The sequence below is a fragment of the Acanthopagrus latus genome, chromosome 2 (genome assembly GCF_904848185.1).
Source record: "Acanthopagrus latus isolate v.2019 chromosome 2, fAcaLat1.1, whole genome shotgun sequence".
Classification (NCBI taxonomy): Eukaryota; Metazoa; Chordata; class Actinopteri; order Spariformes; family Sparidae; genus Acanthopagrus; species Acanthopagrus latus.
This window is the reverse complement of record NC_051040.1, coordinates 2,412,104-2,692,725: the sequence shown is the minus strand read 5'-3', so window position 1 is coordinate 2,692,725 and position 280,622 is coordinate 2,412,104. Positions and strand designations below refer to the sequence as shown.

General features: G+C 40.9%; 21 protein-coding genes, 1 long non-coding RNA gene and 11 other non-coding genes across 63 annotated transcripts in view; 20 read left to right on the top strand and 13 right to left on the bottom strand.

Annotated features, from left to right (window-relative positions):
• LOC119006945 (transient receptor potential cation channel subfamily V member 1-like) overlaps window positions 1–33,140 on the top strand; it is a 76,655-nt gene extending 43,515 nt beyond the window's left edge. Inside the window, exons 1-18 of one of the 9 annotated variants that reach the window (XM_037076121.1) lie at window positions 4,659–4,677; window positions 11,742–11,764; window positions 12,135–12,240; window positions 13,044–21,106; window positions 21,506–21,660; window positions 22,165–22,317; window positions 22,641–22,778; window positions 22,873–23,174; window positions 23,415–23,591; window positions 30,082–30,237; window positions 30,326–30,421; window positions 30,503–30,573; window positions 30,650–30,815; window positions 31,270–31,336; window positions 31,415–31,749; window positions 32,095–32,222; window positions 32,635–32,747; window positions 32,861–33,140. In XM_037076121.1, coding sequence (XP_036932016.1) covers window positions 20,970–21,106; window positions 21,506–21,660; window positions 22,165–22,317; window positions 22,641–22,778; window positions 22,873–23,174; window positions 23,415–23,591; window positions 30,082–30,237; window positions 30,326–30,421; window positions 30,503–30,573; window positions 30,650–30,815; window positions 31,270–31,336; window positions 31,415–31,749; window positions 32,095–32,222; window positions 32,635–32,747; window positions 32,861–32,940 — 2,274 coding nt within the window. In that variant the 5' untranslated portion in view covers window positions 4,659–4,677; window positions 11,742–11,764; window positions 12,135–12,240; window positions 13,044–20,969 and the 3' untranslated portion in view covers window positions 32,941–33,140. Of the gene's footprint in view, window positions 1–4,526; window positions 4,678–11,741; window positions 11,765–11,787; window positions 11,936–12,134; window positions 12,241–13,043; window positions 21,107–21,505; window positions 21,661–22,164; window positions 22,318–22,640; window positions 22,779–22,872; window positions 23,175–23,414; window positions 23,592–30,081; window positions 30,238–30,325; window positions 30,422–30,502; window positions 30,574–30,649; window positions 30,816–31,269; window positions 31,337–31,414; window positions 31,750–32,094; window positions 32,223–32,634; window positions 32,748–32,860 lie in introns of those variants that run through there. The other 8 variants (XM_037076132.1, XM_037076100.1, XM_037076155.1 and 5 more) reach the window with 8 other exon arrangements.
• Window positions 2,737–3,797, bottom strand: LOC119006985. The gene is made up of 2 exons (XR_005070971.1): window positions 3,732–3,797; window positions 2,737–3,250 (listed from the first exon to the last, which is right to left on the bottom strand). It is a non-coding gene; the product is annotated as an uncharacterized LOC119006985 (long non-coding RNA).
• LOC119013782 lies at window positions 5,864–6,054 on the top strand. The gene has a single exon (XR_005072817.1). It is a non-coding gene; the product is annotated as a U2 spliceosomal RNA (small nuclear RNA).
• LOC119013821 lies at window positions 7,464–7,627 on the top strand. Its single transcript, XR_005072832.1, has one exon. It is a non-coding gene; the product is annotated as a U1 spliceosomal RNA (small nuclear RNA).
• LOC119013774 lies at window positions 9,631–9,821 on the top strand. Its single transcript, XR_005072816.1, has one exon. It is a non-coding gene; the product is annotated as a U2 spliceosomal RNA (small nuclear RNA).
• Window positions 10,936–11,099, top strand: LOC119013760. Its single transcript, XR_005072814.1, has one exon. It is a non-coding gene; the product is annotated as a U1 spliceosomal RNA (small nuclear RNA).
• A 2,079-nt stretch (window positions 33,141–35,219) lies between the features above and the next one.
• Window positions 35,220–45,476, bottom strand: LOC119031509 (protein FAM222B-like). 2 transcript variants are annotated; one of them, XM_037120052.1, is made up of 4 exons: window positions 45,315–45,476; window positions 44,557–44,728; window positions 42,802–42,926; window positions 35,220–41,830 (listed from the first exon to the last, which is right to left on the bottom strand). In XM_037120052.1, the coding sequence occupies exons 3-4, from the start codon at window positions 42,881–42,883 to the stop codon at window positions 39,816–39,818; spliced, it is 2,097 nt and encodes a 698-aa protein (XP_036975947.1). In that variant the 5' UTR covers window positions 42,884–42,926; window positions 44,557–44,728; window positions 45,315–45,476; the 3' UTR covers window positions 35,220–39,815. The 2 variants fall into 2 exon arrangements, with proteins under 2 accessions (XP_036975947.1, XP_036975941.1); XM_037120046.1 differs by lacking the exon at window positions 44,557–44,728.
• Window positions 45,477–46,092: 616 nt separating this feature from the next.
• LOC119031523 (flotillin-2) lies at window positions 46,093–58,548 on the bottom strand. Its single transcript, XM_037120066.1, has 11 exons — window positions 58,500–58,548; window positions 56,599–56,680; window positions 54,702–54,792; window positions 54,270–54,393; window positions 54,008–54,126; window positions 50,899–51,012; window positions 50,694–50,813; window positions 50,397–50,611; window positions 49,775–49,958; window positions 49,345–49,494; window positions 46,093–48,710 (listed from the first exon to the last, which is right to left on the bottom strand). Exons 1-11 carry the CDS (start codon window positions 58,546–58,548, stop codon window positions 48,672–48,674), a joined length of 1,287 nt encoding a protein of 428 aa, XP_036975961.1. The 3' UTR covers window positions 46,093–48,671.
• An 8,368-nt stretch (window positions 58,549–66,916) lies between these two features.
• Window positions 66,917–72,525, bottom strand: LOC119013405 (solute carrier family 35 member F2-like). Its single transcript, XM_037087900.1, has 8 exons — window positions 72,320–72,525; window positions 70,723–70,898; window positions 70,461–70,588; window positions 70,112–70,271; window positions 69,416–69,572; window positions 69,278–69,330; window positions 68,898–69,052; window positions 66,917–67,289 (listed from the first exon to the last, which is right to left on the bottom strand). Exons 1-8 carry the CDS (start codon window positions 72,418–72,420, stop codon window positions 67,008–67,010), a joined length of 1,212 nt encoding a protein of 403 aa, XP_036943795.1. The 5' UTR covers window positions 72,421–72,525; the 3' UTR covers window positions 66,917–67,007.
• Window positions 72,526–76,436: 3,911 nt separating this feature from the next.
• LOC119012748 (cullin-5-like) lies at window positions 76,437–93,264 on the top strand. 5 transcript variants are annotated; one of them, XM_037086886.1, is made up of 22 exons: window positions 76,437–76,508; window positions 78,175–78,264; window positions 78,354–78,447; window positions 79,139–79,237; window positions 81,804–81,913; window positions 83,313–83,412; window positions 83,878–84,054; window positions 84,553–84,694; window positions 85,303–85,448; window positions 85,592–85,672; window positions 85,802–85,895; window positions 86,013–86,143; window positions 86,432–86,539; window positions 86,994–87,058; window positions 87,188–87,320; window positions 87,401–87,532; window positions 87,653–87,776; window positions 87,871–88,046; window positions 88,246–88,407; window positions 88,591–88,709; window positions 88,987–89,110; window positions 89,483–93,264. In XM_037086886.1, the coding sequence occupies exons 4-22, from the start codon at window positions 79,214–79,216 to the stop codon at window positions 89,675–89,677; spliced, it is 2,343 nt and encodes a 780-aa protein (XP_036942781.1). In that variant the 5' UTR covers window positions 76,437–76,508; window positions 78,175–78,264; window positions 78,354–78,447; window positions 79,139–79,213; the 3' UTR covers window positions 89,678–93,264. The 5 variants fall into 5 exon arrangements, with proteins under 5 accessions (XP_036942781.1, XP_036942755.1, XP_036942763.1 ...); XM_037086860.1 differs by having other exon boundaries at window positions 79,129–79,237; window positions 89,483–89,677; XM_037086868.1 differs by lacking the exon at window positions 78,354–78,447 and having other exon boundaries at window positions 76,440–76,508; window positions 89,483–89,677.
• Window positions 93,265–93,331: 67 nt separating this feature from the next.
• Window positions 93,332–115,482, bottom strand: capn5a (calpain 5a). The gene is made up of 13 exons (XM_037086908.1): window positions 115,251–115,482; window positions 110,757–110,916; window positions 105,730–105,861; window positions 98,239–98,447; window positions 97,796–97,988; window positions 97,493–97,686; window positions 96,691–96,768; window positions 96,208–96,403; window positions 95,979–96,101; window positions 95,599–95,795; window positions 95,381–95,502; window positions 95,030–95,166; window positions 93,332–94,938 (listed from the first exon to the last, which is right to left on the bottom strand). The coding sequence occupies exons 2-13, from the start codon at window positions 110,910–110,912 to the stop codon at window positions 94,762–94,764; spliced, it is 1,914 nt and encodes a 637-aa protein (XP_036942803.1). The 5' UTR covers window positions 110,913–110,916; window positions 115,251–115,482; the 3' UTR covers window positions 93,332–94,761.
• On the top strand, window positions 98,500–104,389 carry ompa (olfactory marker protein a). The gene is made up of 2 exons (XM_037086953.1): window positions 98,500–100,348; window positions 101,701–104,389. The coding sequence occupies exons 1-2, from the start codon at window positions 100,280–100,282 to the stop codon at window positions 102,130–102,132; spliced, it is 501 nt and encodes a 166-aa protein (XP_036942848.1). The 5' UTR covers window positions 98,500–100,279; the 3' UTR covers window positions 102,133–104,389.
• Window positions 115,483–115,748: 266 nt separating the features above from the next.
• Window positions 115,749–120,693, top strand: LOC119012776 (GRB10-interacting GYF protein 2). Of its 2 annotated transcripts, XM_037086931.1 has the most exons (4): window positions 115,749–117,526; window positions 118,267–118,421; window positions 118,587–118,983; window positions 119,310–120,693. In XM_037086931.1, exons 2-4 carry the CDS (start codon window positions 118,274–118,276, stop codon window positions 120,169–120,171), a joined length of 1,407 nt encoding a protein of 468 aa, XP_036942826.1. In that variant the 5' UTR covers window positions 115,749–117,526; window positions 118,267–118,273; the 3' UTR covers window positions 120,172–120,693. The 2 variants fall into 2 exon arrangements, with proteins under 2 accessions (XP_036942826.1, XP_036942818.1); XM_037086923.1 differs by lacking the exon at window positions 115,749–117,526 and having other exon boundaries at window positions 118,094–118,421.
• On the bottom strand, window positions 120,309–126,919 carry dcun1d5 (DCN1, defective in cullin neddylation 1, domain containing 5 (S. cerevisiae)). Its single transcript, XM_037086945.1, has 10 exons — window positions 126,808–126,919; window positions 124,994–125,040; window positions 124,787–124,829; window positions 124,569–124,671; window positions 123,094–123,256; window positions 122,819–122,910; window positions 122,479–122,587; window positions 122,120–122,224; window positions 121,821–121,923; window positions 120,309–120,786 (listed from the first exon to the last, which is right to left on the bottom strand). Exons 4-10 carry the CDS (start codon window positions 124,637–124,639, stop codon window positions 120,731–120,733), a joined length of 699 nt encoding a protein of 232 aa, XP_036942840.1. The 5' UTR covers window positions 124,640–124,671; window positions 124,787–124,829; window positions 124,994–125,040; window positions 126,808–126,919; the 3' UTR covers window positions 120,309–120,730.
• Window positions 126,920–128,416: 1,497 nt separating this feature from the next.
• Window positions 128,417–133,850, top strand: rps3 (ribosomal protein S3). The gene is made up of 7 exons (XM_037084596.1): window positions 128,417–128,557; window positions 129,980–130,110; window positions 130,365–130,458; window positions 130,991–131,085; window positions 132,079–132,266; window positions 132,385–132,588; window positions 133,776–133,850. The coding sequence occupies exons 1-6, from the start codon at window positions 128,528–128,530 to the stop codon at window positions 132,582–132,584; spliced, it is 738 nt and encodes a 245-aa protein (XP_036940491.1). The 5' UTR covers window positions 128,417–128,527; the 3' UTR covers window positions 132,585–132,588; window positions 133,776–133,850.
• Window positions 129,643–129,790, top strand: LOC119013823. The gene has a single exon (XR_005072834.1). It is a non-coding gene; the product is annotated as a small nucleolar RNA SNORD15 (small nucleolar RNA).
• Window positions 130,691–130,840, top strand: LOC119013830. The gene has a single exon (XR_005072835.1). It is a non-coding gene; the product is annotated as a small nucleolar RNA SNORD15 (small nucleolar RNA).
• Window positions 131,662–131,809, top strand: LOC119013822. Its single transcript, XR_005072833.1, has one exon. It is a non-coding gene; the product is annotated as a small nucleolar RNA SNORD15 (small nucleolar RNA).
• On the top strand, window positions 133,233–133,380 carry LOC119013815. Its single transcript, XR_005072831.1, has one exon. It is a non-coding gene; the product is annotated as a small nucleolar RNA SNORD15 (small nucleolar RNA).
• A 1,063-nt stretch (window positions 133,851–134,913) lies between the features above and the next one.
• On the top strand, window positions 134,914–139,370 carry kctd14 (potassium channel tetramerization domain containing 14). The gene is made up of 4 exons (XM_037117678.1): window positions 134,914–135,072; window positions 137,592–137,816; window positions 137,943–138,077; window positions 138,716–139,370. Exons 1-4 carry the CDS (start codon window positions 135,019–135,021, stop codon window positions 139,025–139,027), a joined length of 726 nt encoding a protein of 241 aa, XP_036973573.1. The 5' UTR covers window positions 134,914–135,018; the 3' UTR covers window positions 139,028–139,370.
• Window positions 139,371–142,279: 2,909 nt separating this feature from the next.
• Window positions 142,280–146,389, top strand: LOC119006770. Its single transcript, XM_037075832.1, has 4 exons — window positions 142,280–142,517; window positions 142,630–142,772; window positions 143,255–143,735; window positions 144,620–146,389. The coding sequence occupies exons 2-4, from the start codon at window positions 142,715–142,717 to the stop codon at window positions 144,957–144,959; spliced, it is 879 nt and encodes a 292-aa protein (XP_036931727.1). The 5' UTR covers window positions 142,280–142,517; window positions 142,630–142,714; the 3' UTR covers window positions 144,960–146,389.
• Window positions 146,390–146,523: 134 nt separating this feature from the next.
• Window positions 146,524–155,601, top strand: ints4 (integrator complex subunit 4). The gene is made up of 24 exons (XM_037075819.1): window positions 146,524–146,650; window positions 147,530–147,724; window positions 147,950–148,067; window positions 148,274–148,380; window positions 148,501–148,615; window positions 148,888–148,973; window positions 149,060–149,110; window positions 149,411–149,499; window positions 149,848–149,968; window positions 150,084–150,155; window positions 150,253–150,427; window positions 150,558–150,763; window positions 151,001–151,143; window positions 151,282–151,397; window positions 151,669–151,802; window positions 151,910–152,064; window positions 152,216–152,309; window positions 152,800–152,880; window positions 153,001–153,131; window positions 153,209–153,268; window positions 153,560–153,719; window positions 153,839–153,982; window positions 154,333–154,453; window positions 155,144–155,601. The coding sequence occupies exons 1-24, from the start codon at window positions 146,597–146,599 to the stop codon at window positions 155,338–155,340; spliced, it is 2,925 nt and encodes a 974-aa protein (XP_036931714.1). The 5' UTR covers window positions 146,524–146,596; the 3' UTR covers window positions 155,341–155,601.
• A 4-nt stretch (window positions 155,602–155,605) lies between these two features.
• On the bottom strand, window positions 155,606–161,976 carry aamdc (adipogenesis associated, Mth938 domain containing). Of its 8 annotated transcripts, none has more exons than XM_037075873.1 (5): window positions 161,858–161,976; window positions 157,691–157,740; window positions 156,653–156,799; window positions 156,462–156,557; window positions 155,606–156,139 (listed from the first exon to the last, which is right to left on the bottom strand). In XM_037075873.1, exons 3-5 carry the CDS (start codon window positions 156,782–156,784, stop codon window positions 156,074–156,076), a joined length of 294 nt encoding a protein of 97 aa, XP_036931768.1. In that variant the 5' UTR covers window positions 156,785–156,799; window positions 157,691–157,740; window positions 161,858–161,976; the 3' UTR covers window positions 155,606–156,073. The 8 variants fall into 8 exon arrangements, with proteins under 8 accessions (XP_036931768.1, XP_036931740.1, XP_036931748.1 ...); XM_037075845.1 differs by having other exon boundaries at window positions 156,653–156,802; window positions 161,858–161,975; XM_037075853.1 differs by lacking the exon at window positions 161,858–161,976 and adding an exon at window positions 159,984–160,085 and having other exon boundaries at window positions 156,653–156,802.
• Window positions 158,492–158,682, bottom strand: LOC119013805. The gene has a single exon (XR_005072824.1). It is a non-coding gene; the product is annotated as a U2 spliceosomal RNA (small nuclear RNA).
• LOC119013767 lies at window positions 159,398–159,562 on the bottom strand. The gene has a single exon (XR_005072815.1). It is a non-coding gene; the product is annotated as a U1 spliceosomal RNA (small nuclear RNA).
• On the bottom strand, window positions 160,879–161,069 carry LOC119013802. The gene has a single exon (XR_005072823.1). It is a non-coding gene; the product is annotated as a U2 spliceosomal RNA (small nuclear RNA).
• A 1,109-nt stretch (window positions 161,977–163,085) lies between the features above and the next one.
• On the bottom strand, window positions 163,086–171,532 carry LOC119011415 (pannexin-1-like). Of its 2 annotated transcripts, none has more exons than XM_037084511.1 (8): window positions 171,297–171,532; window positions 168,870–169,089; window positions 168,656–168,771; window positions 167,543–167,730; window positions 167,097–167,375; window positions 166,584–166,806; window positions 166,028–166,256; window positions 163,086–165,128 (listed from the first exon to the last, which is right to left on the bottom strand). In XM_037084511.1, the coding sequence occupies exons 2-8, from the start codon at window positions 169,048–169,050 to the stop codon at window positions 165,043–165,045; spliced, it is 1,302 nt and encodes a 433-aa protein (XP_036940406.1). In that variant the 5' UTR covers window positions 169,051–169,089; window positions 171,297–171,532; the 3' UTR covers window positions 163,086–165,042. The 2 variants fall into 2 exon arrangements, with proteins under 2 accessions (XP_036940406.1, XP_036940397.1); XM_037084502.1 differs by having other exon boundaries at window positions 171,293–171,531.
• A 3,061-nt stretch (window positions 171,533–174,593) lies between these two features.
• Window positions 174,594–192,336, top strand: rsf1a (remodeling and spacing factor 1a). 4 transcript variants are annotated; one of them, XM_037124859.1, is made up of 18 exons: window positions 174,594–174,852; window positions 177,085–177,176; window positions 177,480–177,572; window positions 177,705–177,910; window positions 178,146–178,249; window positions 178,895–178,999; window positions 179,638–181,006; window positions 181,102–181,327; window positions 181,416–181,625; window positions 182,159–182,263; window positions 182,714–182,793; window positions 182,893–182,974; window positions 183,246–183,352; window positions 183,596–183,660; window positions 184,058–184,226; window positions 184,314–184,543; window positions 184,978–185,175; window positions 185,486–192,336. In XM_037124859.1, the coding sequence occupies exons 1-18, from the start codon at window positions 174,699–174,701 to the stop codon at window positions 186,304–186,306; spliced, it is 4,416 nt and encodes a 1,471-aa protein (XP_036980754.1). In that variant the 5' UTR covers window positions 174,594–174,698; the 3' UTR covers window positions 186,307–192,336. The 4 variants fall into 4 exon arrangements, with proteins under 4 accessions (XP_036980754.1, XP_036980762.1, XP_036980772.1 ...); XM_037124867.1 differs by having other exon boundaries at window positions 178,892–178,999; window positions 181,126–181,327; XM_037124877.1 differs by having other exon boundaries at window positions 178,892–178,999; window positions 182,893–182,941.
• Window positions 192,337–195,177: 2,841 nt separating this feature from the next.
• On the top strand, window positions 195,178–200,489 carry clns1a (chloride channel, nucleotide-sensitive, 1A). Of its 2 annotated transcripts, XM_037118619.1 has the most exons (8): window positions 195,614–195,732; window positions 196,614–196,750; window positions 197,144–197,284; window positions 197,678–197,788; window positions 198,310–198,315; window positions 198,962–199,135; window positions 199,948–200,014; window positions 200,154–200,489. In XM_037118619.1, coding segments are annotated over exons 1-8 (756 nt in total). In that variant the 3' UTR covers window positions 200,155–200,489. The 2 variants fall into 2 exon arrangements, with proteins under 2 accessions (XP_036974504.1, XP_036974514.1); XM_037118609.1 differs by lacking the exon at window positions 200,154–200,489 and having other exon boundaries at window positions 195,178–195,732; window positions 199,948–200,018.
• A 956-nt stretch (window positions 200,490–201,445) lies between these two features.
• Window positions 201,446–207,617, bottom strand: aqp11 (aquaporin 11). Its single transcript, XM_037118597.1, has 3 exons — window positions 205,606–207,617; window positions 203,266–203,382; window positions 201,446–202,453 (listed from the first exon to the last, which is right to left on the bottom strand). Exons 1-3 carry the CDS (start codon window positions 206,201–206,203, stop codon window positions 202,353–202,355), a joined length of 816 nt encoding a protein of 271 aa, XP_036974492.1. The 5' UTR covers window positions 206,204–207,617; the 3' UTR covers window positions 201,446–202,352.
• Window positions 207,618–212,742: 5,125 nt separating this feature from the next.
• On the top strand, window positions 212,743–214,663 carry LOC119030742 (interactor of constitutive active ROPs 2, chloroplastic-like). The gene is made up of 2 exons (XM_037118567.1): window positions 212,743–213,283; window positions 213,385–214,663. Exons 1-2 carry the CDS (start codon window positions 212,895–212,897, stop codon window positions 214,214–214,216), a joined length of 1,221 nt encoding a protein of 406 aa, XP_036974462.1. The 5' UTR covers window positions 212,743–212,894; the 3' UTR covers window positions 214,217–214,663.
• Window positions 214,664–217,517: 2,854 nt separating this feature from the next.
• LOC119030754 (rhomboid-related protein 4-like) lies at window positions 217,518–222,135 on the bottom strand. 2 transcript variants are annotated; one of them, XM_037118577.1, is made up of 8 exons: window positions 222,023–222,135; window positions 221,205–221,360; window positions 220,487–220,790; window positions 219,941–220,073; window positions 219,396–219,484; window positions 218,627–218,683; window positions 218,263–218,409; window positions 217,518–218,142 (listed from the first exon to the last, which is right to left on the bottom strand). In XM_037118577.1, exons 2-8 carry the CDS (start codon window positions 221,346–221,348, stop codon window positions 217,997–217,999), a joined length of 1,020 nt encoding a protein of 339 aa, XP_036974472.1. In that variant the 5' UTR covers window positions 221,349–221,360; window positions 222,023–222,135; the 3' UTR covers window positions 217,518–217,996. The 2 variants fall into 2 exon arrangements, with proteins under 2 accessions (XP_036974472.1, XP_036974482.1); XM_037118587.1 differs by lacking the exons at window positions 221,205–221,360; window positions 222,023–222,135 and adding an exon at window positions 221,013–221,196.
• Window positions 222,136–225,169: 3,034 nt separating this feature from the next.
• Window positions 225,170–279,370, top strand: pak1 (p21 protein (Cdc42/Rac)-activated kinase 1). 4 transcript variants are annotated; one of them, XR_005078397.1, is made up of 17 exons: window positions 225,170–225,362; window positions 236,876–236,940; window positions 252,781–253,000; window positions 256,076–256,170; window positions 257,221–257,368; window positions 257,504–257,541; window positions 259,905–260,018; window positions 262,379–262,613; window positions 266,315–266,378; window positions 266,625–266,673; window positions 267,898–268,010; window positions 269,741–269,858; window positions 270,517–270,616; window positions 271,294–271,490; window positions 271,800–271,937; window positions 276,474–276,625; window positions 278,451–279,370. XR_005078397.1 is itself a non-coding variant. In XM_037118535.1 (16 exons), exons 3-16 carry the CDS (start codon window positions 252,808–252,810, stop codon window positions 272,969–272,971), a joined length of 1,689 nt encoding a protein of 562 aa, XP_036974430.1. In that variant the 5' UTR covers window positions 225,171–225,362; window positions 236,876–236,940; window positions 252,781–252,807; the 3' UTR covers window positions 272,972–275,603. The 4 variants fall into 4 exon arrangements, 3 of the variants coding, with proteins under 3 accessions (XP_036974430.1, XP_036974440.1, XP_036974449.1); XM_037118535.1 differs by lacking the exons at window positions 276,474–276,625; window positions 278,451–279,370 and adding an exon at window positions 272,885–275,603 and having other exon boundaries at window positions 225,171–225,362; XM_037118545.1 differs by lacking the exons at window positions 225,170–225,362; window positions 276,474–276,625; window positions 278,451–279,370 and adding exons at window positions 236,762–236,780; window positions 272,885–275,603.
• The last annotated feature ends 1,252 nt before the right edge of the window (window positions 279,371–280,622 follow it).

Genomic DNA, 280,622 nt, shown 5'->3' with positions numbered 1-280,622 from the left:
TCACATAATCATCAGAACAAGAATTTGTTTTGAGTAAAAAGGTTTGAAAATATACCTTCAGTGGAATGTTCAAAGATTAATTATATACATGTTAAGCAATGCTTATTATTATTATTATTATTATTATTATTATTATTATTATTATTATTATTCAATATACACAAACTAATACAGAAACTGAGGGACATCCTTAAAACTATTATTAGTATTTCTGTATTTATCATTATTAATATTATATCTGTCAGCTATTTATTCCCATGCTATCAATATCAACATTATTACATTTAATTTTCTTTATTGCAACAATTTAATTAGATCTAATATTTTTTTAACAATGTTATTATGAAGTGTTACCCCTCTTTTTATCTATTTTAACTTACGTACTTAACAACAAAGACAACAGGACAACAAGAAAATGTCTACTAATCTGATAATAATACTACAACTACTATTATTAGTAATTATAATAACAATAATCTGTCTCCATCTTTCTCTCAAGTTTAACATCAACATATATAATATCATATCATATCATATCATGTCATATATCATGTAATATCATATAATATCATAATATATAATATAGAACCTCCTGTATCAAAGATGAAATGAGTACCTACATGTACAACAGGTGATAAACCATGATGATGAGTAAGTATGAACATACAGTTTGTTTATTAAGTGTCTGTCTGAGCTGGACGCTGCTCTCCTCTCCTGGTCCTCTGGTTCACAGCCACCACAACAACACAGAGGATCACCAGCAGACCAGGGAGCAGTGAGGACCTCACCGTGTAGAGGGTGAAGTCCATCCCAGAGGGCTCTCTGGACTTCAGAACAGTTCTGGACGATGACACACACTGATCACCTGGTCCCATCACAACACACCAGTACTCTCCTGTGTCTTCCAGTGAGACATTAGAGAGAGTCAACAAGCCGTCATCTCTAAATCTGCTCAGTCTGCTCTGCAGATCAGAATCAGGTGCTAAATCATAGTCAGTCAAGAGTCTGTCTTCTGTTTGGTTTGACTTGATGAACCAGTGGTGCCAGCTACCCTCTTCCCAACCTCTGCATCTGAAAGTGACGTTGTCTCCTTCTGAGAAGAGCTCGACAGTAGGTGGGCCAGGTTTGGGGCACACCACCAGGTGATACATTTGAAAATGGTTGTAGATTTTACAATGGTAATAACCTGAGTGATTTAACTGAAGTGATGAAAGCACCAGTGAGTAGTTTTTTCCAACCTCTGGGGTGTAGTGGTTCTTATCATACTTTGTCCAAAGTGGAGGCTGGTTGTCAGTGAACTCAGCAGCAGGACACTGTAACACAGCTGTCTCTCCCACTGTGTGGAGGATCGACTCATCTAGTAGGTTTAACTGTACAGAGTGACTGCTGACACACTGCTGTTGGTTCATCACCAGACAGGTGTAATATTTGAACTTTGTTAACGTGAGGTTGTAAATACGAAGTCCTGATGAGGTTTTCACCTCTTGGGATCTTCCTTCAACATTGTCCATCACCGATGTTACACTGTCCCCAAAAACTCTTGTCCAGATGCTGTTCTTATTTCCAGAATCACTCTTGAGCCACTGGATGTCCAGATTGTCAGCTGCTCCCTCACATGGCAGGTCCACTGTTTCTCCAGCTCTGACTTTAATAGAATTGTATCTATTTGTCGTACTACAAACAATAACAGTGATGTTTTTCTCAAATGTCACGTTGCCCCAACACTTCTTTTGGTACTGACCGGAGTCTGAGTGGGTCAGGTTCTGGATCTTGTAAGAAGAAATATTGTTGCTGGTGACAACTGACAGTCGTTGTTTCAAGTCTTCAGGTACTGCGGAGTTCTGGGACCAGAGGGCAGAGGTATTCCACAGGACGAGCTTCTCCTCACCAACAAATCTGGAGATCAGGCAGGAGTCGGAGTCCTTGCGAAGCCTGTAGCCGAAAGAGTCCGATTCCTTTCTGATGATGATACGTTCTTCTGCATGAATGTTGTTGATGAGAGCAAACAGCAGGAAGGAGAGCTCTGCGACTGCAGCCATTCTGCTCTGAGGACGAGCAAACACTGACACCTCTCACCTGATTATCTCTATATTAACCCTCATCAGCAGCTTGTCATTAGTGGCTGGAGGGAGGTGACTTCTTTATCTCACCATCACAGGAAACTTTGACGCATTCGGCTCTGTACCAAGGAATCTAATCAAAAGATCAGACACATGTTGTGAAATGACTTTTAGACACATTAAAGGTTTTAACTTGAGTTTACTGCAAGATTCATCTGAACAGAAGTCCACAAACTAGTGACCTGCTGTTACACCATGGCTCCTGACAATCTTCATTATTTGCATTATTTCTTGTAACATGTAATCAGACATGTGTGACACGTGTTAGTTTGCGTTGCTTGATTATCCGTCCGTCCGTTTCCGTTCCGCTTAAACCGTGAGGGTCGCGGGATGTTGCCGCTTTTTTCCTCCAGCTCATCGCAGGACCTTTACTGATAGCAGTGGCTTCCACACAAGGTGCAACTGCACATCAGGAGCAACTTTGGGGTTCAGTATCTTGTGCAAGGATACTTCGACACATAGAGCAGTCCCGCCCCAGGGGAGCCGGGATTCGAACCAGCCGTCTGATCCAGTCCACCAGCTCTACCCACTGAGCTACAGCCGCCCCCCCTTTTTTTTAATTAATTAATGCATCAATAAAACACAAGAAACATTGAGCTTCATCAGCTGACAGAAGTATTGTGTAATAATGTTTATTTTGAATTACAATTGATGAAATAATAAAAATATTTAAAATGATAACAGCTCTTTTTAAGCTGATAAATAACTGAATTATATTTGTCATTTCTAATCAGTTTGTTGTTGCTGTGGTTTTTGGCAGGAACCAGAAGCGGACAACGAGGCAAACAGGTTTATTTAACTTCACAAGGTTAATGCAGGTGAAGGTGGAGAAAGTCAGGCTGGAGACTCCGTCAGAGAGGAGGGAGGAGGAGCAGGAGAGGGAGCTCATGGTGGTGCTGGTGGATAGCGTGGCGTGTGGCGCTCAGGTGAGCACAGGGCGAGACTGTTGGCTGCAGAGGTGCAGAGAGCCGGGTCACTGGAAGCCGGCAACGAAAAGTCAGATCTGAGAGAAAGCACAAATAACACTGAGAAGTAGCTCTTTAAAGTGACGAGCCAGAGCCACTGACGAGATCACCTGGCAGCAGGTAGCGTGAAGACCAGGGCTGCTGCAGGTGCTGACTGCCAACCTGCTGCAGGTGTGTGTGTGACAAAGGGAAGAAAATACAATTAGTGGGACATTTATACAAATAAACAAAACTATTGCGACACTAAATGTTGGTTGGTACTTGTAACAGAAAACCAACTAAAGATGTTGCTGTAACACTTGCTGGATCTGTTTCATAAATTCTCAGTGCTGATCCATCAACATTCAGAACAGCTCATTTATTTTATCATCCTGTCCAAAAGAGACTAACGACAGACTTGTGCCACCAGTTAACAGAGCTGTGATTGGTCAGATTGTACCACAGCTTCAAATGTTACAGGTGGATGTTTATGTTTGAATGCAGGTCAGAAGAAATATATCGTCTGTCCAGTCAAAACCACATAATCTCCAAATGTGGTGTTTTTGATTTGTGCGATCAAACTGAAGGAGGGAGCGCTCCGTTATGAGCTGAGACGGTTCTCGTATTTCTGAAGCCAAACAAACCTTTAATAAACTCAATGAATCACCTGAAAAATGCATCTCCACAAAGCTGAAAACATGGCTGCTGTATACGGAGGAGTATTAGGGCCAGGGGTGAGGAAAGAAATGAGAGCAGGGTGGTTTCTGATTAGTTGCTGATAAACTTTCTTAGCTTATGAAACGTTCACATTTTGGAGATCAGTGGGTTTGATTGGACAGCAACACTATGTTTCCAGGAAACCTTCTGTTACCAATTACAAGTCTTCAGATAGTGAGTTCTGAGAAGGAGGATGTTGCAACACTGATGCACATCACAAACACTGTTTCTACCCAGTTTGTTTGAGTGTCAGATGGGATGCTAACTTCTGGATTGGCCTACAAACACATGTCATGCTGCACCGCTCTGTTCTGCTGCATGTGATCAGAGACCCAATGACGGGCCAAACAGCAACACACTCAATCAGGCTGACCTCTGACCTCCCAGCAAGACTCAGACTGTGTCAATATAAGACTAGTATGAAAACAAGGTCACACTTCATAAAAACCATCATTAATGAATGGAGAATTTACATTAAATTAAACTTTAGTTCATAGTTAATTATCTCTTTAAACATCAATTTTCTCATGGCCATAAAGATAATATTTATATGTTTATATTTTCTGTAAATCAAACTTAATAATCAAACTCGTTGTTTTCATGACTGAATAAACAAACACAACTGATACTGTTTTATCTTGTTTACATGTGGCGGGCCCTGCCACCGTGGAGTGAGTCTTTTAAATTTAAATATTTAATTAATTTCACATGTTTAATGATTAAACACGTGACTGTTTTTGAACACGCCCCCTTTCTTCTTGCACGCGCCCTGTACGTGCACGCGGCTCCCTTCTCAACGGGTCAAGCGCAAGTTCGGGAGCCATTTTAGATCATCGTGAAGTTGCAGCCGTCAACTGTCACCGGATTATTTGGACGTATGATGGACGAAAACTCCGGTGAGAGGATTTTTACCGTCTAACATTTTATTTATTGAAGAGACAATATCGTGTAAACTCTTCGAAATAGCTGTCGGCTACTTTTGAGCGTCTGACCGCTGGACGTGCTGTCATTAGCCGAGTGACCGTTAACTGCTATGCTAGCAAGCGGGCTAAAGGTAATTATCCTTCTGTTGCTATGTTTGTCACTTTTATTCAGTAGAGAATGACTTGTACAAATTGTGAGGAGTTATTGTCAGGGGGAGTTGTCATGCAAGCTTTAATGGAAGTTTAATTCAAACTGACTTCAATTCGCCCTCGTTAACCGCGGGTTACATCACCTGCGTGGCCGCCATGTCAGTGAAGTTATAGCGAATTTCTCCAAAGTTCAAGTCGGTTTGTCACAGCAGACATGCTCTGTATATTTGATTAACAAAACCGTACACTGACAGATAACTGTTGTGTGACTATTGTTGACCACAAATGTCAGTTTATTGCATCTGCTTGTACATTTGTGTAGACTCCGCAAACGTTATCCGCCATTTTGAAAGTGATAGTGGTCTGTAAGTGGCAGGGCCGTTGATTGTCACATCTGTCAAGGTAGCTGAATGTCATCCTATTAATTATACCGTCGATTTGACTGAGCGGTTATAGTCTCTGTTCTGAATGAGCAGCAGAGCATGGTGTCTCCGGTAAACTTTAAAGAAGGATTGCATTGCTAGGTGTTGGCTGTGAAGCGTATGGAGCAGTTAGCTCTCGTCTGCTGGAGGAGGAGGAGCTCAACCTGTTGTTGTGAGCTGAGTAACGTTATTAAAGCGAAAAAACATTATTCTCCTCAAGCGATGAAGTTTCATGCGCGTCATTGAGTTATACCGAATGAGTGTAAATACACAGTTGCATGTATTGATATGTTAAATCTGTCTGTAAAGGGAAATAGGATGCTTTTAATCTACAACTTCCTATTGGCCCACAGCGTACCACGTGCACAGAACGCAACGAGGGGGTGTGATTGTGGACGCCAGTTTTTTTTAATTTTATTTATGATTTAATGTTAATATCGCTACTAATCGTCACCGGTGGTACATGATCTCATAGGCATGTTTTCCTGTGTTGTGTTGTGATGCAAAAAGTCTTATCTGTAGTTTCAAACCATGAGGTGGACTGACGTTGAGGGGAATCACTTCCTCCCCTCTGCTAGTTGTGGAGTATCGCTTCTCGGCCTTTTGGCTAAGATCAAGTGTAGTATCTGTTCTTATCAGTTTAATATCTGATACGTCCCCTACCCGGGGACCATATATTAAATTGATTTTTGGAACAGGGAGATGGAATAGGGGCTTGCTCCGTCCACTCCACGCATCGACCTGGTATTGCAGTATCTCCAGGAACGGTGCACCCCCCTCTCACTGTCTAAGAGTAATTGTGGTGGTTCATTTTTAGAGACTCCACTCTGTTATCATTGCAATATAGTTATTTGCTGTAGTAATTTAAGTCATTGGACATGCTTTTGTGTTAATAACCCTCAGGTAGTGATGTGAAGCCACCGTGGGGCTTTTCCCCTCAAGCTCAGAGCACCATCTAGTGGGCAAAATGTATTAACTCGTCGTAGTGATTGATTGGATTCTATCAGTGTTGTATAGGCTTCATTTCTCTCTAATTCACAGTGGAAATTGTCACTGCATGATTTTCTAGTGCAGTTACACCACATGAGAGATGGTGTATCTGTGCACTTTCTTTTATTGATCTAAATGATTTGTTTTCCATGTACAAAAGAACCTACTTTATTTATAATAATTCAACTAATTTAATTGTTTAGGCAGTCTAATGCAACAGGCCTGCAGTAAAACCTCCTTCATAAAGGTTATAATGTTCGATTTTTGTAGAAACAGTTTTAGAGAGGTTTTAATTCAGCCATGTGATCATTATCAGAGGCTGCAGTTTGTGCTGCTGTTGAACTGTATTGTGTTAGACTCAAATTCAGGTCAAATATGAACGTGGCTGGTAGCTTTTAGACATGAAATCATTATTATTAATCGGCTGGAAAATTGAAGATTTTATGTCAGAGGCTGTTTGATGCTCACATATTAAAAAGATTATTTCTCACTGAGCTTATAATACAACAGGCATGTCCAAACTATTTCATAAAAGGCCATTTGGCTGCAGATATTCATTCCAACCCAGCAGTAGTACACTAGTCTAAACTTACTTAATCAACTGAACTTGTGCTTGAAATGGTTTATTATATCAGATTTACCCTCGATGTGTTTGAATGAAGACCTGCAGCCACACACCCCTGCTGTTGTTCACCCTCCAGACCTATAGGTGGCAGTAGCATGGAGGTCAGTGGACCACCAGCAGTGAACAAGAAACAGGAACAAAGAACCAGGAAGTGGTTCTGATGTGACGGGGGTGGGGAAAAATGAAAAGTGTCTTTTAGCCTTTTCTCTGAAATTAAGTTAAAAATCAAACATCTGAATGCAGGATGGTTTAAACTTAGGCTCATTTGTGAAACTCAGATGTGCTGAGCTGTTGCTCATTTGTTAGAGGTGAAATAGATGCAATATGAGGTTAGAATGTGGCGTGGGAATGCAGCATTGCATGATGGGAACTATAGCCATTATTTATCAAGTAAAATGCAAATAATTATTGTCAGCCTCAGTACAAAACTGTATTGTCTGCATGAAGGTCCTGCAGATTCACACACCCTTTTTAAACCTCTGGTTCTGGTAATTTATAGATGTTCTACATTGCACCATCTATCAACATTGCATGTGTGTGAATGAGATCCCTGCCTCTGAGCTGTACAACTCATACTTACCTGGCAGGGGAGATACCATGATCAAGAAGGTGGTTCACCCAGGGCGAGGCTCAGCCATTGCACTCCGGTTGTGCTGACCCCTGCGAATTCCCCAAATGTGGGAATCTCGACTGCATAATTTCTGGTAGTGGGGGACTGCGTTCGCGCTCTCCCCTGATATCATGTCAAAAGAAAACAAGGAGAAGTAGTTAGATGACAGCTGCAAAGCTGCACTACAAAGTAAGTGGCCATAAAAAAACTGATGTGGACCAGAGGATTTATGTATCCTCACATTGAGTTTCATTTGTGTTTGGTGAATCACCTTTTGAAAAATATGGCTGCACTGGACTGAGAGTGCTTGAGCTTCTTCCTACACCAGGATCCTCACGTTCCTCCAGCATGTCAGCAGAGACTTTTCCTAAAGTTGCTCCTTCATTCTACGGTTGTGTTGTTCCTTTACAAGGGGCTTTTCTCCATGTCTCTGGAGTAGGACCGCACGATATAGACAAAGTATTGTATCTCTATTTTTAAACCAAATATCTTACTATATTACTGATATGATATGACTACGACAATGCTTTTTTCATTTAATTGAAAAATAGAACATAACAGTGAAAATTAAGCATTATAAAAAGCAAAACTGAGAAAATGCTGTAAATATAGCAGATGTACATAGAAAATGCAGTCACCTAACAACATGTTATCACGACAGACAGAACCTTGTCTTAAGCTGCATTGAAAGGAATCATTTAAGTTTAACATTTTCTGCAACCTCTACCACAACAATTCTTCAGAAATATTTTAAATGTGACCAAAGTGAAAATTTAGTCTTTGGCTGCATCAAAAACAAATAAAAAAGAACCAGAATTGTATTTTGCTGTGCTCTGCTTTGACACAGTGCTTCACAGATATATAGCACTTATAGTAAACCTCCGCATAGTAAACCCTTTCAACTAACTGTAAACTTTACTTCACAAATATGTTGAATTCCTTAATCAGCATACAATCTACAAAAACATGCCAGTGTGCATGGCTTTCTTCCAGAAGTTTTTTTTTTTTTTGCTAGGAAGACGAGCTAATCAACCATTGCTGGCTTTAGACAGGACCTCTGACAAGTTAGGATGTTACCGCCTGTGCTTAAAAGTCTCTCTGATGGAGAGCTGGTGGCTTGCATGTAAAATATTTCTGTGCCATTTTGCTCAGATGGGAAAGTTTACTTGGTGGTCTTTCCACCATAGAGGCAGGTTGTCTCCACTGTCCTGATTGAAGACAGCAGATAGTTGTTGACTTCAGCTTCCATGGCAGCAGTGGGACCAAATGCCAGATTTCTTTGGCTTTTTTGCTGTGCGTTGAACTGCATCTTGCTCCAGTCTTATGACCTCAGTGGCTGGATTCTTAAACAAACAAAAACTGTCAATAGTTGAATGGTGAAACATTATATTCCAACACTGCAGGAGAAATTTGATATCGTCCATATCATTGCCATTTGCAGTATGAATTCTGCACATGTTCATATCTAGATATAGATACATTAATAATGTTGTCCAGCCCCTCTGATGCTCCAGTGTAGGTGGTCCTTCATTCTGACCCTCACTCACTTCATCATCCTCTTGATTTTCAAACAGTTGATTATAAGGTGCGCAGTTCAGTTGTTTGAACAAAAACCTGCAGTCACACAACCCTCTGTTGAGCCCTGCTGTTGTTCACAGTCCAGACCAATAGATGGCAGTAGCAGGAATGTTAGTTGCTCACCAGCAGTGAGCAAGGAGCAAAGAAACAGGAAGTGGTTGTGACGGGGGGTAAAACATGTAACTTTGGTGTTTTCATTCTCTCCTCTGATGTTTAAATGTAGAGCAAACATCTCAGTGCGCTGTGATTTAGCTTTGGCTCATATGAGCATGCTGTTAGGCTGTTTTTCATTTGTTGGAGGTAAAATGGTTAAAACTGGTATAGGTCAGTATGTGGTGTGGGAATACAGCATTGCATGATGGGAAATAAATCCTGTCAATTAAAGTGTAAATAATCTCTGTCATCTTAAGTGTAAAAATGAAATTTCTGAATTAAGTTGCTGTAGATTCACACAGTATTTTACAGGCTCTTGTTGTGTTTTTCAAGTCCAAATCCATGAGGTAAAGTGACGGTGTAAAGAACCAGTAGCTCTGCTCTGTCAGTTGTTGAGCATCGCTTCTCGGCCTTTTGGCTAAGATCAAGTGTAGTATCTGTTCTTATCAGTTTAATATCTGATACGTCCCCTACCCGGGGACCATATATTAAATTGATTTTTGGAACAGGGAGATGGAATAGGGGCTTGCTCCGTCCACTCCACGCATCGACCTGGTATTGCAGTATCTCCAGGAACGGTGCACCCCCCTCTCACTGTCTAAGAGTAATGTTAATGGCTGGATAAAAGGATTTCAGTATACTTGCATTTCATTGCACTTATTTGCTGATGTTAATACCTAATTTCTGAAAGTTGCTGTGTAAATGTTCCTCCACCAGTATATTGTTTTGCAGCTGCCGTAAGTCCTTTCCTTCAAGCTTAGTGCACCATCGATTGTGCAAAAATTAAGATTACAATCAGACCCGTCCTCTGTAGAATTTTGTCATGTTGAATGAAGGCAACTACCTGTTCAGTATTTGATGACAATATGAGATATCCATGTAAGTCTTCATAATGATTAATTCAATTATCAGTTTTTTTATAGGCTTCATTCAGGCTACATTTTAGACCACAGTGGAAATCGTCACTGCATGGTCTCATAGTGCAGTTTCTCTGTATGTATGCACTTGAATTTTATTGATCTAAATTAATTGTTTGCCATATACAAAGGGACTTACTTCAAACTATTTCATAAAAGGCCATTTGGCTACACTTGTCTTAATCAACTGAACTTAGTCTTGAAATGGTTTATTATATCAGATTTACCCTCGATGTGTTTGAATGAAGACCTGCAGCCACACACCCCTGCTGTTGTTCACCCTCCAGACCTATAGGTGGCAGTAGCTTATAGGTCAGTGGACCACCAGCAGTGAACAAGAAACAGGAACAAAGAACCAGGAAGTGGTTCTGATGTGACGGGGGTGGGGGAAAATGAAAAGTGTCTTTTATCCTTTTCTCTGAATTTAAATTAAAAATCAAACATCTGAATGCAGTATGGTTTAAAGGTATGCTCATTTGTGAGGCTCGGATGTGCAGTTAGGCTGTTGGTTATTTGTTAGAGGTAAAATAGATGCAATATGAGGTTAGAATGTGGCGTGGGAATGCAGCATTGCATGATGGGAACTATAGCCGTTATGTATCGAGTAAAATCTAAACAATTACCGTCAGCCTCAGTACAAAACTGTATTTTCTGCATGAAGGTCCTGCAGATTCACACACCCTTTTGTAACCTCTGGTTCTGGAAATTTATAGATGTTCTACATTGCACCATCTATCAACATTGCATGTGTGTGAATGAGATCCCTGCCTCTGAGCTGTACAACTCATACTTACCTGGCAGGGGAGATACCATGATCAAGAAGGTGGTTCACCCAGGGCGAGGCTCAGCCATTGCACTCCGGTTGTGCTGACCCCTGCGAATTCCCCAAATGTGGGAATCTCGACTGCATAATTTCTGGTAGTGGGGGACTGCGTTCGCGCTCTCCCCTGATATCATGTCAAAAGAAAACAAGGAGAAGTGATGGGATGACAGCTGCATCAACAAGTTTTAAACAGGAAAGTCAATTTTATATAATTTGAACAACACTATGTGAATTACATAAGAACTTCCTGTGACAGTATTAATACAGCCTCTTCAGTAAATCATACACTGAATGTGAAATTAGTCAACAGCTCTGTTTATGAATCAAAAAACTATGGAGGTAAATGATCAAGGGAAAAAAAAGATCTGTCAATATATTAACTTTAGTTTGCAGTATATCCTGATGAAAATTTACTGTGCTGTTGGTAAAAACAAAACGTAAAAAATAAGAACATTAAAATTCACACTGATAAAAAATGTAACACTTTCTCTAGTCACACATTTTTACTCAAACTGCTCCTTTCCTAAAGAAACAGAAGCAGTCAGTTTGGCAAGTTCTTGTTTTTCACCTCTAGATGGAGCCACAACTCCCTAGAATCTACCACCGGGGAGGTTAAAGGCCCTCTGATGTTAAACTGACCCTCTAGTAAGCGAGAGTTTCACCAGTTTTCTTCCTTACATTTAGATTTTGCAGAGTGTTCTGTGTGGGTGGTACATTAAGCAGCCATAGCAAAGCTCCTTCTGCAGTCTGTTTCTCTTATCATCCACAGTTTTGGAGACTGAATAGTCTCAGGTAACTACACTACTGCTGAGGAAAGAGTTTGAGCCAGTAGCAGCCAGGACAGGAAATGGAAGGGTTTTGGATCCACCCCGCCATCCCACTGAGACACTGCACTTCTCATGACTATTTTACTCTTCAACTATACCTTTCCTACCCTTTATTACTGCTAATAACACTTATATGGTACAACCTGTATCTTCATTTAGTACTGTCAGTAATATCTATATACTGTAATATCTGCAATATTTATGGTGTATACAGTCTGCATTATACTGCTTCTCTGCACTTCTGCTTAGATGCTAACTGCATTTTGTTGTCTCTGTACTTGTAACGTGCACAACGACAAAAAAGTATAATCTTATTATCTTTTCCACAATTTCAGACCATGCAGTGACAGTGTTGACAACATTTGCAGTAAAGTGTTCAGCAGAGAGAGAGTCTTTGGAGCAGCATCTCAGTGAGACACAGATCAACCCGTATGAATGATCGTATGTAAAAAGCAATTTATGAGCCCAGAATACACAAGCAAGCAGGACACACAGTTTAATGTCTCATTTTCTATGACTAGGGGTATCAGAATATACTGGTATTGGTAAAAGATATTGACTGATCTAGAGCAGATGTGAGGCCTGATGGGTCTTTTATCACCTCATCTGGTGTTTTTTTTTTTTTTTTTTTTTTTCCACATCGATATGTTTTCTTTATAAACACTTATTTCAATTATTGTACTAAATTACATAACTAAATTAAATATGAATTTGACTGATGGCAAACAAATAACCATATAGTGAAAATCTGATCTGATGGTCCAAAAAAGCTGCTGTCTAGATGGAGAATTATTGTTTGATGTGACTGTAATTCTAAAGTAAATTTAAGAGGTGTCTCTAGTTATTTATAAAGTTGGTATGGCTCATCAGAAAGTCTCCAGATACTGATGTGAATGATTTAAGTAGAAACAAAACTAACTTCTTTTACACAACTTTCAGATCAAACAGACGAGAAAACTGCACTTGTAATTTTAAAGGACAGGGAAAATGACACTATCGAGGTTCTCCTCAATATAGCTGAAAACACTGGAGATTTAAAAAATCTGATCAATGCATCTTTCACAGAAAATGAATAAATGTCAGCAGATGTGTGAAGCCAAAGCCAACACGAATTTCTTCCAGTGTAAATCAGGACTGGGCTTTTATTTTGGTAGGATATTAAATCCTCTCAAAATAAGTCCCATAAGCTACATTTGCAAACCTCATCACTAAAAAAAAATCTCCCCTCTGTGTATTTTCAACAGGAGAGCTTCCTTTATCTCTGGCTGCCTGCACCAACTGGCCGACATCATTTCCTTCCTCATGGACGACCTGTACACAAGAGTTGACCTGGCTGACAAAGACTTGCAGGGAAACACGTCTTACATGCTTTGGTCACAGCACACAACTCAACAGAAAACCAAACATGATTGAAAGGATGTACGACAAGATCGTCATTCAGCACAACAAACTATATAAGAAAAAGTCTCACCCTGGCCAATATCAAATACGCCATATGGACTTCGAGAAAACTGCTGGCGGGAAAAATGACACCATCGAGGTTCTCCTCAGTATACCTGAGAAAACTGGAGATTTAGAAAATCTGACCAACACATCTTACACAGAATATAAATAAATGTCAGCAGATCTGCAAACCAAAGGCAACAGGAATTTCTTTCAGCATAAATCAGGACAGGGCTTTTATTTTGGTAGGTAATTAAATCCCCCCAAAAATAAGTCCCATAAACTATATTTGCAAACCTCATCACTAAAACAAAAAACTCCCTCCGTGTCCTTGTCACGTGTGGGCCTGTAATGGTTGTTTTCTCTCTCCCTCTGCCTGTTCTTTCGCTGTCTCTCTCAGGAAGACACACCTGTCCAGGTGTTATTAATTACCTGATGACACGTTTAAGGAGGATTGAGTGGAAGTCTCCCTCTCTCAGGAGCCACTGCCCAGCTCACATTGAAAGGGGGATATTTTTCCCTTTTGCCTTTTTCCCCCACGTTTTTCAGTGCTGGGGTTTTGTTTTGTTAGTGTGGAGATCACTGGTAGTCCAGTTTTCGGTTTTCTTTGGTTCATTTAGGGTTAGATTAATTTCCTTGATAGTTTAGAGGGGATAGCTGAGTGTGACGGCTGGCTCAGTGATTTCCCCTTTTGTTTATTTCAGCTGGGATCTCCAACCTTTCTCACATGGCTTTTGGACAGTATGTGGTCATTGCACGTATTTTTATGCTTCCAGTCAACTGATTGTTGGCAGAATATGCAAACTGCTTTCTGGAACTGTTTGGCTCTGTACTGAGGGGTTGATGTTGAGTTTCTCTGTTTTTTCGTTGACGAAGACGGTGCCGTGGGCAGCCGCTTCTCCATGCTTACATTGTTTTGAAGGGGGAGTGGCTCAGTCTGTGGACAGGGCTTGTTGTGCCACCCAGATTTGCTTCCCTCTGTGCAGCTTTGCCCAGACATCTGTTCTTCTTCCACATAAAAACAGCATTTCAGTGAAATTATGTCAAATTCTGCGTTAAAAAAAAAAAAAAAAAAAGATTCCATTTTAATTGGCCAATTCCATGATCTCGGAAATCATAGGGCCCTGCCTTTTTGGTAGGTAGGTCCTTCTGATTTCAAAATAAAAATTTGGTTTGACCATTCGCTTGATGTGTGAGCATCCTTTTTTAATATGTTACACCCTCTCTGTGAGTCTTTTTATTAGAGGGTCTGAATATATTTCGGGAGCTCGTCCAAAAACACACACACAGACCTATGAAACAAAGCTGTGTGTGGGTTAGTTGCTGATGGCTCTGTCTTTTTTTCATCTCAGCTGTGTAGCTTGTTGTTACAAGTTGTGCAAGTGTAACTGTTTCTCTCCACATGTTTTGATGGTTGGTGCTGTGGGTGTTGCGTTGATGCTTTGTGTAGGTAGCTCTCGATTTGATGAGTGGCTACACATATTGTGTGTACCTGGTAAGGTTGTGTTGGATACTCCGATTGTTTTGTTTCGTTGGGCAGTGATTACTTGCATGTTTTTGGCGTTTCAGTTTATTTTTTTGCGTGTGTGTCTGGTGATTGACTGCTCCAGATGGAATTCATCCTTGAGGAGTTTGTGGCACGTCCCAGCATTGATCAATTCCACCGTTGCACTAAGGAGCAATTGTGTGTGTGTTTGTGATTGCTGATCACTTTGATGTAGTATCTGTATCTGTCTGTAAACAGTTGCGGAAGCAGGAGATCAAAAATGTTTTGTGGTCTGCCTTTTTTAACCAATGAGTTTTGCCTTGTGATACTGCTGTGCAGGTTATGAGCTCACAGGTTGCCAAGCCAAACTCAGAAGAAATGCTCAGATTAAGGGAGTTAAGTATTGAGATGCACCGCTTATATTTAAAAGAGAAGGAACTCAATAATGAATTGGAGTTGAGGAAGATGGAAGAGGAAACTAAAAGGCAGCTTCATTTGACGGAGCTTGACCTGAGACAGTCTTCCTGATTTGTTTTTATCTGACTGTCCTTCTGATTACTTGGTATAAACAAGTATATTCGTCTTGTTCCTTATCTTTGTGAGAGGGACATAGATAAGTACTTTATTTTGTTTGAGTGTGTCGCGGATACATCAAAGTGGCCTAGAAATGTCTGGTCCTTGCTTCTTCAGTGTGTTTACAGGTAAGGTTCAAGATGCCTATGCGTCTGTATCATCTGACCTGAGTCAACACTTTGAGGTTGTTAAAACTACGGGGCTTGGTGCCTATGAATTGGTGCCTGAGTCATATCACCAAAAATTCTGCCGTTTTAGGAAAACTGATAGTAAGACTTGAGTGGAATTTGGCTGTGACAAAGCAGCTCTCTGACTGTTGGTGTCACTCTAAAGGGGTTAATGACTTTAAGAAATTGTGTAACGTGATACTTTTGGAGGATTTCAGAAACTGTGTGCCAGATAGAATTTCTATTTACAATGAGCAAAAAGTCTCCTTTCCTGGTCCCTGCCAAAGATGGAGTGATCCGATACTGCACTTGCTGTCGAGTTGTATGAGGTCTCTCCTCTAATGAAAACTCTGCTGTGGGGGGTTGGTTAGTGCTGACAACACTCTGATGATGACAGAGGACAGACAAACCTTGATCCGTCACATTCTTGGCTGACAAGGCTTCCTGTCTCCTTATGAACTCAGCAACACACTTCGAGTTTACTCTCAGGATAGGGGTCCTGAGTTTGCTGAGTTCAGGGTCGTCGACTGTCACTCTCTGCGGCACACGCTGATACAGTTTGGTGATCTGATGCTTTTGTGATGACCCTCGAGCCTTTGCACCACAGTCAGAATGAAGCCACAGCTGTTTAATTTAATGAGTACATCACGTGGTTTTTCCTGGAGTCCAACAGGCGGGCGGTTGAGTAATGCTTACTGACCTTAAGCTTTGTACCAGAGATGAATTAACCAGGTCACCTTTAGTGCATCTGAACAGAACATTACCCCAACATGCTGAGTAGAGGCTGTCAAAATGCTGGATGCTGCGATTGTGGAAATCAAGCTTGTTCCAGCCGCTGATGGCTCGCTGTCTCATGGCTTCACTGAGAACCAGCTGTCCCTCCTCCTGAGAGACTCACCTGAGTGTTAAAACAGCAGGGAACATGGCTCTGTGAGCTGGACTGAGCTGGCTTATTATTGCTGCATCCCAGGCCAGGAAGCTGTTGATGGCATGTTCTTTTGAGTCCTGGGCAGCTTTCCTGCATGTGCTACAGGCCAGGACCTCCATCAGCATGGAGTACCAGCCGGACATGTGGCAGATCTGCCTGACAGCTTTTGAGTAGCCACAGCAGTAAAGAAAAGTGTCCTTCTTGGCACAGACAGGGCACTCAGACCTGGGACAGTGAAGACTGTAACCTCACACACTTGCTGGTCTCCAGGGAAACACTCGGCTGTGGAAGAATGAGTCTGCTGAGGGCACTCCTCCTCCCACCACCACTTTCCTTTTCCTGATGATGCCGAACTTGTCCTCAAATGACATTTGGTGTTGGAAGAGCCCTCTATCAGCGTCCTCTTTCTCGGGGAGCCCCTTAGGACCAGACTCCCACATTCTGTGCCACCCCTCATATGTCACCTGGTTGAACAACAAAGACAAGACCTTCATTTACCAACCAGGAAATAATCAGACTGTAAGGCTGTACTTTCCCGTTCCATTAAGCTGCATGTTCAAGTGGAGCAGCTACTGCCTCCTCAGTCAGTGGTGTTTGTTTGTCTGCAGCTCTGCACCAGTCACATCAGATGTTGTCCCTTGTTGACCACCAGGAGCAGACAGAGGAGCCAGTAAAGAAATCAGTGTATTAGTATGAAACCTAAACGTTGCCATGATCAGTGTAATCTTTGAACTGTGGGCTTACAGGTGATGGTGGAGTGGTTTCTGTCTGTGACGGCTGTGCAGGCTGTAGTTGGGAGGCAGCATCTGGAGGCGTCAGGTCAGTGTCCACTGAAAGGAAATCAGGACAAAATCTGATGCAGTCATGAGGACAAAAATCTGTGTCAAAGCAGCTAAAGGACCGAACTGTAGAACCATCCTCAGTGTTATTCTGTTGCTGGTTTTATTAGATACAGATTCTGCATTAATGAGGTTCACACGGTAATATTAATCCAAGTAGATAAACTGATGTACCTTGACTTTGAAAAGTGTCGAGTGCCTCAGCCAGCAGAGCATCATCTGCCTGGTCGTCATCACCTCTGATCCCTCAGGAGCCTCTTTTTGTGGAGATTTTTGTAATGTGCCATTTGAGTACAGACTTGAGGTTTGTCATATGAACAGCACTATGCTTTTACCCAAATGAGCCTTGACCTACCTCTTTTTCTTTATTTTAAATATAGTACCTTAAGCGTTTCAGTGACTTGGATGAGATGTCATCTTCCTTCATTAGGAGCCACTGTCTAATGGAGCAGAAAGCCTCCTGAGACATCTTTCTCTTGTGGTCGCTTCCGGCTTGAGGATCCGCCTGGGGGCACTTGTGAAGGCTGTACCACCGCCACATCTCTTGGAAGGCAAAGGACCTGAAGCGCCCCTGTCCATAAATGGTCCTGTCCACGTTTTGCTCCAGGTGGAGGTAATGCTTCACCCACTCAGCCTGAATTGGACCTTTCTGGGTGGCAGGTCTCCTTGATATGGCAATCGAGGATTGTAAAATACTACTGTTCTACTTAAAAACAAAACAAAACAAAACAAAAGTACAGGCTTGAGGTTTGTCATATGAACTGCACCCTGCTTTTTACTTAAGGGGCCTTGACCTACCTCTTCACCTCTTCACCTCTTTAGCTCTTCAGTGCCTTGAAAGAGATGTCTTTCACAACGAGCTGTCTGTCTATGGAGCAGAAAGCCTCCTAAGCCAACTTTCACTCTTGGTTACTTCCAGCTTGAGGATCAGCTTGAATTTTAGAATTTTCAAGCCTTTATCTGAGCATAGTAGCTGCTTTTCATCAAGGATGCCTTAAGCACATATGTGCTATGATTTAAGTGCTAAGTATACAAACATACAAATGCATATACTTTTTTTTCCTTCTGCAGTCAAGCAGAGGTCATGTTTGAGCTGGTGACTGTTTCGTAGAGTCACGAGAAGCACTTAAAGAAAAACAAACAATACAACTTTTGGTTTCTTTCTGTCTCTCCAGTGGAGCAGCAGGGTTACCCTGCGGTGATATCTGCGGTGTCTTAAAAAGTATTAAAAGGTGATAAATCAATTTTGGGAAAATTAAGACCCTTAAAAAGTATTAAAGTCTTTTCACGACTTTACTAAGTCTTAAATTTTGCATTTTTTTCTGAATGCACTGTCCAAGAGTTTGGGTCCTAAAGACATGTAATCGTGTGAGAATTTATTCATTTCATTAAAAACACAAAGATGAACCGGTACATAAAACTACGGTATTGTTGGTGCGTTTGTAAATTGTCTCAGAGAGCGCCAGAATGCACTTGGAAATTCACCAAGTACGCTCTGGCGCACCACCACAACCTAATGCCGTCAAACTACCACCGGCAACCGCACCTGAACATAACGGCGATGACTTCGGCTCACTCTGCCTCCTCATTTTCTGCCGACATCAGGGTGGCGCTGGGCGGCACGGCAACACTGCGTGCGGAGATGTTGTATCATAGTGGTCTAGTGGTCTGTAGTCTTCATCACAGACTAAAACTGTTAAGTGTCACTGATTATATTGTATATTATTATATATGTATATATTGAAGTGGCAGTGAGGTATTAAAAAACATTGGGATGGTCTTGAAAAAGTCTTAAAAAGGTATTAAAATTAGCTTCAGGATTCCTGTGTATATATACCCTGCCATGGCAATATAGTTAAACAAAAGGTTAACACAACAAAGACGGTCCCTATTAAACAGACAGACTCCCTCCTAAAAGGTCTGAGAGTGGTCCAACATGGAGAGGAAAAAAAACTGGGCCAGCACCCTCCTTGAGGCCTGGGAGCGGTCCAAAGCTCCAAAACAAACAGCCAACCAAACAAAAAAGAAACCTTGAAGGGGGGATATGTGATAATCATCTGCTGTCCCACCCTGCCTGTCTCCACTTGGGCGCTGGTGGTTCTGTTAGGTGTTCTGGAGTGGTAGCTCTCGCTTGAGTTTCCAGCAGCCCTGTTAATCCCTACTATGAATCACTTCATCATCATCATTATAGCTGATATTATACTCGCCATACCAAGAAATACCAAGATGCTGCTTCTGTCATATCTGCAGTGATCAGCTGGTGTTTCTTCTGAGCTGAAACAAGGAGTGTCGTCAGCTGATTGAGCTCAGCTGGGTGTGATGTGTTCACTCTCTGTCCCTTCATACAGCTGGCATCCACTCCGTACCACTGTCTTTTTTTATGAGTCGTGTTGACTTTAGTTTGATAAATTACCCCATTTCTATGTAAAATCTCTTGCATGGTCTCCTTTTATGAAACGGGGAGTTGGCTCAGATCCAAACCTGTTAGGGAAATGTTAAATGTTTGTTCTGTTGTTTTTAAAGTGGTTACTTCTGCAGAGTTTGTTTTGGTGGAACAGCATTTGTGTTGAAGTTCTGGTACAGGTAATTGCTGACCACAGCCACACCTTAGTTAGTTATGAGTTCCCTTTGTAGGCTGAAGTGGTTGATGTCAGCATGAGACCAACCAGTTTTTCATTTTACTTGTGAGGTGGAGAACATGGGAAAATACTTTGTTACTGGAGTATCTGTTCCGAGACTTGGTGTGGGATTAGTCAGTTAACATAAGCAGGTAGAGCTGGAGGTGCTGTGACTGTGTTTTGGCCATCTTTAGTTTCACTGTCGTACATGTCCAGTATGTTTATGCTGCATTATGGGTTGGTAATAAACATTGAGTGAAGCGTATCTTAGAATGTGTTCTTTGTCCCTTGTCATCTAAAATATACAACAAGTTTACTGAAAAGGCCTCCAGTCATCAGATGTCAGAACAAAAGAGCAACCTTGGAATGTGGTCAGACGGGAGAATCGAATCATTTGTGTGACAATGACAAAGCTGCAAAAACCTGTGATGCTACCAGGTCAGTGTGGACCAGAACCTCAAACCAGAACAAAGTAAACTGAGTAAAGAAGCTAAAACGGACATCAAAGTGTTTTTTAACATCAGCTGGGCTACAACTTGGATTTTCTTTTGTTTTTTCTCAATTAATTGATCAGAAGTTTGCTCTACAAAATGTCAGTGTTTTTTTTTTGTTTGTTTTTTGTTTTTTTTAAACCCAAGATGACTTCCTCAAATGTAATGCTTTGTCCACAACCCCCAAAGAGTTTACTGCCGCAAAAGAAGAAGGAAACAAGAAATTTTGGTGGATTATCAAAATAGTTGGTTATGAATTTGATAGTTTACAGTGAATCTTTTAATCTTTGCAGCTCTTTTCAGCTGTACTGAGCATCAAACGGCCCCAAAAACTAAAAATGTAATAAAACAGGTGGTTTAAAAAAAATAAACATCCAGTAGGTGAACTCTGATCTGAAGCCTGCTCTCATTTTCTACCAGTGGAGCAGTGTTGTTAGGCAAACAAAAGACTTCCCCTCTGGGCAAAGGGAGGAGCGTGACCAAGGTAACATCCTCCACACCTCAGTGACGCCCATGACCTTTTTGCAATTCTACACCTGTGCTGTTTATCACAGCTCATGAGCTGCTTACGGAAGCAAGGACTGTATGTCATACTCGATTAAGACTTTACTTTTAACAAAAAAACATGAATGACGGACGGCCACCAGACGATGTGGACCCAAACAAAGACCAGGACAAGGAGGGGGATGGTCTGGATTGGCTCCTGGAAGACGGCCCAGAGATAGCTCATGTACCTATGGATACCAACGTCTTACTATCCAGGTAACTGATCCTGACGGGGAAGAACTGGAGTCTGATTTCTTTCTCACAGGTTGTGCACATGGCCTTTTATTATTACACAGACAGATGTTGAGATGAACTAGTTTGGTTCTATAGCTACACAAAAATGTGTGTTTTGTTTTAGCCTGTGGGCACTGAAAGGTATCAGGTGACAAGGTGGTGGATTCCAGGTAAACATGCTTTAGCTTGTTTGAAGCCTTCATTTGTTTAAAAGCTGGTTAGAATTGTCAAACAAATACTGTGTGAACACAAGCTGTTCTTAACACATTGTGTCAAAACAGTTGGTCATGTAAATTATGTTTACATATTGCTTGGTTGAGCTACATTATTGATCTTTTGACTTGATCTATAGACTTATAAGTGAACTTTTCTACATTTCAGACCACCCAGTGACAGCCTTGACAACATTTGCAGTAAAGCGTTCAGCAGAGAGAGAGTCTTCGAAGCAGCGTCTCAGGGAGACACAGATCAGCTCAATGGTCTGCTCGACTACCTGATGGTCAATAAAAAGCAACTTACGAGCCCAGAATACACAGGTGAGTAGGACAGAGACGGTTTAATGTCTTATTTTCTATGACCAGGGGTGTTACAATATACTGGTATTGACAAAAGATACCAAACAACTGATCCACAGTAGATGTGAGGACGGATGAGTCTGGTTGCATTTTCACTGTATGTTTTCTTTATATGCACTTGTTTTTACAGTTACAGTAAAATTTGAAACATGGTTAGATAAATTAAAATAAAATATAAAAATAATCATGCAGTGAAAATTTGCTCTGATGACAGCCCCGTCTGTGAGCATGTCAGTATGAAACAGTGCAGTATGTATTTTTTTTTTTGGATCACATAAATAAAAGGTTATAGTTAATTCAATTCTGTTTGCTCCAAAAAGCTGCTGTCTAGATTGGAGAATAATTCTTGTGTAGCTAACTTAATGTCTAGAGTAAATTTAAGAGGTTATTCTAGTTCTTATTTATTGGTATGAATCACCAGAAACTCTCCAGATACTGACATACTGACTTGTTCACAACTTGCAGATCAAACAAACGGGAAAACTGCCCTCCTGAAAGCTCTGCTGAATCTAAAGGACGGAAAAAATGACACCATCGAGGTTCTCCTCGATATAGCTGAGAAAACTGGAGATTTAGAAAATCTGATCAACGCGTCTTACACAGATCCTTGTTACAAAGGTAGGTGAAACTAAAGGACAGAGGACGTTATATATTGTATAGACTATAAGATTTGAGACAGAATTCTGATTATAGACTATATAAATATAAACTGACTTGAAAGTGAGTTCACACAGTGAGTATGTGATATAATGAATGTCACAACATGCGTGTCAGTAGAGTGCAGCAACTAATTTAAGATGTCCTCAGTGTCACTAATCCACAATATTGTTAGTTTCTTTATTTTCAAACTTTTCATTGGCTAATGTTATGACTAATACCAGTTTTATTTTATAGATTGAAATGTTGTACTCTGTCAGATTAAAGGTTTTGATACCTCACAGGTCAGACGGCCCTGCACATCGCCATCGAGAGAAGAAGCTTTGACCTTGTGAAGTTGCTCGTCCAGAAAGGAGCAGATGTGCAAGCCAAAGCCGACGGGAACTTCTTCCAGCGTAAAGCAGGACTGGGCTTTTACTTTGGTGGGTAATTAAATCCCCCTAATAAATATCCCCATAAGCTATATTTGCAAACCTCATCACTAAAAAAAAACTCCCCTTTGTGTCTTCTCAACAGGAGAGCTTCCTTTATCTCTGGCTGCCTGCACCAACCAGCCCGACATCGTGTCCTTCCTCATGGACAACCCGTACACAAGAGCTGACCTGACGGACAAAGACTCGCAGGGAAACACCACCTTGCATGCTTTAGTGGTCATTGCAGACAACACGACAGAAAACACAGATATGATTGAAAGAATGTACGACCAGATCCTCATTCAGCACAACAAACTTCAGGGGAAAAAAGTCCAGTTAGAAGCAATCGAGAACAATCAGGGTTTAACTCCTCTGAAGTTAGCTGCCAAGCTGGGCAAGATTGGGGTAAATATGTTTCCTCTTAAGGGTTTTATTGTATTTTCACACAGATTTATGTTAGTTTCCTTCTTCTATTTATCATCACATTAATATAATTTTAACAAAAACGGGATGTAATCATGGATTTCCAGCCTTGTAGAGCAACACTACCTGACTGTGGGAAACCTGTCTGATGTGAAGTGTTTGGGAAGATTCACTGTGTTGACACTCAAAATAATCATCTCCTCTGATCGGTACCTTGGCCAGCTGTTCAGGCACATACTGCACCGGGAATTCACCGATGAGGCGATGAGGCCGCTGTGCAGGAAGTTCACAGAGTGGGTGTATGGACCGGTCCACTCCTCTCTTTATGACCTGAGCTCCATTGACACCAACGAGGAAAAGTCTGTGTTGGAGATCGTCGTCTTTGGGAGTGACATTCCGGTAAGGAATTTAATTTTATCAAGTCGTCATTAGGTGCATTACAAATCTCCCCTTTTAGTAGTCGTTCTGAATGAGGTGGAGTCAGCATTAGACACAATATATTGTAGTTCTTTTGTCTAACACCAGCTCATGTTACACAAGCTACACAAGGAGGATGTTTGGGGTTTTTATGTACAATGAAATTTATAAAGAGTATTACACCGACAAAATGCAGAATTTCCAATTCAAAGACTAAAACTGAAATGTAATGTAAAAATAAGATTTGTCTTCTATGTAACACCCTTTGTTCAGCATGCTACGTAGTCACATTCAATATATAGTATATATGATAATATACAATATATAATATAGTATATGTCATCCATGAAGGTGAAGGCAGGTGGAGGTAAAATAAAAGGTTCAAAGCCCTAAAAACATGGATCCAAAGAAAACGTGACTCGTTTTAGTCAGCCTTCATTTTTCCTGGGAGGTGAGAGCGAGGTTTATAGTTCATATGCCACTTTAAGTCAGTGTGCCTCCATGACAGTTGTAAGAATAAATGTTTTTTTTTTTTTGTTTTTTTTTTTGTTTTTTTTTTAACAAATGTTTTTATTGATATTTCAAGCTTTACATACTTAAACACACTTACAAAATTATTCTTGTTAAAAGCTTTACATTTTTTTTGTTCCATATCTGTAAAAAAGTAGAAAAAAAAACAAAAATAGGAACAACATGAACTGAGAACCTATCGGCAAGGGTATTCCATATGTTTATGACAGTGTCAGAGGTCTGAAAAATAAAATAGGATAGTAAGAATATTGATAAATTATGTAAAAAAACAAATTGAGTAGAATTTCCATGGTGATTGATACTCATGAAATGAAATAATAAAAACAGAAATACACCCTTTTACTCTTGAGGGTCCAGTCCTGTAGGTGTCTATGCTAAATCATCTAGGTGTCCTGTAATGTTAGTCCAAAGTAAGTAATTAATGGGTTCCACCTCCTCTTGAATAAGGCCATGTCAAGGTTGAGCTTTGCTGTTATTTTTTCCATTGTGTATACCCTAAGAAGTCTGTCTTTCCATTGGTCAACAGTCGGGGGTAATGGCTTACACCAGGACATAGTTATCATCTTTCTTGCCACCATTATGATGATTTTGAGTAGATAAATTTTTTCTTTACATAAAAAGTCACAGGGAAGCACTCCAAGAACAAAGACCAGCGGGTCATTCCTTATACTTGTTTGTAAAATGTTAGAAATTTCCGCCTGGATCCCCTCCCAGTACATTTTCAGTTTAGGACAATCCCAAAAAATGTGTGTGTGATCTCCAATTTGTCCGCATTGTCTCCAGCAAAGGTTTGTCTTTGTTTTGTCAAATTTGGAGATAATAAATGGAGTTTTGAAAAAGCGGAGATTCACTTTCCATATGAATTCTTTCCATGTGGGGCTGCTGGTCAGTTTATGTCCATTCTCACATACTTGTTCCCAAATTTGGTCCTCAATCACCACATTCATTTCTAGTTCCCACTTTTCCCTTATTCCAAGAGAGCCCCCCGCCACAATTGTCTGTAGTAATTTGTATAGATGTGAAACTATTTTTTTACCATCCCCTTTCTTTATCATCTTGATGAAGAAAACTTCTAAATCAGAAGGCTGTGATGTAAGAGATTGCCATTCTTTATGTGAGGTCAGGTAGCTTCTCAATTGCAAAAACCTGTAGAAATCTGTGGATATCAAACCAAATTTTTCCTGTAATTGGTTAAATGACTTCAGGGTATCACCATCAAATAAGTCCTCAATAAAAATAAGCCCCTTATTTTCCCATTCTTTAAATCTTGAGTCAAACTGTCTAGGTTTGAAATCTATTATCTCGGAAATTTTCATTGCCCTAGATATAGACTGTGGTGCGTTTATTATTTTTTTTACAGAATTTAAAACCTTATGTGTGCACTTCATCCAGATATTTGAAATTTTATACTTTGTCCATATCTCATTTGAGCAGAATGGTAATGCTTGTAGTGAGACTCCAGGGCACGAATTTTGCTCTAGAGATAGCCATGTTGTTTCTTTGTTTTGTTTTGACCATTCTACTGCTCCGTGTAGTTGTGCAGCCCAGTAATATAATTTCAAATTTGGTACATTTAGACCACCACGTGCTTTACTGCTGGACAAGTGCGTAAATTTAATTCTGGGTTTCTTTTTCTGCCAAATAAAAGAAGAAATCATTTTTTGTAACTTTTTGAATTTAACTGCTGAAATCCAAATAGGAAGAGACAGAAACAAGTATAACAGTCTGGGCAGAATGTTTGTTCTAACTGTCTCAATCCTACCAAAGAAGGATAGTGGCAATAATTCCCATCTTTCCAGGTCTTTTTGTATCTGTTCTATTAATTTCGCATAATTCAAATTGTACAGTTGAAATGCATCCAGGGAAATAATTATTCCCAAGTATCGAAATCCCTGAGGTGACCAGTTAAATTTGACCTTATCAGATAATTCTGAGGGCCAGCACCCATTTAACATCAAGGCTTCAGATTTCGATTCGTTGACTTTATAGCCTGAGGCCACGCCAAAGTCTTTCAAAACTTTTAAAAGTTCAGGTATAGAAGTGCTAGGATCTCTAATGTACAAGATGACATCATCCGCGTATAGTGATAATTTGTGCTCCTTTGTTTTGTCTGATATACCAAGAATTAGTGGGTTACTTCTAATTAGTTCTGCTAAGGGTTCAATACTTATAGCGAACAAAATTGGGGACAGGCAGCAACCTTGACGTGTTCCTCTTTTTAATGGAAAACTATCTGAGATATGACCGTTGACACGGACTCTGGAAGTGGGGTTTTTATATAGGACTTCGAACCACTCAATAAATGTTTCATCAAACCCCATTTTACTTAGGACATGCTCCAGAAATAGCCAGTCCACCCGATCAAATGCCTTCTCGGCATCAAGCCCGAGAAGCATAGATGGGTGAGACTGTGATTGGGCAGTTGATAATACGTTAAGCGTGCGCCTAATGTTGTTTATTCCCAGTCTTCCAGGTATAAAGCCGGTCTGATCAGGATTAATCAACTTGTTGATGATCTTCTGGAGTCTTTTTGCTATTATAGCACTCAATATCTTAACGTCATTGCATAACAAACTTATTGGCCTATATGAGGCACACTGTGTGGGATCTTTCCCTTCTTTGTGTATGACCGAGATAACCGCCTCTCCCCATGTTCTAGGTGGGTCTCTCGCATTCAGCGCATAATTATATACTCTATGTAGAAGGGGAGTCACCTCGGCTTGAAGACATTTATAAAACTCCCCAGGAAACCCGTCCGGGCCTGGCGATTTGTTATTTTTGAGCTTTTTAATAGTGTTTTTTATTTCTTCTTCAGTGATAGTTTCCATCATAGCTTTAGATTCATTTTGGTCCAGTTTAGTAAGGTTAATTTGTTGGAGAAGTTGTGTAATTTTTTCTGTTTTATTGGGGGAGGTTGTTGAATCATAAAGTTGTTCATAATAATTAGAAAAGGCGTTGGCTATTTCTTTGGGATGGGACACCAATTTTTTTGAGTTTGGGCAAGTAACTTTTTGTATCGTTCGGCTTGCTTGTGCTTTTCTTAATTGGAAAGCGAGCAGTCTACTTGCTTTATTCCCTTGTTCGTAATACTTTTGATTAGTGAAGCGTAAGGCCCCCTCTGCTTTGTATGTTAATAAATCATTTAATTGCTGTCTACATTTACTTAGTTCTATGAAAATAGTGTCCTTATTTGTTTTTTTGTGTTCCGTCTCTAATTTCTTAATTTGTTCTTCTAATAACCTTTGATCTTTTTCGCGTTCCTTTTTCAATTTAGAGGATAATGATATAATTTTGCCCCTTAACACTGCTTTCGCTGTGTCCCACAAGGTGGAAGGGGAGACTTCATTATTATCATTTATGTCAAGAAAATTTTTAAATTCGTTTTTTATATCTTGAACCACCTCCAGGTTATTTAGAAGTGACACATTTAATCTCCATAATTTCCGAGTCTTATTTTGGTCCATACATAATGACATAACCACTGGGCCATGATCTGAAAGGGTTTGGGGTTCAATGTTGCATTCATCCACTCTATGGGCTTCTTGTTTTGAAATACAGAAATAATCAATTCTTGAGTGACTCTTGTGAACTCTCGAGAAGTGAGTGTAATCTCTAGTCTTGGGGTTTTTTACCCGCCAAATGTCAACCAGTCCGAGCTCATCCAGCATATTACACATTGCTTTGGATTTGGATATTTGATATTTTTGTTCAAATGGAAATTTATCTATGTTTTTATTTATCACGCAATTGAAATCACCCCCTAATATTATTATTCCTTTTGAGTTCCCTGCTAAAAGTTGAGCCACCTCCTTAAAGAACCCTGGATCGTCCTCATTTGGTGCATAGATATTCATAATTGTCAATACAAGTTCTCCAATGGAACCAATGACTATTACCCAACGACCTTTTTTGTCCTGTAGAACCTTCTCTGGGACCAAACATAAGGATTTATGGCAGAGAATCGTTACTCCCCTTTTTTTATGATTTTCATATGATGCACTAAATGCCTGCCCCACCCATTCCCTTTTTAACTTAGCATGTTCTTCCTCATTTAAATGGGTTTCTTGCAATAACCCTATTGAACAATCCAATCTTTTTAATTGTGCCAATATTTTTTTTCTCTTTATAGGGTGATTTAGACCGTTTACATTGTAACTAACACATTTCAGAGTGGTCATTTTTTACTATGTGGAAAGAAGAAAGAAAAAGATAACATAATTCACCATTTCTCTCTCTCTTAACTGTCTTGATACATTTACAACCGAAAATAGTGCATAGGGTCACCTTGCCGTAAAACAGAGAACGTATGAAATTCCAAAACCAACTGGTAACTTGATAGAACTTCCAATGAGACCGTGGGTTACCCTCATTAAAGAGACATATGGATAACAGTCCATGTATAACCCACCCCTGATGTAAACCTAGTCCGGGCAGAGAGATGAGACTCCCTGGGAGGGGTACACCAAATGTGTGAGCAGCAGTCCGCGCAATATCCAAACTTTGCTGCATTAAGTGCCCAAATCAGTCTGCAATAAACGTATCCTCTTGCCCGAGCTCTTAACTTTAATTTTCTCAAGCCCGTAAACATTTAGAGTTTAATATACTTTTACTACACTCGTGTTGCCATTACCATTTTATCTTTTATGAAAAAAAAAAAAAAAAAGTTAAATATCTACTTTCTCATTGTCAAACCTTTCAGTGTCGATCTGTGTAGTAGCTCTCTCTAAGATGTCCCACTCATTTCACGTCTATATCCGTTCCTAGCATTTGTGGAGACCATGTCGTCAGTCGTTTCCATGGTGATCTGCACTGTTCATGATGGTCTTGATTTCCTTGGGTGTCAGGGTCAGACCCATTTTCCCCTGTCTGCCCTGGGTCAGCCATCCGTCCTGTAGTAGCTCCCTCTCCAGGAGGTCCCGTTCATCCACGTCCACGTCCACTCCCAACCCCTGCAGAGTTGGTTGAGCTTCACAAAGAGAGGGGAAGGTTTTGACCCCGGTATCCAAAAATACTCTTAGCTGCGCCGGGTATGGTGCTTGGGCTCTGATGTTGCGTTCCCTGAGCTTTTTAATAACTTCGTGCACTTGCTTTCTCTTTCTCTGAACATCCTGGGAGTAGTCTTGGTCAAAATAAACTTTTTTTCCCCTGAAACTCCACATCTCGCTGGGCCCAGGCTTGTTGGAGCACCGTCTGTTTAACTTTAAAGTCCAAAAACCGCACTATTATTGATCTCGGCGGCGCTGTCGGCTTGGGCTTTGGCGTTATGGCCCTGTGAGCCCTCTCCAAGCATATGTTCATATCTTCCTGCAGTTTCAGATTTGACTTAAAGAGATTGGTTATGAACGGAATCATCTCTTTACCCTCTGCGCCCTCAGGTATTCCATACACTCTAATGTTGTTCCTGCGGAGCCTGTTTTCCATGTCATCCAGTCTAGCGGTTATCTTAGCATCCTTACTTAGTAGGTAGGCTAGCGCTCTTTCTTGCCGTAGGCCCCGGTCTTCAGTGTCACTCACTCTGGTTTCGGTAGTGGTCAGCCTCTCTTCCAGTGTGTCTATCTGTTGTTTAATTTCGACCATTGACGTCTCCATCCGTGTCTGAGAGTCTTTAATTTGTCGTAGTGCCTCCCCGGACTCTTGTCTGAATCTCCGGAGCTCTTTTAGCATTAGCTGTTCAGCCCCAGATTCATCGTTGGTTAAATTAGCATTGAGCGTTAGCTGCTTTTGTTTCGTCTTCGGGTCATCATTTTTCCCCATTTTAGTCTGTTTTTGGCTTGAGCTTGGAGTTTTCGCGGACATTTTAAAGTTTCACGTGGGATATGGTATGTTTTCAGGCTAATTTAAACTGAAATCGGGCAGAGCGAACTGCCTATGCGTCCGACTCGGGCATGGCCGAAACCGGAAGTCCAAGAATAAATGTTTTAACTGACCAACACTTCCTCAGAATCGTCCTGAGATGCTCAAGATCGAACCTCTACGCAGTCTTCTGGAGGATAAGTGGGACCGATTTGCTGCCAAATTATTCTTGATGAACTTCTTGGTTTACCTGGTGTACCTGATCATCTTCACTGTCGTGGCTGTCTACAGAAAGGAAGGACAGGTAGGGCGACAACACATCCTGGAACAAACTGATTTTAATAAATTCTTCTGCCTAAGAAAGAAAAGACTCCTGACCTTCTGATCTGCAGCCACCGTTTGCCATCGAAGACGTCCCGCTGGACTACTTCCGCAGCCTTGGTGAGGCCATCAGCGTCTTTGGAGCCATGTGGTTTTTCTACAAAGCGGTAAGAAAAGTGGAATGTAGACAGAAGACTTGAATTAGTTTCAAACATAACTCATGTTTCTACATGTGTTTAAATTCACAGATTACTATTTTCAAGAGGAACCCCCCAAACTTCAGGGCTCTGTACACGGATGGATTCAGTGACATTCTGTTGTAAGCATTGCTCGGAGAAACTTCCCAAACATTTTCTTAATATCATCGTTTACTTACAGCTTTGGTTTGTTTGCAGCTTCCTGCAGGCCACGTTCCTTCTGCTCTGTGCCGTTCTGTACGGCTGTGGATGGAGAGAGTACCTCAGCTTCCTCGTGTTCTCGCTGGCGTTCGCCTGGATCAATGTCCTCTACTACTCGAGAGGCTATAAGCAGCTGGGGATGTACAGCGTCATGATGCAAAGAGTACGTTTTAGGGATTTAAGTCTGAGAAATGTTTGCCCGGTCAGAAATGGTCACTATCTACTCGCCCCCGAACTGATGGTCAGTTTCATAGTCCACAAAACACGGAGATGTGTTTCAGAACGTGGAAAAAAAAAAGACTCCATGTAGATCATCTGGTGTAAGAAGACTTCAGAGTCTCCAGACGCCCTTTAAAGATCCCTACTGAATTTTAGAAGATGTGATTTACGCCCATTTTTAAGCCAGCTCTTCACTCGAGTCACTGAGTCAATTGTGCATCAAGTTTGTAAAAATGTTTTAGTTTTTTAACATTTTAAATCAAATCCCGGCTTCTTCAGTTGTTTAGGAACGTGTTTTGCTGAGAAAGTCCAGAAATGTTGGTTGAGTAGATAATGAGTGAATTAAAAACATTTTTGGGGTGGTGAACTGTTCCTTTAAGGTGTTTCCCTCTTTTTAGATGATCCTCAGCGACCTGCTTCACTTTTTGTGCGTCTACTCCGTCCTGCTTCTTGGATTTTCTGCTGGTAAGACTTTCATTCTGCAGAGTAAAGACTTCAGATGTTTTCCAAGCTGAAGACTTAACTTTTCCTCCTCCTTCGCAGCCATCGTCGCCCTCATAGACGACTCCTTTCCCGATCCTGGAAATACGACCGACGACACACCGGCACAAGGAAGGATGTTTAATGCAGAACCTTTCGAGTGCAAGAAGCCAAGTTTCAATGACATCAGTTATACAATCCTGGAGCTGTTCAAGTTCACCATTGGAATGGGAGATCTGCAGTTCACCGATCACGTTCAGTACAAGGAGGTCTTCTACATCCTGCTCATCTTGTACATCGTCCTCACTTACATCCTGCTGCTCAACATGCTGATCGCCTTGATGGGCCACACGGTCGAGAGGATCTCTGAGGAAAGTGAAAACATCTGGAACCTGCAGGTGGGAAGCTCTTCTGCTCTGTAAACTTGTTTTCACAGTCGAAGAAAATCTAATGAGGTTCTCAAATCCAGTGTGAGATTTAATGGCAGTTACACTTTTCTCTAACCTGCAGCGCTCTTTATCCACCTTATTTTTTAGATATCTATATGGAAATCAAATACATTTTAGTATATTTTGTATACAGCCCTCAGTTAACGACATCCTCTGTCCTCAGACCTTCGATTCAAGTGAGGAAAAACATGAAGAAACAGAAGAACTGTTCCTGTTGCTGCTGGAGTTTTATTGTTTAATGTTATCGAGAAGTGCAAGCTGCTCTTTTCATTTAATTTCCTTTGAAATCTTCAGAGGGCGTTCACAATTTTGGACATGGAGCGGACTCTTCCCCGCTGCCTGACGACTAAACTGTACGCTGGAATGTCAAAGATGGTTTGTGTGAAGAACAACGAGCAGGACGAGGAGCGCCGATTTTTCAGGTGAACAATTGTTGGATGTAGTTAAATTTAACTTCAGTTAGCTTTTGTTTAACACCCAACAACCCTGACCTCTGTAAAGGTTTATTCCCCCCCAAATTACAAGTGAGTTTTCCTGTTGGTGGAGAAAATCCAGGTCTCAGTGACTCATTTTATCCACGGGAGCCTTTATTAGGTAGAAACAAGATGCCGTTAACAACAAAGTGAGCAGAAAAAAATGGAGAGAAATTCCACTGCTTGCTTTTAAAAACATTTGTCCAGGATTAAAGCACAAACATTAAAATCAAAATAAACCTACCTTAATTTACCGATTATTTGTGTTTTTTAACCCTGTAATGTCAGATCAGTTTATGATGAGTCGTGTCAGATGTTTCTAGTGTTCACTGTGATGTGACTGTGACTCTTCTGACGTCAGGGTGGAGGAGATGAACTGGAAACAGTGGAGGTCCGATCTTGGATATATCGAGGAGGAAGATCCTGGAGATCGTATGATGAGGCCACAACCACAATCCAAAGACCCGACTCCTGGTACACACACACACACACACACACACACACACACACACACACTCACTTTCTCTCGTCCTGTTGTCTTTAACTGCTCTGTCACTAATGTGTTTCCATTTGATTCCATTTGTCAGGGAATCGGTGGGGCCTGAGTCCACTCCTGCAGAGAATTCGTGCCAGACGTCTCCAACCACGGTTTTCCAGCAATCTGTAGCTTCATCAGAACATCAAAGTCCAAAAGTGTTGAGTTTATTTTTTAAAGTTTGAAACAGTTTAAGGGGAGAAACCACAGGGGAAAACATTGTTGTTGAGATGGGGGATATTTTGCCTCCATTACATGTTGATCTAGTGTTTGATTGTGTCCAAGTTCCTGTTTTATATTGTCTGTATGTTGTTAAACGTATTTATTTCAGAGTTGTGTTTGTGTTGTCTCGTGTATTTTTAAAAAGGTCCATGCTGTGGGTGTGGCACTAGTTTATGCTATGAAGAAACTATATGAAGAAACCTAAAATTATAAAATTATAAATTAATGTATATTTAATTGGCCTTGAACACGAATAATAACTTGAAATACAAAAAGTAACAATCTGATTGTAAATTAATCAACTGGCGAAGTTTCTTTGTGTTTCCTCAGACATTCTCCTACAAACACAGACAGCCATGTCACGTCAAACACACATCTGTGTTTGTCTGTGGTGGATACATAAACGTGCAATACAGGAAGTAATTTACTCACTTCCACTTCCGTGTGGCCAGACGACTGTAGTTGGATCCAATAAGATGGAGGTCGCCGTGGTCTCAGGTGGGATAAGATTTACTGTAGTTTCACTTCGGGTCAGACTCATTTTCAATGGGAGTGCTGCGGGCACTTTTACGCTAGCATCAAAATCTCTATTTTTAAAACAGTAAGAAGTCTCGACACAACATAAAACTTTGCTGGTAGCATCACCAGGGTCTCTACACATGAACACCAGCACTGAGAACGTTGTGTACACAGAGTTTACTAAAAAGAAACTTTGAACAACTCTTGTTAGCAGTAACTTGTTCCACTCGCCGCCCTCGGGGCAGCCCAGACATGTTGATCCCAGGGGAGCTGAAAAAAATCATAAAATCTGGTCTTCAACTCGCGCTTCCATCCAGTTTTCACTCCATCAGAGAAGTAACCAGGTACCAGGTAGGTACACTCCTGCTGGTGTTACAGTGGATCTCTGGAGGCAATCAGACTAAAACTTGTGGCTCAGTGGGAGTTTAACTGACAGGAACATCAACCAACTGCTGCATTAAATCCCTTTAAACTGAGAGGAAAAGTATCTGGAGACAAACGCATCCACTTCTCTAAACTGCTCAACAAGACACATTTTTGACCACACAAAAAAGTTTCACAAAGTGCTCACAAGACTGTCATAGTTCTACCATAACACTAAGCATAAGGTGAGCCTCAGCTGAAATCATCAACTCTCACAGTCTGTTACCAGGACCAACCTGGTTACCATCACCGTGGAGACTGAGATTAACTGGGCCAACACAGAGCGACAGATTTATCAAAGAGTCAGTTTAACACACACACATATGCAGCCATGCTTAAGCGTGCGCACACACACACGCACAGTATATTTCCCAACATTTTAACTAAATTTAACTATTATCTTTTCATTCATTCAAGCCAGGAACTGTTTTAAATGTATTTTAATGTTCCCAATTGTCGACATATTGAGATTTATTGAATTTTTCAGTCTGATTCAGAGTATTTGACTCATTCTCACTGTAACATCTCTTCAAACTCCATCAGCATTACAGTTTGGCTCAAAACTTAAGTTCTATTTTAATGCTTCATTCTCTCCTAACTGTAACGAAGCTTCATTCTCTTCAGACAAGACTTCAAATAAATTAAAGCCACCAACTAAGTGTGGCCTTAGTTTTTCCATGTTGCATTTATTGGAAGCCAAAGTGAGTGATTGATATTTTGGATGAAGTACAGCAACTTTTCATATTTTACATACTTACATTTCTTTAAAATGAAACTGAGACAACCTGTACTGTACATGATTAGTGTCAGAACATCAAATCAAACCTTACTGTTACACTGTTTTGTTGTAAATGTACCTGCTGTTTGTTGACGTCACCTGCAGGGTGATTAACTGAATCCTAATTTAATTTAGGCTCAATTTAAACGCTGCCTGTTGAACCTGTAAGTGTTAGAATCCTTTAAATCCTCTTATAGGAAGGATCTTAAATGAGTTTTATCATTTTAACCTTGTAAAAGAAAAAGTTCTTTCATCAAATAAATAATTTAAAATCCACATGGTATTTTTTTCTCATCCCTTCCTATAAACCTCATCTGACTTTGTTCAGAAAATTTTATTGTATTATTACTATAAACTGAATATAAAGAAAACCACTCGGTCAGCAGTTTGTGTTTGCAAACTTTATTTTGGTTAGGGGGAATGTTTGTGCAAGACATTTTATTCCTGAAGGTTAGGCAAAACTGGAATATCACATTTTCACAAAGTAGAGAAAGTCGGCCCCCCTCCACCACCGTTCACACATGATCCACCTGATCATCACACATCATCATATTAATGGAGGGTCAAGAAATCCAGAGCGGGTCGTTTGGTGCTGAGCCCTGATAAATATCGCCTTCTGGTGGACTGACAGGATGAGCTACATGTGCTTTAGGAGATTCTTGCAGTGCGAGTTGACTCGAACTGTTTCTGCATGTTAGGAACATCTGAATCTTTCTGGGGGAAACAAACTGGGGCCCCTGTGCAGACAGGAACCTCTCGCTCTAGATTTCTTCACGCTCCGTTCACATCTTTACACGTTTAATTTGACGAGATATTTCTTCAACCGTCCAAACGAGGGCAGCAGCTCTCCTGTATGTCACCAGGTTGTTGCTCATTACTGTCAGAGCAGGAGCTCCAGGAACAAGCTGGCCGGGTGGATCCAGAGAGGGACGCTTGGTCACTTTGGTCAGTGAGTCAGCAGCAAACAGTTCACACATCCCGACAGCGTCTGGGAATCGTGGCACACTTCAGGACTTCAGTCCATGACACAGTATCAGTAGTTACACTAGAGTAGCTTGGTCCCCCGTCAGAGATTAACTTCGTGCACCTTTTGTCAGCGTGCACACCTGTGTGCAAGTACCCAAGCTTTAACATCCACACACGCAAGCACCCACTCACACACTTCTCCATACTAAGCCCAGTGGAGGCACTTCATATGAAACTGTAGAACCTGACTGTGTCGGGCTGTAACGAGGCAGTTCAGAATACACAGGGCGGGTCTGTCGGACTGCTTAGTGTTGGTTCAAAAGTTAAAGGAGCACTTCACATAAACATGTAAAAAAAAATCCAGTCATCTCTCAGCCCCCTGATAAGATTTCTGACGTCTTGTAGTCCACAAAACATTTCTGGAGCCTCGCAGCAAAAATTAATCGCAGAGTTCTTCTTCTACACCGAAGCAGCTGGAGACTGTTTGTTTGTTTGTTTTAAAACAAAAAGAACAGTCAAAGAAATAAACATGATGTGACTCCACACAGATCGTCTTGTGTAATAATCCACATCTCTGGAATCACCGAGACCCCAATTTGATTTGAAATGATTAAATATAAACTTGACAGAAAATTCAAATAAACACAAAATGGCTCCACACGGCTAATCAGACATAAACCTGGGCTGTCAAGACTTCAGTGATTTAATTATCCACCATCGCTGCAGGAGGGACGATGTAGTTTTTCTCTCAGTTGCCGACTGAATAAACAAATAACTTCTTAAGCACATGTAAAACAATTACATTATTAAAATGTCACTTGAATAATGTCGGCCAGAAATTATATTCTCCCTCGATCACGATACAGAAATCACCTGCATTTATATTAGTGTTCAGGCTCGTGATCTCCGTACGTATAACTGAGGGGAACATTCAGCCTCTGGAAGCCCAAAGATCCCAAATCGATTTGAGAAAGTCGTCATGCACACCCTCGATGTGCCAACACTTTCAGCTGAGAAGCTACAGAGAAGATTTAGGTTTTAAAAAGGTGTTTTCAAATAAATCTGGGATCTCCAGAGACTTCCACTACATCAGACAAACTGTATGAAGCCATTTTGATTTTCACGTTTTAAGACAAGTCTCCAGCTGCTTCAGGTTGAGTGGGAGAACTCTGTGACGCTGTTTTGATGTGGAGCTACAGAAAATGTTTCGTGGTCTATGAAACTTCACCTGACTTCTTTTTAGTTGGCGAGCGGGCTTCGTAGGTAAGTGAATTTTCATTTTAGGTGAACTGTTCCTTTAAGCTGAAGTGGGTCAGACTCTGAAGAATCACTCTGCCACTCTGAATACTGGTCATCTCCAAATATAGCAGAGAGAATATTCATCTAAACACATTTTTACCAGCATCTCAGTCGTGGCATTTTTGTTTTGGCCCTGCGCCCGTCTCATAAATAGGAACTTCTTTTCATTGATACAGCCCATACATCATTACTATTCATACACACGCACACACAAATCATACTAGTGTGTGTTAAGATTAAAGTCAATAGCAGCTTTAAGGGGCAGGCACGTCAAAAAAATGAGAGCCAGAAAACAAAAGAAAACTGCCATCAAGTATGAAGACCAAAGAAATCCAGGAAAGCTACGGCTTGCATCTCAGCTGTCTTCCTCGCCACCGTCTCTCTCTCTGTCTCTCTCTCTCCCTTTTGACCTGTACTCTAATCTGAGAAGAAGAAATGCTCAGCGCTGTGAAAGACATCAGATTAAAGCATGGATGCAAACCTCTTAATTTTCTCGCAGTTCAGTTCACCTGTGTGTGTCACCTATGGCACCTAACGTGAAAAACACCTATGGCTTCAGGATGCAGTGGTCCAAAACAAATAAATTAAACTATAATAAGGATATTTATTAAGAATACCAACTAAAACACAGTCCAAATACTTTAAAATAATAACTGCTACAGCCCTGTTTCTACATACCTATTTATTCTGCTAAATACTATTCATATTTCACTCTTAAAATCATCTTGATAGGCAACATTTAAGACAGTGGGACAGACGGGTACGAGTAGCATCATCACCTTAATGTTTCAACTTAAGGCAACATCACCTGTTCCCACTGCGTATACATATTAACACTGCCCCGTGATCTGACAGTACACTTTAAACAGATTTCAAATGAACCAAAGGGAAAAAAAAGACTTACTCTTTCTGTCAGCGCAGCCACGCCTAAAGGAACAGTTCGCCCCAAAGAAAGAGAAATGTAGTTATCTGTTCACCAACATGTTGACGACAAACGTGAGGAGACCGTTCACAGTCGACACAACGTTTCTGGAGCTTCACAGCGAAACAACGCTGCAGCATTCTCCTTAAAAAACATACAAACAAACAAAACAAAATGGCTCCACACAGCTCAAGCAGCTTCATCCACGTCTCTGGAGGCAGCGAGGGAACAAACGAGACGTTTTTTAAAACTGAAATCTTTAAATCACATCTCACGGCTTCTGGAAATATGAGTTAAGCCTGATGAGCTGTAAGGAGCCATTTTGGATTCGATTTCAGTTGGTTTTTTTAAGCATTTTAAAAGAAGTCATCAGGTGCTTCAGTTGTTTAGAAGAACGCTGTGACGCTGTTTTGTTACGAAGCTCCAGAAATGTTTTGCAGACTTCAAAACTTCCATCGACACGCGGGTGAGCGGAGAATGACTGAATTTTCATTTTGTGGGGTGAACTGTTCCTTTAAGTTTGGACCCTGGCAGAGAAAGTATGAAAGTCGAGGATTAACTACTGTGACATTTAAGGCTTTTTCCAGAAGGCTTGAGGCCAGCAGAGCAAAAATATGCCCCGACAACATCAACCCGAAAAAAGGACTAGAGGAGGAAACGCGTCCAGAGCTTCATCGTGCTAGAAACTTCTAACCTGCATTAAAATGTTCTTATTTTTCTTTATAGGTAGCAGAAATACAACACAGGGTGAGGCCGGGGATCAGCAGGTGAACAGCCACCACGAGCCACACGGATCCAGTCCACACCACATCAGTTCACTCGTGTTACAGCAGTAAAGTGGTGAGGAAATGTGTTAATGAAGCATTTTCCCAGCTTGCATTATCTGAAGTACTTGCACGCTTGCAAGTGATCAATTTGCTTTTCACATACCGACATACGCACGCCATTTCAGTATTAATGGATGGGATGCCTTTCTTTTTCACATTAGCTATGAACAAAATAAGGGGGCGGCGGCTAATGGAGTTTCTGCTCCTCCGGCCAAATGTTACAGCATAACATTTTTAAAAAAGTAATTTCTACAGTTCAAGTAGGACCATCTACAGAAATACCACAAATAAAAGAATAACTACTTCAAAAGCAACTCTTGAAATATCACACACGAGGGCACTTTCCAAACATAGGAGAACTACACGAATCAAAGAAATGGAAAACGTTACGGTTTTTGCTAGTGCTGGCTTTGTCTTATTTTATATCAAATTCTACTTAACAGTGATCGTTAGCCGTTTCCTGCGCACGCACTCACGGTGCAGTTCAGAAGCCATTTTGTTTTCCTGATAGAGGAGTTCTGGCTACTAACTACGGGGACAAAAACCTTTTCAACAGTCTTATTAATTGCATATACATATTACCTTCTTATTTAAATGGATCAGAAACCTGTTAAGAGGATAAATAAATTTCAAATAAAAACATTACACAAGACATCCTAAATCTTGCCTTTGGGCAGTTGTAAGGCCACAAATGCTGAAAAAAGTTGTTCCATGTCAACCGAGGAGAAGCACTGTGACAATCATGGCAAGCAATGAGTATTTAGAACACCGTATATACATGAACAAAGAGAAGCGCGTCCATGCCAGTGATGAAAAGAGGATTTTCTACTCAACGGTGGACAACAATCTCCAAAACCCTTCATCTGCGACGACATGGCTTAAGACCTGAGGAATACTTTGAAACATCACAACCTGGTGGGTCTACAAATCGAGCTCTGGAGCAATAAAATGTAATTGATCACTTGCAAGATCTTAAAGAATAAACCACAGAAGCTGAAAGTAGCTGTTGAGGAAACTCAAAACACATCGAGGAGGGAGGTGAACGCACACATTAACGGTAGCCTGGGTGATGAGTGTGGACTCCTCCGCCGTTGTTGGGCTCCTGAACCTGACCCATGGCTGACCTGTGCATCTTCCCCATCACATCCATGTTCTGCTCCTGAAAGCTGGGCAGCTGGAATTCCCCTCCCAAGAAATCCACATTCTGCATCAGCTTGGGTTGGCCAGGAGGACACTCCTTCCCCGGCCGGTACTTTGCCCCTGGGATGCGGTTTGTGGAGGCTGCAGCCTGCCCCCCCTGGAAAGCCACCGGGAGGTCCTGAGGGCCGGATACGTTGTTACCTGCTGTGGCTGGGATGCTGCCCCACGGTGGCTGCATGTAGTGGCCATTAATGTAAGGCATAGAACCTACCGGGCAGTTAACGGGGGATGAAGGTCGTGGTTTTTCTGTGGGGTGTTTAAGAGGAAAGGACTGTGCAGCGTTAGGTAGCTTGTGGGGGTAGCTGAGGTTTCGAGAGGGGAAAGCACACTCAGCTGGAGGCTCCATCCGGGGGTTCTTGCATGGATGGGCCCCCTCCGGCGGCTGCTGCATGTGGGCCATCTGGTGCTGAGCCCAGGAGCGCTGCTGCTGCAGCTGCTGTAGCTGTTGTAAATGTTGCTGCTGTAAATGCTGCTGCTGTTTCTGCTGATGTAAATGGTGCTGAAGCTGCTGCTGCTGCTGCTGCTGCTGCTGCAGGTGAACCTTCTCTGGGTCTGTGTGAAAGGCAGGTAGACTGTTAGTAGCAGGTATGTTGGGCTGTGAAAGCAGAGCAGCACTGGTAGTCTGAGCTGTAGCTTTGTCTGGGGGTCCCACCATGAGGCAGCTGGGCACTGAGCCCAGAGCCCCGGGGTGAGAAGACACTCTCGAGCTGGCGTTGATCAGCAGGTTGCGGCTGATGGGGCTGGGGTTAGCGATCTGGCCCTCGCAGACTGAGGTGGTGCCCATGCCGGCTCGAGCTTGGCACAGCTGGTTGATTTGGTGCACGATGCTGCTCAGGTCGCTGGGCCGGTTCTGATGCAGGCTGGCTGCCATGGACAGTGGGATGGTGGAGGTAGATACAGTTACATTTGGTGGGGCGTCTGCGTCAGGAAGCTTCCGGGGCCCGTACGCCCCCGGCGGAGGCTGCTGGAGGCTGTTAGGCATGGCAGGAGGTCCTGCACCCACAGCCTGGGGGAGGGGCTGTGAACCCACCAGCCCCTGGGTGTGCTGCAGGCTCGGAAGCTGAGCTCCGTCAGACATGTGGCGCAGATCCTGAGTCGCTCCTGGTTGTGTGAGTAAAGCTTGCGGAGGAGCCGGAGGATGCTTTAGTGTCTGCAGGTGAGAGAGATGCTGCTGTGGTACGACTGGTGGACAGGACTGGCTCTGCTGCTGCTGCAGAGCCTGCGGGTGAGGCAGGCTCTGCTGCCTCTGGACCCCCTGTGGGTGAGCCAATCTCTGCTGCTGTGAAGTCTGAACCTGGGACAAACTCTGCTGCCGCTGCAGAGCCTGTGAATGAGCCACGCTCCTCTGCTGTAAAGCCTGGGGGTGAGGCAGAGATTGAGGCTGCTGTAAAGTCATTGGATGAGCCATGCTTTGCTGTTGCTGTAGCGCCTGTGGGTGAACCATCCCCTGCTTCTGGACAGCCTGGGCCGCGGGCTGAGACGGGCCCTGTAGGTGAGGAGCCGGCTGAGGAAGATTTAAAGTGCTTTGAGTGGCGTACGGCCCACTGTGAGGGTTCATGACGGCTTTATGAAGGTGTCGGACGCGGCTACCGTCCGACTCTTTGATGACGCCTTTGGCGGGCGCTCGGAGGACAGCCAGCAGGCCCCTACTGGAGCTGACCTGAGAGGGGTAGGGACTGTGGCGCTGGCTGGACGAGGAGGTGTCGAGCCCGTTGACTGTGCGGCGAATGTGCTTCCTTTGAGGTACTTTGACACTGTTGGGGAAGATCTGGATGGTCAGAGGGTTGTTGGCAACTTTTTTAGCATAGGCATCCAACTCTGCTGGGGTTGGATAGCTGGCAGATCTCATCTTCTGTGTAGTTTCCCCTGCAAAGTAAAAACAGTCAGTCAACCAGAAGTAACAAACAAAGCACACAGACTGCGATGTGACGAAACACTTAACACTGACGTGCTGTAACACTGGAGCTGCAAAGACTCAAGTCAACTGAAAGAAAATTGCTAATTATTCTGATTTTTTTTTTTAATAGTATAAAATATTTGCTGTTTCCAGCTTCTTAAATGTGAAGATTCACTTCTTTACTTTGTCATTTCTGACAGTAAAAGTTTGGAGTTTGGAGTTTTAGACCAGTGGTTTGACAAAATAAAGCATTTGGAATAGCAATGAAAATTGATTTCAATTTCATTGTTTGAAATAAAATAAAGGCTTGTTGATTTTTTTTTTCTACCCTGGATGACAAAGCTAGCTTAGCATTAGCCTGCAGCTGCAAATGCAAACAGTTCCTGGTAGAGTCGGACCAGTACTGGATTTTTGGGGTCCAATCGGTTCTGATCTTTATGTCAGGGTGTGAAAAACTGTGAGAACTATATCGGCTGTGAAACACACAGTTTTTGCAACGATCCCTCAAATGTGGTTATCAAAAACTTGTGGGCAACTTGTAATGATGACAAAATCACCCCAAGACTTTTGGTCGGACGAAAGAAGCAAAAGAAAATGTCACTAAGTGTTCTGGTGAACTGTGATGAGCATATTTTACATTTTATCTGACTTTTATCAGACTAAACTGAGAATGTGAATATAATCAGCAGATTAATTGATTATAGTGAGTTTACAACCTCAATTCCAAATCACAAATCGATCTGAATGAGCTTTTGATTTCGCTTTTTAAAATGACAAGCAGGATCTTTTTGCTCTCTGCTCTGGATGACAAAGCTAGCTTGACTTTTTTACTCCCTAATGTAAAAACACACATAAACATATAAAGTTGCAGCATCAACACATTATCTGACGCTGAGCAATGAGGAAGTGGAACCACGACATGATGGAAGGAAGCACTCACATTTCTGAAGTCCAGTGTTCATCTGCGTACGGGAGAGAAGTCTGATGGTAGGGTCACCTGATGCCGGCAGACAGGCCAGCATGTCACTATTCCACTAATGCAGCATGGGACACCTCCTCACCATACTGGGGACAGACAGAACAGGCGTGAGTCAGCTGCCGACAGACACTTACGTTGGTGTGAAATGACTTCGCTATCGCCTATTTTCACATCCAGTACTGTTTGACCTTTTGCAAATGGCAGCTTGTAATAAAGTGACATCATGGTTCTATAAAAGCTGGCGGCGTACACCCTGCAGCAAGCAGAGAGCCGAGCTGAGAGATGGGAAAAGAAAAAGATGTTCGTTTTTTTCCCCCCAAACAAAATAAAACAGCACACAGATGCCGGCTGCAAGTTACCAGATCACCTCCTCAAACTAACTCACAAGCACAACTGACTCTCTGCTGAACATGTTTCAGTAGGTCACATCATGAAAAGATAGATTCAAATCAAAATGGAAACTTTGGTCCTGAATTGAAATGCATTGTTAATATAAAACACAGTCCTCTTGTTGAAGACAGCATGAACACGCCTGCAGACGACAATAAAGATTGTCCCACTATTAATCAATCAATAACTGTTTTTATAAGCAATTAATCAGTTTGAGTTATTTTTGACAGTAGTCAAAATTCTGATTCCAGCTTCTTAAATGTGAAGATTTCCTTGTTTCTTTCCTCCTCTGACAGTAAACTGAATATCTTTGGGTTTGATATCTGAAGTCATCATGTGATCGACTCATTTCATCATTTTCAGACACTTTATAAATCAAACAACTAATCGAGCAAACAATAAACTGATTAATTGACAGCAAAAATAATTATTGGTTGTGTGAAGAAGGAGAAAACGAGTGATGAATCACAGTGTCGGCAAATCAATGATGATAAATCTGCAAAATGATGCTGTGAGTAACATGAGAAGATCTAATTACTGCTCAGACATGGAGCAGATTAACGAGGGGAACAACACGGCCTACACTGGAATCATTCATTTATAATCCACCAGGCACTAAAAGATTTACAGCTTTACATTTTACAAATCTTTACAAAAACATTTATTCCCATGTAAGTAAACAATCTGTGCTTCCTAACACTGAGCGCCAACAGAAGAGATGGCAGACAAAGTCCACAGTAATGCTGCAGCTAATGATCATTATCATTTTCACAATTAACTCATTAGCTGTACAGTCAGTAAATGTCAGGAATTAGTGAAGAGTGCCATCTTTACCATCTCCGCTCAGCATTTCATCACAACTTAGGAGCTAAAACCAGGAAATGTTTTACAAATCTCACAGCGAAGAAACAAATAAAACAGGAAGACTGCGACACACAAACATAAAGAGGAAACAGGAGAAAGAGAGCTTTGCTTGAAAATTGATTACAATGATTCATCAGTTTGACAGTGAATTATCTGCTCTGTCTCGGAGCTTCTGTCAGATGAATTACACAAAGAATCAAGTGTTCACAACGAGGACGTGAGGGAGAGACTTAAGCAAACAGCCTTGACTGCTTCAGCCAAATACCCAGAGTCTGTCAGACGGATGGAAAAGGAAAATAATGGTTTGATTCCCAGTTTCTTCACTGGAGGAAGGGTGCTGGGAGGAGATCTCTGAGGAAACTACGTGCAGTCATCACAGTATTTCTGCAGATTCATCATAGATGTGCAGACAGTTCATGATTCATCACTTGATCACTTCCACTGTGCAAATATTTTACTGACTTCTCACAGTGGTGCAGTCCTAATGAGGGCACTCTCTCGTGGATTACTGGTGAGATGAATGTTAGTGAAAGCATCAGTGGGACTCCTGGCTTCACTGTTTTCTCTACCCTCGGACACATTAAGCCACAGCACCTCTGCCTCTCTGCTGACATGGAGTTTCCTCCTCTGTGTCCTACAGGATGACGAGGTGGAGTGTGTGAGTGGTTAAAACGATGATCCTCATTAATGCAGACTGGATAGTGTGACCTTTTACCACACACACACACACACACACACACACACACACACACACTAGCCGTTTGGAGCGGTGGCAGCGACCTCAGTTAACGCCTAAATCAACCTTTGTCATGTTGTGTGAGCGTGTCGAGTTACAGATTTAACACAATAACAGAGGGCTAGGTTAACTTCCAGCAGGCTGTCTGTAGCTAGGTAACGTTAGCCATCTGTCTAGCAATCCAGCCTTAATCTGCTGGAGTTCAGAACAGCTAGCTAACGTCAGGAACGGTCTTTAAATGGAGCCGGATTATTTCAGCAAACACACTCCGAGTGGACCGACTGTGGGATTAACATACTTCACTTACTGGACACCAGAAACTGTAAGAAAAAATCATCGTTCAGAAGGTTTCCTCGAGTCATGCACCACAATAAATAAGGAGCTTCTTTGTGCTTATTGTGACCAGGCCAGCTGGTTAGCAAACTTTAGCTCCTCACTGACGGAAAACAGCGACGCGGAGCGGATTAAAGAGGATGATACTTACTCCTCACGAAGCTACGAGTAGGGAAACTTCATTTTGTGGAGATATAACGTTGATATTGGTTTAAAAAATGAAGCGACCATCCCCAGTGTGTTGATTCTCCGTGCTGCTGCTGCTGTCCGGCTACGGCAGCAACATTTGTCGCGCATGCGCAAAGAGAAAGGACCCAGGCTCAGCATTTAGGCCTCAACGGCGAACGCCTGTCGAATAATCCCGACGGATTTAAGGTTTTATTACTTAAAACGTTACAAGATCTAAATTTCCTAAATAAATCTTCGAAGCAGTGGTGGAATAAGTATTCATATAAACAGCCAGTATTCCAGTATATTTTATTACATGAAAAAAGGCCTACATTCGTATTAAATTAGTACATTTAATGACGTAGACTATCCTGTCAGTATTACATCACAGTATTTTAGAACATTTACTAAATTACTTTTCATAACCTAGCATAGAGTTGGTTTTTGAAAGTGGAAATGACATGATTGAGTCTGATATTAACGCTATTAACTCTTTGTGCCTTAACAAAAATCATAAAGAAAGGCCTAAATAACTGGCTGGAAACTGACACTAATCAAAACCAATAAACAAAGTGCGCAAAGAAATTATATGTCAAATCTAGTTTTTCTTATATTAGAAGTTTCAACTATGTGTGTGTCATTATAAACCCCTGCCTAGCTGGTTAGCATATCTCCAGTACATATCTCTGCAACAACACAGTTATTTCTTCACATTCTGTTTGTAATTTTAGGTTACAGAATAGTAAATAGCAAAACAAATCTACATGATGGCATTTGGATTTATTAGAAGGACAAGTAGCGAAGAGTGAACTGATGTTCTGAGTACAGACGGATGACATGCAGCAAGAGCATACAGGAACTCAAGGCTGTTTGAGACACACAGTGTACGTGTTGTAAATAACAGTAGGAATATAACACAAACATGTCATATATACACTGGACATCTGAAGCTTAACAAACCAGTATGGTCACAGCATTTGTCATGTTACTCTAAAACATAAATCAACTCAGGATAAGCACAAAAAACTTCATCAACATCAATAATCATAACAGTCCTCTGTGAATTCTGTGTCAGTCTGCTCGTAGCAGTTGTTTCTTCAGCCATAAATAAAACTACCTCTGTATTTGTTGTTTTACCTGCTGGAGAAATGAGGCTCAAAGTAAACATGGCTGTTACACTAATTCAGTTTAATGTGGATGAGTGCAGCTCTTTACAGCACCGAGAGGAGACGAGCAGGTTGTGGCTGCCAGAATTCACTCAGCTTAGTTCTTCTGGAAGTGTCTACGTGGAGGAGATACATTTCATAGGACGGATCTGCCGGATAATATTCCATATCTGCAAATGTTTTCCAAAAAACCTCTGACAGGTAATGGTGCGTCAGAGTGAACTGCTGCACTGGAGTTTAAAATTTGGTGCATCAGACCCCAAAACAACAAAACATTGTGACTATTTACAAACAGCAATATCACTGATTAAAGGACAACTCCACCCCACAAAATAAATGTTATTATCGCTGAAGTTTTGTAGTCCATAAAACATTTCTGGAGCTTCACAGCAAAACAGCATTGCAGCCTTCTGAACAACTGAACTAGATGGGAACCAAAATGACTCCATACAGCTCGTATGTACGTACGTATCGAAGCCCCGAGATCCCAATTTGATTCCCAAAGATGTTTTTTTTTTTTTTTTAACACCAAATCTCCACTAAATGCTGCTTAACTAAAGGGGGTGGACAAGCTTGACTGCACGACAAGGGTGTAAATATCGTTTCACATCAATCTCTGGGTTTCTGTAGACTTGCATTGTACTGGTCAAACTGTCTGGAGTGTAGATTACATCAGTTGGGTCGAGCTGTATGGAGGCATTTTATGTTTTCAGTTGTTTTTTTTACGTTTTAAAACAAGTTGCCTGCTTTAGTTGTTAAGGAGAATGCTCCAACACTTTTTCTGTGAAGCTCGAGAAATGTTTTGTGGACTACGAAACTTCACCTGACTCTCCATCAGCATGGTGTTGAGCAGATTATGACTACGGTACATTTTCATTTTCAGTGAACAGTTCCTTTAAAACAGGTCAAACATTTGATAAGTTAAAGATCTCTGCTAAGACATCACACTTATGGAAACAAATCAACACGGACGTACACCCAACAGAAAGCGCGTTTCTCTGAAAAATGTGTAAAAGTTTGGTTTGTTGACATGCTGTCAAACATGGCTTAGCATCTACAGATATTTGTAGTATTAAATTAAACCTCAGATAAACTATGCAGTATCCTTCTGATACAATACAAAATAAAAGACAATCTATTCTATTTGGCATCACTGTTTGGCTTTTCATTGTCAGAATCTATTCACATGAAGCTTTGCCCACAATATTAACATATTTCACACAAATCCAAGCCGGTTGTTTTTTTACATTTTGCCCATCAGATCCTTCTTCTCGTCTTTCTATCATTTTTTTTGTTTGTTAAACACCACCAGATTTTTAAAAACTCAATCGAGGCCAAAACTAGTACCATTTTACATTACAACCACATTAAATATTAAATTACCATATTACAAGCTCTAACCATATTAGCACAAGCTCAGAATTTGCTTCCTGTTTTCCTGCCAGAAAATAAACAATAATCATATATTTCATGCCTGATATCAACAGTTTGTGGAGAATGAAACTTCTGTCAGATGAGCAGATCAGATTTACTCAATGAAAGGAGCTTCTTTAAGATTGTGAGCACCTGTCACATTGTAAAAATCAACCAGTGAGACAAAATAACCTGAATAACATTAGATAGTTAAAAATTACAACATGTACAATACAAAGAAAGCTCTACAATTAAAACAAGATTCAGATTATCTAGGGAATGCAGATGTGTCTAACCAAAGAAAGAGGTATTTTAAATCAACAAAAAGATCTGAAACACACGGACGGTTGAGAGAGGCCCCAGTGTAGAAACACCAGAGAACAGCTGCTAACATCAGCTGTCAGGACACATGATGACATGAATCTAACCTGGGCGAGACTCGACCGTCACACCCGTCTGATATCAGCTCTCCTCTTCTGTGACGCTTCATACAAATGGGCCAATATATATAAATCATTTAAATACAAAATAAAAACACAAAGTGACCCAAAATGTTCCTGTTTTCAAACTAAATAAAAAAAACATCTTTGAATGAGCAGCAGTGCATGCAGATATTCTGGTCCTGTATAAAGTAAGGCACCAGAGGTTTCCAAAATTCACTTGGTATACAGTATATACGTATAAAACAACAAAATTCTTCAAGTGTATTAAAGGCAGTCTATCAGAGTGCATACAACAGATACTGGAGTCATGTGGAGATTTCAGGCTTGAGCACCGGTCATCTTCTGCAGCAGCGGCATCTGTCGAGAGAGAACAACGACACTGAGGCGCCGAAACAAATCCTCTGGAATATTCCCAAACTCAGCTGGACTGACTGCACCATCTTCATGTTTTTCCTGAAGGTGCGACTGGCTGATTTCAACTCCTTTTAGGCTCAGATTGGAAACAAAAAGCTCAAATCCAAGATGTGATGCACTGAATGTGAGAAAAACTGCTACAATCCTTTGGAGATGAAGTACTCGGGACTATAAGCTACGGTACCTCAGACTGTCTGCAACCTGAGGCACGGTGGCTCCCGACTGTAGGAAAGTGCAACTAAATCATGAGATTAACAAACTGTTGATTGGCAAATTATGACCAAAAAGGGCTGTTTTTATAGGCTGTAACACATAATACTTTATGTACAGTAAATAACAAATAAATGAGAAATAAAATTAAATCGGTCCTCTCAAAAATTAAAGTATGGACACAAACAAACTCAGAAACATGAGCTAAATCATCAGGACTTTCAGGGTCGTCCTACAAGTTTCATCTTATTTAGTTTCCTATTATCAGAGCTGACTCAGATATCTGAAACCCTCCTGCATTCAACAGTTTAGTAAAACTACACATGCAGTCACACTGCTACAGATGTGCAGGATAAAGCCGGCCTACCTTCAACAGGTCCACTCCAGTGAGAGCGTTGACAGACACGGGAAGTTCAGCCAGAAGGCGGTTGACCTCGCCCGTCACACGGCTGCCCTCCCCGCTGAGGATGACTATCTCGTTGGTCCTGCCTAATGGTGCTGCTACCTTGGAAGCAATCTGCAACGATACAGTTGAGTGTTTACTGTAAGCAGGAAATAATCATGTGATTCATTAACCAGTCATAGATTCATGACTGATGAATCATTAAGATGAAGCAGCTGTGGGGATCTCAGTCAAAGACAGAGAGCTTTGGATTCAAGAGCTGATTGTTATTACTATTAATATCTCAGGGACAGAGGTGAGCAGTGGTGTCAGTCTTCTGGACTAACCCTCACAGGAAAGTGAAGAACTGTATTTTTGAAGCATTAAGCAGCCGATCAAAATGAACGTTCTCTACCTTCGGCAGGGCCTCGAGCACCAGCGCAGTCTTAGCTGCCTCTCCGTACTGCTGGTAGGCCTCCGCCTTCAGTCTCATCTTCTCAGCCTCCGCCTTCCCCACGGCTGAGATGGAGGAAGCCTGCGCCTCACCGATCTTCTTGATCTTCTCCGCCTCGGCCTGGGCGATCAGCACCGTCTTTATCCTGATGTGGTGTTAAAATAACTGTTATCTGATTCATCCATCAACACATCTCGCATCATAACTCATTTACATTCAGCAGACACTTCCAAAGACTTACAGTAATTTATACATTCATACACTGATGGTGGTGGCTGCCATGCAAGGTGCAGTTTGGGGTTCAGTGTCTTGCCCAAGGACACTTCGACACTTCGACATGAAGACCAGGGGAATCGACTTCAGATATAAATAAGCTCAGCTGCAGCTCATCTGATTTGTGTAAAGTAAAACTGAGTGTTCTGCACTGTGATATTTCCTTTTTACCAGATGTTTTAGACTGAACCAGAGGAGAACCAGAGGAGTGTGGACTAAAACACTTGTGCTGGTTCTCTCAGTTGACTCGCTCCTCGGTTGTGATTCTGATAGAAACATAAAACTCTTTAACCGACAGTTTCACACTCACTTGTGCCCCTCAGCCAGCTGCTGCATCTTGTAGGCCTCGGCCTCAGCGGGCCTCTTCACAGTCGCGATGAGCTCCTTGTCTGTCCGGGCGATCTCCTTCTCCTCGATGGTGATCTCCTTCTTCCTCTGCACCACCTGGATCTCGATCTCCTCCAGGCGGATCTTCTGCTGCTCCTTGGCCGCCTGCAGCTCATACGCCAGCTGGGCCTCCGCTTTCTGAACAGATCAGCACACAGACCGTCACGTCTCTGAAGCGCACACACACCTGAGGTGACCCACGTTGTTTTTAGACGCTCACCTTCGTGTTGACTTCCTGGTTGAAAGCAGCTTTCTGCAGCTCCAGCTCTCGTTTGGAGTCGGCCATCTTGGTGTCAGCCTGGAATTTGACGTCCATCATCTCCTTCTTGCACTCTGCTTCCTGGGAAACGATAAAGACGCTACATTTATATAAATGTTGAGCACAACAGAATCTGCCTCTCACCTGCTAGAGCCTCCTTACTCACCCGTATCCCAGCATCCCTCTCTGCCTCAGCCACACCGATGTCTGCATCCCTCTGGACAGCAGCGGTCTGCGTCTTGCCGAGGGAGCTCAGGTAATCCAGTTTATCGTACACATCCTGTGAGCACAGACATGAAGGTCAACATGTTCAGAGATCAGCCTCAGAATCAAAACAGCAACAACACTCACGTCTGTCTTTAAACATTGCCAAGATGGCGGCCATGTTTATCTCCAGTAAAAATAGATCTGACTGAAAGGGGGAAAGATAGAGGCTGTCAACCGTTTTCAGTATTTAAGCGTGATAATCTTAAAAAACATACCAAATATATCTCAGGTGAAATCAAACATGGTTTATCAATTCTAATGTTAGTGCATCTGTCTTATAGCGCCACCTCCTGGTCACAGGCCCGAGAAACAACCATACAGCCACAATATAATCTGTTTAAATGAGCTCTTATTGGAATATTATTTAAAAATGCATCTTTTGAGCCTTGAACTGTTTGTGTTTGTGACCCATGTTAGTCTACTGTACAACTTACTGCTGCCTGGTTTAGCTCCCTTATGTTTCAATACAATGTGGTCTGACAGCCGACAGAAAGACGTTCAGAGAGAAGAGACTGTTGTATCTCCCAACAAATATTACAGACTGAAGAAGGTTTAGTGAGTTTAAAAACTGTCCTACATTACTGTGATTTATCACTTTTACGATGTTAGACGTGCCTTTTGCAACTGATGAATATCATCACTGTGCATTATCTGATACATTTATCTTTCACTGTCGCTGTTTTAAGTAAAACAATAAATGAACTGACAATATTCTTTATGTAAGTCGACATGAAGAGAGGCTGTAACAGTTGAGGCTCAACTCAATTGTTCCATTTGTCACAATCTAATTTTTGGTGTGAGGTAAAAGCTCGTCGGCTGGAGGTCGAACAGTTAATGAAGTGATGACTCTATATTTTGATCATTACTCAGAATATAGAAAACTAATCTGATTTGTAGTGAAAATGTTTTTTATATATCCCATTTCTCACAGATTAGGCCAAATTAGAGTTTAAGCAGTTTTTAAACTGTAGACAGTCTCTTCTCCGCCCTAATGTCCCAGACTACTGTGTAATATGTGACGTGGGGAAAGAAAAACAGTTCCTCTGTCTATGGGAGTGACTGAGAATCAGATGTGCTTGATGCATTATCACAAATTGTATCTGAAATGTACTAAAATGTCCATCGATGTGTATCCTGCAACTGTTCCCTGAGGGACTGAATACCATGAACACAATGATAACATTCTGTGTTCACTGAGCGAAACACACAATTGCTCTCTTTTGGAAAAAACCCAGTCAAACCGAATGTTAGTCAGTGGATCAGGGATCTAACTGCTTTGCTTTGGAGAAACTGACTTGTGCTGTCAAAGGAAAACCTGAGATTGTTCAACAAATATGGGGACATTTCTTATATTTTATGGACAATTATTAATTCACTGATTAACTGAACAAATCTTCAGCTCTTGTTGGAACGTAACACTTGTGTTTTCTGTCAGCTGCTGCCACAAAGGCCTCATTTACTCAAGCTGACATCTCAGCTACATTCGACAAAAACACAAAAAACATCAACTAATAATATCTAAACTACAAGATGTGAAGAACAACACACAAAAGTCAACTCACAAATGTCTGAAGCCTTTACTAATTATCTTACTGCTGCATCAGAAACCATCTCCACTCGTCAAACTGATGAGATATAAATGCACTCTGGGCCTCCAGCAGAGCGCTGCGGTCAGCCGCTGCATCTGCACCACACGTCAATTTGCTCTAATCAACAACAATAAACTCTCCCACCAGTCACTTATCAGACCCATGAAGCTGCAGAGACGACTTCTCTAATGAGCAGATCTGACTCCTGCAGAACTGCTCAGCATACAAACACACACTGTGTTTCCCGCATGTTGGCCTCTTAATGGTCGTTCATAGAGAAATGGATACGACACAGCGCTCACAGTCACAACGATGCACAGACAAACAGAAACATGAACCACTGAAGATCTTAGTAAAGTGGTAATTTTGTGGAGTAGGAGGTTTATAGTCGCTGATCGAAAGCTTGTGATTTTTACAGTGGATGTACCAGGTTTTCATGCTTTGATCAGTGAGGTAATTAAACAACATCATCTAGATATTCAAAAAGCTTTCTGAAATACTGCTGTAAGAGCTGGAGCAGTACAATTACTTCAGTGTCTGATAAATTAAAATCAAACCCGCTGTGAACTCTTTTCTAGAGCTTTGTTGGAGTCAAACCTACAAACAGGAGCTAGTCGGAGTTGTTATTTGTTAGAATTTTAGGACGGTTAACTACAAAATATGTCAAATGTAGCTTACTGTGTCTTTAAGACGCCTTTGTTATTCTTTGTTAGGACAGCAGTCATCAGGTGTTTTTTTTTTATTAAAACGATTCTTAAATTATTTCTGCGTATCTGACAGCTTAGATTCTGGAATGAGTGAGGACGTCCTGTCTCATCCTCGCATTTCTCTTGCTTATGTTCCTGCTGGGAAGAGCTAAGATGTGAGGAAGACGGATGACTGGACCTGCTCTGTTTGTGTTGGACCAGGAAGTTTACGCCCCCTTGTGGCTGAACACAATATGCTCTCCTGCTAATGAAGGCCCGGGTGCTCTGACTGGGACGGCGCTCTCTCTCTGTGACCTGAAGATGTTCTTCCAACGCTGCTCGTGATATTTAACTAGTTCTCCAACTACACTACCTTTTCAAAATTACATATTCAACCTTGTAGACAGAGTTGGCTTAGACTCAGCGAACAGATTCCATTAGTCCTGAGGGTTTTCATTCAGATATAAACATCATAACAACGCCGCTCTTCATCAGTGTGGTCAAACAGAAACCTTCCATCTTTATTCACGCATGCTTAACAGACACACGAGCTGCTCTTGGATTGAGCTGGCAGGTCTGTTTCATTACGTACCGCTTCTCTTCACGTCTGAATCTATTACTGAACTGTCTTGTTTTGACCTTTCTTTGCTCGGTAGCTTCATTAATATCTTAAATCAGGGATTATAATCACTGCATGTACTGGCAGCTGTCAGAGCAGCAGCCAGTGTTTCACCTTGATGGTAAAGCTGAGGATCTCGATGCCCATCCTGCCCACGTCTGGAGCCGCCACCTCCCGCACCAGTTTAGCGAACTGGTCCCTGTCCTGATAGATCTGCTCCACAGTCAAAGTACCTGCAGCACAGAGACACAGTCAGTATCTGTATGTCACATGAACATATCTACCATGCAAGACAAACAACAGTATGATGGAAACTAGCAGCCACACTGTTTTCATCATGAGTGTTGAGCAGCTCAGATAAAATCGATGTCCGTACCGAGAATGGAGCGCAGGTGTCCCTCCAAAGTCTGCAGAACCACAGCTTTGATCTCCATGACGGATTTACCCAGAAACTGCTCACAAGCCACAGCCAGCAGGTCGTGTTCCGTCATGACCTTCACCTGAAGAAGACACGGCGACAGAGTGACGTCACAACATCAACCAAACTGTATTTATATCGCACAAGTTAAACATCAGATGCAAATCCAGGTGTTGAAGAACAACACGATAAAAAGAGGATGAGAATATTTGAGAATAAAAGAATAAATAAGAGAAAATATCAGGTACTTTCTGATTGAGGAACTAGTTTTTGATATTCTGTGCTTGTGACACATTTAAAGCATGAAGTATAAACATTATTGTGGTCAAACACTATTAATAACAGATAAAGTCGCCTGTAGCTGAGAAACACACCTGGATGTGGTCTTACCTGAGCCACACCTGTGACGGTGATGGCGACGCCCTCTGCTGTCTCCACATCCTCACAGCGAGGCTGCAGAGTCATGATCTCCAGAGTTATCCTGCAGCGAGGAGCACAAACACATTTATCAGTCCACAACGACAGATTCAATATAATCTACACTTCCTCCTGCTGGAAGTGTGTTACTGCTACGACTTTCACATGTTTTATTATTTCACCTGATTGAGTTAATGTGGATTATAAAACGTGTTACTGAATGTCTTCCATGACGACTGACTCTGACTCTGTCCCACAAGATACAGTGACAGACTACAAAATCAAACACGCTGTTACTTTGAATATAATTTCAGGTTTCTCTGGGTTTGATCCTTGTTGGACAGATTTGGAATAATGTAAACACCTCAACAAACATAGCAGCAATCTTACATGTTAGATATTGATTTCTTTTTAAAATACAGCAACACAAAACTGGCAATGTTTTTACTGGCAATCTGTTGTTGATTCAGTAAATTTATATCATTCCACTTTAAGACACTCACGATATTTAAAAAATTAGAGATAAATCACATTTACATTAATTGTAGTAACTTTATGTCAAAAAATATGTTGACATAAAGTTACTATAATTAATGTAAATGTGATTTATCTCTAAAATAAAGTACATATTTCTTTTTTGTCTAATGTCTCGTCTGACAACATCTTGGGCAAGACAAACGAATTTAAAATTTTTCACACAAAGAATGTTTCTTCATTCTTCAAGAATGTCCAAATAATGAAGACTTTATTGTAGGCAGCGTTTCACAAAGTTTATAACGCTTCTCCTAACTCAACTGACAAAATGGAGTGATTCTTTAAGGGAGTCTGGGGACTGTCTCTACAAGAAACATAGAAGTAGCCTACATCAGTTACTGTTTACTTCACTTGTAAAATACAGCCTTGCTGCCACAAACTGACACTTTTTATGACAAAACAAACAACTTCATGTTTCGATTTGCTGAATTTACAAGAAGGCATTAATGATTTAGAATTTGTTGTCGCAAAGTTTCACAACAAGTTTCTCCTCACACAGCAATCATTAAAATCTTTCAATTTGTTAAGGGAATCTGGTGATACTGTGGTTACTTGTCCAGTGGCTGGATCAGGTGAAACAGTGAGTTTGAAACGATCAGATCAAAAATGCATCTTAAATGCGTCTCGGGGGCGTTCACACCGGTACTCAGAGCCGTCCACCTGTGATCGGATCACTCAGGACGGAGGATAATATCAAGATTAACTCTGTTATCTATCTGCGAATATAAGAGGAAACGTCTCATCCTCGTTAAAATGAACAGAGAGTCAAATCAGATGTGGCCGCACCTTAATGCAGTGTGTTTCCACTCAGCTGTCTTTTGTTTTACTGCCACGACTCCTATATAAATCTAACAGACGTTACAGCAGAGCATTACTCAGGAGATGAGATCATGGAAAATTTAACAATCTGACATGTGGTCAGTCTGACACTGATGAAGAATAACAGATGGAGAGTAACAATAATCAGTGTAAGGGAAATATTAACCAGAGGACATTCGCTGTCTTGTGACACAAAAGTGTGAATGTGTCGGCCAAAAAGGAAAAAGACCTTTGAACACGGAGAACACACTTAGTGTAACACTAGTCAGGCAGTAACAGAGCAGCTTCCTGCCTGCAGATAATCTCTCTTACTTCCCCCCGTGGAAATTCAACACAGCAGAAGTCCATTTCAGCTGCGGTCTGTTTAGAAACCTCAGCCACTTTCACCAGAAGGCGTTTAATAGTATAATCCACTTATCTGTGGTGAGTCGTGCTTGATGGAAAAAAGGAGCTACTAAAAGGCCAGCTCCATTTCAGGAAAACATAAACAGCCCTGATGTTTACACTGCGTTGTCACCTTTGAGTGTCCGAGATGAGCCACCACGCCCAGGACCAGCCTCCCACCACGTAGGTCTTTATATCAGAGCCACAACAGCCACCTGAGGACAGAGGAACCATTAAGGCAACGTGATAAACTATCAACAAGTAGCATATTGATGTCAACCTGTAGGAACATCAGGAGGAAGCACAGCAACGTTGATGGGTTTGACACGAGGCAGTCAGCTGATTCATTTAACATTTATTTGACGTTGTTCACTTCAGAGCCTCGAGTGAAGAAAGTGAAATAAATACTGAAAAAAGGAGAAGCTCCAAACACAACATGTGAGGAAGCAGTGGACTAAAACTGGGAACGTGCCTCAGAGATAAACAACTACGTTATACAGCAGTGATGAGAAGAAGATTAAAAGATTCATTTCTTTAGACATTCCACTAGTCTTGAGCTATTTCTTATTTGGGTTTGACAAATCATTGCAAAACAATGTGTGTTTATGAAATTAATCTGTATATAGATTAGATTGATCAGTAGATTAGTAGATTTTTAAACTGGTTCCTCCAGCTTGGTTCCTCTCTAAACGTTGTGGAACATGTTTTTTAAGTTGCAGACATGTGATCTTCTTCTGAAACTGTAAAAAAACAAAACAAAAAAACAAAACTCTTCCTCTTCTTCTTCTTCTGTGATTATTTAAGGATCACAAACCAACTGTGACAGGTGCAAACAGCCACCTACTGTGTTGCCTTTTTTAAATGCTGCACTTGTTAAGTCAATGAAAACAAATTGTGATCATATGATCGGCTTAACCGATCGACTATAATTTCACCAATGTGGTAGCCGATAATCTAAATTTCCCAATATCATATCAAAACATATAGTGCATCCCTAAATCTAAAACCTTTCTGTTAGTCAAGGAGAGAAACATTTCTCCTCTGTAGCTCCTTTCTTTCTTTTTTTTTATTTTTATTTCTGAGCAAAGTTATTTTGTTGTGGTTTATCATATGCTGTCAGGTCTTAAAGGTGCATTCTGTAGTTCATTGACTGAACTATTTATGCCTTCACAAATTAAATAAACTTTTTTCTGTCCAAGACAGAATAAACAAACTGAGCTCAGAGGACAACACAATCTTACACTGTGTTCCTTCTAGCTTCAAACAGTGTTTTGGGGACTTTAACTTACTATGTGAGCAGCTGGTTTATTCTGTATTATTACCTAATTAATACTGTAAATGTTTAAATTCTCAGTCTGAATTTCTTCTCCACAGCTACACTGTGCCCCGTTAAATTAGGAGCTGTAGTAAACTGTACGACAAAATGTTGAGATTAGTGATTATGAGATGTATAAATCGAATTATCTTGGCAAGCTGCACTGAAAATGACCTCAGAGTTCTTTATAACTTGTAAAATATGTGAGTGTGATCTTGTTATTTGGCTTTATTTACATTATTTACAGCGACATTCAGTGGCGCTGACGGATGACGAGCTAACCCGCCCCCTTTCAGGTGAACATCAATGTGGGACCTAAATTAAGCGACAAGCTGTATAAAACACGCCAGATTTAGCATTTTTCTACTTTCACGTACGTTTGTAATTTTACATTTAACCAGAATTTACACGAACTGAACGCGTTCGTGCTAACAACTGCTAATACTGCTAACCTATCGTCGTTGCCTTGAATGCTAACGAGGTTATCGCTACGGTTCTCAGTAAACCGAGGTTAACGTTGTCTGAACCTGATTTATGGACTTTACATAGATATCTGAGTATTTGCATCGATTTGTTAGCTGTCTGGTTCCAGAAGAGCGAGGGAAATGTGAATTGGTTTGACATCAGCTAGCTCGCAGTTAGCTGCATCAACATGACAGTTAGCTTAGCTGTCTTCGTTCGCTCGTTAAGAAGGGAGGGAGGGGGCGGGGGGGACCTACCGGAGACCACCAGAGCTTCGTTCGGCCCCACAGTCAGACAGTTCCCCATGTTGACTCGAGATAGAGAGAGAAAGAACCAGAAAACAGTCGGATCCTTGACGGAGCTGAAGGTACAGGTCTGATCTGTTAATTAATCCAAGACTCCCGCAAGACGACAGCAACAACACAGCGGCCGCCCCACCTAACGACACCGCACTGATGACGTAACGTGTGTGAGCACGACAAACCCAGAATCCGTCTCGAGCTCCGTGTGGTAGCTTTGCTAACTGTGTTAATGTGACTAACAGCACTGTAGGAAGGTGACGGGTGCTAATGGAGAAGCTAGCTGTAGAGCTAGCACAACTATCCCCCCATTAAACATATCTCTGACAGGTTGACCTAGATTGATACTTAATTACTCTTACTTTGAAAGCACACCGGATGTAACTAGTTGTGATATGCAGTTCTCCCCTGTGGCCACCAGAGGGCGGTGACAACATAGCAACACTACAGCACAGAGCGCCACGCGCCCTCTAGTGGTCAGGTTGTAGAACTGCAACATATCTAGTTAGATTTCCGGTGAAAACTTCAAAATAAAGGGAGAAAAACTAAATCCATGAAATTACAGTTACAGATATCAACTGATCTACAGTATTAATGTACACTTTTTCAACCAATTAAAGGTGCATTATGTAGTTTTGTAGAGGAAACGTTAAACACTAATTTTGTTCAATTTTATATCTCACATTTTTTTTTTTGCAGATTGAGATTTTACTAATAAAATTCAAAATAGTTGAAATCAAAAAAATGTTTTAAAAATAAATTTCCCAATAATGTAAAATGAGTTTAATTTAAATCTGTCACAATGTTAAAATGCTGCTGACATGTTAATGCATCATTGATGAGGATCAAATTACACTTTAATATTTTCATGTCATGAACAAATCTGTAAACAAATAATGATCTGCTTTATGAACAATTTATTGACAAACTGCTTCTTGTAGAGTTGCCACTGATGTTTATAAAACTTTGTAAATGATTAATACATACTGTGTAGTTCATCTGTAAACATCATGTAGATGATATTATAAAGTTGCCTGATGAACTTGATAAATGATGCATGAGGCATCTCATTGTTTATCAGTGGTGAAATAATTAATAACTAAATTAAATTAATTATACATTAAATTATACATTAAATAGTCATTAATGGTGGTTATTATAAAGTGTTACCTACTGATCAAACAGTCATTTATATGGAAAAAACCTAGAATTAGAATTAGAAATGACAAATATAATCTGGTTAAAGAGAGCTTTTATCATTTTAAATATACTCGGAATAGTTTACTGTTTTGATTGATTTTATTATATTTTATAAATTACATTTCAAGCTGCTGCTGATGAGGGTTAATATAGAGATAATCGGGAGAGAGGTGTCAGTGTTTGCTCGTCCTCAGAGCAGAATGGCTGCAGTCGCAGAGCTCTCCTTCCTGCTGTTTGCTCTCATCAACAACATTCATGCAGAAGAACGTATCTTCATCAGAAAGGAATCAGACTCTTTCACCTTCAGCCTCCCCGAGGACGCCGACTCCTGCCTGATCTCCAGATTTGTTGGTGAGGAGAAGCTCGTCCTGTGGAATACCTCTGCCCTCTGGTCCCAGAACTCCACAGTACCTGAAGACTTGAAACAACGACTGTCAGTTGTCACCAGCAACAATATTTCTTCTTACATGATCCAGAACCTGACCCACTCAGACTCTGGTCAGTACCAACAGGAGTGTTGGGGCAACGTGACATTTGAGAAAAACATCACTGTTATTGTTTGTAGTGCGACAAATAGATACAATTCTATTAAAGTCAGAGCTGGAGAAACAGTGGACCTGCCATGTGAGGGAGCAGCTGACAATCTGGACATCCAGTGGCTCAAGAGTTCTTCTGGATATTGGAACAGAATCTGGACAAGAGTTTTTGGGGACAGTGTAACATCGGTGACGAACAATGTTGAAGAAAGATCCCAAGTGGTGAAAACCTCATCAGGACTTCGTATTTACAACCTCACGCTAACACGGATCAAAGTTTACACCTGTCTGGTAATGAACTAACAGCCGTGTGTCAGCAGTCAGCCTGCAGTCAGTCAGTTCCCTGGGGGAGCCGATGTTGCAGATCAGACGGTCAGACACACAGTTTTGTAATGTGGTGTGCTAGAATCAGCCTCTCCATGACCTTTATGATGTGAGAGGTCAGTGCAATCGGCATGTAGCCATCCAGAGATCCACTCTCTGAAGGTGGAGGCTCAGGTTAAAGAGGTGCTGGAGAACTCCACAGAGCTGGCTGGGAAAAGGCCTGATGCTGGACCAGACCACATCAGCCCTCCTGTGCAGAAGGCCTGTGCCAGTGTAAGTCTCACTGGGAGGTCAGAGGTCAGCCTGATTCATTGTGTTGCTGTTTGGCCCGTCAGTGGGTCTCTGATCACATGCAGCAGAACAGAGCGGTGCAGCATGACATGTGTTTGTAGACCAACCCAGAAGTTTGCATCCCATCTGACACTCAAGTTAAAAAAGTTTATCAGCGACTAATCAGAAACCATCCTGCTCTCATTTCTTTCCTCACCCCTGGCCCTAATACTCCTCCGTATACAGCAGCCATGTTTTCAGCTTTGTGGAGATGCATTTTTCAGGTGATTCATTGAGTTTATTAAAGGTTTGTTCGGCTTCAGAAATACGAGAACCGTCTCAGCTCATAACAGAGCGCTCCCTCCTTCAGTTTGATCACACAAATCAAAAACACCACATTTGGAGATTATGTGGTTTTGACTGGACAGACGATATATTTCTTCTGACCTGTATTCAAACATAAACATCCACCTGTAACATTTGAAGCTGTGGTACAATCTGACCAATCACAGCTCTGTTAACTGGTGTCAGAAGTCTGTCGTTAGTCACTTTTGGACAGGATGATAAAATAATTGAGCCGTTCTGAACTGTCACAGTGCCGCTGTGGCAGCCTGTTTGTGTTTTGTGTGTTCTGCCTTTCTCCTCACCTGCTCCCTCCTGGTGTGTGTGTTTGTGGGCGTGGCAGCAGCTCCTCCACACTGGCTCCACTCAGCCCTCCTCGCCTGCCTGCAGCCCCCGTCATCTTGTCCACATCACCCTCCAGCACAGTTTGTAAAATAAATCTTCTCTTCACTACTTCTTGTCACTGTTGTCTGCATTTGGGTCCTAAAATATCATCCCAGCCGTATCAGAACAATCTAGCTGTAATGGACCAAGCAGACTACAGTGCACAGTTTTTGGACATTGTGGACAAATTGTGGATGGATCTTGATGGGAAGATGGACATGAGGGAGATGCTACAGGCTGTGGCAGAGTTTGACAGGAACCGGTTTTATAAGCCTTGGTTGAGGGCAGTTCTGTGCGTGGGGTGTTCATTGCTGCAGTTGCTAACCTCAGAAGGGCTTTGCTTAGCAACCTAAACAGTAACAATTCCAGCCCTGCTTCCAGCCCGTGCCTCGGCCTCGACCCCTGACAAGCCCTCAGTGCACCCTTTTTGGGGAACCCGCCTTGCCCCCCCTCCCAAGAAAGCAACGTTCCCGGCTGCGTTTTGGCTCCCTGTTCTGCTGTTTCTCGCTGCAGCCCGGGACTTCATCTTCACTGCTGTTCAGTGCCTCAGAACCATGCCTGCCCAGAGCCCCAGCTCCAGGTCGACTACAGCCAGTGGTTCTGTCTGCAGTCCAGCCGGCGCCTGTTCCCACTCCACTGTCGGCTCCCAGGCCGACAGCTTCATCCGTCGCTGGCCCTGCCAAGATCCAGCAGGGTTTCCAAGTTGGCGGTTCGGCCTCCAGATTGCTTCCGTCCTTCACCGCAGGCCTCTTGCGCCACACGCCACGCTCCCTCTCCTGCTCCTCCTCCCTCCTCTCTGACGGAGTCTCCAGCCTGACTTTCTCCACCTTCACCTGCATTAACCTTGTGAAGTTAAATAAACCTGTTTGCCTCGTTGTCCGCTTCTGGTTCCTGCCAAAAACCACAGCAACAACAAACTGATTAGAAATGACAAATATAATTCAGTTATTGATCAGGTTAAAAAGAGCTGTTATCATTTTAATTGTTGTTTTTATTATATTTCAGCAATTGTAATTCAAAATAAACATAATTACACATTACTTTTGTCAGCTGATGAAGCTCAATGTTTCTTGTGTTTTACTGATGCAGTAATTGAGCAAAGCAAACTAACACGTGTCACACATGTCTGATTACATGTTACAAGAAATAATGCAAATGAAGATTGTCAGGAGCCATGGTGTAACAGCAGGTCACTAGTTTGTGGACTTCTGTTCAGATGAATCTTGCAGTAAACTCAAGTTAAAACCTTTAATGTGTCTAAAAGTCATTTCACAACATGTGTCTGATCTTTTGATTAGATTCCTTGGTACAGAGCCGAATGCGTCAAAGTTTCCTGTGATGGTGAGATAAAGAAGTCACCTCCCTCCAACCACTAATGACAAGCTGCTGATGAGGGTTAATATAGAGATAATCAGGTGAGAGGTGTCAGTGTTTGCTCGTCCTCAGAGCAGAATGGCTGCAGTCGCAGAGCTCTCCTTCCTGCTGTTTGCTCTCATCAACAACATTCATGCAGAAGAACGTATCTTCATCAGAAAGGAATTGGACTCTTTCACCTTCAGCCTCCCCGAGGACGCCGACTCCTGCCTGATCTCCAGATTTGTTGGTGAGGAGAAGCTCGTCCTGTGGAATACCTCTGCCCTCTGGTCCCAGAACTCCACAGTACCTGAAGACTTGAAACAACGACTGTCAGTTGTCACCAGCAACAGTATTTCTTCTTACATGATCCAGAACCTGACCCACTCAGACTCTGGTCAGTACCAACAGGAGTGTTGGGGCAATGTGACATTTGAGAAAAACATCACTGTTATTGTTTGTAGTACGACAAATAGATACAATTCTATTAAAGTCAGAGTTGGAGAAACAGTGGACCTGCCATGTGAGGGAGCAGCTGACAATCTGGACATCCAGTGGCTCAAGAGTTCTTCTGGATATTGGAAAAGAATCTGGACAAGAGTTTTTGGGGACAGTGTAACATCGGTGATGGACAATGTTGAAGGAAGATCCCAAGAGGTGAAAACCTCATCAGGACTTCGTATTTACAACCTCACGTTAACATGGTTCAATTATTACGCCTGTCTGGTGATGAACCAACAGCAGTGTGTCAGCAGTCAGATTGTATATTTAGACCTACCATGGGAGTCGATCCTCCACACAGTGGGAGAGACAGCTGTGTTACAGTGTCCTGCTGCTGAGTTCACTGACAACCAGCCTCCACTTTGGAAAAAGTATGATAAGAACCACTACAAACTTTTCTCAGAGGTTGGAAAAAACTACTCACTGGTGCTTTCATCACTTCAGTTAAATCACTCAGGTTATTACCATTGTAAAATCTACAACCATGTTCAACAGTATCACCTGGTGGTGTGCCCCAAACCTGGCCCACCTACTGTCGAGCTCTTCTCAGAAGGAGACAACGTCACTTTCAGATGCAGAGGTTGGGAAGAGGGTAGCTGGCACCACTGGTGGATCAAGACAAACCAAACAGAAGACAGACTCTTGACTGACTATGATTTAACACCTGATTCTGATCTGCAGAGCAGACTGAGCAGATTTACAGATGATGGCTTGTTGACTCTCTCTAATGTCTCACTGGAAGACACAGGAGAGTACTGGTGTGTTGTGATGGGACCAGGTGATCAGTGTGTGTCATCGTCCAGAACTGTTCTGAAGTCCAGAGAGCCCTCTGGGATGGACTTCACCCTCTACACGGTGAGGTCCTCACTGCTCCCTGGTCTGCTGGTGATCCTCTGTGTTGTTGTGGTGGCTGTGAACCAGAGGACCAGGAGAGGAGAGCAGCGTCCAGCTCAGACAGACACTTAATAAACAAACTGTATGTTCATACTTACTCATCATCATGGTTTATCACCTGTTGTACATGTAGGTACTCATTTCATCTTTGATACAGGAGGTTCTGTATTATATTATATTATATTATATTATATTATATTATATTATATTATATTATATTATATTATATTATATTATATTATATGATATGATATGATATGATATGATATGATATTATATTATATTATATTATATTATATTATATTATATTATATTATATTATATTATATTATATGTTGATGGTTAAACTTGAGAGAAAGATGGAGACAGATTATTGTTATTATAATTACTAATAATAGTAGTTGTAGTATTATTATCAGACTAGTAGACATTTTCTTGTTGTCCTGTTGTTGTTAAGTACGTAAGTTAAAATAGATAAAAAGAGGGGTAACACTTCATAATAACATTGTATAAAAAAATATTAAATCAAATTAAATTGTCGCAATAAATAAAACTAAATGTGATAATGTTATTGATATTGATAGCATGGGAATAAATAGCTGACAGTTGTAATATTAATAATGATAATAACAGAAATACTAATTATAGTTTTAAGGATGTATATTGATGTATAGTGAGTATATAGAAGTAATCTTTGAACTTTCCACTGAAGGTGTATTTTTTAATCTTTTTACTTAAAATTAAATCTTGTTCTGATGATTTTGTTTTTTAACTGTATGTGAAGGAATCTGAGTTGGCTTTTATGCATTTATATATATATAATAACTGTATCTTGTAGTGTTGTTAGTGCTGTATAACTGTTATTATACTTTGGTCTGTATCAGTCATCTGTATAAATGATCAATACATGTTGATACCCAGTTTTTACTGTGTTGATTGTTACTTCTGACTGTAATTATTATAAGTAACTCATCTCTCAGTGTGCAAAATATTTCTTAAAGTCAGATTAACTCCGTTCACATCATAGTTTTTATCAGTGCCTGTAGTGTTTTGAACGGCAGCGTGTTGCCGCTACGATACAAAAAGAAAAACAGTTCAGTATCATGTTATAATGTGAAAAGTTTATTGTTATAATAAAAATGTTGTTTTAACATGACAATGTAAAATATCTTTAATAACATTAAAATATCTTGTCATTGCTTATCCCTTTCCATGGGGTCACGGGGTGTTGCTGCTGGAGCCAATCCCAGCCTTGTCTCAGGGCGAGGGCAGGGTACTTGGACAAGTCGCCAGCTCATCACAGGGCCTTACTGATGAGCACTGTGGGGACCTTTTGATCACTAGTCGACCGGCTCTGCCCGCTGAGCTACAGCCGCCCCATTAAAATATCTTATTACATGAAATGTTTTATAACAATAAGTTATCACATTTCAACAAGAAGTGTTTGCTGTTATAATGTGATCAGTTTGTATCTCATAATATGAAAATGTCTGTTTATCATGTAAAGAGCTGTTATCATTTTAAATATTCTTGGAACATTTTACTGTTTTTATTATGTTCAATAAATTGTATTTCAAAATGAATGAAAATGTATCTTGCTGCATTTTATTTCTCACTATCAGTCATTTTGATGTCTACAATAAATATTGATTTCTGAATGCTCATATAAGAGTGACAGAAGTTGTGTGAACAGGTCTGATAGCAGCTTCAGTCGAGGAAAAAGCAGAAAATATCAGTAAACTGGATTATAGCTCCCAAACTTTTATTACAAGCGTCAACATTTAAACTTTAACATCCATCTCACCAGGACGGATTAAATCCCTCATCACTAACATCTCCTGTGATAAACACACAGGTCCTGATGAGGGAAACACTTTGAAAACCAAAATATAACAGAATATTATAGTGATTATTTTCTAAGGGAGCTGTCTGTCTGAGTGTGTTTATTTCTCCTCATTAATCTGCTGCATGTTGTTTGTGGATCTGATGGAGACACATAAGAACACAACCACATGCATCTGTTATCACTCATCTAAACATATGAATATATACAGTCAGTGTACTTAAAGGATGTGATCCCATGACAGCATCCACACACCAGTCAGTGATCCACTAACTGGTTTCAGCTTGGACCAGTCTGAACTGGTTTCACAGACTTGTTTGCTGCTCAAAGCGATTCTGTTTTCTGGACCCAGCATCCTTAAGGACAAAGCAGCAGCAGCAGCAGCAGCCCGGCACAACTTTCTGCAACACCCATCTGACTGTCAATATACAAACTGGGTAGAAACAGTGTTTGTGATGTGCATCAGTGTTGCAGCATCCTCCTTCTCATAACTCACCATCTGAAGATTGGAACTGCTGACAGAAGGTTTCCTGGAAACATAGTGTTGCTGTCCAATCAAACCCACTGATCTCCAAAATGTGAACGTTTCATAAGCTAAGAAAGTTTATCAGCGACTAATCAGAAACCATCCGGCTCTCATTTCTTTCCTCACCCCTTTATGTTTATTTGAAGATTACGTGGTTTTGACTGGACAGCGACGATATATTTCTGTGTTGACTATTTTTCTATTTTGCCTGTACGTTGTTGTATAAAAGCAAAACTCAATAAATAAATGTGTTAACAAAAAAGAGACACATCAACAGGTTTCTGTGCTGCAGCTCACAGCTTAGTGCTGCGACCAACAGCATCACTGAGGTCGCTCTTCCTCCTCTCCTCTTCCTCCTCCTCCTCAGTGGTGATCCTCACAGCCACTTCCTGCTTGGTGATGTCATCCTGAGTGGCCACAGGATCGTTGTTGTGATCTTCCTCACAGATGGAAGAGGAAGAAGAGGAAGAAGAGGAGGAGGAGGAGTCTGTGTGGTCAACAGGTGTTGGCACAACGTTGAAGGTGATGAAGCCGATGAGGATGACCACCAGTGAGACCAGGTAGAGTCCAGAGAACTGAGGAAAAGGACATATATAATTATATAAACTGAGGTGATGCAGTCAGGGGGAAACACGTTCTGTTTAACTTGCTGATTGATTTCATTGGTTGACATTTATCTGAATATAAATAATAAAGTGGCAGTTCCAGTCATTGTGTACACACCCCCAGCTGATGGAAAGTAGGGGGGAAAGCTTCATCGTCCACAAAACATTTTCAAAGCCCTGAGATCAGAAACTGATTCGAAGAGACTTTATTTAAACCTTCGATGAGCACTGAAACATGTGAACCCGCTTCAGACAGGTGAGCACCGACACTTTGAGCTCAGCAGCTCCAGTGTCAATCTCAGGATCTACAGAGGAAGAGACACTTTCAGTTGTTTTTTTCCAGTCTGCAGCTACTTCAGTGGCTTCCAACTGAAATCTTGACTAGTTGAGTTTTTATCAAGCTGTAAACACACGCTGACATATCATCACCTTCTAAGATGATGCAGCAAACCTGCAGCAAACAGCTGCTTATTTACACATTCAACAGTGAAGGAGCAACACTATCATTCATTTGGAGCCGTGTTTAGACTCACCTGGTGAGTTTAGGTTTAATATTGACTCACTTGTAGCTCAGTGTTTGGTCACTACAGACTCCTAAGGCATGTATGTGGCTCTTTGGTTGCTAAATTTCTCTGAAAACAGCTGCAGGCGGTGAGAGTGAACCAAAACAGTAAAGTCTTGGACTGGACAGACTAAATAAAACACCTTGAAGGTGATAATTCAATATAGGCTCATATTTGAGGGACAACTTTCACATAAAACCCTGTAACTAATTCATGTTATCCTAAAAATATTGATTATAACTTACAGATCTGAAAATCTACCAGTAAGTGAGAAAAACTCTTTGGTTTGACGTTGTTGGAACCATTTAGGATAAAGTACACAGCTCAGCAGAATGTATAATTAAGATCCGGTTGTTTTTAGATATTTGAATGTGGAAATGTTCTGTATTATATCTTTAAATCATAGTTTAACACCTGGACAAGCTTTATGACATCACAGCCAGTCAGGCTCACACAGCTGTGGCCTGGACACTTGAAACCTGCAGCAAACAAACACTGAGGACTGACGTTTCAGTGAAGTTGGAGACGTCTCTTGTTCAGTAGTCAAACTTTTGAAATGATCAACATCTGCATATTCATGATTTTGAAATCATTTGAAAATCATTTTTAACAAGGTAATAAGGAAGTTTGTTGTATCTTTATACTCCAAATGAAGTCAAAGAAATACTTCTAGTATTTCACTAGTAAATTAATCTAATCTCCAACTCAGAACATGATGAAATGTCCAGTTTTGCTTCTTAAAAGGTCATTTAAAGAACTTTGGACTCACATGTTTATTATAAACTGTTTATATGCAGGCAGCTGTGTTAAAACACAAGCACCTGACATTAAACTTTAACCCTCATTATTGTTCATTAACACTGCTGCGTCACTATAGCAGGTCACTGTGACCCAGAAACTGGGGCAGGATGAAGCAACATGTTGGAGAGGATGTGACCAGTGATGATCTATAGCTTAACATACTTAATTTAACTGATGTGTGTGTGTGTGTGTGTGTGTGTGTGTGTCCACTCACGTTGTACTGGAAGAGGAAGACCCCACAGAAGAGGCTGAAGAGGTCGGCGGTGAGGAGCGACAGGTTGACGGAGGTGGCGCTGCTCAGCTTCATCACGATGGGCATGCAGCTGTACAGAGCGTACATGCACAACGCGTAGGCAGCGAACAGAAGCCCTGAGAGGACAAACACACGGCTGTTAGCTTGGAGTCTAATTCAAATGTTAAAGGAATGACTATCCTCCATCTAAACCAGCTTTAGTTTGATTAACAGCACAGAGATCTGGGAGATTTAAGTCCTCTTGAGCAAAGGACAGACTTCTGAACGACAAAGTTTTTCTAGTAGAGCGAAATGAATCAGAGGAGGAAATCACAGTGTTTCTCTGCAGGATAAATACTGACCCACTTGCCAGCTCCACTGGATCTTAGCAACTTCATTACGCTCCAGGACAACCCTGAACAAATGGAACATAAATACATCAGATTAATTAAAATGCTGAATGATTGAAAACGCTGATCAAACACGCACACTTAACACACATCTGTACGGTGCTGATGATTGTGCCGAACAGGCCGACCATGCCGAGGAACTCCACCCTGCTCAGGTTCTTCACCGTGTACTCCTGACACACGTTGGAGACGGCGTACAGCGTCGCGCTGATCAGCACCAGACCGTCACCCAACAGGATGTTTGAGGCTGAGGAAGGACGAGACGAGTCATTACTGAGGAATAAAATCTGTTTAGTCAAATTTCTCTTTACGTTTGCAAGAGTTGAAGACGTTAAATCAAGAATTAATCTTAAATTTGTTTTGTTTGTAATACATTTTCTCACATATTTGTTGTTGTTGTCTCTATAATTAATCCATCCCCATGTAAAGATGTTATATTACTGTACATGTCTTGTGTTAAAGCAGGGCGAGATATTCAGAATAACCATATTAACTATTCAGTAATAGTCAACCTTGTTTATTAACTACAGGTCATATAGAGACATCAAGATTAAATTTCATGACCAGTTAAAAGTTGCTTGTAGGTTTAGTTGCTTCTGCATATAGTAATGAGTTCACAAAAAAATAAAACAACCTCAGCAGAGGAGAGTGATTTTATCAATACAGATCAAGTAAAGAAAACAGGTAGATGAAGGTTTAAGTCATCACAGAATAAACGGCTAAACAAATTAAAGCGTGGGGCATCGATGAGCTCCGAGTCAACACTCATAGGAGGGAAGTTCTCACTGGAGCCCTGATCTCGTCCAGCCAGCAGGTCGGCCCCAACCATGGCCCCGACCCCGAGGAGACAGATGCAGACGGCTACAAAGTGGACCGGCCTGTAGCGGGTCTTCAAAACCCACCAGGACAGTATCATCAGGACCGGGATCACAAAACAGTCCAGCAGCTGGTGAGACAGAGAGTCAGACAGGAACACATTTAAATATAAACGTGAAATCTCTTCTTATCGACTTAATGTAAAAATGAAAGTTTTATCGTTTCAAGATGAATTTACCTAAAATTTCCACAGTTTTTGAAAACACAAGTTGTAGTAGACTTGAAATAAGATAAACGTTAACCTTTAAACGACACCCACCTGTATACTGGTGAGGGTGGTGTACTGGTACGCTTTAACAACAGTGTAGTTGGCCTCGACGTCCACCAGCCCCAGCAGGAGGTACTTCCACCATCTCCTCTTCAGAATCTGTAAAATATTTCCATCCCCTGCGTTTTAAAGGGAAACACCACTGAACATTACTGACATTTGTTTGTTTCACCACCAAATCTGAGTCGCTGCTGCTCACTGAGGGAGGACGACATCACAGGTATTATTCTCAGGTGTTCAGAGGTGGTGTTACCTGATCTGCAGAGCAGCATGGTGGTGTAGGTGACACACAGCAGGGTGTAGTTAAAGAGGCTCTGCATCATCGGCGTGTTCACACCGAAGCTCGTGGCGAGGTACTGAGAGGTGACGGCCGTCCCACAGATGAGCGCCGCCAGGCCCTGACCCATCGCCAACGTCCTCGCCAACTGCCTGAGAGACAGAGCAACATCCGTCAGTCCACCAGGGAGTTTCAAGGATTATTCAGCTTCGTCCACTTTAAACATTTTCCAGAACAGATTAGTTCTTATTGGCTTATTTTTTTCAAAGAGATGAGCAGAATGAAACCACTTCAGTGAATCGTTGTTTCCCCGTATGATCAACTCTCCCTGTAAAGACCTGTTGTTATCTTATATCGGTTTCTATTATAAACATTTGTTTAAACAACCTAAACATATCATAGACAATGAAAACTGTACCGAAAACAAATACCTGCTCAATAAGCAGCGATCTACCAGCTCATCTGTGGCCTCTTCCATATTCTTCCTTCTTCTACAGGAAAATGTTTTGTTTTTCAACATTATTTTCACGAGCAATCGTGTTGTTTACGTCATCACTTACAGTTTACAGATCACTGAACCTCGACTGTGTCACCTAAGACTCGCACAAATACATCACATCAAGGAGTGTCTGCTGAAGAATGAATAACTTCACCCTGACTGCATTTTAAATGTCTGTTAAATAGTGCACAGATCTTTTACTGAGGAAGAGAAGCAGCACCACAGTGCAGATCATATCGTCTGTTCCAAGACAAAACCCACCAAAAATCATGTTTTACTCTCTTTGTGCTCTCTGGGTTGAGTCTCTGTTGCTCTCAGCTGGTTTTATGTGCTTTGTATTTTGGTTTTGTGAAGCGCGCTGTAACATGAAAGAGGTTATGTAAATAAAGTTTTACTCTATTATCAATAAAAATCTGTTATACTTAAATAAATGAGCAGAAGTTCTCGCTTCAAAATACAGGCCTGCATAAATTAGTAAAATTACTTATGATTTAGAATGTACCATTTCAGAAATATGAATATTATATTGTATCACATCATATTATAGTAATGTAATTACCAATGCATTAATGTGTAGATCACTTTCATGATTTGTAATGATGGTTTAAATTATTTTACACACTGCAGCATTGCTTGTTAAGTTTGTCCTTGGCATCAATTAATGATAATAAGCCAATTTATTTGTTGAGTATATTTTGTTTTATTAATCTGCAAAGAAACTTAAGTTATCAGATTCATTCAGGAGTAAACAGTGTAATGTTCACCTCTGAACTGCAGTTAAATAAAGTATGAAATAGAAATACACAAGTAAAAAGTACAAGTATCTAAAAGTTGAGTGCAGTTACTGAATAAATGTATTAAGTTACTTTCCATAAAATCTTCAGTAGACTTTAAAGTGAGTAATTTTACTAAAATTGAATTAAAATATCAGAAAAGTAACAGCACCACTGTTTGAACATAAGTGTACCTTCTCCACCTCAGACTGCTGACTTCATCTCTGCTCCACAGAAACACAGAAACGTTTGTACTAACTTTTCCCTCCAGCTTGCTTCTCTTCCCGTCTCGTCCACTCACCAGGTCAAAACTTCCTTGAGGTTGAATTTCCTGACCCTCATCATGAATCCACTCTTCCGGTCTTCATCTCTGGATGCTCCCTCAGGCTGTTTAGTATCCATGTTGCTGCACTGACGGAGGATTCCTCTCTGAGTTTTCACTGTTGGGAGCTTTTAAATCCTTGACTTTCACTGTGCCAGAGCTGAATGATTAATGGACCCAGAGGGCAAAGATCAATCTTTCACTTATCTTCAGGAGCGAGTTGAAGACAGCCTGCAGCACTTTCAGATAAGAACTGATGATGAAAGAAGCATTTAAAGAAATCATCACCGCGCTTCCACTTGTTTTCACTCTCAGCTGTTATCTGCTGATGATACAACGACTCGTGTTGGAGGAAAAGTAACTCAGTTGATCATGGTGTGATTTTTATGGAAATGGTGGAAACTAACTACATCAACTCAAGTACTTTATCTACATACTTCCTACATGTTATATTACTTTACACTTCTATTCCACAACAAATTAAAGTATTGTAAATATTGTACTTTTTTACTCAATTACATTAATTTGAAAGGTACCTTGAAGGTTAAGATGCAAAACTAGAACATTTCTCAAGAAATTGTGTGCGTAAGTAAGTTTGAATAGAGAAAACTCTCTGTGGGAGGGAGAGGGAGAAAAGCACCAGCAAAATGTCTGGCCGCCCTTTATTTCAGAGTTCATTAATAATATGTAATAAGCTGTACTTTTTTGTCAATGTAGACAAAAAGAAATAGAAATATTATGCAGTAGATATACACAGTCATACCCTAAGTAATCTAATACAGATGTAATAAACCATTATTTGTGCCAAATTAGGCGAAACTAGAAATACTATGTTCTTTGTTAGACGGCAAACAGAGACTTCTAGACTTTTCAAATTTCACTGGACTAACTGGCTCCAGTTATGACACGATGCTCCAAAAAATGTGTCCATCATTTTACAGATCCTTGTTTACTATGTAAAATGGCTCCTTACAGTTTGTCCAGCAACATCTAAGCTTCCAATTGTATATATTCTTTAAAAATATATTATTAAATTCTTTTAAATCACTTCTTAAAACCCACTTTTATAGACTTGCCTTTATGTGATGTGGTCCTTGTATGTTTATTTTTACTTCAACTGTCTTTGAGTTCTGTTCTACGTTTTTTTTCCTCTGTTATTAAAATCATTTCATGCAATCTATTTTATCGTCCTTTGTAATTGTAAATTGTATTCTTGCTTTGTCTGTCAAAGCACTTTGTAAACCTTGCTTTTAAAAGTGCTATAGAAATAAAGTTTATTTTTTTTATTAAATCCTGTCAGAATTGAATGTGTCAGAGTCCTTAACAGAGAAAAGGGGATATTTTGCCCAACTTTGATGTGGAATGAAAATTAAAAAACACATTTTCCATAAGTAGTCCAAGATTCATATACTGCTGAACATAGTACTTCCCAGACTACCTGCATGCACAATATAAAGTACTTTTACTGTGTACTTTTCGAGTAATACTTTATCAAATTCTTACCAGAGAACAATAATTATTATTTTTTACTACTTATGTTAGAACGTTTTTTATTCCACATCAAAGTTTGGTGAAATATACTTATTCTTTTTCTCTGCTAGGGATTTTGACACAGTGGGATGCTTTCAGGTGCGCTCTCAGACAGTGGGAGATAGGAGTTGTCAAACCTGGGGGAACTGTGTCAAGCAGGCGCCACCTACTGGACATCAGGGTCGATACACTTTCCTTTGTTAGTGCACTTTAGGCTGCTCTGATGTCAGAACCATGTGACGTCCCAAAACAAACATAATGCCATAAAGTCTTAGAATAATTTCCTTATTTATGACTGATCAGAATATTAAGTCGTGCAATTCCCAGGGATCATGATTGACTCAGATTCAGAATCAGAACTACTTTACTGGTCCTGCAAACAGGGATATTTGTGTGTCACAGCAGCTTAAGGACAGTTCAATTTAACAATAAAGAACAATAATAGTAAAAAATAAACAATATAATAAAAAAGTAAGACATAGATTCTTGTATACATAATATGTACACGTGCCCTGTCCTTTCTGTGACCTCACCCCCATGAAGTCATGTGATTTCATTCACATTTAATTTAATTAATTTTATGGTAAAAGTACAGAACAGAAAACAGTAACATTTGAGCTGAGGTGTCCAGATTACCTGAATTCACCTGATTACAATATCAAAGTAATGTAACTTGATTAGTTTCTGTTAGTTTGGGATTAATAACAAATGAAGACCTGAGAAATTAAATATCATTAAAAAGAAAATGATGTATTTGAATCCTATAAACAATTGTTCATCTATGTTGGGGCAATTATTATTTGTACTTTGCCCTCTATTGACAAGACAAAGAATCCCAAGCTGGAACTCAAACAGAAAAGTTCTACATTACTTAAACAACTACATGAGCTAAACAGCCTTCAACAGTTCCATGATTTTCAGGTCTGATCCACATAAAACAGGCAAAATAAGTCCCGCCCCACCTACAGCATTTCTGACGAATCCAGGCGGTGCGCGCCAAAAGGGGCGGTCTCGCTCCTTTCCCGCGTGAAATTACTGCATTTCCCTCCAAAACTAAAGATGCCTATAATAATGGCTGCAGGAGCTTCACTCTGGTCGGAGCGGCTCTTCTCTGAGGACACGAACACGGTCAGTAAACTGTTCTGTATTAATCTGCTTTATGTGTCCAGTTACCTGCTCAGTACAGGTGTATTTATGTCTGTGTGGGTGGTGTACAATTCAGTTATTGCTTACAGATCTCAGGTAATAAGCCCAGGTGATGTAACTTCATATATAAGCGAGCTCTGCATAGTAACTACCTTCATGTTGTATAAGTCCAGTCAGTTCATGTGCGGGTTAAAATGGAGCCAGCCTCCCTCTCATGTTGGTGAGATTCGTTTTAGCCTCAGATGTTTCTGAAATAACTCTGAACAGAAGCTGAAGACTTCTCATTTAACTGTTAAGTGTTGAAGTAAATTGGGCTGGAACATAATCCTTTAACTACATCCAATTAAATCCGCGATGGACGTTATGTTTTGCTCTGTTCACCAAACTCCATTGTGATTTTGGTTGTTTTATCTCTGCCGTGTTTATTACATGAATAATGCACAGTTAATTAAATGTAGGTCATTTTCTCAGAACAAGTTGGTAGTTTCGGTAAAATCGGCATGAAGCTTTTTTAAAAAAATGTATTTATTATTTTGAACAGCATGAAAGCTGGTTAGCTAATGTTAGCTGGACAGTTTAAGTGAGTGTTATGTTAGCTAGCTTGCTTTAAAGTTGTTGCAGATGCACTGCACGGTTTGGAAACACGTTAGCAGCGGCTCAGCTGTCTTTATTAACGGGTAAGGACACATTAAAGAGCTCATAAAGACGACTGAGTCATTTCATCGTGTTTTTACAGACAGGTTTGCATGTTAGCTAACATGTGTGTTTGTTGGAGAGTGTTAGCATGCACCATTATCGTGCTGTGTATTGTTAACTTGTTAATACTAGCATTGTTACAGCTGAATATCTGAGTACAGCACAGTTAGCTAACAGGCTCCATGTATTAATAATGTCTCAGTATGTCAGCATCTAGAAGGTCATTCTGAGCAGCTAAAGTAGTTTATACACAAAATAAGCAGCCTCATTGTAGCTGCACAGAACGTGGTCAGTGTGTTTGTCTCAGTTCTGGTTTAATGTGTTGTTTAAATCACTGCACAGACTCCTTCTGTGCCAAAAGATTAAAATCATATTACTCGTGTGTAAAGCACAACATTTTCTCAGGATTTAATACATTTGGTTTACTTTTGGTTTACCTTAAAAAAAAATACATTCATCAGATCATAGTAGATTTTACAGTGCAGAGTGATGTGAGACTCCTGAAGTGACGTCATGCACATGGTTACAGACTGCTATATCATTCTTTATTATAAAATGATAATGATCCTGTAAGAAATCCTCTTGTTGCTGGATGTGTTTTTAATCTGAGTACATCTTCTTTCTTCCTGTTACAATACATACAGACACACACACACATGCATGCAGTCATCAAGTTATACTAAAGTTCTTCCTCCTCTCTCCAGGTGAACAGTGGACTTGTCTTCAGCTTCAGGTGGAACAGCTCTGACCTGTATGGTGATCAGACCCGGAGAGGAGAGACACCTGGTCCAACAAGGTCAGTGCAATATAGGTGCAAAAATTAAAGGCAGAAAGTGAGATTTGTCAGTTGCTGTTCATTAATACTCTGGGATCAGTAAATGATTCAACTGAACTTGTTTCAGTTCAACATGTTAAAAGGGTTTTGTTTACCGAGGAAATATAAACAGTATGTCTGAGTAGAACACCTGCATTTATTCAATCTCATTTATATATAATATAAAAGATTTAATTATATTTTATTTGACATGTATATCTTCACTGTTCAGCCACAATATTAAAACAAATGACAAGTGAAGTGAGCATTGATCATCTTGTTACAATCAAATGTTCTGCTGGGAAACTTTGAATTCTGTCATTTCTGTGGATCCTCTTTGACAAACACCAGCCACCCAAACACCGTTCAGACCAACTGCACCCCCTCATGGCAAAGAACCCAAGGTTTCAAACTGGCCTCCTCATTCTGCAGATCCCAATCCAGTTGAGCATCTGTTGGATGCGCCAGAACCAACTCCCATCCATGTTGGGGCCCCCATGGATGGTTCTTGGCTCTGACTGCATCCAGTGGAAGCTCAGTTGGATTGAGATCTGGGGAATCTGGAGGTCATGTTGACACCTTGAGCTCTTTCCCACGTTCCTCAGGTCGTTCCTGAGCAGTTTTTGCAGCGTTGCAGGCGCGTTGACCTGCTGGGGGGGCACTGCCACCAAGGAGTGCTGCTGCCATGAGGGGGTGTACTTGGTCTGCAGCTGTGTTTGAGTGACTGGTGTTTGTCAAAGAGACGTCCACATGAATGCCAGGACTCATGGCTTCACAGCCGAACATGGCATTGGAACAAAATCATCCATGTTATTTATTTCACCTGTCATTGGTTCTAATGTCGTGGCTCTCAGTGTATACACGTTTAATAATTTTTACAGATACACTCAAAACCTCCACAAATAAACACAAAACTTCCACAAAAGACACAAAACCTCCACATATACACTCAAAATCTCCCAAATGATGACATAATGTGGCATAATGACACATAAAACTTCCATAAATACTGACAAAAACACACAAAACTTCCACAAATACACTCAAAACTTCCACAAATACACTCAGAATTTCCCCCAAAAGACTTAAAACCTTCATAATACCACACAAAATAACCATAAATACACACAAAACCTCCACAAATAAACAAAAACCTCCACAAATACACACAAAACTTCCACAAATACACACAAAACTTCCACAAAAAGACTTAAAACCTTCATAATGCCACACAAAATAACCATAAATACAAACAAAACTCAAATATACTCAAACCTCCACAAATACACACAAAACTGCCACAAATACACACAAAACTGCCACAAATACACACAAAACTGCCACAAATACACACAAAACTGCCACAAATACACACAAAATGTTCACAGATACACACAAAACCTCCACAAATACACTCAAAATCTCCCAAAAAAGACTGAAAGTCTTCATAATGACACAAAACTTCCATAAATACAGACAAAAACACGCAGAACTTCCACAAATACACACAAAACTTCCCCAAAAAAGACTTAAAACCTTCATAATGCTACACAAAATAATCATGAATACACAAAAACCTCCACAAATCCCCACAAAACCTGCACAAAGAGACGTGAAACTACCACTGCTCTTCTTTCTCATCTTGCAGGTGACGGACGGTTGAAAGGACGAATCAACAAGATGAACAAGACGAGCCAAACAATGGAGACGAGCCTCCACAGGAGCCTGAAGGGAAAGTGTGAGTATCTTTCACCTGGACTTTACCAGGGGGATCAAACATGGCTGATATATCTGCAGAGTGCTGATGGTCACTGTTCGTTTCTCCAGAACGAGAGCAGCCAGGAGCAGAAAGTGTGGGCAGAGGAACAGGCTGCTGAGGACCAGCTGGACGACAGTTTCCTGAACTGAGTCCTGATTTCCTGTAATTGTGTTTTGTATCTGCTCAGAGCTCAAAGAATACTGAAACGACTAAAAGAAGCAGAAGTAACCGCTGACTTAGCTTCTGTCCTCAGACTATGAGACTCCTGAACATCTGCGATGAAGCATTAAATGAATCAAACTTACTTTACAACTCGTGTTGTCAAATGTTTTCTATCAGATCAGTAGGAAATGTTGTGCTGCTCGCAAACAGAACCAGTTTTCTTAACTCACTGTCATTCCTCCATCGTTCCCAATCGACTGAGAATCTGCTGTCGCTCACAATGTAGAATTTTGGCATTAAGCGTTTTGGAGTGTTTAATACAAGCAGGAGGTATTTTCTTTAATTAAGCAAACTTTATATCTATATATACATATATGTATGTGGGTGTGTATATGTATATATATATACTGTGCGTGTATATTTATGGAACGCAGCTTCCTTAATGTTCTAATCTAAAGATATACTCCCATTAGATTCCTTAAAATGAACTCCCTGGAAATATATTTTTAATGTTTAATATTTGTCATACAAAAATATAAATTCATTACTGATATACTATCCTTATAAATATAATGAATACATGTGTATATAATATACTATCATATATAATATACAGTATGATGTTTATTTTATACACACCTGAATTATCTTTATTATTGAAATGATGGTTTCTAGCCACAGTGTTTTTCAGGGTGCATGATGACCTCATCGTGAGCCAGCTGTAGCACATCTCGCGAGATTCTGCGAGGTGATAAGTTGAAGAAACATGGCGACGTCTAATTTGTTAAAGGTAAGAAGCACTTGAATATATCAAATTTCCGAGATTTGTTTGCAGATTTAAGCCCTCCATTTTCAAAAGTGATGCGGCTTTATATTTGCACTATGAGCGGAAACGTGTTTTCACATTAATGGTGTGAATAAATTCAACAATTGCACAAATAGGAGCGCATGAAGTCACAGTTGTCACCGTTGTCGTTGTTGAAGTCCGGTGTTGTGTCGGAGTCTGTTCCCCGACGATTTATCTCCCCCCTGCCACGAACAGAACCAGTCGCAAACCGAACCTCAACATGTCGTCCTCTGTGGTTCTTAACCGCAACCGAACCTGAGCTGGTGCCACAATCGGGCGTCTCTGCGACCACGAAGCAGATCACAACAAAACCCGTATCAAACCCTGAACCGGATCCTGGATCTTGAGCACGGGTTCGGTCCAGAGGGTAAACAAACTTCGACACATGATCCCCTCCTCGTCCTCACCGCGACTGTCAAGTTATGTCTCCCAGCTAATTGCTGCTAATGTGCTAGCTCGCGTGTTTTGGCTAGCGAACACAGCCGGTAAATCAATCTCCTCCAGATGAACCTGCCGAACTCACCGTCTGAGCCCACAAGGCCCAGTTAGGTGTCATCTGTCCGAGCTGCACAACGGTTAACGGCTCTGCGGTCCAGACAGCTCAGGACCCGGTTAAACACAGTTAGCCGGTAACATAACTAGCCTGAAGTCAGATAGCATTTTATGCTAGCAGGTAAAGTAGCTTTGACAGGCGGCCCGCCCACCTGGACCACCTGCCCCACCTGGACCACCTGGACCCTCCTGACTCTGGATGACAGGTTAGCCGGGTCCAGGTGGTCCACCTGCCCCACCTGCCCCACCTGCCCCACCTGGACTCGGCTAACCTGTCACCCAGAGTCAGGAGATAGACTCAAAACCACAGTGTGAAGAAGAAACAGAGAGGGTGTAGAAGAAGAAGAAGAGCAGAGCAGAGCAGGGGGGAGAAGAAGAACAAGTAAAAGAACAGAGGAGGAGAGAGAAGAAGAACGGGAAGAATTCAGGAGGTGGACACAGAACCACAGTGTGAAGAAGGAGGAGGAGAGAGAAGAAGAAACAGAAAGGAGGAAGAAGGACAGAAGAGGGAGAAGAAGGAAGGGACGGAGGAAGCACATTTGGCAGTGATTACATCCTTCACATCTGCGTCCCTGCAGATCCTTCAGGTTCTGTCAGGATGAACAGGGACCGTTACAGCTCAGCTGTTTCCAGGCCCGCATCAGGTGAACCTTCAGAACCTTCAGTCCAGTCTGAGCGCTCTGAAACAGCTTTTTATTCTGGGTATCTTATGGTGTTTGACTTTCCCTCGATCCTTGCAGCCTCCCAGTCCCTGCTGCTGATTAACACCCTCAAAACATGATGCTGCCGCCACCGCGCGTCACCGCTGGGATGATATTGCACAGATGATGAGCAGTGCTTGGTTTTCTCTAGACATGATGCTCAGAACAGGGCGACAAAATTCAATCTTGGTTTTATTAGATGAGAGAAGCTCACAGTCTGATCTCTGCCTCTGATCGGTCCTGTTGCTGAGCTCTGCAGCAGCTCCTCTGACCTCACCACTGTGTTTTTATGTGTTGTCAGTGAGACCTTTTGAAAACGGGTGTGTGCCTTTCTAATCATGTCCAATCAGAATCTAAAGGTGTTTTTTTACTCACCTGCCACTGTGGCAGCTGTGGCTTTAAACACGGAGTCACTGTTTTATTCCTGGACTATTCTTAAGAATTGCTTTTTAAAGATGGTATTTATTAATATACAATGACCTAAATTCTTTTTGTCCGTCCACAGCTGACGTTGACACTGTGTCTGGTGGTGGCTGCTATTTTCTTTCACTGTGGGCAATCAGTTAAATTTACTACATGTAGAGTCAACAAAAAAAATATTGTGCACTCTGAAACGTATGTTCTTATCCTTAGAACTTAAATCATAGCACAATATGTACTTACAGTATCCTTGATGAATAGCAGCTACTAAACTCAGACGAGGGCTTGAGAATGTTTTCATTCTTACTTTATCAACGGTGATATATTGTGGATTCTTTCTGGTGCCAAATGTACTTATTGTAAGTCGCTTTGGACAAAAGCATCTGCTGAATGCCCTAAATGTTACTGTAAATCAAGGTGTAGAAACATCTCCTGAAAACAGGAATCACCTGCGCTAAATTACAAGTGTCCCAGCAAAGCGTGCAAATTCTGAATCAGTCGAAACCTTAATAAAGAAAAACTGTTATAAAGTGAACGCATTTCTCTTCTGTTCCTCAAGTAATCTAAGCAGGCTCGCATTTAAACCACATTATTACATGTGATATGATTGCTTAAGTTGATGTCAAACTATTTAAAGCTCTTCTGTTGTGGCAACATTTAACTTCTCATTAGCCGACTTGATCCCAGCTGCTGGTCAGACTTCGTCCTTCATGTTCGTCTTTTTGTTTCTCTCCGTCTTCTCTTACTGTCTCTGCTCCAACACCTGCTGTCTCATTACTGCTTTTCATCCATCCTCTTCTTCCTCCCACTCCTCCCATCCCACCCCTCTCCTCCAGAACAAGGGGTCCCTGCAGTTTGAGGACAAGTGGGATCTGATGCGGCCCATCGTTCTCAAGCTGCTCAGACAGGAGGCCGTCACCAAGCAACAGTGGTTCGACTTGTTCTCGTAAGAGATGCTCTCTCTGTCCCTCAGTTCTCGCTGTCTATTTTCAGGAAGTGGTCCAACGCCAGATAACCACAGCTGCTACAGCACCACTGAAACGTAGAACAGTTGCTTTACTCTGAAGGCAGAGTGGCACAGCAGGGCGCTCACAGGAGACTATTTTGGTGCATTTCAGCCACACGTGCTGCAGACGGGCTTAGTTTTTACCAGCAGGTGTTGCGCTTCACATAATCACTACAGAATTCCAGACACTTGTAGGTAAGCTTGTTATGGGATGTGTTCCACTCAGAGACTGGGATGGAAAACTGTTTTGTGTCTGTAGGTTAACTGCCACAACATGATGTACAACCGCGTCTTGGAATAGAAACATTCTTCTGTAGCCAAATAATAAAACTCTCACTTAGTGACTCACTTCAAAAACAAACAATTCTGTTGAAGCTGCGTGTGGAGCGTCGCTGCAGCTGGTTTCTCAAACATGATTCATGTCAAAAGGAGTTAAACTTAAGTTAAGGATATTGTACATTTTAGTAACTGCTGGAAAAACGCAAACATGCAAGAGCCAGGTGGACTGTACCACGTGAAAATAATGGTTTTGCTGGCAACGCTTTTCTAGTGATGCATCTTGGTGGGCAGCAGTTTTCCTCTTCTTTGTTTCCATTTGATTTATTTCCCTGTGAAATAATATTGGTTGTTGTGAGGAATTTGGTTTTTAAAATGTGTGTTCAAATGATTAATGGTGGTTCCTTTTTTTCTTTTTTATTCAGCACAAAGCTGTGATGGAGCTCAGCAGCTGTGAGGAGGATTACATCATGTTGCTGCTATGAAGCATAACAACAGTCTTATTAAAATCGAGGTTCTCAGGAAAGAAGGAGACATATTTCTGTCATAATTGTTGAGCCCTGTGAGGTAGAAGTGTGATTTATGATCTTGAGGGATACAAATAAATTCTTGACTTACCGGTAAATAACAAAGAGGAACGTGTGGAGAGTCAGAATGGTCAAGAAGAGGAAGTCAGTGATTGTTCTTTTTTGGTTCGGAGGATGGGATGGGTCGAGTGGAAGAGGAACATGGTGGAATAAATAAATGAAACATGGAGAGTCACACATGTCGGGACAAAACCAGGCAGGTGTTGAAAGTGTTTCCAAATCGGTGCCGCGCAGCAGTTTGCAGTTTTGGTGTGTTACACGAGTGTGTGAGCAGCTCAGTCTGTCTGTTTCCAGTCTCCTCTCAGTGATCATGAGTTTGGGTTCAGTACCAGAACCTCTGCGAGCCTTTTCAGTGGCAGCACTTCACCATCAGCTGACTGAAATGAACTGTACTGTAAAGCAGATATCACTCACATGTAATAAGGAGCCTGAATGGACTGTACTGATATGTAACGTCTTCGTCTTCTGCCCTCCAGAGATGTGCATGCTGTGTGTCTATGGGATGATAAAGGACCTGCAAAAATCCACCAGGCCCTCAAAGAGGACATCTTAGACTTCATCAAACAAGCACAGGCTGTGAGTAGTGTGTGTGTGTGTGTGTGTGTACGAGTGTGTTTGGCTTGGTGTTGTTGTCTTAATGGGAGATGGAGACACCTTTTCTGAGAACGTTCTCACAAAAAATCACATGACTGCTCAGCTGTTTCCTGATCCAACAAAAGCTTCTATTGAGGTAACAGGAGAACAAATAGCAGCAGTTTAAATCAGAAAAGTCACATTTTCTACATTTTCATTCTACATTTTGCTTTTTTGATCACGTGATCTTGTTGCGCCCTCTTCTTCTGCGATGGTTTAATGGCAACCTACTGCTTCTTTCACTGATCGGTCATGAGAGGAAACAAGCATTCATTTGCATTTTCTTCTGACAATTTTCTTGAAATTCAGTTAAAATCTGTAATGAATAAAGACAGAATCTGGCTGCAGACACAGAGTTTGACCAGTATTTCTTTGTTGACCTGCCCCTCGTCTATCTTTTGCTTGCAGCGGGTGCTGAGCCACCAGGACGACACAGCGTTGCTGAAGGCCTACATTGTGGAGTGGAGGAAGTTCTTCACGCAGTGCGACATCCTGCCCAAACCCTTCTGTCAGCTGGAGATCACACTGATGGGCAAACAGGGCAGCAACAAGAAGACAAACATGGAGGACAGCATCGTACGCAAGGTGAGAGGAGGAAATGGGAAAACAACCAAAAGTTTTGTGTTTGAGGGATGATGAGATGAAATGAGAGACATAAGCTGGAGGAGGACAGCAGGTGCAGGTGGACAACAACATTTAGCAGAATAGTTGAGAGAAGGAAGAAAAGAGGTGGGACACAAATGACCTGAAGTCACAAGCAACTTCAAGAAGTTAAGAAGACAAGAGAAAATATTCAAGGACAGGAGGCAGAAGAGATGAAGTGATAGTGAGATCGAGAGGAGAAAACTGAGGAAAACATTAAATTAATGAATGATCAGTGTTGAGGTGAAACAACTGGAGTTTGATGTCAGTTAACCTAAAAATCCTCCTATTAGAGAACAAGTTGTGTGATTGATGTAATATTTGTTTGATCCCCGTCAGCAGCTCAACAGAAACATGAGTTCATGTTAAAATCTTCAGTAGAGGAGGAAGTTGGTCAACGTGATGCACATTTATCACCATCCTTTATCTTAAACCTTCTAGCTGATGTTGGACACGTGGAACGAGTCGATCTTCTCCAACATTAAGAGTCGCCTGCAGGACAGCGCCATGAAGCTGGTGCACGCCGAGAGGCAGGGCGAGGCCTTCGACTCGCAGCTCGTTATAGGTGTACGAGAGTCGTACGGTGAGACAAAGAAAACACGAAGGAACGTCAAATGGTTAAAGGATTTAAAATTTGTCCTTTAAACATCAAATTGTACTTCTGCACTTCAGATGTAGATATTTAGGAGGAGATGACACACTGAATACTGCATCATCGCAAGTTTAAGGTCCCTTATTGTAGAAAATGTCTTTTTGATTATAAATAGGTAAAGCTGCAACAATGAAACTTTACGAATAATCGCCAATGATTTGCTAACTGATTAATTTGTTTGATTTAGTTGTTTGAAATCAAAATTCTCTGATTGCAGCTGCTTGAATGTGAATATTTTCAGTTTTCTTTCCTCTGTGACAGTAAACTGAATAACTTCAGTCGCCTTGTTGGGCTTTGAGAAACACTGATTCACACTTTTTGTTACCTTTCCCTGAGATTTTGTAGACCAAACAACAAAAATTGGTCAACAAAATAAACATTAGGTTAAACAACAAGATAATCTTTAGTTCCAGCCCAACATGTCAAGGTGTTCCATAAATACTGTGAAATTATCCAAACATTTTCCTGTTGACACCCAAAGTAACCCTTTCGATAAAGAGCCACAGTGAATCACCACTTTTTGTCTGATTCTCCGTCAGTGAACTTGTGTTCGAACCCAGAAGACAAGCTGCAGATCTACAGGGATAACTTCGAGAAGGCGTACCTGGACTCCACAGAGAGGTTTTACAGAACACAGGCGCCATCCTACCTGCAACAGAACGGCGTCCAGAACTACATGAAATATGTGAGCAACTGACGACTGTTAATGTTCCTACAAGTTCCTAAAAAAAATATAAATGCAACTAGACAGATGTGAGAAGAAAACAGGTTGTCGCCTCAGTGGATCTGATTCTGATAATCGGTCTTGTGTTGATGTTTTCCCTGCAGGCAGATGCAAAGCTGAGAGAAGAAGAGAAAAGAGCACTTAGATATTTAGAGACACGTCGTGAATGTAACTCTGTTCAAGCAGTAAGTAAGATGATTTCCCTCATGCCATCATTTTCATGGTTTCACTTCATTTAACCAAAACGTCCTGAGACAAAGACTCACTTTAACATGATTTGATGTGTTGTCTTATTCTTTTCTGTGTTCTCGCAGCTTATGGAGTGTTGTGTGAACGCTCTGGTGACCTCGTTCAAAGAAACCATCCTGGCTGAATGTCCCGGGATGATCAAACGCAACGAGACGGACAGTGAGTACTGCTGCACCCGACCTCGGCCGCCCACCTGTAGAGTCCATGAGTCTGGATGTGCGGGAGTTTTTGTCCTGTGTGTCACTGATTGTCTTCTCTTTCTTCTCGCCGGAGCAGAGCTGCACTTGATGTTTTCACTGATGGACAAAGTTCCCAGTGGGATCGAGCCGATGCTCAAAGACCTGGAGGATCATATCATCAGTGCTGGACTGGCAGACATGGTGGCTGCTGCTGAGACGATTACGACTGTACGTGCACAAACACACACTCAGTTAACACACATCCTCATGTTCAGTTTATACACGTGGTCATGATAAAAACTCAACCCTCTATTTATCTGTCATACAAACAGGGAGGGAATAAAGGATTAAAGAGGTGTTTTCATGTGGAATAACATCATCTCAGTTTATGGAGAACTCCTGCTGTATTTTCATTTGGTGGCTGGTTGTCGAAAGTAATCTTAAAAAACACAATCTCAGAACACGCAGCGAACAGATGGCTAACGTGTGTGTGTGATTGTGTGTGTGTTTGTGCAGGACTCTGAGAAGTACGTGGAGCAGCTGTTGACTTTGTTTAACCGCTTCAGTAAACTGGTTAAAGAGGCTTTCCAGGACGACCCTCGCTTCCTCACTGCAAGAGATAAGGTGGGTTTCAGTCCAAAGCGCTGCACGAACTACCAGAATATCATCTGACACCTTTAAGGTTTTGATAACCTGCTAAACTCAATTATTTACTATCATTTAAATATTTTATAACTCCTCTGTACTAAAGGCTTTTGAGTCAGTCAGACATTATTTGCACTAAGTTGAGATTTTAAAGTTAAAGTGGCCGGTGCCTTGAGTTTAAAGTTCACTATGAGAAGTTGAGTCCATATGTTATTTATTGTAGAACAGGCTCTGGGGAATTTATTTTCTACGGTGGCCCTGAGGGTCCAAACACAAGGACGTTTCAGCCAAACACAACATTTGGGACATGTTTTTTAAAAAAGCTGATTGATAGATGTGAACCATAGTTGCAGCCGTACTTGTTCGGTCCTCTGCTGTGCCGTGCTCTGTTACGATTGGTCGTAATCACTTGTGTGTGTTTTCTGCTCCGCAGGCGTACAAGGCCGTTGTCAACGACGCCACAATCTTCAAACTGGAGCTGCCACTGAAACAGAAAGGGTGAGGAGGTGGAGCCGACTGTGGTGTTCCTGGAATTCAGGATTGTCTTTTCTGTACAGCTGAAACTAATCGTGTGTGTGTGTGTGTGTGTGTGTGTGTGTGTGTGTGTGTCTGTCTCCATCCAACCAGTGTGGGCATGAAGACTCAGCCTGAGTCAAAGTGTCCTGAGCTGCTGGCGAACTACTGCGACATGCTGCTGAGGAAAACTCCTCTCAGCAAGAAGCTCAACTCAGAGGAGATCGAGCTCAAACTCAAAGAAGTGGTGAGTCTCTGTCCTGGTCGACCTGCTGGTTCGTCTTCTGTTCTCACTCTGATTCCTTCTTCTGTCTTCTCTCCTTGCAGCTGTTGGTGTTGAAGTACGTCCAGAATAAAGACGTTTTCATGCGTTATCACAAAGCTCACCTGACCAGGCGTCTGATTCTGGACATCTCAGCCGACAGTGAGATTGAGGAGAACATGGTGGAGTGGCTCAGAGTGAGTTACACTGATTCTTAAAGTGCATGCAGTCAGACAGTAAATCACAGTATGTATAAAAATAATGTAGACACAGTGAACTAATGTCTCCTTCTGTATTTTTCATGTGTGTGTTTGTAGGAAGTAGGAATGCCTGCAGATTACGTGAACAAACTGGCCCGGATGTTTCAGGACATCAAGGTTTCCGAGGACCTCAATCAGGTCTTCAAGGAGATGCACAAACACAACAAGCTGGCTCTTCCAGGTAAATTAATTAAACCTCTTTATCAGAGGATACAAGATAATTGTTTGTCCAGCTGGGGGAACATTTTAAAGCGGCTCTTTATCCCCCCCTGCAGCGGACAGTGTGAACATTAAGATCCTGAACGCTGGAGCGTGGTCACGGAGCAGCGAGAAGGTTTTTGTCTCGCTGCCCACTGAGCTGGAGGACCTGATCCCCGAGGTGGAAGACTTCTACAAGAGGAATCACAGCGGCCGCAAACTCCACTGGCATCACCTCATGTCCAACGGCATCGTGAGTGAGCTGTGAAAGTAGAAACTGCATGAAGAGCCTGTTGTTGTTGTTGTTGTTGTTTGAGTTGTGGTACGTTGGAGTTTACTGGCACAGGAACATGTCATAGTGAAGCTGAACTTATTAAACTGAAGAAAGAGCGTCTCTGTGTTAGGGTCTTGCCAGTGACAGGACTCTTCTCACCTCCTTTCCTTCTGCTCAGATCACCTTTAAGAACGAGGTGGGTCAGTACGACCTGGAGGTGACGACGTTCCAGCTCGCCGTGTTGTTCGCCTGGAACCAGCGACCCCGAGAGAGGATCAGCTTCGAGAACCTCAAACTGGCCACAGAGCTGCCGGACGCAGAGCTGCGCCGCACACTCTGGGTCAGACCAAGGAAACATTTTGAATTATGGTCGTTTACGTTAGATTTATAGATGTTAATGATATAAAGTCTATGAAGATACTCCAGCAGAAAATATAGGCATAGGGAGTCTCAGATAATTTCTAGTTCTACTGCAGATGATGTCTGAAACGTTCTAAGTTAACTTCCTCTCCTCTCTGTTCAGTCTCTGGTCGCCTTCCCCAAACTGAAGAGGCAGGTGTTGTCTTACGACCCTCCGGTCAGCTCGCCCAAAGACTTCACAGACAGCACGCTCTTCTACGTCAACCAGGAGTTCTCACTCATGTATGTTACGGTGTCATGTACTTCCTGTCTCACTGATTTTCTTTTAACATGCAGCAAATTACTTTAATTCCCTTGAATACTTGTGATACTCGCAAATGTGAACCATTAATCCCTGAAGAGAACAAGTGTAAACACAAAAGCTTTCAATAATGTCAAAATCCACTGATATTTAAAGTAAATATCTAGCAAACTTCACACGTTGTTAACAGCCTTCTCACCATATACGACTGTTCATCTTAAAACATTTGGGATATTGATCGTCTGTTAATTCTCTTAGCAAAAACTCCAAAGTCCAGAAGCGGGGAAAGATAAACCTGATTGGTCGGCTGCAGCTGACGACTGAGCGAATGAGAGAAGAGGAGAACGAAGGAATCGTTCAGCTCAGAATACTCAGGACTCAGGTACGAAAGTAAAACATCCACATTAACTACATGTTGAGCGGCAGAGGAGATTTTTAAAAATATGTTAGTGCGTCTTTGTTGCAGAAGTTAAGATTGTAAAGTGCAGAGCCAGAACATAACACACTAAATACGCTGAGCAAACGCACAGCAGTAAAGGATTTGTACTTCAAATGTAGTTTCTAGTTAAATCTAATCTAATCTATCTAAAATCTAGTAGATCTTGTTAAAGACCTCGAACTGCTTTTAGACTCATAAGAGATCAAATCCTTCCTCAATTGAATCAAATCCTTCCTACTGTGTAATGACATTTCAAAAAACAGTAGTTTGTTGAGCTTGTAAAGGTGTTAGAGAAGCTTTGTTTCTCTCATCCAGGAGGCCATCATACAAATCATGAAGATGAGGAAGAGGATCAGCAACGCCCAGCTGCAGACGGAGCTGGTGGAGATCCTGAAGAACATGTTTCTGCCCCAGAAGAAGATGATCAAGGAGCAGATCGAGTGGCTCATCGAGCACAAGTACATAAAGAGGGACGAGACGGACATCAACACCTTCCTCTACATGGCATAGAGCGCTTTACCGCTCTGATTTCTACTCCTGACCTGCGACAGGCGCTTAAACACCTGCCAGAGGAGACGGACGAGGACAAAAAGATGTGTTTGAAGAAGAGGAGCGAGGAGGACGAGCCTCTTCAGCAGGTGGTCTGGATGTTTTTGTCTCTTTGAGGCGTCGCGTCTGTTTGTCTCTGCTGCCCTCTAGTGTGGATCAGAGGAGAGGCGCCGCAGCGCAGACTGCCAGCAGCTCGGAAGGAAAAACAAAATTAGTGACGATATTAAATTAAATACTTCCTGCCTTACTTTCATCAGCAACAGACTGCAGAGGAGGAGAATCGAGGAGAGAAGGAGGGACAAGCTGATATCAATCCTTTGCTTTCTCTTAATGCCACAGCAGCCACGTTAGCTGCAGCCATTTTGCATCCCTCCTCTTCTACATTTGTCTTATTTCTGAACTGGGAATGCAAAAAAAAAAAGAAAGAAAGAAAGAAAGAAAAAAGCCGCGAGTGAAAGCTGCGAACACGGGTGGAGAGATCGGTCGGAACTACCGAGGAGTATTTTGCCAAATTGTGTGTGTGTGTGTTTGGGAGCATGGTGTGTACCTGTTCTTTTAGGTGTGTGTGTGTGTGTGTGTGTATGAGTGTGTGTGTGTGTGTGTGTGTGTGTGTATGAGTGTGTGTGTGTGTGTGCACTTTGAACAGCATGCTGCTTTATGATTTTTGTTTGTTGTTTGCGTTCAGCGGAGGATCTGTCACACTTTGTGGTTGTGTCTGGGAAGGTTTAAAACTATTTGAATGCTGTTTTCCTTTTTATCTCCTGTGGCAGGTAAAGTTTGTCGACAGGTGAGCGCGTGTTGTCTGGAGACCCTCGTCTGTGTTGGGGAATGATGATACTGCAAACTATTTATCGGTGTGTAAAGCTCTGAACATTGTGAGATTAAATACCAGCTGAATGTGTGGAAGAGGGACAAGTCTAGAATAGTGACAGGTGAGACGAAACTAATACTGAATTCTCACCTCGTTAATCCACTCAGTGTCCTTCTCTGCACGACGTGAGCACAGGAGAGCTGTTTAACGTTTAAAATGATTGAGCTGCTGTTTTTAGGGGTCTTTTCTCCCCGAAGAGACGCTGTCTGAGCTGTAGTCGACTTCATATAGCATCGTGTGTGTGTGTGTGTGTGTGTGTGTGTGTGTGTTTGTGTGTGTGTGTTTGTGTTGCTCTCTTCTCCCTCACAGTTCCAACAGACATGTCAGAAATATCACAGTAAACTAAATCAGAGCAGTCGATCAAAAAGACAATTAATGACAAAATTCGATAATTAGTTAATTGTTTCAGTCATTTTCGAGCAGAAGTGTAAAACATTTCATGGGTTCTGTTTAATCTTTTTAAAGACGATTAATCATGAAATAATAACATTCACCGCTGGTTGCAGCCTGTAGACACTAAGAATATTTGTTTTTACGTATCAGTTCCTGCAGCAGCTCTTCCACATGTTGATGTTGTGAGTGTAGTTTTGTGAGGAAGAGGAGAGACGACAGTGAATGTGTGTGATTGAAAAGTTTTTTTATTTATTCTGTATTTATGACGAATGTTACTTTTTCTGTCGGTTTAAATGTTTCTGTTTCTTTTCATGTTTTGTTTTTAGAGAGTGTTTTTTTTTTTAGTGTTCACTCATCGAGCTGAGACAGTATTTATTTACCGCAACTAAGTTTCAACTTCACTTCGAAGAAAAAATATCATTCTTAGTTTTAATTGAATTAATTTTCCACTTCTAATGATTTCAGTCGTGACTGCAGAAATAGATCTTCGTCCTCTGTGACTGCAGAGATTTTGGTGATAATCAGATTTACATTTGACACACTTCTGTTCTGTGTTTGAGTGAATATCTGCCTTGTTGTACCTGAGATGAAACACTCACATTATGCAGTTTTGTCTCTATGCACAGACCTCGATCAGTCGGTATTTGGAGATAAGTTGCTGTTTTTAAACTTTTAAACGTTCCTTGAGTACATGAAGTGAAAGGAGTCAGTAAATCAGGACTTTTTGAATGTCAGTACTTCATGTTTTTTTTTTTTTTTGAGCTCCTCCTCACTTGATTTTCCCCAACAAATACTCAAAGTACTTTGCGTTTGAACTATCTTATCCACGTGTCTTTGTTGAGACAGTGAAGTGAAAAATCCCCCATGAAGCAGTGACTGAATAGTCAGCTGGCTAGTTTTATATTTCCTTACATCCAAATAATATTGAAAGCAGCAGGATTAAAGTGTAAGGCATTCTGGGAAATGTAGGCTATGACCAACATAAAATAAGGTGAACTAGGAACCAGAAAAATAACAAAATGTTGAGGTGGCTTTTTTATCTTCAGTGTCTCATGATTCAGTCTGAACACCTGGGACAGATGTTTCCAGATGTTTTGAGGTTTATTTTCCGTAATTTGATACGAGATTTCTTCAGCACTTACAGTGAGTGAAGTGAAAAATCTCTGCGTGATAAATTCAAGTCCGTAAATCAATTCATTTATTTTGTAAAAGAAACATCTGAAAGAAGTTATGTAAAGGTCGAGACAACACGACGAGGTGTGAAAACCGATTCGAAGCAGAAAACTCAAATATAAATGTTAGATTTGAACATTTTGACTTAATGTTAACACTGCCTCTCTTCTTCTGTGTTATTAATTCACCACCTGTGCGTTTCCTACTGTGACAAGTTAAAATGTCTGTAATTAAGGACTAAACGTAGTTTTTTATTCTTGCTCAAAGTCTATAAATTCAATGACTAAAGTTTAAACCGACTTAATTTAGATAAACTCACCCAGCTGTTAGCGTGGCTGTAGACTTGTTTCCTAAACTTGAATTTCTCTTGCAGAAGATTTTCACAGCTTCACACGGAGTCATCAACACCTGGAAGGTATTTCTGACACTGAACAAGCTCTGAATCTTATTTAAACTTTCTCGAGGCGATAATTGTTGAGCTTCCTGAGCTAATTATTCAAAGTCATGAACTTCAAAAAGTATTTTACCCCCCAGAGCACCTTGAACTTGTGCATGTTCACCTGTACAGTCTAATGTCGTCCAGCATCCAAACAAAACGACACACAGAGGTGTCGTTTCCCTCCATGGTAACTTGTTTTGAGGTACCGGCACTGTTCTCATTTTACTGCCCTTTTTTATGAGACGTTCTGTATTTTAAATCATGACAAACAGCAGACGGTGTTTTATTCTGTCCAATCACTAATCAGGTGAGCTGGAGAGCTTCTCTGGTCAGACGTCTGGTTTAACCTCAGAGCCGCTCCAAGTGTTGCAGGCTGTTTGTCGTGTTTTTATCATTTTGAACACGCCCATCAGCCCGGCCTGCACAGGTGGGCAGATTTACCTGTAGCCTTGTATAACGACAAACTTGAAGTAAACACAATCAGTCACAGTCTAAACCAGCCGAATGTTTGCCACTGCATCAAGTTTTAAAGACATTAAACTTTGTGTTGCTGGAGTGGGAGGAGAGTGGGTCGACTACTTTCATGTGCTGCGTTGTTTTTGCTTGTTTCAAACATTTTTTAAAGTTGAATAATTTATTTCCTGGCAAAATAAAGACAATTGTAAAGTCAGAGATTTGTGTTTTCTCTCTTTTCTTCACTTTCAGACCGACTGGAAGCAGATAAAATGAACAGTACTGGTTGTGTTTCATCATGCTACGAGGCAACTTTATTTGTAAAGGCAACAGAAAGTGCTTTATAGAAGACAGGACAGACACTAAGACAACGTGTTAGGAGGTCAATATAAAAAGACACATAAATAGGATTTTAAAAGAGTGAATTAAAAAATAACCTTCGCTAGAATACTGTATTTCCTCAAATCATGGCTGGGGCCTTTATTCATCTTAACTGCAGAAAGTAAATATTTTTGATCAGTATATTTGGTGATATTTTAATACAAAGCCTTGGTTTGATTTCTACGAACTCAACACTTCCTGTATATAATTCAAATTAAAAGCCTTCTTGTATTTCACTGGACTGAAAGCTCTTAATTCCTTTATGCTTTTGTAAAATCATTGACTTGCACGGTTCCCGTTTGGCACTTGGTACTTGTACTTACAATTTGGCATTAACATAAACACACAAATACTGAATGAAATGGGACAATAATACTGTTGATGAGTAATCCAGAACAGCAAAGACCTGAAAATAACATGGTGATCAAATTAAGGCGAAGATAATAGTTGGCACTCACATGAAGCCACCAGGAGTTCAGCCAGTCTTTTCCCTGGACTGTATTCAGGGACAACCTTTGTTTATTCCTGACGATAACGTCCCCCGGACATTATCTGACTCTTGGTGTTTGTTTGAGGAAATACGGTAAAACAGATGAAACGGTAGAATAACAAATATACAAAGTAGTGGTTGATAGACACAACATTAGCTCGATCAGAGGAAAAAGTTACTTAAAGAACTGTAAACAATATTTATAAGATAAAAATCATTTGAAATTTCTCTCTCAGATACTATTTCAGGATATTCAAATAACCCGATACAGGCACTTTAAAATCAGTATGTAAACACATTTATGGGCATCAAATTAAAACACAGACAGAGAATCAGGTTTCTTGTGTTCTTCTTACTTCATGAAGTAAACTTTCAAATCTAAACCCTCGATTCCTGACAAATATTTACTTACAGCCAAAAGTTGTGGCAAACTGGTAATTTGGTAAACTTTAAAGGTATCTAACATAACATGCATTAAAATGTCTAAAAACAACCAGACTGTTATATATTTCTGAGTTGTGTTTTGGCATAAACCCAAACATTCTCAACTATGTTCAAACCAGAGAAATCCGAAATATTATGCAAGTTAACGGTAATTTGGTTGCCTATCTCCTCCTGCAGCTGCTATAACTGCTGTGTAAACATCAGACGAAACTTCACAGTGAGGAAGTTGAAGTCAACAACAACTCCAATGATCCCACACGACTTTGCATTGGCATCAAACTCCGTCTTTTAAAATTGAGAGATTGATTGACAGACAACAAGTGGCAGAAATGACATAAACTGTGTGTTAAATGAAAGAGCGACAGATCTGACAGCTGATTGGACGGGTTACCAGGTTGGTCTCAGATGTTGGTGAGCACCGTGCTGGTCACTATGGCGACGGTGATGGTTCCGGGGAGGTCGTTGTCACGACGATCGCCCTTGTCCCTCAGGTGAAGCGTCTGCTGGTATTCACCTTGTTCCCCCGGCAACGTCACCTGACCCATGAAGGAATCCTTCAGCACGTTGTGGTTGTAGATCTGAGAGACGCGGCGAGAAAGACGATATTCACTGTAAACAGAATGTTCCCACATGTCCGTTATTGTTTGTGTCCAAAGAAGAAACACAAACCTCGATGCTGATTGGCTGGTTGGCTTTCTTCCTGTAGAAGAGCCCCTTGGTGTTGAAGGCGGGGCTGCGTGTGTTTTCGTAGACCGGAGAGCGAACCTTCTGTCCTTCACATCGGATTATCACGTAGGGGTCTGAAGCTGGACACAAACAAAAGTATGACCTCATGCTTTAACAATCCTCCTGCTACATACAACTGTGTGTAGCAGAAGCAACAGGCAGCTGCATGTTAAACATCCACTTAACACTTAAAAAAGACAGAACAGCAGAAATACTTCGACTCAACAAGACATTTTATCTTGAAATCACTAAATATACAAATCAGATTACTGACTTTATGTAACTGAACTCTACCTCCATCTGAGTCTTGAGCTGCGAGTCCGTTAGCCTGCAGAATGTGGACCTGAGTGACCAGAGAGGGATAACCGCACAACCCGGACCAGCAGGTGTGTGGAGGCTCATCAAGAGTCAACTCCCTACAGGAGAAACAGACAGAGAGAAGTTGGTAACTTCAGTGACTCGATGAGTTGGAAATGTTCCCTTTCAGACAACAACAGGTTCAGTGTCCCTACTTGCAGTCGGCGGGCACGTCTGTGAAGATGCGGAGCAGGAATTCTCCCTCCAGGCCGGGGTCGAAGGTCGTGGGTATGATGACGTAGCGGCCCTGTGGCAGGTCGGTCCGTACGAACACGGACCTCGAGTTGATGTAGGTGCTCCCACCAACCTTCTGCTGGGTGACGTGCATACGGTAGATCCTGTTGAACTCCACCTGAACACACAAACTGTATTTCATCACTTCATCATCATCACTGCTGCCTATAGATAACATAAAGTTGAACGATAAATGTCCTTTAAATAAGCCTGTTTATGTTTAAAAACATGAACTGCAAGCGAGCTCCTCAAGATACTTGTATCCGAAACTACTTGGCTGAACAGCTGCGCTGAAGCTGACCCTGTGTATGTCGAAGCCAATAGCCAAGTTTTCTCCTCGTCCTCCTCTCAGCGTGGCTCTGCGGTCTTTCTGCTGCAGACAGATCAGCACCTCATCCTCCGGTTTCGTCACGTCAAACACGAACTACAACAGAGAGAAGAAACACACTCAGTACTGGTAGAGTTCGTTCTTTAACCTGTCACTGTTGTAAAGTACATCATCTTGACAAACGTGAGAGAATGTGTAACACCTGTGGGTTCTGGAGGAAGGAGTGTTTGTTGTTGATGCAGCCACCGGCTCGGTTGAGAAGCGGGTCGTCGTTGCGGCGCCAGGAGCCGCGCATCACGGCCTCCTCCCAGGTCTTATGGAAACTCAGGTAGGACGTGTTGATGAGACGACACAGGATGAGGTCTGTGAAGTTAGCGATGAAGTCATCAAACGTCATCCTGCACGAAGAGAGAGACGGAGGGGAGGATGAGTTTACTTATAATAACAGTCATTTACAGAGTGATTCTGTATTCTTATAATGTAGAAAATATCTAAGCAAGACCAAAAAGTTTACATTGAAACAATTACACAATCTGATAGCTTGGAAATAACAAAAGAGTCAGTCAAATTACCGAATAAATCAAGACAGACAGATGAGATTGAACAAATGCCTCAGAGAATCACTGGAGGTGTCATGCAGGCACCTCATGTTACCAACAGGTGGCGGCACCGAACCAACACTCACCAGAACTCTCCGTCATCCTGCACGGTGACGCCGATCCTCTCCCTCTCACTCTTACTGACCTTCTGCCACTCTTCAGAGCTGCAGACAGGCAGAAGGACGTCAGTAATCTTGTAAATGTAAATATGACAACACCAAAGTCACGTTAACTTCAGTGTACATTCATACTGGGCAGAATCAGAGTGTCAGACACACCTTCATCACTGGTTACTGTTTATATTAGGTCCTTAAATAAGTGAGATTATCAGACAGTTATAACACCTGGAAGGACCTTTATGTGCAACTGAGAACTTCTACATTTTGTACCAGAATTCCTCGATCCTGAATTCATCTTCCACCACAGCTCGAGTCCAGAGAGCCTTCAAAAGCTATCGTCATCATCATCATCATCATCATCATCGTGTTGGTGTCGTTTCTATGGCAAAATAATGAATGCTGGGCAGGTTGACCAAAAGTCTGCTTACTGAACAAGTTGTGGTGGTTCAACAGCTCAAGCACAAAACTTTCACCCAGGAGGCCGAGGTCTGTATCCCCTGTTCAACCTGTTGTTATATTGTTGACTGTTTTATATTTTCAGTTTTCTGTCACAGCTTGGTTTGGTTCGGGGTTAAGCAGACCACTTCACAACATTAGCCATGTGTGAGAAAGGATAACTTCAACCTAGTGAGTTTTTTATCTGGTGTCTTTCTCGAGTCGCATAGCTGTAACATCAAGATCGTGCCTGGTCGGCTGCACTGACTCCTGATGTGTCTATAAACATGGAGAAATCCTCACTGTCTTCCCTGTGAAAGCTCCTCTTCCTCACCTGTCGCTCCAGGGTCCGTTCCACTCTTTCTGTCCCCAGGGGTTTCTCATGCGGATCATGGTGAGTTTGTCTGACTTGAAGTAAGCCAGCAGGCCGTGTCCCAGCCTCACCCTGCGGACGTCTGTCACCGCGTAGGCGTGGCCCTTCACCAGGCCGCAGGCCAGCCTGGCCTCCATGTCTGCTGCGCTGGTCGCCTGGAACGACACGGTGAGTGTTAGTCAGTCTGTAAATTATTCACTCATCACTAAATGAATTCATTAGTTACTCAGCTGCAGTGAGGGTTCATGTTTGTCCTCTCCTCACCCGGATCGAGCAGCTGATGAGGCCTCCTCTGTTGTGGACCTTCAGGACTCTCTCAAACAGCTCGTTGCGTTTCTCTTCATCATCTTTGAACCCGTTCTCCGTCAAGTCCATTGGCTCCGACACACCACCAGTGAAATCTACGAGAGCGTCGGCCGTGTTGCCCCCATCCAGCGCCTCATAGCATCCGCACATCCTAGAAACAAGCATGCATTAGCTCTCAAACAGACATTGTGATTAATTAATTCCTGAAATTTTGGTATTTGGGAAAAATCTGCGATCTGAGAAATACTCTCCTGTGCTTCAAATTTTAATCCATGTAACACAGACTCAACATCTTCACAGTTAGTGGTGATGAAACTGATCTGAGAGCACACACACACACACACACACACACACACACACACACACACACACACACACACACACACACACACACAGCTCACTTGGCGTAGGCTTTCTCCACCAGCGCGCTCCAGAACTCGTTGCTGTCGTTGGAGTGACAGTAAATCAGCTCTCCGTTCGCTGTCGGCAGCCGGTCGTCGATCACCACGTCCACCCACTCACCAAACCGCCAGAACCGGAAGTGGAAGATCCCGGCGTAGGAATCTGGCTTTTCTTTATCCCACTCCTGGTCCTTCCAGTCTGGAATCACCTGGTAAAAAAGGTCACCAAGTTCAGGTTCTACTTCAAAATATAAAGTGAGGTTTGCGTTTGGATTTCTGTCTCGTGGGATCCAGAATGAATAAAAAAGATAAAATTAAGAGAAAGTCTGAAGCAGTGAGCCGTTGTTGACATTTGACCTCTTCTGATGTTATACTTTCATAGACATCGTGATTTGTGTACAAAACAACACCAGCTTTAAAGGGTTTGCTCCTGGTGTTGAGAATATGGTTATATGAAATCACATGAGCATCTTTATAGCACTCAGTGAAAGGAAATGTCACACTGAGCCATTTTTGATGTGCTGTTTCAGGAATGTGTTTCGGTATTTGAATTCAGACAGTGTAAAGTTGTATTTTTCTCTTTAGTAAACACAACAGCTGAAAAACTATTTTTCTTGACATTTTGTGAGTTTATTTTGTCGACTTATTAGACAAAGTAGTGAACTCGCTGGTCTAACATCTCCGAGCTGAGACTACAGGGCTGTCAGACCATCGCTGCTTGAGAAACAAAGTCGTATTAAGAGACAAAACCAGCTGATTCACTGGTTCAGTAGACATTTCTGCAACACGGTGCGAAGATGTGACGTCAGTACTGTTGTTTTTTCTGTTCATAATGTTAGTTGAGTTTGTGGCAGTTAAAAATACATTAAATTCAACTAAAAAGATGCGTAAATATCTGGAGTATCGATAAAAACAACATCTCTTGAAGATACAATCAACTACAAACCACCAAAACTATTTTAAAACTGAAAAACTCATGAGACATTAAAGTCCGTCTGTTAATATGTTAAAAAATAAACAGCTGTCCACTTGTGAGCTCCTTGAAAGTTGAAAAACATCATCAGGTCATCGACTCGTTTCCCCTTAATTAACCTTCAGCATCTATAATTAACACGAGCAACTGAGGGTTTAAAAAGTTTTTAACGAGGGAACGCCATCCACCCATATCCTGCGCTGAGATCCCTGATGATGACACACACACACACACACACACACACACACACACACACACACACACACACACACACACACACACACACACACAGAGCCTCAGTGATGTGAGTGATATAAATAAATAACTGATCCATTGAGCCAAGACCAGCCGAGCTCCCAGAAGCCCTCGGGAAACTCCCAGAGTTCTCTCTTGTACGTCATCACCGCCTCCTGTTGCCTAGCACTCTCACACATCACCCACCTCCTTACTGCCTTAAAAAAATAAAAAAATAAATAATAATATGATATTCAGACATTTCAAACCAGGTGTGAAATGTCTGGGGGAGAAATGATTCTGAGGAGACGTGGCAGGTTTTTTTTTGCTTTTATAAAATATCAAACCTCTGGACTGTTCCTGGTTTCAGAAATGCTCCATGATGGTGTAATCGCTTCACATCAGCAAATAAAATATAAAAGGTTTGGTGCAGAAATGTCACATATCTGGATTTGGAGGCTAGAAATGAGGATAGCAGGGTTAGAAAACTAATTATTCGGACTGTTGCTGTTTTCACATTGATCTCCTCCACCCCCTCTCATTTTATATGGCATGTGGATCAATGAGATCTAACCCATCCACCCTGTGGGCAGGAGGGGGAGGGGAGGCCGGGGACAAATGTGAGAAACTGCTGCTACACTGTGATGGAAAGAGTTGCAAAGGGGAGGGGAGAGAGAGAGACGGCATACGATAGAGAGAGAGAGAGAGGGAGAGAGGGGGAGAGAGAGAGGTGATATCAGACATTCTTCCAGAGCTTCTTCCTATCACAGCATCCATCCACACAGTCAGTCCTCTCCTGCTGCTTCACCCAGGATTACAGCCTCAAAGTCGGACATGGACAGTACCAAGGATCCCTCCAACACTCTGGTGCTGGAATTTAAAGAAGACCCTGCACTGACAGAGGTGAGCATCGCACTTTTGAATCACAACTTCTCACCTCCAGTGGTGACAAATCCTTTAAACACAAGATGCAGGATTTTGTTTTCATTAAATCAACAAAAACGTGTTGCAGTTTTGACCGCTGATGAAATGTTAAATGCAGATATTGTGCACGCTTTGAAACAGGATCAGCTTTTCACAGGACTCGACTGCATACTGAAGTTAAAACTTTTCTCCAGAGTCTATAAAACGCCAGTCCTTAAAGGAACAGTTAACCCCAAAATTAAATCACATTATCCTCTGTCCTCCATGCTGATGGAAAGTCAGGTGAAGATTCACAGGCCACAAAACATTTCTGGAGCTTCACAGCAAAAGAGCGCTGCAGTATTCTCCAAAACAACTGAAGTAGCTGAGATCCCGAAAATGATCCACAAAAGTGTTATTTAAACCCTTTTTAAGCTAAAATCTTCACTGAAGCTGTAAAGCTAAAAGTGTTTTGAGTGCACATATCTGAAACGGGTGCGTGAGCTCGAGTGAACGCTGCAGGTTTAATTAAAACAAAACATTTTTTTTTAATTGATTTAGGATCTCTGAGCTTCCAAAGACGTGGATAATGCTGGGCGACCTTAACGGAGCCATTTTATGTTTGGGTTTTATTTTCCCGCTGTTTTCTTGCTGTTTTGCTGACTTTCCATCACCATGGAGCTGAGGAGATGATGACCCACTTCTCATTTTTTGGGGAACTTTTCCTTTAAAGTTGTGCTGCTGCCTGGTCCTGTGAGTGTTCTGGCTGTAGTGATCAATAGTTCCACTCATCAAAAAGAGTTAAAGCCAGCTTGGCTCTGTGCCTCAAAAACTATTTTCTTTCTGTCTGCATGACCAAATCATTTAAACATCCACGGGACGTTCTCTGATAAGCCCAATCTGTGGATGCCTCAGCTCAGAACCTACAGGAGGGTTTTCTGCCAACATCCTGGTGTCCAGCACAACAGGTGACACACAACCTGTGTCCAGAACTCAGTGGGTCGAGTCTGATCCACAGTGAGGCCTCCATGGACTAAACTTGTTCTGGCACGTCCCACAGATCCTGCGACACACATCAGAGGAAGTCGTCATCAGTTTTTACCTCATGTAGTGTTTGTGTTGTCAAACGTACTGTATCAACTTTGTGGTTCTGCCATTTGCAGGTGTGACAGGCCGATGTGATGCTTTAATCATGTGCACACGTCAATCCAATATTGTGAATCATAGAAAACATACTTCCAGAGTTCATGTCTTCACAGCTCAGTGCCCAGTTCAAAGCCTCCGGTGGCGGCTCCACAACTTCTCCAGCTCTTATTAACCATCTCGCTCTCTTTCTTCTATCTCCTCTGCAGATGATGCGTCTTCGTGTGTCGTCTTTGCAGAAGTCAGGACAGAAGCGTCAGGAAGGCGAGCGTCTGCTTCTTCCCCACGAGGCCGTCTATCGGCTGGACTTCCCCAATCAGGAGCTGAACTTCTCCCGCTGGTACTTCTCCCTCAGCGGCTACGGTCGCATCACCATCACCGGCATCTGCCAGCTCTGGACCCCCGACCTCACCCACCTGATGACGCGTCAGCTGCTGGAGCCCATCGGTACATTTTGGCGAAACGCCGGCGATCCGGAAGATTCGCCACTTAAATGGCTGGAGGCGGACATGCAGGAGTTCGGCGAAAGGATCGCTGAGCTGGCCAAGGTCAGGAAGGTCATGTACTTCCTGTTCGCCTTCAAGGAAGGTGCGGAGGCGACAAATCTGAGCTGCTCGGTGGAGTTCACTGTCGACAAGTGACTCCTCACCTTTCACCAGTAGAGTCGTGTTAGAGTTCTGGAACAGCATCACACTATTCTGTTCGTCTTTGACCTTCACACAGTAGAGCTGAATGAAAACTTTGCAACCTTTTTCTAGCACTAAAAGAAATCCATCATCTTAAATATTCTCCCTCAAACGCTCGTTATTTCTCCTCCACTCATTAACCTCAACACGATCGTAGATGTCAACAGGCCATTTGTACATTTTAACACGTGGACGCCAAGTCAAACATTTTTCAGCACTTATCAAAAAAAAAAGCTTTGACAGAAGTATTTTTCACAAAACAAAGCTCAAAAATATAAATCCAGGGCCAAAAATAAGATGCACTTTATTTAAACTTAATACAGAACTCAACTTGTAAGTTTCCTGGTGCTATTTAAAAGATCAATGTATCATCAAAATAAATCAATTAATTTTTTCAGAAACCTGAGCATTCATAAAAAATACAGCATTATATTATTTGTTGCCAATGTTGAATCTTCATAATTAATAACTGAATTTGTATAACTCTAACTGATAAAAATGTTTTATGAAATCATCAACTTTTGAATATAAAACTGTAAATAAAAACAAGCCTTTTCTGATCAGCTGAATATTAATATGTGACTAATTAATGATTGATGAGTGATTTGCTCGTTGTAACTGTCGTTGCTGTTGTTGTTCTTTGTTTCTGACTCGCAGAACGAGTAGCAGTGAGTGGAATATCTAATATTCACATTGCATGAGTGTCGGCCTGACACAAAACAAAGATCAATGGAGTGACATCTATTAAACATCGACTGAAAGCTGTGTGTGGTCTCATTGGTCTGATTGTTATTGGTGTTACTGGACAGAGAGAGGAGGGAGGGAGGGAGGGGACAAGAGGAGAGCAGTCAAGTCAGGTTTATAAATAGCTGGGATGGATCAATTATAAACCTAGCAAATGATATTCAGCAATTATCGGTATCAGTGTTTTATTGTTCCCAATTGCAGATAAAATATATCAGTTTAAAAATGCAGTCGGCTGTGATGCAGCATCTCGTCTCTGTGGTCGCTTGGTGTCCCGCCCACAACACTCTCTGATTGGTTTCACGTCACAGGTAACAGCCGTCCAACACTGAATAATATGAATCTGTAAAGTAGCTGGAAACTTCACGTATCCCTCCTCAGGGAGTTTACCTGCAGCAGGTGAAACAGCGTTGACAGCAAGGCGTGTTTTGTCCACCTTAAAAAACATATATATTTTTATGCGTACTCTATGTTTTGAACTTTTTCGCTGCTTTACGTTCCCGTTAGACGGCCCTTTACTTTGGGACTACATTCCCTCAAATGTACAACGTCATTTTTCCTACATTTGAAGGATTTTAATAAACTGTTGTGTTTCTCTGTGTGTTTCTCTGTCTTCTTTTCTGTGTTTCAGCTGGACGGACTGAGAGGAAACAATGTTGTGTTTACAGTATCTGTTCATAAGTTACAATAGTTCCCAGTTCTATTTAGTTTCCAGTCAAATCTTCCATCAGACTGGAGCCAGATCCTGGCAGTAACACAGTGTTGTCATGTTTCTCTACTGCAAGTTGTTTTATGCTGAAAACTGAACTTTTACTGTGGTGAGTTCGAGAGCCGGTTCGAGAGTAAGGACAGAAACAGGTACAGTTTGATTTTCAGGTTTTTGTTAACAATCAATAAATATATCTGGGATTTGCAGTTGAAAGATTTAGATATAAGTGGACCTCAAGTTAATCTAGCAAATAAAACAAACTGTGGATGAATTTTAACTCTAAATTAGAGACTTTATATTGAAATTTGAATATAATCTTTTCATAATCAGTAAATTCTATAAAACAGAGCAGGTTGGAACAAAGTAAATGATGCATGATTTACTACATCGAGAATAAATTTCATCAATATTACTAAATAAGTCACATGTTCTATAAGTAAAGAGATGCGTGATGACTGTCTGGGTCACTTTGGAAAAACAGAACGTTGTGATAATCGTCATCACACACCAGAGGCTTAATAAGTGTTTTAGGACCAGTGTTTGTTCTTGGACCACTGACGGGTGTCAAGACAACTGGCTGCTCCACCGAGGCAACAGCTCCTCAAACGGGCTTCAGTTTCCCTCCAGCTGATGGAAAACTGAGAGCTGCAGCAGACCTCCGAGACCAGACAGGAGGAAGGAGGTACCCAACAGTGGAAAAAACACAAGTACACACGCACACGCACACGCACACACACACACACACACACACACACACACACACACACACACACACACACACACACACACACACACACACACACACACACACACTTTGACGCCACAAAGTCTTATCATATGTGGCTGAAAGACCTTCAGGTCAGAGATCCTGTTTAATCAGCGTAAACCTTCAGACACCAGCGACCATTATGTACTACATTAAAATACACTTACGCTGCTTTAGGTCCTGAGGATTCAATACTGCAGTGTTTGTGTAAGACCCATTTCAACAGAAAACACAATTTCACATCATTTTGAGGCCATTATTTTATGTTTGTATATTATATGTTTGTAAGTATTAATTCTCCATTCAACTGTCAAATCGAACATAAGTTAAATTTCATAAATGATAGGAAACTGATAGGATGTATTAAGTTGTTTATATCAAAACATGATTTAATATTTAGCTCCAGTTGACAGAAATCCATTCTTACATGTGTCTTCTGATCAACAGGGGTGTTAATGAAGGTAACTGGTGCCACCTGATGGATGAAAGATGTTATTTCCTGGATGGTGCAACATCAATCTCAAGTCCTTTAACAGACGGATTTCTTTAGTTTGTCTTAAAATAATTTAAAGGATGTTTGATGTTGCTTTGTTTAGCAGCTGTGAACCAAATATAGAAGTGTTATTCACTTGAAAACTTCAATTTGTGATCAACACATACACCGATTGTGAAATTCTGGTCAGATTCTGATACTGATGTTTAAGGAACCATTTGGCCGACAGCTGATGCAGATTCAGATATGTTTTTGTTGTTGTTAGTTTTGTTTTTGTTGTTATTTATTCCCCATTATTCACATGCTGAAGAACATTTTAAGAAATGTGCGTGTTTGTGTGCGTGGTTATTAAAATCACTTGGATTACATCTAGTGCCACAGTACACATAAATCTAAAGTAAACACACACCCAGTTGCACAAATCTAAAAGCCATATACCTGATTGTACACATGACTACACCCACACACCTCACACACACACACACACACACACACACACACACACACACACCTCACACACACACACACACACACACACACACACACACACACACACACACACACCTCACACAGTGTGCATACATCACAATCTATCAGCAGTGACTAAACCAGAAGTCTTTCACTGACTTGTGCTCAGCAGAGTCATGAAATATTACTTGACTGAGCTAATTTTGTGCAACATTGTGTGATTTTGTATTCTGGATTTTATGTAAATATTAACTATTGTGTGTTACGCCGTCAACAGGAAGAAAAGCATTTGCTTTGATTAAAACTAGACTGCAAAACCAACTGCACAGTAGAAACAGATTGTGAAACATGGAATCTGTGTGGTAGTCTCACCTTCTGCCATAGCGCCTCTCTGGAGGCCAGACTGGAGCAGGCGGCCACGAACCAGCAGTTTCCCAGCTGGCCCTGGTGCAGGTCGTGGGCACTGATGCCGTCCACAAACAGATGAGGGTCGCTGCACAACTCCTAGATGGACAAAGACGTTTTCAGTCAAGTCTTTTCTAAACTGAATCATCAGCTGTTATTATTTATTATATGAATCTCATTTACGATGGGACGATGCAATTTCACGTCGTTCCAATAAAAAGCATGAAGCTGATCTACTGCTCAGAGTTTATAACTACAGAGTGGTGAAGTAATGAGTGATCTGGTTCCTTCGTCAACAACAAGGTTTTTGATTTGGTTTTCAGGTAATGCCTGAAATAAGGTGTGTGGCTACCGGAGGCTGAACATATTAACAGGTTTTGTTCTACAACAACATTTGAATGTCCCACTATTTAATTATAAAGCTCTTACGTGTGTTAACAACGGTGGTTATTAACAAGTGTCCAAATAAGACTACAGATGTTGTCGGGGACATTAAACGTCACCACAGCGAGACTCACAACTTACAAACTATTCTAACCGTAACTTTACAACTTGTACATTGATCAGTTTGTAGACAACATGATGTCAGCGATGATACAGTAGATTTCGGTAATAAAATTACAGCTGCTGATATGAAGCCAATTTTCTTTGATTGACTTTACAAGTGCTGCATCTGGACACTTCTGCAAAACAAGAAGAAGGAGAACAACCCTTGACAGGACCATAATAGATTAAAGCTGAGCAGGTCTCTAATTATGTCATCGCCCAGTTCACTTTTTCAGTTATTTTCTACTGTCTACTATGGCGTCTCTGCTGCTGCTGCACTGGAGCTGTTCAGTGACCAACAGTAGGAGGAAGTGGTCGTACTACATACATGAAGCAGGGCGTGAGCCAGAGCACTCAGTCAACCATCTTATAGGTAAATACAGGGTAAAAAAGTAGAAATCGCTTCTGAACAATCAAAGCAAAACAAACCACAGAGTGAATGAGAGGGAGAAAATCGGGACGGCAGCCAAATGAGAGAGCTGGGATAAACCAGGACGCAAACCCAGTAAGATCACGATCACGATCACTATAGAGTCTGTATAAAGCTCACATATTAACAGAGTCTTAAAAAATGACACATAACATGTTAATAATGAGCTTGAGAGTTAGCTGTTTCCCCTTATTTCCAGTGTTTGTGCTACACTAAGCTAGTATAGCTTCATGTTTAGCATGCAGATGAGTTTTATCATTCGTCTTATTGAAACTCTCCACCAGGAAATAAATAGACGTATTTTATTAGAATAGAAATATCTACACTACACTACTGCATTGTCTAATAAAGACTGCATTTAGATAACAATAGTAGTTTCAGTTTCATCTTGAGTGCGTTTTTTCTTAGTCATGAAGTCACATGATGAAGTGAGCGAGGTACGTATGTGAAGAAACCAGAAAACGCCCCTCGCTGTGAGCGCAGTCTTTGAATTAGAAGCTGCTATTTTTAAGCAGACATACTGTACGTGACCACACATACAGCACCATAAGTGTAATCATCTGTTCAACCAAACACACACACACACACACACACACACACACACACACACACACACACACACACACCAGGGTTTCTGAGTGTCCTGGAAGATTTCCCAGAAAAATGGGAGAAATTCCAGTTAAATGTTATCTGTGTTTATTAGCTTAAAAACATTTACAGAGATGCCAACACAAAGTGTTCGTATCTGGCGACCCGGAGATTTAGACTCAACAATCATTTATCTTCCTCCAGAGGAGCTGAAACTCCATTGTTAAAACTTTTAAAACCATCTTTTTTTTTTAACCGGACATTAAGACCAAAGACACTTGAAGTGTGTCGGACTTCTACAGAAAAGCAGCGATTACTGGATAATGGAAATCCACCCACACACACACACACACACACACACACACACACACACAATGGACAATGGTCTTAATAGCCATTACCCTGCAGATCCTGTCTCAGTGACTCAGTGTTGTGAAACATCAAAACAGTCAGATTTCAACAGTCAGGCTCATCTCTGATCTCTGAGGTCCCAAAATGAACATGGATTTATAAACCCACAGGAATTCTGCGTAATTGTTTTTGTAAAACACTACAACCAGCACTGTGACACACTCACAAAGTGGTCGTGGAGGCATTAAAGACACGGGCTTCTCGTTCCCTCTACAGGAGGATCAATTTGGGTGGGCAGAGTGCACCAGTGCACCTGAATGTTTGAACGTTACTAGATCAATATTACATATCTATTATATCATCAGTTCATGGTTTTTATAATACTCCAATAATATTTGAGCTGCATTTATCAATTCGAGTTTGAGTTCCTTATATTTCCAGTCCTACAACACCAGCAGGCTGAGGCGGACAAACACAGCAGCGTTCTGGGAAGAAAACATCTAATTTTGATTTGCTTTATCCATTAAAATTTGTCCTAACACAGCAACATTTGGTTGATCTCTTACTGTCATTTTCAGACCCTGTCCTGCCAGAACGAGCTTGGATTCATCAGGAAGAACAATCAGTAAGTGACATCGATGCAGAGATGTATTGAGAGTTGATAATTACAGTTTTAAGTTCTTGTAAAACATGTCTTTACCCTGCGGCCTCATTAGGAACCTCAAGGTTTAGACAGAAACAATATGAATGTTTCCTCTCCCTCCACTCCCCGCAGCAATCAGTAATATCGATCCACTGGAGTGCTTTAAAATTCCTGTTTAATTATTTAACAGCTCAGATCATCAATGATTGACAGTAAAAGCATTTATACACTCGAGTTGGGTGTGTTTTTATTGTGGCTGTACTGGAGGAAAAATGTTCTAATCATCATCAATCATGTTTGAAAACAAATTACTTTCAATTCACTCAAGAAATATACTGAAATTTGCACAGTACAAAACCCCAGTCTTCATTTCAAACTTCATCAAAGTCTGCTTTCAATCTCACTGCAGTTTTTGTTCTGAAAAACAGTTTACTGATGCCACCAGTTTAAATTAACTGGACTAAAGTGGGAAGCACTCAAAAGTTCAATTTAAAGTGAATTAACAGGATTTTAGGCCGTGTAACTGCTACAGACAGACATTTCTTATACCTCCTTTAATAAAAAACAACAGTTTCATGCTCGTGATCTGAGCTACAGGCCTGATTTTGTGCTTTTAATCTGTGTGTGTCTGTGAGTGAACAGTGTACAGCCACAGATAGAAGCTGTAAAGCTATCAAGCAATAATTCCATTATGAGCCTCGTCTAAACTCAACAAATAAATCAGCTGCAGTGGTAACGGCTGCGCTGCATAGAAACATTCCTCAAAACAAATACGCTTCAGTGAAACGCAGAGAGTGACTCAAAGTCTCTGAGGAAAGTAAAGTTGAATTGAAAAAGTCCAGTGTTTACTGTAGACAGAGTTCATCTGTTCCATTAAATCACAGTTATCTACTCGCTCAAAATGCTTCATAACTTCAAGATAAAAACAGAAAGAGGGAAATATTCATGTTAGTTTTGTCAGTTTAACCTCAAGAAAGATTCATGATAGCTGCTTAAGTTCAGTGGAAGATTAGAAACAGTTATATAATGGTTTGTGATTAATTCATCAGTACCAGACACAACCTGACTGTTTACAGTTCCAGACAATGTTTTGGCCGCGATCCACAAAGAAGAGAAATTCAACCACAGAGGTTCAAACTGGACCACTGCAGGTTTAAAAGAATTACAGGAAGGCTGCTCGAGTGGACGCCATGGACCAGACAAAACAAGCTGTTACTGAACAGCCTCAGTTAAACTGAGCTGGGCTGCACCAGAGAAACTGGACTTGGTTAATGATAATCAGTTAATGATAATCTTTATTGCTCAGGTGTGTTGGTCACCTTTGAGTTGTTGTAAGAGGACTGATAACATTTAGTTGTGGCACAATGCTGCAGCCAACATATTGGTTATTCTAAAAAAGGACACTGCATTAACTGCATTATAAATAAATTAATCATAAATGACTGAATTTATTTCAAATATCTATGTGGACGATCCAGTTACTTCTGGTGCTGGTAAAAAACAATACCAGTAGCTGTTCTTTAGTGTACCAACAATATCATCACAACCATTATCTCATCCCTTAATAGCCTGTGTTGTGGTGGTGTTAGGGTGGTACCAGATGCCTTTCTTTCTTACATTTGAAGCTTTGAGGTTTTCCAATGAAGCTCTGAATGTCTGTCATCATATTTAATGTCTTAATTCTCAATAAAGTTGAGATGGTAAACCTGATCGTATTCTAGTTGAAGAGAGCAAGACGATAAGTTTAGGTGAGGTTAGCTGAGAATACCAGCTCCCTTACACATGGAGATAAAACATGGACCGTGTGGATTAAGCAGCAGTCTTTTAAAAATAAATCAGCTTTCTTTAATGAATTCAACTCAACTTAACTGGTGAATTATTCATCATCTTTCTCCAGCTGTTATTGGTTTAAAAGTCTCAATGTTTTGATGGAGCGCTGACTGTAACACAAATGTAGATACAGTCACTTGAGTAACAACATAAATCCAGTTTACCCTGACTCACTCACTACCAGAGAGACATCTTAACATGTTATCCTATCCTGTCCTGAATTTCCTCAAATATTTGTTCAGGGAGTAAACGCTACATGCACACGTGCAGACACACACGGCAGTATTTGGATGTTGGAGTGGGATTTCAGTGGGGTGAATTCCATACATTCCTCTTCCTATTCAGTCCACGCAACCTCTTCTCCCTTTATACGCAAGCTCTCCTTTGTATTTGTCTCATGACCACCATCCCCCTTCTGTCCCCGTCTGTTTCTTGTCTCTCTCCACAAGAAGGATCAGCTGATCTGTTCAGTCTAGTAAATTCATCTCTGGTGCTAATATCAGTAACTTTCTTAGGTCTATTCTCCACTTTGTCGACTGGTGAATCCTCTTATTTTGCAGTGTGTTGGAGTTAAGTTTTGATCCTGAAACGTTCTCTTGTTCTCACCTTCGGTCTCTTCCAGGTGACTCTGCCGATGCGGTTGCTCTGGTAGAACAGAGACTGGTCGGTCGTGGGGAACAGAGGGTCTTCAAACAGATGTCCGTTCTGCTGACACTGTCTCCTCAGAGCAGAGAACGACTGACCCTCGTACGGAACCGCCATCACCCTGCAAACACAAACATGAACCTTGAGCTACATGATTCCAGCTGTAACAACCAAATGAAAAAATATTATTATATTCATGAAAACATCAAAAGGCTCCTGCTGTAAGTTTAGCTATACTTTAAACAATATGATATAGCAGAACTGAAAATAAAGGCAGGGCTGAGATTTACACAATGTCAGTCACTTCAGAGAAATGTATTAGAGGATAAATCAAGAGAACACAGTGGACGTTGCTCACATTGTGGTGTGGATTAATAAGAAGGATATCCTGCTCTTTCTAAAACTTTAAACAGTTTTAACACACACACGTTTAAATATTCATTACATAAACTATCCCACCAGTCATGTGACAGGACGTCAAACAGAAACTCAGACAGTCATGTTTGACTATGGATCAGCAGCAAAGCAAACACATGATGGAAGTGTGTGTGTGTGTGTGTGTGTGTGTGTGTGTGCGTGCGTGCGTGCGTGCATGTGTGTGTAGCAGTATTAGGTGCCTGATCTGGTGAGTAGTGTCCTAACAGCAGTTTCCTGTCTGCCAAATACTGTGAGACAGCAACACAGAGAGGAAGTAGAGTGTGTGTGTGTGTGTGTGTGTGTGTGTGTGTGTGTGTGTGTGTGTGTGTGTGTGTGTGTGTGTGTGTGTGTTTTGGGGGGGAGGAACTTATTTTAAAGATGTGTAATCAGTTTATCTAGATTTATACCGACTCCCTGACGTCAGGAAATATTGCCTACCTGCGATCTTCACATCTCATCTGTGGGCTCAGTTCAGGTTGATGTTTGTGGGCAGATACTTCACAGCTTTGCTTCAAGAGAAATTACTCCTCACTGAACTTAATAGTATAACATTTACATATCTAAATGGAAGACGTTATGGACATCGTTTAGAGCTGTAGATGCTGGTTGCATTATTGTTTATTAGTTTACTTCATAGCGCTGCAATGTGCATTAAATATTCATTGTGTTTTAAAAGCTGCCTTTTGACGCTACAAAAATATTGTAGATGTTGAACAGCAGATAAACACGACTGCTAAACAACCAAACAGAGAAGCAGAAGTAGTTTTATCACAGCATCTACATACTGTATTAAATTAAAGTCTCACTTCAGTTAGAATGTGTTTTTTTTCTTGTTCCTACAGTTTAATATTGAGCCTCAGACTGTAGCTTAAGGATTTTAATGAAGAAACAGAAGTGCTTGTCATTTTAAGGATTTTTTTTTTTTTTAATCACAAAGCAATTCATTTGTTTACTTCTTACAACCTGTCTGACCTTGATCTTCTGTTATGCACGTGTACTTTTGTTTTGAAAATTTTGGCAGGAAATCATCAATAAATGACCTTGTTTTAGTCATGCTATATCTATTTTTAACTGACACACGTCTAAACAAATGATCTTAAAATGATTTTTCTGTGCGAGCTTCAGGGCAAAAGAGGTTTGAAAACCTTTGTTCAACCACAATAATAATCACACAGCTGTCTCTCTCTTATAGTTTTCCACATAAATAGTTTATGATTCTGAAATAATAATAACAATCTGCGCAATGCTTTTGATACAATCAATATGGAAAGAGGAATTAAATGAGAGCCCAAAGTCAACATCAAATTAAAATCATACATCAGATATAATCATGAAACACACAGGGAACATTTTACTGCACTGAGTATTTTTACTTTTCATACTTTGAGTACATTATGCTGATAATACTTTCACACATTTACTTAAATAAGGATTAAAACTTTTACTTGTGCTTGAGAATTTTCACAGCATGAACAGTAAGAACTTTTATTAAATTAGGGTTGGAATATTTCTTCCACTACTGACTGCCTGGATGCAGGTTACCATGGAGACCGTTCATGGGGCACATCAGGCCAGTCAGTAATTATATCAGTGTCAATTAAAGGCGCTTAACACAGAGAGGATACTGAACAGAGCAGATTAAAGAGTGTGTGTGTGTGTGTGTGTGTTTCTCTAACAGAGAAGACCTTGCAGAAAACTAAAAAAGTAGTGGAGAGACGTATCTCAAAACCTGAACAAAGAAAAACACTATCTGCTCGGGGTGAAAAGTGTGAATACTCTAGGAAATTAAGAAAAACTGAATTGTTTGTGAGGTGAATGATGTCAACACATAAGAAACTGTAGCTGTTAAAGGAATGGTTCGCCCAAAAGTGAAAATTCAGTCATCATCTACTCGCCCCCATGCTGATGGAAAGTCGGGTGAAGTTTTATTGTCCAACACAAACTAGAATGGCACTCAAGAGAGAGAATTCAATCAATTCTCATTGGTGCCTTTCTGCATCCAATTATCGAAGCTGCACTTTGGTGGAAGTTGCAGGTTTACATCCCTACTTCTTACTCTATAGTGACTGCAGAAAGGCTGGATTTTTATTAGGATCTACATCAATCTCTCAGTCAAAGATACCAGCCAGATGCATGCTTAATTTTACCTGAGAAATTAACAAAAATGTTCAAAAACTAACCTTTATCCGGATTCACACAGAAACTTTTTAACCCACTATTCTGGGCTGAGACCCATCCTCCAACCAAGTTTGGTGGAAATCTGTTCAGCAGCTTTTGTGTAATCCTGCTGATAAACCAACCATACAAACAAACAAACAGACACTGGTGAAAACATTGATGACTGATGTTTAATTTTTGGGTGAACTGTTCCTTTAAGGAAGGCAGGCGGCTGTTGAAGTCACCTGTTCACATTCATTAGTCTGCTGTCAACCACTGCAGTTTACTCCTCTTTCTCACTACTTCTCTTATTTCTTTCACAAAGTCTTTAAATGTCCAGCTCACTTTAGATTTTTCTCTTCATGTGACTCGACTGTTTCTTAATGTGAAAACATCTGACACCTGATTTACAGACTTTAAGACCACCAGTGTTATCTGCAGACACACAGAGGTTCGATTATGACGCAGGAACTAGAGGAAAACCAGCCAAACATGGGTGTGGTTTCATGTGGGCACCAAAAGACATGCCACCGCAGAAAACTCAACAGTAGCTCACTGCAGATGTTGATAAAACATGTGGACATTTCAGTTGCCGTGTGAAATGAACAGCATGAACATTTCGATGTGTCCGAGTGCAGCTTTGCCAAACAGTCTCTCATCTCAGGATCCTTAAATGAACCTAAAACACATTCTGTAACAGAGCCTCAAGCTTTTTCCTGCTGTGTGAAGAAACCCACAGTAAAGTCAGAAACACCACAGGAAACTGGAATAATTGGCCTTCAAAGTAATAGCGCAGTGTCTGTCAAGGAAAACAGAGAACAGTGCTGCAAAATTAACAGTTGACACCTCATGAATTATTCTTTGCTGCTCCATTTAAAACTACCTCCAAACAATCTTTTGTGATTATTCAGTGTTCTTATCATTAATAATCTCATTTTCATCTTGCAGCATCTGCACCGTCTCTCTCAAGTTCAACTGTGTGTCATTAAAGGTGCAATGAGTAATAGTTTTAGCTAAAACACACACAAAAAACATATTTAAATTGTAACCAGAACCTGAAGATATAATAGTTCATCATTATGACTTTGTATTGTGTTGTGTTGTAAAGGTGTGGACTGAAATTGCATGCTAACCAGTTAGCCCATCTCAGTTAAAAGCTCCTGTGCTACAACTTGAGAGAAGTGGGCAGGAAGTGTGATGAGCATAATGGTGATAACATGTAACAAAGGACCAGGGGTTTGACTCAAAACCTGAGCCGCTGCAGCTAAGGATAGCTACAGTTAGCTGCTATTCTGGTGATGTGCTGTTTCCTATTTTTTTGTTTCAGTTTGATGTGAAGCCAATTCTTATATGTTGCACTTTTAAAAATCAGATCAATAATTAAAGTTTGTTTATGAACAGACAAATAACATCATTCAGTGTACAGAATATCACCATTAACTAGAATTATTATACCCCAGGATTCACCAGCCCAAGTCTCTTATTTTGAAGGCGTACAACGGAAGTGTGCTTGTTAACGTATCCTCGCTTGAATGATGGACAGTTTTTTTTTTTTTTTTGTCATCCTGAGTGAAGCCGAGAGAAGCGAAACTGTCTAATACTGTCCTCAATTACTTTAATACGTCTCTTGTATCCTTTGCTGTTAGCTACATGCTAACCCCGGGGATACGTTAGCAAAAAAAGTTCTATATTTTTCTTTTTTTACGTGCACTTTGTCAAAGTTTAAGATTTCCATTCAACTTTTCCGATGTCAGGTTAGTTAACCAGAACCTGTAACGATCAAAGCTTCAGTTGCCAGTCCAACCCCAGATAACTCGGGATGTTCTCCTGGAGATCTAAAGCTTCTTTAACGCTCAGTTAGCTTGAACTAATAAGATGTACCTGGTTTTAACGTCCGCTCCTTGGCTCACAGCCGCTCTTCTCCCTCGTCTACGGGGTGTTTTCGGTGTTTTTTGTTGTATTCCCTCTCTCTGTTGTCAGGTTGGTGATGTGCGGATGTTTCAAACTGGAGTTCAGACAGCAAACAACGCTCAATGAGTGTCAGGAGGAGCCTCCAGCCCGGAGTTCCAACCGACAACCCGCCCACACGGTTCTGAGGGCTCCAGCGAGGAGCTCTGCTGCGTTCAGGCACGGCACGGACAAATTATCTCCGTCAAGTTAAAGTGCACTTGAACCCTGAAAGAATCAATAGTTTTATCGTTAACCCGTACGATGTTACACCTGCTCAGTAATTCTCAGAAAATAATTAACGTGTAAACAACAATTGATCTAGATTGAGAACTTGACACTGACCATTCCTACAGCTTTGAACGCATCTTGCTGTGTTGTTATGCCCGCCTGTTTATCATAAAAAAACAGAAACACAACATCTCGGGTCAGTAATATCATCATTATAACAGAATACTACAGCTTATATGTAAATATCATGTCGCTGAATTCTTCCTTAATTTGAAAAAAGACAGATAAATGACATGAAAAAAATATTTTCTATATTTTAAGTTGTCTAAGGGCGACTTAAAAAACGCCCCTGCCAGACAACTTTATGCATATACTGTATGTATAAAGTTGTCATATATGTATAAAGTTGTCAACTTTATACATACATATGTATAAAGTTGTCTGGTAGGGACATGTTTGTTATTGTGTTATTTCTTTTTTGTTTCCTTTTTCATTCTCCTTTTTTAAAAAATCATATTTTTACTTCCCAGTGCCCAAGTAACTACAGTAAATACACCACTTGTACACAGTAGAGTGGGTTAACAGGTCTTGAGGAGTACTATGACATGAAATAGTTGCATAGAGCCTTTTGCCTTTAGTGATGTCACATTATGGGTAATGTAGGCACAATGTGTTGAAAAGGAGAAATAATGTGTTAAATAAAAGTTTCCATCTCTGATTCACTTTATTCAAATCAGCACAACATAATTTCTTTCACTTTCTGTCATCTCTTCATGTGTATCCTGATTTAAATGCCTGCTTCTACCTTTTCTTGGTTGATGTATTTACGTTCATTTATGTTCATATTTTTTTTTATCGTGTCTGTGCCTTTAAATAAACTGAGTGTAACTGAGAACTCACAAAATCATTGTGTGTCAGCAAACTTGGTCAACAGTTGATTTGGCCTCTCTGGGCGTTCACACAACCACTGTGAAATTTTTCCAAATGACATGCTGTTTAATGCACTGTGACCTGCTCAGTGCTGTAGAATACCAGTTTAACTGAAATGCTTTGAACAACACCTCTGAAGAGTTTAACTATGAATACCACAGACATATATTAATGTCGCATTAAAAGTAGACTTCACTCTAAAGAAATTGGCAAAATACAGAAAATACAGCATATTAGGGTTTCACTGTAATCCTGTAAATAAAGGAACACCCTTAACATTTTATAACATGGAAGGAATTTACTGAAACAGGTTGTAAAAGCATGTCCTCAGCATGTTAGTCGTACACTACTGTCCTCTGGTGGGCTCTGTGGGAAATACAGGAATAACTCATCTAGGCTGCAAAATGTTGAATTAAAGACCAGTGAACCATCTTGCTAAACCAGTGTTTCAGTGGGACCCTCTGTCAGGCATATGTTAGATGTTTTGCTGCTCCAGCAGACCTGATTCAAATGTATGGGTTGTTGTCAGGCTTCAGCTGGTGGCTCAGTGGTTTGTAATGCCACTAAATCCCAAACACTGAGTAAAGAGGACTTGAATCAGTTGTGACCAGACTCGTCATGGTGGTGATGTCCACTTCTACCATCCAGTCTATGTGATGTATGAGACTGATCATTTTAGCAGTCCCCACATGGTTGTCAGCTAGGACACATAGATTAATATTCGAGCTTTAACAGACAAGGAGAGCAGCATATTTATGATGTGATCAAGCTGTCAGTGCTCCGCAGGCTTTACTGAACATGGGGTTTCACTTACTCTTAAGTTCTCAAGCTGTTGTACAGAGAGCAGGTGGCTTTATGAAACAATGCCACGGTCACTGTGATGCTATTAATCTTTAACATCATTAGAGGAGAAGACATCCACAGTGTCATGTGAGAAACTGCACTTTACACTTTACCAGAGGAGACTGTCACACAACATCAGACGATGTGTTCACACACTCAAAGGAAGTCACGACTGCATTCAGAAGGATTTCTACAAGCTGACACAGGTAGATATCGAGTCAGACAGACTACACAATGAAACTGAGATTTACCGAAACACAAACTTTGCTTAATATTTTCAAACAATGGAAAGTTAAGTTAATTTGACATTTTTTACATACATTTTATATAAAGTCCCAGTCATGTAACAGTGGACAACATTTTTTGGCTACTTGAGGGCGGCTAAAGGAACAGAAATTGGAACATATCAAAATTTTCTTAAAGGTAAAGTTCATCTGAAAATTAAAATTCAGTGGCAAGGCAGGTGAAGTTTAGTAGTTCACAAATCTTTCCTAGAGCTTCACAGGAAATCAGTTTGGGATCCCTGGGCCTCTGGAGACTTGGATTATGCTGTACAGAACCATTTCTATGGGTTTGTTTTTTATGTTTTAAAACAGGTCTCCTGCTACTTCAGTTGCTTAGGAGAAAAATGCTGAAATCCATCAATGTTTGATTGACCACAAAACTTCACCTGACTTTGATAAATCCATGAACACAGGGGTGAGGAGAGAAGGACTGAATGTTCTTTTTTGGGTAAACTTCATGTACAAAACCCAAAAACAAACCAAAGATGGCATTTGTTTATTCTAATGTGTTAACTGTTTATGTTAGAGAATCGATCACAGCAGGTTCAAACACAAGTTCATTTTTTCCTGATGTCACCTGCAACCCTGCAAAGTGACACTGACTATTGTCATTTACTGCTCTTGAACCATAAAAACTCATCTGACTCTTATTTCCTGTGCAGGTTTAAAATGTTAACCAGGTGGTTAATGCTCACGGCATTTCTGGCCGCCTCAGCCAATCCAGAGAGAGCAGCTTTTACCGTTACACCAACCTGCAGGGTCAAAGGTCATCCAGAGTTAGAGCTGACTTTAAACTGTGGAGACAGAGAGAACGCAGGTCAGTAAAGAAGAGCAACACACCTCCACTTTATCCAGCTTTATCTGTATTTCTATGAGATTTATTACAGCAAGAAAAACATCACCAGACTTATCCTTTATTTCAGTATTTGTCAGAATCAGAATCTAACTCCTCACCTGTAGCTGCTTCTCCTTTCATGTGCAGGTGTGGTCCAGTACTGGCACACCCCCTTTGGAGACCTCCAGAGTCCTGGTTCCCACAGTAAATTGGACCCTGTCTTTATGCACCATGACGGGAGCCTGGTTCTCCACAACACCAGCACTCTCCACAGTGGCCTGTATTACTGCCTCCTGCGGCACACAGAGGGAACAACGCTGTGGCCCTACCAGCTCCACGTCAGTCATGACAATAAGGAATACAGCAAATATGAGCAGCACAGCAGCTGTGGTGCGTTCAGGTTCAGGAGGGATGTCGGGTCTGAGGCAGAGAGGCAGGAAGGCATCTCAGACGGGCAGTTTGCAGGAGCTGTGGCAGCTTCAGTGCTGCTGACATTTGTGTTTGGCTTCAGCGCTGGAGCTCTGAGCAGGACGCATGTTCTCAGGTGCATTCAGGGACCTCACACACAAATATTGATTCATACTGGGATCAGATTCCCCAAAACATTTGTGCAAAATCATGCTGCAAAAGCTCTGTCTGTGAATGCTCAAGCCATTCTGTGTACTTTGGAGGTAATTGATGGATAATATGAAGAGAACGTGGATGGAGGTTAAATAAACCTGTTAGCTTATCGCTTAAATTAAGTGAAATATTTGCCAGTCACTGGAAAAATTGAGGCTATTTTCAGCTTGCATTGCACATGAAATGATAAATTAATATCTAAGTAAGAAAAATGCTCCCTCTTAACTTACTTTTGGTCTTTCCTCTCAGGTGTTTAGGGGCAGTCACCACAAAGATGCCGTCACCATGGAAACGACGATCCCGAGCTGACACACCAGACCATGCTCCCACCGTCACCATGACAACCCCGCCGGCCATGTACGACAACCAGACCTTTGAGATGGAACAAGTGGAGATTTCATCAACAAACTCACCTCCACCTCCAAAACCTCAGAGAAGCTTTAGGGACAAACGACGGGAGGAGCAGGAAACCACCACCTATCTGGAGGGATGTGACTACAAACAGGAGGAGGAGAGGGAAAAGGTGGAGGTGGCAGGAGGAAGTCTGGAGGAGAGGAATAATGGAAGTGTTGTAGAGGAGGAGGAAAGAGGAGAAGGTGGAGGGAGTCACACCGAAACAGATGACGAAGAGAGCAGTGAGGAAGGAGAGATGGAAAATGGAGAGAGCAGGGAGGAAATAACAAAAGAGAAAGAGGTGGAGGAGGAAGGAGAGCAGCAGAATAAAAACAAGGATGGAGAGTGGAGCAGAGGAGGTGAAGAGGTGGTGGAGAAAGGGAGCGATGAGGACAGGGAAGAAGAGGAGGGGAAGAGGAAAGAGGAAGATGGAGAGACAGGAAGTGACAAACAGGAAGACCCAGAACCAGCGACCTCCCCTCCCCGCCCGAGCCGTCGCAGCCGCGTCATCCGCCTGTACCAGTATGACGACGATGGGCAGCGATACTGCCACCTTCCAGACCCCACCCCTAACGAGCCAGGCCCCGCCCCCCGGCTCAAACAGCGCTCCCTCTCTCTGACACGCCTCAGCGCCATCATGACTGCTGCATCAGCTGGGCCGCTGGACACAGAAGAGACAGGAAGGGAGGAGAGGACACACTTCCACATGGAGATATGACGCACTGTTGAGGGGGGAAAAAGTCAGGAGTTTAAAAAGGGACAATCCACCTGACAAAAACTTTGGAACAAGTTCCTGTTGTATAAAAGTGTTTCTTCGAAGAAACAGAAGCTGTACAAATCAGAAGCAGCCTGTCATACTTTTATTTCCTTTTTATTACTGTGAAAACATCTACAAACAAGACACAAAATGGGAAAAAATTATTATCAAGAAAACATAAATTCCACAGCTCTTCTCTCAGTTCTTTTTTTTTTGTTTGTTTTCTTATTTTAAGAACTCTTCCTCCAAATCATTTTCTCCAAATTAACACAATAAAAACTCGACTCGGTGAGAGAAAGGCCTCCTGACCACAGTTGGCTGATGATGTACAGAGACAATCTCTGAAGGGATGTGGGTGTTCAAAGAGTCCGCAAGGATGATTCTGTAGTTTATTATTGAGTCGGTTGGATGTGAAACTGCAGTTTTTTCCTTTTCATGAAACGATAAAGAGATTCCTCCTGTGTCTGTGGCTTCACTTTTCTCTCCCTCCTTCTCCTTTTTGGTGTTGTGATGTCGTCTGCTACGATGCTGACCAAGTTTTCTGCCATTCCACAAACTCGTCTAGCAGCACTGGCCCTGCAAACAAAACCACAGGGACAGAAATAATATTAATACACTTGACTACAGTAACTCAATTAGTCCTGTGTTAGAAAATTGGATCCTGATTAGAGTCAATATTTTCCATCTAATTGCAAAAGCTCATCAAGTCTCTCCTGAGGTGGAATTAACATAGCATGCCTAATCTTATTGTGATGGCATTTACAACAATAATGCTCTTCAAATGTACATATTCACTCAGCAAATTAAGAAAACTGGTTACCAGCAGTTTGTACTCATAAAGAGCCAGTTTATTAATCTGTTAATGTGGCAAACATGTTCATTTTGGGCTGCTGATACTTCATTTTAAAGCCTTAACCAGCTGATACAGATGACTATCAATATCCTGCATCCCTCATCCTGATACAAAAAAAAAAACAACAGTTACTCTAAAAGTTAAACAATTAATCAATTAATCATTTTCACATAAATAGTGATCTGTCTTTCCCCCCATTTGTAAGTGACAGTTTATCAATTATTCACTATAAATACATGTATTTATTCTCACAGCACTTTAACACAATGAACATGTCTCCAAATATGAAAGTGGGTCAGCGTTTCCACGTCTGCTGATTTATTTTGGAAAATTATACCATTGATTGCTTTATAATCTATAGACTTGGACAATCAATTGTGGTAACTTATTTGTGTTTCAACACTTGTATCTTTTAAAATAATTCTTACAAAAGGTAAGTGGCAGTGATGACCCTCAGAGGGAACACAGAGACCAGAGTCTAAATGGAGGAAGCTTTCATATTAGCTGTGTTGCGTCATCCAGTGTCATATAACCCTTTACTCTGCTCAATGAGAAGCAACATCCTGAGCTTTTCTCTCTGTATCCACCTGTGGAAGAAGCCACAACGAACTACAAAAAAATTCTGATTCCAGCTTCTTAAAAGTGACTATTTTCTTGTTTCCTTCCTCCTCTATGACACTGAACTGAATATCTTGACATTTGAGGACGTTATCGTCGGCATTGGGAAATACTGATCGAAAGCTACTTGTTTACTCACAAGCTCCGTCTTCATCGTAGTTACTGAGGTCTGTGTTGATGGTCCTGCTGAACTCCAGGACGTTATACCACTGGTCCTTGTTCATCCCCTTGTACTTTGACTGCTGTGAGAGAGACAAGAGGAGAGGAGTGAGGGGTCGAGGAGAAAAACATGGACAGGCATTTGTACACTTGTTTTGCCTTTAGATAAAAATGTGTTAGTGATCTGTAAGACCAACTTAAGTGCTTACACAACATTAATAATTGCAAAGCACTTTTCACTAGCCTGTCCATACAACCACATGAGACCAAGGGATTTACCTCCAGGAACTGTTGGAAGACGGGAAAGAGAGGCCAAGTTCTCCCAAGCAGCAGGGCCAGCATGGATTTAGCCGTGTCCATGTCCAAACTCCTCTGGTCCTTATCCTGATCAAACAAAGACAACAAAAGACACAAAGACAACGGTGAGCAGGAGGTGACATAACTGTTGAGTCTGTTACTCTGCTGATGGTCATTTTTCCACACAGCTCTAAGGTAATTTAATCGGACTGTTGCAAAACAAGGCTGCACATTCCCTCTATTAAAATCTCAACTCATAACTGCTGGAAAGTTAGAAGTTAAACCGCAGTGGGTGTTTAGTTACTCAACACAAATAAAATACCCAAACAAAACACACTCACTCTGGAGAAGTCGAAGGCATATCTGTAGATGTTTTTGAAGACCACAGAGTCATTGAGCTGATTGCGCAGGTAATCCAGTTTGCTCTGTAACCTCTCTGTGCAGTCACACCTGCAAGTAGTTAAAAGACAACATGCCAAACTGTTTTTCTTACAGGTCTACTTAGAACAAAAGATGCTCGAGTGTTGAAGTACAAGAGGTAAATAAAGCTTTTGTCTGCATACCAAGACTGTGGTACATTCATATGTTCATAAACTAATCAAGATGATGAGAACAAACAAAGTCTGATTTGTAAATTCCATCTTGAGCAACAACAAACTGAAAAAACTGAAGTTTTCTTACTGTAATAACGTCATTCCCCTGAGCCACTCGTCTTTTGTGAAGAATCCCATATTTGCTGCTTCTAGATGCCAGGCTATAACTAACATGATAATCTGCAAGAAAGAAAGGAAATGCGTTTGTTTAAAAGACATTAGTGGATGTAAACAGAAAACTGTGTACTCTCTCCAGAATGTTTTCTTGGACTGTAAAAAAGGCCACAGTCTTTCTGTGGCAGTGGAAATGAAGGGAAGTAGAGCAGAAAAACTAGCTGTTAGATAAATCCAGGAGAGACTCACATTCTCTGGTTCCACACCAATGTCTTCACAGAACTTCTCCATGGCCTCTGGACCAACCACTTTGTCGGGGCCGGCATACTCGTGGAACCAGGCCAGGCACTTCTTATTGGAGAACAGCTTCTCAGAGATCGGCCTGGCCCCACGTATCTGAGTTCTGGTGAAACTACAATGCAGATCACAGGTTTAAGGATTACATAACAGTCAATAAACTCATAATACAATGATTAGAAATATTCATTCTTTTAAGTGACATAAGGACCTGGGGACGTCACAATGTGTACTATGAAAATCAGTGTTTCCCACAAGTTAATGTATTTGTGGTGGTCTGCAACATTATCAACATTGTCTGCCACATAGATTTTTTTTTTTAAATTATTTTTGGAGCTGTGCATCCCGTTCTCACTCACAACAGTGCACCGTCAATGAATAGCATTATGTTATGTTATCCGATATAGTGCTTTTTGCATTTTAGTACCCCAGTAAAAGCAACTTAGAAGAGGAGGACTATTTAACGCAGATGGCTTGTCCACAACTTCCTCTGCAAAGGAGACGGCTGGCCTCATCACCAGGTGTGGCCAAGCTGTGTACTTACATCGCCACATGATGCACTGGAGTATTTTCCCCAAAAGCAACATTGTGAAAGGCATGTCTGTAAAACCATAATAAAAGCCTCACAACACCGCAAAATGACACGTTTCACTGTCAGAAATTGGCCAAGTCGGTCCAATAAAATTTGGAGAGTCGAAGCTGATTCACATCAGACGATCGCCATCCAAGTGAGCTCTGCGGCAAACCGGAAGTAAGCCAACTCGGTCTGCAGAAGTCTCGAGTGTGCATGCTCTACGGCACCCCAGCTGGACAGCCAAATTAAATTTTGATAAGTTTGATTCTGTGGCAAACACTGAAAATTGACCTGACCTGAGGGTGAGGAGAAGATGACTGAATTTTCATTTTAATGGTAAACTTATCCTTTAACTTTAATATTTCTCACATGGTCACGACACACTTCTGAACATGAAACACACTCACACTTAATCACATGCAACCCAAACAGCATTAAAGCCCTGCTTCTCCTCCTGAAGCAGCGCTGATTAAGAGGACAAGTATGTGCTGAGTTCCCAAGTGAGCAGAACACACACGCACGCATCCACACACACAAACACAGAAGCGCACGCACACACACGCACCTCCTGCCAGGTGAAAGACAACCCTCCCAGTCCTTTTTCTGGCTACTGCAGGGTTCAGCCAGTGGTAACCTTTAGTCTCTAACTCATCAGAGGTTTGACAAACACGCTACAAAACATCCCCACGACTAAACTCAGTAATACTGGCTTTCAGACATGCTGAAAAAATGTCTGATGGAGAATCAAGGTTCACAAGCAATGAAGACTGCAGACATTTCATACACTGCTGGGAGATAACTTTGTATGTGTGTCCTTTCTGGTTGTCGTGTGAGTGAATGTGTCTGTGTTTACCTTGTGATTTTACACTTGTGCTCATTATCATCTGCATTAGGGAGCTTCCTCTTCTTCTTCACCACAGGCATCACTGAACCTTTAGTGGGCTTCACTAGCTGGGCTACAGAAGAAGAACTTCTTTTAAAATCACATGTTGGCAGGGTGTATTCAGATAACACCTCCAGATGACAATACTAATCTAGTTCAGGATAAAGTGTGAAGGAAGCAGGTCATACCTGTGTACTTCTGGCTGCCCTGTCCATTCAAATCTAAGAGATTCTGGAATAAAATAAATCACAACTTCATGAAAACAGCCAGACACAAACTTTTATAAACTTTAATCCAGTCAATGGAGAGATATTAAGACTGAGACAAAATTGTGCTGCAAAGTGTAGACATATTATTGCTGTGTGAAAGTTACATTTAAAATTAACACTACTCACAAGCTTGTCCAGTGTTTCTGATACTGTGCAGATGTCTGCCAAACAACCTGGATTGTTTTTACAAGTAAACACGTCACAATTAACACAAGAAAGATATCATTAGTACTCAGAGATAGTTAAACATACATGATAGACATTAATTACTTTTCAATATTTTCATTAAAACCTTTAGGAAAATGTGGTCATGACTGATTGCCCTAAGAGCATCCAGTTGAAAGTCAAATTGTTATCAGTGATTGTGATGTGATGAACAGTAAATATACACAGTTCACTTCACAAAATAATCTGCCTGGAATAAATGCTACAATCAATGTGATAAGCAGATGCAGCTTATTACCAGATGATGGCGCACTGCGTTTTGTTGTGAACACACCCTTATTTGGCCCTTATGGAGTTTGTATTGTGAAAATCCCACTGTGCCAAAACAGTGGCCTCCTGAAGAAGAAGGGGGGCTGGGTTTGTTCATGGAGGACTGGTGTGTCACTGAACACCACATTTGTGAGGCTGACTACTAATGCTGGCCGATAATATCTTAGTCAGCTTTCCAGATCATCACAAATGGTGCTGGATGGTTGTTGAGGTCAGGCTCAAAACTGGGAGAACCATTTCTTTGCGGACCTGGTTGGAAAAAGGAAATGGTCTTCCCCAAAGTGTTGCCACTTGTGAGCACACTGTTACACTAAACTATCATTTAATGCATTAAAATCTCCCATCAGTGGAACTATGGTACATGACCCAAAACCAGGAACGAGAGACTAAATATATGTGGAGTATATAAGTGTCCTAAAAAAACAACAACTTTTTTTTATAGTAATTTATTAGTAGAATTAAAATTCAACTACAATATGACATGTAGAGATTAAAAATGAATAATGAAAATTGGTGTTTAGAGTTTCACCATATGAAGGCGGTTTAACAGACTTAGATGACATTTTCAATCAGACATTTGCTGAGTGTAGTGTGCCAAACGCTGTCATGAGCATGACTCATAATTCACCAAATGTCAGCGTCTTTTTAATTATCTGAGTTACGTAACAATACTATGGTAAGGTATGGTTTAAAACTATCTAATACTGTATCAACTATATAGCATTAGTTTGTATGTAATTATTTAATAATACTGCGTCATCAGGCTATTTTTCTCCTGTGCTCACACTTAGTAGCTAATTAATATACACGCCAACATCTCCTAAGTGACTCAGCATTACTCAGAAAAAAACATGGTTTAAAACACTAATACGATTAATAATTGTTTATTTCTTATATTTCTTAAAAATCAAATAACGTTATGGAAATAGGTCCACTGTATCGAGACGTATTTTCCACAATAATCAGCAGAAATGGACAGGTTGAGCCAACAAATCATTACATGTATAGAATGAACATAAATCTCTGCTCTAGCTCCTGTTGTGAGCTGTTGTCTTTAAATAAAAACAGCTTTAGGACTCGTCCGTTGACGCTAGCTGAAGGCTAACGAGATTAGGATGACTAATATTTAAAATCGCGACCAGAACTCGCACTTCGTGTCGATTAAAAGCCACAGACACTTTAATTACAACATAAAACAAACATTGTTAGTTTAAAAATATTCTGGTTTTCAGTCTTTGCTGCTGGGAGACTTCTTTTGTTTGCTAGCTAACATTAGCGGAGCACCGCGGGTGTCAGAGCTACACGGCTAACGTTAGCTATATTGTCAACACACATGTCAAAGACCTGTCAAATCTACCTGAACCAAATTCAGACAAAGTATAGACGAGTTGCTTGTTTACATAATCAACATCAAGTAAAGCCCTTCAAATATTACAAACACTTACTTTTTACAGTTAGCGGCTGCCTGACAAATCAGTTCGACATCGGCTTCACCGGGGTTTAGACTGTCGCCGGTGTTTCCGGGGAGTGGACGATACCACCGCTTTATGGGGGTGTATGCGAAATAAACGTTCCCGCGTCGAGGTAAATATTTTTAATAAAAGCGTTTTATGGGGATATATTTGAAGGCGGTGTATATGATCGTATTCAAATAATGTATACATTATTTTAGTCAACAGTGAGAAAGGCAAAGAAAACGGTTCACTATAAGGTCCACCCTACTGGACCGCAAAGGGAGAAACGTCCGTATTTTTAAAGGAACAATCCTTTATTTTTGACACTCACATGTAGATAATCAAGAGGTAGTCACGCTCACCAACCCCAGACACCCATTGTAACTTGACTTTTTACTCCAGGTTATAAACTCTCATCAGTGTCACGTCACTGTATCCATTAAGTCGCCTTTATTTTTCGAATTACATGGTTGTTTTTTGCAGTTGCGTTATTTTCACAATCAGTAATTGCAAAGGCTGAAACAACCTCAGAAGCACAGCTGTGTGTTTTTCCTTAGTTCAAGTGATCCCTACAGCAAACCCTAGCATGTCATCCTTTGCTAGGAATGTGTCTGAATGTGCCGTTTCAGAAAATTATCCAGATTTTCCCTCTCAATCAGTTGTTGTGAGCTTTAGTACACTACAAGTGAGGGACAGGAGCCACCTCAAGAGCAGCAGGTGATCTATTCTGGCTGTGGCTGGCTCTATCCCAGTTACATTCCAACTGTATCTACAACTTCAGTTCACCTCCATCTGGGGACTGGTGTGTGTGTCAGCTTGAGCTAAAAGCTGCAGAGGCAGGAGAGCATACATGTGCAATACCTCCTTGTCTTTCCCTGTTTTACTTTTTCATTCCTACACATGAATGTGATCATTTATTTTGACATCAAACCTGCAGTGTACACAAGAGTTGAGGAACAAATTAATTCAAACTGTAGTTAGTTATGTTTCTGACATGAACTGTATCCAGTTTGGTCTTGTTAAGTATCTGGTATCAATTAACATCGGACTAAGATTTTTTTCCAGACAAAACAAATCATTTCCTGATAACTAATTTCATTAATTAATCTAGCAATGGCAATGAAATCACCTTAATGTATGTATTTATTGCAGTTTATGGTCATTCAATGTACACTTCAAGAACTGTAAAACAGATCCGAGATCATCACTGTTGCAAACTATGCCCTCATGTGTTATTTTGTAACTGAACCCCTATTTTGATTTATTTTGTTTATTTATTTTTGTCATTATTAAAAAAGAAAGTGTCACTTTTAAAACAGTGCAAATATGGACTTGCTGTCTGCTTACACAGCTGTGGAGTGCCGATTCTTCGCCAGTAGATGGCAGTAGCAGTTTTGTAGTGGCGCAGCAGCAAGATACACTGGTCTGAATCTAAAACAATCAGGTAAATTAATTTCACCAAATTTCCCACAAAGATACGTTGAAATATAAAACAGTAACACATCATAAATAATTTCACATGTTTTCTTCTGACTAATATTCAGTTAACATATTGTAGACATCTAAAAAGCACGTTTTTCAGGCTCCAAATGTAAAAGAACTACAAATCCCATGATAACCTGGACTCACCGTCACCGGAAGTTATACTGTTTGGTATAAATGCATTTCCGCCTCCGTTGAGGGTCCTTTCCTGTCTACGGCCTGTCTGAAGATGGCGGTGCAAATCTCCAAGAAGAGGAAGGTTAGCGCTGTTTTATCACCGTTTTACTCACACAGACAGCAGGATTATGTACAAATGGGGTCACGTCGGTTGGGATACAACTGTTTCGTGTTCCCTCCGGTGTTAGTCGAGCTTATCCACCTCCGATTGTGAGAGGATTGATCCAGATGCTGCCGGCGCTGCGACCTCCTCATTTGGCTAGCTAACATGGCTCTCCCCGCAGCCGCCGGGCGTGAGTTATAAACCGGGACCCACAGACATGAGCCCCGTTCTCAAATTAAACCCAGTCCGGTTGGGAATTCGGCTCTAGTAGACCTCGAATCTCGTTAAAAATATCTTCTGTTGAACTTAGTTTTAGGTGTCCAATTCTGGTTTAGCTGGTGCGTTAGCTTCACAGTCAAATGACTGGGGACAGCTAGCTAACACAGAAAGGGTATAGTTGGCGATGTAGATTAATATATATTGTTGTGATATTAGTAACGTTGGGTTCAAACATAATGGCTGAAGAGTGGCGTTATTTTAAATGGCTGCTAACCACTGACAGTAGCATCTTATTTAGATTACCGGGTCAAATTCAGGAGATAAACTCAGTTTTAAACGAATATGACAGGACCTTGAATATTTTTGGTAATGTAACCAGTGGCTTTCAAACAATGACCCCCTAAGCTGGCACAAATAAGACCATGGACCACTGTTTAATATGATTTTTGACCCAAATTATTGCAGCTTAAAAGATTTGCTTTAATTGGTTTTATTGCAGAAAGTTTGAGACTGAAAAAATAACCATTCTGTATGTTTCTTATGGATGTAACAGTGAATTTTATCATTGTATTTGAAGACCTTGACAGATACTGCTGATATTTTGGATACAGGGATTGTTTGTACAATAGGAGTCTATGCAAACTGTAGATAAGCTGTTTGGGCAAAATCAGAATGACCAAATTGGCAATAAAGTCTTGCACAATTAATTTTCTTGTTCCGTACCCCGCTGAATGAAAGATTCAGATTTAGTAAGAAAAAATCTTACTATTGGAACCAATTTTAACAATTGAGTCACACAAATGTATTAAGTTGTTGTGATGTCTGTGTTCGCTTGGTGTTTGTCCCTTCAGTGAAGATACGATGACGAGTCGGAACAGGTCTCAGTCTGGTTCTGGTGGTTTCTGGTTCAGATTCACGTTCTGTGGTTCTGTTCCAGTTCCTCAGAGCAGCGAGTCTTTCGGTTGAAGACATCGAGGCATTTGTCTGAGAAGGGTTGAATTAGCATCTGCTGAAATTACCATTAGAGTTTATGGTCTCCGCTTTCTTGGGATATTATAGATCTCCGAAATATACAATCTGTATCAAATGATTCCCCAGTAATTCTGATAAAGTTTGACTCCATTGTGTTTCTTCATGGTGATGGTTTAACGAAGGAAAGCTGACCGTGTTCTCTCTTTATAGTTCGTCTCAGACGGTATCTTCAAGGCCGAGCTGAACGAGTTCCTGACTCGCGAGCTTGCTGAGGATGGCTACTCTGGTGTGGAGGTGCGTGTGACTCCAACCAGGACAGAGATCATCATCCTGGCCACAAGGTGAGTTTCCAGACGTTACTCTGACCAATGTGCATGGGTTTATATTTGTTTAGCTCCACCACAGCGGCTGACAGTACGGGTTATTTCTGCCTTTTTGATAGGTGTTTGTATAGCAGATGCAAAATGTTAAGTTACAGAACAAAACTTCTACACAACATTCAACACTTTCACAGGACAAACCTGAGCTTAAAGTGACAGTAAACTTCTCTTGTGCACGTGGTCACAGTGTCGTTCTAACTCTTTACTGTCTGTAGGACCCAGAATGTTCTGGGAGAGAAAGGCCGTCGCATCAGAGAGCTGACTGCTGTGGTCCAGAAGAGGTTCGGCTTCCCTGAGGGCAGCGTCGAGGCAAGAAGTGCTTATTGTAATAAAAAATGTGATATTGCTGTAACAGAATTTTAAACGGTTTGTTCTAATGAGATGCAGGGAAATAAGTTCTTACTCAACTTTGTGCTTTGAAATAGGATGAAATGATCCCAACAGTAAAGAAAACGAGCTTGTGCATAGTGGCTACAGTATTAACTGATGTTAAAACATCCTGTTAATGTAGGCGCACAGGCTTCAGTCTTTATTGTCCTCCCTTCAGTGATGATACGATGACGAGACAGAACAGGACTCAGTCTGGTTCTGTGGGTTACTGGTTCAGGTCCACGTTCTGTGGTCCTGCTCCAGTTCCCCAGACCAGGGAGTCCTTTTCACATGAAGACACAGAGGCATTTGTCTGAGAAGGGTTGAAGCATCAGTGTATCGCATTTCCAGAAATGAAAATATGATGCATGTGAAGCAAATTCATGTATCTGCATTTAACATATTAAAATGTATCTGTTACTTTCCATCTGCAGCAGGCAGGTTGTTGACTGAACTGTCTCCTCTCTTTTAGCTGTATGCTGAGAAAGTTGCCACCCGTGGTCTGTGCGCCATCGCTCAGGCAGAGTCTCTGCGCTACAAGCTGCTGGGAGGTCTGGCTGTGCGTAGGTAAGCACTGCTGCTCAAGAACTGGGAGGATTTACTGTCAGTTCATTTGAAGCTTCTATTGAGGTTTTTGAAATAAGCTCCAGACAAATCTCTAAACCAAATCCCCAGTGCCTATAGTGCTAGAGCCAGAGTTGATTTTTATTGTTTGTATAAATGTAGATCAGTATCAGTTTTATCTTTAAAACTTCAAAATATTTGGTAGAACCCCACACTTCTGCTTTTGGTTGGTAATTCCGAATGTGGCATTTGTTTGAAGGCATTATGGTATATTTAGAGCATGTGCACACAGTAACTTTCTGACATGAAGCAGCTTGTAGCTCTATTTCCTGTGCTCATGGTGAATTGGGTATCTTCAGTGTTTTGTTGTAAACCAAATATCAGTTATTGGAGGATGTGATGTAAACAAAGTGGGGTTTGTGTGTCCTGAAACTCGGCACATCATTGTTTGTACAGATGATGGACAGGACAGTTTAATTTTCAGAGCTGTATGAAGAGGAAATACAATTGAATCATACACTGAAGTTGCTGTAATGATCTTTGTGTTTTCTGAGGAAAGTTTTCATTCAGTTTTTGTCCCTTCAGTGAAGATACGATGACGAGTCGGAACAGGTCTCAGTCTGGTTCTGGTGGTTTCTGGTTCAGATCCACGTTCTGTGGTTCTGCTCCAGTTCCTCAGAGCAGCGAGTCTTTCGGTTGAAGACATCGAGGCATTTGTCTGAGAAGGGTTGAATTAGCGTCTACTGAAAGTACCGTTGTAGTAGAGTTTATGGTCGCTGTTTTCATGGGATTTGTTGCACTTTTTTTTTTAAAGTCACAGAAATATAATCGATATAAGCAACATCACTCTGAATTCTGTTCAAACCCAGCAGAAACTGCCATCTGTGCAGTAGATAAAAAAGTAGACAGTTGTTTGTTCTCACAAAAGAACAGGAAATGATTTACTGTAAAACTGAGTTTGTCTGTTCACACTGTTCGTACCCTCTTCTCTTTCAGGGCCTGCTATGGTGTTCTGAGGTTCATCATGGAGAGCGGTGCCAAGGGTTGTGAGGTCGTGGTGTCCGGCAAGCTGAGGGGTCAGAGGGCCAAGTCCATGAAGTTTGTGGACGGTCTGATGATCCACAGCGGAGACCCAGTCAACTACTACGTCGACACAGCCGTGCGCCACGTCCTGCTGAGGCAGGGTGAGTGCAGCTCGACCCGCAACACAGCAGCAACATTAAAGAAACAACTTGACTCCAGCTGTATTTGATTCTGCTGGTACTAGTAGAATTAATTGATGTCCTTGTTGGTTGTTATCAGGTGTGCTCGGCATCAAGGTGAAGATCATGCTGCCCTGGGACTCCAGCGGCAAGATTGGCCCCAAGAAGCCCCTGCCCGACCACGTCAGCATCGTGGAGCCCAAGGAGGAGACCCATCCCACCACACCCATTTCTGAGCAGAAGGGGGCCAAGCCAGAGGTGCCCGTCATGCCCCAGGGAACACCTGTACCCACCGCATAAGAAGGTAGGAGACAGCACGGTCCCATCAGTTGGTTTACTCTTTACTGTTAAATGTTGCCTTTTTAGGACTGACTGGTTTAAAGTGTTCTGTTGGAATAATGGACACCACAGAATCAGCATCTTTAACATAATTATGGATCCACCATTATGTTTTCTTTTAAAAAACAGATTATTAGTAACCAAGGAGACCGATTTAACGATTGCGAAAATTAAAGTTACTGTTAATTATTGAGGACGGACAAGACCAGCACTCCAAAATGTCTCAGGAATACACGATGCAGCGGTCATGTGAACACTTTGAGTGTTAAAAGCAAGTATATTTCTGGTTCTAAGTGTTAAAATTTAAAATAACTAGCAACAGAAAAGTAACAACTCTCAAGTACAATATTGAGTTTTGAGAATATTGTGCTTTTTATTGCACTACTTTGAATTTGAAAGGCTGTGATGTCGAACCAGAATGTTTTTGAGACAGTGAAACTGCAGCGTGATGACTGATGAACAGCACATTTTGACAAAAAACACTGATTACTATGATCAGAAAAAATGTAGAATACATGACCTAATAAACATAATGGCTGAATATCATCAGAGGACATTATAATTAATTTGACAATATCCACACAGTATAGAAATTGTCTGTTTTAGTCCCTTCAGTGAAGATACGATGACGAGTCGGAACAGGTCTCAGTCTGGTTCTGGTGGTTTCTGGTTCAGATCCACGTTCTGTGGTTCTGCTCCAGTTCCTCAGAGCAGCGAGTCTTTCGGTTGAAGACATCGAGGCATTTGTCTGAGAAGGGTTGAAGCAGCACACAGACCTGTTTTAAGACCAGCTGAGGTCTGAAAAGACTTAAGGTTAATAACTCGAACTGAGCAAAGAAAACCAAACAAACTGGTAATGATTTTGTTTTCACAGGAGTTTTTTTGAAAGTCTTTTTGTCACAAAAACACCATTGGACACGACGGCTTTAGATCCAGAATAAATTGATTTTTTAAAAAAAAAACCTCAAATAAATAAATGAAGTTATACTAGAATTAAAATCAATTTACGCCTGAAATGGAGAACTTATCGAACCTGTACAGTGTCATGATCAGTTACAACGTTTGGCCCTTTAACAAAAGGGTTTGAATGTTAAAGTCATGAGTCTTAAATGTTTCATGCTGGTTTTAATTGATCGTTTTGTCTTTTTTCAGGTTTTCCAGTTCGACCAGATGGAATCAAGACCTTCGGTTTTTTGTGTACAAAAACAATAAAATCTGGAAAATACACTCGACATGTTGTGGTCACTTTGTTGCACAGTTCACTCTTTAAGTTTGGTTCACTTGCCACACAAATGTTTAAATGTGAAGCTCCTGAAGTACTTCAGTTCTTTAACTGGTCTGAAATATTTATCAACAAGGTTTGTTTAACACAGCGTATACAGAACACAAGATCATAATCTGACATACTCCTCAAATATCCAAGTCTTTAAAACACCAGATGGGTCAAAAAAGATTGCATAAGAGTTTTTTATTTCCTGTTTGCTCTGTGAAGAATGAGTCAGAACTATCTGACCGGAGGAAACAAGATGTCTCACTCTGTTCCAATCCCAGGTACCAGAAACAGACCGCTGATATTTTTGGGAAAGTCTAGAAACATCCAATTTATAATTTGAGTGTTTCATAAATTGTGATGGATCAACATCTCGCTCAGTTTACAGGTTTCTGAATTACGTTATTTGCACCATCTTTCAAATTAAATGTAAACTATTTCAAGTGTTTTGATACAACATCGTTAAAGACAGAACAAGGAGCAAAACAAAGTTTGTCACCACATTTATTACATCAAACCATGGAAGTAAAGTAGAAAATCATCATTCTGCACAGACATATTTTAGTTTAGTTGTTGCTGGTAGAATTTTTAGGGTATGTGAACTTCACTTAATTATTTTCGATACTTTATACTTGTACTCCATTACACTTTGGTTGTAAATATTATACTTTATTCCCCTTAATTAAGTCACTCGGTTATTTTGCAGATAACATGCAGAACTTTTGGGGGGGCAATTTGGCTAAAAAAAATATGCAACAGAAAAATGCTGATTATCAATAAATATATTTATAATTTCCTTATGAATTACTCCTTTTTGCCAGAGAGTTACTGTTGATACTTGATTACATTGATTATCAGATACTTTTACTCGGGTACTTTTCCTGAGGGTGACTTAGTAATATTTCAACATGATATCTTTATTTTACTCAGTTGGTTATGAGAGCAGAGTTACCTAAATGCTGATAGACCAAAGTCAAATATTTTCCTACAGAGTGACTCATCTTCTCAGCACTAGAGCACCTGCAGGTCCGGGTTAGGCCACGCCCCCCTGGGTCCTACCTGTTGAGCGGTGCAAGAAGAAGAAGAAACTTCCCAGCTCCCACCTGAACAAATCCTGAAGTCAAGATGAGTCTGCCGGACTACAAATCACCTGAGAAACAGTCTTCAGCTGCAGCTCCAGTAAGAAAAAACGACTTTTTAATAAACATCCCAGTTTCAGATTTAGCGAAGCAGTGAGCGATAAACTCACCTGTTACCTGCCTGAGCAGGTGATGGAGGCGCAGAGAAGCTACACACCTCTGAGGTTAACAAACGTTTGTTCTTGTTTGCGTGATGAGCTCATTATTTACTGCAGGTTGAAGTTTTATTTTAGTCATTTTAAGGTCTGAAAGAGTTAATTTAAAGCGGTTTAACAGCCGCCATCTTCTACAGGAATGTAAACGATGAGGAAACTCGAGAAGTAACGAACCGAGACAGAAGTAAAAGTTTGTGTCTGAGGATTATTAACCCTGAAATGTGTCTCACAGGGAAACACACGATTTACTCCAATGAATTAAATGTAGTGGAGTAAAATAATCACTGAGTGTAATCCTGTAGAGAACAAGTTCTTAAATATGTACTCAAACATTTAAATGTTACTTTAGTTAAGATGAAATTCAGCTCTTCAAATATTACTGGAGTAAACTTCTTAAAGTATCTGGTGTTGCAAAAAGTAATTTAAAGTCATACTGTGATAAGTATCCATATATTGTATTACATTATTGCTTTGGGGAAGTAACTGATAAAACATTTACTTGAGTATCAAAAGTAAAAGTAACTTAAATATTTAAAGAATTTACATGTATGGAAATCCAGATGTTGACAGAATAAATGTAATTAAAGATGTTCTACCCAAGTTAATTTAACTTGTAACTGTAATACTGTAAGTACATTTATTGAAAGAAAGATACTTTATGAATTTTAATACAATATTTGTCTTTTGGGAACTTTTTATAACGCTCGAAGTAACGTTCATTTACTCAGTATAACACTGAAGTACATATGTGAGTACTTGTACTCACAGGATTACTTCCATATCATGTAATCTGACAGGCTCCTTCTTCTCCACCACCCCTCAGTGATTATTCTACTTTTTACTCCACTAAATTTAATTTAGTGGAGTAAATTGTGTGTTTCCCTGTGAGACACATTTAAAGGTAATATTGTACTTTTTACTCCACTACATTCATATCATAACTTTAGTTACTTTGAGGATTATATGATGCATCAGAGCCGCAGTAGAACCTTTTTAATTACACTTATTGTGTCAACATTTGGATTTTTAACAAAGGCTGAATATTAAATCCAATAACTGTTTCATCTTTAGTAGAATGTAGTGGAGTAAAAAGTATAATATTAACTTTAAATGTAGTGAGTGAAATACAAGTTCCTCACAGTCGTACATTAGTACGGCGCTTGAGTAAATGTTCTTAGCTGTACCTGGTGGTTTTCTGACAGACAGTGAAGACACGAGCTGTTATCAGCCTGAACAAATCAGTAAGTAGGTGACTCACGCTGACGCCCGTCACTGAACACACAGCGAGTGTGCTGAAGTAAAGACGGAGCTGAACAGCTGTTGTCACTGTCGTCTGATCTGCAGCGTCGTGTTCACTGGTTCAGTCCAGAGCTGCCACCATCAGTCGGATCAGTGAGTAGTTGATAAAAAGACATTTTGAAACTATTTGGGGAGTTTGGTTTCATCATTTCAGTAAGTTTTCAAGCATAAACATCAAAAATGTTCTCAGTTCATGTTCTTAAATGTGAGACTTTCCTGCCTGACTTTGTCATTTATGACAGTAAATGTCTTCGAGTTTTGGACTGTAGAAACAATTTGAAGACGTCTCTTTGAGCTCTGGGAGGTTGTGATGAGCCCTCAAATGTGGTTATTAAACACATATTTTACATATATCAATTAGATTATTATTTATCAATTACTTTCTCTGCATTATAAGATCTGGAAAAGAGGTCAAGACAACAACAAACATGCAATTATTGATCAATCTGTGATTGTCAGTGCCACATGATGATATGGGCGCACTGATTTGTCTGTTGTGCCCTGCATAAGTTTTATAGATCAAACAATGAGTCAAATAATGGAAATAACCTGCTGATATATTGATCACTAGCTGTATATGATGACAAAAGTTATAGTAAAATGCAAATCACACTTTCCCAAACCACAAAGTCACTTCTAACTTATTCAGCATCTAAATAAAAACCCAAACTACATCTGGGTTTCAAAGTTAGCTGTTGTTTCATTCTTCTGTAACATTAAACTGAATATGTTGGTCAGACAAAACCAGACATTCAAACAGGTCAGTTTGTCTTTTCAGGGGTGGAGACGGGGCTCTTTTTTTGTATTTTTTGACAAAGACTAAACAGCTAATCAAGAAAAATAATGAATAATGAATTTGTGCCTCCTGTAAAGTGAATGCTGTGCGCTCATCTTTACTAATATCCTCAAAATGACAGAATCTGTCAGGAACAAGAATTAAACTCAACCTGAGTCTCACTTTTAGAGGCAACATGTTTGGGTAGGCTGCTCAAACATCATCTGTTCTTTTCAATACAGTTATTTTGATTCACTCATGAATGAGATGTGTGTTCTCAGGACAGGGAGAAATAAACCTGAAGTAAACCAATGATCTCTGTGTCCTCAGGCCTCTCCAGTCGTGCAGTTGAACGTCGGTGGTCACCTGTTCACCACCTTTCTGAGCACGCTCAGGAAACACCCCGACTCCAAGCTGGCCGAGCTGTTCAGCGGTCAGCCCAAACTACGCACAGACACACAGGGACGATACTTCTTGGACCGCGATGGTTCACACTTCGGAGCCGTCCTCGAGTTCCTGAGATCAGACTGTGTGCCCACAGAAAACATCCAGGAGGTTTGAGACCTGCTGTTTTATCAGCCGACTGCTTCTAATGACATGACGAAGGATGCAAGTGGCTTCTGTCACCTCAGAAACAGACGTGATCAGTCTGCCTGTTGAAGTGTTTGTGTGTTTCTGCAGGTCCACAGGGAGGCGTTGTACTACAACATCAAACCGCTGATCAAACGTCTGGAGGAGACTCCTCGGCTGTTCGGAGAGCTGGTGGGACGGCAGCAGTTTCTCTCCAGAGTCCCTCACTACAAAGAAAACATCGAGGTGAGAAACGCTCACAGCAACTTTTTATTAGATCACATATTAACATCTTATGCAGCTTTATTCTCCTGCTCCACTACATCTCAGAGGCAAATATTGTTCTCTTATTACACTAAGTTTTGTTTTCTTTTTTACAGCTTCAGTTACTAGTTTTAAATGTTTCATCCACTTCCTGTCCAGTGAAAACCACGTAGCAGAGACGGGTCATGAATTCTAACTACCTGAATAATCATCAGATAGTTCTCCATGATTACTGAATATCATTTCTAGCCTGAAATATCTACCATGTATGTCCAGATGTGTTGATGTTTAAGTGTTTGTGATGAACTGAAGGATGAATTGTTCCTTTACGTGTCTTTGACTCTCTGGAGAAGTCAGAGCTGAGAACAGGCTGTTGATTTAACACCATGATTGTTCTCAGTGGTCGGCCACGCTACAAACATATGATGATCTTATAGAATATGATGCATTACTGTAGATCAAACTTCCATCAGTATGTTAATGAGTTAAAATGAGACACCTGAAACATCTACAGCAGCGAAGTGACACATAAACATTAACGACAGGAGCATTTTACTGACACATATGTAAAGTACATTTTGCTGATAAAAGCAGGTAAATGATCTGAACATTTCTTCCAGGTGCTGATTCGCATCGCCAGAGCCGAGGCCATCGCCACCCGCCGCTCCACCATCATGATCTGCGTGCTGCGGACGGAGGAGGATTTGGGTTTCTATGACAACGCCATCAACAGCCTGGAGGCGGACAAGGAGTCGGTGGTGACGTTTGGACCCTGGAAGGCCGTCCCGTCCGTTAAAGACCTGCTGGACTGCGTGAAGACGGACATCGAGGGTCAGGGCTACAGGGTGAGCATCGAGCCGCACGTCGTGGAGAAGAGCTTCCTGTCCAGGAGCTACGACTACTTCTACAATCTCATATTCACCTGGTGGTGACGAGAACACTCAAATAACAGACAGTATTTGATGAGTTATTTGTTCAAAGTTGCTGCAGTTTTTCCTAAATGTTTGTAAGTCATGCTGCATGTTTTTACACCTGGGCTCTTGATTTTGAACATTTTAGACACCAGGGGTCAGTAAAGTATCTGTAGATAATTCATTTCAAACATACGGGGGTTTAAGATAAAGTCTCCTCACTTTCTCACAACGAAGACCTTTATCTAATGATTAATTTAGGTGCTCATTTATATGAATATTGTTTCATATCCTGTGTAATTCACTGAAATCATGTACTGCTGCTCAGTTTTAATAAACAACACCAGTCTGACTGTCCTATTTACATGTGTTGTTGTTCAGGTGATGCCTGCACAGCTGCAGATCGAGCACCTTTCTTATGAGCTTTAATTCATTTACAGTCCAACAGGAGACTGATAGGAACAAAACAAAACTCCTTAAAAGTTTGGTCTCAGGTGTTTTCTAGATTGAAAGGCCCTAACGACCACCTGGACACCCTGATGTGCAGAGTACAGTCTCTCTAGGATATTTCTGTATTAATCATCCCCTCGCTTCTTTTCAACACCTGCTGCAGACGTCTCTGCTTCGAGCTTCACACCTTTTCTGCCTCCTACAGTTGCAACACGTCTTAAGTGCTCATGTTTGAGCAGAAACGGCTCCATGCTGCACTTCATAGTCTGATTATTAAACCATATGTTCGAGGTACTGTGTCTAACAGAGTCAGAGGTTACCTGGTTTCACCTGATTTAGGGGTCATGGAGCAGCCCAGTCCTTCGATCTACTGAATGGTTAATGTTCTGGCCGGTTCACTGCATCTTAGTTTCATATGTTCATAATTTCTTACCACAGTCGGAGTTATAATCTTCACTTTGTGGGGTCTGATGTATGTTATTCAGCTGAGCTCCCTTATAAATCGAACCCTGCTTGTATCTAATTTACATTTAATTATTACTTTTTTGTGTCACCGTCAATATTTTGTTAGATTTTTTTTTCTTCTGTGTATTTGTTAAATTAAGAATAATAGTTTTCTCTCTTAAAGTAAGAAGCAGTTTGTTTTATATTTCAGGGGAACGGACACATTAACATGAACACGTGTAATTCATAAAGTCATGCAGATAAACAGTCGTGTTAAATCTGCTGACGTTATTCAGGCGGTCGTTTGTCTGGTCAGAGCAGTTCAGGTGTGAAATCCGTCTCAGTGCTGTGTCGTGTTTGATATCGGTGAGTTTCAGTTGTCGAGGATAACACTGCGTCACAAACACAACACTGGGAAATCCATGACCCAGATGAAAAGAAAGAAAAAGGTCATCGAACACAAAAGCTGAACCAGCATGTTGAGAGCGGAGCGGCGTTCACCGTTTCAAACCTCCATGTCACACCGCTTCCTGTGTGAACAACAACAACACACAGTGGGCACAAATACGGCAAATAATCAAAAGCTGTGAGTGAAATTCAGGAAAAAAGTTTGTATATTATATTTTAATATTAGAGTTTAGGAATCACCTAATTATTTAACCGATCTGTTTCTAGTTTTACAGTTAATGTTGTTTATTCAACAACGAGGAACTTTCAAAGGTCATGAAACAGCCTCAGTTTGATACTGATGACCCTGTAAAATCTGACAGAGTGACTTTACTTAAAAACACTGAGGACAACATTGGTAAAACTTTGTCCTCACACAGCTTAGATTCAATATTCTGCTTTACTTGGTAATTCAGAGGTTATAAGACGACCTCGTTCTGTACAGTTATTATTCTTACTGCTTGTAACTGGGTCGGATTTTAATGTATCCAGGTCAGATGAGTCATTCTGGAGTGTTGATGACTTGGGTTTAATATATATTTATATCAATAATATATATATATATAGAATAAATACTTTCAAACTTCAACAGAGCTGTTTGGTGGAACAAAGTTAAAAATCACCTGGACAGATCTGAAACATGACTTTGTTTCTCGAGCGCTTTATTCTTCCTCTGTACGGAGAAACGTGGACCTGCGACCTCTTCTACAGTATTTTCACCACAATGTGTCACAATGACATTTCCTCTTAAAACCCCCGACAAAAAGTGCCCACGGCTGCATTTCACACCTTCAGTCACATTATAGGAAAAGTGACTGTGATATGTGACAATAAGACAAGAAGGTGAGAAGGTTGAACTGTTATTTTTTATTTTTATTTTTCTTTTATGGTGCACACTTTTATAAATAACAGTAAGAAGTCAGACATCCAACCATTCTGTATTTTTTCATCATCCTTCACCTGTTTGTTCAGTTTATCTTGTGCATCAGATTACTTATGTAAACAAGCTCAACAAACTCTGATTTTATTTCTTGTAATTTTGTGGTTGTTTTAAGCATCTTTTATGTTGACAGTCCAGAGATGATGAGAGAGACGAGGAGTGACACGTATCAAACTGCTGAGGTCATTTATTAAAAAACACTAAACTGAAGTGATAAAATCAAAAGCAAAATGTATCTTAGAAATGTAAATCCTAACAATCATTGTTTGCCGTTGAGTCTCTTTATTTATATTTGCCTGTTTTCAGTCTGATCATCTTCACAGCTTTGTAGAAATGAGTGTTAGTATCTTGAAAAACTAGTTTGTGGACATTTATTCCTTTCAGATATAATAAGATATACAATTTGAAGTGCTTGCACTTCCTTTAAAATGTCAATTTAAAGGACAATTTCACCCAAAACGTAAAAAATTCAGTCATCATCTCCTCACCTCCATGCTGATGGAAGGTCAGGCCACGTTTTGTTGTCAGCAAAACATTTCTGGAGCTTCACAGAAAAACAGCATCGCAGCGTTTTCCTGAACAACTGACGTAGCTGCAGACTTGATTTATAACGTAAAACCATAACCAAAAAAATATAGAACAGCTCCATACAACTTGATTTACGCCCTTTCTTTTGGCTGAAATCTTCCCCTACTCAGATACGTATATATATTAGTCTTGTGTGCATATTTTTAGAGGCATTGTATTTCAGCAATTTATAAGTTTAAGTTTTAGTCTCTCTTGTCGTATTAACTTTCTCATTTTGTTTAAATCCCTCTTCCAAAATGAGGAACTGTAACATACACAATTTCCCCCACAAGGATTAATAAAGTGTTTCTGAATCTGATTCTGAATCTGTGTTAACATGCACTCGCAGGCTGAGGAGGGAAATCACGTCTTTTCAAATCATTTCGGGATCTCACGGCTTCTACGTTTTAAAACAAACAGCTACGTCAGATCTTTATAGCAGAACACTGCAATTCGGGTTTTGCCGTGAAGCTCCAGGAATGTTTCATGGACTACAAGACTTTTCCTAACTCTCCATCAACATGGAGGTGAGGAGATTACCTCAATTTATTTACATTTTGGGATGAACAGGGCTGATGATCTCCATCTGCATTTATAATCACAACATGCTGCTGAAAACTGTGCAGAAAGCCGGAGAGAGGAGCTGCAATGATTAAACTACAGGTCTCATCTCTTCATCCTCTAATGAGCCTTTAATTTATGATATCAAAACAATGTTCTGTGTTTGTGTCTCTCTGAGGATGAAGGTGTGTTGATGTGTGTGTGTCCTGTTCAGTTCAGTTAACACAGGAAATGAAGATGGTCGTGTAACGAGCAGCAGCAGCACCACAGAGACACACAGAGAGCGTCTGCAAACAGACATGACAACCATGAAAGACCTGACGAGAGTCCTGCTGCTCACCTGTCTGCTTCCAACAGGTAAGATTTATTTTGATCTGTTTGTGGCTTGATCTGACTGAGTCAGAAGTGGAAGAAGTACTCTGGTTCATTTCTTGCTTACATGAACTTTACTTCAGCTCAATACGACTTTTAGCTACTTTCAAAACACTAAATAAAACCTAAAGGGTCATAAAAACTCAAGTGATCCAGTAAATTCCTTTCTTATTCATTGTTTGAAGTTTAGCTGCAGACTTGATAGTTTTCCTTCTCTGTTTCATTCCATTTCTGTCCCAAGTGAGAAGGGAAAGTCACACATGATTTATCGTTGATCACAAACGATTAAAAAGCGTATCAGTGCTTCTGCTCCCAAAATCTAAAAGATGCAGATTTCTGTGTAACATCAGTCTGGTGCGGATTTATCTGAATTATAAAAGATAAAGATGAGTTCATAGATGAACAATTATTCTGATGTTTGAAATCTCTCTCTGCTGTGCTGCTGACAGACACTTTTGTGTTTCCAGGTCTGAGTGTAAAGAAGCAGTCAGTGTTTGTGTACAGCAGACTTGGAGGTGTCACCCTGCTGCCCTGCACCGGCCTGCCCTCAAACCCAGACTGCTCCCTCATCTCCTGGACCTTCTTCAAGGGCGGCCATGTCCGGTACACCGAGGAGGTGAGCGGGGGGGAGGTGAGGATGGACTCAGACAAATCCAGCCGCCTGTCCATCACGTCCAACTGCTCTCTCACAATCCGTGACCTCCTGGTCGACGACGCCGGCTCCTACGTCTGTCTGCAGGGTGTCAACTCTGTGACTGACGTTTACCTCTCCATCCTCACCATCACCTCTCAGTCCACCATCAGTGACCTGCAGCCTGGAGGAAACCTCACCCTTAACTGCATCCTGTTCACCTACTACGATGTCGGCAGCTGCAGGTCGTACTCCAGCATGTTCAACCTCAGCTGGGCGGCTGCAGACGGGACGCTGCTGCAGCCTGAAGACAACAGGTGCTCAGATTATTTTGTTGTAATATATTTTATTATTTGACTTTTTGACACATCTGAAAATTTTCTTTTTTACTCTTAGCTTCAAGAAATTGTATAAAACCCCCCAAACCTCCAGTATTTCTGGTTACATGGAAAATATTTCTGATTAGAGATTCCAGATTAATTGTTTTACACTAAATTAAGTGATGTGATAAGATGTGTCTTCAAATACCCTGAAGCTTTTAATCAGGATTGAACTTTCTTGATTGTGCAGAGTGTTTCTGCCCACTGGGAGGTAGCTAATCTGCTATAAATATCATACATAATTATATTTATTCATTGACTCCACCTGTTCCCACATTGTATCCTGGAACAGTATTTGTGTTTGTGGTTCAGTCGAAAGCTCTCCTCTCTTCAAACGCAACTCTTTGTTTCGAGCCTTTCAACCACCGAGACGTTCAACAATCCTTAAAACTTTAAGATCTCCAACAAGAAAAGTTTTATCGTCCTCAGACCAGTTCTGTTTAGTGACCAACATTAATTTTATAAATCAGCTGCTCAGCGTGTTTTTTATCAAACACACAGGAGGAAAAGTACATTTGTTTGGGACTATTTCTAGCGGTGGATTAATCTACATTTGGTGCTCTTGTGAGTGTTGGCGGCAGCAGGACGGTGTGTTCACGCTGATGAAGGAACGACGGTGCGGCTCATTGGTGGGTTTTCATACAACAATAGATTGTTTGGGCACTGAGGAAGAAGAAATATGACACTTTATTTATACTTTTACATCTTTGGATTTGTTGACGTTAAGGGTTAGGGTTATCACTGGTAAGTACTCAAAGACAGCAATTAAGAAAACATATGAAACATGAACTGATGACTGACGGCTGTGTGATCTGACGCAGGTACGAGCTGATTGGTCGCTCTCGCTGCAGCATCACCCTGGTGACACACCTGCAGAGGGGAGACAACAACAGGGCGTGGAGGTGTCAGGTGACCACCAAGGGAAACATCCGGGCGGCGTTTCAAGACTTCACATCCAGGTTTTTGTTTGAAGATGCTCCCACCGCTCTGGTTCCTTCAGCTGACGTCAGCTGTCCCGTCCACCTGCCCATCAGCCGCATCACGCTCTGTGTGGCTCTGCCCATCATGGTCATCATCGTGGGCGTCTGCACAAAGAGGGGAGACCGTAGGAGGGCCAAAACATCTGCAGCCGGCATCGAGCTCCAGGAAGTTCACTGCTGATCAGCTGACTGTTGGTCACTGTGTCTGTTCCCGTCATGCATCAGCTGTTCTCTGCTCTTTGAAATGAACCATGAAGGTGAAAAACAAGAGAAACAAACTCCTGTCCAAGATTTTGGTCAAAGAATAGGACAACAAATACAGACAGCATTTTTAATGGAGTTTGAAATGTGCAGATGGGACATTTTGTAAAATGTAGTCTATAGGGAATTTCACACAGACTGGAAAAATTAGAAGAAAACAGAAAACAGAGGTGAAGTAGAGATTTAATTTATTCAATTTGTGCAATTTCATCAGCAACATGATTCCAGTTGTGAGTAAATCTCTCAACATTTTATTTGTTTTGTGTTTTTTGGCACCAGAAAAAGAAATAAACAGACCAGTGTCATGTTGTGATGTGAAAAGTTTTTAGTTAACAGTTAGTTTCATGTCATTACACCATAAAAAAACTTATGGCAAGTGACTGGATTTACTGTTTTGTTTTTTTTTCACTGTCGAGCCTGAAATGTTCATATTATAACAAGGTGAATAGTGTTGTGTCATAACAGACAAAACTTCTTCTTATAATGTGACAAGTTTGTACTCAGTATAACATGAAAACATCTTTTAAGATCTTGTTATATCAATAAACATTTTTCTTTTTCTGGTGTGGCAGCAATAGACTTCCCGATCAAACAGCTCTCCTCTGTGTATTGTCTGCTTGAAATATCTTTAAGAAATATTCAACTCTATGCAACAGAATTGCCAGCAGTTGTGTTAGTAATTTTAATATTCACCGGTTAAAACTAGGAACGAAAATGAAACTTCTCTCCTCCATTATTGGTTTAAAAAAGAAGGAAACTTTAACCTTAGAATTAAACCCTCTGACATGCTGTTAGAATCAGGTTTGGTTTGGTTTTGTTTGTACATCTGGATGATCTGTATTCTCATAAACAGTCTGTAAAATCTACAGTTTTTATTTTTAAAACATACTTGTTGTTTCATGAGTTTCACTGCTTTACAATACTGACAGTAACTGAGCTGACACAACTACTCCGGACACTATTTTAATAACTGATTACTTGTTCATATACTTTTTTTTCTTGATAACCACCAACCAATATCTGGCTGCAGCTTCTCAAATGTGAAGATTTGCCACTTTTCTATTTTACTGAAGTATCTTGGGGCTTTGGACTGCTGGTTGAACAAAATAAACCTCCGGGTCTGTCCGGGAACCTGGAATGGAATATTTTTCACTTTTTAATGATATTTCTTGACCAAACAACTAATCAGTTAATCCTTATATGGACTCCAGCACAAAAAATAGCCAATTTGTAATACTGAGAGGCCCATTTGTGCATGGAAAGAATAATTAGTTGCTGTAATTTCCTCTTCTTGACTGATTTCAGTGACAAAATCCACACAATGAAGAAAAAAACACATGATTTAAATCCAACTAAGGGAAACGTATGTACAACCCATTTAATAAAATATATTTGTTTTTCTTTAATTATGCTGATAAATGTAGTAAAACGTCTCCCGGAAAATAACGGCATTTACAAAACGCGTTTTATTTTTCTTGCCGTAGCTACGGGACGTGGGAAGGGACACATTGTGTTGCTGCTGAATGAGAAAGCTTAGCTAAGCTCCTTTCTCTGAACATGGCAGCACATCTTAAAAAACGAGTTTATGAGGAGTTTTCTAAAGTCGTGCAGGTGAGCTCATTAAACCTTTTTATCGCTGTAAACTCCTCGAACGAGACGAGAGCCGATAATTGTGTCTGAGAGCTAACTAGCATGTTAGCTAATGCTAAGTGGCTAACTAGCGTAAACCAACAACAAACAGCCGCTAACAGTCACAGTCACAGCCTGTAAACACGATAAAATATATTGTCTGACAGTTATAATCTAAGTCAGACTTTAGGCTGTTGTTTGTGTGACTAAATTAACCTGAACAACCTTTTTAGCTAACATTTATTAAATGTGAGCTGACTATTCAGTGGAAGTAAGGTTTCACTCATATTGAGTTTAAAAGTGGCTTGTAACGTTTTTTTCCCAGCTAGTTATATATTTTTATCACACAGTTTATATTGACAGCTGTTGCAGACTGCTGCTGTTTTCTCTCTTTATAAATATATGAATATAAATATCTTCAACAACCGATTGCATCTAATAGCATCTGTTAATAGCAACACGTAACACAACGTCACTGTGTTTATTAGAGTTATGTCAGTCAGAGAAACTGTTTCTAAATGATTTAACCTACAAATAACCCTTGTCGTTATTTCACCATATTTTTATGGGCCGGGCTGGGACTATGTATTGATAAATAGTAAATAAAAAATCATCCTGGATTTTGGATGTTGTAAGTGTTGAATAAGTCAAAACGTCAGATTCCTAAAGTTAACAGAAAATAGTGACTGCTTTTTGGATAGACATCACCTTCTTTGTAAAATATTTGCATGTCACAGAGAAATGCTGTATAAACAAGGAAAGTTTAAGGTTTTGTCTGACATAAACCGAGAGATTTCACACCGTAAACAGTGACGAAAATGTAGAAATGATTTTTAAGTTCAGTCTATTTTGTGCTGACAGATTCCTCATGAAGAAGCTCCAGCCAAGAAGCTGCGTCTGTCCAAACCCAGTAAGTCTGCGGCTCTGCACATCGACCTCTGTAAGGCCACCAACTCTACTGATGCTCTGCAGTACCTGCTGCAGTTTGCACGCAAACCTGTGGAGACAGAGAGCGTGGAGGGAGTGGTCAGGATCCTGTTGGAGCACTATTACAAGGTGAAGAACTGTGGGTCATAACCAGGAACATGTGTGATTAATCTCTGACTTCATGAAGAACTTTAATCTCTGGAAACTTCTAATGAAATAGCTCTGCTCTGCTCCTTCACGACCTGTGGTGCAATTAACAATTTCTTAAAGTTGTGTTGATGTGGTGGAGCCTACGCAAATGTGCAAAGAAATGAACACATGATGCTACTGCTGATGGTTTTTTTACTCTCCCAGGAGACAGATAACTCTGTGAGACTGAAGATCGCCTCTCTGCTGGGTCTGCTGTCCAAAACACAGGGCTTCAGCCCCGACTGTATCGTAGACGATGCCATCAGCGCACTCAACAATGAGAGTAAGACACATTCACACAACTTGAGCTTTGATATTCTGCTACACATTGTAACAACTGTGTTATTTGATCTTCTTGATATAACAGTGATATTCCTGTTCTTCACTGAGCCCTGTCCACACCTATTTAAACTTTAACATAACATAAAATAGTATAAAAGTAAAACAAAGTGTCTGTTTGCTCTGTTCTGTTTCTCTTTGTGTCTGCAGAGTCCCATCAGGTCCTTGCTCAGCTGCTGGACACTCTGCTGGTCATCGGTACACAACTACCTGAGAGTCCTGCAGTCAGACAGAGGCTCATCGAGGTGGCCTGCAAGGTGACAAACACTTAATCTACACCCAGTTTACATCATCAGCTGTTCTGTGCAGATTCAACATTACTTCTAGCACAAAGCAACAAAACTCTTCTATGTTATTTGTCTGTTTCATCCTCTTAGCACTTGTCTGACATGTATTTCGGGGTGAGGAACAAGTGTCTGCAGCTTCTAGGATGTCTCGGCATGGTGGACTCTCCCCTGACCAAAGACAACGAGGGACTGGGCACATCGTTAGGTTTGTGCCTCAGTATATTTACTTAGCTGAACTGTGACTCTGACCTTCCTTATATAAGTGTACAGTGTGTTCATGCTCTGAAACTGTGTCATTTGCCCTCAATGCCTTAAATGTATGGAGTAGAATATTTATTTAAAATAAAAGATATTTAAGAACATGTATTTTTGAATGGAAATATTTTCAGTTTTCATGGAAATTTACAAGCATAAAATTTCTGCTTTACACAAGTATTTGAAATGGGCTCTGTGAGTTGTTGCACTGTGTCTCTACAGGAGCAGTGAGGGATGTCCAGAGTATAATCAGTGACTACTTTGGAGACCAGGACCCCAGAGTCCGCACTGCAGCCCTCAAAGCCATGGTAGGACACCACTAACACCTGCACTCATTATTAAAAATCACAAACTAACCGGCACCACACTCATGTAATTTGTGTTCTGTTTCCAGCTGCAGTTGCATGAGAGAGGAATGAAGATTCATGAGATCATTTATGAACAGGTAACAGAAACGGTTATCTTTACTGAAACCTGTCAAAACATTGAAAATCCTGAAGTTAACAGACTGTCCTCACAGTGGACAGTTAGACCCGTGCTGAGTTTTACTGTGGTTGTTGTGAAGGTCAGTGTTAAAGCTATGTCAAGACAAATGTTTCTGTGGGAGGATAAGAAAGTAAAGTAAGTAAAGATAAAAGTGAAAAGTGTTTTAAGGATTCAGAGAACTGTTAATAATATGAATCATTCCCTGATCACATCCACAGTGACTGTAAAGGTGTAAACATGTGTGTCTGTGTGTTTTTAGGCCTGCAGGCTGCTGTCGGATGATTATGAGCAGGTCCGTTCTGCAGCCGTGCAGATGGTTTGGGTGCTCAGCCAGCTTTACCCAGAAAGGTGAGAAGACGCTGATAGTCAGAGTGACTTTCTGTCAGTGTAGCTGTAGCATTAGCTCCACTCTCTGTGTTGACAGTACAGTCCGTGTCAAGGAGGGAAAGGTTCTCAAAGCTGGATTACGATAGCTGTTGAGTCCCAGTGAAGGCTGAAAATAATATGAATAATCTTTAAAATTGTAGTGAAACTGATGCTGATGCTTCAGTTTATTGTCTTGATAATATAGCTGATTTTTTATTTAGTTGGCTTGTTACTTGAAAGTTGAATGGTACTTCCCAGATTACATTCCCATGAACCCTTTACTGACTGCACCAGTGGCCATGTTTAACACTGTTCTGTGCGTCCAATCAGCATTGTTCCCATTCCGTCCTCCAATGAGGAGATCCGGCTGGTTGATGACGTATTTGGGAAGATCAGTCACATGGTCAGCGATGGCTCCTGGATGGTCCGGGTGCAGGCCGCCAAAACACTGGTGAGGGAACAGAACAGCACACAGTTATTTCCATCCCTCTACATAGTTTGTAAGTGTGGCAAATGTTCTGTAAATGTGAGAACATTCAAAAGTTAATCTTGGTGAATATTTTCAGGGTTCGATGCTGCAGGTCAGTCCTCACTTTCTGGAACAGACTTTGGATAAGAAGCTGATGTCTGACCTCAGAGTGAGTGATCAAAGTTCTTTTAAAAGATATCTGCTGTTTTTATTTTAAAAGAAATTCTGACTCACCGTCTTTTCTTCCTCTTCTTCTCTGTGTCCAGAGGAAGCGTACAGCTCACGAACGTGCCAAAGACCTCTTTGCTTCCGGAGAGTTCTCCTCTGGCAGGAAGTGGGCCGACGACGCCCCGAAGGAGAAACTTGACTCGAACACTGTCAACCTGATCGCCTCAGGGGCCTGCGGTGCCTTCGTTCACGGCCTGGAGGACGAGATGTTTGGTACGTGAAACACGGTGCCAAGATGACGTTTCTTAATTTACAGAAAAATCAGAGAGGACAATTTTCTCACATCTCCCTTCTTTTTATGATATCATGCTCTCTGATTTGAGTCTTTTTATTGTTATTTCAGAGGTCCGTATTGCAGCAGTGGAGGCGCTCTGCAAGCTCGCTCGGTCGTCTGCGAGCTTTGCTGAAAAGTGTTTGGACTTCCTGGTCGACATGTTCAACGACGAGATCGAGGAAGTGAGGCTGCAGTCCATCCACGTGCTGAGAGAAATCTCCACACATATAACACTCAGAGAGGACCAGCTGGACACGGTGCTGGCTGTGTTAGAGGTGAGTTTACTTTTACATTTAGCATTCAGACACTGATGGCGGTGGATGCCATGCAAGGTGCCGACCGGCACATCAGGAGCAGTTTTGGGGTTCAGTATCTTGCATAAGGGCACTTGGGAATCAAACCAAACGCTCTGCTTATTCTTTTTTGTTAGTTTGTCAATATTTCAATATTCATAGTATAATATCAACGTGTTTTGAAAAGGTGACCTGACTAAATTCACTGTCGATCTCTAGGACTCGTCTCGTGACATCAGAGAAGCTCTCCATGAGTTAATCTGTTACACCAACGTCTCCACTAAAGAGTGCATCCAGCTGGCTCTGCTGGAGCTGCTGAAGAATCTCAACAAATATCCCACCGATCGCAACTCTGTCTGGAAGTAAGACACTCTGTGTGTGTGAAATAATTGGATTTTCTGAGTGAGGACATTTGGCTGCTTCATGTACAGGATGAGGACTTGAGTTGAGGGTAGTAGTTCCCAAAGTGAATGAGTTTCATCTTCTTCTCTCCGTCTCAGGTGTCTGAAGTTTCTGGGTTCCCGTCACCCAACGCTGGTGTTGCCGCTGGTTCCTGAGTTGCTCAGCACTCACCCGTACTTCGACACCCCGGAGCCCGACATGGACGATCCGGCCTGTATCCTTCACACACCTGAAGACCTCAAAACACACCTGTGTTAATGCAGACGAGCCACATCGACCTCATTCTGCCCAGTTCACTTCTTAAACCTGATTCTTCAGCTGCTGACAGTGTGTTAAAATGTTAAAATGCCTGCAGCTTTACCACACAGTGTGTTCACAGGCTGCTCGTCACAGTTAATATCAGACAGACTCAGGTCTGTTTGTCGTCTGCTGCTCTTCAACTGTGAACTTTGTTTTTCTCTCTTGACTCTGGCTGTTGATCTCAGACATCGCCGTTCTGGTTTTGGTGTTTAACGCTGCCAAGTCGTGTCCCACCATGCCGGCGCTGTTCTCCGACCACACCTTCAGACACTACGCCTACCTGAGGGACAGTCTGTCACACCTCGTACCACCTCTGAGAGTGAGACCTGAAATAGTGCAGTACTCAGAATGAGATCAACAGTCAAAACAAACATCACTATTTAACGACAGTCAGTGGCTCACTCTGTCGTTTCTCCTGTCTTTTAGTTGCCTGGCAGTGGTCTGGATGTGGTGGACTCGCGTTGCGGTTCTGGTTCTGTTGAATCAGCTCAGCTGTTCCTCCAACAGAGTCTGATCAGAGTCAGCACCATCCAGAACCTGGAGGCACCCGGATCCCAAGACCTGCTGGACTTCACCATACGGTAATGATGCTGAGACAGACGCTTGTTTTTGATGTGGCCTTCGTGTTGGTGTCCTGATGGACTGACTGACTTCAGAGGTGGAGGAAGTTGTTTTTACTTGAAGCATGAGGACGAGTGTGTTCATGTATTTTTCCTCCTTTCTGTCTGTCAGAGACCTGCGGCGGCTCGGCGAGCTGCAAACTGAACTTGCCGGCGCTGCTGATTTCTGTGCGACGTACCTGCGCTGCCAGCTGCTGCTCATGAAGGTACGTGTGTGTGTGTGTGTGTGTGTGTGTGTGTGTGTGTATTTTTGTTTATTATGCTTTGACTAATATTTCTGTGGGGAGCTTTTTGTTGCTTCTTTTAGTTTGTGTTTAAAGGCACAGTTTTCACCCCCCAAAATCAAAAATAGCTCTTATCTGTGGTGTTATTAATCCATCTGGATTGTTCAGTTGCAGAGTTTTGGAGATCTCTGATTTCTCTCTAATATAATGGAACTATATGTCACTCAGCTTGTGGAGCTCAAAGCGCTAAAAGATACATTAGAAAAACTCTGGGCCATGAGCTAATTAGCTAATGGTTTCTTACTACAGCCACTGATGGTTAGCACATATAAGTAAATCTCAGCAACTCTCACCAAAACAATCTAGATTGGAAAAGCAATTTTGATTTTGGGGTGAACTGTCCCTTGACAGAAACAGACTGGTGTTTTTAAAGTACGGACGCTGACGTTTTACCTTCTCCGTGTCTCTTCAGGCTCTGCAGGAGAAGCTGTGGAACATGGCCGTCCCTCTCTGCCTCAAACAAAACGTCACGGCCACAGCAGCAGCTCAGCAGGTCAACACACACACACACACACACACACACACACACACACACACACACACACACACACACACACACACACACACTTCATTTCAGGTGATGTTTGTGTGTTGAGCTTGTTGTTGTTTGCAGATCTTAGAGGAAACCTACAAGCTGGAGTTTCTGTACAGCGGTCTGGACAGCAGACAGGTGGCCACCATACATCATGTTCGCCTCCAGGCCAAAGCTCTGCAGCTGATCCTGACTGCTCGCACCAGGCAAGGGTCAGTACGCACACACCTCATTTACATTTAAGCCTTCATTCTGCATCTATATGCTGATGTTTGTCTCTTCTCTTCAGGTTGGATCCTCTCATCAGCAGCTGTGAGAAGTTTCTGCAGGACATTGAGTCTTTTCAGAGGTGAGATCTTTCAAAATCCAAACTTTGGACAATCAACCTTTTATTTGTGAGTCAAATGAGGCCACGCGTTATTTTCTATAACCATACCATGACTCATCTGGTTAATACTCAGAGGGCGAGTTAATTTGTAAAGCACCTCTCAGTTAAGGATGCAGCTATTATAGATTTTGGTGGTACTGAGGGAAAATCTCCAGGACACTCCTGGTGTCTTTGTTGGCTTTTGTTTCCAGTTGCTTCCTTCATAACAGAAATGAAAGCGCTCTCCTTCTGTCCATGTTTTCTGCCCCTCAGGTTGTTCCTGACAGAGCTGCCCCACCTCCAGGACAGTTTTGTGGACAAGCTTTTGGAGCTGATGCCCCGTCTGTCGTCCTGTAAACCAGTAGAGCTGGTTAAGATCCTCCAGACGACGCTGAGGCAGAGCAGCCTGCTGCAGCTCAGACTCCCTGAACAGGTAGTCGCTCAGATCATAAAGGAAATCTGCAGAGAACCTGAGAATGTTTGTTTATACCCAGCAGCACGATGAGCCGGGTGGTAAACACAGTACTTTTTTGTTTCCCTGCTGATTCACAGATCCATCAGGCGACAGCCACCATCATAGAGCCGACAGGGGAGTCTGACAACCCGCTGAGGTTCACATCTGGCCTGGTGGTGGCGCTCGACATTGATGCAACACTGGAGCACGTCCAGGATCCTCAGAACACTGTGAAAGTCCAGGTCAGTTTGACGTAAAACTGAATGACAATCTCAGTTTCAAGATAATCAAACCCCGTCACACAAACACCAGCTGTGTTTACTGCAACTGAGGCCACAGTTTTGCTTTACACACACTGTTTATAACACCTGAACACCAAAATTAAGAAACTGTCAAAATATTTTCCAAAGCCAAAGATGAGTTTTGTTGAAGCAGTCTCCTCTGGAAAACCCTGAACTCACAGTCTCACCACTAAACCTCACTAACCAGATTCTGATCTTTGCAGCACAGTTATGTGTCCGTTCATTAAACCCCTTAACTACTCGTTAGTTCACTGAGTACCAACACCTGCTGCTTCCTCTGGTCTCTGCAGGTTTTGTATCCAGACGGCCAGAGTCACGTGATCCATCCTAAACCTGCAGACTTCAGAAAGCCCGGACCCGACCGACACAGACTCATCACACAGGTTTACCTCTCTCACACAGCATGGACAGGTCAGTAAAACACACTGTACTGCCCTTGCAGCGCGTTTCTTGTTGCAAAGCTAGACAGCCAGTTAACACTGAGAGATCCTCCAATAAACAGACAAGGCTTGACTTTTCTTGTAGTTTACTGTTCTCTGAATCTTCTTTGTTCTTTTTATGTAAAACTGAAACATTACAGAAATGTGAACACATATTAGCACATAAACAACAATATATACAGCATTATGTATGTCCACACACATGTCTATGTCACACCGAATGTTAGCTTACTACTAGCAAAACATGTTCAAAACTGAAACGACAGAAAATGTCTGAAACCTACTAATAACACAAAACATCCTTAACATACCTCTACTTAAAGACATTGTACTTACAGACAAATAGTCTCCAAGGCAGAAGCGTGTAGAAAAAACACCCAGCAGGAATACACTCCAGCACTGACTTGTTTAGCTGCTCAACTGAAAAATGTGTCTGCTTGACTGCTGGATTAAAACTGACCAGTAGATGGCAGTGTACAACACTAAAGGTCAATGTAAATAAAATATGTTTTTAACCTTTTAACCTTAGCTTGTTTATGAACTTTTAACTTATATTCTATCATGCCGACTAAACTTTAACGGCAGCACACACACGCTGCTTCGTTGTATTCAGTGTCATTTAGTTTCTCTGACTTCACCGTTTTCTCGTCTCCTCCTTCAGAGCCGTCTCAGATTGAGGTGCGCCTCCTGCTGGCCTACAGCTCCTCCTCCACCTCCCTCTCCTCCTTTTCCGCCTCCAAGCTGGGATGGAGCGACAGCATCGACAGCCTCCCACCGCCAGAGGCGGCTGTAGAGGGAACCATCCCCTTCAGCAAGTCTGTCAAAGTCTTCATCATGCCTAAACCTGCCCGACGCTGACCGACGGACAGACGGACTCTTTTCTGCTTCACATGCAAAACTTTCTCTCCTTGATCAGGACTGAACGAGGTCGACAGCTCTCTTCATCATCAGTGTTAAATGCGTCAGTACTCATACAGTTTGCTTTCTCTTTTAAACACATTTGCATAATAATAATTAAGTTAATTTGTAAGAAGAGAGTTTTGTTCTTTCTCATGATGTTTCATGTGTACCAGAATATTTTTGTATCTACGGTTGTTTCTTATAAAGAAGAACACACGAGATGACTGATTCATTCTGAGTTTAATTTCTGGAGCAAAACGAGCAGAAAAACATTTTTACGTCACCAAAAATATACTGTAGATTCATTCACCTTTATCAACAACAGTCTTTTTACCTGACAATTAAAAAAGTGATCATTGTGATTCCACAACGTTTCATCTTCAATTTAATTGTTACAACATAAAGTGCACAGACTTGATCTGGATCCTACTAAGGCCTTCTGAAGCGCTTCTCTCTTCGAATTTACTGATTTATGGACTTTAAAACATTTCTATTGGCTCTTCTGAAGCCAAACCTGTGTTGGTATAAAGGCCCGTCCACTTCTAACTGATTTCAAACTGCTCTGTAGTCATGCTGAGAAAAGCTGAGAGCCAGAAGAGTAAAACAGAGACTGTGAGTGAAGGTGAACTCCAGGCTGTCTTCTGTGTAGTGTAGCACGTCTCTGTCAGTGCAGCAAGGTGGGAAACCATCATCATCCATCAGCAGGTGGAGTGGAAGACCCCGCCCACCTCGCAAAGTCCACGGTGGCGGAGGGAACCTGAGAGAAGAGACGACGGCACCGACTCACAGCACGTCTCCACAGAAATCAGACACATTTTTCTACCATTTATTATTTTTCTGATATTTAAACCTGTTGTTTTTGTTGTTGGATATGCTTACAGATATGTAAGCTTCTGTCGTACTCTGCGTCAATTTCAACTGAATTTCTGCACATTTCCTCAAAGTTACAAACCAACAGAGCATCACGTCATGTGGTCGCCCTCTAGTGGTTGTATTGCTTGTGGCACCCAGGCTGACCTGAAGATGAAAGTGGGCTAATCTTATTTTACTGAGTGAACTGGACTTGTAGGTGTGTTTACCTGCAGAGCCTCGCTCATCCCTCTGCCGATGACCAGCAGGTCGATCCCCTTCTTCAGAACCTCCTCCAGATCAGCAGGCTGGACTCCAGGATAATGCTGAGGAGGAGACGGGACAGATATCATGAGGACTGTCGTCACTGTTGTAAGTCCTGTTGTGTCTGTATTGTGTTTCCTGTTCTGGTTCCGCTCACGTCGGTTCCGGTCTCTCTCCAGTCCCAGGTCCGGCTGCCTCCAGGCCAGACTTTACAGTCCTTGTAGCTGGAGGAGCAGCCCTTCACCTTCATGTGGCCCCAGGAGAGAGAGGCGATCTCCGGAGAGGACATGTTCTGTGAGTAGACCTGCTGGGAGAAAATGACGATGATGATGATCTTTAAAGGAGCAGTTCAACCCAAAGTTTCAACTCAATCACTATCTCCTCACCTCCTTGTTGATGGAAAGACAGGTGAAGTTTGTAGTCCACAAAACATTTCTGGAGCTTTGCAGCAAAAACTACTGAAAAGTTGAAAAAGTCAACACAATATACAACTCGTCCAGTGTAATCCAAGTCACTTTATTTGAAAAACTTTATTTACAGCTTCAACAGGCAGTCCAGCTTGTGCACCCACTTCAGACTGGGTGCACACCAATCCCCAGGAGGAGCTCCAGACGCTGAAGCCGGCATTCCTGTAAGCTTACATTCAAAAAGACATATCTATAAAATGGTGGATGCATTTCTCTGGGCCATGCTGGATGAGCTGTATGAAGCCATTTTCTCAGGATTTTGTAGGATTGTTTTTTCCCAGCTCCTGTTGGAGCTTCACGCTGCAACACTGTTTTGTGGTGAAGCTCCAAAAATGTTTTGTGGAATATGAAACTTCACCTGAATTTCCATCAGCGTGGAGGTGAAGAGATGATGACTGAATTTTAATGTTCGGATGAACTTACGCCTTAGAAGTAAACTATAAAAACAGTTTACAACTGAACGTTGGTGTCTGTCGGCTGCAGAAACCTTCCTCAGTGCCAGTTCTGCTGTTATTCATAGGATCTGCCTGAGAGCTATTTTTGTAACACCACAGAACGACTCAGGCGACACACCAAACCAATAAAAAAACGTCTATGTCAGAAGATACTGTTGCGTTTATAATCTTAACATGTTGAAAACAATTAGAAAAGGAGCTGCTGTGTCGCTGTCAGCAGTTCAACAAGCTTTAAGAGGAAATCCTGAAGCAGACGCCTGAACTGCTGCTTACCTTTACTCGATGTCAGCCGACTGAACACACCCCCACTATGATTCTTCCTCCTGTCATTAAAGAGAAACACAACATGCATGAACTCAACTTTCAGCAGTAATCCACAGATCACACTTCTGTGTTGATATGATTCAAAAACAAAGCACCAAAAGACGAGTTCAAGTTTGTCCATTAACAGCATCAAAAGCACAATTACACCATTGTTTATGCAGAACTTGTCTTTGGTGACATATGTCTGTTGATTGATTTGATGTTTGATTTAAATTTTTATTTGGAATATGTAAAGAACAAGAAATGACAGATGAGAATAATAGTTAAAAAACAAATAAAAATATAAAGTTATATTTACAGACAGTGAAAAACAAAAGAGATTGTCAAGCAGTTGATGTTTTACATGATAGAAATGAGTGAGAATAAGTTCATATGTATTTAAACCCACTGCATCTCCATAGAATAATAATTGATTTTATATCAAATTCACTTCTGATATAATATCCTTATCAGAAATATATATTCATTATTATTTATGTATATACTTCCCCATAACAAATCCTAGTGCAGACCTGGTTGCATTGAACAGCATAAACTATTTTGTTACACAGAACAAAAGAATGAATATAAGAAGTAAATTTCAAAGAACCACATTAATAAAATCTGTAAATTATGTTCATACTTTGTTGCATTTTAATGGATGAACAACCTGTATAATCCTGTGTAGTGATGTAAAGATCTACCATTTACCACAGTTTCATTAGACGAACACATCTTCGTAATTTCTTCCGTTTCTATTACACATTGAGAGGGGGGTGCACCGCTCCTGGAGATACTGCAATACCAGGTCGATGCGTGGAGTGGACGGAGCAAGCCCCTATTCCATCTCCCTGATCCAAAAATCAATTTAATATATGGTCCCCGGGTAGGGGACGTATCAGATATTAAACTGATAAGAACAGATACTACACTTGATCTTAGCCAAAAGGCCGAGAAGCGATAGCGTTAAAGTGTCAGAGGGAAAGACCCCATTCTCTGAACCCTCCTCCTCACTGACGGGTAAAAAAATAAAATAAAATAAAATTTAAAAAAATGAAGAAATATTTTACTACAGACGGAAAAATAAAAGGTAAAGTACGAACAACACAGATGTATACGAAATGTTACAAAAAACACTAGAAATAAAGTTATTTTGAAGACATAAATAGATGAAATCAACCCATCCGGGTACTTTGCCCCTGCGTCCGGCCCCGCCCCCTTCCGGGTGAAAAATGGGCTTCTGATTTAAATGGCGGTCAATACAAACTCTCATGACTGCTAAAATTAACAGCGTGAAATAGGAAATCCTTACGTTTGTTTTTGGTATAATGATGCAAAATGTTACGGTGTGTCAGGCAAGTAATCATATTATGATTGTTTGATAGAAAATCACAGTGAACACACCTGATAAACACGACTACCGGAATTAACTTGTCCAGCTTACTGTTCTGTCAGTAGGACTATTTATGTTGCTTAACACATAACAACGTGACTTTTCTTGATATTGGGATATTTAAAATGCTTGTTTTAACTTTTTGATGTATCATAACACTGACTAGAAAAACAGTTTATAAACAGTTTGTGAGGTTTTAATATCTTATACCTATATTACTTTTAGTTGAAAACAACTTCCTTACAAACAACGTTTAACTTAATATATTTCCTTTAACATCATGTCGGGGGAAAGCGCGTACGCAGCCCCCCACTACCACAAATTATGCAGTCGAGAGTCCCACATGTGGGGACTTCGTAAGATTACAGCCCAACCGGAGTGCAATGGTTGAGCCTCGTCCTAAGTGAACTACCTTCATGATCGTAGAATCACTCCTGCCAGGTAAGTATGACTACTACAGTCAAAGACAACGAAGTGATTGTGAAAGCAAGAAAGCTCCATGACGGTTGAGACACCAGTTAAAAACAACAAAACGACCAGAAATGTCGTGATTAACCCCCAAAGAATCACCGCAGTCCCATTATTAGGTTCTCGCTCCTCTTAAGGAAATATTTGGTGTAAAAACGCTGGAAAAACGGGAACATTAAAGACGAGTTAGCCTGTCCTCCCGTCATGCACTGCAAGTTTTGCCTGTCTCGTGCATGACAGTTACACCAAAACACATATAAACACATGAAAGTACGCTAAATAATGTTCAATAAACACGACACAACACAACTATGTGCATCTCGATTACCTTCTGAACAACTGTCGATCATTAACAAATAGTTAAAAGCATATAAATGTATGGTTAAGTTTCCAAAAGTTTACCATATCCGCGTTGGAGAGTGAGTAATGAACTACGCATGCGCCAACCGTTGCACCCGAAAGAAGAAACAGTTTATCACCAGTTGAAAGTCGTCCATTTTCTGTATTTCTGGTTGTCTAGAATTTGTCTAAAACATTAGTATCTTAATACGTTGCGTTTATGTTCATTCAGTACAATAAAAAACAAAAAGAGAACCGAAGTCGTGTTGGAAAATCTTTATATGGTAGTGAATGGAGAGAGAAATTACTTTTTTTTCTTTAAATCTTGACTGAATTGTGACATGACATTTATTAATTTAAAAATCAATAAAATCAGTTTTCTCATCAAGCTTATGATATATCAGTCTGTGAAAATACGTCATTATAAAGACTACGCAGCCAACAGTCGCGTAGTTGTGACGTCATCTCGTTGAACGCTCACCAAAATCCGTAACTTAAATATTGTTGAGTTGCTCTTGTAAACAAGTTAACTCACAGAACTGATGAACCACCCTTTCAAATAACTGCAGTTGTCAATATGAGCAGCATGAGCATTTATGGTGATTTTCATCTTTTATAGAATCTTTCCTGAGCCCAGTAGGCGGCCATGTTGGTGACGTGTGTCGAGTGAGACTATGTAGTTCACGGAGCGGTTTAAGACAAAAGTATATATTTTACTTAAATTACTACAAACCGAAATGTTATCGACTTGAAATCTTTTCAAGCGAAAAACACTAAATGTGTGATTCATGACATACCACATTAACTAAATCTGTAAATTATATTCATACTTTGTTGCATTTTAATGGACGAACAACCTGTATAATTCTGTGTGGTGATATAAAGATTTAGTGTTTACCTCAGTTTCAATAGCAGAACACATCTTCGTAATTTCTTCCGTTTCTATTACACAGTGAGAGGGGGGTGCACCGCTCCTGGAGATACTGCAATACCAGGTCGATGCGTGGAGTGGACGGAGCAAGCCCCTATTCCATCTCCCTGATCCAAAAATCAATTTAATATATGGTCCCCGGGTAGGGGACGTATCAGATATTAAACTGATAAGAACAGATACTACACTTGATCTTAGCCAAAAGGCCGAGAAGCGATGGCGTTAAAGTGTCAGAGGGAAAGACCCCATTCTCTGAACCCTCCTCCTCACTGACGGGTAAAAAAAATAAAAAAATAAAATAAAAAAATGAAGAAATATTTTACTACAGACCGAAAAATAAAAGGTAAAGTACGAACAACACAGATGTATACGAAATGTTACAAAAAACACTAGAAATAAAGTTATTTTGAAGACATAAATAGATGAAATCAACCCATCCGGGTATGTTGGTGACGTGTGTCGTGTGAGACTATGTAGTTCACGGAGCGGTTTAACACAAAAGTATATATTTTACTTAAATTACTACAAACTGAAATGTTATCGACTTGAAATCTTTTCAAGCGAAAAACACTAAATGTGTGATTCATGACACAATTCAAGCTGGATTACGTTTTAACTTGTCTCCACCTGTTCTCACGTTGGGAGACGGAGCTGCAGCGCCCTCTGCTAGATCATTCACGTAACTGCAGCTCCGTTAGGTAACCACGTTTCATCTAGCGGAAAGTAAAATTAAAGTTTGCTTAAACGTCTATGAACACACTAATAAATGTTGTGCATACGTCGAAACAAACGATAAAAGTACATATTCTGAATATCTAGCAGGATTTGTACATTTTTCTTCTTCACCTGAGTGGTGAAAACCTCGCAAAAGTAACACCTGAGGACAAAAACGCGGTGAGGGAGGTGTCACCGCACCAAATCACAGTCACTCCTACACAGCAGGTATTGATGGCAAAAGAAGCGTGTGACATCATAGACGTGAATATGGAATTGTATATTCACTCACCCTGAAACGGAAAAATGGCAAGAAAATATGTCCATTTAGTGATTAAAAAACAACATCTCCAACAACTCTGTCAGCCGTCGCTTAGATTATCAACGATCCTGTTATGCAAATGAGCTCCATACTTCCTCCAATCAGGTAGTCCAGGACTGTGTGACGCAACGTCTGGCGTCAGAAACAACAGATTAAAAACAAAAAACAAAAAAACAGCATGAAATAACCCGAAGAACATTTTTCTCATGAAAACAAATTAATGATCCACAATTTAATGTTTCTCATCCGAACTGTACTTGTAAATAGAGACCTAAATATGAACAATGTGTTCATCACCCCAGAGTTCAATCTCCATAGTAATGAAGTCAACAGGATCGACATGTCATCTTTCCATATTGTAAGGGTATCATAGAAACTCTGATCTGCCTCTTATCCTGCTGCAAGTTGAAAGGGAACAGAGCTGCACAGACAGGACTGAGTGACCTCACCTGTGAGCACCTGGTGGTTTGATCAGACATCACAGGTCGTCTTTGCATTCAACAAGTGTTTGTCCAAAGTTTGTTTTTAAAAAAATCTTGAGTAACTCTTCTAATCAAGCTATGTTTCACATTACCGCAGCTTTAAAGCTCAAGTCACTGGCTTTTACATCTCAGCAGAATTCTCACAGCTTTATCAGTGTTTACTCCAAAATGTTGTGATGCAGAAATGCCTGCAGATAGAACAGCTGGGCTTTGAAGAGTGTACAAGTCATAAAGTGTCTTTGTCAGGATCCAAGTTGTTCGTTTGTTTTTTTTTTTTGCCTGTGCCTCGTATTTGTCCCTTTACTAGTGAACAGCCACCATGGACACATTTCTCTTGTATTTTTGAAGGAGAACAGAGGATCTTTAGTGGGAGAAAGCAGGTCGGCAGTACATGTTACACACAAGTGTTACACATCACCTGAAAGCTGGGAACATGCGCTAGTTTGGGATGAAGCTCTGCATGTTGTGTCAAGCTATTCCAGTTAAAAATATAGAAATTATGTTGTGGTTAGGTGCTCATTTTAACTTCACAGTGTATAAGGGTTAGAACATTCACTGAAGTCTGTCATATCCGTTCGCCTGAGATTATCCAGTCAGGTTATCTTGAACTGTACAAATGACGATTAAATCTGCTTCCTTCTACTTCTGTGTAAAGTCCCACCGGACAGTAAAACTATAAACCTTTACCCACATGCACAAATCAAACGTCGTCCAACTACAGTAATGTTTACTGCATTTATTTTTCAGACGATCTTAAAAAATGTACAAATTAACATGCAGCATCATCGTACGCAAAACGTCACCAACAGCAGTTTGAAACATCAAAATGTCAGTTCAGAAATTCAGAAACACAAGACAGAAAACTTTCAGTTTCTTTCTCAGATTTTACAATAATAAAGTGTCCCATTGCACAGACATGGAACTCCAGTAACTTTAAACCACATCATATGAACAGAGAAGCAGAAAAGTTCATGAAACATAAACTCACGCAGTAAAGAGATCTTAATGCTGCTATTCAACAACATTATGTCAGTGTTCCACTTAGTGCAGCACATATATACGGGCAGTGGATGGAGCTCAAAACACAAGAAGTCTGGTGTAAACATTGACAATCGCCTGTGATGTTCTGAGATGGTTTTATCCCTGAGATTCCCAAACACGCAAGTTTAACTCCAGACTGTAAAACTTTATAATAACTCTGACAAAATGATTAAACCTCGAGCTCCAAGCTGGACTTGAGTTATAGCCCGAGATTTGTCTTTTGGAGAAATGATGCATTTATTAAATGTAAGGCAGTGAACATGTCGTACCGTTTGAGTTAAAGAGATAAACGAAGCTTCCTGCTGTAGTTTGACTTGTCAAACCTGTAAATTAAGAGATCTACACTAAAGAGAACTAACCAGTCCACATAAATGAGACACATCCGGTTCTTACGGGCGACCAAACAAACAATTAAGGATTTCATTTTACAGACCAGTAAAGCGTGTTATAGGTTCATCATTAGCTGCCTTGTCGGATCACTTCTAAACCAAACAGAACAGAATAATGATGCATGAATTCCTCTTTGAGTGGCATTCACCTTTAAAACCTTGACACTGACTGTGTTTACATGCACAAATGTTCAGTTTCTTGCTCGTTAGCTTCTGCTCCGTTCGTCTGCATCCGTAAATTTCAAAAAACGCGCTGAAGAACAGATGAAGTGAACGAACAGTTCGAACTTAATGTTGAGCAGAAATGAGCCTCGACTCAGAATATCCAAACAGAATATGCTGTGTGACCAAATTCAAATCCAGAACATTGACATACATGGAACAATAGCGGGATATTATAGAACATGTAAACGTAGTCAGTGTCTTGAAATGAGATTGAAATAAAAATAAACATTCTCCCAAAACAGCAGTGCAAATAAATACATCAACCTCTCCATTCGATGAAAACCACAACTGCAAGTTTGACAATTTCATACTCAAATACAACAAACACACCTTGAATTTAAAGTTGAAATTGTTATAAAAAGATGTCAGTTTTTATGACGCCTTCTAAACAAGAGTTGGACCTCTAAATATCCTCCTGATCAGGCAGCAAGTGTTCTCTTGTACTGCAACAACAACATGTACTGCATGCTAACAGATAGTTAAACACATTGGTTGTGAGTCGTTAACTCACCCCAGAACTGTACAAACGTGTATTTGTACCACATCCAGACCTGCTGATTTGATTTCAAGAATGTTTCTTCTTTTGGTGTTTAAAAAGCCGGCCTGTCATAGGTACAGTCAGCGTGATGACATGATCTCCAGTGTTCGTAGGGCAGAATAGTTACTTCTTCTGCACTGATCAGGGCAGGAGACGGCAGTGTTTCAACCATCAACTCAGAAATACATTTGGATTAGTCCTTAATTGCTCAGCAGCATCAATGAGTCCTGAAATCTGTACCAACATGAGTTTTTTTACTCTTTCATCACCCAACGCTCACTTTGTTTTTACTTTCTGCAGTGCTCAACAGTCCAACCAAGGAGCTAATCTAAAGGCAGTGACTGAAAATATCTGATTTGTAAATCCCACATCGATGAGAAGAAAGAGGCCATGAGTTGTCGGTGCACCGTGGAAGAGAGGTGAAGTATTTCTCCCAGGTGTCCCTGATGTCCTCGTCAACATCGCCGTGTCAGGAGCCAATCACAGCGCTCTCTGCCGGACAGTCCTGTCCTCACTGCTTTTGATGCTTGTTGTATCACTGTTTCCTGGCAGCAAAGGTGTGAGCTCTGAAAATAAATGATTTTACATGTTACTGAACCATTACTTAGGATGTTTTGTGCAGGTTTAAATTTGAGGTTTGAGTGTCTTATGTGGCCCAAAACATCTATGGCCCAAAAAGTTTGTGTCAGAGGGCTTTTACAATCTGTAGGTCATTAACCTCTATCCTTAGTGAAATATGCAGCTGGAGCAAACCGTTGATAGTGTATCTTAGATTAGCAGAAAGACTTGGAAACAGAGGGAAACTTCTAGTCTGCCACAGTCTAGTGGTCTAAAAATACAAGAACGTTTATCGTCTAAAAGGTTGAAAATTACTTCAAGTACATTCGATGAAAACAGACACGCTCCTTAATATTTCACACTTCAAAAACTCACAATCACAATGAAAACAACAATTTTTAGGACATAAGAGAAGTCCTTTTTTTCAGATCCTTAAAGTGAAACACTGAGTAAAACAGAAACAGAAAGATTCCTTTCTGTGTTCTTGGAAATAGCGTGCATGCTCAGGAAACAGGTTTAGTTGGGTCCAGGTAATTGTCACATTGAGACTTTGTTGGACTACACGCCTCCTCCTCGAACTCTCTGTTCCCCGTCACTGCTCATCCCTCCACATCGTCTTATAACAACGAGGCAAAATTATACTGCGACTCAACATTAGCACATCTGTATTCAGCTGGCACTCTATGAAAAGGTAATAAATTAAAGGTGGTTATAACCTCTTCAACAGAATTCATATCATCACTGTGCTCTGAGAAGAATGTTCATTATTTTTCCTTTTTCATTCTCTTAGAAACTTTAATTACTTTATAGAATGTATATAAGAATAATATAACACATAATCATCAACAATTGTCAATTTCATTGTCATAGAACACCACAACTACCACTAACGCCTCCCTGTTCTCACCTTTCATCTCTGTTTCTGTCTTGACGTCTACGGTCGAGTTCGGATGGTTGCAGCTGTTGGTCGCTGCTCCTGCTGGGCTGCTGTCAGAGTCGGCTGCATTCGTCTTCACTTGATCCTGTTTGTTTCCATCCACATTGTCCATCTTCACCAGACAGAGAGTCTGCAGCAGACCCATGGCATCAAAGTTTTCTTCTGTGCATTCACCTCGTCTCTTCAACAACTCCAACACCTAACATCAGAAAACACAGAACAAAAATTGGACAAAAAGAAAAAAAAACATATTCCTTTTTTCGTGCTAAAATTAGTTTGTGCATACTGCACTATTATCGTGCTTTCATCACTTTCTTTTTCTTTTCTTTCACTCAGAGTTCACCCGCAAACCCCTCTCTTCTAATCTCAGATTTATGTTTTTGTTCATGGTCTCTGATTTAACAAAGACCAATTAATTAAAAAAAATGTTGGACAGTAAATATAGTTGACTGTATATTAAATAAGGAGTGATTTCAGACACAGACATGCATACAGCCACGACAACACACAATCCATGCTAACACACCTTGATGTATTTATAGGACTTCAGTTCGCTGATGTTCTCCTCCAGGAACAGCAGGTACAGAGACAGATCATCCCACTGGCCGTCAGGGGTCGGCAGGACGCCCACAGTGGGCAGTGATTGGTAGGCTTCCAGAAAGTGGACGTATCCATGACAGAAGAGGGGACGGAGACTGGCGTAGATCACCACAGGAATCAGTGCAATGAACAGGATCAGGTTGACCATGCTGGAAACAGTGAAACAGACAGACTGCAGTTTGACATGTAAACAGGGAACATTTCAGAGGCGGACAACACAAGAAAGACCTAAAATCTGCACATTCTGACTTAATCCAAGTAAAAATTTGAGCTTTGTTATCTGAACTGTATTATACATTGGTTCATGTTACGGGTCCACCATTGGAAGTCAAACTTTTGGACCGACCCTCCCAACCTACATCTGATAAATCACACATCTGATGCATCTCTGTCATTTTCTATCATAAATAAAGGATGAACTGCACAGACAGACATATACCTCAGCAGAGAGAAGACTCCCACGGCGATGAGCTTACACTGCACCTTGTCGGGGACGTCTGGGTCGGAGGCAAGCAGGCCGACACGCAACGTGCAGCCAAACTCATCCGTGACGGAGGCCAGGCGGAGGTAGTATCCCAGGTAGACGCAGGCACACAGCAAGGTGATGAGAGTCAGGCCGCGACACAGCAGGTAGTAAAACAGCAGCACCCGCGAAAAACGCTTGGTCGTCAGAAACTTCTCCACCAGCGGGTAATTGAAACAGCCTTCAGTAGGGTCACTGGAGGAGGAGTTAGGACAGAAAGAACCATGAAGAACAATGAGGGGAAGTAAATATATATCACCTTTTTTCAACACAACAACCACAATAGGTACCTCCCAGTTGTCACTGGGTATTTCACACACTGTCCCTTTTTTCTAAAGGTGACGTCAGGTGTCCTTCTGTACCTTTCTGGGGTGAGCAGTCCTGAAGTGGACAAGCGTTTGGCAAGAGTGACAGCACGGTTGTAACACCGGTCCAACTCTTCCATGATGAAGCCGAGGTCCGACTGCAGGAGCGGTGCCGCCGAAAATCTCCAGAACAATGCCGGGGTGTACATCAGCACCGCCACCAACAACAGAATGTAGGGAAAGAACTGGCAAGTAGAGACAGAATTGGGTTTAACAAAAGTGTGTTGCACATTCAAACCAGTCATACATTTGTATGTAGTATTTGCATATACTGCAGCAAACAGTTTCAAACAGTTTCCCCTTATTCATAAGTATGTAACTCGACCACCACAGCAGTGACAGCACTCCAGGAGATTTTATACAGAAGTGTGAGCGCCTGCAACATCTTCAATAACACAATAAAAACACTCGGGGCCAATCACAAAGACATAATCTCACTAAACAGTGTCAGATGTGGGTGTGTTCACTCTTATCAATGACCCAACTTCAACTTAGAGCATAAAGTGGTGCAGCACATCATCATAACTTGTCTGATTACACGTCAGAGATTAATAGTAGAATATCAAATCAGCTGCTTTTTGTTAGGTTTCCTCAACTGCAGTGAACTTCATGTTTTTCTCTTAAAAAAATAATTTTAAAAGGTGATTCATGATCGGAAAGGAAGCAGACTGTTTCACAAGTAGCATAAATTAAAGGACTAAGTTAACAATTAAGCTAACAATTAGCGACATAGCTGGACAGTAGACCAAGCTGTAAATCACCTTTCCTACTACTCTTAACTTCTTTTTTAACCAGTGTAACAAGTGGATCCTGTTCAACTTTCTGGAAACACATCTTTTATTACGTCAATGCAGTATTGCCCTCTAGACAAGCTCCCGACTTTATTTATAACTACGTCATTACTTCATGTCGCAATGACTCAGGAAAATACAGCTTGTTGTTCCAGCAGCAGAGCTGTCTAAACACGCCTTATTGCTTCAGGTAGAAGGTGTGTTACAAAGCCTTTCCCCATATGGTATGTGCGTAAACAAGTTTTAATCACCAACTAATGTCGAACAATTGTACATCTGAATCACATAATCCTGTGTGTGTGTGTGTGTGTGTGTGTACCTTGTGCAGCCACAGAGGTAGAGTGTGTGTGTGTACAGCAGCCCAGCAGTATGAGTCCACATAAGCAGCCTGCCGCCAGGAGAAGTTACTGGGAGCAAAACAGCTGATCTGAGTACCTGCGAAAAACAGAAACACGAGAGTGAAAATCTGAAATGTATTTACATTATTTTAACACGTCAATCTGCACGACTCTCCTGACTGTATCCCAACTCACCAACTGAAACTTCCTGAGCGAAGGCCAGAGAGATGAGGAGGAGGGGCAGGCCCACAGCCACACAGGTCACCATCTTGTCCACGGCGAGCTCGGTTCGGACGCTGCGGTATCGAGCCTGGTTCGGATCCTTCAGCAGAAAATCGCTGAACACGTACTCTGTAGCCACGTGGGCGATGGCCATCTCGGCGCTCTTCTGTTACCTGCAGCACATAAATAACTCCTGTGGACACAAAATAATGAAATGTATCTGATTTCAGATGTTTAGATTAGAGCTGCAATGATTAATCTACAACCAGTATCAAAAATCAAGTTAATTACCTAGTATTTAATAGATTAATTGGGTTGAGTTTAACAAAAAATAAGTAAATATCTCTGATTCCAACTTCTTCAATGTAAATATGTTCTGGTTTCTTTCCTCCTGACTGACAGTAAGCTGAGTATCTTTGGGCTGTGGACAAAACAAGATATATGAGGACGTCAACTTGGCCTGTGACAAACACTGACCAATGTTTTCACCATTTTCTGACATTGTTTAGTACGATGGTGATGTTGGTTGATTGTGATGTTGTCTAGTGGTTTTCTGGGCTACTCATGGTATCATCATGTGCCCATCATACAACTAAACATTTGAAGACACTAAAATAAAGAATCAGTTAACAAAACATGTCTGAACTTTGATTACTCCAGATGAGCTGTATGGAGTATTTTCCCCAGGTGAGAAGATAATGGATGAATTTTCTTTTTTGGCTCAAAACACAGGAGGGGTACAACTTATTTCAAGTTGGAAATAAAAGAACACATAAAACAAAAAACAACAATACTAACCCCAGTGTGTCGCCCAGGCAACCACAGGACATCAGAATCAACACTGTGTGATGTTGGTTGGGTTCAAGTTGTCATGTGGATGTCTGGCCTACTTATCCTATCATCATATGACCTTGTGTTTTTAAAAGATGGTGTTTCTGTTTATTTGTATTTTGTTCACGTTTCCATTGCTGTCTTCAGTTCATTCAGCACCGGCCATAAATAATATCTGGATGTGCCTGACTCGCGTGCATTGTTTATAAATTCAATAACTGACAATCGTTTCATTATTGGTTCTGTTTTTGCTCTCAGAAACATTCCTTTATTTACCTTTTCTCTCATGTATCATCATTCTAGGGTCACATGTATATTGTCAAAACATGGTTGCATGATACTTGTGACCTTTGCCAATCACATTTTATCCTGACTTACACCTTCCTTAAATGTTCTTGTTGAACCATTTATAGTCGGTGTATTACGAGCGATACTCAACCAGAAAATGCTGAATACAGGCTGTTCAGAAACTTGACGGGTGATGTTTATTTCTCACCAGGCATGTTTGCAGTGACAGGAATATTTATGAAGTGTAGTTCTTGAAAATCTGTTTGAGTTCTTTGAATTCTTCCTTACTTACAATTGCTCTAAAACTTGAAGCTGCATTGGTTCTATGGCTTCAGTCGTGCATAATGTCACCTCAGCTCAAAACTTTATTTTGAACTGATTTAATGATTTTTTTTCTGACAGACTGATGGTCATTTTTCTTATTTGGTGGTCGACAACCGTGAGTCATCATTTACAAGCCATTTCAATCATCCCTACTGTGAAGCGACTCTTGCAGGTTTGCTTCTTGGAATTTCTGAAAGCTCAAAACCGTGAAACATGTTCATTAAACCGAGGCTGAAAACAACTTGTGATCGTCTTCCCACAACATCAACAGGCTGCTTTGTTCGGCTGGAGCTGGACTTCTGCTGTCCGTGATGGCTCCTGTAGTTAACAATGTTCATTTACTGTTTCCAGATAAAAGTATGTATTTAGTAAAGTATGTATTTTTCAAGTATGCAGCATAAGACAAAGCAACACACTGCAAGTTTTACTGTTTCAGTGCTGTACAAAACACTTGAGTTGAAATAAAGATACTGTGTGAACATATTACTTTGGTGAAAATTGAAGTCACCCATATTTACAGTACTTGAGTAGAAGACGTAAATAAATACTTTTAAAACACAATTAAGCACCATAAAACATTCAGGGTTATATAAAGGCCCCTCTTTAGAAACTGTTTCGGTTTGATATGAAAGGTAAGAAGAAGAAGAAGAAGAAGAAGAAGAAGAAGAAAAAGAAGCTGTAGCACAAGAAAAAGTGGAGCACAAGAAGAAGAAGGAGAAGAATAACAAGTACGAGAAGAAGAAGCAGCACAAGGATAAGGAGCAGAAGGTAGAAGAAGAAGAAGAAGAAGAAGAAAGTTACAAACAGTAACGCTGACTTCACTTTAGAGCTTGTCAGTAACATCCAAACATAGCGGTTGTTTGCAGAAATCAGAAGAAAGTACTACTAACGAGTCAATAAGATGTTAGCTCGTTATGATTTACTGTAAAACGGGAGGATGAACTTGAACTCACCTACCAGCGTGTTCCCGCTAATTCTTCAATCAAAGTGTCATGGCTGCGATAACACAGCCTCGGCTGCAAAACGGTGGTTTAGTAGGTGTCTTCCAGGACTGAAGCTAAATAATGTGGCTGTCTGAACACTCAACAGATGAAACGACAGACACAACTTTCGAGTCTTCTTCCTGTGAGGCCGAAAACTCCTTCCGGCCTTCTTTAACAACAGATGCATTCACGTGCAACTCGACGGCTCTGACTTTCCAGCTGTAACGCTGCCTTCAGATGCAGCTCGTACATTTGTACACTTAATCTTGCCTAGGGTTGTGTTTGCTAAATACAGAAGATAAATCATGTCCCATGATCAAATGCGGAACATTGCAAAATCAGGAAATCACTGCAGCAAAATAACACAAGTTTATTGTCAGCTGTTAAAAATAAACAAAAAAAAACTAAAGGACGACATGTTAATGACAAGAACAGTGTGTACTTCATTTCATTGGTTTAATAAACAGCCTCACAAGATGTGTTTAAAGATAGCGAGTTATTCAAAATGTCAAGGTTTTGTTTGATTGTGTCATTATACAGTACAGAGATGCACAATGAAATGTAGCTGTTTTCCCTCTACGCCACACACAGAGAACATCTATACAGAAATATTCAAACATTTAAGTTGGAATAGATTATAAATAATAAGATCAGCAGAACAAACAGCATAAAAGTACAGTTAATGAAGAAATAAACAGTGAAACTAAAACGAATTTGGTGTCCCCAAATGATAAAACTAAATTAAATGTGGGATTGCAAATCATCCACCAATAACTTCAGTCCAAAATATTTTCACTATTGCAATAGTTTTTCTTTATTTTGTTTCAAAATGTGACAAAGAGGTAAAATTAAACACAAAAAAATGCAATTTGTAAGAAAAATGACTGAATTCAGTTCACATCAACTGTTTCTGTTTTTTAACCTATTTCGGTTTGAGTTTCTAAATGTCTGAATGCGCTAGAAAATGTTCCAACAGCAATACAGTCATGTTAAAGCTTTCTTTGTATCTCACATTTTAACTCATAGTTTGTTTTGTTATGATCGTATTTTTAAATTACAGTTATTGTTGGATAGTTTGCAATCCCAAATTTCTTTGTGTTTTTGTATTTGGAAACATTCACCCCACATAATGTGTTATCATGTCTCCAGATCTCATCCTCTGTGTTCTGCAGAACAGCTTGAAGGACGCCGTAACCCCATGCGTATTTCTGAAGAATATACGAGTGAAATGGTAGATTAGAAATCTATGTGTCTCTGCAGTGACTTAGAAAATCATTACTGAACAGAGAACACGTCAAGACTGAAAGACAGTGTATATGGAAGAATGATTGACTGATTGAGAGGTTTATCAGCTAAAGGCTGTGCTATGTCCACCAAAATCTTCATAACTGTAATGGTTTTATTCATCTAACTGGTAAATATGGTGGTGAGCTCTGAATAGTTTAAAAAGCCAGAACTGGCATCAAAATGTCTATTCTTCTCTTCACTATGGTTGAGACTTTGTCTCTCCTAGCAAGCATTGATGGTTAGTTAGAGACAGCAGCTCTATGATGATGACCTACAGGCAAGTCAGCACAAGTGGTTAAGCCTAGAAACAGGCTTTTGTACAACAGTCTGTTTGAGTTTAGGGAAGAGTTTCAATTACAGCAGGACAATGTTTTGTGTAAACCGTCAGCTGATGACTTAAGTTGACAAGATGAATGTGTTGGAATGTAATAGCAAGTCTGATTGGTGACTGTCTGCTCTTTGTAAAGCTCCGACACATGAATTTACTTTTCAAATGTTAAATATCAGCAAAACATTTCATTGGCTTTTATTGCATATCCATGCACATGCATATATGCACCAAGTTTTTTTTTTAAAATGATTTTCCCTGATGTAAAAGTATTAATAAATTATCAACCCTTGTTTGATTTGGTTCATCTTTAAGGACAAGTTCACCCAATAAATAAAATGCAGTCTTTATCTTCTCACCCTCATGCCAATTAAAGGCAGGTGAAGTTATTAAATCCAGTGAACATTTCTGGAGCTTCACAGTAAAACAACACCCTCCTAAACAACTGAAGAAGCTTGGGACTTTTAAAATGTAAAGAACATCCCAAAAACTAAAATAACATAAACTGGATCCATACAGCTCATCCAGTGTAATCCAAGTCTTCAGGAGATCCCAGTTTGATTTGAAAAGATGTTATTTACACCCTTGATGTGACAGGGTGTGTACTAATACTCAGCTAAAGTGAAGATTTTAGCTTAAAAAAGGGTGTAAATAACATATTTTCAAATCAGTTTGGGATCTCTGGGCTTCTTGTATAGTGTAAGATGAGCTGTATGGAGCTATTTTATGTTGGTTTTCTTTCTGTTATATATTAGGTCTTTGTAACATGTCTCATCAGTTTTTTTTGTTTTGTTTTGTTTTGTTTTGTTTTTTAAATTTGCTGCAACACTGGTTTGCTGTGAAGTTCCAGAAATATTTTGTGGGCTACGAAACGTCAACTGACTTTCCATAAACATGGGACAGAGTACATTATGACTGAGAGATCATTTATGGGTAAACTTTTCCTTTAAAGTAAAGAGTTGGGCTGGAACATTTACACTAGAACAGCGAGATTTCTTCCTCTAATTTTTAGATATTTCCAACAGTCCGTAAACGCAGCATCCTCCTGGGCAGCGTGCGTGACTATCTGCGCAGCATGCAGCGACACTGAGCTACAGAAAAGACTGCTTACATTTAAATCCAAACTGTACACTGTGTACCGTACAAATACAAATCATGAGAAAAAATGTAAAATGGCAGTTTGGATCCATCCTTCATGCCTTCGTAACGTTTATGGTATTTGCGGAGGGCTGATAAAGAGTGATGATTCGATACTACGTTTTTTTCTGGAGACATTTTAGGAATAAAAACCAAAACCATTTTGAAATGTTTTTTGATGTTGTTCTATCGCGTTGAATTCTGGGCATTTCTCGCTCTGCCCTCCCTGGTCCTCCCAACTTCTCGCAGCTGTGTCAAGTTGTTGTAAATTATACGCAACAACACCGGAAACGGAGGGAGTGTATGTCTACAATAAGAGCGTATTTTCAGGGAACAGCATAGAAAAAAATAAATACCACACAGTTTTAAGTGCTAGCTAAGGGTTTGAGATAGTTCACAGAGTTAAGGCTGGTCATTACATCATTTACATGCAGTTATTTGTTTGAAAAACAGAGAGCGGAAATCTGAGTCGGTTTTATTTTGAAAATGGTTGCCGGAAGCTATATTTTCTTATGCAATCCAACTTGACACCGGTAGATGTTTCACTCCCTCCATTCATTTCATTCGCACACAGTCGCATCCTAGCAGCGAGCCCTCCCCTCCTGTTTCTCTCCGCCTGGAAAGATGGCTGCTCCGGTGGTGGTGAGAAGCTCCGGCCCGGCGCTCTGCCCGAGCTTCGCGGAGGTCTGTTCGTTTCTGGAGCGATACGGAGCGGCGCTAGATCTGCCCGAGATGACTTTCCCGCAGATGGAGAGGTATCTGCGGGACACCAAGACAGGTGAGAGATCGCTGCTGGTGGTGGTGGTGAGGCGAAGAAGTGGTGGAAAGCTGCGACACTTGAAACCGAAGGAGAAGGGGTCCACCACTACCACCATCACCATCATCATCGTGATGATGATGAGGATGACGAAAAACGTTGAGTGTGTGGCCCCGGCAGTACAGCGGTAAATTGAGAGTTTACTCAGCGAGATTTTTCGCTTTCTCACCGGTTGTTGACTCCGACAGAGCCCGTTTTCTCTCGAAAGGAGACCAGTTTTTTTGGTCAAGTTTCTGAGGAAACATTTGGACTCAGAGAACCCCCGCTAACAGAAAGCTAGCCCCACTCAAGATTCAACACACTTTGGTCTGTGTTGTATGTTTGTACTAAAGTTAGAGGAAATGGACTGAGACGTGGGTGCAGAATTTGCCAAGCTACCCCGTGGGGTTTTAGTGGGAGTCAAGTGACAGCTCGTCGATAATGTTGTCAAGGCTGATATTGATCTGTTAACGCTAAACTTGGTGTGGGAGCCATGATGCAGCACAGCATAGTGACCACACACAGCCAACCAGCTAGCTCCGGAGTGTTGTCAGGTGTAATTTTTCACCGGCCTTGCCTCACAGGCAGTCGAACTAGAATGACATCAATCTCCCTTGTGTTAATGTGTTGACCAGATGCCGATGGAGATAATATTTTCCCTTTAAATCTGTACTTCAGTTGGTTGTCAAAACTGAGCGACTGATGTTAGCTAAAAACAGTGGATGTTATTTTTTTTGCTATTGGTAGAGTGGCTGTCAAATCTGCACAGGCGCAGTAGGGACTCTAGCTGCTGGCGGCTAACTAGCTAGCATCGATGATTCCATCAACTTTTAGTCAAAGTACAACACGAAGCCATTGAAGTTACTTTTTAATTTACGGCGTTATCTTTCTTAACATGAGTTGTTTTGACACGGAGCTGTCGTGTTTGTATCTTTGCACACCGTGTAAGCCAGTTTAGCTTGTTAGCTAGCTGGTTTTCAATTACCGTTAGTTCGGTTGCTTCGCTTCTTCACCGTAACGTTATATTGAACACAGTTTGACAGGACGACTATTATTTACTCAGCTGTGATATTTCTCTGACATTTCAGACTCCGCATTGTAAACGCGTTTTCACAGAAGACTCTGAGTCTGTTTATAGTGTGAAAACATAGCAACTTTCAGTTTCAGCAGAGAAAACTGGAATTTCCTGTGAATTCATGGGTTCCATGACAGTCTCACAGCAGACCACACATTAAGCTTGTTTTTGTTCCAGAGTTGTTTTTAGTCTTTAGCGTACTTGCAGTGTTTTGAAGCCGACCATAATAGTATCATGACAACAATAATAAGTCTCAGGTGTAAAATAATCTCCTGACACAACAATGAATTCTTTTATCCTGACTTAAAACGAAAATATCTAACAATAAATAGGTCCAATAGAAACATTGTAATAATGACAAGTGAAATGAAATGAAAAGTTCATGAAAGGTCAGACAAATGTCTGAAATAATTAAATGATATCCAAAATAGTCAACGGTCAATTCACTGTGACATCATGATGTCCTCTTGTGGACATTATTCAAAGCCAGATCTCAGGATCAGTGGGGGGAATCTGACCAGGTTAGGGGATGAAATGAACATTTAATGTCACAATTACCCTGCGATTAACTATATTATCCCGGTAATCATTAAAATGTGCATTCAACTCTTAAACATGTGCTAAAACATGCTGCATTCACTCTACCTTACATTGAGTGAAAACACATTTTTGTCCTCACAAATGATATTTTGTCCGTTTTTCTTCTGTAAACAAGTCTATGTGCAGATAGCAGGTTTTCTGCTGAAATCATATATGTCGATACAGTTATACATTTAATTTAGCCAAGAACTTCCCTTTCCAAAGTCTGGATAGACATGGATGTAAACTGCAGATTGAACGTGGCTGCATGAAGTTGGTTGTTTACATTAAAAATCCAAAATGAAACTAAAGCTGTGTGATCACTGTTACACATGGATTGATACAAATCGTGACCAAACATGAATTCAGATCCTTTTCCTCTGTTTCGTGAGTTGATTGATCTTCACCAGGGAGATAATCTTCCCCCCTAAACATCAAGATGAAAAGATGTGTTCAGCTGTTTTAAGTTGGTTTAAGTTGTGTTTAAGGGCACTTCAGCAGGAGGACTGTTTATTGACACTGGACTGGTTATATTTCTAATCATCCTGTATGTTTTCCAGTTCCTAAACCTCTTGTGGAGCTCCACGTCAAGCTGCTCAGAAAACTGGGGAGGTCTGTGTCCACTGACCGCTGGGAAAAATACCTGGCTAAGGTGAGGCCTCAGAGAGAGAGAGAGAGAGTGTGTGTGTGTGTGTGTGTGTGTGTGTGTGTGTGTGTGTGTGTGTGTGTGTGTGTGTGTGTGATGTGTTTGGCTGCAGACTGACTGCACTTAACATGAGTAAACATGTCTGACTGAAGAGGTTCAGTAAGTTCAGTATTTTACATTTGAACTATGTTAATTTATCTTCCATTGTCGGACAGTTTTTAATGACTTTTTATTACTAGCTAACAGTGGGTCTGAGTTGGGACAGAGACAATATATCCAGTGACCATATCTAATCCTTGTTTCCTGTAGGTTTGCCAGGAGCTGAACAGTACCTGGGCATGGGAGCTGGAACAGAAGGGCTACCAGGAAATGTCCATGGAGTGCAAGTCAAGCATCCTCAAAGTATGACAGCATTTTCTGATGAAACATCTGCAGACAAGGCAACAACCAGATTAAAAAAAACTGTTCTCCCTAAAATCATAAATACATATTGCCATCATGCCCCTCTTTATGTTTATTTTGTCCACCCTGCAGTATCTTTGTGAGTGTCAGTTCGACGACAACCTCAAGTTCAAGATGGCGATTAATGAGGAGGATCCAGAGAAGATGCGTCTGCAGCCTATAGGTCGGGACCGGCAGGGCCTGATGTACTGGCTTCAGCTGGACCAGGAGCAGAACATCCGGCTGTACACGGAGGAGCAAGATGATCAGGACGGATCCACCTGGAGGTGTATCGTCAGGTAGGACAGCTGTATTAATGTGGTGGATATACGTCTCATGGTGTGTCGGCAGGAGGCACCAGTGTCTCGGGCTGCAGTCATATCTCTTGTTATTCTTTCCTCTGCTTGTAAAACAAATATTTTTCACATTACACAGTTGAATCTGTTAATCATGTTCTGCCTTTCAAATCCTGCCCACCTGCTCTCCTGTTGTCTGATATCCTGTTTGAGCCACTGATCCAGACTCTCTTCTCAGGACACGTAACGACCTGGCTGAGGCTCTGGAGCTGCTGAAAACCCAGATTGAGCCTAACCTGAATCAGGACCAGAACCAAGCTGGACCCACAGAGAAAGATGCAGGTATGTCTGGCAAATGAGTACATATTACCTTTGATCATAGGGTTTGTGTTATGGATGGGACAATCATTAGTCGAAGAAGTGCTAATAAATCCATTTTAGCAATAGAGCTGTAACTATTGAATAAATCAACAGCAACTATTTTGATAATCAGTTTGATGATTTTTTTTAAGGAAAATAAAATCTGATTCCAGCTTCTTATCTGTTAATGTTTACCTGGTTTCTTTCCTCCTTTATGACAGTAAACTGGTTATCTTTGTGTTGTGGACCAAACAAGACATTTGAGGATGTCACTGACAACATTTTCCACATATTCTTCCTAACATTTCATAGACCAAACAATCAATCGATTGGTCGAGAAAATAATCGATAGATGAATCAAAATGACAATGAAAAAAATCAATAGTGCAGCCCTAGTTAGAGAAAATATTTAAGGTGGCGGTTCACCCTTAAAACCAAATTCTTTTAAGGCCAAAGAGGAAAAACAAACAAACTAAAAACAATCCAATATACTTTTAAAGTCAAATATCACACATTATTTTCTTGCCAATAGTCACTCTACAGTAGTTGTGATAATGATTAAAAACTCTTGAAATACCAGTGAGATCAAGACTGTTTGTGTGTCTGTGTGTTATGATGAATTAGTAGATGAGGCCGTTATAAGCACCAACCTCGAACCCTCCAAGACCACAGAGCAACACGCTGACAGTAAGAAGGTTGAACCTGTGACCGAAGAGAAACCCCTGAAACAAGGTACCAATATTTTACACCTTTATGTTTTCTTTTATGAGAAATACACTGTATACACAAAAATACACAAGATACCTTTTTGAAAACATTGAAAAAATGAATTGAATGAAGCCACATAAATTCTGGTAGGTGATGGATGGATGATCACATCATGTGATCCTGACAATCCATCTTAGCAGGCTTCAGCCTTTGCACTTGTGGTTGAACACAGTTGTTTAACCAGTCAGCGTCCTGTGAGGAGCTGGCGGCTGATGACATGGTTAAGATGTGATAACCAGCATGAGAGGAGATTGTTCATTTGAAAACAACAATGACGGCTCGTCAAGGGGTTAGTGTAGCTGCTGTAGGATCAGTTATATCAGAACTGCAGTTTATTTAGATGAAAGGGGAGCAAAGAATGACACTGACAGATTTTCTTGATAGAAAACATGTTTCCACTCATCTCTCGACTGACTTTGGTAAGCCTGTGATGGTAATGGTAGACAGCTCGTCCAAACACCTGCTAAGTTTCTAGTGGTACCTCCAGATGGTTTTGTGTATCAAACCATCTGACGCATCATGTTAATCTGCACCCTGCAGTCCTATTTTGTTATCAGTTTCTTGATGTATGATTATTATATATATATTTTTTTGTTTTTCAGTGGTAAAGCAGGAGCCGATCAAGCAGGAAAACACAGCGGCTGAAGTTCAAGAGGAGAAGAAGGAGCACAAACCGCCTGTCTTTGATAACCGCGTGAGCACGATCACCACTGTCATCAAATCAGAATCCAGGGATGCTGATGCCCCCAAAAATGCTGTGTCAGTTGTCATGGCACCAGGTGCAGCAGTGACAAAACCAGAAATGAACAAGGAAGAGGAAGCAGAGCGAGCAGTGGTCAGAAGCAGCCAGCAGGCTAAGATACCACTGAAGAAGAGGGAGCTAAAGCTCGCAGAGAGCTACCACAGCAACCACCTGAACAACAGTAACAGCAGCAGTATTATTGTTTGTAACCCTTCAGTGATCCAGACCAAAGACAGTCATGGAAGAGAGGGGAGGGTACCTAACTCACTACCGCCCCCTGGTGGTCAAGCTGCTTCACAACAACAGCAGCAGCAGCTAGTTGTCACTGCATCAAGGCAGGAACTGACCAACGGGAGAGCGTCTCTCCTCCTGCCTCACAAAGAGGGACAGAACGGCGTCATAGGAGTCATAGGTCAAGTCGGTGTTGTAGGTCATGTGGGGGTCATCCGCAGCCCATCTGAGCATCACAGAGCCGCTGAGCAGCAGGAACAAAATGGGCCGAGTTTAGACCAGCAGGGCTCCAGAGCTGTAGAGGAGGAGAGGGAGGTGAGTCGGCAGTCAGTGCTGGTCAGGAAGGGACCTGCTGAGGGCGAGGCGAAGGCAGCTCCTCCTCCTAATGTAGCAATGGATTCTCAAACAGCCAGAAAAATACTGTCCTTAAAATCTGAAAAACTGCCTGAAGTCGTAGTGAGAAAACTGGATTGTGTTATGGTTTCCTCAGAGGAACCCAAAAGACAGACGGAAGAAGTTCAGGGTAAAAACACAACAGAGGAGCAGTTAGACAAGGGGACAAAGACTGGTCATCAGCAGAAATATGACAACCCTAATGAGATGGAAGAGAAAAGAGAGGTGTGTGGACGCCCTGTGGCAATAGAAGGAGATAAAGATGAAAAGACTAAAAGCACTTTAGGAAAGGAGGAGGAGGAGAGCACTGTTCTGCCTCTTAAAGTGGACCAGCGGGATCAAAAAGACCACCAGGGAGACGGAGTTAATGGTGGGTTGGCAGCTCCGTTGAGGGTGAAGGACGCTGAGCTTGGATCAGAGGAGAGGCAGGGTCCCCTTGAGGAAGCCTCCTCTGAGCTCCAGAAAGAAGGAATCAGGTTGAAGATTAAGATCCCTCCCCACCGGAGAAACAAGTTAAAGGGGAAAGGGGCAAAAGAGGAGAAAGAAAAGGAGCAGGAGGTGCAAGAGGAAGGGAGGCCGTTGAGGAGATCAGCAAGGATTTGCAGGTACGTGTGGTGGATTAGAGAGAAAAAATGTGTTATTCTTTGTCCATTGTAATCTCAGGTACAGCTGGTTTGATTCTGTACCTTTTTTCTTGAAGATCATCTGCTTTGCCAACCTGCAGGCCGAGCTCAAAGGTGGCTGAGAGCCAGAAAAAGAAACCTCAAAGAAAAAAGATTCTGCCTACCACAACGAGGGAAGAAGAGGAGGAGGATGAGGATGAGGAGGATGAGGAGGAAGAAGAGGAGGAAGATGAAGAGGAGCAGGACTCGGCTGCAAAGAACAACAGAAAAACACAACCTGTTGGTCAAATTAAGAAACAAAGGGTAAGTTCGTGTGACAATGAACGCATAAACTTCTTCTGTTTAATTTGTCATCCGGTTGACTGTTTTTCTCCTCCGGTTGTGTTTTAAGGGTAAAAGGAGGCATCGACGCCCGCGATGGTCCAACATTCGAACGAAGAGACGCAAACTCAATGAGGGAGGAGAGGTGGAGGACAGAGGGCGGAAAAGAGGAGAGGGGGAGAGCGAAGGAGGAAGCGACTCAGAAGAATCATCTAAATCAGAGGAGATTCCCAGTGAGGACGCCTGCAGTCAGTGTGGGCTGCCCAACCACCCCGAACTGGTGAGAGAGGAGCATGTGAGGTTGTGCCACAGACTATTTTACCATTTAATTGTACATATGACAAACATTTGGACACCCCTGTCCTCGTACATTTGGCTACTTTTGTGTCTGGGGCTGTTTTGTTATGATTTGGGCGACCAGGAAATACTTTGCCTCTTCCTGTTTTGGTTGTGTAATGGTAGCCACGCTTCCTTTGTGTCGTTATTCTACCATCATTTTTCTGGAAATATCCAGACTGAATTTTTTGGTTTACAGTATTCAGTATTGACTTCAAAATGATTAGTAGAAGTAGAAACAATAAATTGGTTATCAAACTCCTCTCTTCATCTGTCTATTGATGAATAGATTAAACAGTAATACTTACACTGATGGTTCACATTTATACCGAGCAAACACAACAAAATATTAAATACTGAAGCCATTTAAAGGCTCAGTAGTCCACAAGTGGTTTAATGTGGTGAAATTGTGGTTCAGTCACTTCCGGCTTTGACCGCAAAGAGTTGCTCACTGTATCTGTGTTTGTGTGTCTTCAGATCCTGCTGTGTGACTCGTGTGACAGTGGATACCACACTGCCTGTCTGCGGCCGCCGCTCATGTTGATTCCAGACGGAGAGTGGTTCTGTCCGCCCTGCCAACATGTAAGCAGTACACACTTAACCTGAAATCAAACTGGAAACCTGTTTACATTTACAGTACAAGACGTATTGATGATCATACCCTCTATAATCCTCCCGTTTGGTTGGTGATGTCTTTGATTTAGTTGTTTCATATTGACAATAATAACTGGGTGTTATTTATGATACTTGGGATATTAAGCAACATTACTGTACTACTGCTAATCTTACATTGAGAAATGTTAAATAAAAGACACCAGAGTTCTCAAGTGATTAATTTGCTGAAGAAGAACTTGAAGAAGAAGAACTGTATGAAGTAAACTAAATGTGATCTGATTCTGGAACTATTTGGTTGAGAAATATGAGGCACATTTCAGTGTTATATTGAGGTTTGACACTAATAAACAAAACACTTTGAAGGAGATGTTTTCAAACACTGACAGATTTGTGATCTGTTTGGTTTTCCCACCTCAGAAGCTGCTGTGTGAGAAACTGGAAGAGCAGCTGCAGAACCTGGACAGTGCTCTGAAGAAAAGAGAGCGAGCAGAGAGGAGGTGACTGCACACGCGTTTGCATGCTTTGATCAACTTACTGAGAAAATCTCAATTCAGAATAATGTGGATTTTGACCCTCCTCTCTCTCCGTCTCTCCAGGAGGGAGCGGCTAGTGTACGTGGGAATCAGTGTGGAGAACATCATTCCTGTGAGTAAAGAGTGTGACCACTTCACTGGATTAGTAAGTTTCACTCAGAGGTGCTACGTTCGGAACAAAGAAGCTTGCGTGCATTTCAGTTATCACACAGCTACATTTTACATTTTCAGCAGATCTAATCTCAGATGTTTGTTTGTCTTACCTGCGGTTTCTGAGCGGGAGTGATGAAAATCAACAGCAGAGTTTTAGACAGCATAAACTTGACATGATGGCCATCTGTTTGATGTAGAATAAATATTTAGTTAAAATGTTTACAGTGAAACATTACAATCTAAAGACTTTGTGATTGTCTTAGGAGGGAGATGAGGAGGAAGAGGAGAAGTCACCGAAGAAGAAAGATTCCAAAAAGAGCAAAAATCTGGGAAGGAGATCAACCAGAACCAGGAAGCACATCAGCTACAGGTGAGTGTGGACATCTGTAAACATATCAGTCCCGTCACTGATCATCTGACCTCACGATGTACCTAAAGAATAGATTAGAATAGTTCATTAGCATTTCAACTGGGAATATAGTCTCACCAGAAATGTGTCATCTCCGTAAATCGTAAATATGAGGCGATATAGTTTTTAAAAAAAAATAAGATGATGTGAAACATGAAATCCCAGACAGACGATCAACATCATTTTTCTGTTTGTGTGTTGCAGGTTTGATGACTTTGACGATGCCATTGATGAGGCTATAGAGGAAGATATCGGAGACCTCTGTGGTGGTGAGTGGATCATGTGATGGTTACAAAAAAGTGAACTGCAGCATTAGAAATTATATTTAGAATATCTTTTTATTCTTCACATTACTTCTTGAAGACAACTGATATTCAGAGCAGTATTTGAGTTGAGCAAAAATATGAAGAAACCTTAGAATAAGAAATTGAAGAAGACCTGGGGAAAGAATCAGTTTATTATTATTTATTATTATTTCCATCTCTAAATTCATGAAGTGTAGATTTGCAGGAAAATAAAATAGTAACATTTAGTCAGCTGTTTTTTTATTAAATGTACTCAGAGCCTTTCAAAGTTCAGATGCAGTGTTTTGATAAAATCTACCGCATGAAGTTGTCTGACAGCTCAAACTGATTTATAACTTGGACTGTTCTGATGTCGGTGCAGGACAAGGGAAAGAGATCACACCGATCCTGTCAGATGACGGCAAGGAGAGCCAGCGGCCAATCAGAAGCCAGGGTCGTCCTGCTAGGAACAGGAAGAAGCGGCGACTGAACGACCTGGAGAGTGACAGCACGGCAGCTGAGAGTGAAGACGAGTTCATGCTCAGCAACAGGTAACACACACATTCACACACATTCACACACACTTCTCTTTTCTCCTCGTCTGGCTCACTGTTTTTTCATTGTCTTCCCCCTCAAAGCTCAGAGGATGAGGATTTTGGTGTGTCAGGTGCAGATGACGATGAGGAGGAAGATGAAGACGCGGGCAGCGACGTGGGCAGCTTAGAGAGTGGGTCTCGCCCCAAACGGGCATTGAGACGTGTGCCTAAACGCCAACCCATAAAGACCCAACGCAGGGGAAGAAAACGGCTGAGACGGCGGCGGAGACGCTCCTCTGAGGAAGAGGAGGAAGAGACTGAGGAAGACATGGGTGAGTTTCACTCTGAGACTGACTTATTTTATATTACAGCTTATTGTCTGCTTGAAGTATTTCTGTTTCTTTGTCATATATTGTTGTAGAACTTAGCATTTCTTGGCGTTTCATAGACTGAAGCATTAGTGGATCAATCAAGGAAAGATTAATCAATAATGCAAATAATCGTGAGGTGCCATTCAAACTTCTGCACATCTTTCAAGTTTTTGAAATTCTTCGACTACAAATAATAAATCAATGACTTTAAAATGCGAGAAAATATCTATAAAAAGTTTCAGGTGACATCATGTTTTCTCCTTGCAGAGCAGATCTTCACGTTTGAGAACCTTGAACCAGAGAATATTTTGATTATTGGTTGATAAATACCAATTCATCAATTACAAAAACTGTTATCTGTAAGTCTTCGCTCTCTATCTTCATGTCCTCTTCAGACTCGGATCAGTTCAGCGACATGACTGACAGCGACGCTGACAAAAAAAGGCGGGGTCTGAGGCGGGGCCAACGCCAGCAGGTCAACTACCGCGAGACGTCGGAGTCGTCGGACAACTCGCGGGCCTCCGCCAAAAGGGACAAAGTTAAATCACGTGGCCGACCACGAAAGGAGCATTTCTCAAGTGACTTCTCTGATGGTGAGTCCCCGCTGGAGTCTGCAGCTTCATTTCACTTTTCATTCATGCAGGAAGATAAAAACATCTCAGAGAAGAGCAAGTACAAACTAGAAGCTGTTGTCTTTTATGTTTATTGAGTTTAGTCAATAATTAACATCATTTTTCAGTATGGAGTTTTATCTGCATCGGCTGTTTTTTATAGTGTATCACTCTCGTCTGTAGCCCAGATTCATAAATCGCAAACATTTTGTTTTTCTTCTGACACACAAGACGCATGCAACGACTCGAGAATGAAGGGAAAACAAATCATTCCCCTTTCTTTTTCTTTTAGTGTCGCCTTCCTCCAGAGACTCTGATGAGGAGGAGGATTACGAAGATGAAGATGATCAGAGAAGGAGAGTCAGCAGGCAGAGAAGAGAGGAGGAACACCTTCGGAGAAACAGGATGAGAGAAAAGCGGAGGAGATACGAAGACGAGGAGGAGGACGCGAAAGAGAGCGGCAGGCGGCTGAAAAGGAAACTGTTGGAGAAGGAGAAGGACAAAGACAAGCGGAGGAGATTAAAGAGGACAGACCGAGAAGAGGAGGAGGACGTGGAGAAGATGGGCAGGGGGAAGAGGAGAGAGATTCTGTTGCAGCAGCGGCGTAAACGACTCGCTCAGATGCTGAAGAAACGGCGGCCTTCGACGGACGAAGACGAGGAGGATTCAGAGGACTCTGAGTCCTCGTCGGAGGAGGATCGTCCAATCCGCAAAAGACTCAACCGCATTGACTCTGATGATGATGAAGAGGAAGACGAGGAGGAAGACGAGGTAAGGCAGAAGACGACGACCAAAAAGTCTTCAGCGGCGGAGAGGAGGGCCGACGACAAAAACGACAGCGACGCTCAGGAAAAGGGGAGGGGCCGTAGCCTGTCTCCATCAAACGGACATCGGACCTCCAGAGGCCCGGCCAAGCCTGGGGCTGGAAGTCCCACTGCGGCCAGGGACAGTGAAGGATCAGGCAGGCAGGGCAGGCACAATGGCCCCTTACATCCAGAGGAGGATGAAGATGAGGAGGAGGAAGAGGAGGAGGAGGAGGAGGAGGAGGAGGAAGAAGAGGAGGAGGGCCAGACAGACTCATTAAACTCTGTCCAGAACAGTCCGCAGTCATGATGGCTGTGTTTGTGTGAGTAATGCTCGCTTCTCTGTTTCAGTTTTTTTTTTTTTTTTTATTTTAACTGTCAGGCCTTTTTACCCACAATCCACCTGTGAAACTGGATATCTCTCTCCCTCAACCTCTCTCTCTCTTCCCCTTCTTACTCTCCTGTCTTGCTCTTCCTCCTCGCTGTTGTATTGTGGTAGAGTGCTAACCACCATCACGTGCTGTGCGTCACAACACAAACTCATGAGTACCCGTTCACGCGCGTCGTCGCCAGCCAGCCGGACCAAAAGCGACCGCGCAGCAGGACTTGCAGCACTTCCTGTTTCCGTGGATGCACTCACTAACACAGCCAGAGGTTATCGTGACCATTTCTCTGAACTCTTTGAGTTGCGGACGTCTGTCATGTGGGTCCACGTGGCAGGAGGACAGTAGATTCTGGACCTGACTGACTCGGACACAGGAGTCTGTTTGTAGTGTACCTCATCCTAAAGCACTTCGTCATTCTCATAGCACTTAATGACCCGCCACCAAGGAGAGTGTCCGTGCCGAACCGAACACTTTGGACCACGTGATCTGATGGTTAGACATCTGACTCGACCCCATGCTGGTGTCCATCCATGCAGATAGTTTTGGTTTGGGATATAAATAACTGAGTGAATCGATGTTTGGTGTTTTCATTGTTGTGGTGCTGAACTGAAAAATGACCAAGTAGAATAAAGGTTAGGATGTTTACCAGATAATCACATATTTTAAAGTCTGACTCCCGGTAGAGGGACCTGTGTTGCATGTTTTCATCCCTCTCTCTCTCTACACTGACAGAAAAGGCCAGACAATAATCTAAAACAGTCAACAGTAAGTCTGTCGAGTTTTTAAATCCCCTCTCCTCAGTGCAGGGAGCGCCACAGCTCTCCACTGTGTTTGGGAGATAGCAGAAATCTCAGACTGATGGTTCAAAACCTGCAACAATAAAACCAAAACTATCTGTATGGTTGGATCATAATGGATGTAACAAAGAAAAATGTTTGTTTGTAACTAGAAGTAACTCTGAGTAAGAATATGTCCCGAGTAACTGAGTGATGTTACATGGTCACTGACAGCCTTATTCACATGCAAACTACTGTAAAATTAAAACTTTAGTGTAATTAAGGCGACACACTGGCTCAAAAAAACGTAGTTACTGAACCTGCTCCAGTCTCACAGGTAGCGCAACACTAACGGTGCACTCAAGTGCTTCTTGTAAAAAAAAAAAAAAAAAAATGTGGTTAACAGAGTGCAGCAGGGATGACGTATTTTTGTAGTTCTGAAGTTAGAAACCCTCCTTGAAAACGTTAAAAGAAGAAGAAGAAGAAGAAGGAAGTGTCATTATGTCACCAAATCATGTTTTGCGGTCAGACTGCAGTGCTGCTTGTATTGAAGTCAAACGAAGATGCACAGAGAAACGTTCCTTGTGTATGAAAGGCTTGTTCACCGTGTCATTGCAGTCGTATCAGTGGAAATCTGTTGGAGCGGCCCTGTTTGGTCATCATGGTATCAGCCATGTTAAGCCACTCTGGCATTTCTTCTTCAGAAGTCACAGGACGGAGATGTTGGATCTCCGTGTGTTTCTTCATGCATCATTGACTTCAGTATAACTCTCACCACAGTCTGGCCCCAAAGACAGATTCAGTGACGTAACGAGTCTTCTTTCTTTTGTTTTTTAGCTTCCTTTGTTTTGGAACTCACTCCTGCAGCGCTCAGTTTACACCACCAGTTGTGATTGTGATTGTTTACCGTCTTGGCCAGCAGTCGCATTTAGGTCATTATTTTTTACATAAAAATCTCTGGTTACTCATTCTCATTCATTCTTTGTTTAATGTGATCATGAAGTGAATATTTTAAAACATTGAAGTGTTTCTTTGACAGAAAAAAAGACATTTGATGACATAATCCTGGGAGTTAGGGCGAGGAACGCCCTCCAAAGTTCAGTCATCTGCTCACCTCCACATTGACGGAAAGTCTTGGCAAAACATTTCTGGAGCTTTAAAGTGTAAAACAAGAAACATTCATGGCTCTCGGGGCTCAATCTGGCGTCTCATGGCTTCTGAACACTTGAATATTCCAAGTGTGCAGAGGCCACAAGACGCCAAATTGTTGTGAAAACACTTTATTTGCACCAATTTTCAAGACGATCTCTTCACTGCAGCTGCTACGTTAAAAGCGTTAGCATTAGCATGCGTTAGCATGCACCCTGTCAGAAGTTGGTCACAAGCTCAGCAGCATGTCGATGGTGTAAATAGCATCGTGTCAAACAAATCTGGGATCTTGGAGCTGTTAGATAATGCTGGACAGGCTGCATGGAGGTCTGCAGAGGTCTCTGATGTGCACAACAAGATCTGAGTACTTTCACACCTGCTGGCTTCAAAGCATCACTGAGCAGCTTTCATAGTAACGACACTGGGTCCAGGTTTACCGACATCCTCGGTCCATGCTAACACTTTTAGCTAAGCAGCTAAGTTTTCAACTCCAGAAAGGTGATAAATGACCTTTTTTTAAATCAGTTTGGAATCTGCAAAGACTTGGATCACACTGGACGAGCTGTCTGGAGCCGTTTAATGTTTTTCAGTTTTTTTCCCCATGTTTTAAAACAAGCCCCGTCTCTTTCAGTCGTTAAGATGAACGCTGCAAAGCTCTTTTGCCTCACAAGACTTTCTATATCAGCATGGAGGAAAGAGATGATGACTGAATTTTCATTTCTAAACTAATTTTTCTTAAAAAAAAGTCTGACTCCTGTTGGACTGTTGGTTGCAAAGGATTCAGCGGTGGTGTTCTCCTAATTTTAAGCAATTCAGCAGGTCGAGTTTATAAATATTTGGTCATTACATGCAGGCAGAGAATCCAGCCAGTCATTCTAACTGCCTAAACTCGGTAGGATCACCTAGTTTAAACTTCCTGAGCTGATCGAGGCTCACACTGGACCATTTTCCATTCCGATGGAAAACAATCGAGACGTTCTTTCCGACTACCAAAGTGTTCGGTTTCACTGCTCACTCATCTGTTCCATATGTTCATGAAGCCTTGGTTTGGTGGGACCATGTTTGCTGTACATACTCTGCCTATACGCTGTTCCTTGTAAGATAATAGATGTTCTGTTCTCTTAGTCCTCTTGTAAAATATAGTGTTATATTTTCTATATGAAGGAGAGGAGGGGGGATGCTGCTGTGAGTGATGTGTGTGGATCGAGAAGGTTTCAGCGGCGAATTCATCAACAGGTCGCTCGTTTTGTTTGAGGTTCTGCAGGTTTGACTTGTGTGAAATAAGACCAGCGTGGAGCCCGTTCACCATTTACATGTTACAGATTTGTTATAAAGAGCTGAACGCTGCTCACTCTCAGCCCCGTGTCGGAGATCTTTAAAGGTTTTTAACATTTGGTATCCCTGAAGGGGACACCTGCAGTTTTTAAGAAGGAACAAAACTTTATTTTTTTTTTCAGGAAAATTAATGCTGGTCGCCAGTCAAACAACTGTTTTCTCTACTGGTCATCTCTGCTTCTGAATTTACACTTATCTAAGATGTAGTTATCTGGTTATATAGTGAAAGTGGAGGATGAACTCTGGGTTTGACTGTGTGGGACGGAAGATGGAAAGATTTCCTTTAACATGAGGTCAAAACACTGTCAAAGTTCGAATGAGTTTTATCCTGCTGTTCACGTAAACAGAACTCATACTGGAGGGTTGTTACTCCTCGTCTTTCAATTTATGATGGTTCCCCTCCTTCCAGTGCAGAAAGTTCGACTCTTAAGAGTTTCTTCTGTTCCTTTCAGAAGTTGGAGCTGAAAAGATTTGAGCCTGTATTTGTCAAACAAAACACACTTCTTATACTTCGAGCAGAACGAAGAGAGCAGCTTGTAAATAATCACATCATTACTCACATGAACGCTCAGAACAGGGATGGAGGTGAAGATCGACTCTACATCCACCATGTTGTTCATTATTTTACTCATGTCGTCACCTGCAAAAATTCAAGTAGTTTGAAACCCTTAACAACCTCAGTCGAACATAAAACAGCTGAAATGCGGCCTGCCAGATGTTCAGAGTGAAAAAACTAAACATGTCTCACAGATCCTGCAGGTTTATTTGATCTCTAATCTCTAATTTTCCCCAATTATTGTTTTTTGTAATGTGAGCACGGCTGGCAGAGTGAAAGTTTGTGCAGGAAGTCAGTTAAGGGAACTGTTACGATGCTAGTTACCACTTAACATCTTCACAAAACAATATAAGTTTGTAGTCTTTTGTCCGTGTGAACACCCCGAAATAATATAAAAATAATGGAAGCAAACTGAATCAGGAGCGACATTCTGCTGCCGTCGCTTCAGAGAAAATGTACATCAAGTTGAATTAAGCACCGTGTTGACGAGTTACGACGGTAAATGTGAGAAAGTGATGACAAACAAAATCAGTGTGAAATTAATTCCTGCTGTTCAAGCAGCTTCTCTCAAACAAATCATTTTCCAAAAACAGTATTTTAATTCCAGGTAAATTTGATCTCATTGCACAAGTTCATTGTAAATTGTCACATTTAATGCAAAGTTTTTCTATCATGTTTAATGTGAACAAATGAACTCGATGTGTGATTGACTTTGATATAGTTGAATAACACAAACACATTACGTTCATGCAGAATCTTACCTTTTTATTAATAACTGAATAAACACATCATGTTTCCATCTGCATTAATTTAATTTGATTTAATTTAGTTTAATCAGATTGAGTTTTTTAACATATTCACTCACATGATGGAAACACTTTGCATGAAACGTGACACTGTAATAAATTAGACGAAGTTGGATTGTTTCAGGCAAATATTTGAGTTTTGTTCATTTAAAAAAAAGGAAATAAAACTAAATGAAACTTCTGCACATATTCAAATCAACTTACCATCACAAGCTTAAACTGTCGTCACGTAGGATCTGCTTTTAAAGGTGCAATATGTAAGTTTTTATCAACAGAATCTGAAGAAATAGCAGTTTTGACATGACATTGTATGTGTGTTGTGTTGTAGAGATATCTTGTGACCAAACGCACCTTCAGTAAAAGATGTTTCTGGTTTGAACCCAACAAATTATTTAACAAAGGTGTGGTTGTTTTAAGATATTTGGAGAAGTCTTGCATATTATATCTTTAATTTTAAGGTCAGAAGAAATGTGATCAGTAGCTTTTAACTTCAAGGAGACTTTTAGCAGTTTGATAAATACGGGCTCGGATCGTTCTGCAGCTCAGGATGTGATCTGACGAGACGGCAGGTTCACGTCTGAAATGTAGAGAGAGAGAAGATGTTTCACTGAAGCTTCGTTTTCACTTCTGATGAGTCTCAGCTGAGGTCACCAAAAACATTTTAACTATGATTATACTTTAAAGGGGCACCATGGAGTTCCTGAGAAGAAATTCACACTCAGAATATTAATATTTGCAATATTAATGAGGTAAAAATACAAACTTTTTTTCCTCAAGTGAATAAACAAGCTGTTCTCTGAGGAAAAGGAACGTTTCTTCCTCAAAATTACAGAGTGCTCCTTTAATTTGCCTTTAATATTATTTTTTAATTCACACCATGAACAGCAGTCGGTTTGAAAAACATCCCCCGTCAAACATTGGATATTCATCTGATTCCATTTCAGGTGTTCGAGTGTTTGTTGTCATTTCGGGACGAACTGATAAAGTTTCACATGTTGGAAAAAAGCTTCTGTCGCTCGTCAGAGAATAAAATGGAAGAATGATGTTTAAAGGTCACGAAACAGCGAACGGCTCAGATGAAAAGAAAGTTTATTTTTTCTACTTTGATTCCATTTTAAATTTTGACGTGGACTTTTTAGTGAGTCAGGCTCTTCAGTACTGTTGCCTGTATGTACCGATCGTATCATAATGTGCAATCTGTAAAAGGTCAATAACTCGTAGAGACGTTTCTGTAGCCATGTGAGGTTTTTTTTATTTCCAATAATCTCATTTAATAGTTCTTTGACAGAATCCTTTATGATCATTTTGAAGAACATACTGTAATGATTAAAACACTAAATCAAATCTATACCAGTCACTTTTAGCTTTGGAGAAACATCTGACAATGATCAAAACCAGCTGATTTTTTGCATAAAGCTTTAGAAACATCACAACGTTTGTTTGGTTTGTTTGTGCAGAAATAAGATTTCATTGTTGAACTGATGGCTGGAATAACAGGCGCTGCTCTCTCCAGTCTGAGAAATGTTGGTTTGTGGCATCGACTGCCGGCTAAATTACTAAATGTTCTTTCAGGTACTTTCCTGCCTTTGTTCAGGTGATAACAAGATAAAATGCTCATTTAACTCCTTAGCTGGAAAATCCCCTTAAAGGAACAGATCACCAAAAAATGTAAATCTGCTCACTTCTCTCCTGATGAAAGTCGGCATGACAGTGTCTGCAGAAGCCAAATTAATTTTTAAAAACATTATTGACTCTCTTCGTGTTACATATCAGATTGTTTACACACGATTAAGGAGGCCTAAAGAATTCGCAGTAAGATGTTATCTCAACTTTATTCTGTCTTTTCTTGCAAATGAATTTCACTCACAATATGAGTGACTGAAGGTGGAGAGAATCTGTAACTGAAACTCCACAAGATGAACTATTACAGTTAATGAATTTTTATGTTTATGTTGAGGTGCATTAACACGCCTACACCTGCAGCTACAGTGAAGATTTCTTCTTTAAAAAAGGTTTAAATAACATCTTTTCCTAAAAGTTCTGGATCTTGAGCTTCTGGAGACTGAAGCCCTGAACGGCCACGGATCAAACATGTTATTTCCTCAGTTTTCCTGTGATAACAAGTTCAATTACATTTGTCTTTGTGTTTTTGTTTTAGATTGTGAGACACAAGCTTTGTTGTCCCGAGATAATTTAATCCATTACCACAAGAAAACAAAAATGAGAACCTTTTTAATTCATATAACATAATGTTTATCAGATCAGCAGTGCCATGACAGCATGCAGAGTGCAAAGTTCATGTGGTTTGTCATTTCTTTGTGGTTAATTATCTCGTTATCTTGGGAAAACACTTTTTTTTTTATTATTGATGTTGACATAAAAAGTCTTGCTATTGTGAAAACAAATCAAATTTAGGTTGTTATCACCAGAAAATGGTTTAAATGATCATCTTTGACCCGTAACTGCTGCAGGCTTCACTTCATGTTCTGTATCTTTTAAAGTCCTCGGCTGCGTCACTCGTTTAGCAGGATGCTGCAGCGCTGAAGCTCCAGAAATGTTTGGTGGACTACGAAACTTCACCTAACTTTCCATCAGCATGAGGGGGATTATGGCAGAATATTAATGTTTGGGTGAACTTTGCCTTCCCTGATCATCACAGCTCCAATTTTATACTGTTTTTGAGCTCGACTGGACACTCAGATGATTTTAACCTGAGTCAGAACCAATAATTTTACTCAGTTTGTTACCTTGGCTAAAATTTTCTCTGATCATGTTGGAAAACCCTCTTAAAAAACAAGTTTTCTGTTTTTGCAGCGAGGGAAGATTAATGTATGTTTCAGCCCAGAATCATTCCACTTGAACCTGATGAGCATCTGAATCTGTTGGTTTTAAAATGTTCAGTCCCACTAATCTGGATTCAAACAGGCACCACAGGATGTGAGTGCAGCTCCTTCCATTTCTCTGTTGTACTGTTACCGTAGTATCGCTGTAACATAAATGTTTTCTAAGTTATTAAAAACAATCATCCCGGCATCTCCTCAAAAACTCACTCGTGTCTGTGCCTTCTTTTTTTCTTTTTATCAGTGATAGATGTGGATCATCCAGCAGGAGAGGTGTGGCATGTTTTTGTGGAGGTTTTCAGACTTAATCTGCTGTGATTCCAAATTCTGACAATTAACCAAACCAAGGAGGGTAAAATATATAATCTTAAATCAACCATAAAACTGGAGAGACGTCCAGTTTATGTTATTTCTCTGCTGTTGTGCAGTTGTCTTTTTAAACAGAGAATTTGAACATAGACTATAACGGGAAACACAGACTAAAGTGATGATGCCACAGACATTTAATTTAATTCTACATATTAATATCAATTAAAAACTGTTTTTGTCTTTTGTTTTGACTTTTTAAATGTATCCTAAAGTTTCAATATTTAAAACAACAACAACAATAAAAATAGCTGGTGTGTGTTTTGACGGTGTTTTTTATTTTGAAATGGTTTGACCGGAAATCGCAGTATGTGATTGTGTCTAACGTCAAAGCCCTCACATGTCTGCGCCTGCGCTGCCCTCTGGTGGTCACAACGTGTAACTGCAGAGTTTTCTGTAGAGCTCAGGGATCATACGAGACTTTATGACACCCAAAAATAAGACATGGTGGAACATTAAATTCAAAAAGAAAAGAACAAATTAAATTTCTTCTGGAGAAGGACTGTGATGTACAAGGGTATACAAAACCACTATTATGTTTACATATACCATCAACCTACAATGTGTGATATTTTACTTCTCTTTAATTTTGCGCTGTTTTTTGTTTGAAATGAATTTAATTTATATTCATACATTCATAATATTGTATACTCTATTTATTTACCACATATTTTAATTAATTTGTTTTATAATTACATTGCATTTGATTTACATTTCATTGTATTTTAATCAAAAGATGAGCGTATTTAATTCATTGCTTTTATTTATTTATTTCAAAATTTGTTTCATGTTTTTTAATTTTATTTAATTACATGTTTTTATTGTATTTTATTCACTACGTCCTGCTCTACATACTCCGGGACGGTAGGCGGCGGTATGCACCTAGCAGTTGGTGTTGGAAGCTACCAAACAGCGCACAGAAGAAGAAGAACTGTTGCTACGTACTGTACGTGAATACGGAAGTTACAATACGTAGGAATCAGCGCGGCCGTACGTGCGTTACAGCAACAACGCCCTGTTCGTAGCGGTGACGTATTTCTTTTTGCGGTTTGTGAAGCACCGACTTATCTTGCCGCGATATTTCAGCTTTGAGAGGTCGCTGCTGAGGAGAAGTCAGCTTGTAGCTTCAACAACAGTTTGCTAACTTCAGCCCGAGTTCACTCTCCGAACCGTCCGCCTGGTTTCTGTTAATGTCGGCGGAGAAGCGCGATAGTTTATAGCCGTTTGTCCGCCCCCAGCTAGCTGTTGAGCTCCAATTCACTGAGAAGTTATCCCGGGTGAAATTAGCCAGCTTTGTGGCACGAAGTGGGTCACACAGCTTCTTGTTGACACCTCCGGCTGGTTTCCTTCTCCTCCACTCGCCTCTTCCAGCGGGTCCGCAAACATTAACGGTCACACGGACGATGGTTTTACTAAAAAGCCTCCCGACTCCCACCGAGGGAGTGCGGCATGAGCAAGCCGAGACCACGGCGGTGATGGACGGCCAGAAGCTGGGCTGCGGCACGCTTTACGTAGCTGAAACGTAAGTGATGCACATGGCGCCTGTTTTTCTCTCTAAACCACCAGCTTCAGGTGTCACTTAGTGATTCATCAGTGTTTAATGCAGACATAACTACAATATTCAGGATAGAAAGTATGAAAACAGCTACATGCGCCACTCCTCGTGCTAAGCACTTCCGGAGTAGGCCCTTTCAAAATAATCATTCGCAGTTTTGATTTCGTTGAAAAAAGTAATTCGCCACACATAAAGTCAAGTGAGAGGCCAGTATTTTCAAACCAATCACTACATTTATATACAATGCAGAATATGCTAAAATATTGTTTTAAACCTGCGTCATTGGTTATTAAAGGTGCAATATGCAGATGTGTAACAATTGGCCACCTGTTGAATTCATACTCCAGGTAAACAGGGGGCAGCATATCACCTGAGAAACCGCTAACTGCTGCTAGCTTTATCTGGGTTCAGCTGTGCAGCTACCGTCTGATCCTGCTGGGACTGAGAGCTCGGAGCTCTGGGGGAGTGTTGGTGTTTACGATCAGACCATCAAACATTTCACTTTTGAAGATGTCATCTTGAGCTTTGAGAAACATTTTCAACATTTATTCAGCATTTTATGTCATTTTTAGATCAAACAACTAACGGGTTAGCTGAGAAAAGGATTAACCATTATTTATATTATCTGTTCCAAAATAATCACTGAACTTAGAATAAATGTCCAACATTTTAACAGTAATGGATAATATACAAAAACTGTTTTGCATAAATGGAAATGTACAAAAAATGTGCTAAATTAAATTCTTGGTGGACGAGCAGTTTTTTATGCCACAGTCAAACAGAAGCTTTATGACTTTGAAGCATAACCAGATGAACGACAGTCAGCTTTGTGTGTTTCTTCCTGTCAGGCGCCTGTCGTGGTTCGATGGCTCGGGGATGGGTTTCTCTCTGGACTATCCCACCATCGGCCTGCACGCCATCTCCAGAGACGTCAGTGCTTACCCACAGGAGCACCTGTACGTCATGGTCAACGGAAAACTTGGAGGTGAGCGAGACGCAAACTCTTTAATGAATTCATCTAATTTATCTGTTGGACCACAGACTATTCAAGTCCTCACATTTAAGAAACTGAAACCAGTAAATATTTGAGGTTTTTTACTTGAAAATGAACTTTAACCAACTGATTATCATAAAAGTCGGCAGTGAATTTTCTTTCGATCGAGTAATCGTTGCAGCTCTCCTTCCTATGATATCTATTCAGTGACTCACCCTCAAAATTCTGTGTCTGCACGAGGAGCACTGGACTACATAAAGACTATAAAATATATATGTACTACAGTGAGGCATAATTATTCATGTGAATCCAGGAGAGAAGATGAACTTCGCTTCTGCCTGTATTAGTTATTAACATTAAGTGTTTTGTCTCCAATCCTCCCAGACGAGAATGAAGCAGAAATGGCAGAGAAAGCTCCTGATGACGAAGAGAACGACAGCAACAGCAGTGGTGGAGATGATGATGATGATGATGAAGAGGGAGCCATCACAGAGATTCGATTTGTGCCCAGCGACAAGGCAGCATGTGAGTGACCGCGCTGAGGACGAGGATGTCACAGTTTATCTGACTGATAACTTAAAGTCTGACAGTATTTAGAGCCAAACTGACACAGTGTTGGTTTTTATCTTTTCATGGGATTTGATGAAAATGAGAGTTCAGGGTATTTTAATGGTCCTATTGTTTGAACTCATTCTGTCGACACATCCTGCTGAAGAGGAATCAGCAGCATCGTGGTGGAAATAAAATAAAGTTAGGAGGAAGTTATTCTGAAGCAAATCTATGTAACACAGGAACTCTGCCACCATGACACACTGTTGAAATGTCCACAGGGGGGCAGCGCTGCTTCTAATGTAGCATCTGATGTGTGTGTGTGTGTGTGTGTGTGTGTGTGTGTGTGTGTGTGTGTGTCGCATGCAGTGGATTCCATGTTCTCAGCGATGTGTGAGTGCCAGGCTCTACATCCCGACCCGGAGGACGACGACTCCGACAACGACTTTGAAGGAGAAGAGTATGACGTGGAGGAGGCCGGTGAGGAAGAACAAATAAAGATACACACAAACACACACACACACACACACCTATATTCTAAAATAAATCCTAAAGCAGGTAGCTTCAGCAAAGATTGTGCAACCTGTTGTGTAAAGATGGCGGAGCAGGTATATGAGCAGCACGCCCACCGCTTCGGCCAGAGATGCACGGAGACCGGCGAGAGAAGCATCACATCGTCCAGAGCTGCACCAGAACTAGACGATTTCTGCATTGGCCAGCAGATTTTCTCTAATGTTTAGACATTTGACATGCAGTGGCCATATTGTTGCTGTCATGTAAATCAAGTTTTGGTTATTGAAAGGCTTTTATTTGGGTTGAGAAACTTCCTTTCGGTGGATGAGACTCAGTTCTTATCTTACTGTTTAATGTCTTATAATTTTGGAGACACACTGCGGACTGAATGAACAGTAACAGCAACTAAAAAAACACTGACGTTGTTTTACTTCTCCCTCTGTCTCTGTTTGTTCATCCCTCCTTGGTCGTCTGGACTCTGGTTGCAGAGGCAGGTGAGATCTACTGAACCTTTAACAGAACTTTATGATATGTCATGCAGATAATCTTCACAGGTGAACACCACTTTTGTGAATTTTGAAAGGGAAATTAAATCTCGAGCAGTAAAAAGCTCATGTGAGGCTACAAACAGACGACATCACGGTCACATGACTTCAGCGTCACCACCACTAACAGTCTTACTTCACAATTACTTCACAGCTTGTGTATAAACTGATCAATGTACAAGTTGTAAAGTCAGAGTCAGAACAGTTTGTAACTGAGGTCGGCCTGTAAAGACGGACCAGTGAGTAGATGAGTCTCACTGCGAGGACGTCTAATGTCCCCGACAACCTCTGTAGTCTCATTTAGACACTTGTGAACACATGTAAGAGCTTTATAATTAAATTTTGGGTATTTGATGATGTATTTTATATCGCAAAACAGAACTTGTAAATATCTTCAGAAGCTAGAAGTGACGTACCAGGAATTATGATAGTTAATGATATAAAATGTCACGTACATGAAATGCCCTTACATATGTTACTATGTTTTAAGTGTGTTTTGAACATTAATTAAATGGTGAACATGTCTGAGTGAAGATTTACTGCACGCTCTGCACCAAACATGTTGTGGCTGTCGCTCTCGTCCTCCTCCGCTCAGAGCACGGCCACGCTGACATCCCCACCTTCTACACCTGTGACGAGGGTCTGTCGGCGCTCACAACGGAGGGCCAGGCCACGCTGGAGAGGCTGGAGGGGATGTTGGCCCAGTCGGTCGCTCAGCAGTACCACATGGCCGGAGTCCGAACCGAAGAAGCCAACGCTGAATTTGAAGGTTTGAGTCACGCATGCAAATACAATTTCTGACATGATTTATTACATCATGATTTTATATCTGTAAATGTTGCAGTAGATCATATTTATCCACTTGAATGATTTTTCATCTGTACATAAGTCTTGACTTGTTTTTCCAGGTGAAATATGCTTTTATCTGAATTACAGCTGCACAGTGAATCTGTAAACTGTGTGAGCGTTTATAGTGAAATACCGTAGAGCTGCTGAGATATGCTGACCTGCACGTCTGCTTCTCTTGATGACATGTTTGTTTGGTACAGACCACAACAGATGAATGAATCATGTTGCAGTCGGGAGCGGGAAGAGAAAATGAACGATATGAAATGAAACCGCTGGTAATTTAAAAGGTATTCTAGGTAGAATAGTTGGTCATTGTGATGGGGAGGAAAACAATATAGACGGAGGGATTTATACAAATTTATTTCCATATTTAGTCACATGGTGGCGTCTGTCAGTTCTGAGGGTCCTAACAGCTCAGATGGCCTAAAACAACCTCCTGTTTCTGTTATTTTTGTGAATGAAACAGATATTCTGGGTGAGAAAGAGCAGATTCCAGTGACGAACTCAGATTTAGGATTTTTTGAATTCTTTAAAGTCTTTTTTTTTTTTTTTTTTAATGTGTATATCTTCGGTCACACCATCAGAGATTTGTATGTACATCATCTGGTTCATATTTTATTCATATTTCTATTAAACAGAATAATTAAAATAAACAGCTGATTTGACACGAGTGTGTTTATGAGATGCTGTTGAAACTCGTGTTGGTTAATTGGTGGCGTTTGTTGTTGACAGATGGTATGGAGGTGGACGCAGCAGCGCTGGAGGCCGGTCAGTTTGAGGACGCAGACGTCGACCACTGGTGACGACAACAACGACACTAAACATGAAATAAAATACTTTATTAAACGTCTGTTACTCAGGCTGTAAGATCAGAGCAACATGTTGTTGTCTGTTGCGTGCGGTCGGGTTCATTTGTATGTTTCTGACTCTTTCTGTAGATGGACTTCGTTCCAGCGGCTCCAGTGTTGCATCATGGGACGGGAGAAGAGGACAGCAGCACTTGGTTAAAGCTCTTACTCTTCCTGTTCTCACTGTCAAACCTCTTTCTCTGTACTTAAAGTCATCTCAGTAGTCTCCATGTCGTCTAATTTGTGCAGTTTATGTGAACTACTGTTGAGATGCAGCCGCGGCTCCTGGTGTTCACTGTAAAAACAAAACACTTGAGTTCATGTTATTGTTTTGTACCTAACGACCAATTTAATATCCGATTTTCCCACCGTGGAGAGTTCATGTCTTTGTATGAAATTGTCAATAAATGCATAGTTTTTGTATGAGCTTTGTTTTTATTATCATGAACGTTGATTTAAAAGCTTCACTTCAGAGAATTTAATACAAAATTAATGATTATGTTGTTTTTTCTGACAGAAAAGACAAAAGAACCATGTGATAATCTACTTTATTGTTTAATGTCACTACAGCTGCAACTAATTACATTTTTCATGGATTAATCTTTCAATTATTTTATAGTGATTGATAAATAGTTTAGTCTATCATTTTAATTTTCTAGTTTTGAATCCATCAGTACTTTATAGCTTTAACTTCTACAGACATGTTTTTAAATCTGTAGATGTATATGTATGTATAAAAACGATCAATACTTTAAAGTTTTCATTTCTATGTAAATAATCGAGTTTAGTCTTGATTTTAATTTTCTAATAAAAAGATTAATTGTTTAGTTTCATTTATATAAAAGTTAGTTGTTTAATTTCTGTGAAAAACGAATTAATTTTTATTGGAAACTACAACTAAACTACGTTTTTTATTTAGTATTTCATTTTAATTTTCTTTTAAAAATCGTTCTTAAGGCCAGTTGATTAATAGTTTAGTTTATAGTTTGAATTCCTATTTATAAAATTATTAATAGTTTTAACAGCTGATTTTTCACAAAAATTAAAACTTTAATCCTAAATCTTAATTGTCTTTTAAAAAAGATTAAAAGTTTATAGCTTTAATTTGTGTAAAAAGTAGATAGTTTTGTTCCTAAAAGAACTGATTGATAGTTTAATTGTTTCTAATTTCAAATTAAATATTTGGCCAATATTTGACTTTTTCATCAGACCAAAAATCCAAAACACAGAAAATGTTCCATTCAGAAAACAAAAAAGCTGCAAATCCTCAAATTTAAAAAAAACATGAAACAGCAGAAAAAACAAAAAACAAAACAATCAGCAAGTCAAATAATTGTTTCACCCCCATGGAGCTTCATTTAGACAAAAAAACAATTGAACAATCTTATTTCAGAATCGGTGATCACACAGTTTAATCTGCGTCCAGTTCACTGAGAAGTCACAGTTACATCTGTGTACAGTACAAGTCTGATTCTGTGCTCGACTCTGGAATGTTGTTGGAAGAGAAATGCGAGCTGATTAATTAGTGAATTAGCTTATCAAATGGTTTTATCACACAAAAACAAAAACTGTGCTCAGTTTAAATTAGTGCAGCTACAGTAACTGTGCTCGAATTCCCAGAAACAACTGAATAAACGTTAAATGTGTCTTAAAAATCAGTTATGATTTCATGTCATGCTGTAATCTGAACATCATGCACACACAAAATAAGACACAACTGTTGATATTCCAGTGACAGATATTTGATATTTTCACAGTCATAAAAGTGATACCAGCTCAAAAAAAAAGAGTGTTGAGGTTTCTAAAGGTTTTAAATCAGATGAGTGTAAACTGAAGTTAAAGGAATGATTTTTAGCGTTCGACCAACCTGCTCGTAAAGTCAAAACTACATTTTTATGTTCTGTTAATGAGCTCTAAAAAAAATCAACTAAACTACAGTCTTGAGTTTTCTCTTCTGACGTGTGCTCTTGAGGTGAACTCACAGTCCGTTTGTGTCAGGCTGAACATAAAAAGTGCATGTCAGCGTTTGTCTTCTCCTGCCAGCGTCTGATGACTGGACTCAGCAGCAGGTTAAAGGAACAGTTCACCCCAATTCAAAACATTTAATTCTCGTGGTGGTTTGAGCTCAACAAGCCAAGAGAAGGCCGACTGTCATCACACCAAAACAATCTAGATGGATACTTAGCACCACAAGTATGAGGAAAAATTAGCTTTTTTGATTTTAAGGTGAACTGTCCCTTTAAAAGTCCCTCAGGACTTCCACATGTGTCGCCTGGTGATGCCTCCTCCTCATGCACTCTTCTTGGTCTCCAGGGGGAGCTGGAGAGACGGTGATTTTCTCCACAGCAGAGGGACGAGTTTGTCAAACAGCAGCACTGAGCCCATCGTACCTGCAACAGCAAGAATGTAGAAGAAGAAATTAAGACAAACATTCAGCTTTACACAATATAACGTTTCTGCAGCTCGAGTTGCTCACACTCTTCAGAACTCTCTGCAGTTCAGTACATCTCGTCATTTCTTCACATTCTGTTGAAAATCTTTGTTAATTTGTTTGTGGAAAAGATGTTACTCTGTTTCAGAGGCATCAAATTATTGGTTTAATTATGTTCTTTTGCTTTGTTTTTGTCCAACTGAGCACAAGTGATTCATTATCGTCTGTGTTTGAACTAAACTCCTCAACAAAGTAGTTTAAGAGGGAGGACTAAAACTTCCTCACAGTGTAGCAGGACCTGAGCTAAATCCTACTCGTGGCTTGAACCCAGATATACATCTGTAATCTTTAATGACAGAACAATTAAATGTCATTTCTGAACTTTAGGAAGATATCTGATGTTCTTGTCCTGGCTGCCATCAGAGTGAGAGAGCACATGTTCAAATGAGACACGACAACTTGACCTTTAAGCAGCTTCTCAGATTTGTTTTAACACCTTCAACATGTTGAACGGAAAACACAAACCTGGATCTGTGTTCGTATGTTAGACGCAGGAATGCAGATAAATTATGATGAACAACACTGAGATCATAGAGTCATGTAGAAGTGAACATTTCCAAGAAACTAGAATCAAGATAGAGACATTTTGTTTAACTGTCTCTAAACTGAAATAACTCTAAACATGACATAAAGCAGATCTACTGTGGTTTTTTATGAAACTTAACATCAGTGTTTTAAGACTTGATATCAGTGAACAACAGAGGGTCTCACCCAGCAGAGGGCCCAGCCAGTAGACCAGGCAGTACTCCAGGAAGGAGTGTCCACTGCAGGGGAACTGTGTGGAGAAGGCCAGCGCCGGGTTGAACACTGCTCCTGTCACACTGCCACCTGCAGACACACACACATGCACACGCACGCACACACACACGCACGCACGCACGCACACACACACACACACACACACACACACACACACACACACACACACACTCATTTATTTTATCATCCTGTCAAAAAATGACTAACAACAGACTTCTGACACCAGTTAACAGAGCTGTGATTGGTCAGATTGTACCACAGCTTCAACTGTTACAGGTGGATGTTTATGTTTGAATGCAGGTCAGAAGAAATATATCGTCTGTCCAGTCAAAACCACGTAATCTCCAAATGTGGTGTTTTTGTGTGATAAAACTGAAGGAGGGAGCGCTCCGTTATGAGCTGAGACGGTTCTCGTATTTCTGAAGCCAAACAAACCTTTAACAAACTCAATGAATCACCTGAAAAATGCATCTCCACAAAGCTGAAAACATGGCTGCTGTATACGGAGGAGTATTAGGGCCAGGGGTGAGGAAAGAAATGAGAGCCGGATGGTTTCTGATTAGTCGCTGATAAACTTTCTTAACTTATGAAACGTTCACATTTTGGAGATCAGTGGGTTTGATTGGACAGCAACACTATGTTTCCAGGAAACCTTCTGTCAGCAGTCACAAGTCTTCAGATAGTGAGTTCTGAGAAGGAGGATGTTGCAACACTGATGCACATCACAAACACTGTTTCTACCCAGTTTGTATATTGACAGTCAGATGGGTGTTGCAGAAAGTCATCTTACTGTCATTCCTCAGGGCAGCAGTGTCACGTTCCATTTCCATAAATTAGCTGCAGTTATTTCACGCAGTCTCCATCACAAACAGAAGACATCTGATACTGTTTTACCTTGTTTATATGTGGCGGACCCTGCCACCTTTCTAGCTTCAGAGTTCTGGGGACCCTCCCTGAGTTTGTATCATTACCGCATTAATATTGTAAATATTAAGATTCCGAGTTTAAATGTCTTTTCTAAAACTACACAGAGCTCCTCCTGACGTTAAATTAACTCTATAATAACATAATGACGGTTATTATTACTGAATACCAGGCTAAATATCGGAGCGTCATTTCAGAGGTGGAGGCCCTGCTGATAAAAAAAACAGCACAGACCAGCACCAAAACACAACATATGCTGGTCTTGCTATGGTGGTCGCCAGCTTATGTTGTGTTTTGGTGCTGGTCTATGCTGTTTTTTTGAGCAGGGGGAGCTGTGGGATTTGTAAGGACTCAAGAGCGACACAGAGTTAGTGGCTTTTCTGCTGGACAGGTAAGGACTGCTGATTGACAAATGTTTCATTCTAAGTTTTAACCACAAGGCTGTGATGGCGGTAGTTACAGTAATACTGACAACAGCGCATATCGGCATACGATGTTGCAGTTGAGCTACATAGCTTGTTGCTAAATCTAGCTTGTTAGCCTGTATGCTAACTGCGGTGTTTAGCTTTGTGTTTATGGCTACTGGTTAGTAAAAGTGTCTTTAAACGACCACCGGGCAGTTATAGTAAGATTAGTTTGTGTTCAGGGCGCTCTGAAGTGGTTGAATTGCTTCAGAGAAAAAATGCTGCGCTGGGTGATGATTAGCTGGTAACTTCGTCTACAGCGAAGAGAGGAATAGTGTTTGTTACTCTGGATATCTGCAGTGACTCTGCATGAGGAACTCGTCATTGTAATTTAGTTGTATTGATCAGAAATAGAACAGATCAGGGCTCATCTTGTTGTTGTTATTTTGAATGCGCCATCTTGGTTATCTGGCGTCCTCTGTTACCATGGTTACAAGCCTGCTCGCGCACAGCAGGCTCCTCCTCTGTGGGAGGAGCTTAGAAGGCAGAGAGGCAGAGGGACCGACCTGGGAGCTGTGCTCCTTCTGATATTCTCACTAAGTCCATTTTATTCTCAAAACTCCAGACTGCAGCTGTAATGAGAAGAGAAAGATCTCCATTGGCTCGCATTTCTTCCGCCAAAACAATCTAAATAATCAGACAACACAGTTTAGACTGTTTTACCCTGTTTATATGTGGCGGACCCTGCCACCTCTCTAGCTTCAGAGTTCTGGGGACCTTCTTTTCCTGAGTTTGTATTATTACCTCATTAATATTGTAAATATTAAGATTCTGCTCTAAAACTACACAGAGCTCCTCCTGACTTTTAATTGACTCTACAACAACATTAATTAACGGTGGTTATTACTGTCACCAGATCAAGGCTTCACATGACGTCATCACAAACAACACAGAGCAGTCCTACCTGCGTACACCACTGTTGCGATCGCTGCAGCCACCGCGTGCACGCGGTATTTCTCCTCCACCGATCGCGTGTGCGTGATAGCAGTCTGAACCGCAAAGGCGCACGCGAGCTCCACTGCGGCGGCCTTGGTCAGTGGCGCGTGAATGGGGCTGACGCACCGGTAACCGAGGAGCTTATGGCGCGCGTGCAGTCCCGACAAACCCAAACCCCAGATCACAGGTACAGCGGCTCGCGCGGCGGCGGCCGCAGCGAACTGGCACGCGATCCGCCGCAGGGCGCACCAGCCCGAAAGCCTCGCGTGGTACGCGTGCTCCAGCGCACCGGAGGGGTTGCCGATGGCCCCGCTGAAGGTGAGCCCATGGATCACGGCTGCCAGGTACGTTAAGGTGAGCGCGAGTCGAGGCTCGATCCCGCCCACCTCGGACAGCAGCCTGAGCTCGTGCGTGCAGCAGCACAGCTGGAAGGTGGACACGAGCTCCACCGCGTACACGGAGAGCCTGGTGTCCGCGAGGGCCCTGGTCAGCAACCTGCGGGTCGCGTCGCTCAGCGCGACGATCCCCGCGAGCAGCACCAGAGACACCGCCACGTCTGCAGTCATGCTGGCGGCAGGTCCGCGCTCTCTGTCGGGGACTGTCTGCGCCTTCAGCCGCTGAGAGGCTCCGCTGAACGCCCCGAGCAGCTGCTGCCTCCTCCAGGCCTCTGTCTCGCTCTGTACCGATCAATCTCACTTCCTCCTGTGATCAGAGCCTCGCTGTGCCGGGCTGCTGCTGCTGCTCTGTCCCGGAGGATGCGGGGTCCAATCGGGAGCAAATTAGCTTCAGCCCCGGTAGCTCACATGGTGCGGAAGTGACCGAGCTCCCCACTTTTCCTCCTCCTCGACCTGGTATCGCTGCTTCTCTTACTCTTTTTCATCCTGCCGTTTCTTCTCTTCCCTCTCCGATTCTTTTTAAGGTTTGTGCGCTTCAGCACGTTGGACGGTAATGTTAGAATAGTTATTTACGAGGCAAAACAGAATCGCTTTGAGCAGCAAACAAGTCTGTGAAACCAGTTCAGACTGGTCCAAGCTGAAACCAGTTAGTGGATCAGTGACTGGTGTGTGGATGCTGTCATGGGATCACATCCTTTAAGTACACTGACTGTATATATTCATATGTTTAGATGAGTGATAACAGATGCATGTGGTTGTGTTCTTATGTGTCTCCATCAGATCCACAAACAACATGCAGCAGATTAATGAGGAGAAATAAACACACTCAGACAGACAGCTCCCTTAAATAATCACTATAATATTCTGTCATATTTTGGTTTTCAAAGTGTTTCCCTCATCAGGACCTGTGTGTTTATCACAGGAGATGTTAGTGATGAGGGATTTAATCCGTCCTGGTGAGATGGATGTTAAAGTTTAAATGTTGACGCTTGTAATAAAAGTTTGGGAGCTATAATCCAGTTTACTGATATTTTCTGCTTTTTCCTCGACTGAAGCTGCTATCAGACCTGTTCACACAACTTCTGTCACTCTTATATGAGCATTCAGAAATCAATATTTATTGTAGACATTAAAATGACTGATAGAGAGTAATAAAATGCAGCAAGATACATTTTCATTCATTTTGAAATACAATTTATTGAACATAATAAAAACAGTAAAATGTTCCAAGAATATTTAAAATGATAACAGCTCTTTACATGATAAACAGACATTTTCATATTATGAGATACAAACTGATCACATTATAACAGCAAACACTTCTTGTTGAAATGTGATAACTTACTGTTATAAAACATTTCATGTAATAAGATATTTTAATGGGGCGGCTGTAGCTCAGCGGGCAGAGCCGGTCGACTAGTGATCAAAAGGTCCCCACAGTGCTCATCAGTAAGGCCCTGTGATGAGCTGGCGACTTGTCCAAGTACCCTGCCCTCGCCCTGAGACAAGGCTGGGATTGGCTCCAGCAGCAACACCCCATGACCCCATGGAAAGGGATAAGCAATGACAAGATATTTTAATGTTATTAAAGATATTTTACATTGTCATGTTAAAACAACATTTTTATTACAACAATAAACTTTTCACATTATAACATGATACTGAACTGTTTTTCTTTTTGTATTGTAGCGGCAACACGCTGCCGTTCAAAACACTACAGGCACTGATAAAAACTATGATATGAACGGAGTAAATCTGACTTTAAGAAATATTTTGCACACTGAGAGATGAGTTACTTATAATAATTACAGTCAGAAGTAACAATCAACACAGTAAAAACTGGGTATCAACATGTATTGATCATTTATACAGATGACTGATACAGACCGAAGTATAATAACAGTTATACAGCACTAACAACACTACAAGATACAGTTATTATATATATAAATGCATAAAAGCCAACTCAGATTCCTTCACATACAGTTAAAAAACAAAATCATCAGAACAAGATTTAATTTTAAGTAAAAAGATTAAAAAATACACCTTCAGTGGAAAGTTCAAAGATTACTTCTATATACTCACTATACATCAATATACATCCTTAAAACTATAATTAGTATTTCTGTTATTATCATTATTAATATTACAACTGTCAGCTATTTATTCCCATGCTATCAATATCAATAACATTATCACATTTAGTTTTATTTATTGCGACAATTTAATTTGATTTAATATTTTTTTATACAATGTTATTATGAAGTGTTACCCCTCTTTTTATCTATTTTAACTTACATACTTAACAACAACAGGACAACAAGAAAATGTCTACTAGTCTGATAATAATACTACAACTACTATTATTAGTAATTATAATAACAATAACCTGTCTCCATCTTTCTCTCAAGTTTAACCATCAACATATAATATAATATAATATAATATAATATAATATAATATAATATAATATAATATAATATCATATCATATCATATCATATCATATCATATCATATCATATCATATCATATATCATATAATATAATGTAATATCATATAATATCATAATATATAATATAGAACCTCCTGTATCAAAGATGAAATGAGTACCTACATGTACAACAGGTGATAAACCATGATGATGAGTAAGTATGAACATACAGTTTGTTTATTAAGTGTCTGTCTGAGCTGGACGCTGCTCTCCTCTCCTGGTCCTCTGGTTCACAGCCACCACAACAACACAGAGGATCACCAGCAGACCAGGGAGCAGTGAGGACCTCACCGTGTAGAGGGTGAAGTCCATCCCAGAGGGCTCTCTGGACTTCAGAACAGTTCTGGACAATGACACACAAAGTCCATCTGGTCCCATCACAACACACCAGTACTCTCCTGTGTCTTCCAGTAAGACATTAGAGAGAGTCAACAAGCCATCATCTCTAAATCTGCTCAGTCTGCTCTTCAGATCAGAATCAGGTGTTAAATCATATAAATACAAGAGTCTGTCTTCTGTTTGGTTTGACTTGATGAACCAGTGGTGCCAGCTACCCTCTGTCCGACCTCTGCATCTGAAAGTGACGTTGTCTCCTTCTGAGAAGAGCTCGACAGTAGGTGGGCCAGATTTGGGGCACACCACCAGGTGATACATTTGAACATGGTTGTAGATTTTACAATCGTAATTACCTGAGTGATTTAACTGAAGTGATGAAAGCACCAGTGAGTAGTTTTTTCCAACCTCTGACGTGTAGTCGTTCTTATCATACTTTTTCCAAAGTGGAGGCTGGTTGTCAGTGAACTCAGCAGCAGGACACTGTAACACAGCTGTCTCTCCCACTGTGTGGAGGATCCACTCTGATAGTAGGTCTAAATATACAATCTGACTGCTGACACACTGCTGTTGGTTCATCACCAGACAGGCGTAATAACTGAACTTTGTAAGCATGAGGTTGTAAATACGAAGTCCTGATGAGGTTTTCACCACTTGGGATCTTCCTTCAACATTGTCCATCACCGATGTTACACTGTCCTCAAAAACTCTTGTCCAGATTTTTTTCCAATATCCAGAAGAACTCTTGAGCCACTGGATGTCCAGATTGTCAGCTGCTCCCTCACATGGCAGGTCCACTGTTTCTCCAGCTCTGACTTTAATAGAATTGTATCCATTTTTCGTACTACAAACAATAATAGTGAAATTTTTCTTATACATCACGTTGCCCCAACACTCCTGTTGGTACTGGCCGGAGTCTGAGTGGGTCAGGTTCTGGATCATGTAAAAAGAAATACTGTTGCTGGTGACAACTGACAGTCGTTGTTTCAAGTCTTCAGGTACTGCGGAGTTCTGGGACCAGAGGGCAGAGGTATTCCACAGGACGAGCTTCTCCTCACCAACAAATCTGGAGATCAGGCAGGAGTCGGAGTCCTCGGGGAGGCTGTAGGTGAAAGAGTCTGATTCCTTTCTGATGAAGATACGTTCTTCTGCATGAATGTTGTTGATGAGAGCAAACAGCAGGAAGGAGAGCTCTGCGACTGCAGCCATTCTGCTCTGAGGACGAGCAAACACTGACACCTCTCACCTGATTATCTCTATATTAACCCTCATCAGCAGCTTGTCATTAGTGGCTGGAGGGAGGTGACTTCTTTATCTCACCATCACAGGAAACTTTGACGCATTCGGCTCTGTACCAAGGAATCTAATCAAAAGATCGGACACATGTTGTGAAATGACTTTTAGACACATTAAAGGTTTTAACTTGAGTTTACTGCAAGATTCATCTGAACAGAAGTCCACAAACTAGTGACCTGCTGTTACACCATGGCTCCTGACAATCTTCATTATTTGCATTATTTCTTGTAACATGTAATCAGACATGTGTGACACGTGTTAGTTTGCTTTGCTTACTTACTGCATCAGTAAAACATAAGAAACATTGAGCTTGACCGGCTGACAAAAGTAATGTGTAATTAGACAACTGTATTTATTGCAGACATTAAAATGACTAATACAGAGTAAAAAAATGCTAAAAATTTTATTTTGAAATGTAATTTTTGAAATACAATTAAATCAATTAAAACAGTAAAATGTTCCAAGTATATTTAAAATGATAAAAGCTCTTTTTAACCTGATTATATTTGTCATTTCTAATCAGTTTTTTTTCCATATGAATGATAGTTTGATCAATAGGTAACACTTTATAATAACCATCATTAATGAACATTAAATGTATAATTAATTAAACTTTAGTTAATAATTATTTCACTGCTGATAAAGAATGAGATTGTTCATGCATCATTTGTCAAGTTCATCAGGCAACTTTATAATATCATCTACATGATGTTTACAGATGAACTACACAGTATGTATTAATCATTTACAAAGTTTTAGAAACATCAGTGGCAACTCTACAAGAAACAAATTCAGTTAAATAATCTATCCTCATCAATCAATCTGATCCTCATCAATGATGCCTTAACATGTTAGCAGCATTTTAACATGATGACAGGTTTGAAGTGGAGGTCATTTTAACTCAGTGCTTGGGCAATTGATTTGTTTTGTATTATTAGTCAAATCTCAATCTGCAAAAAATAATAACAAATCAAATGTTACAATATTAGTGTTACTAATATGTTACTAACATTTCCTCTCCGAAACTACATAGTGCACCTTTAATTGGTTGACAACGTGTAAATTAATACTGTAGATCAGTTGATATCTGTAACTAATTTCATGGATTCAGTTTTTCTCCCTTTACTTTGAAGTTTTCACCGGAAATCTAATTAGATATTTTGCAGTTTTCAACCTGACCACTAGAGGGCGCGTGGCGCTCTGGACTGTAACTGCACATCACAACTAGTTACATCCGGTGTGCTTTCAAAGTAAGAGTAAGTAAGTTGTTATTTCGGTCAAGTCCAGATCACCACGACCTCTTCAGCCTCTTCCAGTACAATGTGAATCGCACACACACCACACACACACACACACACACACACACACACACACACACACACACACACACACACACACACACACACACAAAGAGAGACTGACAGACAGCTGTTTTCAGTCTTTTAATAGCAGTTGTTGACATATAAAACATCAGAAATCCATGAACCCTTAAAACCCTAACCCTAACCCTTAAGACATGCAGAACAACCACAGAGCCACTACTGCACTAATTATGAAAGAATATTGTCATATTTTATATCAAATTTAACAGACGAAGCTGGAATACAATGTGTCAAAAACATGTTTTTATGACCCAAACACAGCCCAAACACTGCTCAAATAAACAACTAAACATCAAACTTCGTGAATCACCCTAACCCTAGAAAATTGGCTTGGGGCTTAAGAGGTTAATCAGAAATCCTTTAATGTCTCTCAGACGGGGAAATGTGTTTGTCGCAGCAGCGTCAGAATGTTACAAGAACAGAGCAATGGCAAAATAGACAATATAATTAAAAAGGAAAGAAAATAGAATTGAACTGATGGATATACATATTTACATGATATAGTGCAAGAATGAACAGCAAATCTTTATATTGAGATTGTTGATTGAGATTGTTGATATGCCTTTTATAGTTGGAGTTCTTTTTAAAGCATAAATACACAAGTCAGTGCCTTGCTTAGCTTTGAATCCAAACTGGTTGTCAGTAGTTATATTCAAACCTATCAAGCAAGATCTGTTCTAACACTTTAGTTAGTATTCTAGCTATAGCAACTGGTCTGTAGTAATTTATTTTTATTTAAAAGTATTCTATGTCAACAACATTTGTGTCTTGAAACATTTAGGAAATATGACTACAGTTTAGTAGGTCTCAGATCTGCAATGGTTTCATAAGTGCCACATGTACGGTTGTGTTAAAAGACCTTTATCTGGTGTGGAAACGTGTCTCTTTTCATGGTGGTGGGTGATTAAGAAAGAATGTAGAGGATAATGAGTAATCATGCATTAACATGATGGGTACAGAGATGTTAAAAAAACAACAACAACACAATTACCAAGAAAAGTATAATTACTTTAAATTGAGACACCATTTTGTTGATGTTATGTTTGTGTATATGTGTGTGTGTGTGTGTGCACGCGCGTGCATGTGTGTGTGTGTGTATGTGTGTGTGTGTGTGTGTGTGTGTGTGTGTGGTGATCAAAGCAAAACAATCAAAGCCAAATAGAACCTCCACAGCAACATTCCATTCCGTGCCAATATTAAGAGCAGGTTTGCAGGACAACACTTCTTCAGTCCGATCTTTCATCGAACGCAGACACATCCGTGTTATCGTGAGAAAGCAAAGTGAGGAACAAGGTGACGGTATTTGTTTATCAGAGAAAACAGTATTTTTCTGAGACAGAAAATACCAGCCGACCGAAATGGAGAACTCTTGCGAGCGCCCCACAGACATGTCTCGGGAGAGACTTATCCAAGAGCTCGAAAACACCAGAGAGCAGCTGAAAAAGCAGAAAACCCTGAAAGAAATGTACATCAATCGGGGTAAAGAGACCACCAGAGAGCTGGAGCGGCTGAGAAAGTACAGCGATGATGCAACTCTCAGCAGCGCAAAGATAGCTACTCAGGTGAGGGACAACACCAGACAGAAGAAGAAGAAGGATCTTCATAAAGATTACGAGGAGCTGAAGGTTGCCCATTTAATCAATGAGGAGAAATATCAAGCTGACCTCCAGGCGGAGAAGGACAAGAACAGTCTTCTTCAGAAAGAACTGTATCAGATCAGTGTTTCCTACAATGAGCTCAGACTCAGGTAAGTATTATATATTGCATATATTATGTGCATACATATGACAGTTACTGTGTAATATGTTTATCCTTTTACTAATCTCATCTTGTCTATTCTTATGTTAGGTATGAGACTGATGTCATTGAAGTCAGACAGCAGGTTGAGACTCTACAACACGAGCTTCAGGGCGAAGCCCAGCAAAGAAAACTCCTTCAACAACAACACAAGGAGCTGGAAATAGCACAAGCATCCAGCCAGGACAAGTTTACTGCTGAGCTCCAGGTGGAGCAGCAGAAGAACAACCTTCTCCAAGACAAACTGGACAGAATCAGCCAAGAGTATGAATCTGAAGTCGTCACTGTGAGACAGCAGGCTGAAAGTCTGCAGCGGGAGTTTGAAAAAGAAGTCAAGGCTCACGCAGACACAGTGTTGAGAGACTTGCAGGTCATTACCAACTTGAAGGCTGAGCAGGACGACCTCCGTCACAGCATGACAGAGGAAATCAACAATCTCAAGCAAAAGACCCTGGAGAAAGAGGAACATTATGAGAGACAACTGGAGGAGCTGAAAACTCAGCTTACTGTTCAGGTCGCTCTCAGCCTTGTCCTCTCCACAGAGCTTAAGGCGTTGAAGGAAGCTGAAATCCCGGAGGAGAAGCCGTGCGAGCAGGAGTCCACTGCTACTACCTCAGCCCCCGAACTTCTGGAGGTGACCAACATCCCCAAGGAGAAGTCGTGCGAGCAGGAGTCCATCGATACTGTTTCGGCCCCTGAACTTCTGGAGGTGACCAAAATCCCCGAAGAGAAGGCGTGTGAGCAGGAGTCCATCACTACTGCCCCGGCCCCAGACGTGACTCAAGTCTCCGAGGAGACTCACACAGCCAAACCAAAAAAGTCTTCCTGGAAAAGAGTCCGCCACTTTCTAGGATTGAGGAAACCACAGAAGTGGAAGAAGTGAGATGGCTTCAACAACTCAAGCTGTCACAATCGCCATCGAACATCAACATCAATAACATCTCTACTGTGGACAGCCAGTAGATACCACATGTCATCTGTGGTCGGGCATGGGTTGGCACTACATCAGTGTTACCTCCAAACAGCAGCACACTCTTGCAGACATAGTACGAGGAGCTAATCAGAAATGCTTCCCATACTGTGTCTTTTAGACGAGCTACATGTGTGCTGTCTGTGTGGATATTCTGGTGTAAGTTTAATCCATGGTCTTACACATCGTGACACAGAGCAAGACCCCCCCCCGAGAGATCAAGTTAGCCAACCGCTAGTTTACGTAGTTTTCGCAACCTCAGAAATGACTGCACGATAACAATACATTGCAGTATACGCCTCCAGCAAGAAACTGCCAGCAGAAAGCCACAAATGATGCTCAGAACAGCACCAAACTTCAGCAACAGTACAAATGGGGTCTCAGCACATAGTTCGAGGCATCAAGCCTCCGCTGGTTTAGCCGAATTGCTACTGTAAAGTCAGCACAACTCACAACTCTCCTCCTGTTGTGGGGAAGTCCCGACAAGTCGATTACCTGTTTCTAACTGCACTTGGTAATTGACACGGCGGGCTTCGCCACAACAGGTGGCTGCAGCAGGAGAGTGGTGAGTTGTTTTGACTTTACAATGGCAATCCGGCTAAGCTAGCAGAGGTTGGATGCCTCAAACTATGTGCTGGGACCCTGTTTGTACTGTTGCTGAAGTTTAGTGCTGTTCTGATCATTGTTTGTGGCCTTTTGATGGCAGTTTCTTGTTGGAGGCGTACACTGCAGTGTGCTGTCATCGTGCGGTCATTTCCGAGGTTGCTGAAACTACGTAAACTAGCGGTCCGCTAACTTGATCTCTCAAGGTGGGGTCTTACTCAGTGTCAGGGTGTGTTAGACTATGGATTAAACTTACACCGGAATATCCCTTTAACACGCCGCCTTCCCTATGCCTGTGTGGGTTTTCTCCGGGTGCTCCGGTTCCCACACAATTTCTTTTTTTTTTTTAAATGAAAAAATAAAACTTGGAAAGAAAAATTCAATTACTTGTTCATATGGCTTTATTCTGTAGTATGTAGTAGCTGTACAGTAATGTATGTAAAATGTAGGACATTGTCTTTCTTGAGGTGGGAACACATTTGGCCCCTCAAGTGGTATCTCATTTTTTTGCACAGTCAACATGGTCTGTGAAATATCCTTATAAAGAAGGACCAACCAATGTGGAGATATGAAATACTTAAATTTAAAGACCGCCACCTAGTGGTCATCTGCAGATATTTTGCAAAGAGCCTCAGGGGCTCATGTGGAAGTAGTAACCTGAGTTTCATGTCATTAGGACTGACCAGTGTGGAGATATGTAACACTTCCTGCTTTAAACAAAATCTGCAGGAAGTTGTCATTTATTAACTTGAGTATTCTTTGAAATATCAAAATTCTTTTGATAGTTTTTTGTCAAAAAAAAAACAAATATTGCTGTGGGCAAAGTTTTGTGCAAATCTGTGAAATTGCCTCGGAGGAGTTTGAAAAAGACACTTGGCCAGTTGATGAGAAAAAAAAAACAGAGGTGGAAATGGGCGTGGCCTGTATCACGAGATTCAGCCTATATTCCAAGTTCAATGAGTTTTGCAGTATGTTCAGGCAGTGAAAAATGTGATAATTTGGGACAAAAAAGTCGAAAGTTCGAAAAACAATAGTTACCTTGCAGGTTTCCCTGCTCGGGCCCTAATAAAATCAGGGTAGAAGTCTCATTTACTCATTCACCATGTCCTGCATGATGGAAACTCAGTCATCAATCCAAAAATAAACACTAAACTGTGACTGTTATAACTTATGGGAGTACTGTTACTGTTATACTTATTTGTGCATCATCACCGGCAAAGTACATGCTACTGACACCACATCTGCAAATATTTGAAATGTCTGAACAAATGTAATAATGTGAAACTTTACAGCACTTTTCTTAACAATGTTACACAGTGCTTTACAAGAGAAAATGAAGCCAGATGAGGTAGATAGGAAGAGAAAAGGACCTAAGGGCACGAGAGTGGAGGAAGTAGAGAAGGTAATGAGTAAGATCACATAAACAGGAATAGAAACATTATTAATGAAAGAAAGATAAAACAGTTCCAAAAGTTTCCACAAAGCAAAAAGTTTTTATAGGGAGAAATAACTGGAAGCTATAATACAGCTGAATATATCCAATGACTACATTCTCAAGCTCTTTAAAAAAAATGTGTTTGTGTCTCAGATGGTGTTTGGACTGAAACAAATACTTGTGTGTGAGCAGCATGTGATTTCCCTTTCAGACACAGATAAATGTGCAGACAGAAGCCTCTGCCAGCCCTACGGCTCTTGCGAGAACAGACCCGGCTCGTGTTTGTGTGTCTGCAATCACGGCTATGTCCTGTGAGAGGACGAGCACAGCTGTGAGGGTGAGCCTGCTCTGATTCCCTCTGCTTTACTGTAGACCCAGCCTCTTCCAGTACAATGTGAATCACACACACACACACACACACACACACACAGAGACTGACAGACTGCTGTTTTCAGTCTTTTAATAGCAACTGTTGACAAATAAATCATCAGAAATCCTTTAACCCTTAAAATCCAAAGGTCTCCCAGTTGGGAGCAGTGCTGGTTGTACAGTCTGACAGCAGCAGGAAGGACCTGCGATGCCTCTCCTTCACACACTGAGGGTGTATCAGTCTGTTGCTGAAGGAGCTGCCCAGTGCTGAGAGAGTGTCCTGCAGGTGGGACTCCTGCACCTGCAGCGATGACAGATTGTCCATCATCCTGCTCTCTCCCACCTCCTGCACTGAGTCAAGAGGGCATCCCAGGACGGAGCTGGACTTCTTGATAAGTTTATCAAGTCTCCTCCTGTCTGCTGCTGAGATGCTGCTGCTCCAGCAGACTACTCCATAGAAAATGGCTGATGCCACCACAGAGTCATAGAAAGAGTTCAGGAGTATTAAAGTTAATATATAGAATATCACTAGTCTCATCCTCTCTAAAGCACTAAAACTAACACTAAACTGTGAGCTACAGCACAGAAACCTGTTGATATGTCTCTTTTTGTAAACACATTTATTTATTAGGTTTTGATTTTATACAACAACATACAGGCAATATTGAAAAATAGTCAACAAAGTATCAAGAAATGAAGAAAAATAAAAGAGAAAATACAAATAAAAACAAATAAAAATCCTTTATATATATATATATATATATATATATATATATATATATATATATATATATATATATATATATATTTTTTTTTTTTTTTTTTACAAAACAAGCCTAAAAGGTTCACTTTAAGTATTTTGAATACATGTAGACTTTAAAAACTAATTCTATTTCACAAGTTCATTTAATGTCAAATTAAGTGCAAATGTTTTCTATCATGTTGTATCATTTTGACTTCATTTGAATTATTTAAAAAAGTATTTCCCTGCTGGAAAAAAGGCTAAATCAGGTTCGTGTTTGCAGTAGTAATACACAAATATTTTTTAAATTGATGCGACATGACCTGAGAAAACTGAGAAAAGGTGTTATGATGTTCCCTTTTACTCAAAAGGCAGAAAACTGAGGCAAAATGTAGAGAAGTTTACTGCTGTTGTAAATAATACTGGAACTAAACCAGCCACCTGAAAACTGAAAGAAGCATCAACAGACCAGAATACGATAATAACTTATAGAAAATATCAGCTGGGATGTACTGGAGCTCAGTGTTTTATCATTCTGACATCATTACAGCCTCCTTCTGCTCCGTTGTTGGGAAACTCCCGGGTCAAACCTCCTCAGTCGACTCCTCCGGAGCTCCTCAAGTCTCAACTCCTCCTCAGTGGGCTGGAAACCAGAAGGACGACGTGCAGCTTCTTCCCGCCTGGGTGTTCCTAAAACGTCAGATATTCTTACTAAATCTGTATATTTCAAAGATTTACTCAGCTCTTATTTACAGTAACTTGAAGCTAAAGCACACATCGGACACTTACTGCATCATTTGTCTCTCATACCTCGAATATTCAGGCTGTTTCTGATCGCCAGCTCTATCTGCTCCTCCTCTGTCAGTCCTGCGATGTCAGATTCTCTGTAATCAGACGTCACATTGGTTTGTTCATACTGTGGAGCTTCTGAGTGATCCCGTCTGGTCCCACTGTAGCCTGCGCACGCACATTTACACACATACAGACAATACATTCAGATTAAATACACATTAACGCAACAGTAAGAAATAAAGGATGGATTGATGTACTTCTCTTCAGCACTTCTTGCTGCTCTCAGTGGATTTAAGTTACTGAATAACTGTCAGAATTTAAAATCTGTGTATCTTATGTTGTATATCCCACTATAGGGATGTTTTCTTAAATGCTGCTGCACCTGAATAGCTGAAGAATGAACCTGGTCGCAGGTTATTTCCCTCTGAAGACACAATCTCTGGTGGAGGGAAAACAACAGAGAACTTTTGTGAATTTTACAAGTTTGGTAACACACACTGACTCTTTGACACAGTTTACATTCAGAGGTATACAGATCTGGATCAGAGGCTGCGTACACAATTTAAGGGATTATAATCAAACATTTAAACTGGACAACATTCTTGTTTTAACTGTTATTCTGCAGTAAATACTGATGTCACAGTGAAATGTGACAGGGAAAGCGCTAGGACAGGGGCCAGCTGGAAAGCGTTCTATTTACTCTTTAAAACGAGAGAATGAATTAGTTTAGAATTAATCAGTGTAAATGAAGTTATAATGTATGAAATGAATGGCAAAGAACGGGTCTGTGTTGTGATAGAAGGAAGAAAACTGATCCTGCCTCTGTCTAAAAGGACATGTAGCGTGGTATCATGTGACTTGTTGTCTTCATTGTTAAACAGCTACCTCTGTAAATTAATCGTCAGAAGTGATTGAGGCAGAAATTGTTAACAGACGAGGTTTTGACGTTTTAAAGTTTAATTTTGTTATGTTCAGTCTGGTTCTCCGACCTCCTTCCTCTCTGACTCTCCTGGACGTTACAGCGACAGGCGACCATTCAGTGTCACCTTCAATAAACTTACAGATTTCTCTCGTTTGAATACATAACAAAGGGTTAGTTGACATTTTAATGCAGAACTGTTTAAGAAATCAACATACACACACACTCAGACCTGCACATGTCTGCATGATGGTCTTCAGAGGACCCAGAGTGAACAACAGACCCACCAGGATACCTGCCAGGTGGCCAATCAAGGAGGACCTGAAGAGCACAGTGCCGAGCAAAAAATACAGAGTTATATCGTTTTACAGAATAATAATCAGCGCAATTCACTGTGACTTAGAGAGATGACTGCAAACGGAAAATAAGACTATTTCTCCAGTGATTTATTACTTTCTTTGCTTTTCTTGTTCTTGTTTTCTTTAAAGTCTCTGTGTTAATCGCCACTCTACGGAAACCCGGAGGGACGAGTGAGAACTTTTGTTTTCTCTGGTGATCCACAAAATGGGTTTGATCAGACTTCACCATAAAGATTCACCAGAAACAAATCCTCACGTTCCCCTCTGGGCTTCAGTACCACCGTCCTCTCTGCAGTGAATTTCATCTGCACAGTGACATCTTCAAGAATATTTAATGTGTTTCATTTCAAGTGTGACCAGATTACAGAATCATTATGTTTTCAGGTAATTTTAATCATTAGTTGGTGTCGTATCTCACTTAGGGTGGATCAGGTAGATCAGCACCAGCTCCACCCAGCTAGCGAATTGGTTGGACACACGAAAATGGAGCAGGTATGTCACACCTCCGGGGTTGTAATGGTTACAGACCACCTTCAGAGCAAACAGGACACCTGCAAGCAGAGTTTTATCAGAGATTTTTGTCAGGTTGCTGATAAATGTAACTAATTTAAACAATGTGTTACATTGGCTCTGATGCAGCATCCTCTCACAGCCTGTAAACACTGAATAATATGAATTTGCAGTAGTAATAAGTAACAAGTAATAAGAGGGAGTGTAAAGTACAGGAAAATGGAAATACTCATGTAAAGTACCTCAAACTTGTACTTTAGTAAATTGTACTTTTATTTAATCACAGGTCGTTTGAAAATGTGACTCAAAGTTTTTCATTTTTTAATGCAAATGAATATCGGCCCCAAAAATCGTTTTTCAGTCTCCTTGATTTCTGATAATCAGTATTAACCCTGAAAAACCATATCGGTCGACCCCTGCTAGACATAAAAGCGTAGAACAAACACGTTTGTACCTGAGAAGCCGACAGCACACTCGTTGCTTTGAGCGGCAAACATTCTCACCAACGGATCAGGGTCGTCCATGAGTTGCGTCAGCGCTGCCTGCAGCAGGAGATACACCAGACCGGTGAGCAGAGAGAAGACGGACAGCAGGTAGAGGAACCAGCCTCCACCCAGACGTCGCTCCAGCCTGATGCCTTTCCAGAGGAAGGACGCCATGTTGAAGTAGAGGTGCCAGTCATCCACGTGGTGCAGGGGGGACAGGAAGAGGCGACGCCACTCTTTATCCTTGTACACATAATGGAGGCTCACACAGGCCTGACGATTGGATGGAGAGAAAGTAACGATCATCAATCACAGTGATCTAATATAAGCAATAACAATCACTTCATACTTTTATCAATGGTGGAGTACATTTATATACATATATGCATTCAAACCTAAACAACCAAAATATGTCTTTATAAATAACTGTATATATCTTCTGTGTTATGTGTAGCATGAGGGCGTTTATGAGCTTTACAATAAATTAACCTGTACCTCATAGTACTTGGACTGGACCAGTTGCCAGGCAACCAGAGGAGACAAGAAGTAGTCAGAGTCAAACAGGTTCATTGGCAGGTAAGATTTGCCAATAAACAATTCAATAACCCCACAGACTGTCTGGGGCGATGCTAACTTCCTACAAAATACGTCATCCCTCCGTCACTCTGTGCTGCACAGGTGAATTACCTTCATCAGCGGAGCAGCAGGGAACATGTAAAGATACACATTGAATCCCAGCACAGACAGAGTGACTGCTGGGATATTACCCAAACCCTCCTGGAACAGCTGGACAGCCAGGAGCAGCAGGCCCAGCTGGAAACCTCTCTGCATACTGGAAACACCCTGAGGGGAGATGATTGATGGGAAAAGTTGAATATTCTAACGTTTTCAGTGACTTTGTTAAAGGTTTGTTTGGCTTCAGAAACACGAGAATCGTCTCAGCTCACGACGACGTTTCATTTCATGAAACAAATCAAAAGCACAACATTTGGAGATAACGTGGTTTTGAGTGGAAAACAAAACTCTACAGCAAACATGCAGTTTGGCAACAATGTTAAATGAAGGAAACATTTCTGCTTTTTGTCTCGATGGATTATTAAATATAGTTTTAATCAGGATTTTATGGTAAAATAAATAAATAAATAAATAGTGTGTATTATTGTATATTCACAAACCAGGAAATGTACAAATAACATACCTACTTAATTTCTGACTGCACATTTATCATGTTCAGCACCATTCTGCGTCCCTCAATCACAAAATACTCCATGAAATGTAAAGTAAATACACCATAATTCTTCCCAGTTACCCTTTTTTTTTAATTATTATTATCTAACTAGCTGGTAAACAGACTATAATAGCTCCTCTTCTTCCTCTGCATGCTGATGAAGGAGCAGCTGATTGAGACATGTGATGAAAACACTGACAAGGCGTCACAGTTTTCGTCCAGAAAGACACATTCTGATAAAATATCTCAATAAACTAAACGAAACTTTTATACTCACAGCTCATCCGACTGTTAATGATCAGCAGGTCATATTTATCTCGACCCCACCTAAACTGACTGTTGCCTGTGGAGAGCCAGAAACGAAACTTAAGTCCTGGAAAAAACAAAAAGTAAATACCTCCGTACATTCCTGCAGCAGAGGAGCTGCTTCGTCACAGCGCCACCTACTGACTTGAATGATTAACAGAAGTACAAACAAGACAGAAGCCCCAAACTGAAATGTTACGTTTCATGAGTTTTCTTAGCTTTGTTCTCCAGTGAGCAGCTCTGCCTGCACTGAAGAGTTTGTGGAGTTTTTCACTCTCACCACAAGATGTCGCTGTCTTGTCATGATTTAATATAGTGTGTTTAAAATAATGTAGAAATTAGATGTTTTTTGCCCTGTTTTGAACAGTGTGCTTTGAGGTAAACATTGCACATTTTTTCCAAGACTTTCATCAAGATGATCAAACTTAATTTGGTTTTCCACGACGGGAGAATTGTTTGTTAGTTTCCAGGTTTGTTGTTTCCAAAAATGTTAAAAAGAAGTCAGAGCTTGATAACACAAGCAACAACATCTTCTCAATGAGTTTAAACAAGAATAACAGAATAACAGAGTGGGAATCTCCATCAAAATGTTTATGTTGATGATGCAATTACAAATAAAAGATAACACTGAACATCGTACTGTTTGGATAGTCATATCATGGACATTTGTGGTCTTGTCCTTGTCAGACATTGTGTATTTAGTTTGCTGGAACACAGTAAGACAAAGATGCAGGATGTTCCATTTTTCTCACATCTGAGTCGGGTTAAAAAAAAAAAAGAAGAAGCATTTTTTTCTGTAATGATTTGCATGTCACATGAAAAGATAATATTGATCAATCTTGTATTATTTCTGATGTAATAATTTCAATTATTTGAAATTACTTGTGTACTTAGTAGTAAAGTTAGTAAGTAAAATAAACTCACATAGCTCTTTTTCAAAGCCAAATGTTACAGTGTGCTTCTTATATTGTGAATGCTTCACATGTTATGTGAGGTACGCTTGATGAATTATAATCTTTTTAAATTCCTACTTATTTACGATTAATGATCTCATGGCAACCTTATTTGTGAAAGCAACGCCCTTAGCCGAGGCTGGGAGAAAGCTGGAATGTTTAACTTTTTCAGAGTTGTCCATGAACCCATTCTGCTCTGAGGACGAGCAAACACTGACACCTGTCACCTGATTATCTCTATATCAACCCTCATCAGCAGCTTGTCATTAGTGGTTGGAGGAACGTGACTTATTTATCTCATCATCACATGAAACATCAGATACAAACAATCAGATGTTTTACAAACTCTTTATTAAGCACTTGTTTATTGTGACGTGGCAACTGATGTTGATAATACTTTGTAAATGTTGATAAATACTGTTTAGTTCATCTGTAAACATTATTTGGATGAATATTATAAAGTTGCAAATGATGTTTATCAACATTAACAGTTGTTAATAAAGCATGTTTTGTTAGCAGGGAAATAATCATTAACAAAGACTTAATTAAGTACAGATTTAGTAATGTTACAAATGATGTTATCATGAATAGTTACCCCTCTTTTTATTTATTTTTTGATATTTTACGTCACCACCAACAACAACAACACTTCTAATGATCAGATAATAATACTGAAACTACTATTAATAGTAATAATAACAATAATCTGTCTCCATCATTCTCTCAAGTTCTATAATATAATATAATATAATATAATATAATATAATATAATATAATATAATATAATATAATATAATATAGAACCTCCTGTATTAAACATAGATATGCTCCTACTGTCTTTATGACTTCATGGAACTCAGTAACTGTATGTATTGCATATGGACTTGCTAACATAAGTAAGACCCCCCTTATCTTACTACAGGTAGTCACTTAGTGCACCTGTTGATGATAAGTGATTGAACATTGAACACAACATCTCTGAAGCTGAACTGAGGAAGGCAGAGCTAAAATGTCGTGTTTCATGAGTTTTCTCAGCTTTGTTTTCCAGTGAGCAGCTCAGCCTACACTAAAGAGTTTGTGCAGTTTTACACTCTCACCACACGATGTCGCTGTCTTGTTATCATTTAATACAGTGCGTTTAAAATAATGCTGATAATAATAATGCTTTTGCCCTGTTTAGTGTGCTTTGAGGAAACAATGCAAATTTTTTTCCAATAATTAATCAAGATGATCAAACTTAATTTGGTTTTCCACAACGGTGAAATTGTTTGTTTCCGTTTTCAAAACGGGTCATGCTGGAGAAAACCATAAAATGCTCAAAGTAATACAAAGCTTAATAATACAAGCAACAACATCTTTTTTCAACATTTGTTTACACAATTAAATGTTTTGCTGTTTATGTTAGACTATGGAAGATGCTAGACAGAATAACAAAGTTGGAATCTCCATCAACATATTTATGTTCATGTTAATTGTTAATAAATGAGGATAACACTGATGACAGCGCTGTTTGGATAGTTATATCATGCACATTTGTGTATTTAGTTTGCTGGAACACAAAGAGACAAAGCTGCAGGATGTTCCATTTTTCTCACATTTGATTCTGGTTAAAAAAGAAAGAAGCATTTTTTTGGTAATGATTTGTATGTCACATGAAAAAACAATATTGATTAATCTTGTATAATTTTTTATGTACTCATACTAATTATTTAAACAACAAAACAATTATTGTTTTGTGTATGATATTGATTGTTTATGTTTATTGTGATACAATAAAGTTAGTAAGTAAAATGCACTCACATAGCCCTTTTTCAAAGCCAGATGTTATAATGTGCATCTTATATCATGAACGCATCAAATGTTGTGTGAGGTACTCTTAATGAAGTATAATCTTTATTAATTCCAACTTATTTCTTGTTAATGATCTCATGGTAAACTCATACGTGAAAGCAACGCCCTTAGCCGAGGCTGGGAGGGAGTTAGTATGTCGGACTTTTTACAATCGTCATGAACGCACCAACGTTCGCTTTCTACTGACGGGCTGCGACCCGCCCCAGACTTTGAGTGGACATCTGCACCAACCAATCCGCGGCAGGCAATGCTGGATTTAACCAATGAGACGTTCGGAGCGGCGTGTTAGGGGGCGGGTGCTTCTGTGCAGCAGGCTTCTCTGTGCCCTGCTAACAATAGCCTGGGTTCGGCAAGTTTACTGTTAAAAAACCGACCAGCAGGGCGACAGAGCGGAGCAGAGCTGAGCCGAGAGCAGAGCAGAGTTTACCGAATACATGAGACGGTGTGTCCCGGTGTCGGAAATTTTCACCCAACACTCTGGGATTTACATTTGCAACCAGACAGGTGGTGAGTGAGCCTTTCGACTTTAATTCTACACCACAAATGTAGCCCGACATCTTCATTCTGAGCCCGGCATGGTGCGTTGTGAATTAGGGGCTCATTTGCTTGAGAATAGGAAGGGGTTAATGGTTACTGTAGGCTGGGATCACACTATTATTCTCTTATTCTTTATCTTCATCCATGTATTAACACCCTGGACCACGCAGGCCCGCTAGCCCGCATACAGTGGACCTGAAGTCAGCCACGACGAGGTTATAACAGCCGGAGGAGGATGGTGTGATTATTTTTTTATTACACCGGTTTCCTCCCAGTTTACCAGCAGGCTGGGATAACATGGGAGTTTTTTTTCTGGTGAACGTCAGGGCGAATATCACGAATGAATGAATGAATGAATGAACGAACGAATGAATGAATGGAAGAAAAAAATCCTGTCAGTTTTCCAGAAATCTGCCTCAAAGGATACCTCTGACATGATTCATCAGAAAGTCCATGTGGTGCCCAAGAACAGACAGATCCTCTGCCCCCCTCTCTCTCCTTCAAATCCTGATTATTATTATTATTTTTTAGCTCTAATCTGGTGTAATACGTTTAAAGTATATACACATATTTTGTAAATGATTTGCATACTGTTCCTTTAATGTCACTATAACCTGTCTGTCTATTCTCATCACCTGCTGTGGCATTAATTGCTGTAAACTTGTAGTTTTCTGTGATTATGTGCAGTTATCTGTGTGAAATACACACAGAAATCAGTGCACTCCTCTCCATCCTTCAGTGGTATTTATGTGCCAGTAGATTTCTGGAGGCATTTGAAAGTCTTAAGCGAGTCTGACAGTGTATATCTGCTGCTTCTTATTGATTACAGATGGACAGATAAGGGCGCTCTAACTCTCATTTGGCATTTCTATCAGTATTTAGAGTCAATTCCCTTCTTAATAAACGTGTGTCTTCGTCTCTGTGCATGAAGTACAGCCTCTCTCCGGCTGAGTTGGGCTGACGCTGCCCTTTGGTCCCCGTTATAAAAAACTTCCCTTGTCATCTGAGTGGGCAGTTTCCTGGATTAAGTGTGTGAAGCTGATTAAAAGAGTTGGTGGTTTGTTCCTGAATGAAACACGCAGTTACTGCTGGACTCCATCTGATATACTTTTCCCCTTCAGTGTTGTTTTACTGCTGAGCTTCACACCTGTATGAGGGGAGCTGAGAGCGGACAGAGGGGATTATTTCCACTCGGTTAAATGACAGTGATTTTTATTGGCCTGTCTTCTTTAGAGCTCAGGTTGAAAACCTCTGATTTTGAATGGAGGCTAGTTAAACTAATAGAGGTGATGAGTTAATCTTCAAACTCTTCAAACTACTTGAATGAGTGTTGAGTACAAAATTGTGTTTCTCATGCGTATTCAATCTTCAATCTTTGATTGTTTCTGTAGATACATTTTCTAAGTTAGTCTTGTAAGAAGTGTAAAAGTTAACTAATTGATTCTGGGCTTTTACTTACAGTCATAGTCACCAGTCATAAAGCTGGGCACTATATGAATATTCTATCGTTATCGTGATATGGATTAAATTGTTTCACATTCTGGATATCGTTATATGGTGGTTTGTTGTAAGTGTTGTCTTTTCCTGGTTCCTGGTTTAAACGTGAGATGCTCATTATATCCACATAACTGATGACTTTCTTTTGATAAAACATTTCATTGTGTCAATTAACTTTGGTGTGGATCTGAATAAAGAGTCAGATCAAGGAATCTTTCAAATTTTGTACACTGTATCATTATCAGATTAATCAATAACTGAAATTATAATTAGTTGCATTAGTAAAATTATGATGATGTGGCATTTCTCTGTTTTCTGCCTAACAACTATGTTTTATGGAGAAAAAGCTTTGTAGACCAGAGAATCTCTGCAGCAAAACAAAATGTCATCAAAACAATCACAAACAAGTTTGTGACACTTTTTACCTTTATAAAATAATTGCAGTTCTTGCGATTTGGATTTTTCCACTTCAGTCAGTTTTGATTATTGTGCGATTATTGTGCAGCACTACTTGTAATGGGATGAATGATGTCTCTGTCACTTGTTCCTGCACTTTGTAACTTCAGTGAGAGGGTTAGGATCACAGCTTGTTCCCCAGATAAATCCTTTTTTTTTTTTCTTAATCCTGTATCCTGTTTAAAAGATAATATTTCAAGTCTAGAAAGTTTCAGTTTTGTGATAAAATTCAATATGAAATAGTGAAAATGCATATTTATAAAGACTACACAGCCAGCAGTTGTGTTAGTGACGTTGTCTCGTTGAGCACTCACCATTTGACCAACTCTCTTTTCATATAACTGCGGTTGTCAGTTTGACCAGTTTAATTGTGATTTTCGTATTTTGTAATGCCTGTTTTGTGCTGAGTTGGTGAGATGATATTTTACTTTATTTACGACAAACTGAGGCTTTCTTGTCTTGAAAATGTATCTTTTATATTTACACACATTGTCAGTGTAATTCATGGCACATCTCAAACAGGATTACACTATTATATTATCTCTCTCTCTTTTTACTACATGACATATTTTTTCCCCACAGGGGTCCAGCAGAGGGGACGTGACTTCAGCTCTCGGTACTTTCCTCAAACATGAATACAATGACATTTCTGGTCAGGAATCATTAGTGATGTGGAGATTATGACTAATGACGTCTTTGAATAAGTCTGGTTAGCTCAGGAAATGTCATCACTTTGCTGTAATGCAGCTTGTAAAACCAGGAAACAAGAACACTTTAGTAAGTAACAATACAATATCAATATATCGTCTGGCCCTAGTTGGCATACACAGAATGATGTAAGGTATATATATTTGATTTTTTGCTTCCATTCTGCTTTAATAAGTTACACGTAGTGTAATTTTCTAACCCAGGACCCGATTTTTCATGACTACATAAACAGTATATGTTGGATATAAGAGTGTTTGTGCACTGGAGGGTCTGCGATGGGTGAGGATGTTTCAAAAGCAGCAGCATCAGAACAAGTGCAGTAAATCAAACAGAATCAGATCTGATTGTGTCCAGAGCTGCTTCCAGTCCGTCCCACCACTCTCAGTAGTAAACCATCCCGTAGCGTGGGTCTGTGCAGCGTGAGTTGAGTTGAAGCCATGGATTGCGTTATGGTTTTAAAGGCAGTGGCGGCACAGCTGTTGCTATGGAGACCTGGGCGTGGCTAAAGGAGTGTTTTATGACCCCGTGTAGAGCAAGAGGCCACCCAGTTGTCGCTTTGACACCTCGACAGTGTGGTGAAGAGAGAGGAAGGCTGGGAGGAGTTAATGACCCATTCGGCTCCTGTGGCTTTGGGCTCGGCTACTTCAGGAGAAAGAGGACTGTGTGTGTGTGTGTGTGTGTGTGTGTGTGTGTGTGTGTGTGTGTGTGTGTGTGTGTGTGTGTGTGTGTGTGTGTGTGTGTGTGTGTGTGTGTGTGTGTGTTTTGGCCTGTCTTTGGGCTCTGTCTCACCTGTCGTTGAAGTTATTTTTAACCTTGAGACAGTTTGTTTGGGCTCTAAGTGAATTAGACCTGCTGAGCTCCAGTGTGAGCTGCTTACTGCCAGAGACAACCACGCACTCACAGAGAAACGTACAACGCTCTTCATTTCCTCTTATTTTAGTTATTTGAGATTTATAAAATCAGTTATCTTTGCAGCATTTTGCATATGCAAGTGTCAAGAAAAGAAAAACAAAATGCAAAATCAGGTTGCCATTCAGTTGCTTATTTACACATCCAGCTCAGAACCGTTATTCATTTAGATGGTGAACGTAGGTTCAATATTTACTCTTCTTGTTTGTTAGTCTTTATGCACTCTACCAACTCCTGAGGGACGTACGTGGCTCCTTAGCTTCTGAATGCTCCTCTATGTTCACCAGCTAGTCTCCAGCAGTGACTGTTTAATGCCAGGCAGGTAGTTTCAGTGAGTTTTTAGAGCACTTTCACTGAAAACAGCCTCTTGCTATGGTAGAGGGAGTTTAGGGAGGAGATGATTACATATGTGTGGGAGATACTGTCATCAAACATCTCACAATGCATGCAGAACATGAATGGTGTGTCCAGTTTGGTGTCCACAGGATTCTCTACCTTCTTTATTAATCAGTCTTTTAGCATGTTAAACCCTGAGGCCAGGTGACCTCGGGTTGTGAATGAGTTGCAATCATAATCCTGAGTATTATGCCTCCTTGCACAGTCAAGAAATCCGGGAATGTGAGGGCTGTCTGACCAGTCATATCCTCTGTATTGTCCTCCATTGTGCTGTGACCGTGCTACGACATGATGACGTATGTACACGAGGTAGATGTGCTCAGGCCGGGTTGCAGCCAGACCAGTGTGAGTGCAGGCAAGCGGGCGACCGGGGAGAAGCAGCAATCGTACCTTGGCATGGTACCGAGCAACTGGGCCAAGTGTGAGTGCAAAGTAAAGGAACAGTTTGATAAATCGGGGATAAAAGTTTGTTTGTTCTCTTGCAGAGCATGAAAAGATATGCTGAGAAGAGGGCACATCTCTGTTACCTGGTGTGTGCGACGCTGTAATGTTCAGTCTGCCACGTGGCTTCATATCCCACTGGGAGCATTTCAAAGACTGTATATTATTTCCTCAAAAATGTCATTAGTTGTTTGGTATATAAGATGTCAGATCTGACTTGATTTAATTGTCAAAATAATGTAAATTAATTGAGAGACTTTATCGATGAATTGATTAATCTTTGCAGAGTGATACATCTTTCACTCTAACTTTTGGCAAGAGAGTTAATAAGTGTATTTCTCAAAATGTCAAACTTTAACCGGCTGATTATTGTGTGATCAGCGATGGTGGTTGTGTTCTCCTGCACTGCTGTGATGAAGAGCAGAGCTGTGAGCACCTCAGGATCCCTGTGATGAGATGAAGGATGAAGCTTCACTGCCTTCGTAATTTCAATTTATTAAACTAGAAACTAAATAACTCATGAAGATGGATATTTTTTCTTTGCAGTTTTGACACCCGCTCACACACAGTACCAACAGAAATAGTAATATTGGCTGTTGAGCAGGCAGAAGCCTGCCAGCAGCTGAATAATGGATAGTCTGTCTGCCTGAAGGCTCCTGGAGCTGCTGAGCACGGCGTCTAGACAGCACAAAACTACATGCACTCCCCTCGTTTCTCCATGAAACAGGCTGACTGGCTGAATCCACAGGAAAGCTGTGATCCTGCATTGATTTCTTTTCTTCTTTAAGTATTTTATCCACTTCATTGATGTGAAGGCAGATGAAAGAATGGGAGATGAGGCATCTCTAAGCTGGTAATAGTATGGTTCAGGATAAGGCAGATAGTCCCATTACTGTTGGTGTAATTATGATCAGACCTGTAGAGCGGACTGAAATCTTCCTCTGGCTTCAGCTCAGATTCATTTAGGAGTCAGAGCTCTGTCTGTTTAGAGGACAGGAGAGGAAGAAGCTTTAACAGGTGGGGCTCCATTCAGGGATAACATCGGTGTAATTTAATCTGTTTTCTGTCAGCACTGATCTTTCTGAATTTGCTCTGTGCAGTCAGAAGCTCTGCAGATTCACTCGACCTGCAGACAGTCAGCAGCTTGTGCTTTTAGGATGGCTGTGGCTCAGCAGGTAGATCAGGTTGTCTAATAAACGGAGGGTCAAAGTGCCCTTGTGTAAGATACTGAACCCTAAATCTCTTGTGGTGGCTGTTCCATCAGTGTGTGAGTGTGTGTGATGGGCTGTATCACTCCTGATGAGCAGGGCGACCCCTTGCATGGTAGTCTCTGCCATCAGTGTGTGAATGTGCATGTGAATGGGTCAATACGGCAAGTGTTCAGAAGAGCTTCAAGAGGTATAAAAGTAATAGCACGTGTTGTATTGTGCAGTCTTGCTCTCTGTATGAACACAGAGGGCTGCTCTGTAACGTATCGCACAGTTTGATATCGCTGCTCGTGGACCATCATTCAAACAAACTCAAATTCAAAGTCATAGCTCTGCAGCAGGGCTGGCTATCGAACTGAATCATTAGAATAAAACCTTTAGAACAAGTGATCCCGTAGTTATCATGGTCTTAACATTTTACAGAAGTTGTATGTGTGAAAATCCTGACAACAGATGAGCACACAGAGAACCTGAACAGGGAAGTAAGGAGTGCTGATACTGAAGATACTCAGGGCCAAAATCCAGCTTCTTGAGAGCTGACATCGTGTGTGTGTGTGTGTGTGTGTGTGTGTGTGTGTGTGTGTGTGTGTGTGTGTGTGTGTGTGTGTGTGTGTGTGTGTGTGTGTGTGTGTGTGTGTGTGTGTGTGCGTGCGTGCGTGCGTGCGTGCGTGCGTGCGTGCGTGCGTGCGTGCGTGTGTGTGTGTGTGAAGCCCAGTGACCATATGGTTGAGGAACCACCCACTCATTGGGACGAGCCACACCTTCCTGTAACACCCACACACACTCACACATTTCTTTACTTTTAATCTGTCCCAGTGACACGTGCACACACCTTCAAACACACACACACAAGCAGCAAGCAAGTGTGAGTGAGATAAATGAATTTCAAATTACAGAGTGAAAGTAGGTCGACACATAAGTTTGTATGTCACACCTCTGTGTGTGTGTGTGTGTGGGTGTGTGTGTGTCTGTGTGTGTCTGAATATTTCAGCGCTGAAGTATTGTATTCCCACCCTGTGGCCTTGCATCCACAGAGAGATTGTGTGTGTGTGTGTGTGTGTGTGTGTGTGTGTGTGTGTGTGTGTGTGTGTGTGTGTGTGTGTGTGTGTGTGTGTGTGTGTGTGTTACATCATCACGTGATTACATACTGTTTCTGTTGCGTGTGTCTGCTGGGAGATGAACACATGAGTATGTGATTTCACTTCATGACTGAGACGCCCCTGCCTCGACCAACACATGTCCGTTCTCAGACCATGGTGAGGTTATCTGGGGTCAGGTCTAAACACTGAAACGTTGTTGTCATTAAACTTAACTGCATGTGAAGTGGACAGTGTGCAGGAGTCTTTATCTTGGTTTGTCGGCCTTCAGTCTTTTCCCCTGCACCCCCTTTTGATCTTAAATTGTGCAAAAGCTGTATTCTGTGAATACCATTTTAAAATAAATATGATGTTTTTTGTACATTAATTAGACTGAGAGTACCTGAATGTAACGCACAGCTCTGACTCATGTTTTTCGACATTTTACACACTAAGAAAACAGTGATGAATGATTGTAGATCAGGGTCTGCAGTGATGCAACGTACATTTTCCCCCTCAGTCAGAAGTAAACTGACCTATCATGATATTTTCAAATGCCAACATCATGATACCATCTCTACAGATATCAAACTGCTGCTCAGGGCTGCAAACTGAATCCTCTCTCGTTCCTGCTGTCTGTTTTTATGTCTTTTTTCTGTCCTTCTTCCCCTTCACCAAACTCTCCTCAACTTCGTCTCCTTTTCTCTTCTTCCTCTTCTTACGTGTCTTTCCTTACTAACCTCCTCATCATCACCTTTCTCTCCTTTCCACTCCTCCTCTTTAACCCTTCTCTCCCTCCTCTTCACATCTCCATCCCTCTCTTTATTCCTCATGTCTTCATGGCTGATTTCCTCCTCCTCCTTGTCCTCTTCTTCACCTCCTCCTCCTCTCATGTCCACTCCTCTCCCACAGCCTATCTGTAACCAGTGAAGCAACTGTAATACTGTTATCTATAAATATCCCTTCATTTCTCTCACTGTCAAACAGAGGAAATCTCTCTTTAACTGTTGTCCACTTTACCAGTTATGTTTTCTTCTCTCTGCTATTTCTGCCAGAGGATTCTCTCACTTTAAGTCTCCACCTCTCACATTTAGAGCAGAAGGAAACTTTTTTTCTAATCACACTGGATGCAGTTTCATTTATAGTGCTTGACATTCGTTATTAAAGTAGAAAAACATGCACAGTGAATTTAAATTTGATCTAATTCGCAATAAGGTCGATTGCAATACTCAAATTGCAGACGATGCTATTTTTTGACAAAGGTTAAAGGGGGAGCCAAGATGGCGTCCTTGTAACACATCTGTTGTGATGTCTCCAAGATTTTCAGTCTCCAAACTATGGATTTAATGTTGCTAAGATCATAAATGACAACCTGTGATTTAGGGATGACATATTTTTGTAGGCTAACTCCAAAGTTAGCATCGCCCTGGTTCCCTCGTCAAAAAGCTGATGAGCTTACACATTTTGTTCATCAAGAAAAACTTCACAGATGAACACCTTTTTTATTTTCGAGGGGTAAATTAAATCTCAGCACAACATCAGCACCACTAAGCGTCTTACTTGTAGTTTTTAGGACTACAAACTTCCCAATCTATGATTGCCAGGCTGAGTACTCGCCTCGTCTGACTGGACGGATGCTGCATTCACATGCTCCTGGGACGGTCCTGTTTCTGAAGTTGGGAAGTCGTTCTTCTGATTCTGTTGTGTTCATGTGCATCATGTCCGAGTGTGAGGCCAACGTGGACGGCAGAATGAAGCTGCTTCGCCTTTTAATCACTCAGAGCGCTAACATGATCAGCATTAACATGTGGTGTCATGATACTTCTTGAAATGCCTTGTTGTGATGGCCGCCATCTCGCTAGCTTTGTATTTATTGTCACTTTTTCTCCACTTCCTCCTTCTCTCTCGTTGCCTCTTTCCTGATTGTCTTCTCAGCCTCATCGCTCTCAGGCCAAGATCTGTTTCTCATTTTCTCTGTCTCTCTCCCATCTTGTCCCTTCCCCAGGGGGATGTTTCATGCTGTGTTCTCACCTCCGTTTCAACAGAGACGAGAACAACACCCTCGTCGCTCGCTAGCACTCTCCAAATTTTAAATATGGCCAGTCGAGCGCGTCAGCTTGCCCTCTACATGCACCCTCTCTCTCTTTCAAAGTGTCAAAAACCATTAAATAAACCATACTGATACCAAAGAGCTCAGTTTTGGTGTATTTTCCAAAGACCTGGCAGTCACACTACAGCTCAAAGGATTAATGGATCAGCAGAAAATTAATCTTTTGTAATTCGAGTAATATAGTGAGTCATTTTTTTAATGATGGAGGGCTAATAATTCTGTGGATCCGGCTTCATAAATATTAATATTTGCTGTCTTTTTTCTTTGAAAATTGAATATCATTTGCTTTAGGACTGTTGGACATAAAACAAAAGCCATGTTAAGACATTAACATGGGCTCCAGGGAGCTTTTATTTATTTTTTAAAGACCAAACAATCAATGAATTGTGCATATAATCGGCATATTGATCCATAATGAAAATGATCAGTAGTTGCAGCTCTGATTCACACTGATAACATCCTCAACTTAAAGGATGAGTCCACCCAAACATGTAAATGCATTCACTCCTGTTCAGGAGATGATGACTGAAGATATTAATTTGGAGTTAAACTTATCCTTAATGCTTATTTCTGTAAAGTCTACTGATGCCTCACACCTCTACATATTTAGTTTTAGATTTTGAGATCTGAAATTCCAACGTATTTTCATGTGTGCGTCTCTGGCAGCTGCTTGTCAGCATTCATCAGATGACAAGCATGCACGGCAGGAATAATTAGCCGTTCTGCCATGAAACACAATTACTTTCACGTTTCTCTGCCAAGTACATTACACGCACCAGTAGTCTGACTTATTGTATGTGTGAGTTTCACCTCACAGATAAGACAGGCGGCCGGTCGGGGGGAGACAAAGCCGGTTTAGAGAGCAACCTGTTGGATTTTCAGGCTGCTGTGGTCGTTGATGCCTCAGCCTTGAACTGAACAGACAAAGCTAATTTGGAGCTAAACCTCCGCAGTCTGATCTAATAATGACGTTACGACTGACAGCAATGAAGCTGCATGTATGGCAGCCAAACTCTTACTAATAAAGTTACTAATAAACCTGTTAATAATGACAGTAGATTTGTACTGGGTAATTATCGAATACTATAATAAACTGTCAGCAGAGTCTAATGCCGTAACGAATAATATTATCATGGTATACAGAAGAGCACTATTGTAAGGATATACAAATATATAATATATGAAGTGTCAAAAAGTAAAGTTTACTTCATCTAATATCACATATACGTTGCGTCAACCAATTATGGGCCTCTCTGGTCTGATCCAATATTCCACATTTTATTTATTTATTTAGTTTATTTATTTTATCCCATTGCCCTTTCAGTGAAACAATAAAAAAGCAGCTCTTCTACTTCTTCTGCTGCAATCTGCATAGTAACTAGTTACTCGAGTCAAATTCTGCTGTTACTGTTTCATCGTGTTCACTTTCAGATGTTGTTTAGTTATTGCTGCTGAAAACACAACTTTTCCTGTGATGCCACTTCACAATAAAAGCTTTTAAATGACTAAACGGGGGGCTTTAATTGTGAGGTTGCCCAGTTGTGGTGGACATGCAAAGCCCTGCTACAGCGAGTCAAACTGAGTAGAGCCAGGCTGGCAGATATGATGTAACAGATGCTCTGTCTTTACCTGGATACAGCAGCTCTGAAGGTCTTGCTGTAAGTGATCCTAAATCAGTTCATCAGTTATTGAGAGATCTGTATGAGCGACCTGCAGCTCACCTGAAGTGGAAGCTTGGTGAGTGGATGTATTATTAGAAAAGGGTAACGCTTGGCCAAATCTTACCCTCAGTCTGTGTGTGTGTGTGTGTGTGTGTGTGTGTGAGCAGCACAGGTGAAAGAGCAACAAACACACAGCTGGCAACATGTCACATTAGCCTGTGGTAATGAGAGTTTACCAACACCTAAATAAGCCATAATCTACAGCTACATGTGCATAACCTTCTGGCTGTTGGCATGTGCGTGCGTGTGTGTGCGTGCATGTGTGTGTGCGTGTGTGTGCGTGTGTGTGTCCTCTCACAATCAGGTGTGAATGTGTGGACAGCTGCAGGGCTGGCTCTCACCTCCTGCCCTCCTTCTGTTTGACCTCCGTTTTCCTCTTTCAAACCGTCATCTGTTCATCCTCGTCTGAGCCCCAGATGACACCGACACGCTGTGGACACACAAACGGCTTCATCCTCACTTTTAACACGACAGACTGTTTGTTTGTTTGTGTGACGGCATGTGGACCCCATCTGCTGAGAGGAAAAAGCATAGAAGCCCCGTCCACACTCGTGAAGCTTTTTGTGGATGAGTTTCACGGCCGCTCCTGTTTATTCTTGATTTTGTGTCAATAACTTGTCACCATGTTCAGTTGTGTTGAAAATCACACTGGCGTTTCTTTCTATGATATGAAGTGACATCTACATGCCGTCCTGTCTCTTCTCTGCAGGACTATAAAATGAGACTTTATTGAGCGGCATTAAAAGCTAACAACCCAGGAAATACTGTCAGGCTTTGCTAGCCTGCTAGCATAAATCTGTGTGATACCTTTGTGGCTGTCTGAGGACAGAACAGGACAGAAATGAAAAAGACATGTTAAAGACAACGCAAGTACAGAATTCTGCTGAAATTTGTGCTGTTGATGAAAGTGACCAGCTGATCAGCAGTGTGTAATGACTGCTGTCTCTCTGTTTGTGTGCAGGCTGCAGGTTGAAGCTGCCTCTTTGCTTTTCTGTGAGAGGAGCGACCCGGATACGACATTAACAGGTAAGACTGTAATTCTGAGTCTGAGAAGGGAGAGGCCTAACATGCGCTAACACACACACATTGTTTATTTATTACTTTACCATTATTTATTACTTTTGTATCCCTTTCTCACTTTGTTTTACTACTGTTGCAAGACAATTTCCCTCGGGATAAATAAAGTCTTCTTGAATCTTGAATCTTGAATCTTGCCAGATCAGCTCCAAGACAAAAAAACATAGAAGCTCCATGATAATAATGATGTGATGTCACTTTCTGTTTCTTGTGGTCTTTATTCCACTCAGTCTTTACAGAGCAAATAGGCATTTCTTGACATCTGGTGAGGCTGAATGTTGTATAGTATAAGAGTGCAGCAAGACCATCGGTCATGCAAACTTATTTGATATTTTTTGTTTTTGAGACTAATTTCCAGGTTGTCAAATACAGATGCTTTTGGTTGAGGGTTGAAGTCCGATGTGACCAGACCAAACTAAATTTAGCCGTTCATTGTTTCATCTGTGAAAACACTGGAAAAAAAATGTTTTTAAAGGGTTATTTGTGTTTTTTTGTGGTCACACTCACTATGTTGACTGTAGACTGTTGAATGTGTTGTTTAATCCGACATGCTGAGGGTGTTCACTAAGCAGAGAAACGCTCCTCTTGCAGCAGGGATTTGTGGGCCTCATGCTCTCAGTCTCTGTCTCTGGATCAGGTCACCCTGCAGACATGCTGTTCATTAGATCATTCATACACAAAAGACATTTCAGAGGAAGCACGCAGCAGCTCATCAGCGCTGTGGTTCACTGAGGGAAACCAGAGTGTTTCACATTATGTAAGTCAGCTGTAATGGGATTCTGCCTTTCTGGCCTGATGGCTCCCAGCATGCACTGCAGCCTCCATTATTTATGGGGTTTCCATAGTAATTGGGGTGCGGCAGGGCGGAGTCTGACAGCTGGTAGATCAGGGATGGAGAAAGAACCCCCTCCACCCACCAGCACACCTGTGTGTGTGTGTGTGTGTGTGTGCGTGTGTGTGTGTGTGTGTGTGTGTGTGTGTGTGTGTGTCTTTAAGGGTGGGGGAGTTTATGGTGCTCCTGAGAACTGAGACTCTGAGGGCTCGCCATGCATTTTTTATGTACTGCATCATCGTGTGTGTGTGTGTGTGTGTGTGTGTGTGTGTGTGTGTGTGTGTGTGTGTGTGTGTGTGTGTGTGTGTGTGTGTGTGTGTGTGTGTGTGTGTGAGCTCCGGATGCCTCTGTGTGTGAATATTGCCACACAAAGGAATGTGTGATACAGTGTGATCCAAACTTTATTTTCTTTTTTACTAAAAAAACCTCACAATACTTTTTCATACTGAGGCAGAAACGGCACAACCTCGTGATCCCCAACGACTCCCTGAAATAACGTGTTCCAACATATTCCTTATTCCAGCGTTTTCCACAAACTCTTGCTGCTGGTCCACATGTCCTGGAAGACACAAGTGAGAAGTTAGGTCATTTTCTCATCGAGGGGTCGACCGGTATGGTTTTTCTAAGGCCAGTACTCTGATATTGATTATAAGTAAGCCAGTAGACCAATAACAGATAATTGGAATCGATATATATGAACATTAAGAATAAAAATCTTTGTCTCAAACTTGCGAATAACCAGTGATGGAATGTAACTAACCAGATTTACTTAATACCGTACTTGTGTCCAATTGTGAGGTAATTTGCTTAAACTAAACTAAATTTTTATTTTCTGCTACTTTATACTTTAACTACTGTACATTTATTTGGCAACTTTCGTTTCTGCTTACTTTGCCAATTGAGAATATTCAGTGCTGATTGGCTATTACTCGTGACATCACATGGTGTTGATATCCTGAGAACACAGAGTGGTGACCAGGATGCTGCATCAGAGCCAAAGTCCTGCATTTTTTAGTTTATTTATTTTTGTGGCAGTCGGACACAAAAACCACCAATGACAATAATCTGAAAAATGATCAATCCCCGCCCCGATAATCAGCCAGACTATTATCTCACCCTGTTACCTGCAGTCAGACTTCTTTTTCAAACCAGTAGATTCGACTCCTGCTGGTCATCAGAAAGAATAAGAATGCAGATTTAAAGCCAGTCAGTGAGCGGAACACAGCTCATTGCTCAAAACAACAGCTGGATTTGTTCACAGTATCAGAAATCCCATTTTGACATTGAATGATGATTTTGATTTAGCCTGTGTTTTAAGGTTGTCCATAGCGAAGGGACAACATATCCGATGCATCACTCTGTCCTGATACTAATTTTGCCATTTTTATTCACAAACACAACACAATGTAACGTCGACACATGTGAACTTGGAACTTGGATTATTGGTTTATTCTGCTGCCTGAGACCTTTCTGGCTTCTTTTATGAATATATGAAAGGTTTAAAAGAAAATAAGCTGGTTGTCACAGTTTGAACCAGACTCCTTCAGTACACATGTGGAAGTGAACAAACTGCAGCAGGAACAAGAAAGTTGCAGCAGCTTTCAGCATCCACATCTGCAATTTCTCCAGAAATTCTGTTTAAAAAGTGTTGTTTTGTTCTCAATACTAGAAATCAGGCACGTGTCCGAGTTTCCCCAAAGTTGAGAAGTTACCTGATCCCATCAGCAGAAAGCTGACGTCACTGAATCCTGATATGAACAAAAATTTTGATAAACAAATTTTCAAAATAAACAGCACATTGATTTTATAAGAAGAGTTGCTAATTTCTTTTCTGTCTATTGATCTAGAGAATAAAGAGTGTGTGTGTGTGTGTGTGTGTGTGTGTGTGTGTGTGTGTGTGTGTGTGAACTCTCAGACAGATTTTCCAGTGAAAAATGGTTTTGTCTAAATTCCAGTGGTCTCATGTTGCTGCTCAGCTTTCTGTCTATTCTTTGATCCCTCGCTCTTTACTTTCCTCTGCCCCCCACTTGCCCCCTTTCCTATTTCTCTCTCTCTCTCTCTACTTTGTGTTCGTTCAGTATGTCTCTCGCTCCCGCTGGTCCACTTAGTCTCTGTGTTACTTTCCCTTTTTGTCCTCTTTTGTCTTGCTCTTCTCTTCGTGCTTGCTCATTGTTGGATCACTCAGACCAGAGAGATTCCTCTTTTCATTCATTCGGTCTTTTTAAAAACTTTTTTTTTTCTTCCTTGCACACACAAATGATGAAAAGCTGTAAGCAGAAAACTTTCCAGACAGATTAAACGCAGTGAGCTCTGATGTGGTGATGGAACGACGAAGTAGAATAGTGTGAAGAAGAGAGAGACGGAGGGTTCAGCTGCTGTCAGAGTTTAGAGAGTTTAAATGTGTTTTTTCTCTTTGGTCCTTTGGGGAATGCATCATTAGCTGTCATGCCAGTTATGTAGTTTTTAATTTAAACAGAGAGAGAGTGTGAAACAACAATTCTGTCACGACTGGGATTCCAAATTGAAGATGGCTCAGAATGGGCTTTCAATTTCCATCATCGAAATCAAAAGTGGAATTGTTGATTTTTCCCAGTATTTTTTCTCTCCACCTCACTTGTTCAACTAAAAACAATTAAAAAAAAACCCCACAACATTTCTAAGACAACAGCTAACTTCCAGTCACTCATCCTGTGTGCACAACGACAATGTCAGTTTATTATTTAATTACTTTATTGTTTTCAATAGATTCTTTATTGACTTGTTTGTGAAGAGTGTTTACTCTGACAACTTTGAGAGATCTAACTTTTTACAAACTGAATTTCTGTTTTTGGCTGTTTTTTGTTTTTATTTTTCTATATTTTTGGTGAATATTATTTGAACTTAAAAAAGTCTAACTTGCAACGAGCCACCGGGGTAAAGTCAAGCTGTTGCTGTCTTTTCTTTGTCCTTGATTTGTGGTGTCGACCTGCTGGAAGGGAGAACTGAGACCAAAGATGTACGGGAGCCTGTAAGGGACAGTGCTGCCATGCACAGTCATACCTATATCCTCCACCCTGTATATGATATATAGGACACACACACACACACACACACACACACACACACACACACACACACACACACACACACACACACACACACACACACACACACACACACACACACACACACACACACACACAGCTTTGTATGAGACAGACTGTAGGACTCTTCTGCTGTGCGGCTATCTATTGGATGCCACGACTGATTTATCTCCACTGCAGTGTGTGTGTGTGTGTTTGTGTGTTTTTGTATGTGTGTGTGTGTGAGAAAGATGCTTCCATCATGTTTATGGCTCACATTATGCGATCCTTACTGCTGTGTGTGTGTGTGTTGATTTCAATTATGGTACAGTATAGGGTACAGTGTGTATCCATGTTACTGACTGTGTGTGTGTGTGTGTGTGTGTGTGTGTGTGTGTGTGTGTGTGTGTGTGTGTGTGTGTAAGTTTACATTAAGCCTATTACCATCATTAGAGAACTTGCCACTTAAGGCTCTGCAGTGCATCCTGGGATTGAATCGAACACTTCACGTCTTTCTCTCCTGCAGCTTCTCATCTTCCATCTTCTTCTTTCTTTTTTAAATGTCCTTTTTTTCTCTTTTGTTCTTTCTGTTCTCTTTCATGTCTTACTTTAACCCTTTTTTTTTTTAGATGTTTTCTATTCTTCTCTCCTCTTCTTTAGCTCTTTTCACTCCATGTATTTGCTGAACTCTTCTGGGTTTTGTCCTCCTCAGACTGCTGATTTTGCAAACCTCCTCTCCTACATGACAGCTACAGTGTAGACAGTTTACTTACATTTTTCTTTTAGTCATTTGCTTTTAATGTTTCTGTTTATAATCTATCCGTCCTTCCCTCCCTCTCTTCCTCTGTCTTGGTATTTTCCAACTCTTCTGCTTCTCGTAAAAACCAATCAGGTCGACTTCGGACAACCAATCAATCAGTGGCAGTTAGTCAACACTGACCAATAACAGCTGCTGATTCCTATGATGTCAGACACACACAGTCAGCGATGCTCAGCTGATAAATCATTAAGGACTTCTTTAACTCTGTCCTCCTTTTGATATTTCTCCTCCTACAATCTGCTTTATGTTCGTGTGTGGAGGAAATCACTTTCAATAAAGTTTTTATTCATTTTCATTTTCCCCAGAAGTAGATTCTTTTTATACCTGACAGTGCAATTAAATATCAGGCAATGATGCAGTCAAAGTCAATGCCTGTAAAAGGTGACATAACTTCCTTACATACGTATGTTGGCTAGCTGTGGTAAAATTGTGTGTTATGTACGTCATGATTAACAGGACAAATGTTAGAATTCATTTTAAATTAAAAAAAAAATAGCAGTTTTGATCAGGAACAGAAATTTCAAAGAACTTGGCAAGTTAATGATCAGATATGATGCAACACAACATGCTCGCTTTCCATAATAACAGACTTTATGTATTAGTTACCTGAGACATAATCACTTGTTAATGTGTGACTGGCAATGACAGGTGGACGCCACACACACCTGTGATGCCAGCTCATTAAACAGATCAAACATCACCAGTACAGCAACTCTACACCTGCCTCATCCTCTACGATGCAGCTTATTAGCATAATTTGTTTGATTCATTAGATTATTAATGGTGATTAAACAATACTGATTTAATCTTCACCTCCTCGTCAGGATGAGATTATAATATTTCAACGGTACTTCATATGTAAAAATTGGATTTATTCATTTTTATAATCAGAGGAAATCCTCGCATTTTCCTTTGTGATGATTTGATTGGACGCAGCAGAAAAGCAGTAGATTTAGAAATAAAAGGAGACATATGGCAGAAAAAGGTGTGTGTGTGTGTGTGTGTGTGTGTGTGTGTGTGTGTGTGTGTGTGTGTGTGTGTGTGTGTGTGTGTGTGTGTGTGTGTGTTTGTATCCGCAGTCTTAGGGCACAACAGACCTGAAACATCAGGTCTCCCAGCCGGGGGTCTTAATGTGACCTTGTAGCCTATGTCAGTATTGATTATGTAGAGCTGTGTGTGTGTGTGTGTGTGTGTGTGTGTGTGTGTGTGTGTGTGTGTGTGTGTGTGTGTGTGTGTGTGTGTGTGTGTGTGTGTGTGTGTGTTTTGTGTACTAGTCCTTATTGGATTGGAAGACATCACACACATCACAATCTGGACTTTGATGCTATCACCCTAAATTTGCACACACTCACATAGCATCTTATTTTTGCCATCTGATGTGAATGAGCAATTTGTGATTATTTTTTAATCTGCTGATCATTAACAGATTGATCTTTTGGTGTTCTTTATTGGCTGTCAGCTGTAGTCTGTCACACTGGACAGTAGAGAAAGCTGTACCATTGTCTGGTCCAAAAGTGGTTCAGTCGACTGCACCGACAAAATGAGATTCAGCTTCTCGACTGATTATTCAAATCAACGACAAATGTAATGTAAATGTTCTCATGACCGAGCCAAGCAGCGAGAGATCCCCCAAATGATCTCAGTAGGTAGTGAACTAAATTCATTATGTATGTTTTTATAAGCACATGCACATACGCATGCACGCACGCACACACACACACACACACACACACAAAACACACAGTGGCCTCAGTTGGCCCCTGAAGGCAGTATGCTGAGGCGGGGCTGGACAGATGGTTGTATGGTGTGTGGCAGGAGTTCTGGGATGGGATGCCTTGCTTATAATAACCTGCATAATCAATGTGCTGCACACACAGCCGGACAGACAGCTAGTTAATCGCGTGTGTGTGTGTGTGTGTGTGTGTGTGTGTGTGTGTGTGCACTAGATATTTCTGTGTCTGTGTTCTGGTCTATTTATGGATCTCTTGTATTTCTGGGAAATTTCTTGAAACATCTGAAATGATGTTAAATCTAAGGCCTTAGATAGAGTGACTACAGCTGAATATAATGATTTTTCTTCTGTTTTGAAAACTCCTGCTGTTTCTTAGTGCAGTTGATATGATACAATGAGATACAATATGATACACCTAAATGTCACTGTGGGGACGGAGATAAAATCAAAGAAAAACACACCAACAGTTAAAAAGTTTTTTTGTATGAAGATAAGCCATTCACGCCTTTGTTGATGTGATGATATTATTTCTGTTTAAATTAACGTTAAAAGGTTTTGAGCAGACTTAAAGTCATTAGACTTTGTGTACAACTGATTATTATTGATGTCATGTATAATTTTAGGATTATTTTCTTCATTAGTACATCTTAATACATCTTGATTAAATGTTTGGCCTGTTCTAACATCTCCTGACTGCAGCGATCTCACAAAGCCCCAAGTGAAGTCTTCTTACATTAGTTCTTGTTACCTCTGACTAACTCTCCAAAGAAATTCAATTTACAATCATGTGAATCTGAGAAAGGAAGAAATTCCTCACAATTTAGAAGCTGAAACCTTCTTTTAGAGTTTTTAGCATTTTTAGAGTTATTGCTTGAAATACATTTATCAGTTATCTCACAGATCCCTTCAGCTCTTAGGTCGACGGGCCTTACAGAGAATCTAAGGGCAGAAAAGTAAAGCAGTAAAAAACAATGCAGAGAAGTTTCAAACCTGAAAAGTTCTCTAAATAGAGAGCTGCTCGTTTGGAGTGAGGACGTAAACTGAACCGACCACTGGAGCCTGAAACACAAAGGATTATGGGTAAAGTGAGAGGGATTTTGACATCTGAACCGATTATGTTATTATGAGTTGAAGTTCCCTCAGGCAAGGCACTGAACACCTCCAACTAATCTACTGCAGTGTGTGTGTGTGTGTGTGTGTGTGTGTGTGTGTGTGTGTGTGTGCCCCCTGCTAAGGGACAGTCTGTTATTTGGTCACGCACGCTCTCTCTTCATCCACACCCTCTTCCTCTCCAACTCTTTGCTTCGATTCTCTTATTTTCTTCACTCCCTCTCTCTGTCTCTCTCTCTGTCTCTCTCTGTCTCTCTCTCTCTCTGTCTCTCTCTCTCTCTCTGTCTCTCTCTCTCTCTCTCTGTGTGTCTCTCTCTCTCTCTCTCTCCTTCATTCATGCAGAAGAAAACCACCACCCTCCTCTCCTCTTTTCTCTTCCCTCGCTTTCTCCTCTCCTTCTTCTCATCTATCCATTATTTTATGTTTGGCCACATCCTGCTCTTCAAAAATGACCATCTGTCTTGCACACACACATGCACACACACACACACACACACGCACACACGCACACATGCGCGCACACACACACACACACACACACACACACACACACACACACACACACACACACACACACACACACACACACACTGGCATGGCCTTTAAACACACCCTCACTGCTTTTCAGATGTGTTGATAATTACTGAAAGTGTGGAGTGTGTTAAACAAAGAGGAAGTTTGTGCATTTGTTGAGGAATATTTTCAGCAGCAGAATTTCAAATTTCCTAATATCAGGCTGATAATCATCAGAGTAATCAGAAGATTAAAATGAAAAATGAAGATCGATAATGAAAGTAATTGTCAGCTGTAGGCCTGACACGGAGTAAAGCAAAGAAAACAGTTTTACATTAATCAAGCTGATGAAAAATGAAAAAGAATGAAATCTGTATTGAACACGAAAGAAAAGTCAGGACGAAGAGTGTAAAGCAGGACTCTGCCGAGGCTGGCACTTCAAAGACCCAAATTATAATGGGTGTGGTCGAGATGTGTGTGTGTGTGTGTGTGTGTGTGTGTGTGTGTGTGTGTGTGTGTGTGTGTGTGTGTGTGTGTGTGTGTGTGTGTGTGTGTGTGTGTGTGTGTGTGTGTGGAGACACTGTGCAAATGAACTTGAAAATAGATTCTGTGCATTTGTGTGTGTGTGTGCTGGGACTTGCACATGTATCCATATATATGTGTCTTTTCTGTAAAATATGTTAAAATATACATTTGAAGTCTGGGCCTTGGGGTTTGTCCTGTTACCATGACAACCTGATGTAGGAGTCGACAGAGACAGAATTCGATCTCTTCCTCTCCTCTCCTCTCCTCTCCTCTTCCTCTTCCTCTTCCTCTCCTCTCCTCTCCTCTTCCTCTTCCTCTTCCTCTCCTCTCCTCTCCTCTTCCTCTCCTCTTCCTCTTCCTCTCCTCTCTTCCTCTTCCTCTCCTCTCCTCTCCTCTTCCTCTCCTCTCCTCTCCTCTCCTCTTCCTCTCTGGCGTTTCCTCGTCTTGATCAGTCAGACCTGCTCGGTCTCTCTGCTGTTTGTCTCGGTTGGTGTTTTGGGGATTTCAGAGCTCAGAAGAAATTTACTCCTCGTCTTTCTTCTTCTTTTGTTCTTTTGTTGCTTCTTTGGCCGGCAGCCCACTCTGATGTCTCCATCTCTCCTTTCATCGGTCCCTGTCTCTTTGTCTCTTCCTGTTTATGTCTCTTATTTATCTCCTCCCTCACACACACACACACACACACACACACACACACACACACACACACACACACACACACACACACACACACACACACACACACACAGGTTGCTATAGCTATGAGCGTCTCACAGTGTTGAGTGTGTGAGTATAGCAGTGGGAGATCCAGGAGCAGGCAGGGCTCTGTGGCCTCACCATGCCCAGAGACACTGAACTCTCCTGGCTACCACAGGGGCGGATCCCCCCTGCTGGGTCTGCTGGGTCAGCTAAATGTTTAACAAGGACGGAGGCAGAGAGGGAAGTAAGTGTGTGTGTGTGTGTGTGTGTGTGTGTGTGTGTGTGTGTGTGGTAACAATAGCTGCTATACAGTAGAATAAGATAATGGTTAATAATGGTTTTTTGCAGAACTGACCTGCTGTCAACCAGCATGCCAGGTCACCTTCAATGACGAAATAAGAAAGAAAGGATGAGGAAACAACTTAAGGTGTAAGATTATAAACACAATATTTTAATATGTTTGTATTAATATTTAATTCTTAAATGTCATGACTATGTCAGTATCAGTATATTGTAACTCCCCTAGATCAAGGTAATGATTATTTTGATTATTAATTGATATTTCTCTTGTGAAAAATGTCCATCACAGTTTCTCACATCCAGTATCCAGTATCCAGAAAAACATTTAAGCAATTAATTGATTAGTAGTTGCAGCTATATTTGGCGAATAGACACATTCCTGTTCATCTGGCTGTTTTTTATACTTACTTACTCATATAAAAGACAAAAATGTGTTTATGTGCTATTTATTCACAGTAACTCCAGCCTGATTCACATTAAGGTTAGTTTATTGCCTGCTGAACTCTCATATAAACCAGATAAAAACAACTTAAGCTAGACTAGCTCCTTACATATTTGTCCTGAAACTTGTGGGCATTAGGATTAATGTTTTATTTGATAGCATGAGTAAAGAGATGCAGTGCAGGAGGAGTCCGGGATGTCTGTGCTGAGTTTAAACAGCAATGGCATGCACCAATGTGTGTGTATGTGTGTGTCAGAGAGGGTTAATGTATGCACCGATGCTTCTCTGCGTGTCTTCTTCCAGTAAACGTGGCTGTAGAGGCTGACATGGCGTTTCCAGGAAGTGCTGACATTTATTGGAAACTATGTTGTGAGATGTGTGTGTATGTGTGTGTGTGCATAATGTGAGTCTCATGGAGATGAACATGTACAGTATCTACCTGCGGTTGTTGGATGTATAAATTTTAAATATTGTCTCTGATTCGGTGTTGTTGTCATTGATAAGTACATTGTAGACAGACGGACATAATGGTTTGATGAGGTCGATGGACAGTAGACAGTTGTGAAGCGCTGCTACATCTCAGCAGCAGTTATGTGTTTTTCCACTGACTTGATATCAGGGTTTGAAGGCTGCTGCAGAGCTGCTTGTGATGAGGGCATGAGAGAATAGAATATGAACTGATGAGTGATTCTCCATTTTAAGGCTGTGCTAATCAATATTTCTATAGTAAATATGGATCAGATGACTGTAATGTAGAATGCAGGTGGTCAGAATGAGAAACAGTAATTACACGATGCTGCAGATTGCTTCGGTTCTTCAGACTTCTTTCACCTTTCTGTCGTGTTTTGTTCTGATCTCCACCTTCATCAGACTTCAGCCTCAGCAGACAAAGATGGCTCCTGATCAAATATTGATCCTCCTACACATTTATTTTTTTCAACCTCAGCTTGCTGCCTGTGTAGCGCTGCTCTACTTCACACAACCTACAGTACAGCAACAACGTCTCAGGTTGCAGCTCATATCAGCTGTCATTAATTAACCTTAATTCTGGCAGTAAGTTGATAAAGAGCGAAAACAAAACTTGGCCTGTTGTTGGTTTCTGTGGTCATCCACGACCAGAGATCATTTGTAGAGGAAGAGGCACCAACACTACAGTCAGAGTGTGTCTGCCGTTCCAGCAACGGAAACACTTCAAGGGTCAGTATGTAAGAAAAGAAGACTTTGATATGAAAAAGAAAAGATGGAGACTCCTGCGAGGTGACAGGAGGAAGCAGAGTGTGAAGAGAGAAAGAGGAGAAAGGAGTAGATCATGAGCCAAGTGGACGAGGAGATGAAATGTGTGAGAGTTGTCAGCAGAGAAATGGATGGTCGGCCATGACGGCTCCGAGACACGCTGTAATCATCCTGTGTGTGTCTGTGTGTGTGTGTGTGTATGTGTTGTAGTTCCAGATATCATATAAGGTCTCTGACACTGTGATATTTTCTCATCAGTTAGACACACTATACCGTGTGTGTGTGTGTGTGTGTGTGTGTGTGTGTGTGTGTGTGTGTGTGTGTGTGTGTGTGTGTGTGTGTGTCTCTGCACACCATAAACACAGACTGTTTGTGTTGTTTTGTTGTGAAGTTTTTTGTCAGGTTGTTTTGATGGTTTCATCCTCTCAGAAGTTCTGCAGTCTCTTCTCTTGTCCACAGTTACTAACCTTGGTTAATTTTCATGTCTTGATGTTTCTGTGATTATTGTTAGATGATCAGTATGATGATATAAAATGATTTGCTGTCTGACTTGCTGCCTTATGGTGTAATGTGTGACATCATGTCGTGGTAAGTGGTCTGCATTTTTACAGCGCTTTTCCAGTCTGACGACAGCTCGAAGCGCTTTACATTCACACATTCATACACTGATGTTAAGTTTGGGGTTCAGTATCTTGCTCAAGGACACTTCGACATGCAGTTAGGGTTGCCGGGATTCCACAGCTGTGTTGTTTCTTTGTCATTGTTCGCACTTGTAATCCAGTGCAACGTCTCCAAATGTTAATTATATCTATATTTATGTATATATATTTTATACTGTGTTTTATTATTTGAACTTGAACGTTAGCCAGATTGATTATAGGGGGTCAAATGTCAGGGTGAGAGTTAAGTTTAGTGCCTTGCTCAATGACACATTGTCAGGCAGAGATGATTGTGTTGTGTTTAGGGGTGAAGTCATTGCAAGGTTGGGAAAACCCTCACTTTACTCATCTGGTGCTCATTTTAGAAGGTCAATTAATGTGTGTGTGTGTGTGTGTGTGTGTGTGTGTGTGTGTGTGTGTGTGTGTGTGTGTGTGTGTTTGTGCATGTGTGTGTGTGCATGTGTGTGTGTGTGTGTGTGTGATGTAGCAGACACTGTGTGGGTTTGTTTGATTGCAGGGCTCTGCTGAAACTGACAGCAGTGTCTGAAATATGAGACCTCTGTTGTCACATCCCCAGTGTGTGTGTGTGTGTGTGTGTGTGTGTGTGTGTGTGTGTGTGTGTGTGTGTGTGTGTGTGTGTGTGTGTTAGAGATTAAAGATTGACAAAGATTTATAATGTCACGTCAGGCTATTTTTAAAGAAGCGATTTCAGGGGTTAAAGGTGGTTTTAGACTCAGATTCAGTTTCAGGGTGTGTGCTTGGATGACGTGTGTGTCTGTGTGTACGTGTGTGTGTGGACAACAAAGGGAGTATCACTTCTCTGTAAACAATGATTGTTTGTATGTGTGACTGTAAACACACTCCACCTCTGTACTTGTGTGTGACTTGGTGTGTGTGTTTGGACTCAGTAGACACAATAAACACTTGTGTGTTTAGTTTTTCACAGTGCTTCTGTGTGTGTGTGTGTCTGAGTGTGTGTCTGAAGTGTATGCCATATTTCCCACTTCCTCATGTGACTCACCTTGTGACATCATGCTGTGACATCATCGTCCACGGGAGGCAGGGATGGTCAAAAGGCAAACGGAGCCTCTCAGTCTCAGCCAGTCACTCTCCTCTTTAACTCTCAGTGGAGTCGACAATTTCTCTTCATACAGAGCGATTAGTTTTCTTTTTGTTTGTGGACTGAAGCTGTAGACATGTTTGTCCACGTCTGCTAAGGTAAGATCTACCTGCTGCCTTGCAGACAGGAGCTCGTTGGTTTGGGGTTTTTAAATCTGTGCTTTATAAATGAGGCTGAAAGTGTGAGGCTGAACCTTCACCTTTTTATATCTGCTGAATATCCTTAAAACTGTGTTGAAGCTTGTTTCTGCTCACCATTCTTATACTTCATCATGTAAAGGAAATCATTGTCTGCTGTTTTCTGTTACCTGATGGAGAATTGTAGTTTTATTTCACATTGTCTTGTTAATTTTGTCACATGTTTTGCCTCCTGCGGGGTGAAGAAGCATCGTGTGCGTGATGTCATCACACTCCTGCAGACAGAGCAGCTGCTGATCAAAACTCAGCTGGGTGGGAAGTTTAGCTGAAGTTTTGTGAGAGAATCTCCCGTCTGACATTGAGAATTGAGTTTGGTGGTTTTATTTGGTGACTGAAAACACTCTCCTAGCTATTAATGGGAAACTAATTTTACTCATCAGTTTGTTAATCATGTTGAACTGCACGGATCATTTTATGATGAGTTTTCAGTCCTATGGTGGATGTTGGTTTGTTCTGGTCCAAATCAGTGGATGATTTTGTAAATGTTTTCTTGATGACCTGGTTTCTCTTCACTCTGAAAGCCACATGGAAACATTCACTTCTCTCATTGGTTAGATGTGTCTGGGCAGGAAGGTAAACAAAGGAGATTCAAACAATTTAACATAATAATACTGCTGCAGTTCACTTATAATTCATCTTTTTTTTTTTATTCCTTAAAAGTCACCAGACTGAAGGAAACAGTGTCTCTGCGATGCCAAAATCTTCACTTTGGTTTCAAAATCTTCCCTTTTCTTGAGGTCTGAAGGTCGGCTTGTAGTTGGACCGGATTGAGGTTGGTTGGATTACGTTCCCATCGTAGACTAACCACTCCAGAATTAGTTTGTGACTGGACTTCCTCTTAAGTCTCAGTGTGGTTGTTGTGGTCCGAGTGTGATTGCTGTGTTCAGATCTGTTCAAACAAAGACTGGATGATGCAGGTTTGAAAACGCCCTCACTTCTCAGCTGTTTACTTTAACATGTGGAGTTTCCTTTCATTAAAAGTTCTGTTCTGGTGTGGAAAGCCTGCGGGATTCGATCCGTGACATACAAGGAGAATCTGAATATTTTAAATGTTTGATTTTACTGAAAGACAGTAGATTTACTGAAAGACAGTAGACCGACTCAGTCATGAGGACACTCAGTAACTTATCCTGGATTTTAGATTTATTCATAACACACTTTAGAAACTACATTTAATTGAGGCTTTCAGTGTTGATTTTATTGTGTGTCACACGGTAAATTTGGATGAAAGTAAAATGTGTGACAAAACAGCATTATAATGAAGTACTGTAGCCTTGTATAGATGTCCTGACCTACAAATCTTCTTCACCAGATGTATGAAAAAGATCCCAACAATCAAAGTGATTTTAATTTTTAGTTTTTTGTCAGCCAAAATGAAAATTGCAATGCAAAAATATTTGTTTCCACTGATCGTGAATGATGTCAAAACGCAATATCTGCAAAACTAATCACACTGTGAATTTGTTACCCTAACATGCTGCCTGGTGATTCGATGAAATGTAGCAGAGCTGTCCTGATACAACAAAGTGCTGTTTCCTCTGCTCAGCATACTGCTGAAAACACCTGCAGGGAACTGATACTGTCAGGACTGTGAAAATGTTCTGACAAATCAAATTCTTAATGGGGATTAATAGATCACTGATGAATCATCATTAGCTCTGTGTGTGTGTGTGTGTGTGTGTGTGTGTGTGTGTGTGTGTGTGCGTGTGTGTGTTGACTTCTTCTGTGTAGCTCTGACCCACATAAGACTCCTCGTGGGTCTCTGTGTCCACTGGAGCATTTAGCAGAGCAGGTTAGCTTGCGTGCATGATGGTGTTGGTTTTGTGTGTGTATGTGTGTGTGTATGTGTGTGTGTGTGTCATTAAAATGCCCCTCTCTGCCTCTCAGCTGTGTGTACATACTCCAGGTTGTAATTACACAACAAAGTGTGTGTATGTGCGTGTGTTTTTGTGTGTACGTCAGATCTTCTGAAGAGGCAGAAAGTTGCTCTTTTCCTCCTCACAGTATTTAAGTCTGAGTCAGTAGACACACACACACACACACACACACACACACACACACACACACACACACACACACACACACACACACACACACACACACACCATGGTTTAGTCAGCACAGTGTTTGTAGATCAAATAGATTCAGTGAGCAAATGGAAACTCTTAGTTCGTTTCCTTTTCTAGCTTTGACTTCTTCCTTGATGATAAATTTGATGATACATTTCTACTGCAGAGGAAAATACCTTTTATTGTTGGTAATTAAATTGTTATTGTTGTTTTTTGGATTTACTGCCTACTAATTATCCAACAATATGTGATACATTTGTATTTGAGGTTGCTTTTTTATGTAGCACATAAAAGGAATAAAAACTAAGATCTGAAAGAAACAAGACAATTAAAAAAAAATAAAATAAACTAATGGGACCTTCAAATAAAGAGTCAAATAGAATAGAAGATATTAATTACAGATTTTAATTATGAATGCTCAACTGTGATTGGTTGATTCTGCTCACCTTGCCTCCTCTGATTGGTGTGTTTCTGTGCAGGAGCGGCCGGCTGCAGCCTAGCTGAAGATGTCTGATAATGGGGAGGTCGAGGACAAGCCCCCAGCTCCGCCCATGAGGAATACCAGCACCATGATTGGCTCCTGCAACAAGGACCCCGTCCCTCTCAACCATGGCTCCAAGCCCCTCCCACCGAACCCGGAGGACAAGAAGAAGAAAGACCGCTCGATCCGCTTCATCCTGACTGGAGGAGGCGATAAGAGTGAGTGCTGACATCACAGTTCTGCCCACACACACGTTGCCTTTGAGCAAAGCACTTTAGCCCCGTCGGAACCAGACGTGACATTATGTGCCTTGAGCGACCGCTCGTGATTGTGAATCTCATCTCCCCAAAACTGACCTGCTGTTTTGTGCACGAAGAAGAGAAAGACCTTGATGTTGGAAATGGAGCATTTTTAAGGTTGTAACTAGTTTAACGGTTAGATCAGTTGAAACAGAGCTTGTGTTCACAAACATCTGTTGCTCACCAGGAAGTAACGGGGGTCTTGATTACTGACAGAAGAAATGTGCATGATATAAAGCCTGTTTCGCACATTTATCTCCACCTTTTAAGTGTTTTGACAGTTGTCTGTGTTGTAATGCTGTATCGATGAGAGCAAACAAAGGTCGCTCAGTGAAGTCACAACTCTTCTCTGTTCTGGTGCAGAGTCACTCGCCGTCTCCCGCAAAAGACTCGAGACTCATTTGTTCAGACTTCAGCTCGACTCTGCACAACATAACCCCCAAATTGTGGAAATTTACAATGCTCATATTTTTGTAAATTGTGGAAGAAACCATAAAATCATGCAAGTATAGATTACATTTTGGAATATAGGGGAGACCTCTGTCAGAATATTGAATACCAGAGCACAAACTAATGAACTCAGAAGAGGTGCAGGTTAAGAAAGAAGCAACAAGGAAGTTATCATGTTTTTACTACCAGACGCAGCTCGATCAATAGTCAGCAAAAACATTTAAACCTCCTCAGAGTGTCTGCCTCCACTTCCACAGCCTCCCTCTGTGTATCAGAGCAGCACTGTACAGTTTACATCAGTCTGGCCTTATTGTGTCAGACGCTGCTTTCAGACGCAGCAGAATTCAACTCTGTTTTACCTTTTCTGAGCTTCTTTGAAGTCGGTTGAGGAAACTACTGTTTATCTCAACCATTAAAAAGTGCAGAGAGGTGCAGAAATGTGCTGATAGGGAATGAGGAGCAGCGTTAATGTGGCCATGTTAACAGTCGATGTGTGTTGGCCGACGTGTTGTCATCATTTTTGTCTTCAGTTTAAAAAATTAGACATGTACGAACACTGAATGCTGTCAGAACAACATGTATTTTAAATTAGTCCAGTGTTCATAAGATACAAACATGTATCACTGAATTTCAGTCATTAATTGGGGAAAGAGTATTTCTGCCTCACACACAGACTGCTACAGAAAACAGGCTGTGGTCTTCACAACACAAACAAGGATTCCATGAAATGATTCAGATTCAATTATGAGTGCGGTGAGGCCACTGATTTAGAAGGAAAGGCCAGAACATTCAGTAAAGCGTGCGGTGTTTCCAGTGGTGGATATTATATAAATAGAATCATGTTTACTGTGTTATTGTGCTCATGGAGACAGATGAGTTTGACCCTGTTGTGTCAGCACTGGGAGCAGATTCACTCACTCAGAATCTCTCTCAACACAGCAAATTGTTTCTGTATTATTATCTATACAGTGAGACCATACAGCTGCAGACATACTGCACCTGTACTGAAAGTGACAGATAAACACCTGCTGGTGATGCACCTGCTCTTCATTCTGAATCTCATACTGACTTTAGCAGAGATGTGGACTCGTGTCTTTGTGAGCTGGACTTGAGTCATTTGTGACAGTTTTGAGGACATGAACTTGATTTGAGACACGATGCCAGGAACGACTCCTCAGTGTTAATTTTGTTTCTAGTTTAGTATTTCAGTTTTAATCTGGCTGTCTGTATTAAAAGTAGTGTGTTAAAGTTACTGTACTGAAGGTTAGACTGCAGAAACTTAATGTAAACTTAAAAGTAATAAAGTGACCTGACTTGAAGACTTTAGTTAGATTGATAATCTGATGTGATTAATCCATATTGTACTCTGGTGTTGGAGGTCTAACAGCTCTCTCGCTCTGCTGTTCCTCCATGAAATATTAAGTTATGTTGAAAATGTCTAGTTTTGTAAAATGATCTGTTACTCCTAAATTCCTGATAAATGCATTTTCTTCCCTTTGACCGATTTACAATACAACCACTTTGTGTTTACAGATGCACAGATAAAGGAATCAGTGCTGTAACAGTTTCACATGGCCTACTTTAGACAATACACACATGCACGTACTCACACACAGAGTTTATGCTGCAACTGGCTAGCTGTAGTCTTTGTGCTAAGCTAAAAGCTAACCATCTGTTTGCAGGCAGGTGGGAGCATGGCATCAATCTTCTCATTAAATCAGCTTGAAGATGAATAAAGACGTTTTGAACTTTTGCTTTAAGTTTTTTATTTGTTCATTTTATAATGTGTTTTAGTTGTTTTACTTCAGTGGTGTATTTTCAATGATTTTATGATGTTTTGAGGAGGAACAAATGTATCCTAATTTTTTTTGATAAACTACCACACTGTACACTTCCAGACACACACAGACAGATTACCCATGATGCTTTGAGGGAGGCTGGTGGTCCTGCATCATTGTTAGTCGTCCCAGGGGGCTCTGCTGTCTGTCCCTCTCAGTGGAGTTATGATTTCCCAGAGGATTATCTTGCATCGTTCTCAACATATGGTGTCTCCTCTGTCGTCTGTCTCTTTCTTATTTCTCACTCTGTATTTTTCTCTCCATCAACAGTTTCCTCTTCCTCCTTCTACTTCCTGATTTTCTCTGATTGTTTTCCTCAAGCTTTCCCTCCCCATCTGCCTCTTCCTCTATCCCTTCTTACAGTTTCTGTCTGGATTAAAGGAATTTTAATGAACCTGGCTTTCTTTGTACCTCCTCTTCAAGGGCGTTTTCCCCAAAAATGTTGCATTTATGATTTTCTTTTACAGTCAGTTTAATTATTGAAACGGTACAGCATCTCAACCACTCCTCTGCAGTCTTTGAGAGCCGAGTTAGGACTCTAAAACCTTTAGTTTTTCACTCATAACATTTGTTCTTAAAGGAAATGAATTATCAGATAATCCTGCATGCTTATAGTTGAAACCTAGAATACTCTGAAATATATGCAGTATATGTAACAAGTCTAATCTGTAAATATATTCAAATTGTGTTTTTTTTTGTCTTTCAGCCTATAAGAAGAAGGAGCGTCCTGAGATTTCTCTACCGTCTGATTTTGAACACACCATCCATGTCGGCTTTGATGCCGTCACTGGAGAGTTTACTGTAAGTGTGTGTGTGTGTGTGTGTGTGTGTGTGTATGTTCCTATGTGTGTAGCCACACACTCCTAAATGTACCGAGCTGTTTCTGTGGTGTGTATTTGTGTGTCTGGTGTGTTTACATCACTTTTTAATTGCTTACCAGAGGACCGATGGTTACTGTTGCATACAAGTGTTTGTGTGTGTGTGTGTTTGCGTGTGTGTGTGCGTGTCTTTGTACTCTGCAAATGAACCTTTTTAAATAATCACATTGGACAAAGACGCCTTGTTTAGCTGACTCACTTGATCCGCCTGACCAAGCTCTTTTAGCTGGGAGTTAAATTGTGTGTGTGTGTGTGTGTGTGTGTGTGTGTGTGTGTGTGTGTGTGTGTGTTTGTGTGAGTGTGCACTCCTTCCTTTTCTGTAATCTGGGACATAGTTCCTGCGGCTCACACACTTCTATATGCAAATAACCATTTGTCATTTTTACTCAGATCAACACAATCTAAATATAATCCAGTGAGTAAACAACAGCAGAGTGGTGAACATTCAACACGAGACACTCAGTGTATGGAGGAAATGATGGTTTAGGAAGAAAGCTGAGACCTGAATAGAGTGGAGGGATGGAGTGATGGACCAGGAAGTGTGTGAGGTGTGTGTGTGTGTGTGTGTGTGTGTGTGTGTGTGTGTGTGTGTGTGTGTGTGTGTGTGTGTGTGTGTGTGTGTGTGTGTGTGTGTGTGTGTGTGTGTGGAATGGACTGACCCAGACAGATGAGTGGAGAGAGAGAGAGAGAACACGAGGAGATGTGACCCAGTTTATGTGACTGAAGTATGAATATGACAAGACTGGCTCGTTAGGCATGCGCGCATGTGCGTGTGTGTGTGTAATGTATGTGATGTCAAACTTATTGTTCATCAGAAAGCGTTGGAAATTTCTCTTTAATATGGTTCAAAATGAACAACACTAAAAAATACACATAGAATGTATGGAATCTGAAAAGAAGTAAAACTTTGTGTGTGTGTGTGTGTGTGTGTGTGTGTGTGTGTGTGTGTGTGTGTGTGTGTGTCTGTGTGTAGGGCATGCCTGAGCAGTGGGCTCGGCTCCTGCAGACATCCAACATCACCAAACTGGAGCAGAAGAAGAATCCTCAGGCGGTCCTCGACGTTTTAAAGTTCTACGACTCGAAAGAAACGGCCAACAGCCAGAAATACATGAGCTTCACAGGTACACGCACGCACGCACACACACACACACACACACACACACACACACACACACACACACACACACACACACACACACACACACACACACAGCCCTTCTTTTTGTTTTTATTTCTAATTGTGTTTTTCCCTGCAGATAAGAACTCAGATGCCTTCATCTCCTCCACCACAACGGTAAGAAAGCGTTGTGACATCACAAACACAGAATGTGTCTCATGTCCGTCATACAAGTCCACCATCAGCCTCAGTGGGAGTGATCACACGTCAGTGGAACAAACTGATAGCAAAATACATCAGAAGCTTTAAAGAGTTATAACAGGAAATCCTCTGAGGTTCTGGAAATCCATCTTAACAATCCTACTGAATTACCACAATGTCACTCTTCAGTCACTCAGCCCAACATTGTACGCTGGCAGTGATGTCATATTCAGTGGACACACAGGCTGACATTGATCTGATTTACATACAACTGATCTATGAAAGGTCAGAAAATGTTGGAAAACTTCAATCTTCATCATCATCATTCAAAACCTAAAGATATTTAGTTTACTGTCAGAGAGGAGGAAAGAAACCAGAAAATATTCACATTTATACCCCCCCAAAAAATAAACAGTACTTGAACTGATTATCAAAATAACTGCAGATTAATTCAATAGTCTAAAACTGTTTTAATATTAAACTAATCAATTAATCATTGCAGCTCTAATCAAGACATTTCAGAACACACTCTGGAGGCTAGTTTGAGGATAAACAGGGTCAAGTAGAAATGTTAGAGGAGAGCATGTTGAAGGGAAATGGAGCCTGTCTGTCGTCTGTCAGGGTAACAAGGACTGAAAGGATTAATAAAGTAAGGAGGAAGAGCTGCAGTGTGAGACGATGAGGAGATTATAAGAAGGAGAGCTGGAGATGAAGTTTAATCTACCGTTTGACAAGACAGGCCGAGAGCACCAGAGGAGATGTAGTGTCTGAGGAGAGAGGGTGACAGAGGAGGAGAAGTGGAGGAGGCTTCATATAGATATAATTCAATTCAAATATGTCATAGTTAAATCTTTACAAAGCCTTTTTTGGTTGCTTTACAAATTATTTATAAACTGATAGATACTTATTTATGTATTTTTTAGCAGTTAATTATGCGGTAATTAAAAATTAACTTTATTTTATGCCACTACTGAATTTAAAGCAAAAGTAAGCCCTTGTTAGGGTTATTGTGGACTTATTTATTTTTAGATATTACATTAAATGAATGTTCTCAGCGGGCTAGAAACATTTTCTTATGAATACTAATGATGTCATAAAATGTATTAATGACTATATTTACTTTGCTATTATTAAGCTGTATCGTCTTAATAATGTTAACATTTCTTACAAGGGCCTTATCACCTATTAACACATTTCCAGTTATTTTTACTTATATTCTGAAGGTTTTTACAGAGGGATTTGTTCATATATCTTTCATGAACTGATTTACAGAACATATTATACTTCACTACGTGGCAAAATTTCATTTCTTTTATGACTGTTGAAAGTATTTTTTGATTTATGGAGTGATCAAAAGAGATGTTCAGAATTCTCTCGGTAAAAACCTTTGACTCTTATATGTCAACAAAAAGAAAAAAAAGCCAATATTTACATTTCTCTTCTGGACATTAATGCACATGGCAGCATCTCTAACTAGATAAAGCATCATCTCCATATTTAGACGCACAATATCAGCAAACTTGTATGACAAACAGTAACTGTCTTAAAGTAAATAATCATCTGGAAGGAATTCATGGGAACATGTATTAGTTATACATTTATTCTATTCACCTGTAGTATATCCCCCTTAAAAGGACGCAGGTGTTGTGACATGTGTGAGTTCACACATTTTGATTGGCCGCCACATTTCCAACTCATCTTCAGACTCAGTTGTTGTTCTTGAAATAAATGAGGAAGCGTTTTCACAGCAGTGCATTTGTTGTTTGAAAGGTGCCTTTGAACAAACCCACAAAGGTGAGAATAAAGAGAAGAAGGGAAGAGGAAGTGATGATGATGCAGCTCCTAGAGATGCACTCCTCTTCCTCTTCCTCTCTCTCTCTCTCTCTCTCTCTCTCTCTGCATTGTGATTCAGCATCTTTTCCTCCTCTCACCGTCTCCGTGTCTCTGCAGCTTGGCCACCAGCCGAGCGTCAGACTATCAGAGAGAGATAGAGGAGAGAAAAAGAGAGGGATGGAGAGGAGGATGTGTGACTAGTGGCATCAGAAGCCAGACATGACCAGAGCGATCAGACATCAACAGTGATGACGAGAGGAAGGCGAGAGAAGGGAAGGAAAACAGGGTGGAAAGTCAGAGAAGAAGAAGGTTAAACTGAGGGAAAAACGAGCAGAGAAGAAGATCTGGAGACGAGCTGGAGGACTTCCCTGTAGGATGAGATGACGAAGCAGTAGAGGAAGTGGCAGTAACAGTAGGAGGCAATGATGGGTCTGGTATCACTGTTGGCTCATGTGACGATGAGGTCTCTGAAGCCCCGCCCTCTCTCCCCATGTGACATCACACAGAGCTCCAAGGCCGTGTCGGAGACGCCTGCCATAGAAACCGTATCCGAGGACGAGGATGAAGATGAGGCTGAGCCGCCGCCGGTGATCGCCCCCCGACCAGAGCACACCAAATCAGTAAGGACACGTTACTATATATACTCAGGGCCAACACTGATATGATACAACCTCAACCAAACACTCATGTAGTCCAACCCTCTCTTAACTCGCCTAATTTACATAACCTTAAACTTACTTTGAAGTCGTGCCGATTGGCCCAAAATGCTCAAAGGTCGTCATCATGAAGGCCAAAAACTGAAATTGTTTGTCACAAAGATGCAATACAAGCTCAAACACACACACACACACACACACACACACACATACGGTACGTACACACAAACACTACAACTACCCACAACTTAGTGTGGATGAACCGATGATCGTAAAATTATTACACAAATTATTACAAAACAGAACTTCTGATTATTGGCATGCTGGTTGTTGTTTTTTTGGCAGATTTACAATAAAACATGTTCATTTAGTAAGTATGCTCATTAAAAATCTGAATCTGAAAAGCAACTTGTCCTTTTAATTACTTAATAAATGTAGTGAAGTAAAAAGTTTAATATTTCCCATCGAAACTGGAGTGGAAGTACATGGAACTTACATTCCATAACTAGATATTCTAGATTGTGACACTAAGATTTTCTTTTTTACTGCAGATGTATAGTGTTTATTGTTATCATTGTTTACTTATAATCAATATATGTATTGGTTCATCCTTATTGCTTAATATGAGGCCGAAATGTCGATACGTCATTGTGTAGTAAAGCTCCTCTATAAATGGAACAACTTACAAGAACACATTTTAGACGAAAATTAAAGTGTGTTGACTTCAACAATCACTCAAAGGTTGTCCAAAGTCTCATGGATGATTGGTTGACACTTTAACTTATTTACTCTTAAAAACTGAGACAGAGTGCTAAATAAAAATAAAGGTTGAATAAAGGTTAAATAGAAAATAAACAAAAATAATTACTTGTAAAAAACATGAATAGAGAGAAGGCAGCAAATGACTGGAGAGGTGGAATGATTCAAGAAAGGTCACTGCTGGACGTGGACACCATAAACCCCAAATCTCTCCACATGTCCAACTCTTCAAACAAACCTTTACTTAATTATGTGCAGTATATATAATATGATTTAATGTATAATAAGCAGTCGTTACATTAGATATGTCACAGATATTCAATCAGGTACACATGAAAAGACCAGTCTGTCAGCCTAAACATGTCAGGTCAAACATAGTGGAGTGACTGAACATCCTTCCAGCTGCACATGCACATGCTCACGCTCACACACACACACACACACGCTCACACACACACACACACACACACACACACAGTGAAGTTCTGTTTACATCAGCTCTGTTCCTCGCTGCACTTAAGAGATAAGTCATTTACTGCCCAGGTAGTACTGGTTCATTAGATTTGTCTCACTCATTAATCTCCAAATGGTCCTGTGTCCTGCCTCACCTCAGCTCTATAATAAGACCCCAGGGATGTGTGTGTCTATGTGTGTGTCTGTGTGTGTGTCTGTGGGTGTGTGCACGTGTGTGTGTGTGTGTGTGTGTCTGTGATAGTCACAAGGGAAGCAGAGGATTTTTATTTAGAACGTTTTCTAAGAAGCTTTCTGTTTTCTGCTAAGTCAGGTCAGCACTACACACACACGCACACACACATATATACAGACACAGACACAGACACACACAAGTGCATTTTTTTCCCAACAGACTGATTTATATTCAATTGCCAATATATGAGGCACACCGAGCTGCTACATTCACGCAGTAAATCCTGGTCCAAGACTTCCCGAGTCGGGAATGAGTATTTTGTCTTTATAGCCTTCATCCCATACACACACACACACACACACACACACACACACACACACACACACACACACACACACGCACACACACACGCACACACATATACACATGCACACACACTGTTTGTCACGTTAATACTTCACAAATTCCTTTTTTATGTCTTTTGCTCTTTCTTTCACACACACACACACACACACACACACATTGTTGCCTCTCTGTCAGACAGGTCGGCGGTTGAGAGGCTGCTTCCATGGCGCCACCAACGTTTCCATGGTGATGGGTCTATTGCACCTGACTGGAGCTCCCACGATCACACACAGACACACAGACACACAGACACACACACACACACACACACACACACACACAAGCTGGTCTCTCTCTGATGTTACTCGTCTTTTCATGCCGACGTTCTGAGAGCGGAGCAGGACTCAAACGCCTCACAGCTCACTTAGAGCACTTAGTTTTGATTTATCTACCCATAAACTTTAGGATTTAAGACTAAATGTTCCAGTTTCATGTCCAACAGTTAGAGGAAGATGCATGTAAGAATATTTTAAAGATGTCATAAATGTTTTAAACTGTGTTGTCATTCTTTTAGATATACACTCGCTCAGTGATCGAGCCCCTCCCTCCTCCTCCCACCAAAGATGCTGCGACCTCTCCCATCTCCCCGCCAACAGCCGCTGCAGCTGCCGTCACACCTGCCGCCCCTGCAGAAGGAGCTCCCAGCAGCCCCCCAAGTGCGAGCCCCGCCCCTGGGCCCTCTGTGCCCCGCCCCCAAGACAAAACCAGGAAGAAGAAGATGTCAGATGAGGAGATCCTTGAGAAACTACGTAAGACTTGTTTATACATGCATATACATTGTTTTAGTAAACTAAACTAGTAAAGGAACAACCATACTATATGGCCAAAAGTATGTGGACAAATCAGTCCACAGTGTGTTCTTCTGACACCAGCTCCTCTGAGAAATGGTTTTCCCCTTTTGGTGTGGAAGAATGTTGAATGGCCTCATAGAGGACAATTAGGAGTATCATGAGTCAGATTGTTTTTTTACAGCGTTATGCTCCTGTTACAAAGTTTGGTTTCTCAAATCTATCTTGAGTCAACCCTCTTTCCAAACAAATCAATAAAGGCTCGCTGAGCAAGAAAATAAATCCAACATCTGAGACGCTGTCAGAGTTTTCTCCAGTACCAGTCAGCTGATTCTCTGTGTGCACACAGGATAAGTGTCTGAAAGTGCAGCTGCAGGCTAATGCTAAGCTAGTTCTGTTGTCTCTGATGTTTGGATTTATTTTACTTTGGATGCACGCAAGTAGGCGGGGCGGAGAAAAAAACAACCCTGCTTCTAAACTGGACGATCACACTGAAAGTGTATTTCAGTTTCACCCCTCGAAACAGTGTCAGTATCAGCTGTAGAGAGCCAATGACTTCACCTGGTTAAAGGTGAAGCTAACGTCTGTTAGACTGAAGTCAGAGTCCAAGGTTCTCAGCTGATATATTGAAAGTCTTATGAGGGAATGAGGAGATTAAAACCATTGAGCTGTGACCAGTTAGGAATCCACCAGGGTCACGATCAAAGTGCTTTTAATCGCACAAAGTCGATTACATGCATTAACATTTTGTATTAACAAGACAGTGCCTGTGCATACAGGTCTTTCACAGGCTTTATTATATAATATGAGTGTTCATATTGTATCGTAATTATTCTGTCTATGAATAGTCATTGTTATCCCGTGTCTGCACAGTAAATACTCTGCTGCTGTTTGTACCTGCTGTAGTTCACTGAGGACAGAGTTCTCCCAGCGCTAATTTTAGCCTCGTTAGCACTTTGAGTTTTGACAGGCTGTTTCATCACATTCCATTCAACTCACGGTTTGAATTTATTTTAAGCTCAAGTCAGGTCGGTGGTGATTTCAGCACAAACCAATTTTTTTTTTACAGTAAAATAGTATTTTTATTATATGTTTAACAAAAACAACTCAGAACACATAGTTCTTTACAGTAACTCTTTATTTTACAAATTGCATAAACCACCCACATAATGCCGTGCCAGTTCTTACTTCAGGCCTCCACATCATGATGAAAACAATGAGTTTACAGCGAGGGGAGTTTGCCAAACTTCGTGAGGCTCTGTGAAAGATGTTACATAACGTTATCACTTCTAACAAAAGAAACCGCCTGCAGTGTCTCGCTGTGCTCAAACGATCCTGTTAGAAACTTTATTGAAGTGTTAATGTTCCGTCACATTTCTCAACATGGCGGCCTGACTGCTGTGTTGACTGATGCTGCCTCAGCTAACAGATGCTCGACGAAGATGATCTCAGAAATGAACCACAGATATAAAAGTAATTGTATTGTGGTTTGTTGAACAGAAACCCACAGGCTTTCCTCTCGAAGCTCTCCTCCTCTAACTGTAGCAGTTAACATTCAAACAAGCTTCACACACAGAGGCTTCGTCTGTGGAAGAATTCTTACCTCAATTTAATGTTGTTAACATTGTTAATTATATGTATTTTATTTTCATGTGCTGTGAGTTACATCACTGAGCCAGAGCCTGTTGTTGTACAAACTCTTTTGCTTTCAAGTAACTTCATAGCAATACATTGCTTATTTAGATAATCACTGAAAGACACTAAATTTTATTAGAACATCTATGATTTTTACATCATGTACTAAAGTTGTTAAAGTAACACATTTTCCCAAAATTAAAGTCACCATCTCCTCTCTCCATACTGATGGAAAGTCAGGTGAAGTTTCGTAGTCCACAAAACGTTTCTGGAGTTTGACAGAAAAACAGGTTTGCAGCATTCTGCTGAGCAACAGAAGTAGCTGGTGAGTTGCTAAAACTTCAAATAAAATTGCTTCATACAGTTTATCTCACATAATCCAAGCTAAGAGATCCAAAACATTCAGAAGAGGTTGTTTGAAGGTTTTTTTTTTAGCTGAAATCTTCACTGTAGCTGCTAAGCTGAAAGTGTTAGTGGGAACCCCGTCTGAAGTCTGAGCACAGGCTTGAGGAGTCGCGCAGATGGTGTAAATATCATCTTTTCAAATCAGTTTGAGATCTCAGGGCTTCTTGAGACTTGGCTTATATGAGCTGCATGGAGCTGCAAGTCTCCAGCTACTGCTGTTGTTTAGGAAAATTCTGCTGTTGTTTCACTGTGAAGCTCCAGAAATGTTTTTTAGACTACAAAACTCCATCAGCATGCAGGGAGGAGATAATGACTGAATATTCATTTTTAGATGAACCTTCCCTTTAAAAGAATTTTACACCAGGTGCCATAATATAATTGACCTCATTTTACAGTTTTGAATTAATGATGAATAAGACAAAAGGTTTAATATGAGTTAAGTAAAAACTTTAGTTTTTCAGTAGTTAAGAAAGGAGTTCTAACTAGAAAGAAGTGAGAAAATAATTAACAACATCTGCCTAAATTGTCCCTCCGACCGACCAGTCGCAAAATCTACTGTCAGATGCTTTACATTTAACTCAAATTAAGTATAAATTCCCATAATTTAAGGGCGTTAATGTATTTTTAGAAGTGAAAAGTTATATATAAACTCCTCCCTTCATGAAATGTGTTGATGTGTATTTGTAACTGGTGAATAAAAGCCTGTATATTTTTTAAATCATGCCCCACGCCTGTCCAGATGTGCTCAGATCTCCCTCTGCTGGTAAGACCAGGATACTGCCTGTCTGTCTCTCTGATTGACAGGCCCGATATCCTCTGTCCCCGCCCCCACTGTCCAATCCTCACGTCTGATTGGTCGTCCTCTCTCTTTCCATCATCAGTCTCCTGCGGTTACAGAGTGACTCCAAGTTTTGTCCTCTGATCATTTTCCTCCTGTGGACTCTGATTACTGCAGACTGAGCTGCTGCAGCTCCTCTTTCCTCCTTGATTCATTCTTTCCATCATGTTTTTGTTTCTTTCTGTTTCTGATTCTTTCCTGTTTTTATTCAGTTTTTTCCTTCTTGTTTTTTTCCTTCCTCATGTCATTATTTCTTTATCTTTTTCCCTCTCAATTCCGTCCCTCCTCACTTTACTCTTTCTTCTCCTTCTTTCTTTTGTGATTCCTTTTCTTACTCACTTCATTCCATTCCTTCTTACTTTCCTCTTTCCTTCCTTCCCTCTGTCATTTAACTGGCCCAGTTCTCTGCCAGTTTTTTCTTTTCTTTCCAGAACTGACTGTTATCATAAATTTTTATGAATTTATTTTCATCTCCATTTCCTTTTCTTCTGACATGTTTAGTTTTTCTTGGATTCATCCCTCACTCCTTCTCTCCATCTTCTCTTCTCTCAAGTTCTTTCTCCCAGTCAGCATGCTGTATTGACCTGAGTGTGATCAACATAGAGCAGAATTTGGATGGATAGAAAGACAGCTGACTGTTCTATCCATTCAGATTCAGTGGTTCTGTAAAATCAGAAGTGGTTTAAAGGGCAGGACTTCATTTATCTTGCTCTCCATACATGTTACTGTTTGTTCTGATCAATCAATACGTTTTTGCTTTGTCATCTTTATTTCTTTAACTCAGGGACGATTGTGAGTGTTGGAGACCCCAAGAAGAAATATACACGCTTTGAGAAGATCGGACAGGGGTGAGTCAGTAATCCATCGTGTATATCAAGTCTCCTGAGATTAATCTTAGCTCAGCTTCACTTGTTCATCACATTCACAGTGTTATTCATATGGGGACTTCGATGGTGTGACAATTTTTCGCTACCAGTTAAGAGTGCAAATATTTGTGGTGTTACCTCAAGTAAGAAACAAAAGTTTCCATCCAACAGGGAAATGATGACATACTTTATAAAGTTTAACTGGAGCTCTCTGCTGTGTGTTTTCAGAGCGTCTGGCACTGTGTACACAGCTATCGACATCGCTACAGGACAGGAGGTAGGTTTCCTTTATCAGCCTCCAGATTTCTCTTCTCCTTCATGCATTCCTCTCTTCTTCATCCACCTTCAGTTTACAGCTAGCCTCACCACTTTGTTACAAAGGGAGTGCTAATCTACAGAGACATGCTGGTAAAACTAGAGAGTAATAGTTATAACTACGGGGGATCAGTAAAGTCAGTATCATTCACTGCCTGAGGACCAATCAGATACATAATCCACAAAAACACATCCATCCATTCATACATACATACATACATATACCAAAAATTCAATTATTTGTGTATTTGCGTACATAAAAGAGATTGAAAAACAAGTCAGTTACAAATAGAAGCTGAACGCTTTATGATTACGATTAGAGAGTTTTGTAGAGATATACCTGTTAGACTCTCTGAAAGGTTTATAATTATTTATCGACCTGAACATCCTGAAGTTAAAGAGGAAGTAGAGGAGACATGAAGTTCACTTGGATGATAAAGATCTGTACAAAGTGTTCAGCCTGTTTGATTGTGAGCTGAAAGTAAGTTTAAAGTTAAATTAAGTTAAATCCTGATGCAGAAGTGGATTAAATATCAATTTCCCCAAGTTAAGAATGAAGAAATGGTTTAAATTGCAAATCTGGGGGGAAATAAAGTTCATACGGATGCATTTAGTGAGGAGAGGTTAGGAAAGATGCTCGAGTTAGAGGAAGGTGGGTTCATCCAGGTGTCAGTCGTTATTCAGGTGAAAGGAAGTAAAGACGAGAGGCACAGAGACTTGATGGAGGAGAACAGTGAGTTTCCATACTGAGAGAAGTAACTGGATTTACGCCTGTCTTCAGTAGCTTTGACTTCAAGGTTAATTGTAAAGGAGCTCAGCTCGCCTGTCATGCTAATCCTCCTCAGTTTCACTCTCTGAGGATTAGTCCATGGGCTCAGTTTTGAATGTCTGTCAGGCGGCGCTGCCTAACAACCTTTTACCGCCTTTGGATTTAGATATTTCCCCTCCACACCACTTCTTTGTCTGCCTGTCTGTCATCAGTCTTCAGTTTCTCACCCTTTTCTTTTTCATCCTCTTGTCTGAGTTTATTCTCTGTCACATTATCTTTTTCTTCTGATAAACCTCTGTCCTTTTATTGTACATCTCCCCGTTTCCTCCAGTCTCTCTCTTTAAATTCTGTGTGATTCATTAGCTTGAATCTGAGTTCTGCTGCTGTGAAAAGTCAAATATTTGTATTTTGTCTCAGGTCGCCATTAAACAGATGAACCTGCAGCAGCAGCCGAAGAAGGAGCTGATTATCAATGAGATTCTGGTGATGAGGGAAAATAAGAACCCGAACATAGTCAACTACCTGGACAGGTTAGACACACACACACACACACACACACACACACACACACACACACACACACACACATACACACATATGCACCATTCCATTTTCAATGGAATGTCATGTTTGCATTTCTGTTCAGGAGGTGGGTTTGACCCTGTTGCTATGGATGACATCATATTTCATGAGTGAACCTGCTCACTATGTCTACAGTGATTGCTTGACACGTGACTACTCCTTGTATTCGTTAGTACTCAGGATACACAGTGGGGAACAAATTTGAACAGATCTGTCAGTGGTAAAAAACGATGCTGCTGTAAAAGTTTGTGGATCATATTTAGTTTTGGCAGGTTCACACTCGGATGAGGATCCTTCTGTTAAAGTTGCTGCGCTGACTGAAATAAATAATGACTGCAGCAGAAATCTGCTGTGGCACGAGCCAAAATGTGAAGTTCCCAAACTTTCCCTGGAAACACATGACGGCTCCACCACAGTGAGAGGCCATCAAGTTCAGTGTGGCTGTTGTCATGCCAACCCACTGGACATGTGGGGGGGGCGGGCGTCTGGTTTCCTTAGTTACGTGTTTGTCGTCAAAGACATCGAGGAGCACAATGCAGGACTGTAAAGTTGTCATCCCCATGGAAACAACATTTTCACTGTCTCTGATTTACTGTGAGTGTGTGTGTGTGTATTTTAGAGGATTAACAAAAGAGCGCATTTTGTCTCTTTCCATTCTTTTAAATGTTGTCAAAATCATCAGTTACTCTAAGTTAAATGGAGAATAATTGTGGTCCATGAAGCACTAAAACTGAATAGTAACAGTGTTTTCTCCATCAGTATATATTACCAATCACACCTCTGCTGCAATTAATTATCATAATAATAAACTTGGCTCATATTACAGATTTATAAATAGCAATATCAGGCTCAAGGTAACACGAGTTTCATTCTGTCGCCATTACCTTGTCTGTAGACGTTTGAGTCACTTCAGATACATTTTCATCAGCAGCAGTGGTTGTTTAATGGTGTGTTCACCACCAGCAAAGGGAGTTTGACCACAGGATCATTTTTGTCTATTTGCCCCAAACAGCCAGATTATTTTACTGTACATTAGCCAAACGAGCGAGCGATGGTGCAAACCGAGTGTGTGTGTGTGTGTGTTTCTGTGTGTTTTAAATTCAGGTGATCTCTGACTCAGCTCAGCACTCTGGTTCTCTCTCTTCTTCTTCGCCTCTCCTCTCTGTAACGTTATGTTCATGAAGTAAAGTATTTCCCCTCCAGCTCCAGTCAGCAGTCAACATTACAGAACAGAAACACCCGACAGTGGAGGTCACCTCCAGATCACTGCTGCAGATGAATTCACTTTTTAATCCTGAAAGTTAAAAAGTAATCTCTGAGCTCCTGTCAGTAAATGACTTCGGATCAGAGCAGAAACTGATGTGACTCCAGGTGTTAATTCTTCCACAAGTTTTGACTCTGCACCAAATCAGTCCTCCAGAACTGGCCGGTTCTGACCGGACACACAGCATTTGGCATCTCCTTCTCTCTCTTTCTCTCTCTTAAACTTCAGAGTAGCTGTTGAAAAATGGAATTTTGTGTTTGAATATTATAAAAATGTTATATTTAAGTCAAATGTAGACAGTCCCCTCTGATTCCCAAACATTTTCTCTCTTCTAACGTCTGACAAAATGAGTTTCAAATACTAATCGTGTCATTAACATAAACACCTGCATATGTTGATGTCTTGTTTCCATAGTTACCTGGTGGGCGATGAGCTGTGGGTGGTGATGGAGTATCTGGCTGGAGGTTCATTGACTGACGTCGTCACAGAAACCTGCATGGATGAAGCTCAGATAGCTGCTGTGTGCAGAGAGGTAAGAGACATGAAACATTCACTCCGACAGCATCTCAGCCTCTCTGGCTCTCTCTGGACCTGGATAATCTCTTAAAGTTCATGGATTATTCAGAGTTTGGGATGTCCCAGAAAAACAGACACTAACTTTGTTGGCTTTAAAGAAGCCAGTGGTGTTTGAGAGGAGCTGGTGCTGTTGAGGGCCCATTTTGATATCATGTTTGGAGAGCTGAAACAGCTCTGCTGACGACCACATTGGGACCAATGTGTTTACAGAGTGAAGAATAAAAAAAGATTTAAGAGAGTATCCTGCTCCAAATATATAGTCTCTCTAGCCTCATGTTCATTTAGATTGAGCCACAGTCTGTTTCTTTTCATTGTCAAAGGATATCTATGAAACAATAGACATAACATAACGTCCAGAGAGGAAGAGGTAAAGGTAAAAACTAATGATAATAAAATTTGGCTTCATTCAGTGACAATAAGTGACAAAATATGAACATTTTCAGAATGATATATCAGGTCTCAGAGCTTTGTCACATTACACCCATTTTTCCAATCATTGTGTGAAGACGTCCATGTCTAAGTTTGCACGTTGCATGTTCTCTCTCTCTCTCTCTCTCTCTCTCTCTGTCTTACTGTCTCTCTGTCATTAATTTGTCATCTCTATCTCTCTCCAGTGTCTCCAGGCGTTGGAGTTCCTCCACTCGAACCAGGTCATCCATCGAGACATCAAGAGCGACAACATCCTGCTGGGCATGGACGGCTCCGTCAAACTCAGTCAGTCCACATCAGTTGACATTGTGTGGTAGAGTGCTGCAGGGATGACGTATTATTGTAGGCTAACCTAGAAGTTAGCAACACCCTGGTTCCCTTGACAAAAATCCTGTTTGTGATATTACACGTGTTGTTCAGCAAGATAATCTTCTCGGATGAACATCACTTTTGAGATTTATGAATGGAAACACAATCGCCAGAAGTAAAGTATGAAAGTCGTTAGTTACTTTTTGTAGCTACCTTTTTCAAGACTGCTTATTTTTTTTTTTAGATATTGACAGTAATTAATAAAGTAATTCCATAGTATGGTTACCTGCTCTGTAGCTGTTGGACCAGCAGAGGGAGCTCTGACACTGTTGGAACCTGGATTGAAGTTCAGTTTATTCAACCACTGTGATGTTAGACACCAAATGTTTCCATCATGCATCAGCAATTATGTTTTTTTCAGTGTTGTTCAATGGAGGGTAATGCAACACGTGTTTAAAATGTATCTTTGACTGTCAGTAGATGATTGAATGTTATATTTGATATCATTTACTGGAGCTTTTCTACAGTTTACATGAGTCTTTATTTTGTTAGAGTAGAATTGTGAAACATCATGTCAAGGATTCAACCAATATCAATGTGTTCATCTGAACATTGTGATCACAGGCTCACTCTGTCCTCTCTCCTCCTCCCAGCTGACTTTGGGTTCTGCGCTCAGATCACTCCAGAGCAGAGTAAACGCAGCACCATGGTCGGGACTCCGTACTGGATGGCTCCAGAGGTCGTGACCCGTAAAGCCTACGGCCCCAAAGTGGACATCTGGTCCCTGGGCATCATGGCCATCGAGATGGTGGAGGGGGAGCCGCCGTACCTGAATGAAAACCCTCTCAGGGTGAGGCTCTGCGAGTGTGTTCCCTGAAGGCTAAAGAGACCTGATGAGCACAGCATTTCTATAAGATATTTGAGAGCAGTGGACTTTAGGACTGGTGCATATTATAATAGAAGTATTTCTCTGTAAATATCCACCTTACCTTTAGTCCTGAACACTGAAAGGCTGCCTCAGTGTTGTTCTTAACACCACCACTGGATGGCACCAAAGTAACTCCACTACACACAGTGGTTATGGGAATGTGTTTGAGTATTTTCTGTACATGGGCCTCATATGATGTTGACAAACTTGTTGCTCATGTGTGTTGCCCAGGCGCTGTATCTCATAGCAACTAACGGGACGCCGGAGCTGCAGAACCCGGAGAAACTGACGACAACGTTCAGAGACTTCCTGAACAGATGTCTGGAGATGGACGTGGAGAAGAGAGGCTCAGCTAAAGAGCTGCTGCAGGTACAGTGCACTGTGCACACACAATACACTGAAAATACAAGTACAGGGTCCTCACATGTCTGCTTTAGAGCTGTACTGAGTTGCATTTCAACATTAGATAAAGAGACATATTTTTCATCCATGACATCATGTGTCTCTCATCTTTATAATTTATCTGATGTCTTCTTCTTATTGTTTTTGGTCAGTGACGACAGAGATGATAGGAAAATCCATTCACACTCGACAAACAATAAACAGTCTGTCTCGAACGGCCTTTAGAGGTGGTCTGGGAAATCCCTGCTAGGTGTTTCTTTGAAGTTCAGCTGTCTTCTCACAGACAGACAGATGCACAGACAGGCAGACAGGCAGTGGTGTGGGTGTAGAGACGTGGAGGTGGAGGTGGAGGTGTAACTGAGCAGCAACATGAGTTGTGTAACTGTACGATGACTCAGATCTCCAAGGTGAAGCAGACTTGTTTAAGACGTAATCGACTTTAAAGGCAGCTTTGTGTGAGTGTGTCTCCGTGGTGAGAGAGTCCTCTGCAGTGAGGCTTACACAAGTTTATTACACAACAGAATATGAATAATGATAATGAATATATACGCTGGAATACTGTACACGTCCATTAATGTGTACACAAACATGGAGAGTGATTGTGTGTCAGTATCACATGTCAAGTGTTGTAGGACTCCATGATTAAACATCATGAATACAAGTGTTTGTTTTAGCGTCTATATTTTGTCTGTCCTTTTTGCAAAGTAAACTAAACATTTTTTCTTTCTTCCCTCCTCCTCAATCCTTCCTTTACTCCTTCCACCACACTACCTCCTCCTCCCTGTTTCTCCTCTTCCTCATTTTCCTTCCCCATCCTCTCTTCTCCTCCCTGGACCTCTCCCTCCCCTCCTCGTCTCTCTCCTCTCTCTTCCACTCCCCTCTTCTCTCTTCCTCTCTTCCTTCTCCTCTCTCAGCATCAGTTCCTGAAGATGGCGAAGCCTCTCTCCAGTCTGACTCCTCTCATTGTGGCTGCCAAGGAGGCTGCCAAGAACAACCGCTAGCTTTGCACTCATTATTTTATCTGTCAATCTGTCTCTCCCTCTCGCTCGCTCTCTCTCTTCCATCCCTCCATCCTCTCTCTTTTCTTTCTTCTCTATTTTTTTCTATATTTCCAGTAGATGGGAGGGCAGTGGTGGCTGCTGGCTGGGTTATAAAACCCATTGAAGGGCCTATGTTTTTTCTCTCCCCTCCTTCTTTTTCTTTTCTTCTTTGTTTTTGTATTCTCCCCTGCCTGCCCCTTCACCCTGTGACCTTTGACCCCATGCTTGACACCCCTCCCCAGCCTCACCCTCACAGGGAGAAAGAGGCAGTTTTCTTCCTGTAACTTCTTTTTCAACACTCCACTGGACTCAGACAGGAAGATCAGGGGCTGACTGTATGACATCATCTGTCGATCTGTAATCAAGTGATGTCATCACTAACTTGAGCTGAAGAGAGTGTTACCACGGAGCCCAAAGACTCATGGGAGTTTGTTTTTTTAAAAAATCAACTTTTGTTTGTTTTCTACCTTTTTTCTGTAAAAGCTCCGGACCACCCTCTGCTGCAGACTGTCTGTGTGTGTGTGTGTGTGTGTGTGTGTGTGTGTGTGTGTGTGTGTGTGTGTGTGTGTGTGTGTGTGTGTGTGTGTGTGTGTGTGTCCTAGCTTCCTGTCACGCGTCTGTGTGTTTCAGTCTGACTGGATTTCATCATCCTCTATCAAAAAGTGCATTTGTTGATTTTTTTAGTTTATCACTGTTTTTTTTTTCTTTTGAATCAACTTGTTGTTGTGTTTGAATGTGTGTGTGTTTGTGTGTTTGAGTGTGTGTGTTTTGTTCCCAGGGGGGGTGTCGGGATATGGGTTAAGTTGATTGTAGCGTTACCTTCTGTAGTTTTTGACTCGGAGCAGGTGAGGTTTATTGCGTTGTCGTGTCTGCAGTGTGAGCTGTGAGTTAGAGATTATTAATATTAATTATGATAAGATAAAACGAGCCCAGAGCCGTAGATGGACCGTGTCTGAGAGATTTTCAGCCATTTTGGCTCTGCGATGTCTTTCCAGGACGACCTGTGAACCAAGAAAAAAGAGATTGTTTTTCCAACTTAATTGGCAGAATAAGTGCTGATAATCACCTAGCAGTCAGCTCATATTAATATGGAACTTGTGGAGATGTTGATAAGGTACCTACAAAACTATAAACTTACTTATCTATGGTTTGCTAAAACATGAAAAGAAAAAAAATGGGCTGCTTTACCCAGAATCCATCTGCGGCTCTGGGACTTCACCGTCTGCGGGCTCGACGCTGAGACTGTGAGGGAGAGGATGTGCATGTCAACCTTTTTTATACGGTACGTTTAACGTGGAGAAAAAAAATAATAAGTGAGTTGTGATAATGCTGAAACACAAAAGTGACGATACATGAAGGATGCTTGTGTACGATAGGAAGGACCGTATCTTTAGTCCTGTTTTCAGAAGAATGAGACAAATAAATGCTGCGATGGTACAATGTTGTTGTTTTCCTGCCTGGTGGACTGTTGGCGCCCCGGGAACCCTCTGAACATAAGGTGTATATTTTACATGAAAAGAGAGGGAAAAAAACCACGACAACAATGTTTCAGCCTTTGTTAATGGACTCACTGTTTTTTTTTTTTATATAATTGATCACCTTTTTTTGATTTGGATACAAAGATTTTGAGTGTTTGTTTTGGATCTTTTTCTTGTCGATAACAAAACTCCTGTAACCCAGTAAGAGCCAAAGTTTCCATCAACAGCCACGGTTGCTCGCTCTGCATTTCAACTTAAAATGAAAAAACCTGCAATGTAAATATATCAACCAAACATTTCCAAAACATCAATTCAAAACAGTCAACTTGATTTCTACTTTTAGCTGTTTTTATTTAGCTGTTTTTATTGTTTGTTTTTTTTAACATAGTGTTAATGTACCTCTGGCCTTAAACTGTTTCAAAGGTGCAAGACTCCTTTAGTACCAGTCTGATGGCAACAATTTTAGGCAACAGTGAATATTTTTTGGGGCTTCAGCTAACGATTATTGTCCTTATTGATAAAGCTGCTGGTTACTTTCTTTGTTAACTGATTCATCTTTGTTTGTGCAACTGACACTCCAAACTCAAAGATATTCAGTTTACAATGACATGAATCGAAGCAGAACGATTAACATGTCTGCTCTGAAAAATAAACTATTGATTGATTATTTTTTTGTAATCAAGTAATCGTTGCAACACTGCAGAACACACTGAACATTGAAATGACAGATTTGAACTAATCAGTGCGAGCGGCACTGAAGCTCACAGCTGTTCACAGCGGCTGCAGCTGCCTGAAACTGTTGCCACGGTGTGTTCGTGTGTCCTCGTCTGAACTCCCACACTGAGCTACTTTGGTTGAAAAAAATAAAATGATAATCATGTTACTGTAAGTGACCATCAGCAGCCAGGATACGGTCCTCTGAGCAGCTTCAAGGGGGGTTCAGACTTGGTGCAGTCCGAGGTCTAAATGGGGACTTGGTTCAGTCCAGGATGAGGCGGTCGATGAAGTCTTCACTCCCCAGTGTATCAGAGCCATAATTTATCTGTTTATAAGTCATTCAGATTTTTTGAAACAACTCTGAAAAATGAAGAATAAAACTGTACAAAAACTGAAAATCTGGTTTGCTTCTTTTTTTTTTTTAACTTTACCTGTTGTAGCATGGGTAAGGTATAGTTTCAATCCTAAATATAAAATGTTCCCCTTAAAAACAGTCAGTTAGATTAAAATGCCTCATGTTACATGTTGCAATATTTATTTGAAATGGGCATTTTATTTTGCACAAATTCCTTGTTTCATAATTAAATGGTCCAGATGGATCCTCTGCATTTTAAAGGGCACTGATTGTTACCACACTAAAGAGAATATCTGTGTTTCTTGAGGCAGCTATAATTAATACTCTAACATTAATAATTGCCCACATGACTACTTGTTCATGAAAGGGGTCACTTGATGTAATAATCCTATGGATCTTTACAGCGTCTTGCAGCTTGTTGTTTTGGTTTTATGTCACGCAGCCTTACTGTTGCGGTTCAGCTGTCATGACTTCAGTAATGTCTCTAATTTGCAGCTTGTCAGATTTTATTTGAAATAAGAAATAAGCTGCATTTGTACTGACAAGTCAAGAATGGATCTGTTCACGACCGTGGGAGGATTTCAGTCTCAGTCTTCTCACAGATTTGTTGACTTTTGAGATCTGAGTGTGACATCTTATCAAAGTGGAACTTCATCATCTGGACCGAATGACCGCTGTTAAATAATAACTGAGGTTTTTAATTCTATAACATGATTTCCTAATACTCCTGGAAGCTTCCAAGCCTTCTGTAAGTCACTTATATAATTTACTGTTGTTTGCCTGAGTCTGGGGCAGAAATGAGCTTAAATCCGTCTGGCTGTGAAATTAGATCCCACCTACTTTTTTTTTCTTTCTCTAATTAAAGGTGGTAATTACTGATTGCCTGCTTCCTAAGCTCCTCTTTCATCTGCAGGCTAATAGGGAATGAGTTTTGCGGTGGAGGTGAGGAGGTGTGTGAATCGGTGCTCAGGCCCAAACAGCCCTGCAGTGGATTCAGTGTCAGTGGACGGAGTCAGAAGTCTTGAATCGGGCCAAACTGGAGCACAAACACCTTTTATAAAACGGGTAAAATATCTCTGTGTCCTCTTTCATCTCTTCTCATCTTCTTCCTTCTTTCATCTGCAAATCCCTTTGTCCCTTCTCCATCTTTTTTAGTTATAAGAGGTGAAATTTATTGTGTTTGGTGACTCAAATTCACAGTTTAGTTGAAACTTATATCCAGTGATCATCATTCACAACCCGACCTCACCCGTCCTCTCTCCATCGTCTCAGCCCTCCAGCTCCTGACGTCTCTATCTGGACAGTGAAGTGGACAGTCTGTCAGTGGCAGTAATCCTCCTTAAATCCTTCAGCACACACACACACACACACACACACACACACACTGCCCTCACCCATTGTGTCAAACCAATATGATGAGATGATTTTATTGATTTCTCTCTTGATCTTCTTCTTCATCTCACTTGACCCGAGAGCTGGCCGATTTGGCCTTAAAATGATATCACAATATTTTTAGACTTGAAAGCAAGACTCAGTATGTATCTTGATATTTTGAAATCTCAAAATGTCATGTCATTGTCCGAAACTCTTATCCCTTTCCATGGGGTTGCGGGGTGTTGCTGCTGGAGCCAATCCCAGCCTTGTCTCAGGGCGAGGGCAGGGTACTCCCTGGATAAGTCGCCAGCTCATCGCAGGGCCTCACTAGTGAGCAATGTGGGGTTCAGTATCTCGCTCAAGGACACTTCAACATGCAGCTCAGCCCTGCCCGGAGCTGGGATTTGAACCAGTGACCTTCCAATCCCTAGTCGACCTGCTCTACCCGCTGAGCTACAGCCGCCCGAATTCTCAAAATAACTTAATAAAAACTATGGAATTGACAGAGTCAAATATCACAGTACTTTTGACCGAATACCTCGATTGTTATCTTCACAAAACATATTCTGATCAATAATCATCAGTAATGTGGAAATAACGACTGAGTGTATAAAGAAAAGTATTAGAACAAGTAGAACAGTCCGGTTAGGTCAGAAAATGAAATCACTTTAAGATTACTAGGAACAGGCAACACTTATCATGATACAGTTTTATCTAAGATGATGTAAAGTCTAATATCAAGTTAACGATATAATCAATATATCGCCCAGCCCTTGAACCAGATTTTCAAACCATCATCTGCATTTTGGTCCAATTTTTATTTACTCTGTGTACTGGAGAGTACACTGAACTATATGTGGATGTATATTAATGTCTGTACTATTCGCTACAACAGCTTAAACATTCATAAATGAATTTATCTGCCTGCAACTGTTTGAGTTTCTCAGTTTGAATCTTCCTACAAATGGCAGTCTGATCAGATCTGTCCAGCTGAATCTGAACTTAATGTGCAGTTTACTGTTACTGATACTAATTTAAGGTAACTTTCAATCTGAGTACATTTTCCAAAACATTGTAGAATTCCTTTCAGGGTAATATGCGTCTCATTATTCTGGCATTTTGGGCCAAGAGGATTACAACTTTACAATTAACAGTTGTTAAAAGTAGAATTACTGTCACCTACAGTTAATTAACTATACATTAATTAATGATGGTTATGAAGTGTTTCCATTGCTCTGCTATTAATCCAGATTGCATTAAGATAATTACTTATTACAGCGTGCTTATACTCTATATAAATATACTTGAGATTCTGTGCTGCAGCTGCCATCTTTGTTTACATGAGCAGACAGTTGGAGCTCTCATTAATCAGCTCTGTCCTGCAGAAACTGTGATGCAGGATTTCTGCTTCTTTCTGCTCCTCTAATGGATTCTGTCTTCAGTCTTTTCCCCCTCGTACATTAAATATGTGGTCTCTCTCTCTCTCTCTCGCACTCGTACGCTCATGTGTCTTCAGTGTGGAGAGTAATGAGGCTGGATTGTGCTGAGGTGGCAGAGAGGAGGAGGAGGAGGAGGAGAGTGTGACGCATCAATGACAAGGACAAACAAGCACAGCGAGGGTGAAAGTGAAAGGAAAACAAGACAATGAAGAGAGAGGAGAGTGAAGTGACAACAGAAGAGATGTGAAGCCAGAGGGAGAGGACAGGTGGAGCAACACCCGAGGGTTCAGAAAGGAAGGAGAGGTTTTTAAAGTGAAGGACGAGGTTATGTGCAGTCAAGTTCATCCACAACAAAACTGGGAAAGACTTTTTATTGATCAAATCATGACACGGTGACGATCATCTGTGTGAGGAGGAGACATTAAAAACAGAAGTCTCCATTACTATCATGTTGTTTTTGTTCCAGTGCGGTGTGACTTTTGTTCTCATCGTATCATCTTCATCTGCTATAATTCATAATGACTAAGAATTAGTGCCAGAGACTGTTTATGATGTAATGGTGCTCAACTCATAATCATTAACAGCAGTGAATGGAAACCCACTGTACTGTAATATATACTGATCTTTTTCTGGAGACTAAATTTGGATATAAACTGGACTATTATCATGTTGAAAAGCACAAAGACTCAGACAAAGTTATTCAGACAGAGCTGTCCACATACTTTTGGCCATGCATATCTAAATATGACCACTGAGCTGAAACTCTAGAATAGAGTTGATTCTGTTGTGTGTTTACACTAAAGTACATCCTGACTCCTCAGGGGAGAGACGGCAAAGGTTAGACTCAACAGCCGGTGGTGATTGATTACCATGTTCTCCCGTGTGTGTGTGTGTGTGTGTGTGTGTGTGATGTAAAGGGGTTGAGGTGTCCTGAGATGTGAATATGCATACTGTAATGAGTGAGTGTGTACATACATGTGTGAGTGAGGCTGGGCAGTTTTCTTCTCTCTGTGTGTGACAGAGAAAGTGTTTTTATTCATTGTCCATATTTTAGCCATGCAAATGTGTGTGAGTGTAAGTGTGAGTGTGTGTTGATTGATATCCCTCTGTGTTGCAGTGAACACCCCCCCCCCTTTTTTATCGCTTGCTATTACATAACATCCTCCACTGCAGTGGAAGAGCACTGCAGAGGACTCTCGACACACACACACACACGCACGCACACACACACACACACACACACACACACACACACACACACACACACACACACACACACACACACACACACATTAGTGGTTACTCTGTACAATTTCCTCTGGTGCTGATTTACATTTTAATAATCTATCTGAAGCTCTGATTAGTACAGAGAAATCATCTTGAGCTCAATTTCCATCATTAACACAATCAAACACAATCAAGTTCTGCAGGCGTCGGAGCGTAGCAGTAATTCAGTCAACGATTCTTTACATCTTTTCATGTTTTATGAAATTTCCTATTGCTTAAGCTAACAAAGCAACCTGAGACAGAGATTCACGACACAAAGAAGCCAACTTAAAGGAACAGTTCACCCAAAAAGGAAAATTCACATTGTATCTATCAGCTACTTACCCTGATGCTGATGGAAAATCTGGTGAAGATTTGTAGTCTAGAAAATATTTTTGGAGCTTTACAGACGATCAGCGCTGCAGCATTCTGTTTAACAACTGAGGTTTGGACTCGTCAGAAACAGAGCTCCATGTACTGTAGCTCATCCATTATAATCCCAGTCTCAATAAGACCCAAGACTCCAAATTGATTTGAAAGACTAAGAAAAGGTGTAAATTACATTGTTGTCAAATCAGTTTGGGATCTTGGAGCTTCTATAGATTTGGATACACCAGTTTTGTTTGTTTTTCCCCAGCTGCTTCAGATGTGTAGGTAAATGCTGCCACACTGTTTTGCTGTGAAGCTCAAGAAACGTTTAAAACATTAACTTTCCATCAACATGGGGGTGATGATGACTGAATTTTCAGCAAACAGCAAACTTATTGTAAGTTGCTGCTCAACTGGACGTTATAACAGTGTTGTAAAGCTGAGCACCGTTGGAGTGAATATAATTATACAAAGCAATGACAACAAGACCACCCAGGTTGTAAAATGCTCCTTGTTATTATTCACTCAACCATTCGTTCATCAACTGGAATCAATCCTGTGTTTTTCATCGCTAAATAAAAAGATGCATGTTGATTTTCTCTCTGTGTGAGGAG

Excerpts from the sequence above, each read along its gene's own strand:
- LOC119031509 (XM_037120052.1), bottom strand. The coding sequence starts at position 42,883 with ATGCTGGCCTGTCTGCCGGCATCAGGTGACCCTACCATCAGACTTCTC. Across the intron at positions 41,831-42,801 it reads GAACACTGGACTTCAGAAAT|GGGAAACTACACAGAAGATG; the intron begins GTGAGTGCTTCC and ends TTTACTTTGCAG.
- LOC119031523 (XM_037120066.1), bottom strand. The coding sequence starts at position 58,548 with ATGGGGAACTGTCTGACTGTGGGGCCGAACGAAGCTCTGGTGGTCTCC. Across the intron at positions 51,013-54,007 it reads TCCTCAGCTTTACCATCAAG|GATGTGTACGATAAACTGGA; the intron begins GTGAAACACTGG and ends CTGTGCTCACAG. Across the intron at positions 50,814-50,898 it reads AGAGGGATGCTGGGATACGG|GAAGCAGAGTGCAAGAAGGA; the intron begins GTGAGTAAGGAG and ends ATCGTTTCCCAG.
- LOC119013405 (XM_037087900.1), bottom strand. The coding sequence starts at position 72,420 with ATGGATACTAAACAGCCTGAGGGAGCATCCAGAGATGAAGACCGGAAG. Across the intron at positions 70,589-70,722 it reads CATGCTGCTCTGCAGATCAG|GGGATGGAAATATTTTACAG; the intron begins GTAACACCACCT and ends TTTAAAACGCAG. Across the intron at positions 69,053-69,277 it reads CCAGTGGAGCTGGCAAGTGG|GGCTTCTGTTCGCTGCCTAC; the intron begins GTCAGTATTTAT and ends TTGTCCTCTCAG.
- LOC119012748 (XM_037086886.1), top strand. The coding sequence starts at position 79,214 with ATGGCGACGTCTAATTTGTTAAAG. Across the intron at positions 87,321-87,400 it reads AGCTCAAACTCAAAGAAGTG|CTGTTGGTGTTGAAGTACGT; the intron begins GTGAGTCTCTGT and ends CTCTCCTTGCAG. Across the intron at positions 89,111-89,482 it reads TCAGAATACTCAGGACTCAG|GAGGCCATCATACAAATCAT; the intron begins GTACGAAAGTAA and ends TCTCTCATCCAG.
- ompa (XM_037086953.1), top strand. The coding sequence starts at position 100,280 with ATGGACAGTACCAAGGATCCCTCCAACACTCTGGTGCTGGAATTTAAA. Across the intron at positions 100,349-101,700 it reads AAGACCCTGCACTGACAGAG|ATGATGCGTCTTCGTGTGTC; the intron begins GTGAGCATCGCA and ends TCTCCTCTGCAG.
- capn5a (XM_037086908.1), bottom strand. The coding sequence starts at position 110,912 with ATGGCGGTTCCGTACGAGGGTCAGTCGTTCTCTGCTCTGAGGAGACAG. Across the intron at positions 97,687-97,795 it reads TCATCAGCTGCTCGATCCGG|GCGACCAGCGCAGCAGACAT; the intron begins GTGAGGAGAGGA and ends GTGTCGTTCCAG. Across the intron at positions 95,503-95,598 it reads GACGTGCCCGCCGACTGCAA|GGAGTTGACTCTTGATGAGC; the intron begins GTAGGGACACTG and ends TTTCTCCTGTAG.
- LOC119012776 (XM_037086923.1), top strand. The coding sequence starts at position 118,124 with ATGTTAGAGAATCGATCACAGCAGGTTCAAACACAAGTTCATTTTTTC. Across the intron at positions 118,422-118,586 it reads TGGAGACAGAGAGAACGCAG|GTGTGGTCCAGTACTGGCAC; the intron begins GTCAGTAAAGAA and ends TTTCATGTGCAG. Across the intron at positions 118,984-119,309 it reads AGCAGGACGCATGTTCTCAG|GTGTTTAGGGGCAGTCACCA; the intron begins GTGCATTCAGGG and ends CTTTCCTCTCAG.
- dcun1d5 (XM_037086945.1), bottom strand. The coding sequence starts at position 124,639 with ATGCCTGTGGTGAAGAAGAAGAGGAAGCTCCCTAATGCAGATGATAAT. Across the intron at positions 122,225-122,478 it reads ATGCCTTCGACTTCTCCAGA|GATAAGGACCAGAGGAGTTT; the intron begins GTGAGTGTGTTT and ends TTGTTTGATCAG. Across the intron at positions 121,924-122,119 it reads TCTTCCAACAGTTCCTGGAG|CAGTCAAAGTACAAGGGGAT; the intron begins GTAAATCCCTTG and ends TCTCTCTCACAG.
- rps3 (XM_037084596.1), top strand. The coding sequence starts at position 128,528 with ATGGCGGTGCAAATCTCCAAGAAGAGGAAG. Across the intron at positions 130,459-130,990 it reads TCCCTGAGGGCAGCGTCGAG|CTGTATGCTGAGAAAGTTGC; the intron begins GCAAGAAGTGCT and ends CCTCTCTTTTAG. Across the intron at positions 131,086-132,078 it reads GGAGGTCTGGCTGTGCGTAG|GGCCTGCTATGGTGTTCTGA; the intron begins GTAAGCACTGCT and ends CTTCTCTTTCAG.
- kctd14 (XM_037117678.1), top strand. The coding sequence starts at position 135,019 with ATGAGTCTGCCGGACTACAAATCACCTGAGAAACAGTCTTCAGCTGCA. Across the intron at positions 137,817-137,942 it reads CCACAGAAAACATCCAGGAG|GTCCACAGGGAGGCGTTGTA; the intron begins GTTTGAGACCTG and ends GTGTTTCTGCAG. Across the intron at positions 138,078-138,715 it reads ACTACAAAGAAAACATCGAG|GTGCTGATTCGCATCGCCAG; the intron begins GTGAGAAACGCT and ends CATTTCTTCCAG.
- LOC119006770 (XM_037075832.1), top strand. The coding sequence starts at position 142,715 with ATGACAACCATGAAAGACCTGACGAGAGTCCTGCTGCTCACCTGTCTG. Across the intron at positions 142,773-143,254 it reads CACCTGTCTGCTTCCAACAG|GTCTGAGTGTAAAGAAGCAG; the intron begins GTAAGATTTATT and ends TTGTGTTTCCAG. Across the intron at positions 143,736-144,619 it reads CTGCAGCCTGAAGACAACAG|GTACGAGCTGATTGGTCGCT; the intron begins GTGCTCAGATTA and ends GATCTGACGCAG.
- ints4 (XM_037075819.1), top strand. The coding sequence starts at position 146,597 with ATGGCAGCACATCTTAAAAAACGAGTTTATGAGGAGTTTTCTAAAGTC. Across the intron at positions 150,764-151,000 it reads CGGTGCTGGCTGTGTTAGAG|GACTCGTCTCGTGACATCAG; the intron begins GTGAGTTTACTT and ends GTCGATCTCTAG. Across the intron at positions 151,398-151,668 it reads CGACATGGACGATCCGGCCT|ACATCGCCGTTCTGGTTTTG; the intron begins GTATCCTTCACA and ends TGTTGATCTCAG.
- aamdc (XM_037075873.1), bottom strand. The coding sequence starts at position 156,784 with ATGTCCTCTCCGGAGATCGCCTCTCTCTCCTGGGGCCACATGAAGGTG. Across the intron at positions 156,558-156,652 it reads GGAGAGAGACCGGAACCGAC|CATTATCCTGGAGTCCAGCC; the intron begins GTGAGCGGAACC and ends TCTCCTCCTCAG. Across the intron at positions 156,140-156,461 it reads GGATGAGCGAGGCTCTGCAG|GTTCCCTCCGCCACCGTGGA; the intron begins GTAAACACACCT and ends CTCTTCTCTCAG.
- LOC119011415 (XM_037084511.1), bottom strand. The coding sequence starts at position 169,050 with ATGGCCATCGCCCACGTGGCTACAGAGTACGTGTTCAGCGATTTTCTG. Across the intron at positions 168,772-168,869 it reads CGCTCAGGAAGTTTCAGTTG|GTACTCAGATCAGCTGTTTT; the intron begins GTGAGTTGGGAT and ends TGTTTTTCGCAG. Across the intron at positions 167,376-167,542 it reads GGACTGCTCACCCCAGAAAG|TGACCCTACTGAAGGCTGTT; the intron begins GTACAGAAGGAC and ends CTCCTCCTCCAG.
- rsf1a (XM_037124852.1), top strand. The coding sequence starts at position 174,699 with ATGGCTGCTCCGGTGGTGGTGAGAAGCTCCGGCCCGGCGCTCTGCCCG. Across the intron at positions 182,794-182,892 it reads AGAGAGCGAGCAGAGAGGAG|GAGGGAGCGGCTAGTGTACG; the intron begins GTGACTGCACAC and ends CCGTCTCTCCAG. Across the intron at positions 183,661-184,057 it reads TATCGGAGACCTCTGTGGTG|GACAAGGGAAAGAGATCACA; the intron begins GTGAGTGGATCA and ends ATGTCGGTGCAG.
- clns1a (XM_037118609.1), top strand. The coding sequence starts at position 195,614 with ATGGTTTTACTAAAAAGCCTCCCGACTCCCACCGAGGGAGTGCGGCAT. Across the intron at positions 195,733-196,613 it reads ACGCTTTACGTAGCTGAAAC|GCGCCTGTCGTGGTTCGATG; the intron begins GTAAGTGATGCA and ends TCTTCCTGTCAG. Across the intron at positions 197,285-197,677 it reads GCCCAGCGACAAGGCAGCAT|TGGATTCCATGTTCTCAGCG; the intron begins GTGAGTGACCGC and ends TGTCGCATGCAG.
- aqp11 (XM_037118597.1), bottom strand. The coding sequence starts at position 206,203 with ATGACTGCAGACGTGGCGGTGTCTCTGGTGCTGCTCGCGGGGATCGTC. Across the intron at positions 203,383-205,605 it reads CGCAACAGTGGTGTACGCAG|GTGGCAGTGTGACAGGAGCA; the intron begins GTAGGACTGCTC and ends GTGTGTCTGCAG. Across the intron at positions 202,454-203,265 it reads CTGGCTGGGCCCTCTGCTGG|GTACGATGGGCTCAGTGCTG; the intron begins GTGAGACCCTCT and ends TTGCTGTTGCAG.
- LOC119030742 (XM_037118567.1), top strand. The coding sequence starts at position 212,895 with ATGGAGAACTCTTGCGAGCGCCCCACAGACATGTCTCGGGAGAGACTT. Across the intron at positions 213,284-213,384 it reads TACAATGAGCTCAGACTCAG|GTATGAGACTGATGTCATTG; the intron begins GTAAGTATTATA and ends TTCTTATGTTAG.
- LOC119030754 (XM_037118577.1), bottom strand. The coding sequence starts at position 221,348 with ATGCAGAGAGGTTTCCAGCTGGGCCTGCTGCTCCTGGCTGTCCAGCTG. Across the intron at positions 219,485-219,940 it reads ATCTACCTGATCCACCCTAA|GTCCTCCTTGATTGGCCACC; the intron begins GTGAGATACGAC and ends TGTGCTCTTCAG. Across the intron at positions 218,684-219,395 it reads CATCATGCAGACATGTGCAG|AGATTGTGTCTTCAGAGGGA; the intron begins GTCTGAGTGTGT and ends TCCCTCCACCAG.
- pak1 (XM_037118535.1), top strand. The coding sequence starts at position 252,808 with ATGTCTGATAATGGGGAGGTCGAGGACAAGCCCCCAGCTCCGCCCATG. Across the intron at positions 253,001-256,075 it reads GACTGGAGGAGGCGATAAGA|CCTATAAGAAGAAGGAGCGT; the intron begins GTGAGTGCTGAC and ends TTTGTCTTTCAG. Across the intron at positions 271,938-272,884 it reads CAGCTAAAGAGCTGCTGCAG|CATCAGTTCCTGAAGATGGC; the intron begins GTACAGTGCACT and ends CTCCTCTCTCAG.